Here is a 277,792-nt window from a genome sequence, read left to right as displayed (position 1 = left end):
TCACCATCCTCCCAGGGAATGATTCCTTCCTCACATCCCATCCATCCCTGCCCTCTGGCAGTGGGAACCATTCCCCCTTGTAGCAGGCTTCATGCAAACCCTCAGAGGGCACTGAGGCTTTCCCTGGTGCTCTCCAGGGCCCCTCGGGACATTGCCCAGGCTGTGCCCAGACCTGGAGGAGCCCCACACCGACATTCCTCAATTTTAGGCAGTTCTGGCCAGTAATTCCTTCCATCCTGAGCCCAAACTTCCCCTCCTAGGTTTTCCATCCGGCACCAGGGTTTGCAGGTAACTTCCACTGCGATGTGATGCTGAGCACAGTTTAGATTATAAAATATATCCGCGGGCTGTTTCCTTAATTGATTTCTTTTGTTTCATTCTATTCCTCGAAGATTTGTCAACATTAATTTTTATATGCTTAACACTTTGCAAATACTGGCCAACTTTTTAAAATTAATGCGTTGAGATGGAGATTGAATACCTTCCCTCCCCTGCACGTGCAGCGGGGAAGGAGGGATGAGAGGAAAACACGTTATCAGCATTTAACTGGGGAAATTTGGGTTATTGAAAAGGGAATCCGTCAGCACCCACTGGCAGCACCCACTGGCAACCGCCCATTCCCGCTGCTATTCCTTCATCCCGCAGGGCAAAAATCCCCACATTTCCCGCTGAAAATTCAAAAATGTGGGACAGAATCCCCACGTTTCAGCTGAAATAAGGAGATTTCAGCTGGAGTCGGGAAATCCGTGGGTTTTCCCAGGGTTCAAGTCAACAAATCAGCGAGGAATGGAGTTCAGGGCCAATTCCCGGGAAGAGGTCCCGGTGTAAACCCGGCGAGCTCCTGCGGGTGTGCCCCCTGAGGGCGCCGTGCCAGCCCCGGTGAAGCCCCGGCCACAAAAACCGATGCCAAACCTTGCCGGGAGCCGCTCCCGGGGGATCCCGCGGGGGGATGTGCGAGCCTCTCGCTCCGAAAATACATTTGGGAGATAGCTCCTATTAAAGCGCAATTACGGGTTAAGTAACGAACTGGCTGCGTGCCTAATCGAGAGAAACGCGCTGTGACAATCAGATAAGGGAACGAACAACACGGCAACAGCCACCGGGGACGGAAGGAGCGGCCGGGGAGGGAAAGAGCGGCCAGGAGCCACCGGGAACCACCGGGAGCCGCAGGGAGCCGCCGGGAGCCGCCGGGAGCCGCCGGGAGCCGGCGGTGGTCGCTCCCCGGGGCTCCGCTGTCCCGGCTCGGCCCCGGCAATGCAATGCGGACCTTGGAAAGCCGAGCCGAGCGCTGCGGGGCCAGCTCCATCTCGCAGCTGCTCCGCACGCAGCCGGGAGAGCGCGGCTGTCGCCAAGGAAACCGGAGATTGCCGCAGCGATTGCCAGCCCGGCTGCTGCCGCTCCTGCGGGGCCGGGGATGAGCGTGGAGTGCCTCTCCAGGCCTCTCCTTGAGTCGGGGACACCGCTCCAGCCGCGGAGGGACAGCGCTCCTCCGTCTCCTGCGGCCCCGGCACTCCACCCCGCGGCCCCGGGCTCTGGAGGAGCTCTCGGCGCTCAAGGAGCTCCAGGGGCCGCTGGGCAGGGCCCTGTGCCCGGGCACTGGCACCGGAGAGGGGCAGTGACACCGCTGTGAGTGCCGCGTCCCTGGGAACTGGGAGAGGTGCAGGGACAGGTGACAGTGGTGTGTGGACAGTGGCATGGGCTAGGAATGAATTCCCAGCCTGGAAAGGAGGTGAGAGGGTTGCGAAGGAGTCTCCAAAGCTCTGGATGCACAGAGGTGGCAGGGGAAGTCGGCAGGGACATCTCTCCACCTCTTGAAAGGTTTAACTGTGGTTCCTTGACCTGGAGGTGGCATCTCACAGCAGATCTGCAGCTCAGGCACTGCTCTCCTCCACAGGGCCTCGCCACAGAGCCATGGAAAGGCTTGGCTTGGAAGGGACCTTGGAGGTCATCCAGTGGCCTCATCCCCCTGGCATCTGCGGCAGCTCTACAGGTAGGGCTTCACCTGAGCGACCAGAGGGGACAATCCCCTCCTGGACGAAGCGCAGCCAGGACACCCAGCCTCAGCCTGGCTTCTTGCAGCTCCTGAGGCAGCTTTAGCATCCCCCAGCACCACCAGGGCCACCTGGGCCGGCTCCTGATCCTTTCCCCACGACCCACCCCGATGACAGGGAACACCTCCCGTTCCTCATCTGCCAGAGGGGCTGGAAAAGCTGCACAGGGAAAACTTGCAGAGCACCCACAGCCTCGGGGATCCCACAGGATCATGGAGGGTTTAGGTTGGAAAAGCCCTTGAGATCATGGAGCCCAACTGTTCTCCCAGCACTGCCACGGCCACCAGTGCCCTGTGTCCCCAAGTGCCACACCTGCACATTTTTCCATTTTTCCATCTCCATCCCAACCAAAGCCCCCGTGGAGCTGCTCCCAAGGGTAGCAGGGGCTGGCAGAGGAGCCCAGCCAGGCTCTGCCTGCTCCTCCCTCCACCCGACCCCACCCCAAATCTCCCTCGCTGTGTTTATTCCCGCCTCAGCTCCAGCGGGGGAGCGGCAGGAGCGGAATCCTCGAGCACAGCGAGTTCTCAGCGATATAATTCTCTTTAATCTTTTAAGCATTTGACAGTATTTGCTTGAAAGAAGAAGCAACAAGTACATAATTATTGCACTAATTAAGCTGCCAAAACACAAGCATGCTGCAAGAGCACCTTTGAAACAGTGAGCTCTCGATTCATTAGCATCTGCTGTAAGCTTATTAATCACCTAACAGGCAATTAGCAAGCTGTTACTGTTTGAGACTAGTATGTAAATAAATTCTTGGGTTAATTTCTTCCTCTGATAATAAAGAAAACATTATGAAAATTAGCTAAGCGACAATGTAAATGATCTTGACTGTTAATTATGTGCTGGTGTTACACGCGGCCGCCGCACGGCAGAGGGAGGATGCACCTCTCGTTTGGCGCAGTTTGAAAAATAAAATTGTTGACAGAGGGAGCGGGGAGGTTTTCCTGCAGTGCAGCCACAGCTGTCTGCCTGCAGCTCCCCAAATCCAGGGACTGGCACTGCAGGATCCCTGCTGGGGTTTGGGGCAGAGGGGGATGTGCCAGCCCAGGAGCTGTCCTGGGGCTGGAGCCCTGCCCCACCAGCATCCCTGAGCGTGGAATTCATAAAAATTAATGGGAAACCCACAGAGGTGCCTTGCCCTGTGGAAACCAGGAGCCAGGGGTGTGTTCAGCCTCTGTCCTTGCAGAAGGACCTTGTTTTATGGCCCAGATGAGAGGATTTGGCCACAAGGACATTGCTGATCTCCACAGACCCAGGCTGGTGGCATTGGCTCCGTATTTCTGTTTCCTCAGGGATAATCCCAAGGATTCCCTCTCCTTCTCCTGCTGAAGGAGCAGTGATCCTGTGGCCAAAAGGGCAGTTCCAGATGCGCTGGAGCTGCACCCAGCAGCCTCTCCAGAGGGTCTGCCCAGGGGACAGCAGGCAGTGACCCAGAGCTGTCCCCTCGCTGCTGTCACCACACCCAGCCCCAAAGGAAGGGCCTTTCCCTGCCTGTCGCCTTCCCTGGAGGAGCCCTGCCCTGCTCTGAGCTCCTCTCCAGCTCCTCTCCCCCAAATCCCTCCCAGCTCCTTCAAAGCTGCTCCAGCAGAGCAGAAAACTCATTATGGAGAGCTGCACAGAGCCTGCTCGAGTGAGGAATTACCAGCAGCAGAGGTTACCTCATAATCTCATTAATTTAAACTATTTTATCACCAGCTCCTGCCCCGTAATTACGCGTGCAAAACGCACACAGGCTATTTCATGGTGAAACAGAAGATTGAGGGCGAGGTGAGGCCTTTCCATGGGGCTGCAGGAGCTGTGGGCAGTGCCACGGCCCCTGTCCCAAGTCCTCCTCTTCATCTCTGAAGAGTTTTCCCAAAGGAAAACTTGTGGACTGCAAAAAAAGTCTATAATTTTAACTTCAGAAATATAAAATTTATCCAAAATGGCACCTTTTCAGGGTCCAGTTTCTGAGTTTTGCCATCGGTGACAGCGACTCTGGGCCGGTGTCAGTCAGAACACAAACTCAGCAGCCCTGGGTGGAAAAAGCAGTGCCAGGTTTAGCCCGTGGTTGAGTTCCCCTTCCCACATCCGAGTGCTCCAGCTGCCAGAGGTTGGTTCAGTTCCCCAGATGAAAAATTTACTTTTTAATGGGCCAGGCTGCGGCAGCGCCTGAGCCGGATCCAAAATAACCTCTTAGCACAGGGCTCCGAGGGGATCTCCAGCCATCCCCATCAACTGCCACACTGCTGGCACTAAAAAGCTCTTTACAGCCCTGCCCTCCTCGGCTTCTCGGGGCCCTGCAGTGGTTGGAAAGCTCCAGCACTTGCTCTAGGAAATGGAAAATGATATTTTGGAACCACACTGCCCGTGGCTTTTGTTTTCCAGTTAAAGCAAGCTTCACATCAATATATTTGGATTTTTTGTTTTTTACTCCTCCAGGGTGCAACAGCAGAAGGAACCTCAGCAGCCTGGCCAAGGGGAGCTCAGGGGGACGGGCAGCAGAAGGAGGGAAAAGATCTGAGATATATTGAGGGTGTGAAGAAAGGTGGCACAACAGGAATGGCCAGGGTGAGGTGGGACTCTGTCTGAGCAGGGGCAGAGCCCCACGTCCCCTCCATGCCAGAGGGACACGGGTCTGCTGCTGAGGGGATTTTGGGCAGAGCTGCAGCTCTGGTTTCGGCTCAAAGCTTCTCTTGTTCCACCAGACTGGGTTACTTTTCATTTTGGTCGTTTTGTCTTGGAAATCTCCTTTGAGAAAAATTGAATTTGTACAACCAATCTACCTCCTGTGAGCAGTGCAGAGGGCATCAGAACCACCCAGTTCATCCCAAACCCAACTGGGCTGTTAGCCCAGCCAGGCCCTGCATGGTTCTGTTAGCCCAACCAGGCCCAGCCAGGCCCTGTTAGCCCAGCCAGGCCCTACATGGTTCTGTTAGCCCAGCCAGGCCCAGCCAGGCCCTGTTAGCCCAGCCAGGCCCCGCATGGTTCTGTTAGCCCAACCAGGCCCAGCCAGGCCCTGTTAGCCCAGCCAGGCCCTGCATGGTTCTGTTAGCCCAGCCAGGCCCTACATGGTTCTGTTAGACCAGCCAGGCCCAGCCAGGCCTAGCCAGGGCCTGCATGGTTCTGTTAGCCCAGCCAGGCCCTGCATGGTTCTGTTAGCCCAACCAGGCCCAGCCAGGCCCTGTTAGCCCAGCCAGGCCCTGCATGGTTCTGTTAGCCCAGCCAGGCCCTGCATGGTTCTGTTAGACCAGCCAGGCCCAGCCAGGCCTAGCCAGGGCCTGCATGGTTCTGTTAGCCCAGCCAGGTCCTACATGGTTCTGTTAGCCCAGCCAGGCCCAGCCAGGCCCTATTAGCACAGCCAGGCCCTGGATGGTTCTGTTAGCCCAGCCAGGTCCTGTCAGCCCAGCCAGGCCCTGCATGGTTCTGTTAGCCCAGCCAGGTCCTGTTAGCCCAGCCAGGCCTAGCCAGGCCCCGTTAGCCCAGCCAGGCCCTGTTAGCCCAGCCAGGCCCTGTTAGCCCAGCCACTGGGATTTCAGGATATCGATCCCTGAAATATTTCCCTGGTGAGTCACGAGAGAGCAGCCAAGCCAGAGCTTTGCCCTGTTTGAGGGAAGGATTGCTTTGGAACAGAGCAAGAGGTGAAGAAAATTCCTGGGCTGGCAGCGGTGGCACTGCCACCCACTGCTGGAGCCGGGGTGTCACACGGCGGGGCCGTGGCAGAGGGAGCATGGCGTGCCAGGAGCGGGGCTGGGCCGTGCCCAGATCGATGGGCACGGCAGCGCTGCTGGAATTGGGGCTGACCTTGTCCCCAGGCTCTCCCACAGATCCAAAGGTCACCGCAAAGCAAACAGCTCCCGAAGGACTGAGATATCCCAGCACGGCCAGCACAGGATGCAAACATCCCCAGAGAGCAAATAAACACCTGGAGAGGCAGCAAATATTCCAGAGGGCAAATAAACCCCCGGAGAGGCAGATCCCTGGGCAGCAGGGAATCCTGGAATGCCCAGCAGCAGGCACGGAGGGGAATGGCCCCTTTGGCCCTGCCTGCAGAGCTGCTCCAGCTCCAGGTGTGGAGGGGATTGGCCCCTTTGGCCCCTTTGGCCCCTTTGGCCCCTTTGGCCCCTCTGGCCCAGCCTGCAGAGCTGCTCCAGCTCCAGGTGTGGAGGGGATTGGCCCCTTTGGCCCCTTTGGCCCCTTTGGCCCCTTTGGCCCCTCTGGCCCAGCCTGCAGAGCTGCTCCAGCTCCAGGGTGCAGCACCAGCACCACTGGAGCTGTTGGAGCCACAGAGGAGGCCATGGAGCTGCTCCTGCCCCTAGGTGCCACATTCACGTGGCTTTAAATCCCACCAGGAATGGGGATTCCCTCCCTTCCCACGAAGAAATTTCCCAGTGCCCAGCCAAAGTCTCCCTGGTGCATCTTGAGGCCGTTTCCTCTCACGCTGGCAGTGGATGGACGGGAGGCCTCGGCATTTTCCTCCCGGTCTCAGTCTCCACCAGGGACAGCCCAGAGTTTCCCAATTCCCCCAGAACTCCCCCAAACCCCTGGAATTGCTCTGCTCTGGCTGAGCAGAGCCCAGGACAGGGCTCAGGATGGGTTTCCCTGCAGGAGCGCCTGGCTCTCCCCTGGCTGTGGGTGAATTCCTGCAGGCCCAGCTCAGCTGGGTGTTCTGTGCTGTTCCTCACAGCCATCCCCCCTCCTCAGCAGCACAAACCCGCCAGGCCCAGCCAGATAACGAGGCCCAGGCTCTGCCATCTCTCCCAGACCTGCCGATATCCCAAGCCGCTCTGAGCTCCGGGCTGGATTTTTCAGGCAGGCAGCCGATGACTTCAAAGGCACCGGTGCTCATCTGATGGAAAATCTCCCTGCCTGGGAGCCTCTGCCTGCTGGGGGGAGCCCTGCCCAGTCCCATCAGAGCCTGCTGCCACTGGGCAGGGACACGGGAGAGAGCCGGAGTTCCCAAGGGGCTGCCTTTGGGATCAGAACACAAATCCAGGCTTTACCCACCTTCCCAGGGCTGTTCAACCTCCAGATTTAACAGGGGAGGAGGGTTTGCTTTGATTTCCACTTCCCTGTGGATCTGTGCACAGGAGACACACAGAGGATTTAGGGGTGAAAATCCCTCTGGCTGCTGCAGGAATAAACATTCTGCCCCAAAACAGAAGGAGGGCAGGGATGGATGGGATACTGGGCAGGAATTGTTATCTGGAAGGGTGGGCAGGCCCTGGCACAGGATGCCCAGAGCAGCTGTGGCTGCCCCTGGATCCCTGGCAGTGCCCAAGGCCAGGCTGGATGGGGCTGGGAGCAGCCTGGCACAGTGGGAGGTGTCCCTGCCATGGCAGGGGCGGCACTGGATGGTGGCACTAAGGTCCTTCCAACCCAAACCATTCTGGAATTCTGTGATCAACCAGAGCTATTCCAAAGCCTCCCTGGGGCTGGGAAGCCAAGCACAGATCCTGCATCTCTGGGAGCCGAGCACAGATCCTGCATCCCTGGGGCTCCCTGGGAGCTGAGCACAGGTCCTGCATCCCTGGAGCTCCCTGGGAGCAGAGAGCACAGATCCTGCATCCCTGGGGCTCCCTGGGAGCAGAGAGCACAGATCCTGCATCCCTGGGGCTCCCTGGGAGCAGAGAGCACAGATCCTGCATCTCTGGGAGCAGAGAGCACAGATCCTGCATCTCTGGGGCTCCCTGGGAGCTGAGCACAGGTCCTGCATCCCTGGAGCTCCCTGGGAGCAGAGAGCACAGATCCTGCATCTCTGGAGCTCCCTGGGAGCTGAGCACAGATCCTGCATCTCTGGGGCTCCCTGGGAGCTGAGCACAGATCCTGCATCTCTGGGGCTCCCTGGGAGCTGAGCACAGATCCTGCATCCCTGGGGCTCCCTGGGAGCTGAGCACAGATCCTGCATCCCTGGGAGCTCCCTGGGAGCAGAGAGCACAGATCCTGCATCTCTGGGAGCAGAGAGCACAGATCCTGCATCTCTGGGGCTCCCTGGGAGCTGAGAGCACAGATCCTGCATCTCTGGGAGCAGAGAGCACAGATCCTGCATCTCTGGGGCTCCCTGGGAGCTGAGCACAGATCCTGCATCTCTGGGGCTCCCTGGGAGCTGAGCACAGATCCTGCATCTCTGGGGCTCCCTGGGAGCTGAGCACAGATCCTGCATCCCTGGGGCTCCCTGGCACACCCAGAGCGGATCTCTCCCTGCCATTCCTGATCTCCCCAGCACCTCCCAGAGCAGGAAGATCCTCTGCCCCACAGCAATCCCTGGGCACTTCCCAAGCCACCCCAGAGCCCGGTTTGGGGGTGGAAGCCCAGCAGAGGATGGTTCAGAACCCAGAGGGATGGGAGCAAATCCCCTCTGCCTGAGCCCGGCCATAAAACCCCGGCAGGGAGGGGAGCTGCTCCCCCCGCCGTGCCCAATCAATTAGCGCTGAGTAATTGCAGCCCATTAGGGCCGTGCCGTGCCAGGGGAGCTGGAGGAAGGCTGGGTTAATGCTCCTGCCCACCGCACAGCCCCCAAAATCGATCGCGGCAGGAAATTGTTGCTAAGGCAGCTCCGGGTCAGCGCTCGGGATCTCAGACATCCACCGGGCTGTGGATAATCCAGAGGAACAACCACGGGGGCATTCCCAGCCAGGAAAAAGGATGGGAGAACCCTGTACGAGTGCCCCATGCCTGGGGCTGTCCAAGCATGGCCTGTGGAAGGTGTGCCTGGTGGAATGAGATGAGTTCTGAGGTCTCCTCCAGCCCACACCATCCCAGGATTCCATGGAATAGCACGGCCAAATGTGAACTCCAGCACCTTGGTGCTCTACAAGGAGCTCTAGCAAATCCCCCTCATCAGCTCCATCCCTTCCTCCCATTTCCAGGATGGATGGATGGATCTTCACCCTTGCCTTGGGTGCAGAAGATGCAGGAAGGCCCAGAGTGCAGGCTGGGAGCTGGGAGAGCTCAAATCCCACCCCTGAGCCCTCCATCCAGGGGCAAAGGGCAGCAGGAGATGCCCAGAGCACCACAGAAATCTTTCCCTGCATGGAGGAAAAAAAACCATCCAAAAGTAGGAGAGGAAAAACCCCCTCTGCCCTGCCCTGGGGCCGGGGCTCAGCGTTCCAAGCATTCCCAGTGCTGGGGCTGCCCAGGGATTTCAATGGGATTGGCCTGGGCTAACACACTGTGATCAAAGCTAATCTCTGATTAGCCACACTGAGGAGATTTAATTTAGTTTAAAGCCTTACCTGAAATGCAGAACTGGGTATTATTGCATATCTGAGCGGGGCTGCTGTTGTAAAGCTGCAGTATTTATAGGAGAATTAAACCCTCCCTGCGAGCACCGCCCGAGGAGGCAGCAGGGCTGAGCGTGGCAGCACAGCCGCTCCAAAATCACCCTCAGCCACCGAGATGGCACAAGGCTCTCAAATGCCATTTATTGCTCTTATTTCTGTTTTGTTCCAGAGCCGAGTTCTCGTTTTCAAGCCGGGGGTTGGACTCTGCCCCTCTCCTCAGGAAGGGGAGATTTTCACCCAGTGCAGGGACCCCTCCAGGGATGGGGACTCCAAAGCTCCCTGGGCAGTTCGGAGGCCCCTCCAACCCTTCCAGGCAGAAACTCCTCCTGATGCCCAACCTGAGCCTCCCCTGGTGCAGCTCAAGAGGATGTCCTCATCCTGCCCCTCTTCCAGCCAGACCTCCACCTGGCTGCTCCCTCCTGGCTGGATTCCTGCTCCCCGGGCTGGGAATTTCAGGCCCCGAGGGGTTTTCTGGGCCAGCCCATCCCGGCTGCCGGGAGGTCCAGGGTGCTGGGAAGCAGGGAGGGGTAAATGCAGCCCTCCCCAGGCCTCAATCCCTTGGGAAATCAGAGCGAGGGGGGGAAAAAATAACCGTAAGCGAGCTAATTCCTATTAGGAACGAGCTGCTCTCTCCCCTCATCTCCTGCTAGCGTTCTTGATTAGCTGATAAATGATTAATGGTGCCAAGAAAAGCCGGCTCCTTCATCTCCTGCTTTCATCCCCCAGCCGCCTCCGGGGGACTCCAAATGTCACGGGCAGATGAAAGGGGCCCCCCGAGAGCCCAGGGGTGCCGGTGTCCCGGGAGGAGAGGCCGGAGCCCTCCCTGCGAGCCCCCGTGCCCTGCCCCAGCTGGGAGCGCATCCTCCGAGCGCTCCCTGCTCTCCTCTTCCCCGGGAAGCAGCAGGCACGTCCCTGGAATCCATCGCTCCTGACAAGGGCTCTATTTTAATGCTCCTAACAGCAATTTTTATTCCAGCACTATGTGGAGGCACTTAGATTTCTGTGCAGTTTTTACTTTTTAATCTGCCATACTTCTTGCCGGTGTCAAAGTGTCACCAGTTAATAGTCTGACTGGAAAAAGGAGTGTTTCAGATCTTGTTCCCTCGTCCACACTGTGAATACATTAGAGAGGCACTGAATGATTTAAGAGGGATTTTTCTCCCCCTGAGCAGGCAGGGAAGGCAAACGCGGGAGTGCAGGAGGGGCCCAGCCTCGCTGCTCCCAGATAAAAAGATGGGCAGTGCTTGCTGCTCCGGGCTCCCCCGAGGCAGCGGCATTTCGGCATTTCGGGTGGGCAGGCCCCTCCTCATCCCTCCGGAATTCCCGGGGGTGCTGCCTCCCCTGGGACTCCAGCTCTGCTCCCCCAGGAGTGCGTCATTCCCAGGGCTCCGAGCACCGGGAGAACGCTCGGGCAGCGGGTGCCGGAGGTTGTGGAGCACGAGGAAAAGCCTGGGAAGCGAGGATCCCGCCGGAGCTACCCCAGGAGATGGGCAGAGCATCCCCTGTGGGTCCCGGGCAGCAGCGGCACTGAGTGCCCAGCCTCGCCCGGTCCTGCTGGAGCAGCTCCGAGGATGCTGCTCTGGGAACCCCAACATCCCAGCCCGCAGCTCCCTCCTCCCCTCCCGGCTCCCAGGGATGCTCCCGAGGCCCTGGGGAATGAGAACGGGAGATCAAAGATCCGCGGCCCTCAGCAGCAGCCCCTGGCAGCCCATCCCGAGCATTCCAGCTCCACCAATTCCAGCCAATTAGCAAATTCATCTGTCCCCACCCAAGCACCGCGCAGGGCTGGGGGAAACACAGAGCGGAGCTGGGACAGGGATGGGGCAGCAGGGAAGCCAGGCAAAGTCGTATTATTATTATTATTATCATAATCATCATCATCATAATCATCATCATTATTTCTTCTTCTTCTTCTTCATATTCTTCTTCTTCTTCTTCTTCTTCTTCTTCTTCTTCTTCTTCTTCTTCTTCTTCTCTTCTTCTTCTTCTTCTTCTTCTTCTTATTATTATTATTATTATTATTATTATTATTATTACTATTATTATTATTATTATTAATTTTATTGTTATTAATTGTTATTTTTTGTTATTATCTCCCGCAGCCCATCAATTCCCCCCAGGAATCAGGGTTCCACAGGAAACCTGCTGAGGCCTTGAATGTCCAGTGGGACTTGGGGAATTTTTGGGTTAAATCAGGCCCTACCCAGGGTCTGGCATCTTCTCTCTCCCAATATATCAATATCTGATGTCTGTCCCATTACAGATATCAATAGCTGATCTCTCCCAATACATTGATAAGGTTTGATGTGCCCACAGCAAGGGCTGGACCCAGGGAGCACCAACAGCTCTGACATCCACAATCAGTGGGAGGGAAAGGGGCACTGATTGTGGGAGGAGAAGAGGAAAACGTGGGATTTCCACAGCCCAGCCCTGGCTGCTGCGAGGCTCCAGCTCCCAGGATTGCCTGTCAGGCCTCTGTGAATGTTAGATAAAGGTAAAAGGGTTTAACAGGAACAGGACACCTCTGAGCACTGGGGAACAGCTCAGCTCTGGTTCCCAGGGATGCGCCAGAGCCGGATCCACCCCAGGCCAGGCTGCACTTTCAGGGCCAGACACATTCCCTGCTCTTCCCTTCCCTTCTCCTGCGGCCCAGGGGTTTGGAGCCGCTCCTGGGCTCTGCTTCCAGCTCACCCCAAACCCACCCCAGACGCAGATAACAGCTCTGCCCAGGGCTGCTGCCTGGGCTGGCTCTGGGAAGGGGCATCGCCCATTCCAGGGCTCCTTCCCGCTCCACTGGGACACAGGAGAGGGCTGGGTTTGGGTGGGAAGGCTCCTCAAACATCTCCCTGGGCAGGAGCAGGGTTTGTGGCCTGGCTCACACCTGCACGGCCCCGGGATCCCCCCGCTGGTTTCCCGTGGATATTTCTGGGTGCAGGGACGGACGGGGAGCGCTGCGCTCGGGGCGGCCCCGCCGCCAGGGCCGGGCATTAATTATTAACTCCGAGCAGGAGATTTGCCTCTCTCCCAGCACCAGACGCTGCAATAGCTCCCCACATAAAAGAGCATTAAGTGAAAGCCGGGATAAAGCCGATCGCCGGGCAAAGTGACGTCCCCGCTTTCAAGGCCTATTGCTCGGCAGGAAAATTTACAATCCTTTAATTCCATTTACAAGGCGGCAACACAAAAGGGAGCCGGAGATGGAGGAGGCTGGAAGCCGGGAGACTGAAGGGGAGGAATAAAATAAACAGGAGTCCAAGGGAGCAGGGATCAGGCCCCCCCTCCGAAATTCAGCCGCTCATTAAATTCCAGCCGGGATTAGAGGGGGAAGCGCCGGGCGGGGCTCTCGCTGCCCTTCAATGGGAGGTGTATTAAGTTATATAGGTTCCATCTTGTCCCTATTCACGCCAAGCCGGGTTGTCTATACCCGAGCAGCTCGGCGTAATTTGCTTATAAATAATTGACTTCTTGGCGATTAAAATCTCTGGAGGGGCTCCGGGTTTATTCACAACAAGCCTCCTCGGCCTGCCGTGCAAATTAGGCCTTTCAAACCTGTCTCATCTCCAACAGAAATGTTATGAAGAGTGATTTTTTTATCCCCTGTAATAACCTTCAACTAACCTTTAAACTGAAGTGAATAATTTAAATCTTATTTTCATATCAATGGGGGAGTCAAGCCAAGCAATTATCTTTTATCTGTATACTCTGTCGTCAGAGCGAGGCATAATAAAGTTTTCCCAAGTGGGCAGAGTGAGGCAGGAGAGGAGGAGAGAGCGGGAGCGCGCTGGGATCTGAAGCCATTAATGCGGCGATGAATTATTCAGTAATGAGGACAAGATCTGCCGGCGAGGATCCGCCAGCGCCCGCCCGGTGCTCGGCACAAATCGCCCGATATTCGGCACCACCGGAGCTGGCCCGGCTGGCTGGGTGGGCAGCTCCCTCTGCCCGGGGGGCTGCACCACCCTCCCCAGGGCGAGGGACCAAAAAAAGGGGGAAAGGAGGAAAAAATCCTCCCCCGAATCCCCCAAAGGCAAGGCGCTGAAATTCCCCCTCGTGCTCGTTAAGATTCTGCCGGGCTCGCTCCTCCCCCGTCCTGCTGGACACTCCGTGATCTCCTTTTTCATTAATTCAAAAAAGAGCGGCCCCAATCGAGGTGCTGATCGCAGCGGCAGAACGCCGAGCTGCTGGAACATCGCGCCTTCCTCGCCTGGCCCGGGGAAATCGGGGCCTGGCATCAAACATTCACCCCCGGCCCTGGCCTGAAGAAATCGGGGCCTGGCATCAAACATTCACCCCCGGCCCTGGCCTGAAGAAATCGGGGCCTGGCATCAAACATTCACCCCTTGGCCTGGCCCGGGGAAATCGGGGCCTGGCATCAAACATTCACCCCCAGCCCTGGCCCAGGGAAATCGGGGCCTGGCATCAAACATTCACCCCTTGGCCTGGCCTGGGGAAATCGGGGCCTGGCATCAAACATTCACCCCTTGGCCTGGCCTGGGGAAATCGGGGCCTGGCATCAAACATTCACCCCTTGGCCTGGCCTGGGGAAATCGGGGCCTGGCATCAAACATTCACCCCTTGCCCTGGCCCGTGGAACTCGGGGCCTGGCATCAAACATTCACCCCTTGGCCTGGCCCGGGGAAATCGGGGCCTGGCATCAAACATTCACCCCCGGCCCTGGCCCAGGGAAATCGGGGCCTGGCATCAAACATTCACCCCTTGGCCTGGCCCGGGGAAATCGGGGCCTGGCATCAAACATTCACCCCTTGGCCTGGCCTAGGGAAATCGGGGCCTGGCATCAAACATTCACCCCTTGCCCCTGGCCTGGGGAAATTGGGGCCTGGCATCAAACATTCACCCCTTGCCCTGACCCGGGCAGGCAGGAGCGGGATGGGGACCTGGCATGGCTGAGCCTGCCCGCCGGGAGAAGCCGGGAAAAGGAAAATAATGGTTAAAACGCTGCTCCCTGGAGTGCCACAGATCCTCTCCTCCAGGTGTGACCTGCAGCCACCCGAGGTTGAAATCTCCAAATCCCCCCGGCAGCACCCATAAAGAAGAGGCCAGCTCCTCACACCGCTGTGCTCCAGGGCATCCACTCGTGTCACCGAGGCCGGCGGGAGGCACAGGCACAGGGACAGCCCTGTCCCCCTGCTCCAGGCTGAGCACTCCAGACACAGGGACAGCCCTGTCCCCCTGCTCCAGGCTGAGCACTCCAGGCACAGGGACAGCCCTGTCCCCCTGCTCTGGGCTGAGCACTCCGGGCACAGGGACAGCCCTGTCCCCCTGCTCCAGGCTGAGCACTCCGGGCACAGGGACAGCCCTGTCCCCCTGCTCCAGGCTGAGCACTCCGGGCAGGGTTCCCAGCCCGGGGCTCCCTCTCTGGGATTTCTCACCCGGCCCGGGAGGAGATGGACAGGTCAGGAAAACCGCTTGGGTGCAGAGGAGCAGAGCCAGGGCAATCCCGGGAGGGAGCGGGGCTGGATTAGATGTCAGGGCAGCTCTGGCACCGAGCAGTAAATATCTTCATGTAATCTTTCCACTTAAACCAATGATTAAACAGATTTAGCAGATGATTAAACAAATAAAGATTAATGAAACAAGCAAAGCAATCAAATCTTTATGGGGGAATAAATGCGTGATCCAAAACAATATTAGGACAAATTGTCTAAAACTAATCGAGGCTGTGCTGCTTTTGTCTAAACAGTGTTTGTTATGTTCGCACTTGGGTGCAATCAAAATATTTGCTCAAACCGGGATGGAACTGAAAATCCCAAACACCATCGAGGACTAAAGGAAAAAACAAGGAATGTTTTGCAGGATTCCCTGAGCTCTGGGCCAGGCTGGGGGCCTGAAGGGTCCTGTGGGGGTTGGGTTGAGGATGGAGAGAATTGGGATGGCCCTGGGGATGGGAATGGGAAGGCATGGCACAGCTGGAGCACGGCCAGAGGGACCTGGAGAGGCTCCATCCCACAGCCAGCAGTGCTGGTCCCTCTTTAATTAATTTTACGGGATCTCCAAGGTCCCCCCAAGCCAGCCCATCCCATAATTCCACGGACTCAAGGCTTTGGTTGCTCCAGCAGCAGCAGCAGTGCCGGGGTTTAGAGCTGTAAGTCTTTTTCTTTCATCAATTTTGCATAGGGGAAGATCGTGTTTGCTCTAAATACTTTTGTTTTTAAAGCCTCCTAAATTTTTGAAATGAAAATAACAAGGGGGAGAAAAGAGAAAAGACTTTTCCAGACAAACTGTCAGGAGGCTGCAGCCGCCAGCAAACACAGACAGAGCTGTGCTCAATTAGGGGGGAAGGGAAGGAAGGAGGTGCCGAAGGCAGGGAGAGCTGAGCCTGTCCCTGGAGGGAGCAGGGATGGGCCAGGCTGCAGCACCTGATGGGAATGGGGTGTCCCAGCCTGGATTTGGTGTTTCCCTGGGCTTTGGGATGCTGCTCCTGGAGAAAACCCCCTGGGTGCTTTGACTGCTGCTCCCAAAGCTTTGCCGAGGAAATGGGGCGGCCACTTGTCACCAGGACACATCCCTGTTTCCAAAATCAGTGGGGTGGGCTGGGGTGGGCTGGGAGAATTCCTCATCTCCCAGGAAGAAATCGGGTTCCTCCATCTGGTCCAGAGCAGGAGCTCAGGGCAGGAACAGCCTCACCCGCCAGCCCTGAGGGGGAGCTGAGCATCCCAGCTGGGCCCAGGGAATCCTGGCAGCACAGCACGGGATTGCTCCTGCTGGAAAAGCCCTGGGAGACCACAGAGCCCAACCATTCCCGGGCCTCCCTGAGCTCCCAAAGTGCCCCATCCAAAGGGATGGATCCCGGGGGAAACGGGGCTCCAGCCCTGCCCTCCCTGTCCGGCTGGGGGTGAGGGCCTGGGCTGCAGGGGAGGAGGTGGGGACAGAGGGACACCTGTACTGTGCCACAGCCCTGCTGCCAGCCCCTGTCCCTCTGTCCCCCTGTCCCTGTGTCCCTCTGTGGCTGTGCCACAGCCCTGCTGCCAGCCCCTGTCCCTCTGTCCCTCTGTCCCTCTGTCCCTCTGTCCCCCCGTGGCTGTGCCACAGCCCTGCTGCCAGCCCTGTCCCTCTGTCCCCCCATCCAGACCAGCACAGCCACAATTCCAGTGGGATTCCTGCCCCATCCCTGCACAGGACAGGCACAGGAGCAGGTGGATGCCGTGGGCATGGGGCAATCTCCAGCAGCTCTGGCTCCTGTGCCCCCCCTGGCAGCCCCAGCCCTTGGCATGGTCCCTGGTGGTCCGGGGGTCCCCACAGCCCCTGGAGCTGCCATTCCCAGCAGGAATTCTGGAGCCTTCCCTGAGCTGCTGCCTGGCTCTGCTTGGGCACAGAGGGGAGGTTTGCATCCTGCAGCTGCAGCAGGAGAATCCAGCGAATCCATGACATGAATTCCAAGTCTCTCTCCCTCCAGGAAAGGCTGGAGCCAGCTCAGCATCCCTCCTCTCTCCCCCCCTTTCCTTCTTTTTTTTTTTTTTTTTTGGAGACTCATTACTATATTGTGGATATTCTCCACTAAAGGGCATCTCTTTGAATGCATTTGCTTTTTTATTAATGTGTGCTAAGACAAGTCAAGCCTGATTATCATGAAGACAATTGCTGAATTCCCTCCTGGAGAAATCTCATCTAGACTGTGTAGGCGTTTTAATTTCAGAGACCCATTAATTGGCACAATTGCTTAAGCAGCTGCTTTCCGTGTCATTTTAGGACCACTTTATGAAAAACAGAGCTTAAAAAAAAAAAAAAAAAAAGAAAAGAAGGAAAAAAAAATATATGACAGGCCAGAGCTTTCTACATGGCAACATAATTAATGCAAGGAGCTTCCTTGGAGCAGCAGAGCAACAAAAAGCCACCAAAATACGGCTGCCCTGTGCTGACTGTGTGCCGGGCCCCCTCCCCCTGGAAACCAGCCGGGAAAGCTGCTCAGCACCCCGTGCTGCCCAACCCCTCCTCTGGACCCCGGGCTGGGCACACAGCCCCCGGGGCAGAGGGGAGGGCAGAGCGCCCAGCAGGAGCCAGCCCAGCGCTCCAGGGTGGGCTCAGGCTGGCACTGAGGGGGCCCAGGGTCCCTCCCTGCTCTGGGGGTGCTGGGGAGGGGCTGGAGGAGGGCAAGGCCCTGGCAGGGATGTGGGAGGAGCAGCAGGAGCAGAGGGCCCAAAGGCCCCGAGCTGACCCCAGACATGGGTGCTGCCAGTGCTGCTGCTGTGCCGGTGCATCCCGGTGCATCCTGGCACATCCTGGTGCATCCTGGCACATCCTGGTGCATCCTGGCACATCGTGGTGCATCCTGGTGCATTCTGGTGCATCCCGGTGCATCCTGGCACATCCTGGTGCATCCTGGTGCATCCTGGTGCATCCTGGTACATCCTGGCACATCCTGGTGCATCCTGGCACATTCTGGCACATCCCAGCACATCCTGGTACATGCTGGCACATCCTGGCACATCCTGGTGCATCTCGGCACATCCTGGTGCATCCTGGCACATCCTGGTGCATCCTTGTACATCCCAGCACATCCTGGCACATCCTGGTGCATCCTGGCACATCCTGGCACATCCTGGTACATCCTGGTACATCCTGGTACATCCTGGCACATTCTGGCACATCCCGGCACATCCTGGTACATCCTGGTGCATCCTGGCACATCCTGGCACATCCCGGCACATCCTGGTGCATCCTGGCACATCCTGGCACATCCCGGCACATCCTGGTGCATCCTGGCACATCCTGGTGCATCCTGGCGCATCCTGGTGCACCCTGGTGCATCCTGGTACATGCTGACACATCCTGGCACATCCTGGCACATCCCGGTGCATCCTGGCACATCCTGGTACATGCTGGCACATCCTGGCACATCCTGGTGCATCTCGGCACATCCTGGTACGTCCTGGCACATCCTGGTACATGCTGGCACATCCTGGCACATCCTGGCACATCCTGGTACGTCCTGGCACATCCTGGTGCATTCCGGCACATCCCGGCACATCCTGGCACATCCTGGCATGTTCTGGTACATCCTGGTACATCCTAGTGCATCCTGGCATATCCTGGTATGTCCTGGTATGTCCTGGCACATCCTGGCACATCCTGGTACATCCTGGCACATCCTGGTGCATCCCAGCACATCCTGGTACTTCCTGGTGCATGCCAGCACATCCTGGTGCATCTGCCAGCCCCCATGGCACCTCGGGCTCCTGGAGGTCCTGGCTGGCCCCCTGGCACATGCAGGCTCCCACCTTTCCCACCTTTCCCCACTTTCCCACATCTCCCACCTTTCCTACCTTTCCCCATTTTCCCCACTCTCCCACCTCTCCCACCTCTCCCACCTTTCCCACTTCTCCCAGCTCTCCCAGCTCCGGGTTAATTCCGGCGTTGCCAGGAGCCGACCCTCGCTCTGGGGGCAGTGGCCAGCCCCGCTCAGGGCCGCTCCCTGCTACAGGCAATCCCCACATTCCCATTTATTAATGGCCAAGCCCCACCAATGCCCAAATTATCAGCGGAATATATTTGCCAGCCCAAAGCGGCGGTAGGAACAATTACTTATTAATAAAGCAATAGCTAAATCTAATTACATCCCCATCAGATCCTGCAAGTAATAAAACCACAGTTGCCTTCCAGAGCTGAGGGACCTGCTGACCTCAAATCAAAGTTTAAACCATCCATCAGCTCCCAATACATTCCCAGCACATCCAGCAATTACCGTGCCCTCCACCGGCTCCCCCGGCAGGGGCAGGGGTCACCCCATGTGCTGCATGGCTGGGAGCAGGAACAGAGCCTCAGAAATCTCATTATCCTGTTAACCATACATTTATCTGACAAGATAAAAGAGACTAGGTGACCAAGCTATCATTAAAGATTAATAGAAAGTATAAAAAATTCAGCTGCAACCAGCATTACTGTTTAGTGCCTGTGATAGGCCTGACAGGATTATTAATCAGGCGGCCGAAAAGATTTAGGGCTTTGCTCTGGGTTTTGGCGTTCGGAGCCCACGGTGCCGGCCCCGCTCGGCGGCGGGCGGAGCGCGGCTCGGGAGGCTCTGAAACCGGTCCTGGGGGCTCGGCAGGAGCAGCTCCAGAGCCAGGGCCCAGCCGGGGCCCGGCAGGGGCTGGGATGCTCCCAGAGGGCCGGGCTGTCGGTGGCAGCGGCTCCTCTGCCGTGCCAGGCTATTCATAAATCCTACAGATCAATGCCAGGGCTCATTTTCATCCAGGGCTACCAGGATCACGCGGCTCCCAGGGTGATTTTCCCCTCATTCTTCATTCCATTTAAGTTTAACATGAAAGATTCCCAGGTAGCACCTACACAGGAAGAAACGAGATTTCCCTGTTTTTAAGCCTTAAGTATTCTTTTTATTCTGCTTTGCTTTTTCCCTTTTGATCATGAATCAATGTCCGTCGCCGCTTTCCTGGGAAGCCGGGCTGCAAGCAGGGCTGCCCTGCATTTCACCACCTGCCACGGAGAAAAACCAATAAATTAGGGAAGGAGTTTTCCAAAAAACTCCGTGGAGGGGGAGCCGGGGGGATGGGGGTCCCCAGCAGCCCCCACTCCCCTCATCCCCCCCTCCCAGGGATCCCTGCCTGGATTTCCCTCCAAACACACATTTAAAGTAGGAAATTCCACTGAAAGCCTTTGTGGGTCCATCCCAGGGGCTTGGAACAGGATAATCCTCACAGTCCCTTCCAACCCAAACTTTTCTGGGATTCTGTGACTCCACAAAAACCAGCCTTTTATTTTCCCACATGAAAATATCCCAGTGGGAGCTCAGAGAGGCTCAGACCAGCACAGCCTTTCCCACAAAAATGGGACAAACCAGAGCAACACCTGTGAGCCTCCCAGGAGAATAGTTTACCTCAAAACAACCCCAAAAATACCTTTTCCCTGAAAAAAAGTGCAGCTCAACCAGTGGAAGCCCAGGAATTGATCCAAGCAAGAGGCAGATGGAGCAGGGGAACATGGAAGTGCTCAGAGCCTGGCTGGGAACACCATCTCCATAAGGACCTGGTTTCCATCCCAGTATCTCATGGAACCCCTCACAGGGAGGTCTGTGCTGAAAAATTCACATTCTAAAGCATTTCCCCTCTGAATTTCCACGTTTTTGATCAGTTCCCTCCGTTGTGTGGGATCCTGCCATTGGCAATTAATGACCCAACGTAACTGGAATTGTGCACGGAAGGAACTGGGCCTGGAGAGGTGCTCAGGGAGGTTGGGTGACACAGGATGGGGGTGACACGGACTGGGACACGCTGCAGGGATCAATGTGGGCCAGCTCCATCCCTGATCAAGGAGCAGCAGCACCAGAACAAGGTCCTGCTTTTCCAGCAATGCAGAAATCCTGCAAATCTCCACGGAATCATGGAGTGGCTGGGCTTGGAAAGGACCTTAAGGCCCATCTTGTTCCAGGTTTAAAAGTGTCAGATTCCAAGGGAATATAGAACAGACCCAAGTGCTTCTCCTGGTTCTGTGCCAAATCTGCACGTGCCCTTTGACTTTTCCCAGGGCATGCAGATGGCAGCAATGCAGGAATCCCAGGGCTTGGGAGCCCTGAGCAGAGAGGTGGGAGCAGTGCACTCCCAGCCAGCTCCTCCCTGCTGGAAATACAACACAGCCTGTCCTTTTCTTGAAAAGATTTCCCTGCAAAGACTTTTCTTGTAAAGACACCTTCCACTGTCCCAGGCTGATCCAAGCCTCGTCCAACCCGGCCCTGGGACATTCCAGGGATTCAGGGGCAGCCACAGCTGCTCTGGGCACCCTGTGCCAAGACCTCATCACCTTCCCAAAACAATTCCTTCCCAAATTCCTGCCAGGACCTCACCACTTCCCAGAAAACAATTCCTTCCCAAATTCCTGCCAGGACCTCACCACTTCCCAGAATCGAAGCCTGGGAGCCTCCTGGTTCTCCACCCGCACAGGAGCTGCCCAACCCCAAACAAAGCAGTTCCAGAGAATCCCTGGCAGGCCCAGAGCAGGGGCAGGATAATCCCCAGCTGCAGGAAGGTGGGACTGGGCTCCCTGGCCTCTTTGAAGCTCACAAGAGCGAGATAAAAGAGAAATGTTAAAGCTTCTCCAGAGCGAGCGGGAGGGGATCCGGCAGCGGCCGTGCTCGGCACAGCCCGGCTCCTTCTGGCTCTGACACAGCTGGGATGAAAGGGAAACCTCCAGCACATCCCCCGTGCTTCCGTGGGGAAACCCCACGAGCTCCTCCTGCCTCTGAGGCCTCCCGTCCATGCCGTGTTTGGGGCCAGAAGTGCTGTTTTCAGCCCTGTGACATCGCCTGCAGTGTCACTGCTGCAGGAGGAAAAGCAAACCCTCACGGATCCAGAGCTCCGTGCATCTCCCAGGGCTCCAGACCAGGAGGAAACTGCTGGAAATTCAAACCATTCCCGGTTTTTGTGGTGTCCCTGCCCCGAGGGCTGGGAGGACCCCTCAGGCCAATGAAAACCAGGTGCCAGGAGCTGCCCGAGGTGGGCTCAGGCTTTGGGTCTGGGACATCTCATTCCAAGGAAATCTGTGTGACTCTTGCTAAAAGTATTCCCCCACGTTTCTCCTGGCCTGGGGTGTTGTGGTTGCACAAACACATCCCTGCTCCCACGGGATGCTCCAGCCTCTCTGGGTGACCCAGGAATGCTGCTGCTCTCCTTTGAGGCTTCAGGCAGGAACTCCTGGGGACTGGAAACATCTGGGAGGAGAATCCACCCCTTTCCTGGGGAGGAGCTGTCCGAAGTCGATGGAAGATAAAGTCCAATTAATTATTTACTTCCATGAGCTCATGGAAATCTTCCCTGGAGGCTGCCAGGACCAGCGGGCTCCCAGCTTTTATCTGTTTACCAGGATGAGATGGGAGCAGGGGATGGGGCGGGGGGGAAGAGCTTAATGACGGTGTCTGTTGATCATCAACGCGAGAAAAATGAATTGCTTCCCTGAACCTGAGAAATATCAAACTGCATAAATAAATCCATTTCAATTATTAATAAAGGAATTTACATTCGGAGCCTGAGCATGAGAATTAATTTCATTTCTTATGCTAAAGTGGCCAGTACGGCTGAGGAGTCGAGAATTAAAAGATGCAGAAATGAGGGGGAAATGGAGGTAGGGTGGGTTTGGAGGGAAAAAGAGGCAACGTGGAAATTCCTGCTCCTAAACAAACCCATCTTCCAGCAGCTGTACAGGAAAGGAAATGGGAATAAAGGGGAGTTTGGGAGTGAAGGTGTTTTGGGAATGATGGTCCCGCTCCATCCTTGATGCTCTCCTGGCCAACATCTCCCATGGAAACAGCTCCAGGCAGGATGCTGAGCACAGGACCTTTGGGGACTGCCAATGCTGGCCCACAATTGATAAATACCAGATCTGAGCAAACCTGAGACTGAAATGCTTCCCAAAACCACTGCTGTGCCCTCCCTGCCTCTGCCCCGGGGCTGCTCCCTCGCTCCAAAGGGATCCCAATCAATCATTTGGGGTAGAGGCTGACCTGCACCATGGGCAGGGCAGAAATCCTGCCTGGCTTTTGGCCTCTGTGAGAAACGACCCCAAAAAGCAGCAGTGCCATGGTGGCTGACACAGCTGGGGCATTTGGGGCAGAAATGGGGCAGTTTGGGCACTTCCCAGCATCCCAGGGGCTGGAATGGGGCAGCTTCCCAGCGCCCAGGCTGGGGCCTGGCCACGGCAGCTCCGGGTCCCAGGGCACAGGAACCACATCAGCCCCTTCCCTGCTCCCCAGTCCCCCCTCTCCTGCTGTTTTTCCATTCCCAGCCCAAAAAGCCCCATTTCTTCCCACCTCTGGAGCAGCAGGAGCTGGGGGTGGTGTCCCCAGCCCAGCCCCTCTTCCAGACCCCATTCCTGTGTCCAGAGGGGACAGGGCCAGCGGGCCCTGCTCCCTTCAAACCCCAGAGATGTCCCCGAGCCGTTGGTGCTGCTCCTCCTGCAGCGCTGGGCTCCAACTGCTCCCCAGCCTCCCTTCCCCGGGCTGCCTCTCTCCTCCCGCCGGCTGCATTGTTCCTCGGCTCGGCGTGATGAGACATTCCAGGAAGCCCAGCTGAAATCCAAGCAGACATTTGGAGGGGCTTTTGTTTGGCTGCTCCCCAGCTGCCCCCGCCCTGACTCCTGTGAAGGCACTTGTCGAGTTGATTTGCTCGGAGCCCGGCCTCGCTCCGGAGCCGCTGCTCTTTTCAGGCGGCTCCTCGGAACGAGAGGGGAATCTTGGCAAAGCAACAATAGGGGGAAAAAAAAGAAAAAAAAAGAGAATAATCTCGGCACAGAAGTTGCATTGTGTGGTGTGGTTGCCATGTGGTTGGGGCTGGGAGAGGAGCAGGAGAGCACATTGTGAGAAGTGATAACGGGAGAGGAGATGCCCGGGGTTGGGATCCAAGGAAGGCAAACCCGGAGGTACCAACCCAGCCTGGTGCCCAGAGATCCAGGAGAGTCCATCAGACCTGCCTGGGGAGACATCTCATCCATCTGGATGGGGACAGAAGTGCTGCTGGGGGTTCCCTGGGCCGGGCACGCTCAGCCCGGGCACCTTTGGCCAGAAGGATTCCGGGCATGGGGATTTACTGGGGCAGGGAATTCCCATGGGTGCCATCCCAAACCTCACCAGGGGAGAGCCATCACACAAGGATGGGACCTGAAGTGCTGCAACCAGCACCAGCAGGATGTGGAGCTGCTGGAGAGAGTCCAGAGGGGCCATGGAGCTGCTCCAGGGCTGCAGCCAGGCTGGGAGAGCTGGGGGTGCTCACCTGGAGAAGGGAAGGATCCAGGGAATCCTCAGAGCCCCTTCCAGAGCCTAAGGGGCTCCAGGAGAGCTGGAGAGGGACTGAGGACAAGGCATGGAGAGACAGGACACAGGGAATGGCTTCCCACTGCCAGAGGGCAGGGATGGATGGGATACTGGGAAGGAATTCCTCCCTGGCAGGGTGGGCAGGCCCTGGCACAGGGTGCCCAGAGCAGCTGTGCCTGCCCCTGGATCCCTGGCAGTGCCCAAGGCCAGGCTGGACAGGGCTGGGAGCACCTGGGACAGTGGGAGGTGTCCCTGCCATGGCAGGGGTGGCACTGGGTGGGCTGTGAGGTCCCTTCCCATCCAAACCATTCTGGGATCTGCCTCCAGAGAGCCACAGGGTCCCAAGGCAGGGGACAGTGGTGGCCCCGTGCCCGCAGAGCCCCGGGCCAGCTCTGCTTCAGGAGTTCACACAATCAGCGCCTGGTGCGAGGCAGCGGGATCCAAAACCCTAATTTGGCCTGATTAAAGCTTAATGATTCCAGCTTAATGATGAAGGAGCTGCCCCAATTTCCTGGTGCCAGGCAGCCCAGCGTGCCAGGACTCAGGTGGATGGGCACGGCTGGGGCTGGCCCTGGGGACATGGGGACAAACCGGGCACTGCAGTGGGAGGAGGACCCCGGATTCCTGCCCACAGCTGAGCAGGGAGACATTAAAGTGCCTTATTGAGGATTTCAGCGTGAAAAACAGCCTGGCTGCCTCTCAAGCAGCAGAGAATCGCTGTGTGCAGCCATTGGGAGGGCCCAGAGCCCGGCTGGGACTGCAGCCCCCGCTGCCCAGGTCACCCCAGGGGTGGGGCAGGGGGACAGGGGCACACGGAGCAGGGAATGGCTCTGGCTCCTGCCAGCCCTGGAGGAGCTGCCCTGGCAGCAAACCCAGCTCCCCGTGTGCTCAGGAGCTCTGGACCCCTCAGAGGGGAGCAGGGGGCCGCAGTGCACACAAGGTGCTCTCCTCATGAAAGCATCTTTTGATTATGTTATTGCAGCTATCAAAATATTGCCGAGCTCAGAGCATTCCTCCGGGATCCCCGAGCTCTTCAAAGGCCGGAGCAGCACGGCTGGGGAGAAAGAAGCCTTTAATTATGTCGGCTTCCATGCTCGTTCTGCAGTGCTTTCCTCACGGAAAAAAAGGCCTTTAATGAGGACAAGCCCATATGGCTGCATTGTTCAGGCAGGGAAACAAAGCTGATTTTGGGGCTTTCTCCAACAGAGGTGAGAGTTCCATCCCAGCCCCACATTCCGAGGGGCTCTGGAGCACAGGGACAGCGCGGTGGAAATCCCAGCCTGGCTGCAGAGCTGCTCCCATCCCCGTCCCAATCCCAATCCCAGTCCCAATCCCAGTCCCTGCCATTCCCTACCGCTTCCACACCCTCCAGCAGCCTTTTCCTTCTTCCCAGCCCCATTAATCCCCATGCAGGGGAGGATGGAGAGATTGCAGGGGGTGCTCTCCACAAACCCCCTCATTTTGCTCGGGTTCCATTTGAATTGCAATGTAAATCCTCATTTTTACCCCCAAATGTAAACAGCAAAGCAGAGCCCTGTGTTACACACTTTGAAGAACTTACTGAGTATTTTCTGCTAATAAATTCTGCTGTCTGGGGGATGCAATTAAAGGCCAGCGTGAGCTGCAGGATCCCAGCGGCTCTGCAAAGCTTTTGGACGCTTGGAGTCCTAATAAAAGAGAGTTTTGTTCAAGAACTCACAGGGAACAACCACAATTAATTGCCAAGGAGGGCGTGTGCCTCACTGGAGTGACTAAACATGAAAAATGATGGAGCAGAGGTACAAAAAAGCAACAAACCCACGGGGTTTTTAAGAGAGCGAGGGCGAGCGGCTGTGACGCAGCAATTCCTGCCCTTCCCACATCCCACATCCCACCCTGCTCCCGGGCTGGCTTCTCCAGGGGGCTCTGAGCTCCGAGGAAGTTCCTGCAGACAGCAGGTCCCACATCCACGCAGCACCAGGGATCCTGGAATGGTTTGGGAGGGAAGGCGCCCCCAGCCCCTCTCACTCCAGGGCAGGGAACCTCCCGGCACTGCCCCAGGCTGTTCCCAGCCATTCACGGCGGGGGAAACAAACCCACAAACCCAAACCAGGCCAGGAAACCCAGGAAAAAAAGTCACTCAACGTCAGCAAAAGTTGTTTTTTTTTTTTTTCTGGGAATGCTTCCCCATCTTTCCTCCTCTGAAGCTGTGGAGTAGAGCAGAATTTGTTCCCCCTTTTCTTGAGGATCTGCGGGCAGAGTTTGAGTCTCGCGGGGGTCACGTTTACTTCCAAAACACAAATATTTACACTTCAGTAAAAGATTGGTTTCCCACAAGGGATTAAAATGCACCTGAAGCCCGAGGTTCAGACTTTCCCTATTCCACATCGCCAAAAATCCCCAACCCCCCATCCCCTGCTCCCCAGACGGAATTACAAAGAGCAACCTCTCCAGGGCTGTAGAGGCATTTTAGCGATTTTAGCTGCCAATTTCTTTGCTTTCCATGTTTTACATGACAATTGAGGGAAATCTTCCCCAGACAGCAATTCCCGTCCCGGTCAGCGGGACACCGGCACCACAATACACAAATTACAGCGCTGGCAGGAGGAGCGGCCAGAGCTGGAGACGCGACATTGATGCCAAAAAATTCCCATTCCAAAGCGCCACAAAGGCAGAATTTTGCTGTGTTTCCCATGCAAATAATCGGGCAGGAGAGCAGCGGCACCTCTGGCTCGGGGAGCAGAGCCAAGGGCAGGGCTGATGAACTTTAGGGAAAAGCTCGGACAGCTCGGTTGGCTGTTTGGGGTAATCCAGTGGATCCTCAAACTCCCACGGATCCGAGCCTCCCGTGGATCTGAGGCTCCCACGGACCCTCCCTCGCTGCCTGGGGGTGACCCCGGCTCCGCGCCCCCCTCCAGGGCAGGGAGCCCCTCAGCCCCTCTGTCTCTCCCTGCTCCCCCTGCATCCCAATCCCAGGGGGTGAGCAGGGATCTGTCCCACCCCCCAGGCCCCAACAGCCCCCAGAGCTGGGCACCTCCTGGTCAGGAGGGGATCCCAGTGGGATCCCAGCTCTGGAGCGTGTTTCCCGAGCACGTGCAGGGATTCGGGGGCTGGAGAATCCCAAATAAACGTCCAGTTTTATACAAAAAGAATAAAAATCCAGCCCAGGCCCCTGCCAAGGCCAAGGCAGGGCACAGAGGGATTCAATGCCCCAGTTCCTGGGGTCACAGCCCTCACAATTCCCAGCTGGGGCTGAAGAATTGGTGCTTCCATGGCAGCCTGTGGGGATGTGGGAGCAATCCACAGGGATGCAGGAACAGCCCCATGGATGCAGGAACAGCTCCCAGGGATGCAGGACCAGCCCCCACACGGATGCAGGAGCACCCCACACGTGGGGTTCACAGGCCCCTGTGCTTTGGAGCTCTTTCCAAGCTGCCCAAGCTCGGGGGTACATCCCACAGGATTCCTGCCAGCTCCCGCTCCCCACACAGCTCAGGGTGCTGGGGGTGGCACCCGCCTGGGCCGGGGCTGCCCAGGCTCTGCCCGCCCTGGAGGTGCTCCTGGCACACCCTGGAGCCACGCAGGAGAGCATTTCCATGAGTGTTCCCAAAAGCCCAGCCCAGCCAGAGGCCAGGCGCTGCCCCTGCCCCCCAGCCCTGCAGCTCCGTGCTGCAGCCACCAACATCCCGCTTGATTTCATCGGGCAGGAATGCTGCAAGCTTCCAGAACCATTTTCCCCCTGCAGTTCCTTCCCCGGGTAGGAGCAGCTGGGTTTTCCAAGAGTCACTTTTTTCCAGAGGAAAGCAGCAGTTTAACCATTGGAGCGAAGGCGTTCGGTTCCCCACCGGGGCCTTCCAGAACCGGGATTAAAAATGGAAAGGGGCACCTTTAAAACTTTAATACCATTTAAATGTTGCAGTCCCCCTCCTGCACCAGATCGTTCTGTAAAGCAGCTAATTAAAAAATGGCTGCTGTGATGACAGACTCGATTAATAGCTTTTGAAGAGCAGCCAGTGCACCAACTGCTCCTGGAGCCATGATGAAAGCTAATAATGTAGAAAATTCTGCCAATTCTTCTAATTCATGAATATTTAAGCCTGTGAAAAATCTGTCAGATTATAGCACTTCTCTGGTGATTTTCTGCTTAAGTACAGGGATGGGGCTGTGCCAGGGGCTCCCAAACTTCAGGGAAGTTTTATTGTCTGCAGCTCCAGAGCCCTGCGCCCTCCTCAGGCTCTTTAACCCCTGCCAGGGCACAGGAGCCAAGGGAAAGGCTGGGCTGGGCTCAGAGGGACACCCAGATGGACACAGGGACACCCAGATGGACACAGGGACACCCAGATGGACAAGGACAATACTCAAAAGGACACAGGGACACCCAGAAGGACACAGGGACACCCAGATGGGCACAGGGTACTCAGATGGACATGGGGACACCCAGATGGACATGGGGTCACCCAGATGGACACGGGGACACCAAGGCAGAACAGGAGACACTCAGATGGACACAGGGACATCCAAATGGATGGGGTGACCAATGGAGGCATTAATGCTGGCACAATGCAGGGGTCAGCACTGGCACAATGGTCAGAGCTGGCACAATGGTCAGAGCTGGCACAATGCAGGGGTCAGAGCTGGCACAATGGTCAGAGCTGGCACAATGGTCAGAGCTGGCACAATGCAGGGGTCAGAGCTGGCACAATGGTCAGAGCTGGCACAATGCAGGGGGTCAGCACTGGCACAATGGTCAGAGCTGGCACAATGGTCAGAGCTGGCACAATGCAGGGGTCAGAGCTGGCACAATGGTCAGAGCTGGCACAATGGTCAGAGCTGGCACAATGCAGGGGTCAGAGCTGGCACAATGCAGGGGTCAGAGCTGGCACAATGGTCAGAGCTGGCACAATGCAGGGGTCAGAGCTGGCACAATGGTCAGCACTGGCACAATGCAGGGGTCAGAGCTGGCACAATGGTCAGAGCTGGCACAATGCAGGGGTCAGAGCTGGCACAATGGTCAGAGCTGGCACAATGCAGGGGTCAGAGCTGGCACAATGGTCATTGCTGGCACAATGCAGGGGTCAGCCTGGCAGCAGCCTGGCTCCCCAGCTGGCTCTGCAGAGCCCAGCACAAGAGGCTGGCTGAGGCAGGACGCTCTGCTGGCAGCAGCTCCCTGGCAGCCTGGCTCTCCTCGCAGGGGGTGCTGCTGCTCTGCCAGGTGACTCATCTGACAGAGATTTCCAAAATCCAGATGGATGCAGCCGGGGAATGTCAGCGGCCCCTCTGCTCCACCGAGTGCTGGAGGGAGCCAGGGGTGATCCTCCAGGCTGCCACACAAGGGGGGATCTTCTCCCTCCTTCCCAGCGTTTCCCCCACCCAGCTGGCCTGGATCTCAGTGCTGGACCTTGCTCTGCTGGCTGGAGCTGGAGGAGGATAAGGGCAAGCAGCAGCAGCAATGGGTCCTGCTCCTCTTCTTTCCCATCCAGGAGGGGGACATGGCCAGGGCTTGGTCCTGCCCTTCCAGCTGGGACATCCCTGTGGGAAGGGTCTGGGGAGCAGGGCAGGACAGGGCAGGGCAGCTCTCCCTGACCACTTGGAGGGCAAGGTGGGGAGGGGGCAGCAAAAAAGGGCGAGGGAGAAATCCACGAGGGAATGCTCAGCTGTCCCTTGGTGCAGAGAGGCCTCGGTTCAGAACATCCAGGAAGTGAAGCACAGAGTGACTTTGAAACAAAAGTGAGGAAACAAAACCAAGCATTCCCCGCAGGTTACCTAGAGCTGAAAAGGCAGCTGGTCCCCAGCCTGGCTGGCCCAGGGAATGCTGCCATGGCACCAGAGCCCAGGAAGCTCCCCCTGCCCAGCCCTGCCTCCCCCTCCTGTGCTGCCAGGGTACCTGAGCCCTGCACAAGGTCCACAAACAGTGCTCTGTAATTAAGGGCTCACAGCATTTGCAGCTCTTGGTTTCCTGGTGGGAAGCAGCTCCATTAAAGCTCCCAAGGCTTAGTGGGTCAGCCTAACCCCGAGGAATTCTCACCTCCAGGAACACCTGGCCATTCTCCAGCTAACCTGGGCTGGCTTGGGCACCTCTTGTGAAGGTGAAGTCTCTGCTGGCTCCCTTCCTGCAGCACCCACAGGTTCTCTGTCCCACTGGGAATGAGCTCTGCAGGCTCAGGGGGGGGTTTTGACCTTCACTGGGGGCCAGGATTTCTGCCCAGCTGCCAGGGGATCCACCCATCCCATCCCCAGAGAAGCCAGAGCACAGGAACAGCCGAGCCCCCCTTCCCCTGCTCGTCACAGACCTTCAGCCACTTACAATGTCACTTCAGCTGAGTAATAAGCAATTATGATTTAATTACTCCAATGCTCTTCAGCGGAATTTTCTGAATAATAATAGTCACTTTTATGGCACCTCATTTATCCTTTCTGCTCCTCATCTGGGTTTATCCCACACTGATGCCAGCCTCGGCACTGCCAGAGCCACTGCAGCTGGTCACCTTGCCCAGGCTGCCACCAGCCCTGCCTTTGCTCTTCCCCCATCCCTGATCCCTGCCTTTCCTTCCCCCCATCCCTGCCTTTCCTTCCCCCCATCCCTGCCTTTCCTTCCAACCCATCCCTGCCTTTCCTTCCCCCGATCCCTGCCTTTCCTTCCAACCCATCCCTGCCTTTCCTTCCCCCCATCCCTGCCTTTCCTTTCCCCCATCCCTGTCTTTCCTTTCCCCCATCCCTGCCTTTCCTTCCCACCCATCCCTGCCTTTCCTTTCCCCCATCCCTGCCTTTGCTTTTCCCACCATCCACAGTTTGGCACGGCGGGATCGCAGCCACACTCACTCCCATCCTGGAAACTCTCAGCTCACAGAGAACCCGACAAGTGCCGCTAATTCATAAATATTTAACACCCAAATCTGCTGCCTCCTGATAGCTTTTTCCAGAGTTTCTATTCTAATCCATATTCCACCCTCTTCCCCTCCCCACCGGCCCTCCTCGGTTTTTTTCCCTTCCTCTTTGCCGGGCACCAATCCAAGTGCTGAGCTGACTGTTTCACTTCCCTGCTGTCATCAGTTGTTTTTATCTTATCTGGCCCGTGGATGCCAGTCAGCACCCGCTGCGGCCCCGCCAGCGCCGCCTGACCCCGCTCAGCCTGCGAGCCGCAGATACGGCACTCAGCGCGTCCGTCAGCACTTCTGGGGGGAGACACGGGGGGAAAGAGACAATCCCGGCAGCTGACAGCCCGGGGTGAGAGCTGCCGGCAGACCCGGCTCCTTCCCGGCCAGGCTGCGCCGGGAATTCCGCGCTGGGGCTGGCCCTCCTTGCCCAGAGTCCCTGTCCCGCTCTCCTGGAGCCCTTTGCCTCTTCAGGAGCTCCTAGGGCTCCCCAGAGCCTTCCCTTCCCAAATCTCCTCCCGTTCCCTGCACTCGTCCTTGCTCGTTCCTTGTCCCCGCTCCTCTGGCCCCTCTGGCAGCGCCGATTTGCACAGTTAATTTATCAGTTCAATAATGGCATCCCGGGGAAGGGCGAAGCGAGGCCAGCACTGAGCCAGCTCGACTTTATATACATCTCACCCAGAGTAAAAATGTCATGTAAGATTTACTCAACATGCATTTTATCAAAGTGCTCAAGCGCTGAAGTAAAAGGGCTTTTAGTTCCAGCAGATTGAAGGGGGTGGCATGTGGGGAAGGAGGAGAGAACGGATGGATTTGAGCTCTGCCAGAAGCTCTTGTTGCTTTTGCATCAACATCTTTATTTTCCGAGAGAGGATTTAAGACCTTGTTGTGTATAAACAAGCGAGACTGGAGGAACTTGAACGGTGAGGAACTGTAAAAGGTTATACTGAAAAATGCTCTTAGTCTGCATGAAATAAGATTCTTCCTGGAAACATGACACTGAACATTGAGGGGAGGGGGAGGAATAGCTGTAAAATGGCTAGAGAAAAGGGGTTACAAATTAAATATAATAAAAAGAATCCTTTTGAATGAGATCTTAATTTAACCTCAACATCATGACCGTATATTTCAGGAAATTAATCCCTTGGCCTCCAATAAATCCAAAGTATAACACAACCACTTACGGTTCAGCAATGAGCCATTAGTATGGGCTCCAGATCCTGCTAAACCACCAGAGCCATCATTTAGGAATGTGCTGAATTCCCCGCGGGTGGCCATCGGGGCTGGGAGTACCGGGGGGCTGCCGGGTTCCTCCCCACCCATCCCAACCCGCTCCTTGTCAGGGATCACCCGGAGCAGGATGCTCGGGATGCTCGGAGCACAAGGAGCGAGCACAGAAGTGCAGGAGAAACCTCCCTGCCAGCCTCTGGGAGCTGTGCTCGGCGCTGCCAGCTTGGCACCGGCCTCTCCTGCATATGCCCCGAGACGAGGGAAGGAGCTCCTAATGAGCCGGGGGTGTAACCTTGCTCTGAGAGGGAACATATGCCACCGCAGCTCCCTTGGCACCGGCTCCTGGAGCCGCCTGCTGCCAGGGAATGCTCTTCCCAGCCAGCCCGCAGCCACTCGGGGCTCTGGGCGGGAGCACACGGCCCAGGTGAGGAGCACTGGAGCTCTGCAGGGTTCCCAGAGCCTGCTGGAAGAGCTGCTTCGTGTCAGGGGGCTCCTCCTGGAGACACAGCCCTGCAAACCCACGGGGACACCGAGGGGCACGGGGGTCTGGGTGGTAAAAGGGATATCAAGGAGCAGGGGGGGTCTGGGTGGTAAAAGGGATATCAAGGAGCAGGTCTGGGTGGGAAAGGGGACATCGAGGTGTAGGGAGGGTGTGGGTGGTAAAAGGGCTCCTTACAAACAGCAGCCACCCCCTGTGACATCAGCCCTGGGGACAGGGACACCACGGCCCCAGCCAGGCTGGAATCAGAGCCAGCCCCCTCTCCCAGCTGTCCTTCCAGGCAGCAGGAAGGATCAGGAGTGGGAGTGTGTCTGTCCCAATGGACAGCCCTGCAGAGCTGGCTCAAGCTGGAGATGACATTCTGACAGGCAGAAGAAACCAGCTGCCCATCAGAAAGTGTTTTTGTCAACAGCACAAGCGCAGGGCAGAACCCGGCCCTGAGTCCCAGAGCGTCCCAGGAAGCAGCCCCAGGAAAAGAGGCAAAAGTGCAGCTTTTGGTGGGGAGTCAAATCAGATGGGCAGGAGGCAGGGAATGGCTGGAGCAGTGGTAGGGTGGATACTGGGAAGAGGTTCTCCACCCAGAGGGCGCTGGGCACTGCCCCGAGGCTGCCAGAGCTCCAGGAGGGTTTGGAGCACACTCCAGGGGTGCCCAGGGTGGGATTGCTGGGGGGTCTGGGCAGGGCCAGGGGCTGGGCTGGATGATCCCTGGGTGTCCCTCCCGGCTCGGGCTATTCCCTGACCCCTCAGGGCTGTCCCTGGTCACTCTCACACCACAGCACACCCGGGCACAGGGGGCACCCCCTCGGGGCTCTGCCCCGTGACACTGCCCAACCCTTCCCTTGCCAAGCCGAGGGCAGGACCTCCTCCCACGGCCACACAGGGCACCCATGTGCCCGGGGGAGGTGGGAAGCAGGGCAGCTCTGCTTTCCCAGCCAGCAGCAGCCAGGTTCCCCTCGGTGCCCGGCGTGGTTCCCATCCCCGGGCGGATGCTGCGGCTCGGGGCAGGGGAAGCAGCTCTGAGCTGCAGCTCCAGCAGAGCAGCTGGAACAGAGCTGGGCCCCTGGAGCCTCTCCATTGATGGGTTTACAAGAGATGAAATATTCAGGAGGATTAAGAATTTGGAGGAGGTGGAAATCAAAGTGAAAAAGAAAACAAGCAAAAACAGCTTAATCTGGCCTCGGAGCGCTAATTGTCACTAGGATTGGGGCTAAAACAAACACAGCACAACGAGCTGCCAATTTGAAAGGGGAAGGAAGAGGGTGAAGACGTTCCCATCGCATCGAAAGCAGCGTTTGTTTCGTCCCCGAAGCCACAGCCCTGTTCCCGTCCCCTGTCCCCTGTCCCTGTCTGTGACCTTCAGGGAACGAGTGCCCAGGTGGAGTCCCCACCCCTGGAGGTGTCCCAGAATGGCCTGGACACGGTGACAAGGTGGGCACAGCTTGGATTGGATGATCTCAGAGGGCTTTCCCAGCCTCAGTGCCTCCGTGATCCCCCTCCTGCCTGGGCAGGGCTGCTCAGCCGTGGTGCCCCCACAAACACCCCAAACCCCCCAGAGCAGCCCCCCGGGCCTGCAGCCCCCTCTGCTCCCTCTCCTGGCTCACAGAGCCCCGGGCTGAGGCTCGCAGGGAGATTCTCTCCAGGCCCAGCTCAGTTATCCAACACTGCAATTTAAGTTGACAATTACATGGTAACCGACTTGCACACAGAAAGAGGCTCTGGAAGTATTCCCAGAATACAGAAGTCTGACAGTATCCACCCAATTTGTTGCAACAACAAAGAATACTGGAATATGTCCTTTCATTTGGCAGAGGACTCTTTTATTTTTTAAGGCTAGGTGGGGAAATTTAGCCTGCTATTTAGGGAGCGTGTTGTGCCTTGAGAGTGACAAGCCAAGAGTTTCACTCGAAAGCCAAACTCCAACACAAATTGCAGCCTGCCACCCAAGGAAAGGAATCAGTGGGATGCATCTGTTGTGGGGGGCTGTGGCTCGGGAAGGTGGGGGCCCTGCAGAGCTCCCTCACGTGTCCTCCCTCTCTGCAGCAGCTCCAGGAAAGAGAGCACCCAGCTGTAAAAAAATCCCTTCTTCAGAATGTCTCTGTCCATGGCAAAGGTGGATCATGAGGGAGGGCAGGGCCTGGCACAGGTGCCCAGAGCAGCTCTGGCTGTCCCTGGATCCCTGGCAGTGCCCAAGGCCAGGTTGGACACTGGGGCTGGGAGCAGCCTGGGACAGTGGAAGTGTCCCTGCCACGGCAGGGGTGGGATGGGATGGGATTTAAATCCCTTCCAAGCCAAAGCACTCTGGGGCTCTGGGTTCCACGTGGGACCGTGTGCTCTGGAGCAGAGCCTGGCTGGGGATGCCCAGCTCCTGCCTCCAGTCCTGCTCCTGCCCTTTAATCACCCTCAGGCCGGGCTGCAGGAGGCTGGAAGGAAGGAAGTGGTTTGTGGAATGGTGGCAGCGCTGAGCCGGCTCAGAATGTGGCCGTGGCTTGAGGTTTGTGCCCTGGAACGCTGACTAATTTCCACCAGAAACAAGACCACAGGAATAAAAAACCATCCTGAGAAATGCTTGTGTCACCAGCCTCTGTCAGGAAACTGTAGAGGAGCCCTGGGGGCCTGGCGTGACCTGGGGGTGCCCAGGGCTGACTCCTGGGGCCAGTGACACCCTGCACAGCCAGCACCAGCTCTGGGACCCGTGCCAGGGCCTGCCCACCCTCACAGGGAGAAATTCCTACCAATATCCTATCCACCCCTGCCCTCTGGCAGTGGGAGCCATTCCCTGTGTCCTGTCCCTCCATCCCCTGCCCCCAGTCCCTCTCCTGGAGGCCCTCCAGACTCTGGAAGGGCTCTGAGCTCTCCCTGGAGCCTCCTCCTCTCCAGGTGAACATTCCCAGTGATTCTGGGCACTAGGGCCAGGCTGGGTTCAAGCCCTGGCACCAAAACCATCCCCAGTAACAGGCGGGGTTTGTGGGCAGGGCTCGGGGACCACACAGGCACCACAGGCCTCCTGCAGGCTGCTCACCACCCCCAGTGCTGCTCAGGGTCGGGAGCCAGGTGCCCCCGGAGCCCCGGGCACAGCCCTGCTATGGCACAGCTCCCCAGAACCAGCCCTGGGCACCGCAGCACCGCCTCCCCCGCGCCAGCGCTCTGCTGGCAGCACAATTAGCAGGAGAAAAGTAATTACGTGGTAGAAAAACATGAGAGGGAGAGAGCAGAGCGTGTTTTGGGGGAAGATGTTATCTGTGGAGCACAGCCGTGCTGCCGGGAGCCTTGGCAGGTTTGGAATGCTTCACTGGGGCACCGCAGCACCGGAATAAACCCTGGGCTGGCAGGGAGAGCCACGTCCCTGCCACCAGAGAGGCTGGCTCGGCTCCATTCCCAGCTGGACGCTCCCAGCCCTGACACAGACACTCACATGTGCCTTTTTCCACCCAAAGCCTCCCCCAGCAGCAGCAGGAGCAGTGAACTCCCTGTGTGCAGAGCCAGAGCCATCTCCAAGGGGCGGCCGGCGCTGCGGGGCAGGAATAGCGAGCACCCACCCGGAGCTGGGAGCTGCTCCGTGCCAGCAGCGCTGCTGGAGCTGCTGGAGCAGCCACGTGCAGCTCTCCCTGCCCAGGGTTTTGCTCCTGGCTCGGGTGATCCAACCTGTGCCCCGAGTTGGCTCAGCAGGAGCAGCACCCACTTCAAAACGCGGGCTGGGCTGGGCTGGCATTCGCCGCCAGCAGCGCTGCCCCGGGACCAGCACGGAGTCTCTCCCCTCCCTCCCGCCTGCCCTTCTCTTTCTTAACCTTTTTGGCTCCTTTATTAAAGCAACTGAACAGTTTAGAGGGGTTTTTTCCCTCCCCCCTCCTCCTGTGTGGCTCTGGGTGTAATCTGCCTTGAATATTTGATGTGGAATCTCTGGTGAGAGCGAGCAGGGTTTTTATGGGCGCTGGAGGAAAACTCTTGCAAGGCAGAAGTGGTAATGAGCACCCCTGAGTACCCTCTCGCTTTCACAACCGCCTGTCTTTAAAAATGAGCAGGAATTGGGCAAGTGGTTCTCATGTGGGAGCGGCGCTCCCAGCCCTGCTCTGCCTTCCAGGAGCTGCAGCAGCCCAGCAACACTTGTTTATTCCAATTGAAGCTGACACCAGCAGCAGGCCAGACCAACCAGACGAGCTCGTGTGTGTCCTGCTTTATTTCCAGCCCGGATTAACAGCATCTCTTTAATTCCTAATGGCCCGTTCTGGGACTGGCAGGCGCTGTTCAAACACCAGCCCGGGCTGTGGCACTTGTGTCCCCCCTCCCCTGTGTCCCCTCCGTGCCCAGCTCCGCGATTTCCCTCCCAGCCCAATTACACGGCATGAACTCCTGGGAAGCTTTTCATCACACCCACACGCTTTTTTTTTCCACATCCAGGTCTCTGAATTTAACACAGCAGACACGATTCCTCTCTTTTTCAAAGGCACAATATTCCCTTTCATTTCCAGCCCTCTGTACATCATAACCCTGAGCAAACTCGGCGGGAGCTGCTTGGCACTGCCGCGGCTCCGAGCCGGGATAAACAGCGGGGAGAGTCCTGGGGGGGTCCCTGCTCATCCCCAGAGTCTGCCCCCAAAGCACACACCTATGGGGCACCTGGCCAGGCTGGCAGGGCTGGGCTCATGGGGCAGAGGTTGGGGTGATGATCTGTGGGTGTCAGAGCTCCCTGTGCCTGCAGCAGCCCCCCTGCACCCCAACAGGACCACCTGGACCCTGACAGGACCACCTGCAGCCACACAGGGTCACCTGCATCCCAACAGGATCACCTACATCCCAGTAGGATCACCTGCACCTCAACAGGATCATCTACATCCCAACAGGATCACCTGACCCCCAAGAGGACCCCCTGCACCCCAGGAGGACCCCCTGCCCCCCAGGCTGGTGCCACCCAGGTCCCACAGGCATCAGGATCTGGGATCCCTCGGGAGCAGCCGGGTCCCACCCTGGCAGGAAGCCCGGGGACGGGGATGGGCAGCAGATGCTGCTCCAGGGCCGTGCCTCATTCACAGGGACAATGGCAGAGCAGCCACCAAGAGGGAGGAGAGGCCACTCCAAGCGGGACAAGCGGGGCATGGCTGGGATGTTGCCAGAGCCGGGTCCCTGCCCGTGCCAGCTGCAGGAGCTGCTGGAGCCGGGGCCGGTGCCCACAGGGATGCCAGGCTGGGCAGCCAAGCCCGGCCCCGAGCTCGGCAAGGGCCAGGGGTCCCTTTGGGCCCGGCAGGCTCCGATTGTCCTGGGGAGGATTAAGGAGCTGATTAGTGCAGCTCTGGCAGCCCCGGCGCCTCCTCCTTCCTGTGCCCTCAGCCAAGCGAGACCCCGGCCCGGCTTCCCGGCTGCTCCCGACAAAGCCGGGCTCAGCTGGGCCAGGGCTGGCTCCGGGAGCTCCAGGAAGCCCCCACAGAGCCCCGGGGTCACGCTCGGTGCCCGCAGCCCCTCGGGGACAAGGAAAGGGGCATTCACAGCCCCTGTGCCCACGGGGTTCAGCACCCCAATATCTGCTGGAGGCACAGGGGATCCAGGAGTTCCTGGGATGGGCTGAGGATCATTTCCTTCTCCAAGGGACAGGGCCAGGTTGGACAGGGCTTGGAGCCACCTGGGAGAGTGGGAGGTGTCCCTGACCAGGGCAGGGGGGGGAAACAGGGTGGGATTTAAGGTCCTTTCCCACCCAAACCCTGCCAGGATTTTCTGATTCCGTGTCCAGCACCCTCTGTGCCAGCTGCCCCCTGCTCGCTCCGTGACCCAGGCCAGGCTGGGCAGCTGAGGGGACACCAGGGCCCAGCCAGGCTCTCAGCTGATCCAGCACATTGCAGAAACGTGGGAAGGAGATTTGGTTCCCCCAGAGCTTCCTCCAGCCTCTCCCTGCTGAGCTGCAGCAGGATCAGAGAACATTATTAAAATAGTGTCATGTTACCTATCAATAATAAATGACCAGAATAAATTCAGCGCTCTCTGCCTAATAACCCTGCTGGATTTCCATACCAATATCTGCCCAGAAATGGGTGCTCCTTCCAGCAGCCCTCCCGGGCTGTGTCCGAGAAAAAATAATTCTCCCAGCTTTCGTGGGAGAATTATTTTTTTCCTGCTGCAGAGGGAGGAGAGGCTGGACCGTGCGGGGAGAGCCTGGGCCGTGCTGGGAGAGCCTGAGCCATGCCGGGAGAGCCTGGGCCATGCCGGGAGAGCCGCTGGGAGAGCCTGGCGTTCTGCAGAGCCTGGGCCGTGCTGGGAGAGCTGGGCCGTGCTGGGAGAGCGCTGGCCTGCTGGAGAGCCTGGGCCATGCTGGGAGAGCCTGGCCGGCTGGGAGCATGGCTGCTGGAGAGCCTGGGCCAGCGGGAGAGCCGGCCGTCTGGCAGAGCCTGGGCCGTGCTGGGAGAGCTGGGCCTGCTGGGAGAGGCGGGCCGTGCTGGGAGAGCCTGGCCTGCGGAGAGCTGGGCCGTGCTGGGAGAGCTGGCCGCTGGAGAGCCTGGGCCTGCTGGGAGAGCTGGCCTGCTGGGAGAGCTGGCCTGCCGGGAGAGCCTGGGCCGTGCTGGGAGAGCCGGGCCGTGCGGGAGGGAGGAGAGCCTGGCCGTGCTGGGAGAGCCTGGGCCGTGCTGGGAGAGCCTGGGCCGTGCTGGGAGAGCCTGGGCCGTGCTGGGAGAGCCTGGGCCTTGCTGGGAGAGCCTGGGCCGTGCTGGGAGAGCCTGGGCCTTGCTGGGAGAGCCTGGGCCGTGCTGGGAGAGCCTGGGCTGTGCTGGGAGAGCCTGGGCCATGCCGGGAGAGCCAGGGCTGTGCTGGGAGAGCCTGGGCCGTGCCGGGAGAGCCTGGGCCGTGCCGGGAGAGAGCCTGGGCCGTGCTGGGAGAGCCTGGGCCGTGCTGGGAGAGCCTGGGCCGTGCTGGGAGAGCCTGGGCCGTGCGGGAGAGCCTGGGCCGTGCTGGGAGAGAGCCTGGGCCGTGCCGGGAGAGCCTGGGCCGTGCCGGGAGAGCCTGGGCCGTGCCGGGAGAGCCTGGGCCGTGCTGGGAGAGCCTGGGCCGTGCCGGGAGAGCCTGGGCCGTGCCGGGAGAGAGCCTGGGCCGTGCTGGGAGAGCCTGGGCCGTGCTGGCAGAGCCTGGGCCGTGCTGGCAGAGCCTGGGCCGTGCTGCTGCTCCTCAGCCATGCTGACCCCAGACCCCTGCCCAGGGCTCTGCTCCTTCCCAGGCTGTCTGAGCTCAGCTGCCTCTGCTGGTGCCCCCAGCCCAGGGGCTGCAGCTGAAGCTCCTGCAGGGTGATGGAGCCATACTTGTTTGGGAGGGAGGTGCCCCACAGCCCAAGAAATCCCCTTCTGCACCACTGCCAAGTGGCACACAGAGAGGGGCCAGCACAAACAGCCCCCTGGCAAGGCCCAGCCACCCTCTGCCCTCCTCCCGTGGCACAGCCCGTGCCAGCCCCACTGTACCCTGCACAGGGGGACAAGGCAGGGCCAGCACCCCCCAATACCCACACTAGGATGTGACCCCCGTGGGGCACAGACAAACCCTGGCTCATCCTCCCCACCCAGGAGCACTGAAGGGCAATGCCACCCCTGGCTTGGGATGCCCAGCTCAGGACCTGTCCTGCCCCAAGAGCAGCAAACACAGGGCAGAGGGCTGGAGCTCCGGGGTGCCAGCAGCCCTGGCTCTGCCGTGCTGCCCAGCCTGCCAGGGGGCTCTGCATGCCTTTCATTTGGCTTTTTCAACATGTCAAAGCAGACTGCTTCCCTCCCAGCCTCTCAGATGTGGTCAGATTGTTTTCGCCAAAACTTCCCAAATACAAAGTTTCAACCTAAAGCAGACGCTGCCCACAGAAAGCTTTTCCCCCCGAGCTAACTGTAAAGTTATAAGCAAATAAAACTGGATTTAATAATGGGAAATATTCCTCATTCTTGTGCATACGCCTCTGAAGTCAAACCACCCTCGTCGAAGACGTCCCTCTCCAGCAAAGGGGGTCTGTGCTGGATGCTCGCTGCTCTTTGGACCAAAGCACATGGAAAACTGGGTTTGTTTCCCTTCATGTGGGCACAGCCTCCTGGCAGTATTTAAATCTCCTTCCCTCAGAGTCTCAGCATTACCGAGGAGCTGCTTTGTTGCAGCCTTTTTCCAAGAGCTCCCCGAGCCAGTTTCTCCCAGCAGCTTCCCAGCACAGCCCAGCCCTGGGGTCTGCCAATGTCCCCAGTTCCACGGGGCACCCCATGGGCACAGCAGGATCCTGGCCCAGTTTGCAGTCAAAAACCAGCACGGAGGGGGCTGGGGGCACCTGGCAGCTGCTGCAGGACGGGGTGGCAGGAGGGCACTGTGCAAATACCCAGCAGAGCAGGCAAGGAGCCCCCCTGGCACGTCCCACCCCACCCACCCACCACCCCTGCCACAGCCAGCATGGCTTGGGTCTGCCACGGCCCTCAGCACCCCAAGCTCTTTGTTCTTCTAATCTGTAACCTAATTAAACCCCACCGAGGCCGGGTTTCACATCCTGTGCCTCTTTCCACGCTGCAAATCATGAGAGAAGCAGCCCCAGTGCAGGAGCAGAGGCAGGGGCTCAGCAGCCAGCAAACATCCACGGGCAGCTTCTCACGCCACACCAGGCCCTTCCTGAGGGCTGCTCATGCAACTGCAGGCTGGGATGACACAGCCAGGTCCTGCCAGGCTCCCACAGGAGCGGGCAGGACCGGGCAGGAACAGGAACACGTGTTTGGAGGTGTTTGGAGCGGGAGGCCCCGGAGCTGCTGCCATTGGTGACGGGACCTTGCGCAAGCAGCGCCGCCGGGCGTGGTGGGGTTTGTCCCCAGGGCCACCCCACAGCCCTCACTGAGGGGCTGTGGGAAGGGCACCCCGAGGTGCCCCGGGCACCCACAGAGGGGCTGCCAGGCTGCTCGCAGCCCCAGGCATCCCCGTGCCCCTGCAGTGCCACCCAGGCACCGGGCGCGGCTCCGTCTGGGGTTTCACAGCTCGAGGTTTCCACCAGAGCCTGAGGTTTACCAAGGGGGTTGGAGACAGGAAAATAAGCAGGAAGATAAAAGTCCACTTCAATCAAGCGCAGTGTACAGACAAATCTCTCCCAGGATGTGAGGAGGGAGGAAAACCAACAGTGCTGCAGGCTGTTTTTCTCTCCCAGGATCCGGAGCAGTGGAGAGGACCACAGCCAGCCGGAGCAGCGCTGCACTCACCAGGTGCCCTGGAAGTCTGGGATGGGAACGGCACTTTGCCTCAGTCAATAGAGCCTCCAGCTCCTCACCCTGCAGCCCTGGGCTAGTGGGACCGAGCTGAGCCCGACCTGCTGGAGGTGGCACTGGTGCAGGCCCTCGTGCCCCCAGAGCCGGCGAGGGGACACGGCGAGGTCCAAGGCTCAGTGTGATGGCACATCCCTGCTGATGGTCCCAAAGAGAGCCCTCAGAGACAGCCAGGTCACACCCCCGGGCTCCTTTCAGCCCAAAACCAACACCAGAGGTGAGAAGGGCTCACCTGCCTTGGGGACAACCTCACACTTTGATCCAGGAGGCCAGGCGTGCCTGGAGCGTGTCCAGCAGGACACACCTCCCAGCTGTGGTGAGGAGGAGGAGGTGTGTGGCTGAGGAAGGACACAGAATGCTGCCAGTTCTGCCTCTCTGACACTCTTTGTCTCACTCCTTCCCGACCCCATCCAGCTCGTGCTCCTGCTCTGCCGGGAGCCTGGGGGAAGGTCGTGCTCCGTGACCCCGCATCAAGGCACCTCCCAAACCCCGGAGTTTCTTATTCTCCCTGATCAGCTGTGAGCCCTTAAAGATATTCCCTGTATCCTTCCATCTTACACAGCTCTTCCCTGCCAGCCTGGGAGGTGCTTTGAGCTGCTGCCTCTGGTTTAAATGGAGGATCAGAGGCGGGAGGGGAGGCAGGGTGGGCAAGTGACAAATCTCCCGTTTCCCCAGGAGCAAAGCACCAGCCTCCCAGCAAAGCTCCTCTCCCTGAAAGGGAAGAGAAGGAAAAGAGCAACGCTTCAGAAACCAGAGCCTCCTTTACAGGGATTTGAAAGGGAGAAGATGCAAAGCACGCTGTGAATTCCCCTCTTTGCAGGCAGGGCTGTGCAGGGAGAGCACAGTCGCCTGACAAAGCAGCCCAGCACAGTCCCCGCTCTGGAACACCCCCTGGAGCCTGCAGATCCATCCATTCCCACACTGCAGTCTTTGAGAGCCTTAGGAGGGACAACATCAGCCTCATCCCAAATTCCTGGATCCCTCTGGAGCTGCCGAGGGCACTCACCATGGCCCCCCAGCCCCAGCCCTGCCCGGGCACCGAGGGTGTGTGGAGCCCCTGGGGAAGAGGGGACCAGGCTGTGAGGAAGGGCTGGGGGGCTGCTGGCATGGCTGGAGCACATCCAGCCCTGAGCTGAGCTCTGGCCACTGTCACAGCTGAGGGGTGACACCCAAGGGCAGCCCCAGGGATGGGGGACATGGGGAAGTGTCACCTGGACACTGGTGCTGGGGCTCAGAGCCTCTCTGCCCCTCAGTGGTTTGGCATTCTGAGCCACCCACCGCTGCAAAACAAGCCCAAGCCACGGTCCCAGCTGGAGTGAGCTGCCCCATGTCCCAGCCACTGCTCTGCAGGGGAGGAAAGGATTTACAGAAATCAAGAATTCAAGCCCGGGAATAATGTATCAATCAACAACCTCTTCTTTTGGGCTCACCGAGTGCCATTCAAAGCACTCAGAAAAAAACAGTGATTCATCTGCGGTGTTATTGTTAAATCCACACCAAGGTGCTTCTGACAAATATCAAGTGCTCTGAGGAAGAGCATCAGGAATAAAGGCCTCAAAAAAAAATTAGTATTTCTTTCAAAGGAGAGCTGATTTCTTACATTTTAATCCTAACAATCCATAGTCAGAGAGTCCAGAGGAGGCCATGGGCAGGCACAGGAGCCCAGAGCAGCTGTGGCTGCCCCTGGATCCCTGGAACGCCCAAGGCCGGGCTGGACAGGACCTGGAGCAGCCAGGGACAGTGGGAGGTGTCCCTGCCATGGCAGGGGTGGCTCTGGAGGGGGTTTAAGGATCCCATCCCATCCCAGGATTGATTCCCAGCAGCGTGGGGGCTCCTGTGAGCGCTGCATGGCCGGCAGGGAGGGATGCAGGGGTTGTTCCTGCACCTCTGGAGGAACCACGTGCTGCTGAGCCCTTGGAACATCCAGGAACACCCAGGATCTGGGATCAGGCCCAGGAGCAAGCCCTCATCCCCCTGCCTGGGATCCTGGAGGCCTCTGACAGCAGCAGGCACAGGAGAGGAGCCGAGAATCCAGAGGGCTCCAGGATGCCTCCCCCATGCCCTCCCCAGCACGGGCAGCCCCAAATGCTAATGGAGATGCCAAACCCCTGTAAAATGCCTGCTGAATTCTGGGGAATTAGGAAATTTCCATTTCAATTCAAACACAAATTAAACTCCAAGTTGTCATCAAAGAAAAGAAGAAGATGAGGATCAAAGTGATGCAACATTCTGGGAAAGGAAAAGATTAAAGAAAGTAAATTGAACAAGATTTTAAAGAGATATTAAAAGGTGTTAATGCAAGCTAATGCGGCTAATGAAGAGAAAGGGAGGCTATTCAATTAACATTTGCAGCAAGGAGAGGAGAGCTTTCTACACCTCCGCTACAACATCAAAGCCTGGATGCTACCTCTTATTAAAAGGGAACATGGAATATTTAAAAGGCAGAATAGATTAAAATAGATTTCAGATAATTACGTCTACCTCCATAATGGCAACAGTTTATCATTATATTCCAAAAACAAATCTAATAATATGTGCCACATACTGTGGTTAGAAACACTCTTTGAAGTGCTCCAGAAAAGCAGCAATTAAACCCGAGCACAGACGGGTCTGTGGTTCCTCGGGGCAATGGGAGGCTCGGGATGTCCAGCTGGAGCTGGGAATGGTGCTGGATGCTCTGCAGGGAGCTGGGGAGTTTGGGTCTGTGGTTCCTCGGGGCAGTGGGAGGCTCGGGATGTCCAGCTGGAGCTGGGAATGATGCTGGATGCTCTGCAGGGAGCTGGGGTGCTCCAGGCTGGGATGCAGGAGCTCAGGAGCCGTGCTGGCACAGCCCAGCCTGGGCACTCCAGGCTGGAGTCAGGGGCTGCCTGCCACCCCAAAATCACCTCTGACCCCACATCTGCTGCCCTCCCGCTCCAGCAGTGTCTGGGAAGGGGGAAAACCTTGGAGAGCAGCCCCAGGCAACCTTGGAGAGCAGCCCCAGGCAGAGCTCAGCCTGGCTAGCCACAGGTGACAGCCAAAGCCTCCCTGTGATGTCCCCAGCAGGGCTCTGGAGCTGCTGCCAGCAGGGAGCTCCCCTGGCTCCCAGGGAACCCAGGAGCACGGCGCTGGTTAACCCGGGAGAGGCTGGCTGGGTGGTTGCCAGCAATAATTACAGATAATTTGGGTGTTTGCAGACACCTCCAAAGCAAACAGGGCGGCCCCAGCGCAGCCCTGTGGCCCCAGGTGCTCCTTGGGCTGGGATTCCACCTGCAGGGAGCTCCAGCAGAGTTCTGTGTTCCTGCAGGGATCTTTGTCACAGCACCAGGAAGGGACGTGGCAGACCCTAGTGCTGGGAAGGGCAGAGAGCCACAGGGCACTCGCTCAGGGGAGCAGCAGAGCCCCAAAGCCAGCTCAGGAGCAGCCAGGGCAAGGCTGGAGGGCACACGGGGGGTGTGGGGTCTGTGCTGGCATCAGCTCCAAACTGGAGCTCTTTGGGAGCCTGCAGGTGTGGCTTGTGCAAAAGACAGGCCCTGGAGCCATGCCTTGGCCCCCTGTCCCCGTGCCTCTCTGCTCCCCCTGCCAGACCCCCTTCCCCAGGAGCATTTCTGTCCTCTCCTCTCACTGACCTTGCCACGGAGAGGATTTACTGTGCCAAAATCTCTTTTAGCCCTCCAGGTAACACTGCTGCCCCTCCCTGCTTGGAGCTGCCTCCATCCAGCAGAGCGCATGGAGGGAGCTGGAAGGCTGGAGCTGTGCTCCAGACCCAGCAGGACCCCCCAGAGCAGGGACACCAAGGAGCAGGCACGGATCCCCGGGAAGCTCCTGCTCTGCTCTGCTGCACACAGAGGGAGCTGGCCAAGGCACGGAGCCCCCCCAGCGCTCCTGGCACCGCCGGGACCCCGAGAGGGGGAATGGGAGGTGTCAGCCCCATCTCATCCCGCTCCCTCGCCCTTCCAGGACCTGCTCCCGCCCGTCACAACCGCTCAGCCTCAGCCCTGGCCCTGGGGCAAACGGGGGGTGAGGGAACCTGGCACGGCAGGGAGAGAGAAACCCTCCTGCTGCTGCTCTCTGCCTGGAACGGCCACAGAGCCTGGCAGGAGGGACAGCCTGCACTGCACAGCTGCTCTGCCCTGCACAGCTGCACTGCACTGCACAGCTGCCCTGCACAGCTGCACTGCACTGCCCAGCTGCCCTGCACTCCCAGCTGCCCTGTCCCAAATCTCACCCTCTCTCCCCAGCACCCAGCGTTTCCCTGAGCTGCAGCAGTGATCCCCAAGCCCGGGGCAGGAGTGCTGGGCCTGCAGGAAAGGCAGGAGCTCCCCATCCCAGCCAGGGCGTGTGAAACACCCAGGATCAGCAGAGCTGTGGTTGCACATGCCAGAGGATCTGGAGATGCAGCATCAGTGGTTCAGCATCACCCTGGGACCGGCTCAGCTCCACCAGGGAGCCTCATCCCAGGGCAGCTGGAGCAGCTGGAGCGGGCCTGGCCACCAAGAGCCCCAGGGATGCCCCTCCATGCCCCACACCACCTGCAGAGCCTGTCCAGGCTCCACCCTGGGAACCCCTCTCACCCCTGCTTGGAGAAACTCCCCACTTTTGGGAATCTTTCACAGGCAAATGTCAGCTCTGCTGAAACATTTAAATTTTCCCATGGGAGACGTCTAAACAAAACATTAACATTTTGACTTAAAATGTCATTTCATTCTGGTTCTTCAATTAAAAACAAAATGACATTTCAAGTCAAAACGTTGATTTGAAACGGATTTTTTCTTGTTGTTTTACTTCAGAAACCAAAATCCTATTTCAAGTGAGAGAGACAAGAAAGGCTTGTTCAGAGCTGGTTCCTCCTAGGTTTGCTGAACAAATGCCCCAGGAAACCCAAATTCTGGGAACAACCTGTTTAAAGGGAATTTTTTCATTTAAAAAGATCTGACAGGAAGATGCTGGTTCCTGGGCAGATTCATCCCAGGAAGGAAAGCTCAGCCTCAGCGAGGGGGGCTGGCACTGTCCCCATGTCCCCAGGGCTCTGCAGGGATTGAGGCATCACCTGAGTCCTGCCTGGAGAGCCCTCCCCTCCCGCAGTCCCTGCTGGGCCACTTGTCACCCTGGTCACCCTGGGAGCACGGGCAGCCTTGGCTCATTTCCTTGGCATCAACATCCCCACCACAGCTGGATTTCCCTCTGGTAAAATCTGAGTCCAGCAAAAATTCCCTGAGCAATTGACTGGAGGAATTTAACATCCTTTCCCTGCCTGTTTTCCTCTCTCTGCACATGAAATATTCTTTTCTGCGCTACAAAAACACTTTGAAACCACTTTATCCTTAAGTGCTACGAGGCCTTTTCCTCCCAGCTGCACAAACATCAGCTTGGGCTGTCCCCCACGAGGCCGTGGCCTCGCTCTGTGCCACCTCCTGGCACATTTGGAAAGCCAAGGGAAGGTTGTGGAGCCCCTGACAGCGTCCCAGGGTGTACCCAGCGCTGTAATTTAAACTGCAGTGAGCAGTGTCCATGAGAGCAGCTCTGTGATTGAACCTGGGGAAATGTTCACAGCAGCTTCAAACCCTCCCAAAGCCCCCTGGTTGGTTCTGGGTGCAGATCCCAGCTCAGCCAGGGGTTCTACTGCAGGGCAGGATGGAGGAATTCCCCTGTGCAGAGTTTTCACCTGGAATTCAGCCCCACTGCAGCCCCCTTTGGGTTTTCACCTGGAATTCAGCCCCACTGCAGCCCCCTTTGGGTTTTCACCTGGAATTCAGCCCCACTGCAGCCCCCTTTGGGTTTTCACCTGGAATTCAGCCCCACTGCAGCCCCCTTTGGGTTTTCACCTGGAATTCAGCCCCACTGCAGCCCCCTTTGGAGAGGCTTTGGGCATGTGGGGCAGAGCCAGAGCTGTGACCCCCGTGCCACCTGTCCCTGGCTCAGGGAGCCCTGGCACAGAGCTGGGGGTGGCTGTGGGAAGGGAGAGGGGTGCAGGATGGGCTTTGGGGACACCTCTGGCTCCTGCTGGGCCAGGTTTTGGTTTGTGTAGAGCTCCATGGCTGTACCCCACAGTGTGACCGTCCCGTGTGGGGCCACTGCAAAGGGAAACTGAGGCACCCCCAGCTGCACCAATGACCCCCGGGGATCCATCCCAGCTCAGGATGGCACACCCAGGCTCCAGCTGCTCCAGGGCCACGTTCCAACCTCTGTTTGGTGAGAAGGGACCTTCATCTCTCCTGGCAGCTGCTCCAGAGGCTGCTCCAGCCCCTGGATCTGGAGCTGGCAGCTGAGGGCACCCAGCCCTGCACCCCGACGTGAGGCAGAGTCCTCCTGCTGCACACGTGGAGGGTGAGCTCCCACGTGGGGGAGGGCTTGCATTTCCCATCTGGGGGCCCCAGGAATAGCAGGGCTGGATTTAGATGCCCAAGCTGTTTTGGGATGGAGCCTACGTGGCTCCCAGCAGGATCCAGGCCTGTCACGGATACACAGACGTGGTTTTGCTCCAAGGAGGTCACTTATAAGGCAAGGCTGGCAGAGAGGAGCAAAGGCAGCCCAGGGCTGAGGAGAAATTTGCTCGAGGCCACCCCAAAGCAGTGCCAGATCCAGGGCTGAGCTCCCAGCCCAGGCCCTTGACACACAAACCACATCCAAGGCTCCCGGAGAGCAGCCAAACCCAACCACAGACCCGGGCAGTGCTCTCAGCTCCCTTTGTCTGCAGCACACAAAGAGATGGGGAAAGGAACAGCCATCCTTTCCCTCTGATCCCGCCCAAACCTTCCTCCCAACAAGACACTCCGGCAGAGCCAAGCCCAGAGGAAAGGGAGGATGAGGTTTTGTGGATTCACCACCCCTGGAATGTCCAAGGCCAGGTTGGATGGGGCTTGGAGCAGCCTGGGACAGTGGGAGGTGTCCCTGCTCGTGGCAGGGGTGGCACTGGATGGGCTTTAAGGTCCCTTCCCACCTGAACCACTCCACAACTCCCCGGGCTGCAGCCCCAGCCCTGTGCCATGCTGCAGGCGCTGCCCCAGAAGCCTCTGGAGGTTGTTGGCACCCATCTCCTGCTTCCCACGAGCTTTCCAGCAGGGATCCAACACCCACAGCCCGTTCCCACCTCGCCTGCGCTGGCAGCCCCTGCAGCCCAGTGCCTGCAGAGGCTGAGGGAGGGCAGAGCTGGCCCTGTCACCCCCTGTCCCCTGCACTGCATCGCTGGCAGCCAGAGCTCTGCAGTCACACCGTGTTCCTTCTCCGAGCAGGGGAGAAACTGTCACTTCGCTCTAATTAGCCAATTAGGTCCCTAATTAGCTGATGTAATTACTCCGAGGAAGTGATTTCATTTAAGAAAAACCTTATTCCCGAAAGCAGACGGAGCCAGCCCGGCACCAACAGGAACGGCCGGTGGGGGCTGTCACCGGGGTGGGGACAGGACAGGGATGGGGACAGGATGGGCATGGGGACAGGGTGGTGTGGGGATGGTGGTCAGAGAGACAGGACAGGGATGGGGACAGGATGGGCATGGGGATGGGGACAGGGTGGTGTGGGGATGGTGGTCAGGGGGACAGGACAGGGATGGGGACAGGATGGGCATGGGGATGGGGACAGGGTGGTGTGGGGATGGTGGTCAGGAGGACAGGACCAGGATGGGATGATGGACAAAGGGACAGGACAGTGGGACAGGGGATGGGCGGCCCCTGCTGCCCGCGGGGCCGGAGGAAGCGGCTCAGCGTGCGGGAACAACCCGGGGAACAAACCCGGCGTCATCGCCGCCACCCCCCAGCCCGAGCCGAGTCAGAACCCACAAAGCGCTTCCCACCAACAATTTGTTCTCTCACAAGAGATCAGATAAGCTAATCAGCGCGGCTCCATCTGTCGAAAGGATGGGGGTGGGGGGGAAATAATACTGCTTATTTACATTTTTTCCCTTTTCTTGATGTAACTTCTAGATCTAATCAGCACCAAGCTGTGCTTTAATTGGAATTATGGAGCAGACGTGCATTTCTCTACAGCTCGTTTGTCTCCTCAGCACAAAAAATCCTCAGTCCGGTGCCCAAGGTGGCTCTCGGCATCCTCCTGCCCGGCCTGGACAGGTGCGATGGGAGCTGGGGACAGGCCAGGCCCCGCCCAGGCGGGCACGGATGGAGATGCTGGAGGGGACTCGGTGGGCTGCACAAGCCCTCCCCGAACTAGGGAAGAGCTCTTTCGGCGTGACGCCGCCAACAGCTCGGCTCTGCTCTTCCCGATGAGACCCGACAAGCACAAGATCTCCCCCGGCCCTGCAGCAGCCCGAGCTGCAGAAGTCGCTGCGGATATGGTGACCTTTGCAGAAGGAGGGATCGCGGCGCTCCCGGGCACCGCGGCTGCTCCACCGCCAGCCTTTCCAGGTCAGCAGAGCCCGGGCGGCTCCGGGACCCCCCCGGCTCACCCCGTGCTGCAGGAGCCGCCCCCGGAGCAGCCCCGCTCCAGGCTGGCGCTGTCACACGGGTTCGGCACCGCCCGCTTCGCCGCCGACGGTTTCGAGCTGCAAATTAGCAGTGAAAAAGTGTTAAGTGCTTCAGTTGAAGCAGGTTAATCAGAAAAGGACGGGGACGAGACACCCCGTCTGCTCCCCGAAGCGCCCCATTAAGGCCGAATGCGTGCCTGTGTGCCAGGCGGGTCAGCAGAGGACAGGGATGTTTGCGCTCCTCCTTTCCCACAGCCCGGCTGGTGGCTAAGCTGGAAAAATCCCCGAGATGGGCAAATGCCAACACACTAAACTGCGGTTTATGTCACCTAGAGCATTCTGCAAAGTCTCAGTGATCTGCAAATAATTAAAGGAGAAAGCAATCAATCTTGTTGTTCAAAACAGCGATTAGCCCGGGAGAAGCCGGCATTGTAATTCCATCGGCACCCAGGGGGGAAGATGCCGCATGCATAATGAGAGCTGCGAGTCCTCACAAGTTCAAGGACCACGGGGTGTTCTCCGCTCCCGGTGGGAATTTCCTGAGCGTCTCCGCGGCTGTGTCACGCCGTGTTTCACAAGCCCTGGGCCGCAGGAGCAGCGGAGCAGCTCTGCGGCTGCCCGGGGCACGGAGCGCTCCGCCCTGGCTGCTCCCAGGACACCATCCAGGTGGGATGCAAGGGACCCTCCCAGCCCCCAGCCAGCCCACCCTGAGCTGCTCCCAGGACACCATCCAGGTGGGATGCAGGAGACCCTCCCAGCCCCCAGCCAGCCCACACTGAGGTGTCCCCTGTAGGGGACAGAGCTCTGGGGAGAGGCCGGGAGGCTTCACCCGGCCAGCCCTGCCCCTTTTTGGAATCATTTAGCTCGGAAACCTTGCTAAGGTCAAGTCCAGCCGTTCCCCCAGCACTGCCAAGGCCAGCACTCCTCCACGTCCCCAAGTGTCACATCCACAGGGCTGCTAAGTCCCCACAGGGATGGGGACTCCAGCAGCCTGGGCAGCCGGTTCCAATGTTCCCCTTCCTTTCAGTGAGGGAGTTTTCCCCAAACTTGCCCTGGCACGGCTGGCAGGCCAAGCTCCCTCAGGGCTCACACAGCCACTGATGCCGTGTCCTGCTGGTCCCCGCGTGTGACCCGAGCAGAGCCGGGGCAGAGCCCAATAGCACCGAGCCCATCCCTGCTCCAGCAGGGCCAGGGCCCGGCAGATCCGGGCAGGAGCAGCCCTCTGATTACTCCTGGAGCAGCAGGGACAGAAGAGCCGCCCCGAGCAGCCCAGGCACGGCTGTGCAGCACCTCCCACTTCCCTTCTGGCGGGGTTTGGGGTCAGACTCCGGCACCCGGGGATCGCCCCGAGCTCGCTCCGCCTGCCCCGGGGCTGGGCTCAGCCGCTCCGGCGGTTTCGCAGCTCCGAGCCCGCCCCACCACAAGGCCGAGAGGAAATTGCAATTATTTGTTGATGGTTTTTCAGAGCCCATCACCTCCCAGAGGCTGCCACAGGAGCTCCTTGTTTGTGCTTCCCCACCGACCTGCCTCTCCCAGCGAGGGGAAGCTCCTCTGCCAAGCCAATTCCCAGGGTGGCTGTGGGAAGCCCTGGCTTGGAAAAAAGTAATATTTCACAACCTAAAAGAGAGAAAGGCAGAAAACTTTTCCCTCAGCCCCCCTCCCATTCCAGAGCTGCTATGGCCACGAGGAGACCCCAGCCCAGAGCCAGGAGGCTTTGCCTGCAGGGATGAACCCCTGTGTGCCCAGCACCAGCCTCTGTGGAGGCAGAAAGAATTTCCACCAGCTTTTCCACCCAGAGCCCCGAGTTCCTGTGTGCTCCCCAGGAGCAGGGCATTGGGTGGGACACGTGGAATTGCTGCGAGCTTGGATCAGGCCTGGGGTTCCAGGTCCCTGAGGGGACTTTCCTCAGGGAGCTGCAGCGTTTGGGCTGTCCCTGGCGGGGCAGGAAACACAGTCACAGAGTGGTTAGGCTGGGAAAATACCTCTCAGATCAGCCAGTCCAGCCATGAACACAGAGCCAGCACAGGCAGGGCTGTCTTTAGCACCAGGGTCTCCCCACAAAGGGTTCCTTCCTTCTGCTGCACGAGGAACACAAAGCCGTGAGAGATCCAGACCCAGGACAGATTTTACCTGCTGAACGTCAAGACCAGTTCAAATAAAGGTTTGGGTGGGCTGATGCTCAACTCCACCTGGCCTCTGGAAGCACCTGCAGGTTGTTTCCAGCCAGCCCTGGAGGTGACATGACCAGGAGATGGAGAAAGCTCCCCGTGCAGCAAAGCCAGAGCACGAATTTGGGCTGAGGGCCCTGAGCCCATCACGTGCCCAGGGCTGCTCACACAGAGCCAGGGCCAGCACCCAGCACAGGCCCCGAGGCAGCAGAGCTCCCACCCAGGGCAAACCTGGGCTCCCACCCGGGGCAGCCCTGAGCTCCCACCCGGGGCAAACCTGGGCTCCCACCCGGGGCAAACCTGGGCTCCCACCCGGGGCAAACCTGGGCTCCCACCCGGGGCAAACCTGGGCTCCCACCCGGGGCAAACCTGGGCTCCCACCCGGGGCAAACCTGGGCTCCAGCCCTGAGCCAGCTCCAGCCCCACCACCAGCTGAGCGCAACCTCAGAGCTGCTCAGCACCCCCAGAGTACTCACACGTTCACCCCACAGACCCTCTCACTTCAGGCTGGGCACCAGGAGGAATTTGCCTGTGGAAAGGGTGGCCAGGCCTTGGCAGGGGCTGCCCAGGGAGGTTTGGAGTGCCCATCCCTGCAGGTGTCCAGGGCAGGGCTGGGCACAAGGTGGGCATGGGCACAGCTTGGTAGGGCTTTTCCAGCCTGGAGACCCTGGGAGCCTGTAAGAGCCCCGAGGTCGGGCTGCAGGGGGGTGCAGCACTGCTGGCTCTGGGGAGCATCCCTCAGCTCCCCCAGACCCCGCTCCGGGCAGGGCGGGCCCGGCCCCCGGGAGAACCGGGAGGGATTTGCGGGAGAACCGGGGGAGATTTGCAGGAAAACCAGGAGGGATTTGCATCTGCGGCTGAGAGCTGTGGGAGCGGCGCTGGAATTTCGCGGGAGGCGATGAGAGGGGCCGTCCCAGCGAGGGAGGCTCGGCTGCAATTAGGAAGCCAATTTGGGTAATGTTTGGGTTGGGAGGGGTTTACATGCCGGTGGTCTCCGGGGGCAGAACTCCTGCCTGGGAGGGTTTGCCTCTCAGCCCATCCCTTTGTGCGATACTCAGCCTGAGCTGCATCTGAAAGAATCAGCCTCACTTATTATCAAAGCCGCAAACCATCTGGTTCCACTTTGCCGGGGAAAGGCAATGAGTGCAAATCTGGTTTCACTTGGGTTTTCCTTCCCTGGGTTATGGTTTGCTCCGTGTTTAATGTTGTTACTGCAATTCGATAGTTGGGCAGTGGGTGGCCCGGTTCCCCCATTTGAAACTAATTTACAGCTTTGTCTGGCAAAATTGTTGCTTCCAATCAATTAGCACTGACACCGAAATTAAACCATCTTGGGGTCTCGGCGCATGAGGAAGCAGGTCCTCAGTTTTTTTGGAAGAAATTTGCTCTCCAGAGGGAAATCTGGTGGCTCACCCTTCCCCCGTGCCAAGGTGGATTTTTTATTTTTAAAGATCCAGCCCGTGTTTCTTTTCAGGAGGTTTAATAGGGAAGACTGAGATCCCTGGTGGATGCTATTTTTGTTTTACAGCCGTGACCTTGTTAAGGAGATGGACAAACAAGCCAGAAATGGAACATTAATAAATAAAGCCTGACTCCATCAGACCATCCAGGCCGCCTCCATCAGCCTTTCAGAGGCACTCGGTGCTCCCCAGCCCCTTCCCCTGTCCCAGCCCACACAGCCCCGGCTCTCTGCAGCTCCACGGGAGCTCCCCCAGAGCCCCCCGGGTCTATTGTCCCCACCTTGTTCTGAGAGCCCCCCGAGGGTGGGGACAGAGCCAAAGCTTGGCCTAAGCCCACCCAGGCAAGGCTTAGCTCGCTGCACATCAGCACTGCCAGCTGGGGAGGTCTGGCTGCGATTTCAGAGTCCCTGGAGGACAAACAATGCCCTGAGACAGGCAGGGCTCTGCAGGGAGCCTGGGAGTGCAGGGCTGGGCTGGGAGCTGGGAAGGAAAGGACTCACTCAGGGTGGAGATGCCACCCCCAGCCCTCCCCTCCCTGTCCCCAGAAATCCGGAGTTCCCTTCGGATGGGCCCAAAGGGGGATGCAGAGGGAGAGCCAGAGCAGGACCCCAGACCTCCCCATGGGGCTCAGTGCTGGGCCCAAACAGGGATCCACACTGGGGAGAGCCAGAGCAGGACCCCAGACCTGCAGATGGGGCTCAGTGCTGGGCCCAAACAGGGATCCACACTGGGGAGAGCCAGAGCAGGACCCCAGACCTGCAGATGGGGCTCAGTGCTGGCTCCAGGAGCCAAACAAGAGCAGGCAGCCCCTGCAGACCAGGGAGGTTCCTTGCTGTGCCCTTGGCTCCCGGGTGACACGTGTGGCAGGGACAGGTGAGCCTGGGCAGAGCCCCTCTCTCGTCACTGCTGCCAGGGCTGTGAGCTCCCAGCTGTGCCTCCCTCCTGCCCGAGGGCTCCTGGGCAGTCTGAAGGCAGGGACAAGGACAGCAGGCTGGGAATGTAGCTCAGGGAAAGCAGCAGCACCATGGAACCACGGAATGGGCACAGCCTGGCAGAGGCACCAGGCCCCCTTTGCTGCAGCCCTGGCAGGGCAGAGCTCAGCCCCAGGTGCCTTGCTGAGCCCCAGCCTTGCCCTGAGCCCTTTGCTGCCCATCCCTCATGGCACGGGAGCCCTGCTGCTCTGGCATGTGGCACAGCCCTCTCCTGCCAGAGCTCAGGCCAAACCTGCCCCCTCCAAACCTTCCCCTGTGGATGGACCCTCAGCAGAGCTGGGCTGCTCAGAACGAGCAAACACGACAGAAAAAATGGAACCTCTCTCCCAACAGGAAGAAAAATATTTTTGAAAGCCTTGAAGTTTTTACAGCTGGTGAGAGGCAGCACCGGGAGGGCTGGAGGGCAGCCCTGGCCAGCGAATTCCAGCCAAAGCAGGAGCATGGGAGAATACCAAAGCAGACAGGAAGAAAGAGATGAAGAAGAAGAAAGGAGATGAAGCAGCTGAGATAAAAACGAGATCACTCAGGCTGGTGCCCACGGAGCAGGGCACCAGAGCCTCGTGTCTGCAGATGCACCAGCTAGAGCTGGGAAAATTCCCTGGCTTTGAAGACCAGGTCTTCCTGGAGACAAACAGCTCTAATCCACACTCCTGAGTAATTCTCTCTTTGGCAGCACATCATACCAGCATCGATTTAAACCTCAGGGCAGCTGCACTGGCTTTAATCTGGGTTTTATTTTTGTAAACTCCAGTTTCAAGGAGCTGCTCACAGAGCAGAGCGGGGCTGGGTGGCAGGAGCAGAGCCAGAATCACTCAGGGCTGCAGTGGAAACACTTGAGCTTCTTCAAGAACAGCCACCAAATGTGAAAAGCTTTGATCCTAAAAGGTAACAGCCCTGTCAGGGGGAAAAGGGGTCAAGCTGCTGCACTTCTGCTGGGGCAGCTCCCTCTGCTGCCTTTGCTCCCCAGCTGCTCCCGAGGAGCAGGGCAGGCCCAGATGGGCTCCCAGCAGTGGCTGGGCCACATGTGCTCATTACTCTCCTCTGTAAAGTTCTCACCTCCCAGGAAACAGAACGTGGAGAGGGGAATGCCATCCCCACGAGCTGCCCCGTCTGGGGGCCAGCTGGGTGAGCTGGGGGGTTAAATCCCATCCCCAGCTGCTGCAGGGCACAGCCAGCCCTGCCTCCAGCCCCCCACATGTGCCAGCACCACGGCCCAGGGCTCGGGGGTCCCCGGGGGTCCCACCTGGGACCGGTTCCCCCAGTGCCAAACCAGGAGCTGCTCCTGGAGATCCCCGGGGAGAGGTGCTGCTCCCGTGGGACAAAGAGAAGGTACAGAAGAGCAAGGTTCAGCCCAGCAATCCCAATTAAAAATGCCGATTAACACCTCCCAGAGGCTGGGCCCGAGCTGGCACCAGAGCCCGGCTCAGCTGGGCACAGCCCTCGCACCAGGTTCGGGCTGGAGGCAGCAGAGGGAGCAGGAGCTGCCCCCAGCTGTGAGCAGCCCCAAGTGCGATACCAGGAGCACAGACAGACAGACAGACGGTGTGACACCTCTGGGGAGGGATGGGGGGAGCAGCAGCCCAGCGGAGAGCCTGCTGCTCCGGGGAAGGACAGTGCCACTGCCTGCTGCTCCGGGGAAGGACACTGCCACCGCCTGCCCCGCTGCCCTTGGGGAGCACTGAGAGATGATGGAAGTGTCTGTAAGGGTATTCCCAGCCAGGGGAGACGCTCACGGAACAGCCAGAGCACAGAACCAGGTGGGAAGGGGCGGCCCGTGTGGTCCAACCGACAGAGACAGGACGGAACAGGATCTGGGATGAGCCCCCTGGACACCCTCGGGACAGATTTCCTCCCTATTTCTCGGCTTTCCCCCGGAGCAGCAGCTCTGCCCAACTTTGTCCCGTCTCTGGCACCATCTGCAGGCGGCAGCGCGGCTCCTCCCGGAGCAGGGCAGGGAGCAGAGGATGCTCCAACCTGGGGTTCCAGCTCAGAATTCCCGCTGGGCTGAGCCCTCCCAGCCCAGCCTTCCCCGGGAATGGCCCCTGCAATCCGTGAGGGCCCCCAGGGCTCCTCCAGGGAAAAACGAACCCAAGCCATGTCCCTGGAAGGGGCACTGGGTGCTCGGGGGTGGCTGCACAGGGCTCTCCCTCAGCCTGAGCCAGCCCAAATCCCCAGCCCAGCCCAGGTTCCACAATTCCCCCTGTTTATCCTCCTGCAGAGCCCCAGCTGGGCTCACAGGCAGAGACCCCGAGCCCAGAGAGCCCCTGGGGACAAACCCAGACCTTGACTTTGGGGCCCAGGCCAGGCCCCCCCTGTAGCCCGGCAGAAACCTCCCTCACAGATTCCCGAAGAGAACCAAGAGAGCCCCTCAGCTCTGCCAGCAGGGAGTGAACAAAGGCTTTGAAAGCTCCCCAGGGAGTGAAGGGGAGGTGCAGGAGCGACCCAGGGGGGATCTGAGCCCACAGAGCTCCCAGCAGGAATGGTCACAGCACCTGCCCAGGACACTGCCCAGGGCAGGGCTGGGGGATCTGTGCCAGCCTCAGTCCAGGAGGGAAGGGAGGGAGGGAGGAAGGAAGGGTGCACCAACTGACAGAGCCTCAGCTCCAAATCCAGCCTGGTGGGGTTCTCAAACTGCAGGGGATGGATGGATGGATGGATGGATGGATGGATGGATGGATGGATGGATGGATGGATGGATGGATGGATGGATGGATGGATGGATTTCAGGGAGAACGTGCCCACTCTGAGCCTCCAGCTGCACATCCTGGGCTCAGGGCAGAACCTGTCCCTGAGCACATCCCACACTCCAGGTGTGTCCCCAGCCCCACAGCCTCACCTGCAGGTGCAAGTGAAGGCTCAGGCTCTCCCAGGAGCAAGGGATGAGTTCCCAGGGCTGGCTGAAGCAGGTGGGAAGCACCTTCCCCTCACTGCCCCCCTCGCCTGTGGCAGCCCCTGCTGACAGCACTGCCAGCAGTGCTCAGGTCCTGGCCAGAGCTCAGGGAGTTTATTTCTCTTTCTTTGGAGGAGGAAACAGCTGGGAGAGCTCTGGAGAAGGAATTGTGGTGAAAAGGAGCTGCCAGCACGGGGCTGAAGGGTTTGGGAGGTCAGGAGTGCTGCAGGGCTGGGATTTCAGGAGGAGGTGCTGGGCTGGCCAGGGCACACAGCTCCCAGCCCACCTTGCACGAGCAGCAGCAGCCCAAGGACTCCCAGCTGCAGGCACTGATCCAAGCCCTCTGTGGAGCTGTTCCCAGCCAGCAGAACCAGGCCCAGCTCCCATTCCACACTCCGGGTGGGAGCGGGGAATTCTTGCCCTGGCTCCCTGGCACCGGAGCTGGCCGCTCTCCCAGCCCCTGTCAGCCAGCCAGCACCTCCTGTGGGCAAAAACAAACAAGCAGGGAGGCTGCTGAGGAGCTTTTGGCTCGGGATTTATCACAGAATGTGCTGGGGATTGGATGTTCCTCGTTCTGCTGCTCTGAACACCTGGAAGTGGCTCCTCAGGTATCCACTCAGCAGAGCTCGGCTCTGAGGAGATCCTGCAGCTGGGACTCACCCTGAGCCACCCCTCTCACCCAGAGTGAGCCCTGGGTGACAGTAATTGTCACACAGCACACAGCCCTGGGTGCAGTAATTGTCTTTAGCAGCACTGGTGCTGGGTACCTCGGACAGAACAGACAGAGCCCAAGCAAGGAAATGGAAAAATCCTTCATTCCACAGCCTTTATCACCGAGGAGATCCCAAACACAGCATTCCCAGCACCATGAGAGATGCCGCAGCATTGGCATGGTTCCTTCCTGAAGAATTTGCAAAATATCCTTTTTCTTTTTTTTTTTTTTTTCTGCAGCAAAATCAAAGCCAGGCTCAGGCTCAAATGATTAAAGGTTAACTAAGACTTCAAACAATCTCACGCAATGGGTCCCTCTCCCAGGAATGACGGGACATAAACTGGGCTTGGCTTTAATATCTGCCTTTAATTAGGGCCGTGTCAGAGGGCCACGAGCAGGAAAAGAGCCTCTGGCACAGATGGGAGATGTGTTCTGGAAATTCTTCCAAAAGAAAAATATTGCTGCACCTGTTCGGGGCAAAATCCTGCCCCGGGGAAAGCATCCCGAGTTCGGGGTGAAGGGGAATTGGAGCTGCTTTAAACCAAGGTTCCCTGAAATGCACCGCGGTTCTGTTCTCTGGAAAACAAGGTGAGCTGGCCCGGGATGTGAGGAGGCAAACACGGCCCAGGCTGGAGCCAGCTCTGGGAATCTGTCACGTTCCTGAGGCTGCCAGAGCTCCAGGAGCGCCTGGACACTGCTCTGGGGCCTGGGGTGGGACTGGGGGGTGTCTCTGCAGGGCCAGGGCCTGGATCAATGGTCCCTGTGGGGCCCTTCCAGCTCAGGGTGTTCCAGGGGCCCTGAGGTCGGATTCTGCTGGAGGAATTGGCCTCTGGAAACCAAGAGCAGCCACGGGAGGAACACAAACCCCGCACTGGGAACCAGCAGCTGCTCCAGGCACCACCTCCTCTCACCGCTCCTCTCCCTCGCTGCAGCCCAGTCCCAGCAGCATTTTAATTAAAAGAGGTGGCTCCGTGCACCTTTTTCCTATTGATCTGCAGTCAACAAGAGCCCATAAACCAAGAAATTAAAGCCATAATTTACAGCCCTTGGCCGGGCCGCCTGCGAGCTCTGGTTGCCACATTGCACACGACGGTTTCCTGCCTCTGCCAGGACATAAACTCGATACAACAGCTCCAAAAAGGAAAAAAAAAAAACCACCCCTAACCCCCCCAGCCTTCCAAGGCTTCCTGCAGGAGCCAGCTCCGAGGATGGTTTTCAGCTCCCTGTGTCTGATGTGCGGCCAAGCCATGGTTCCAATCAGAGCAGAGCTGGAGATGAAAGGGCAGCCCTGGTTCTCCTGGCCCGAGCCAGGTGTGCAGCTGGCACCCCGAGCCTCCCGGGGCACTGCTCCAGTGCAGACATGTTAAAGCAATAAAAGCAAAATGAGGAACATGTGGCTAAAAACAGCGGCTCATTTCACTGGTTTCTATAAATGAGTTTTCCCAGGGCAGGGTTTGGGGTTTCTTTAACACGAGCGTGACAGGGATTCCAGCACTTCCATCCCTGGGAGAGGCTGGGAAAAAAGTGGAGCAGCTCTCTTCCAAACAGCCTCTTATTTACAGTTGTGAGGGCTCAAAGAGCTGACTTAAACCTTCAAATGGCAACAATTCCTCCGAGGCGAGATGCCAGAGTTGAGCAAACAATTTGTAGGGAATGTTAAGTGCAGGGGAAGCCGCGGAGCTTGTAATGAAGCCGTGGTGGTGTTTCCAATCAGGGCTGAACCCGGCACGGCAGAGCTGCCGAGGGATCCGACAAACCACGGCCGGGGGGAGGCAGGGCTGGGGTAAAGGATCCTTTTCTGTGGCTTGTTGAACAGCCTGACGTGGCTGCTGCCTGGCAGAGAGCACAGAACCAGCTGCTGCTCCCGCATTCCGGGGCAGATTCCAGCGCCCAGGTGTTCTGGGGACCACGGAAAGGCTTTTAAATGAAATAATTTTCATGTCCTTTATGCCACTTTGAGGCATTACACGTGCACGAGGTGCAGGACGAGGGGATGGCCTCGAGCTGGAGGAGAGGAGGTTTAGATTGGACAGCAGGAAGACACAGAGAGATGAGAAATCCACTTCCAGGGATCCAGGGGCAGCCACAGCTGCTCTGGGCTCCCAGGGCCTGCCCAGCCTCTCATGGAACAATTCCTTCCCCCTATCCCATCCAGCCCTGCCCTCTGGCAGTGTCCTGGCACTCGGTGCTCCACACTTTGCCCCCGGAGGCATCCAGCTGACACAGGTAAGGTGACACCTTCCTGTAGCCCAAGGAAAATCCCTGAGCGGGTTTGTAACCTCTCCTGGGCATCTCGATTTCATCAGGAACACGAGGCTCCTGCCCGAGCTGGGAACACGGCAGATAAGCACATTCCTGGGGAGTGCTTTGGGGGCAGAGCCAGAGCCAGGGTGAGCTCTGGCACTGGGGAAGGCAGCTGGGAGAGCTGGAGCCACAGGGCAGAACCTGCAGGCAGGAGCTGGGGAGTACATGGCAATTAAAAGCCTCTGAAACCACTCTGGGAACGTGCAGCTTCCAGAGGCAGCTCTGCCAGGAGCTGGGATGAGCCAGATCTTCCTCCTCCTCCCCACACAGCCCAGCAGGCACTGCTGGAAGTGTAGCTTTGCTAGGCCAGGTCTAGCCCCCTCTAGTTTTGAACTTTCCTAGAAGACCACAGAGCCCTCCTGCCCCCTGGCCCCTCCTGGTCCCAAAAAGGATCTGGAGACAATGGACACCTGAATATCCCAATCTTGCACAGAAACTGCTCTCAGCCCTCTGAGGTGAGCAGAGACGAAACCAGTTTGTGACACAAGAGCCAGAGGGGGATGAGCCTGGAGCCCCCATTTCGGTGTTTCATCACCTTCCTGCCGTGAGGTGTCTGATCCAGGATGGAAGTGCTGATCAGCCAAACTCCCTGAGCCAGGTCAAACACATTCCCAAGGGCTGGCACATCAACTTTGCCCTGGCAGGCCCCGTGCCAGGGCAGTGACCTCTGCCCTCAGCCAAGCAGGGACCTGCTCTGCCCCCACGGGCACTGCCCCTTCCAGCTGCTCCCAGAGTGGCACCAACAGGACCCCGCTGGAGGCAGAGGGGTTTGAACCCAGGTGATCCCATGGCACAGGGGAATGGTGTCAGTGATCCCAAACCAGGGCCAGAAATACCTGGAACACGGCCCCAAAGGCAGCAGGAACGAGGAGGATTTGGAATGCCCCCAGGGACTGAGCACAGACTGTCCCAAGCAGACCCCAGTGCTGGGTGGGGTTGGTTCAACTGACCTTAAGAAAAGGCAACAACTGGATTAGAATAAATAAAAATATCTATAAACCCCCCAGCAGTCAGTGAGGGCTGCGCTTTTCAAAGGCACAGGAGCTCTTCAGGAACAGATTGGTTTATTTGTTCTGTGTAATTTACCTCCAAATGTGGCCCTGGAGTCCCCATCCATTGCACTGGAGATGCTGCAAAGGTGACTGGGGAAGGTTTTGTTCCTTCCCACCGTCCCATCTAACCCTGCCCTCTGGCAGGGGGACCCCAGCTGTGTCCTTGCCCCACACTGGCTGTGGGTTCCCCTGGGGATATGGATTTTTTTCCCTGTGGATGCACCCCCAGGGAATCTCCAGAACCCTCTCCCTGCATCCTCTTCCTCACCTCTGTTTACATCCTCACTCAGGAGAGGAAAAAGAGCAGACTGCCAGAATTCTTCAAAGCTGCCCAAATGATTGCATTTTTGTAGCCTGCCCTCTCCAGGTGAAGCTGAAGCCCCAGGAGAATCCTGCCAGCCTCTCCTCAGGCCCTGCTCTGCCTCCCCACACCCTCCTGCAAGGCTCTGCTGCCTGCCAGGGAGCTCCCTCTCAACCCAGCGAGTCCCTGCTCCAGAGCCCACTCATTTCTCTCCTTTTCCACCTTCTAGCAGGAGTGGGATGTGAGAGACATCACAGCCTGGGGCTGCAGGAGACACAGGAGCAGGGGATTGCCGTGATTCCTTGTCAGGACCACAGCCTGGGAACAGCAAGGGTCCCAGTGCACCCTCCCACTCGGTGGCAGCGTGCAGGATCCAGCACAGCACCTCCAAACCCTCCAGCAGCTCGAGGGTGTCAGCCTGACGAGCTGAGATCCACGCACAGAGCCGCCTTTATCCGGATTTTTGGGATTTGACAGCTCCCTGGAGCTGCAGCTCAGGAGAGGAGAGAGAGTCATTCCCCTCCAGGCAAGGAAAACACAGGTGTCACCCCTGGGAATTCCACAGTCCATGCTGGAGCTCCTGGCTCCTGTGAAATCAGCTGTTGAAGGCCCCACAGGACCTGCTCACTTTAACTCTGCAGCCAAACCCTTCCCTGCAATCCCCCACTGCTCCCCCCAGCACCCAGAGGCGCTGCCTGGGCTGGGCTGCAGCTCTTCCCCACACCAGCAGGAGAAATCACTCCTGAATGCCCAACGTCGTTCCCTCCTCCCAGCAGGACCTGAGATCCTGCAGCACTTCCCACTTGCTCGTCCACCGGGACAGAAGTCAAAACCTTCCAAACCTCAAACTCCAGCAATTGTACAGTGAGACCAGGGCAACCAGAAGTGTCTCTGAACTCACACTAATTCTTATCCCATCTCCCTCTGAAATTCCTCATTACATTATAGAACTGTAACCTGATGCCCTGCTGAGAATTTTTAAATCTTCTCCACTGTGTTCTTAAAGTATATAAGCAAAACCCCCATCACTTAATGAAGTGTAAAACTAATTATTATGAAATAAAACTAGCTGTTCACCAAGTGGAAAACCAGCCCATTTTCATGTCCTATTTTCCTGTGCAATGTATTCCCTCCCCTGCTCTGCAAATGTAAAAATAAATATCCCTCCCAGCGTCGTGCTGCCTCGGAGGCTGCAGCCCACCAATGAAAACCTGCACAATTTAATGGCCCTTAAATGCTCAACATCTTTTTCTCTTCCTATAAAATCCATCTGACCTAATGGCTGTGACAATTACGTGTATGGCCTCCCTATTAAAAGGCAATTTTCTGAGTTGGCAGAGCAACACAGGCACGAGATGACAAAAGCAGTAAACTCCAACCTCCCAGCATTCCCAGCCATTCCCAAGGCAGCTCCTCAGACAAAAGGCAAATTTCCCTTTCCAGAGGGCTGTTACACAACAGAACCTCGTGCCAGCCCCAGCTCCAGGCTCCATTACCTCGTTAATGGGGCACTGCTGCTCCAGGGGACCCTGGGGCCTCTCTGGTGGCATCTGACATGCTGGTGACCTCCTATTTCCTCCTGGCCACGGATGTGGAACCTTCCCCAGGGAGGGGACAGCGTCGTGGCCGGACTGGTTCATTCCATGAGCCTGCAGACACCCCCATTTTCCCAGGATTTACACAATGCACGCCTATTAAAGCTCAAAACTCCTCTGATATTTCTGTGCCCTAAAAAGAATTGACCACTACGATACAAAAAAAAAAAAGAAGAAACCATTTTATTGATGTTGTAATACGGGAGAAATTTTGAAAAACATACCTAGAAGTCCCTGGATAAGGAAACACAGTATCAAAATAGGCCAGTTAGTACAACAAAACAAATCCTCTCCAATAAGTTTCAAGTAATGCAATCATAAAAGAATTTGGCTAAAAAGTAACTCTTTACTCTGAGATGTTTTCTGTAATAGTCCTCTAAGAAACTAAAGGAAAGCAGCAGCAGATCTGTTTTACTACAGACACGTATTCAGTAAATATATTAAGGGTATTTCTATATAAAAACTGCCCTGCACATCCATCACTGTCTGGAGCCTCCACGTGGCCTCTTCAATCCTACAAGACTCTGCCCAAAAAGGGAGAAAATTAAAGGAGATAAACACAACTCCAAGGCCTGGAGGGGCAGCTGGGGGAGCCCAAACAACACAAAGCAGGGAACTCTGACTTCAGCCCTCATTTTTCAGGAACATGGAGAGGAAGTTTGGCTTTTCTGCATCAGGATGCCACATTCCCCCTTGGTGGTTATCAGCAAAGGCTTTTAAAAAGCAAACTGAGGTCAGCACTCACTGGTGCTCAATTTAAACAGCCCTGTTCCTTAACAGGCTCATTTTTCAAAGACTTCCCTTGAACAGTAACAAATTTCATGTGTTTTTTTTTTTTTTTTAATAAAGCTTCCTTATGGAAACCATCCTTCAGTTAAAAATGAAGCCTTGTTTCATGGGGAGATTCCAGCAATTAAAAATTCTCCTTCCATTAATCCTCACTACTGACATCTTCCCCCATAAACAAGATTGAATCACATCATTTACAGCTCAGACTTCCATCAGCTGGTGTTTGAAAATGCAGTACCTGAGCTGCCCCACTGAGCTGCTCAGTGCCACCCTGATGAGGAATGAAACTGTGCAGCAGCAGCAGCAGGACCACGGCACTGCTGCTCCCCAAACCAGGCCACTCCAGCCTGCAGGAGTCAGGATTGAAGCATTCAGGGACACTCTGGGGGCAGGGAGGGCAGGGAGTGTTAGTGTTTGGATGGAAAACCTGATTTTTTTAAGTCTTGTAGAAGCAAAGGCACTAAATCTTAAGCTTATATATTAAATAACTGCTGTAACTTGGCCAGCCAAGTTACAAGAGACAGCAAAACACCTTCCTGTGTGTGTCACAGCACATCCTGCTCAGCCAGTGTGACAAATGAGCCACTTTCTCTTAATCATTAAGGGACATCCACAGCTACAACACTCAGCCACACTGCTCTGCACAGTTTATTTTTAACCATCCCATGAGGGTTCAAGTTCAAGGATCAGCTGGAGCTTCTGGGTATAGGTCCTGCTTTAACAAGTGGTCAATCAGACATTAAAATAATTTAACCTCTATGTCATCATTTTGACAGTTTTAAAAGATGTGCTATACCTTTTATCCATCTCATGGAAAAAGCACCAGGCCTGAAACGCCACAGCCCTGGTTTAGTGTTTGATGAGGAGAAAATGCTTCAGCTTTGAGAGTTGTTAGGTGTTGGGAGGCTGTAGGTGCAGCTTTACCAGCATCACTGATTCAATACCAGCAGGAAGGCCCCGCAGGGCTCAGTGCCCCAGGCTCAGCAGCACTCAGCACACCAGGCCCTGCCTCATGCGGATGATCTGCAGCAGGGCAGCCTGCACATCTTCATCCATGTGACCCTGGAGGAGCAAACACTCGTCACAACCACTGAGATCCCTCTGAGCATCACCCACCCACCCCTGGGATCCTGCAGCCTCACCTGGACAGCGCTGAGCAGGTGTGTCCTGTACACTGCCACCACCTCCTGGTGCTGCCGTGTGGCGTCCTACGAGAGACAGCAGGGACACCAGGTGAGCTCTCACACCTCCAGCCTCTGCCCCTTCCACCCCTGTGCCCCAGGGCCTGGGCACTGCCACACCAACCACAGCTGAATTGCCAGGTTTAAGCTTTATCCCCTCCACTAGAGGAAAAAAGTGACTGCTGATCTGCTGGGAGGCTGCCAGAGCCAGGCAGGAGCTGAGATCACAGAGTCACAGACTGTCCTGAGCTGGAAAGAACCATCAGAGCCCAGCTCCTGGCTCCTGTGGTGGTGGTTGAGTCTGGTCAGAAAGACAGTCAGATGAACTTTCCCAGACATTCCTCTGGGAAGTTTTGAGAAAACTCAGAAAAAGAATTAAAACAATCCCACAACTAGGATTTTGAACTTGTAAGATGTTTGCAAGAAAAGTGTCGTTCCTAATTAACCAACAGTGTAAGGAGTATTAGTGGAAGACCAATCAAGTCCACCCTTCTCAGATCTATCTATAAAAAGAATGTGAGTCTAACAAACTCAGCTTCTACCTTCTAAAAACATCAGAGTCATGTCACTTCATTCACCTGTCCTCAACAAAACAGCAACAGCCCTGCACACTGCCTGCATCACCAGCATCAGCTATTTGGTTAAAACCACCCTTTTTAGAACACTTTCCCTCGTAAGAATCAACCCTGCAAATAGTCTGATAGATCTATCTGTGAATCTGAGCAGGAGCAGAACTCACTTTGCTCAGACACACCTTTAACAATGAGCTTTGCTGAGGCCACAGAGGTGTGCACAAAATCCCAGCACTCAGGACGTGTCCCCTGCTCTGTCAGTGCTTCATGACAAACAACACACCCAGGGCTTGCAGGCAGAGGAACACAACTCAAAGCCATTAAGAAATTACCACCTCAGCCTTCCAAGGTGAGAAAAAAATATATGGTTGTAAGAAATGAGTAAAGCTGAGCCTGCATTCAGAAATGGTCTTGGCAGGATTATAGCAGAGTATCACACAAGCACAAAATTCTCCCACTTTGCTTATATCCTTTTTATCTGGAGAAGCTGTCAAGTGTTGCAACTCAAACTGAAGAGGAAAGCAGAAAAAAATTTACAGAGAAGCAGAACTCAGGGGCAAAAGCCCAAGCAAACAATGGATAGTGTACTTGTGAAGTGTGAGGCTGCAGTCCCACCCCCTGCTCCAGCGGGCACATCCACATTTCCCTGTTTACACAGGGAATTAAGCAATGCTACTGCACGTCAGACAACACCTTGTGTGAGCACTTACAGCCAGCTGCTGCTGGAGTGTTTTCACTTGGCTCTGGAGCAGTTCCACCTGCTGGTTGTGCCTCTTGGAGGGGATCCCAGTGGTGTATGTCAGCTGGGACAAGCCATTGAGAGCCTGCTTTAACCGCTCCACGTCGTTCAGCAGCTCTGTTATCTTCAAAAAAACCCAAAAAACACAGAAAACACCATTTAAGGATGCCTCACTGCAAACTGCTCTTTAACATTCTTTCCAGTCTGATGAAGCCCAGCAAGCACTGAAGGGTCTTTGTCCCAGCTTGCAGAGAGAGGACTTTGCTTTGCTGACATGTTGGTTCCCATTGTGCCCCCTGGCACTGGGGTGTGGCAGGTACACACCCTGCAGTGACAGAAGGGACTGAAAAAAGGGAGGATCTAGGGACATTCCAGGTCTAACTTCTAGGAAGAATAGTGAACCTTTAGAAGGCAAGCCAGAGATGCCCAACAAACCCAGCTCCAGAGGAAGCAGGAGCTGATAGACCCTTTGTGGGGGGATAGGAAGGATATCAGGGATATCCTTCCTTCAGAGGAAGGAGGAATCTGAAGCTTTAACAGAATTTAAACACTACACAATGTCCAGAACATATATAAGGGACTGGAAAAACTTTGCATGATCAGGACTTGGTAAAACTCTGTAAAATCAGGACTTCAGCAGCTTTGGGCCAGCCCTGGGTTCCTAATGCTCAGCACAAAATGGTGCTGGAGCATTTCAGGAGCTGCAGCCCAGTCCCTGAATGCTGAGCTGAGAGCATCTGAAGCCCAGATCTCACCTTGTTGTCTTTGGCTTCCACCTGCTTTGCAGACTCCTGGATCCTCTTCTGCAGGTCAATAATGGTTGTCAGTGATTTGTCACACCTCTCCTTCTGGTCCTTGATCTCCTGCTCGATGCTGCAGCTCCTCAGCTGGAGCAGCTCCTTCTCGTCCTTGAGGGACAGCTCGCTCCTCCTGGCCTGCAGGGCCTCCTCACAGGCCTGCTCGTACTTGTGGCTCATGCTGGCCAGCTGGCCGGCCATGCTGCTCACCTGGGCCTCCAGGGCACCCTTCATGGAGCTGTACTCGGCCACGGCCACCACCTCCTGGCTCTGCAGCTCTGCCAAGGCCCGCTGGCTCTGCCGCAGCTCCTCCTGCAGCCTCAGCACCTCCTCGCTCTTCGCCTGCCTCTCCGCCTCCTTCTCCTCCAGGCTGCGCTTGACGGCCGCCATTTCTCCCTCCAGCCCTTCCTTCAGCTGGGTGTACTCCAGCAGAGGCACGGAGGACTCCTTCAGCTGGGCCAGCTCCCGCCGCAGCTCCCCGACCCGCAGCGTTTCCCTGTGGTACCGCTCCTCCTTGCTGCTCAGGGCCTGGTGCAGCTCCTCCACAGCGCGGCCCAGGGCCTCCCTCAGCGCCGGCAGCGGCTCCGCCGGCAGCGGCCGAGCCTCGGCCCCGTCCTGCTGCCCCTCCTGCCCCGTGTGCTTCCTCAGCAGGGCCCTCAGCTGCTGCCTCAGCTCCTCCATGCTGCTGGCACACAGCCTCTCCAGCTGGCGGGATTTCTCTGCCAGGACGTAGTTCTGCTGCAGGTCCTGCTGGATGGACAGGAGCCCGCTCCGGAGCTGCTCGCTCTCCTCTCTGCTCCTCTGCAGCTCCTCCTCGCTGCCTCGGCACCTCTGCTGCTGCTCCTGCAGCTGCGCCCTCAGCTCCTTCACCGTGCCTTCCAGGCTCTGCTCTCTGTCCTCCAAGGAGGCCACCGGGGCGTATTTCGACTTGATGCACTCTTGGATTGTGTCCAGTTCCTTCTTCTGGGCTTCAATTTCTGCGTGCAACTGTGAGATTTCGTCTTGCCCCCTCTGGTGCTCAGCCCGAACGGCAGCGTTGCTCTCCTGCAGCTCTTGCACGCTTTTATTTAACGTATTTACCGTGGCTTCGTGATCCTCTAAACTGATGTACTCCGTTTTTAATTGGTTCTCCAAGAGTTTCACCTTGTTTTTCAAAGCTCCATTTTCTTCGTTTACCCTCAGGAACTCTTGCTTTATCTCCCCAATTTTGCCCTTCAGGTCTGACAGCTCCCCGTTGGTCTTTTCCAGGGTGCTGTTGAGGACAGTTTTAACCTCCTCGTGCGTGCTGGCCAGCACGTACTGATCCCTCAGGCTCTCCCTCAAGCCCGTGTTCTCAGCCACCAGTTTGCCCACCTTTGCTTGCTCCTCATCGTATTTCTTCTGAAGCTCAGCAAGCTGCTTCTCAAGCTCAATCCCATTAGATTTTAAAGCTTCCAGCTCTTTCTTGTGCTGCTCTGGAGACAGGTACACAGCTTGCAAGCGGCTGATATTCTCATTTAAGTTGTTCTTCTCTGCCAGCAACTTTTCAGCATCTGCTTTGCTTTCATTGTACTTCTTTGTTATTTCAAAAAGCTTTTTTGTCAGGTCACCCACAGCCAGATCGTTTGCTTTCTTCAACTCCTCATGAATTTTTAAAGGCACATTCTGGCTTTTAATTTCAGTTTTTAGCATTTGGACTTGCTGCTTCAGCACCTTGTTATCAGCCTGCAATCTTTCAAGTTCCTTCTGCAGAGTCTCATTCTTCTGTGATAGCTCAGAAATTGCCTTCCCCAGCTCCTCTTCCCTCTGCTCAAACCCACTCCTCATCAGCTCGTGCTCCTCTGCCTTCACATGCTGTGCCAGCTGAGCTCTCTGACTCTCAGACTCCCTCTGTAACAGCACCAGCTCTGCCCGCAGCTTCTCCCACTCCCCCTCCACCTCTGCCAACCTCCTTGCCTTCTCATTCAGCTCGTTTGACAGCACACCCTTCATGTTCTCAAACTGCTCTGCGCTCACAGACTGGGCCAGTTTGGCCGCCGTCTCTCTGAGCTGCCCTTCCAACTCCGTGACGTTCCTGCCCCTTTTGTCTCGCTCCATCTCCAACTTCCCAAGCTCCTTCTGCAACTTCTTGTTTTCCTCCACCAGCCTGCCCTCGTCCCTCCGGAACTCTGCCACCAGCAATTCGTTCTGCTTGATCTGGTTCCTCAGTTTCCCCACCTCGGCAGAGGCTCCCTCGTACTTGGCCTTCATCTCCCGGAGCTGCTCCTTCAGCTCCTCCGTCACCTTGCTGCTCCCCGAGGCCACCTCGCTGGCCAGGTGCTCCTTGAGAGCGAGGAAGTGGCTCTGCATCTGCTTCACCTTGCCCTCAGAGTCGAACATCCTCTTCTGCACGTCCTTCAGGGCATCCTCCAGCTGCCTGACCTGGCTGTCAGACTCTGCCTTGCTCCTCTCGCACTCCAAGGCCAGGGCTCTGCACTCCGAGGCCTTCAGGGCCAGCTCCCTCTGCAGCTTGCTGATCTCCTCCTTGGCTGCACCAAAGCAGCTCCTCAGGCTCTCCAGCTCCTTCTTCAAAGCCTCCTTCTCGGAGCTGGGGGACTGGCTAGGCAGGGACAGCTCCAGGGGCCTCAGCATAGACCTGGACTGAAGGGAAATGGGCACAAAAAATGAGAGCTCACAACTCTGACAGGTCATGTACTTGTGTTTATTGCTTATTATTTAATATGGGAACTGCCATTATTTAATGTGGAAACTGCCTAAAATCCAGTTGATCTAAGCGTCACTAGTACAAGAGATTTTTTTTTTTTTCCCACAGTGTGTGTTATTCTTGCCCCTATTAGAGAACAGATATTTCAGATTTAACAGCAAAAATCTCAAATATAGCTCTGCATTACTGCTTCTCAATCATGGAATGGTTTGAGTTGGAAGGGACCTTAAATCCCATCCAGTGCCACCCCTGCCACAGCAGGGACACCTTCCACCATCCCAGACTGCTCCAAGAATTCCATACCAGCCCCTCCCCACCCTGCCAGGGAACAATCCCTTCCCACTATCCCATCTAAACCTAGAGGGGCAGATATAATGCATTCATTCCACTTCCCTTGTCCTGCATTCATATTTAATCACTCATCTGCTAGAACAAATTTAATTTATTAAGATATTGCTCCCATCCCTCAAGTGTGTGAAAATAATTTTATAAGGAATCAGAGCAGAGGATGCCATGGCTAACAGACCCTTCTTGCTGAGCAGACTGAGGAATGCAGTCACTTAGAATTCCAGAAGGGTTTGGGTTGGAAGGGACCTTAAAGCCCATCTCATTCCACCCCCAAAGGTCTGCTGGACCTTGTTTATACCCAAATTGTTGCTTTAAAAGATTGACAGCTGTCAAACAGAATTGTCAGGGAATTATTATATAGCAGGCAGGAAAATTAAATCATCAGTATATTATTTTATTATAATTATAATAAAATATATTATTAAATTAGAAAATCATGATGGAGATGAGCCCCCAGTTTACAGAGTGTCTGTGTAAAAGACGTTTAGGAGAACTCAGGACAGACCCAGCAGCTCCCAGCACTTCCAGCCCTGTCACAGACAGGACTCTAGAGGGCACCCGCAGTAAAAAATAAACACAGAAAAGCAAGAATTCCCCAAAACCGTGTGCTCAGAAGCAAAGCTCAATAAACACACTTTTATAAGCACGTTTAGCTTTCCCAGCATGACTATCTCAGAGTTCCTTCCAGTGGTAAAATATTTATTACCTGGGATTCCACTGCAAATGCTTGGCCTTGTTTAAGTAATAAATCTTCTTTTCCTGGATTTTCAAAGCAAACAGTGTTTAGCTCTGGTTAAAAACAGGAACACAATCACAAGAACACTGATTTTCCTGCCCAGCTTTATTCTGGTCACCGGGGTCACACCAGGCTGAAGGCTGGTGTTTAAGTACTTGTTATTAAAACAACTTCTACTTAATTAATCCCCACAGGAAGCCTGGCCAAAGCCCTCCAAAGGAGGAGGACAGAAGTGGTTTGCCAGGCTGGGTTCTGTCCTGCAGAAGGGTCAGGGCTGGCAGCTTGCCCAGCTCATGTCAGCACGTGACCTCGGCAGGGAAAGCATCCCCTGCACTCCCCATCCAGGACTCCTCCTGCCAGGCAGCCAAGCACTCAAAACCCCATTTAATCTGTCAAGAGCCCTTGTGTTACACAAGGGCAAGGCAGGTCTGCAGTTCCTGGGAAAGGGTTGATTCCTCACACAAGTGGGAGCCCAGGTGCTGTGCTGAAGTCAGTGCTGCTCCACTCCAGCTCTGACACTGACACACTGCTGCTCCCCAGCCAGGCAGGAGGAATGGACAGGGCAGCTCCACTGGGAGCAGGGATCCTGCTCAGCTGGCTGCTCAGGTGAGCAGAGGGCACAGCAGGGTCCCCAGGCACATGTCCCAAGGCCAGGCACTCCTGGGAGATGGAGCAGTGCTGCCCTGGCAGCTCCTACAAACACAGCTCTGCTGGCAGGACTCGGGGCTGGGCACGAGGCCTGCCTGCATTTCAGACCAGCAGCAGCAAGAGATGACCAAAACCCCCTTTTATCCCTGCATTCCAACACCCCATCATGCACAGCAGGCTTTAACAAGTACTCACTGTTTCCAAAGTTACCTCCAGACCCCGCAGAGTCGCCCTAAAATCAAAGGGCAAGAAACAAAAGTAAGGCTGAAAATTCATTCCACGTTTCTGCTCTCTGTCAAACTAGGGGTGAAGGGGCAGGGAGAGCTTGTGCAGTGAGATAACCATCCAACATTTTCAGCAATTTAACATGCTGAAGTACTTCCTACTGTAAATATCAATTGCTATATCCCATTTCAAATCACTCAACATACTTCATAATACTTGAGTTTAGCTTTGAGAGCTTCAATAGTCCTTAAACTTTCTTCCTGCTGCTTTTCCTTGGTAGTCAGGATTTTCTTCAACTCATCTTTCTGAAAGAGAAGGAGTGCCACATAGCCAAAGCCACAAGAATGGACAGGGTTGTAAGACCTCAAGGAACTTTTGGAAGAGCTCAGACAGAACTTCAACCAAGATCAGCACCGAAAGAATCCCTAATTTTTCCTTCTGGAGTTCTTCTTCAAGACTGCTCCTCTACAGGAGGAGTCCTGAAGGATGAGTCAAGAATATGCACCAACATAACCTGCTACTGTTTAATAACTCATATTTGTTAGTCTCGCATTACTGAGAGTCACTACAGAGATGTTTAATATTATCAGTGTGCTCAATATCCAAAGTGTGCTTTAAGGAGCCGTGGGAAGGATAATTATTTGTAGTTACAGCAATGCTGTGGAGCTGCATGAACTGATCCAGAGCAGTAGATGCTTCATTTGGCATTTTTAGGTAGCTTTTAAGAAGAATATTTAGAACTGCAGAGGAAATAAAAGAGAGAGCTGCTTCCCCTACTCCCCAGTGCTGCTGCACCTGCAGGTGACACATCCTACCTCATTCTCAAGATCATCTGCAAACATTTGCTCCTGCAAAAATGACAAAAAAATCCCCCCCAAATAATTTTCTCAATGGTGTTTAAGGGACTCACACACAGTTCATCAGCTGACAAATCCACCCCAGCTTCTAATGCTCCCCTTCCAGTTCCCATCCAGCTTCACTGCTCTGTTCCCCATTTCTCTAGCCAGGAATTAAGGGTGTCTGACAGAGCAATGTCTCTGGGAACTGGAACATCTCCTGTTTTCCAGCTCAGACACTACTGAGGCAGCCAAGTACAGCTTTTCAGAAGAGGTTTGCTGATTTGGGGAAGTGGCTATTAAGAAGTTTCTTTTATAAAGGCAATGCTTAACACAGGAGTTCAGACAAGCCACTGACTGCACTAAGAAATATTCTTTCAATCCATGGGGAGGAGCTGCATAAATGTACCTCTACAAAAATACAGCAAAGAAACAGCCTCCACAAAGCAAAAAAACAACAGAAAATACTCTTTATATTTTTTTGCTACAGGTCACACTTAGACCTCCAAAAAGAGGGAAATTTAAAAAAAATCAATATTTCAAATTTGGCTGAGAAATTTCTGTTGAAAACCTTTGGCTTTGTTCTCTTGCCAGCTGAGCATTTTTTTCTTTTCTCTGTGCCTCCACTTGCAGTAACAGCTGGAAAGCCAGCTGATGACAAAGCCCTGCCACACACCACCTAGATTTAATGGAGAGATGAAGTTCAGTCTCCAGACTGGTTTACCTCAGTGAGCTGCAGCTGTAGCCCACTGATTCTGTCCAGCAGCATCCTCTGCTCCTCCTGCACTTCCCTCATTCGATCTTTCAAATCTTGGTTTTCCAGCTCCAAGTCCTTAAAGGTAAAATACAGCATTTAAAAAACAGAAATGAACACCTCCCCACACTACACACACACTGGGAAAGGTAAAGACTCTGAGCCAACAGATTTAACAGCTACTGAGCACTCCAGGCCCTGCCTAGCCTTTTGAAAACTGCAGTGACATGGGAATGAGATGGAAAAATTAATGCTGGTTAGTAGAACAATAATGACACAGATTAGTTTTAGTGTAACACAAACCTACATCTCTTGAGAATGTTAAAAAAATAAATCTTCCTCATTTGTGACTGATTTTACTGCAGAGGCAGAAGGTTAAGAGGTAGGAAAGGTTAAGACAGGGACACTTTATTGCCCAAAAAACATGCAGTTTTTTTCCTGAAAAAAGTTTACAGCTCATCTGCATAACAGCCACTCTGCACATCATGCAATTAGGTTTTAAGCAAACAGCAGTACATGACCTTTGCTGATGGGATCATTAGTGCTCACTTCAGCAGCCCAGCTTGCCTTTTAGTGCCTCATTATTCCTGTGGGAACCCAGAGGATGCTCCCTGCCCACCCACCTGGGTGCTGGGCTCCTTCTGGAACAGCTTGAGCTCCTCCTGTGCTCCACAGCCCCGGCCCCACTGCTGGGACACGCTGCTGGCCTGTCGGTGCAGCAGGAGAACATTCCTTTAGATCCCTGTGCCACCCCAGCTCCCCCTGGGACAGGGCTCACCCCTGGCCTCAGCCCCCACAAATGATCCCCTCTCAACACCTCAGGGACAGGGGGCTGCACCAAGTACCTTTTGCTCAGCCTGCCCTCTCCTGATGCTGTCTCTTCCTAAAAAGGCACCACAAAAACAGGGAGTCACAAAAGGCATTTTGTTCAGATTCACGCAACAACGTGACACATTCAGCTCATTCCACCCCCTTTCCACCCTGGGAGGGCATCTCAAAAAATAGCTCACCACTCCCCCAGCTAATCAAACATGGAAACAACCACAAGGTTTTCTAAAAAATAAAGGTATTTATGTCTATAAATAAGGGTAAATAACTCCCACCATCAATACTGTTAAGCCCTCCAGGCATCAGAGCCTGCAACCCTCTTAAAAGCTTTGCTGAAAGCACACAACGCCAAGAACTGTCCTTCTCCTCCCAAACAGGCAGGTCATGACCTTTGTGGTCAAAGGACCACAGCTGCCCTCCCAAACACCCCTTGGGCCACAATTCCACCCCAAGGAAGGAGCAGGGACACAATTCCACCCCAAGGAAGGAGCAGGGACACAATTCCACCCCAAGGAAGGAGCTGTGGGTTCCTCCTACCTCTGCTGGAGTCCTCAACGGCAGCTTTTATTAAAGCCAAAATGTCAATATTGTCCCCAATCCTGGCATAGTAAGCACAGTCATGGCCAAGGCCATCAGTCAAACCAACATCAGCACCATTCCTGAGCAACACCTCCACGGCATCCTTGCAGCCATATTCACAGCCTAACATGAGGGCAGTCCTGGCATGGGGAGAGAGAGGGGGTTGAGAGACCCAGGGATCCCACAGAGCACCGCTCACAGAGCCAACCCTGGCACAAACATGTCTGACCACAGAAACCTCAGCCAGGCCACCTTCCCTCTGCCCACAGAGGAAACAGCTTTCCAAAGTCACTGGCAGCGTTTAAATAGTTGTGCAAAGGCAAACAAACCCACCATAATAACAGCACTTCTGCAAAACCAGCACAGACTTGCTGCCTTTGAAAGCCACCCAGTGTTTGGAGAACTCCCATGACTTTGGTTTCCTCTAGCAGATACAAATCTCAACAGACACAACAAACACCAGGCAAGGAGTTTGGACAAGGTTTGGAGAGGAGGGTGCCTGGGAGCCCTGGCAGTGCAGCCCTGGCAGAGCTTCCCCAAACACTCCTGCAGTGTGAGTAGCCAGGCTTTGTCCCACAGCAGCCTCATGTCATGGAGGAATTCTCCAAGAAATCACTGGCAAAAGCAGCAGCTACAAACAGAACCCCAGGAATAAACAGCTCAAGTTGGGAGCTCCAGTGGACTCAGGACTTCTTGCCAGAGCACCACTTCTGCCATGGCCCATTGTGCACATTATCCCAAAGGCTGCTTGGGACAGAAATACCCTTTAAAAAAACCAAGTGCAAGCTCCCTGCTGGCAAGAACAAGCCTGGGAATATTTTGGATGCCAGCAGGAGCAGGAAAAAAGACCAGGTGTTGAATTGGCAGATCCACTTCTGAAGTGACTCCCGGGTTCTCCTCCCCCAGAAGGAGCACATCCATTCTGCCAAGGGGCAGCCTTCCCCCAGGTGCCAGCAGGAGCCCAGCAGTGCCCTGCAGGCCCGACCTACCTGCTCTGCTTGTCCCTGGCATTGACATCAGCCCCCCTGTCTATCAGCAGCTGGCACACCGCGGGGCGACACATCTGGGTGGCCAGCACCAGCGGGGTCCTCCCGTCCTGGGGGACACAGGGCACAGCGTGAGGGCAGGCAGGAGGCAGAGGGGGCCAGCAGCTCCCTGGGTGCAGAGGGAGGTGCAGGAGGAGGGGGGCAGCCCCTTACCCCATCCTTGGAGTTGACGGCGGCGCCGTGGTCGCAGAGCAGCTGGATGCTGGCGGAGCAGTCGGACATGGCTGGGGACAGAGCAGGACAGAGGGAGGTGACACAGGGCAGGGAGGGGACCTCGTGCTGTGACAGCAGCCTGGGGAGGGCCCAGGCACAGCCCTGGGGGTGTGTGTTTCACCAAACCCCCACAGCTGAGCTGAAGGCAGAGCAGGCTGCCAGGATCAGCTCTCTCACAGCAACCAGACACTGCTGTGCCAGACACTGCAGCACAGGGAGGCTGCAGGAAAACACCCACAGCAATCACACACTGCTCAGGAAACCCAGAGCAAAGGGTCCTCACCCACTGCCAGCACTGCCCTAAAACTCTGCTCGTGATACTCGAACATCTTACTCAGCTTCATCTCAGACCTTCAAGCTCTGTTACACCGTTCAGTTCATTGATGACATCCATAAATGTCAGGACAATACAAAATACTCCCTCCTACTACAGCCACCAAAATTAAAAGAGAAGAATTCAGCCCATCTGGAAGAAAATCCATGAATTAAATCTTCATTTCCATAGAGTGACCAGCAAAGCAAAGCCCTTCACCTGCATCATGAAGAGCAGTTCTTCCCTGGAGATCCACATTCTCTGTCGGACAGTTGTACTGTTAAAATAAATAATCCCAGTTATCAATCAGAATCCAGACTGCATTTACAACATCAGGTGTTTGAGCTTTAAATAAAGCAATAGAATGTGACTTAAGTAAAAAATATGTACAAGAATTGCACAATTCGTTAGACTTCTCATAGATACTGAGCCTTAATATCTGCATGGAGACTTGCATCAATTAAAAGTTTAAAAGAACCCATTCAAAATAACAAAAAAAAAGAAAAATCAAATGAGCACACACTGACCAGGAATAAATGAAGAAAATATAAAGATCACACAAACCTAAGACAACCCTCCAGCACTGTTTCTTTAATGAAAGTTTGTGGCTATAAATGCCACAATGCACAATGCTTGAAGCAAACACTGCTCTGGAGCAGCCAGTGTTGCTGTTTCTAAACAGACAGGGAACAGAAGTCTTTTAAAGACACTCAGCCCCATTTCCTTCAAGAACCACAAACAACAACTTGATTTGATAGTCTGTGAAAAGATTAAAAAAACCCCAAACTTTATTTTCTTTATTTTAGCCCTCTTTCAGTCCCAACCTGGTATTTAACACGAAAAAGTATTTTCCCCATGACTCTTAAAAATTAATCTGATAGGTTGAGAAAGAAATCACATATCCCAGTTTTGAAGCAGTGTATTTAAAGCCACCTTTTCCCCCCCAGTGTAAAGCTGTAAGAGACAAGCTGTATTTCCAGTACCTGCAAGAGCTTCTGCAAGCACAAAGCATGGCCATACTTTGCAGCCAAGTGCAGGGCGTTTCTGCCTAGAAACAGAGAACAGCAGCTCAGGTTTGGGCCAGTGAACTCCTGAGGAGTATTCCCAGCACTTCAGACCCAACAGTTCCTGTGTGCCAACCCCTGCAGATGTGTGCTGAGACACCTCCTCTCTACACCTCCCTTTGTTACAGCTCATTTGTGAAATTAATCCCAAAGTACTGCATCTGACTCCACACGAGGATGTAAAAAATCAACTCCCCCATAAGGGAAGGCCAAGCTATCTCTGTAAATTTTCTTATTAAACCTTTTAAATTCTGAGCTAACAACCTGAAAATTAGACCTGTTTTTAACTGTCTCTTCCATAGTACCTTCCACAAACTCTGCTACCACACAAGGAAATCTGGAAGGTTCTGAGCTCCTGAGGCTCGGCTGGGCACACAAACACCTCCCACAACATTCCACAGGATCCTCACCTCGAGCTCATTTAAAACTGCTCTTATCCTGTTGTTCTCACCCAGAAATGCTGATCTCACCAGTGAGTCTGGAGCACATTATAAACACAATTACAGCAGCACAAACCCACGTTCCTTAGGTTCTGCTGCATCCATCAATTCCATAACAGGCCAGTTTCCTCAAGACCAGCAACAAGCCCCACAAATAATTCATTTTTTGCCAGCTACAGAAAGAAGGAAGAGCTATCCTGTGGTCCAGCTTAACTTTATTTCAGGATGAAACCCAGCTGGGAGCATTTCCAGGCTGCCCTTTCAGGGCCTGTGAGGAAACCCACCTGCAGCATCAGTGGCTGTGATATCAACTCCGTGCACCAGGATGGTGTTCAAGCAATCCAGGTTTCCCTTTGATGCTACAACATGGAATCTAAAAAAAAAAAAAAAAAAAGAAAAAAGAAGAAAAGATCTTGCTCAGGCACAGCTGGTTTGTACACAAAAATGGCAATATTGGCCAGGAAAGCCAAAGCCAGCAGGGAAGTGCTAGAGGGGCAGCTCTGGACAGCATCCAGAGTTAAGGGTTCTGCAAATATTACTTCAAGGAACAAGGTAAATTTCCTGAGAAACAATCATTATTTACCTGGATCAGTGAACCAGGTGAAATCCCAGTGGGGTTTCAGTTTCTCTCTAACACTCAAACCTGGCAAGAGCAGGTCTTTAAACACTCATCTCCACTCGAAGTGAAGATTGTTTGGGAGCTTCCCTTCCCAGCCAGCTGGGCTCCAGCTCAGTGGAGCTAGATTTAGATGAGGTATTACAGAGATTTCTGCAGCCAAGAGGGTTTCTAGAGCAGCAGGAGTATGGTGTTCAGCAGCCCCCCAGCAGCACTCCCCAGCTCGGGAAGTCACTCACGCGGATCTCCCCTCCACGTCCAGCTTGGTGGGACTGACCCCCTTCTTGGCCAGGATGGATGAAACCTTCTCCACATCGCCCCTTTCAGCTGCCTTCATTAACCTGTCATCATACTTGCTCCAGTCTGGGTTCAGCTGGGGGACAGAAGCACAGATGTGAGTTTATGGAGCACCAGGATCCACCGGGGCCGAGCCACAACAAATCCAAAACTGGTTTACAAACAGTGCTGCACCCACCAGGATGTTTGGAGCTATTTGTGCAACACCCCCGTCACTGCTGTTGGCACTGAACAATGTGCAGAGCTCTGGGACAGCCTGGCTAAGCCACTTTGGTCCTAAAGGAGACCTTTAGGATCAAATTTCTTTGGTTTTCCTCATTCTGTTTCAGTTTGTCTTTGCTCAGTTTTCATATTATGACAACAAATGGAGGCACTAAAAATACACTCCAGGACATGGCTTTTCCTGGCTGTGCCAGACTGTTCAGTGGGTCATAAATTAGCTAAGTGTGATGTTCAGGGGAAGAACAGCTACTGAGCTGCAGCAGGAAGAAAGTCAAAGTTGATAGTTGGGAATTGCCTGCTGTTCCCAAAGCACTGTGGAGGGCAGAGGAAGCCCAAGCCAGTTATAAATAGACCACCACCATCCAGCCCCAGACAGCCCTCACCCCCCACTCCTCTCTTGTTTACTTCAAACTTAGAATTTCAGGCTCCAGGCCAAGCCTCCCCTCCCAAAATGCAGAGCTTGTTCTCTTCCCTGCCAAACCATCCCTCTGAATGGCTCAGGGCTTTTCAGGAAACTGCTCTGGGACAGAAACCTCACAGCCACGCTGGACACTGATGACTGCATATCCAAGGGGCTTTTAAGGGAAGAACGAGGCTTCCAGAGGAGCCTTTTACTCAAAATAGGAGTATAACATTCAAATCTAACTCTGCACAGCAAAAGAATTTGCTGCCAAGGGTGAGACACAAGCAGCCTGTGGGTGCCTGAAGTTACTTTTCACTGTGGGTCAGAAATTCCTCACAACATGAACATTAAACCAGGTAACCCCAGCCCAGGGTTTGTTTGAGTAAAAGAAGGCATACAAAAGAGAACAACCCCAAAAATCCACTGCCAGCACCTGCATCTGCAGTGATTTGTAAAAGGGAGCTGCACTCATGATCAGAGGAGACAGAGGGGATCCCACCAATCCACACAAATCTCTCCAAGGGGTGTCAGAGGACGATGCCACACTGTACAGTGGTACCCAGGACAAGAAGCAATGGCCAGAAACTAAAACACAAGAATTTCGACCTCAACATGAGGAAGAACTTCTTTCCACAGAGGGGGCAGAGCCCTGGAGCAGCTGCCCAGGGAGGGCTGGATTCCCTCTCTGGAGACATCCCCACCCCACCTGGCCACGTTCTGTGTCACCTGCTCCAGGTGAGCCTGCCTGTGCAGGGGGCTGGCCTGCAGGATCTCCAGAGGGCCCTTCCAGCCCTGGGTGATAATCTTTACTCTGCTTTCCCACAATAAACAAGATTACAGTAATCATGAAGGCTTAGCAGCAGCTAACCCAGCCCAGCCTTGCTAGAAGTGACAGGAGTAATAAAAATAGAGCACTAATGAAATTAGCACCAGTGCTGCGGGCTGAGGTGCAGCACTGACTCATCAATCAATTAACACATCCATTAGCCTGAAAGCCAAGGCAGCCTGGCCTGAGACCTCACTGCACTGGTGACACAACCAGTGCCATGTCCCTCCCCAGCCTGGACAGGCTGCCCTGCAGAGCCACCTCCTCATGCAAGGCTCAGCTTTTCATGTCAAATACCTCAGAGACTGCACACACAGCACTACACCGTGTGCTCCTGAAATTCTCCTGGTGCCCTCCCATCCCCACAGCACAGAGATCTCACCCTGGGTGCTCACACTAGGGGGGGATTGCTGGGTTGTGCCTCTGCAGCTGATACCTGCCAGCACAACCCAAACGGACAGAAAATCCTCCCAAATCCTCCCCAGCCAGTCCCTGCTCCCATTTCATAAAAGTTCTGATTAACAGAAGCATTACTTTAAAAAAAACAACATTTCAGTCATTTGTACCCATAGTCTATGGTGTACTAAGCTTAAAAGGGGATGGAGGGACAGGACACAGGAAATGATTCCCACTGCCAGAGGGCAGGGATGGATGGGATCTTGGAAGGAATTCCTCCCTGTGAGGGTGGGCAGGCCCTGGTACAGGTGCCCAGAGCAGCTGTGGCTGCCCCTGGATCCCTGGAATGTCCAAGGCCAGGCTGGACACTGGGGCTGGAGCAGCCTGGGATGGTGGAAGGTGTCCCTGCCATGGCAGGGGTGGAATGGGATGAGCTTTAGGATCCCTTCCAACCCAAACCATTCCACAATTAAATCATTATATATTTAACACACACATTTCACATTTAGGGAAGATTGCTCGCAGGAGGAGTTGCTAAGGAGATACAACACTCACCAATTAAACAGAGCTACTACACCCCATTTGCACAACCCAAGCCTTCCCATTTTTGCAGCTGTAAATCCCTGCCAGGATACGAAACTCCAGCTAGAGCTCCAAGATACCTACTGTGTCCTTGGCTGCACAAGAGAACCAACAAATCATGCTGAACTCGAGCTGCCAGGAGCCACCAGCCCCGTCACATCCGCGCCCAGCTCACGGCGAGGAACCGCTGCCCTGCACCGCCTGCGGCTCCTCCTGCTCCATCTTCACTTAGCTCGGCTCCCCGAGGGTGCTGTCCCCATCCTCAGCATCATCCTCAGCCTTCATAACTCTGGGCACGCCGCCGGCCGGAGGAGCGTGCGGCCAGAGCCGCGCTAGGTGCCGGACAGACGGACGGAAGGACGGGTGCTCAGGGAAATACTGCCTGGACCCCAGGCGCTGTAAACAACCCGCAGGCAGCCTCACCAGCCCGATCTATTTTCTGATAAGGCACTACTTGATAGGCAGGCGATAGAAAGCAATAGCTATTAATACATTCCCGGCGTGCCCGCGCCCTGAGTCACGGTGCTGGGAGTGAGCTCAGGGGCCGGGCACGTCCCTGTCCCCAGCCCCGCAGACAGGCCAAGGCTCTTTTGAAATGACAAACACGCTCCTCCTCGCTGTCACCGTGCACCCACGCGGAGGAAGGTCGCGCTCAGCACCGCTAATAACAGGGCAGGACTGAAATACTCCCTGCAGTAATTCTTTCCCCGCTCCGCCGCGCCACAAAGCCGTAACCAGACTCGCGCTCAGACTTCAGACGGTTACAACCGCCGAGCAGATGGAATGCCTGATCCTATTTTGACAGAAATGTAACCCATTTTAAATTAGAAAACACACATGCCTCTGCTTTAAAAAAATTCTCCTTTCACAGCACTGAAACCCTTTCTGAATAAAACCTGGTTTCAGCTTACTGCTGCTGCCAGTCTGTCTCCCAACATGTGAAACGAGAGGAGTCACAGAGGCTGCAAAAACATTAAACAGACAGCACAATGATTAACAGGAGGGAGATGGAGAATCCCCTTTCACAAGTTTTAAATTTAAATGGAGATCTCCCAAGTGCCATATTTAGAGGAGTAGGTCAACAAGACAAGCAATGCACTGTTTTGTCTGCAGGAGAGAAACCTGGTCCAGGGCCAGGAAAACCACTTACAACACTCGCCCTGGAGGACACAATCCAGAGGCTGCAAATAACCTAACAAATGGATCCTCTCAGCAGAGAATTTTAAAATCAATCACTCAGATTTGGGCAAATTCTCTCTTTTCCAGTAAGTTGTGAACTACCCCCTCGTTTCCTGTGTGAGCACCAGCCTTTGCCCCACAGCACCAACATTCCCCAGAGAATGTTCCAAGACCTCTCTGCAATTAGCATCCATGTGACAAAGCCACTCCAAAACAGTGCAGTGACTGTGTTGTCTTCTGACCACAACCAAGTCTGTCTCCTCAAGCTAAAAATGGATACTTTTTTTGGGGGGGGGGGGGAATAAATACACCTCCCAATTGGCAGTGACAGAAAAGCCCCACTTTTGCAGGTAAGGTAAATGCAGGTGAGGTAAGAGGAAGAGAGGAGCTTTAGGTGCGTTTGGAGGAAATTCCTCCCTGGCAGGGTGGGCAGGCCCTGGCACAGGTGCCCAGAGCAGCTGTGGCTGCCCCTGGATCCCTGGCAGTGTCCCAATCCAGACTGGACAGGGCTTGGAGCAGCCTGGGATGGTGGAAGGTGTCCCTGCCATGGCAGGGGTGGCACTGGATGAGCTCCAGGATCACCTAACCCAGCTCAGAAATACCAGCTGTAACCCAAAGCAGCTCCTAAGCCCTTCACAGTGAGCTGGGATAAAGCTGTGAAAGTGAGCCCAGCTCCTGCCACCACAGGGCCAGGCTGATCCTGTCCCCAGCACAGCCCAGCAGGGACACAGCCCCCATAATGCCATTAGCGGGTGACATAAGCACACAGGAGAGCAGAGAGCTCTGGGGACACTGCCAGCACCAACACAGCACAGCTCACACGCTCTCAGTGGCCCTTCATAGAACCCCAGGAGCAGCTGGAAGGGATTTAAATCCCACCCAGTGCCACCCCTGCCATGGCAAGGACACCTCCCACTGCCCCAGGTGCTCCCAGCCCCAATGTCCAGCCTGGCCTTGGCACTGCCAGGGATGCAGGGGCAGCCCCAGCTGCTCTGGGCACCTGTGCCAGGGCCTGCCCACCCTGCCAGGGAGGTATTTCCTCCGAGAATCCAATCCAAACCACCCCTTTCAGAGCCAGGGCAGGCTCACACGTCCGCCAGACCCCACACCTGGAGTCCCTGCTCTTTCTCCAGAGGGCAGAGTTCATTTGTCATCAAACCCAACGTGAGGACAGACACACCCTGCCCTTTCAATGGCACAAAGTGACAAACGCTTTTGAAGTGCTTTGATTTGTTTTAAGACTGCACAGACAGAATGAAAAGGTAAGTTAGGTTAGAAAACTGGTTTTTAAAAATGTTCCCCAGGTGCAGCTTCCCCTGCAGTGCAAGGGCACTTCACTAAACCCATCTCTCCTGAAGAATTTGGCTTACCTGTCTGAAAAAATACTGCACATACTGGGCTAAACCCCACTGGGGCGAGCAGAAATGGCATTTTGTGTTTTACAAGCATATCTTACTTCCCAGGACAAGTCTGTCTCCAGGTGTAAAGGCTTTGGAGTGCCAGACTGAAGGAGTGAGAAGTGGGCTTTAGTCTGTGCAAGGGAAAACCAGACACAGCCTGAACACAGGGCTCTTGTTTCACCCTGCACCTTCCCACAGGCAGCACTTTGTGCTACCACCTCAGCCACCAAAAATCCCCCAGAATAAAAAAAGCCATTGAATGCCACAAAGTGGGCAAGGCTTAGCTCAAAATGGGATAAAAACCAGCAGTTCCCTTAGGCCTGCTCTGCATTGGTATGGTGCTAAACACACTCCTGTCAAAGACTCACCTGAACAGCTGTGCCTGGTGTGTTTAATGTTACTGCAGCCTGTCATTCATGCAGGTAACAGTGTCCTAACAAACAGCTTACAGCAGGCAACTACATCTCATAAACACCCCTGATTTTACCCTGTTCTGAAGGTAACTTCCTCCCAAGTCAGCATATCCCGTCAAGATCAATTAATTAAGAATCAAGAAAATTCAAATTGACTTCTGTTACGTGTCAAAAAATTCTCTCAAAATGAACATTTCCTGCTGCAAGGAGTGAGAGGTCCCTCACAGCAGTGCCAGTTTCTCCCTTCCAGGCTGTGCCAGGGGAAAATCCACCAGCTGCAAGAGCTCAGAGGCTGCACTGGAAGTGCCAAAGGATCCTGCCTACAACCCCTGCAGGAGGCAAAGCCAGCTCAAAGAATTAAAAACAGTCCCAGTTTTGTTCCGAAACAACTTTCTCATATCTCATGGCCAACACACAACTCCAGGGCGCTTTACTGATAAAACAGCCTGAGAGTGCCAGCCTTGAGGCACAGCCTGCCCTGGACACCAAGAGAAGAGATCAGAGCTGCTGGAGCTCTGCATTTCCCAGCTCTGCTGAGGACATCCCGGGGCCAGACTCACACACACCAGGAACATCACAGCTCCCTGGAGCCCCTGGATAAAGGGGAGCCCTGCTCCTGCTGCAGCCCGCCTTCACCCCCCAGGTGCCCAGGAGAAATATTTCTCCTTTAAACAGGAGCAGGGTCAGAGTCCAGCTGCCAGTGGGAGCAGCACAGCTCCTGCCCGCCCAGGACTCCAGGCACAGCATTAGCTGGAATTTCTGAGCTCTCAGGCCAGGCCCCATTGATCTGTGTGCTGCCATCCACTAAAGCATCAGGAGGTGTCAGGGGTGATGAAACCTGACGTGAGTGTTGCATCCAGCAGGCAGGGACCAGCCCCGAGCACAGGGGGAAGGGAGCACCACAGCCCAGCCGTGGTCAGCCAGCAGCGAGTGGGGCATACAGAACCAGCCCCAGATGTCCCAGCATGTGCTTGCTAGCATTAATATTTAAATACTGACAAAGTACTCCATAAGTTGCTTCTACACAAAGGGTCATATGCACTCTAAACAGATAAGCATAGAGCTTATCTGTGTAATTAGGTCTGCACATCAGCTCAGGATAGTGAACTCCCAGGCCTGCACTGAACCTCCACTCTTTTAAATATTTTTAATTGCTACATTCCAAAGTGATAAAGCATTAACTCTCCCTTCTACGGAGCCTGAAAATTACAATGCACCTGTAAACAGGCTGCACCACAAAGCTTCTGCTGGGCCACAAATTACCCGTTGTGTTTCTTCAGCTTCACCCCACAAACAAGCTCTAATTCCAGTTAACTAAATGCAAATGAATCACAAAGAGTTTTTTTCCAAGAACAAACACATTAGCACGAGCCTGAATAAAGCTTCCTGGAACCAAACTTGCTCCAAGGAACAACCCCAGCCAGGCCAGGAATGACATTGGAGTATTACAGTGCTGTGGGTGCTTGAGGATGCCATGGCAAAGTCACCTCAGGCTGCCCCAGGGAGGGGGGACAGGACAGAACTGCTCCAGCCAGAGCAGCAGCACTGGAAAAATTCTGCTGATGGGTCAGGGCACTGGGATCAGCCTGGCTGACAAACTGGTCTGTGTCCTTGCACAGGGCAGAGTCAGGACACGGTGCCTTGTTCGTGTACAAACTCTCATGTGCCCCCCGCAGCACCAGGCTCTTTTTCTGTAAATGATCTTGAACCTTTAAAGGGTTAAAATTATGTTACCAAACACCTGTTTTTCACTTCGCCCCTTTGGTTACTAATGTGTATTTGACAGCACACTGGGGCTACAAATCACTGCTAACATTTATGCTGCTGCACATCCAACAAGAGGTGCTGCTGAGGAATTAGCAAATCCAAGCAGCATCCTTCATTCCCACGACAAAAGGGGTCAGCCCAGAGCAGGAGGTGGTACCTGCTCTCTCTGCTGCTGACAGGGCAGGAGCAGATGTTTAATGTGCATTGGGTCACCCCACAAAGCTCCCCTCCTTCTTTCCCAGAGGAAAACTCATCCACTTAACAGAGCTGGGCAGCATCCACAGGGAAAGAAGTGTTGACACAACCTTGAACAAGCTCAGCTGTCACTAACTCCAGAGCTTGTTCAGATATTCATTTAATAATCACAGCTCATTATAGCAGGGCAAGTGCTCAGGTGTCCCTTTGTTCCTTGCACAATGGTTTCCGCTAATTATATGGCAGGCTTGGTTTCTCTTAATTAAACAAAACCCAGCACCACTTTTCCCAGAGGAGAAAGGATTGGTAGGAGTTTCCACATGGCTTTGTATCTGCCCAGCACCATCACCCCCCCTCCAGGTGAGGCCCCTGAACTGTGGGGACCCCACTCCTCGGGCTGCAGCTCCAGCTCTGCTCCCAGCACCACCAGGCACCCCACTGGTGGTTTCCCAGTAGCTCCAGGTGCCCCTTCCCTGCATTCCAGGCTCAGCTGAGGGGATAACACACCTGAGGCTGAGCAGAGCCCTCCCCTGCTGCTCGCCCAGAGTTACAGCAATGAGCAGGTGCCTTTTCCCCTGCAGAGGCCACAGTCAGGACTCAGCTCTGACGGTCCATGGTCTGACCAGAGAGAAGAGGTTTGTGTTTTGCAGAACAGCAAACCAGCCCTTCCCCAATCGGCTCCTCAAGAGAGACCAAGCAGTCAGTATCTCACGGGTACAGACACAATCCCCAGCTCTGCTGGACAACACATTTCCTTATTCCAGTCCGGGTCCCAAACACACATTTATGGTGTCAGGATGTACTCTGGGATCTCAGAGGCACGGGCAGTGGGAGCTGCTGCAGTCCCAGTGGGATTGAGTACATTAATTAGGATCTTTCCTGTAAATGCTGGTGGATGAGGCACCTCCTCTGACCTTCAGGCCCCAGGGATGCCCACATCCAACTTTCCAGCCTGCCCTCCTGCTAATGACAGGCATTTGTCTCACTATGCAGAGCACTGAACAGGCTGCTCAGATGATTTTCCAAGCACCATCAGCCAGCTGGAGCTGACAAACCCAGGTAATTCCACTTTCAGGTTCTGGATAACCGTGGAATTGGTAATAACTAACATGGTTTGGACTTCCTGCTGCTTTTTGTGGCATCCCTCCATCACAAACCAGTAACAAAGCCATTCCCATCAGAAGGCACGTAACTACCAACTTCACCGGGAGGAAAACTTCCAAAAGCAGGCTGGATTAGGTTTCTCTCCACCCCCAGGAAACAGCACTGGGTGGGGAGAGGAGAGAGGGATGAGGTTTCTCAAACAGGCAGCTCTTGTGCGCTCCTTTCACGCAGGATCTCTGAAGCTGCCGCGGGGAGGGATCGCACCCACTTCCCCTCCCTCCCGGCAGAACAGAGACCAGCTTCACCCCACCAGCTCCCCTGCGAACACCCACCCACCGGGAGGGCTCTGTCCCCCACAGAGGAGGTTAAAAGTTGCTATTTGGTGACATGGTGGAGTCATCACACAGCCAAACTATGTAATAAACAGGGGAAGTAAGTTTACTATGGAGAAAAATCCCTGTTTTTACAGGATCTTGCTGAAAGGAATTTCCCTTCACGCATTTTAGAGTAACCTCAGCTCTCAAAGGTATTAAGACTGCTGAAACCTCCTCTGAAGAGAAGGTTTATTGGAAGTGAAAAATCTCCACGTCTATTCAAAACCAAACACAGGTGCTGCCAGTCTTTGTTTGAATGTAATTACTGGGCTAATTTGAGAATAACAAACAGCTCTGCAGTACAGGACAGCTAATGAACGCAGAGCAGTGCCAGCCCACGCATGACAAATCCTCATAACAGGCTCATGAATCACTGCTGAGCCCCGTGGATCCTGGGGCACGGCGATGGGAGCTGTCATCTGCCAGGGGAGCACCTCTGAGCAGCTCCAGCTCCTCCCCAGGGGCTGCGACTGTCAGGGAACATCCTCAGAGCAGCATTTCAGAGATAGCCGGTATCTCAAAGGACGGCTGATAAAACCCAGCGCCTCGCATTCCCCTCCCTGTCCCGCTATTCCTCGCAGCCAGCGGCGAGCTCAGCAGAGGAGCACAGCGATAGCTCAGGATGGGTTCCCGGGGAAGCATTTACCGAGCAGGCACAATTAAAGATGATTTTCCGCGCCAACAGTTTCCAAACACGGCTTTCTCCGGTCACAAAGACCTCCTCCCTCAACAAAAGTCATCCGCGGGGATGAATGAAGTGAAAATAAAGAAAGCCAGTCAAAGCCAGCTAAAACCAGCCTAAATTTTGGAAGCCGGACAAGAAGGCACAGAGAACTGCCCCATGACAAAGGTGCGCTTCCAGAGGTTCTGCCTGCCCCAGCTCGGCATTCCAGGCTGGATGACCGGCAACCACAGCCGCGTGCTCACCAGCTTCCTGCCCACTTTCTGAGCAAACCCTGCATCAGAAGCGCTCCGATTTCACACCAATTCCTAGCGCAGGACCCGCTCCTGCCCGTGCGCTGCACACGGGCTGAGCGAGCCTCGGGGCGGCTCCGCGCCGGCTCCCCGAGTTTTTGGGGAAAAAAAGGCGTTAATTTGTGCTGGAGCCAGGAAGCAGCGGAGGGGCACAGGGAACCTGTAGGGTCAGCCGGAGCGAGAGGCAGGGGGCGGCTCATCAGCCCCGCTCCTCCAGCCCAGCGCAGCGCCCCGAGCTCGGATCCTTCCCACGGGCTCTCCTTGCCCCACGTTACCGCGGCTCCCCGAGCTCCCCGCTCCCCGCGAAGACCCCGTTCCCCGGGGAGCCGGAATCCTCCGTGCTCTGCGCCCCAAGAGCCGGACCCTCCGTTCTCCGCCCGTCCAAACGCCGGGACCTCCCCGTGCTCTGCCCCGCCAGCAGCCGGGATCTCCGCGCCCTGCCGCACCCCGGGACCCCGCAGCCAGGCGGGGGCCGTGCCCCGGCACCCACCGCGCTGCCCCCGATGACCGCTTCGTGCTTCTTCAGCCGGGACTTGAGGCTCTTCATGGCGCGGCCGCGGGCGGGGGGCGCGCACCGCACCGGCCCCGTCGCGCTCCCGCCGCCGCCACGGCCGGGACGGGACGGGACGCGCCGGCCCCGCACCGCCCACCCGCCCCGCAACCAATGGCCGCCCGCCCTCGCGGGCGCTGCGGCCAATCAGCGAGCGGGACGGAGGGGAGGGACTTCCTCGTGTTGGAGGGGCGCTGGGCGGCGCGGAGCCGCCCGGCCGGCAGGGGGCGCGCTGCGGCGGGGCAGGCGCGCGGCGGGCGGGGCGGCGCTCTGTCCCGGGGCGGCCCCTCAGGGCACCACAGAGAGGGCGCGGTGGCTGCTCCGGGGGCACCGGGATAACCACCAGGATAACCGCCGGGAAAAGCACCGGGATAACCACCAGGATAACCGCCGGGAAAAGCACCGGGAGAAGCACCGGGACAGGTGTACCTGGTGCCGGGGGAGCCCGCCTCCGTCCCTCCAAGTACAGAGCTCCCGGCGGCTGAGAAGGCAGCTGAGAGCCCTGCCGCTCACCTGCAGCGGGCGATCCGAACCAGTGGCCGCCGTGCCAACAGTGGCTGTAATAAACACGACATGTGCGCACAAAGGAATGAAGGGGTCACGGAGCAGAGGCCCGAGCTGGGCATAGGCAGCGGTTTAAACAACACAATGAACTCCAGCCTCGGCGTGAGCATGTCCGAGGTTGAGTTCAGTTCTGCTTGTCCCAACTCTTATTTATTGTCCCCTTCTCACCCTGTTTTCCCCACAGCCCCATCACACTGCACTGTTGACAGAAGGTTTTAAAGCTTACTTGAGATTTATTTAATTACAGCCCATGGGTTGGGTTTAAGACCTTGCTTATTAGAGCTGGAACGGGGCTGTTTGATCAATGGATCTCTAATATAAGCAAGGCTGGAGGTAAATGTCAGTGCCTTTTAATCAATCTGGCCAAACCCTGTTCAAACACTTGGGTTACTCCATAGGTGGCCTGTTCAGAAGGAAAGAAAATTGTGCTGTTAGATACGAGCTCATTTTGTGCACAGCGGGGTGGCTGGGGAGTCCAGTGAGCTCCGGAATGGAAACCTTCCCCTGATCACTCCGACCCCTCGTCCCACATGGATTAATCCCAGATTTGGGCTCTCTGGAGACACGCTGTGTATGCCCCAAACACCATTTAAAGTTTGTGGTGTTTTTCTCCCTGAAGAGCCATGTTTCAGGCAGCATCTGTCACCACCAGAACTCCAGCACGTCCTGGAGCAGAAGCCGCAGCTCTGGATCCCTCTCACCAAAAGTTTACCAAAAGTTTCGGCTTTACAAAAATGTTGTCACATTCACAGGACCAAGCTAACACCAGTAGCTTTCCCTTTTCCCACCAAATCTGTGCTGTTTAAAGGAAGCTCCTTCTGAGTCATTCCAGTACGAGGGAAAGCAGAATCTTAAAAATAGCTCCTTGCTCTCGAGTCAGTGCCGAGAAGCTGCACGGAACAGTCCCAAGTGCTCGGCCAATCCCGGTGCCGTTCCCTGTCCCCTGATAATCACACACATCCACACGTTTGCCCCAGCCAGCTGAGCCATGGCTCTGCTGAGGGCTCACACTGATAGGATGGCACTGAGAGGATGGCATCCAGCCTTGGGCTCAGCCAGTGCTGCTCTGAGAGGATGGCACTGAGAAGATGGCACTGAGAGGATGGCATCCAGCCTTGGGCTCAGCCAGTGCTGCTCTGAGAGGATGGCACTGAGAAGATGGCACTGAGAGGGTGGCATCCAGCCTTGGGCTCAGCCAGTGCTGCTCTGAGAGGATGGCACTGAGAAGATGGCACTGAGAGGGTGGCATCCAGCCTTGGGCTCAGCCAGTGCTGCTCTGAGAGGATGGCACTGAGAGGATGGCATCCAGCCTTGGGATCCAGCTGTGTCCTGCTGGAGCCCATCCCAGGGAAGCGTGTCCCGGGCACACCACGGTGCTTGCTGGCCCTCTCTGTGCAGGGTAGAGCCTTCAGCCAGAGCAGCTGGAGCAGAACCTTCCCATTTTATCCCTGCTGTCAAAGCAGGAAGTTCCCTATCTGAACACCATCTCCCAGCCCTATGTGTCAGCACCAGAACAAGAAGTTTCACGTTGAATTTCTGGAGCCTGAGTTGTCGGTGTGAGTGGCAGCCCCAGGAGCCCAGCTAACCAACCTCACCTCACAGTTGCCAGGCCAGGCTGGGCTGTTCCAGTGCAGTCCGGGCAGATTCCACGTCTGGCCCTTCCCTGACCACACTGCCAGGACTATTCCCTCATTCTGGACACTTCTGCAGGCTTTTTCTCCAGACTTCTCATTTTGCTCTTCAAATTAATTCAGGCTGCTGCTGTTAAGATTCTTGGCGTGTAGTTCCCACTACATCACCCCTCTGCACGCCCCATCCCCTCTAGATGATTAGCTAGCTGATTTATCATGGAATCATAAAATTCTGGAGTGCTCTGGGTTGTAAGGCCATCCAGTTCCAGCCCCTGCCATGGGCAGGGACAGCTTCCACAGGTTGCTCCAAGCCCCTTTTTTGTTTCTGCTCCCTGATTTTGTCTTGCTCTTGCCATCACGCCATTCCTGGTTCTTGGCTCCTGTCCCTCATTGTCTGGCCAGACATTCTCCCAGCTCTCTTGGAAGTGAGACGAGCTGGGACAAGCCAGCCCGCTGTGGTTTGTGTTCCCAGTGCGTGGGCACCAAGAGCAGAGCACAACCTGAGGCTGGTGAGATAAGGTCACTTCATGCTTTCCAAACAGAAATCTGGAGCTCCTGCTGGAGATCTGCTCCCCGCTCTCCCCAGCTCCATGCCTTCTCTGTCTGTGATTTTACCCTTCAGAGCACAGGTTTCCTTGGAGCATGGCTGACACTGCACATCTCTGTGCACTGACTCAGGGCCTGGTGGATGCTGTGCCTCAGCAGTTCCGTGAGCAGACCGGGGCTGGCGTCTGAGCTCGGTGAGCAGCTTATGCAGCTCCCAAACCATCACCCTGTGTCTGCTCAAAGCTCATCTTTGTGACAACCTTCGCTTACAGCAGCACAACAAAGGGGAGATTTATCCCGACAATGTTCGCCTGATAAGTGCCGAGTTAATGGCACACGAAATGTGCTGGCTGGTCCTCTGCAGGCCTGGGATCTAATTAATCTCTGGCAAGTCCCCCTGAAATAGAAGCGGTGCTGGCCTGCACATGTAGCAGTCGAGACCAACTAATTGGAGCCAAACTGTACAGCAAGGCAGGAGGAAGGAATTGCTGCAGCACGCTGGGATTTCCAGAGTTACAGTGCCAGAGCCTGTGTTTCTGCTCCAGTGGAAGAGCATTTGTGCCATTCTCTTACCCCAGTCAGAACTCAGAGAGCTTTTGAATCAGTCACAAAATCATAGAGCCAGGTGGTCACACACTCCACAAAATGAGGTGGTACTGACTGAGTGGGTGAGGCCCATATCCATAGGGATGTGACTCCAGGACTCCAGCTGTGCTCAGTGACACCGTCCTGCAGGCACACAGGAGCTGGGGAGCCCCCTCTGCACAGGCCATGGCCACATCTGTCCCCAAAAAGAGGCTCAGCGAGCTCTGGCTCTCAGCAGTCTCGTATGACAGAGAAGCAGATCAGTGTGAATATATTCCACTTCTCCAGGGGGTTCATTTATCAATCCATTTGTAACAGGACATAAAAATCAAACCCCAGCACGACTGAAAGGGAAACACGCTCCTGGCTTTCTATTTCCACCTGGGTCATTAAATTACCCAGCCACCTCCTGCATCACTTGCTGCCTTAATCATGCGGATAAATTAATCCCCATGCCAGGCACACACAGAGAGGAGAATATAATTTTATCTCCCTTTGCTCTTAAGCCCAGGAAGAGTCCCAGTCTCCACTGCAAGGACAGAGTGGCCTTGTTGCTGTGGGGTGTCTAATTTGCGAGGCTCGGGGAGCTGTGTGGGGTTTCTCTGGCTTCAGGAGACGCTGCGTGCAGTGTCCCCAGCAGGACACACATGTCTGTTCAGTGTCCCTCAGACCCAGGTCCCAGGGACACACCAGGCACATCCCAGCAGCAGCAGTGACCACATGGGCAGGAGCACACACACAGTCACTGCTAGGCCATGGAGCCTGGCTGACTCCCACCTTCCCCAGGGCATCTCCTGCCCATCCCCAGGTGTGCCAGCCAGGTGTGCACAAACCTGCACTGATGATTGAGGAGGGGACATGGCCCCAGGGATATACAGACAAGCAGTGGGAAGGTTTAATGGCACATGGCCAAAGCAAACCAGTGTCCAAACTCTAGAGAATCGTGGAATTACAAAATTGTTAAGGCTGGAAAAGACCTCTAGGTTCATTAAGTCTGGTTGTCAACCATGCAGCACCACCGTATTCAGCACTGAACCTCTTCCTTGAAAGTCATATCCAAGTGGTTTTTTGAACACTTCCAGGGATGATGACTTCACCACTTTCCTGGGCAGCCTCTTCCAAAGCTTGATAACCCTTTCAGTGAAGAAATTTTTCTCAATATCCAACCTAAACCTCCGGTGGCACAACCTGAGGCTGTTTGCTCTTATCCAGTGGGTTGTTCCCTGGGAGAAGAGCCTGATGCCACATCACTACCACCTCCTTTCTTCTTACTCCTTTCACCCCATCTCATCCTGGGTTCCCAGAAAGGGAGGAGGAAGGGAACGTGTTTAGACGGCAACGTGCGCTCAGCAGTGTTTGCACACTGAGCTCTGAGCCCGCCTGGCCTGAGGCCGAGCTCGGGAAAAACAAAGCGTGTGCCAACCTCTCGGGAGCCGAGCTCGAGGAGCGAGTGCCCGGTGCCAACTTGGCTGTTCTCCCTCGCTGCTCGCGGCTGCTGCAGAGCAGTGCCCGACAGGCACAGGGAGCGCTCGCCCAGCGCACGGAGCCGTGCCCAGAGCCAGCGTGTGCACAAACCGTGCCTGGCAGGAGCTCCTGGGGAGCTGCGGTGTGCGGCCAGCAGGGCAGCGCTGGGAGCGGGACAGGTGGGGAATGGCTCTCCAAGGCTGTACGTCAGGTCAGAAGTGGGTGTAGAAACCAGGGCTGCTGCCTGCTGCCGAGAGAGCCAACAGAACAGACTGTCCTGCGGATTCATTGCGGATTAAAACACAGCCCAAAAGAAGAAAACGCCCCAAAGGAAGGGAATCTGTTTTGGCAGCAGAAGAGGGTAAAGTTCAGGTTGTGAATGAAGACTGAAAACAGCTCCTCAGTTTTTCCCCACTCACACGTGCTTTCAGGGGAGTGGTGAATTTGATTTTCTGAACTGCAGTAAACTCTTGTTCCAGATGCCAGGAGAAAGTTTTGGAATGTCACTGGGGAAGGTGTACAGTGAAGGCATTTTTTCTTGGGGCTCCAAGCCTTGCTGAGCATCTACCTCAGCTGCTGAGAGAAAGCAAATTCACTCTCAAGGGCCAGCCAGCAAGCCGGTGTTCACTGTGGTGGCAGTATCTGTGTGGTAAATGGTGCTAATTAAGCAGCACATTCCAGCAAGTGCAAGGGAGCTGAGTTCCCAAGTGAACCAAAGGCAGCATGTCCCACACGGACTGAACTGTGTCACTGTGCTCTGGTCACACCCGAGGGTGGGAAGAAGAATTAGAAACAGAAGTGGGTGCAAGGGACATAGCAAAAGCTTCTCACGTTCCCATCAGGACATTGTTGCCAATAGGTTCTGGTTCCCCTCACCTCAAACAGAAGTGGAGTTTGCTGCTGTCTTGGTTTATCAGCATGAGCAGGCAGGCTTTCCATGAGCTTATGCAACTCCTGAACAGGGAGGCAAAAGGGACCTCGGACCAGGGCTCCTCTGGGGCTGCACCAGGGGACAGAGCAATGTCAGGAGAAACTCTGATCTCCCCTGGACTGGTTTGATCCTGGAGATAAAGCCTTACCATGGACTATGGTAAATGGGAGGACAAACAGCAGGGATAAGGAGAAGTGATAAGGAGCCAAAGGAATGTAAAGATCAAAAGGAACTTAACCAGAGCTGGATGCCTTCCTGCACGGAGCAGTCTGGCCAGGGAGTGACCATGCTGCAGTTTAACTGTTTCATTTGCAGCAAAAGAGAGAGAAAAACGGGACTCTGTGGCAACAGAGTGTGCAAATCCATCACAGCCCTGGCAGAGCTGCAGACAGGTCTTCAGGGAGACAATGCTCTATCTGTGGGGAGCCAGCCCAGCTCAAGGAAAAACATTTCAAATAGCTGCTGTCATCAGCATATCTCCCTCCATCCTCACGGTTGGGCTGGCCGGCTGCGCTGGAAACCAGAGCTCCCAGGCAACCACGGCGCACTTTCCAAAGCTTTAGAGTCAGTAGCAAAGGCAAAGCTCTTCCTCAGCTTCTTATCCTTGTGTGTGTGATGTCTGGGGTTGGACCATCAGCAGCTCGGAGCCTTGTTTAAGCTCGAATGGATGAACAGTGAAACTGGAGCCTTGTGACCTTCAGTAGCTCTCTCACCCTCTGTCTCTTCTTGGGAACTCCTGTCAGCACCGGAGAGATCCTGGATTCATTTTTAGGATGACGAGGAGCAAAGCAAGCAGGGTCCCAGGTTAGCAACCATCCAGGCATGCAGGATTTGCAGTGTAATAATAGCAACCCCAGCATCTCCCACAGTAATCCCAACCAGCAGCGTCTCCTGAAGCCAGAGAAACCCCACACAGCTCCCCGAGCCTCGCAAATTAGCTCCATTATCTTGGCCGGGCCTTCCCTGCTCTCCATCTGCTCTGAGCAGTGGGGTTTGAACTCCTGCCTGCTCAGAGGGAGCAGCTGAACCTGCAACAGCCAAACCAGCCTGGGCTCACAGAAGAGAGAGAGAGACTGGGGCATGAACAGCCCCTGGGGTGGCACAGCAGAGCAGGGTGACCCGAGGCTGGCACACGGCTGTCACTCACACCAGTTACTGCACCCCTGAGTTCATGGTACTCAAAATAAATCCTGTGTCTGCTGGTACTGCTGTCTCTTGGATGCTGGCCGATGGCAAACGGGCTGAATTTCCTGTGAATAGGATTCGTTCTGGAAAGGAGCTCCGGCTCCTGCTAGGCAACAATCTGTGTGCAAATCCGGGAGCTGATCTCGCTGTGGAGCAGAGGCCTCAGCCCCCGGAGCAGTCCTGGGAGAAGGGGCCGGCACACTGTGTCCTAATTCCACCAGCACCCCAGAGCTTGCTGGACAAAGCTGCGAGGCTGCCCGAAATACCTGCTGGATGGGTTCGGCAGCTGGGAAACCTGAGCCGGCTCCCTGCCGATCTGCGCTGCCTGAGCTATTCAAGGAGGGCTTTGCTCAAAGTCTTGCCATTTCAAGAGAGGGCAAAAAATACCCGTGGGCAGAGCACCCAAACAGCCTGGGAACCTGTCTGGGAGTGCTGTGCCGTGCCCTTTTGGTGTGGTGAGTGCCCGGAGCAGGCACCAGACACTGTCCCCACATCAGCCTCTCCAGTGCGCCAGGATGGCGCCCACCTGGGAATGCTTCCCGGGCTGCGGGGGCAGCTCCTGCTCCTCAGTTCAGGGCTTCTTTTAGCAGGCTGAGACTCAGCCAGTGTCAGTGCCCATTGCTCTTGGATTCTGTTCTTTGAACACAGTTGCCTGCTCAGTCTCTGAAGTGCAATGAGCAATCTGCAAACTCCATGGAGAAAATAACTTCTGTCCTGCTACAGGGCAGCTTCCACACTCAAATTCCACCTCACATCCAGCCTGGGATGCATTCCAGAGTGGCCTCTGCCACAAGAGCCTCTCAAACAATCAGCTGTATGCAGAGATCACAGCGTGTGTGACTGCACATCTTTGCTCCCTCTCCATCCCCTGCAGGGCCCGGCAGCCCTCCAGGAGAGTGCAAGTGGGGGAAGAGGCACAGCTGAACCCAAACCCTTTCCAGTTCTGCTGGACTGGGATGAACTCTGCCCTAGGGGTTTCCCCTGTGTCAGACTCCACAGCTCCACCTCCTCCTGCATTTCCAGCTCGAATCAGAACACAAGATCACAGAATTCCGGACTGGTTTGGGTTGGAAAGGACCTTAAAGCTGTGTGAAGTCACTCCCCCTTGTCCTGTACCTCCAGGCCCTCATTCAAAGTCCCTCTCCAGGTCTCTTGGAGACCCTTTAGGCGCTGGAAGGGGCTCTAAAATCTTCCTGGAGCCTTCGCTTCTCTGGACTGAATCCCCCAGCCCTCCCAGCCTGGCTCCTTAGGGAAAGAACAGGAGGAACCTGAGTTACTTCAGAAATATTAACTCTGAAAACTTGTAAAAAAGGGCCAGGACAAAGCAAGCAGGGAAAAGTACTGAAACCAGGGAGTGAATATTTGAACACAAGGTAACATTCAGTGTTAAAACCCCAAAAGCTCAGGAGATCATGTTCAGGCATGAGACATCAAAACCCCAAGAAATGTCCTTTCAGAGTCCCCTCAGCTGGCCAGCCTGGCTGTGTCCTCTGCAGTCCCCTCGGTCACTGCCTCTCTATCACCCTGGTCCCTGGCAGTGCAGTGCCTGCAGCAGCCTGGCCAGGGATGTTTGTGCTCACACTCAGGAGCTGCTGCTGTGCTGTGTCCTCAGAGGAGCGTTCCAGGCTGCTGCACACTGTGTGCCAGTTCCAGCTGCTCTGCACCTGGACATACTGGTGTTTGCACTGAGGAGGGAAAGAAAATGACTTGTAGTTTAAATAACAGCTTAAATCCTGGAGCAAAAGACCCAAACTTTGGGGAGGACAGCCTGTTGCCAAGCCACCCTAATCCCAGCCTTTTCCTTCCCTTTGTTTAGCATTCCTCTAATGGAATTTGGGCTACAGCTAATGCTGATTAACATTTCCACGTTAGTTATTTCCCATAATCTCTTCTCCAGCTGCGGCAGTGCCTAGAAATGCATCATTTATCCTTGTTCAGTCTCTGCTTCCCAGCCTCTTCCTGGCCAAACCACTGGGACTGCAAGGCTACTCTGTTTAGCTGCCCCTAACATGGATCAATTCCTAAATGCAGGAATGGTGTCCTTCCCCTCAAAACCTCCACGTGGATAACAAGATTGTGATTGCAGGCTGATCCCAAGGTGGGAGCAGGGCTGCCTGGGAGGCAGCAGCACACACACGGCTGTGCTGGACGTTTCCTGGTGGGGCACTGGTAACTGCCAGCCCAGAATAATCAGCTAATTTTACACCTGCACTCATTCTTCCCTGCAGGATTCAGCGCCAGAGACCAATGCCTAAAATTAGGGCAGGTTACAGACACAGTCCCTAACATGTTAAAAGTAGAAACATGCCAATGGATGCAGGGCTCTCTTCCCACTGCTCCCCACTCAGGCCACAGGGACATACCAGACACCACTGGGGGCACCTCCCAGCTTTGGTTACAGCTCTGCTGGGGACAGCTCCTGGCTGCCACACGCGAGGGCAGGAGGTGCTGGGGTGGCACACAAGGTGCCCACACTCTGCAGGTCACCCACCAAAACTTCAGTCACTGGTGTCACAGCTGGGCAGACCTGCCGTGCTCCCAGCGCCAGCTGGCCCAGCACTCCTGCAGCCTCCGGCACTGCCCCGGGCTCAGGGATGCAGGAGCTGGGCATGGAGCAGAGGTGACAGGTGACAAGCCAACCACTGAAGCTCTCCGTCCTGCTGCACCTTCTCCTTCCAGCACCAACCCTCACCTCTGCTCCTAGAGTACTGATCCCATCTCCTCAGAGGACTGGCTGAGGCACCAGTTTGGGATTACTCTGGCATAACTGTTTTTCCCCTCATAAAAAAAATAAAATCCCTTTTGGTGACACAACAGTTGTTAATAAAAATTAATTTTCCTCTATCATTAATTCTCCATGGGTGAAAAAAAAAATCATGGATGTGTGTGACTGCATCTGTTTGCAAGATATAATCAGAGCCTGCTGGGATGTTGACTTTATGGAGGGACCAGTGTTTTCTTTGCCCAGACCTGCGGGCAGGTGAGGCAGCAGCTGCCGCACAGGTTCAGCTGGGGCAGCGACACTCCAGAGCAAATCACGGGGAACAGTTTCTGCTGGGAAACTCCGAGAGACAAAGGATCACGAGGAGCTCCTCCCCGCCGCTCCCAAGCGCTAATTGCTGAGCCGCTGGACCACGCAAGGATGGCCCGGGCCAGTAATTATCCCTCCTCGTCGGAGCATCACCTCCACCTGAGGCCGGGTTCAAGCGCAGGCTTGGGGGTGTCGGGGTCAGGGCTCTCCGCACAGGTCTGGGTGTGGTGGCGATACCTGCCTTGGGCTGGGCTGGCAGCAGCAGGAGGAGCTTGGCCAGCCCTGCATTCCTCGCTCCCGGCATCAGCCACGGAGCAACCCAGGGAGGAACAGGGAAAATCGGCACAGCCCAGTGGCTGCCGTGCAGCTCTCCTGTTCTGTACCGCTGTCCCTCGGATGTCAGCGGGCACTGGAACTCTGCTGCTGTATGGAACCGCAGGTCCTGGGAAGGGAAGAGCCAACCGGTCCCTCAAGCACGGAGTGTCCTCTCAATGCGGGGAGGGCACAGGGACCGGGGCATCCTCTTGGGCCGGGGAGGGCACAACTGTTCTGGTGTCAGCTCGGAGCCCCAGCCCTGATAACCCAGCATGGCTTGGGACTCGCAGGGTTGATGCTGATCCCGTTTCCATGGAGAGCTCCACAGAGAGCAGAAGGGATGGAGAGGGGTGGGAGCTCCATCAGTTCCATTGCAAGCACTGGGGCCCTGCATGACGAGCCCCTGTTGTTTTATACGGGAAGGGACGCCGAGTTTCCACTCCCCACCCAGTTCAGAAACAAAAGCAGCGATTGTGGCAGTGGGAGCGTCTGGCTGATAGCGGGCCTGCAGCTCCACAGGGAGGCTGTCCCCAGCCAGCTCACACCCGCACGGCCTCTGGAAAAGCCACTTCCCTCGGTCAGCGGGCTGTCGTGGGGCCGGGAGCCAGGGCAGCTGCCCGGCGCTGTCCCCCGGGAAGGTTTCCCAGGTTCAGGGGTGCCCGTACCACACCAGGGACTCACGGACCCACGGCTGCTGTGTCACAGCGGAGCGTGCACTGGTTTGTGTTTCCCAGCTCCATTAGCTGGCCTAATGAGGTAATGACACCCCTGTCCAGCCCTGGCCTTTCCCAGATCACTGAGCTGCTACTGAAAGAGAATAAACTAATTAGCCAGCAGCCTTCACTGCTACATTTAGCAACCCCTCAGTGCCAATTACAGGTGAGAGCCGCGGCTGAGCCAGAGCTGCTCCGTGGCCCTGCTGTCCTGGCTGCTCCTGCCAAGGACAGGGACTGGATCCCATCGGACTCCCACCCTCCACCCATTCATGTGGCCAGTGGGTGCTGCCTGGCCAAGGCCTTTCAGACCCTCCAGCAGCTGGTGAAGCCATGGGAATGGAAACCAAATAGTGCCACCCAGCAGCAGGGTCCTCAAGGGGACGCATGGCTCCTGGCAGCCCCTGGCACCCCCTGCTCACGGCCCAGGGCAGCTGCAGAAAGCTGCTTTACTCCAGAGAAGATGATTACAGCTCCCTGACACCCAGGAAGGCCACACAGGCAGCAGAACCCACGCTGGGGCTGGAGGCTTTGGTGCTGCCTTTACTCCAGGGGCACCAGCAGGTCCTTGGGGTGATGGGCCAGGGGAGCATCCTCTGCAGCGCTCCCTGCATCTCTCCACCCTTCATCTCATTAATTCCAGTTAATTATTAACAGGAGGGAGTAGGGCAAAGCTTTGGCATAATCCTGGTGTGGCATTAGAGCACGGAAAGCCCGGTGAGCACATGCCTATTGCAGGTAACAGGGAGCCCCATGGAGCCTTAATGGGCTTTGGGACCCATTAGCTCCTTATCCCCTGCAATAAGCTCCTTGTCCCGTGCAGAGAGCTCCAGAAGCCCCAGCAGCTCTGACAGCCCTGGCTCCTTCTCTTGGCCATGTCATGGCTGAGCCCCCAAGCCCCCCCAGCACAGCCCCTGGGCAGGGCACAGCTCCCAGCACACCCTGAGGCACATGGACATGGCACATGCCAGGAGGACACTGGGATATGGTTATGGGGCACTCACCTGTGCAGACGCCATGGCTGAGCTGGGGCAGTGCCGCAGGGATTGCTCTGCTCCCTCCTTTCCTCTCCTGGCTGTCCCGAGGCAGCAGGGCAGGGAGCAGCCCTGGTTGGAGCAGTGTTGGGATTGCATCTGGCACAGGCACTGCTGCGCCGGCCAGGCTCGAAAGGGCAGCAGGAAAACAGGGCGAGGAGGGACCCAGCCCCGCGCACCCGCGGACAGGAAACCACCCTCACATCGGAGCAAAGGAAGGAAGAAGGGACACAGCGTGGGGCAGCACACACAGCCCAAACACTGGGAACAGCACAGCTGGAACAGCTGTGCTGGCACTGCACAGCCCCACCCTCTCACCAGGGTCACCCCGACAGGGACAGCTCCTCACTGCTCCCCACCACTCCTCAAACAATCACTTCCCATGTGTAAAAGCACCTTTTCCAGCAGGGAGCTCAGCCAGCTCAGCTCCCCCAGGCTCTGTCACATTGTGCTGTGCCAGGGACTCCACTTCCAATGGCTTCTCTTCCTGGGCATGGGGCTTGGCCTCCAGAAGTCCATCCTTGCAAAGATTTTGTTTCCTGCTCTACAAACTCCTCAGCTTTTTCAGGGGGTACAGCCCTGTCTGAGGAACCACAACCATGAGCACATCCAGCCTCATGGGGGCCAAGGGCACCAAGGAAGCCAGCAAGGGAAGACAGCAACTCCTGTCTCAGGACAGCCCAGAAGAGCTCACCCTTTCCAGGAAGAGCTGGAAGGAGCAGAGGCTCCCAGCTCAGAGGGGCAACACAGCACCAGGTGAACTCTCTCTGGGAACCTTGGTTTGCCAGCAGGAGCCCAGGGACCTTCCCACATAAAACAGAATGACCAAAAGATCCCAGCAGGCTTCGGTACAAACCCTATTCTGTGAGCACAAGCACTGACAGCAAAAGGCCATTTTCACTCTTGGGGTGGTTGGCAAAGGATAAATCCATTGTTCAGATTGGAACATGATCCTGGCTCCGGGTAGTGGCCAGGATAAATAATGAGAAGTGGCTAATTAACAACGCTGAGGCGAGCAGGCAGTGATTGCAACAGCACCAGGAGCCAGAGGAGAACCCACCTTCGCCCACGGCTCCAGCCCAGCCTGGTGCTGGGCAGGGAACCCACAGTGCCCCTTTCCCTACTCCCTGCCTGCCCTGAACAGAATTCCGAGTAGGAACTCGCCTTGGAAGTGCCACAGCTGCTCCCAGCCCTGCCTCAGTTTCCATGGCAACTTCCCCTCACCCCATTGCTCAATATCGTTCTTTTTCCATGGAACAGTAGATCCTGCTGCTTTTTCAAACAGCTCCTTATCCAACCGGACCATCCCAGCCCCAGCACCACTGGGGGCTGTGCTCAGCACAGGAGGGCACCAGGGCAGGGTGGGACATGACCCTGCCAGGCTCCTGTCCAGGGAATGTGCTCACACCTTCCCTCAGCCCCGGGCAGCCCAGCCCAGCCCATCCTCACCCCCAGCAGGGGCTGGGAGGGCACACCCATGCTGAGGACACGTGTGGGACCCTCCTGCCCCTCAGCCCCTGCAGGAAAGGCTCAGTCCCACCCCAGAGCAGCCCTGGGAGAGGATGGGTCCCAGATCCCAGGCCACTGTGGCTTCCGGCAGTAACATCTGTGATTAAAACCTGGTATTGTGCCTGCAAAGAGCAGCTACTCAGAGCCAAGTCATGCAATGCCTTTAAGAGATCCAAACCTCTCATTCTCTTGCTCAGCCTGGCCAGGACACTCACACGGCAGCGACCGATGCAAACACAAACATCAGAAACCACATTTGAAATTAAAAAAGTTTATTTGCAGATCTGTAAAACAGCTCTGCCAAAGACCAACATTTCCAAACACTATGAGATGAGAATGCATTTTCCTATCATTAGAATATAAAAAAAAGTCACAGTCCTTCAACTACCCCATGAAAAGCAGACATTTATGAACCAAACATTGAACTTTCAACACCAAAAAGTCACTGGGGTGAGTGAGACAGTCAATAGCACCGAGACAGGTGACACAGCCCTCGTGGTCTGTCATTACTATGGAATAAAGCGGGTTAGTGAGGCCGAGCCTCCAGGGAGAGCAGCCCTATGAGCACTGAGTCCAGACAATGACACACCAGAACACATTCCTTTACATCCCAGCGATGCACACACCAAGCCAGAAACACCACGGAGCTCCCGGAGCTCCGAGCTTCCACTTTGGGACAAGAAATTCCACTGCAGAGCAAGGAATCTTCCGGACTTACGTGGCAGTTGCACTTCACACACACAACTTTAATCACTCTATGTTTACAGGAGCTGTGCAGGAGCTGTGTGATGGGGAGGTGAAGGACAGGATGCAGAAGTGGACAGTGGTGCAGGATCCAAGCCTTGCTCCGTGGGATTACACCGCTTTCCGGTGGTATTCGGGAGGGGCCACCTCATAGTCACTGGCACTGAACAACGCAGAGGAATTCTTTGCTAAATATCTGCAAAAACAACAAAAACATTACATTGCTTCTTGCCCGAATCCTCCATTGTTCAGTGACTGCCCAGACACACAACAGGGGTTGAGAAGCACCAGTCAGTCCCACAGTAGCTGCCCCCCTCAGCTCTGCCAAGCACTTACAGATCTGACAGCTCAGCCAAAAAATCCATTCCAAACGAGCTGCCAAGCACCTCTGGCTCCAGGTGAGCTCTAGATTAACAGGATGAAGCTGTTGGTATTTGAGGTTTAGGCAGCTGCTGTACCAAGCATCGATTTGGTACTGCTCTACTCAAAGGAGCAGAGACAGATCACGACACCAGGAAGCTCCTTCTGCACAAACAGGGACCCTCAAGGGCTGAGTGAAGGATGGCAAAACAAGAAATGGCCAAAGGTAAAGGTTGTGTGCCATTCATTCTTGTGGAATGGGTTCAGGATTTCTGCTCACTGGGTTCACATTTCTACCTCACAGCCAGAGCTCTTCAGCACCTGCATTTACCTCAGACTGCCCCAAAGGAGCAGGGCTATCCCAGGGCAGGTTTTCCCTGGCTACCAGGCTGACTCCTCACAAGCCCTGTTGCAGAGCTGTCCTGGATTTACTGAGGGTTTTCTTTCAGCTTCCAATAGCTCCTAATCATAGAATCACGGAATGATTTGGGTTGGAAGGGACCTTAAAGCCCACCTCATTTCACATTGAAGTGTTTTATTATTATCAGGATGTTTTCCTCCTGAACATCCCACGGCTACAGCGTACCATAGCACACTAAAGCCCCGGTGACAGTCTGTCCCAGAAATAACATTCCTAAAGTTCATCACTTTTTAAACATTTGCTCAATTGTTGTTGAGTAACTGTTGTGTAATTTAATAGCTCGCTGGAATTATCATCTGCTTTTTTTAGCAGCTATAAATAAATGTTGAAGCATTCATTTTGCAACAAGGAGCAGATGGGACAGGGTAGGAGTGCAGATTAACAGAACCAGAGAAGTGGAGTCTGAGAGGCCTCACTGCAGCCGTGGGGGAGATCCCACACACAGGCCCCAGTTACACAACAATTCACTGAAAAGGGGCAGCCTCACAGCAGCCTGAGCTCCCTGACCTCTCTCTTTCTTGCTGGAAGACCTCACAAGTACTCACTTTAAGAAGTCATGCAAGTAGTTCAAGAGCAAAGCCAGACTCTTCTCATCCAGGGGCGTGTAGGCCAGCATGGCTCCGATCCGCACTGCCCAAAGCAAGGACACTTGTCACAAACACTGCTTCAAGTCACTGTGTAAGTCCACAACCTTACAGCAGCACAGGAAAGCAGCCCAGGAATCCATTCTAATATACACAATTTCACCCAAACCAACCAGACTTTAAAAATTCATTTCCATCCCAAACCCCGCAATGGCTCTGAGCCTTCTGGGTACATGGATAGGGAATGAAACCCCCTTCAGAGCTGCCTGTCACAGGCTCAAGAGGGGGAAACAAGCACTTGACTCCTTCCCAGTGCTGTTCACTCCCCCTGCCCAGGTGGCACTCACCAAAGAGCCTCAGGAGGTGAGGAGCCCCGTAGACCTGGGACATGGGGGCGTCGGGGTGATCCGCCAGGATCTCGGCGTACTGGGGCCTCTCGAACTTGTACAGCAGCTGGGTGCCCAGCATGACATTGAAATACTCCTTGATCCCAGCCACCACCTCGTTGACAGCGTATTCCCTGGGGACAGAAAGCTCTGCAAGGCCTGCTCCAAGGAACAAGGACTGCTCCAGGGCGAGGCTTGGCTCGGGGAGATCACCAAAATCAGGAGGGTCCTTCACAGGCATTCACATCTTGCAAGGAAATTTGTCTGGAGACCTTAACATCTACAGCCACAGGAGGGATGCAATTCCAGACCTCCCTGGAAAATGGGCTGTTCTGAACAGGGCCAGGATGTAGGCAAACCAAGAACAGCAGAGATGGACTTGGAGCAGCCCGTCTGAAGGCACAGGCAGCACTGGGGACATTCAGCAGCTTTCTGCTGTCACCCAAAGCTCATCCCATGTTCAAAGGACAGTACTGAATTAATTGCACTGAACAGGGGGACAATCCCCTAAGTATTTCAGACACCTGCCCCCTTCCTCTCAAGCTTCTCCTGCCAGATTCCTGCAGGCCTCCAACCTCACCCTGCTTGTACAGGACCTGGCAGTGACAGAGGAGCACAACCCTCACCCCGCCCTGCCAACAAATTTAGAACAGGCATCAGGACAATTACATCAGAGCAGCTTAAAACACCCTGACAAGTCAATAATCTGCTTCCTCTTGAATGGAAGAAAATTACTTCCCTTTCTGTTCTCCCTTTCAAACAGGAAAGTCTCCTGCAGAGTAAACACACCTTGTTTTGCTCAGGGCTGATTGCTGGGGTAATTACAAACAATAATTGGCTTTGCCCATCTGAGTATTTACAAGTTCTCGTGCACCTCCCTGGCCCCTGGCTCTGTGAGGGAGCCCAGGGGCACTGAGCTCACCCCACATGGCTTCTCTGGGAAGCTTCTATCAGCTTCCTTCAGGAAAAGGCTTAGGGCAAGTGGGGAAGCAGAAATCATATCCAGAAAGCAGACGTGCAGTTTGGAATTACTCTCTCAGGATTTCTGAACACCCCTATCACCTTGGGCTTGGAACGGGGCATTGGACATGGGGCTGGGTCAGGTTTCACAACCTTATTCCATGTTCCATGGAATCCAAGTCCAAGAACAGGAGCCAAGGAGGTGTTTAGGGCTGGCAGTGAGCACTACTCACTTGTTATCAGTATTTCCTCGGGATTTTTTGTAGTTTGCATAATCCTCTAAAATGGAGTCCACGTTCTTCTTGGCAGGGAGGTAGAAGAGCTACAAATGCAAAACAGAATACAAGTTTGTCTCATTCCTGCAGACATTTGTACCTGGAAGCTGAACTGAATCCATTTCTCACCAGGACATGTCTAGGGTGAAATTAGCAGGTTAAGATGATACAGGTTAGGAAAGGACTACTCCAAGAGTTTAGTTGGGCATTAAAAAAACCCAACCAAGCTGGGCAGCCTGGGATAGTGGAAGGTGTCCCCCAGAGCTGGGCAGGCTTTTCACAGGTACCTGTTTCTGCCTGGTGATCAAGTCCCAGTCATCCACCAGCCATGGCTTCAGCTCTTCGGGGATCTTCACCTTCACTTCAACTCTGTTCATAAACGTCTCCTCCTGAGAACAGCCAAGCCGGACTAATTACTCTCAGGTACTAATTGGGAGCACAGCACCCTTTTGTTTTCCACCCAGAATCCCTGGGAAAGAATGGAAAATACTCACACTTTCAACAGTTGGATCCACCCGAGCCCTCTTCTTCCTGGGAGGCTGGGGAGTCTCGCTGGTGCTGCTCCCCTCCCCAATGCCTGGAGCTGTGCACAGCACACACAGCAGCAGGAAAAAACAGCAGGCAACATTTAGGGCAAGGATTTCAGAGTAAGGCTCAGATTTTTCTCAGGTCACCTTTGCACCTCTTGGGGTTTTTTTGTTGTTGTTTTAAATATTACTTCTGTTCTGGGAGTCCCCCCGTTTGTGCCAGTTTAAACTGCTGCACTGGCACTTATCTGAGGGAGGTTTCTGCACTAGAAGCACACCAGTCTGTCATATTTTTGGGGAAGAATTTTTGGACCCAGCAGCTCAGCTTTGCAGCTGTGTCACATCTGCCTTTCAGTAAGAAAACCTAAATTTGAGTTAGGAAATTATTTCAGCAGATCAGCTTCGCTTTGCAATTGCAATAGCTCAAACTCCTGACAGACTGAAACAAGTACATTTTGTACCAAGCACAAAAGTGTGAACCTTCCCCTTCCTGAGCAGGGAGAGCCCCAGGAGCCCAGGAGGGACAGCAGAAGGTGTCAGTGAATTATTGGGGCAGGTTGAAGGTCTTATTTCAGCTATGAATCCTTCACTAGAGAGACCCATTCAGATGCAAAATAAAACACACTTACTTTTCTGCTTGTTCTTTTTTGTTTTCCTGCAAGAAGAACACAAATTAGTGCACATGTCAAGAGAGTGGTACTTAAGGAAGCCACAGCAGAAAGCCAGAAAGCGTTTCAAGCAGCAGGAGCAATCCCCAGGGGCCTGGGCAGTGTTTAGCTAAGGACACACAGAGGAAACACAAGCTACAACTTGGCTTCAGAGCTTGGTACCACGAGATTCTTCATGGAACAGGCTAAAATTCACCATTTTTTGGGAAGTTTTGTCCTTCCCAAATGCACTTGGAGAACTACATGAGGTTTGTGGCTGTTTTATTTCAGACAGAATATGGCACAAGGAAACAGAAGCTCTGGGAATTCCCAGGAAAATCTCACTCAACTGAATTAACTTCCAGTAAAAGATACTCCAGCTTTGCCAGTGCAGCAGCAGAGGGAAGAAGCAGGAGCACTTTGTCTATGTACTACCCATTTTCAGCAAGTTTTAGCTGGAGTACCATGACTCATTCTCAGTTTGCTCCCTGCCAACAGCAGCCTGGATCCACTGCTCAAAAACTGGGCACTGGGTGGGTAAAACTCTACCAATCCAACACTGATCCCTTGGAAATTCAGCACTCCCTCAATGACTCTTGTTTTCAGGCTCTGGACTGGGTTTATCAGGGCCAGGAAACAGGCAGAGCTCTGAGGAAGGGCTGGAGATAGGGAGAGTAAAGGGCTTGTTTAAAGGCACAGCAGCTGAAATGGGGCTGAAACTGTGGGCAGGATAAAGCTCATCCCTCAGAGGGAGCAATTCCCAGGGTAAGTCACCAACAGTGGGCTGCTGCATTGAAGAGAAAGGCTTTTCTTCCAAACCCAAAGCCAACAGGGAGGAACAGGGAGCCCTTCCCAGGATTAATTCACAACATAAAAATCTGGTTAACCATTGAACAGAAGCAGTTTTTTAAAACTCCATTTAGGTAATTTAAAACCAGATGCTATTCCCTAATTTGTTACTCGCTGCCATATCTTCCCTCCAGAACATTTGGTTACCCTTCCTATTTTTCAAGCACCCATTAACTCTGACTGATTTTTAGGCCCATGTAGAATAAATTCTTGGAAGCTGGAATTCAGCCCATTTAACAGAGTCAGAAGGTGTTGCATAGGCAGCCATAAAGCCTGCTTTAACTACACATTTTTTCTGCTACAACTTCCAGTTATCAGAAGATGAGCAATTATTTTAAACCCAAACCTGTATTTCATACCTATTTCTATTTGATCACAGATTGCTTCACAGCTTTTGGAACCAGTTGCTGCAGTTTGCAGAACAGTTACCCTGAACGGACTCAAACAAAAGCACAGCACAAGGAGCAGCTTCTGAGCTCTCCCTTTCAACACCAGCACTGCTCCCCAGGCCCTTGAAAACTCCTCAGAGCTGCTTTCCAGGAGCTCCAGGCTGCAGGAAGCAGCCTCTAGAAGGATCCAGGGCTGAAAGCCTGGAGTCAGCTGGACACAGGGATTCTCCTCCCACTGCACCCAGCCCAACCACAAAGGTGCAGGGCAGAGGAGCTGCAGAGGGGCTTTCAACAGCCCCAAACAGGGCTCTGCTGCCAAAGCACCCCAGGACAGCCACGGGCCCCCAGGGCCTGCCCAGAACCCAAGGGAGAACCCAGGGCCTGCTCAGAACCCAGGGCCTGCCCAGAACCCCCAGGGGAGAACCCAGGGCCTGCCCAGAACCCCCAGGGGAGAACCCAGGTCCTGCCCAGAACCCCCAGGGGAGAACCCAGGGCCTGCCCAGCACCCAGGGGAGAGCCCAGGGCCTGCCCAGAACCCCCAGGGGAGAACCCAGGGCCTGCCCAGAACCCCCAGGGGAGAACCCAGGGCCTGCCCAGAACCCCCAGGGGAGAACCCAGGGCCTGCCCAGAACCCCCAGGGGAGAACCCAGGTCCTGCCCAGAACCCCCAGGGGAGAACCCAGGTCCTGCCCAGAACCCCCAGGGGAGAACCCAGGTCCTGCCCAGCACCCAGGGGAGAACCCAGGGCCTGCCCAGAACCCCCAGGGGAGAACCCAGGGCCTGCTCAGAACCCACGGGAGAACCCAGGTCCTGCCCAGCACCCAAGGGGAGAACCCAGGGCCTGTCTAGAACCCAAGGGAGAACCCAGGGGAGCTGAGGCCTCCCAGGGCCTGCCCAGAATCCAGGAGAGAACCCAGGGGAGAGGAAAGGTGAGCCCCAGGGGAGCTGAGGGCCCCCAGGGCCTGCCCAGAACCCAGGAGAGAGGAAATGTGGCCCCCAGGACAGCTGAGGGCTCCCGGGGCCTGTCTATAACCCAGGACGGCTCCCAGGGCCTACCCAGAACCCAACAAAGAAGCCAGGAAAGAAGCCAAGAGCGAGGAAAGGTGGGCCCCAGGAGAGCTGAGGGCCCCCAGGGCCTGCCCCGAAGCCAGGGGAGAAGGAGGTGGCCCCGGGGTGGCAGCCCTGCGTGGCACTGCCCCGGGCCTCACTCACCGTGTGGAGATGGCCGGGGTCTCCAGGCAGCACACGGTGTGGGCTCCATCCCGCCGGAAAAACCTGGGGACAGGGCACACACAGCTCGTGGGCAGCCTCACACAGCCCAGCTCCTGCCTTCCTGCAGCTCAGCACCACTCAGCACTCCCGGGGGACACGCCGTGCTTACACTAGTGCCACCACTGCTTGGTTAGCAGGAGAATACATCTCAGAATACAAAGCACCTTTCCCTCAGATCCTCCAGGAGTGCCACAAAAGGTCCATTCTGAGCCCACAGAGGTGGAGAGTGTCACCTTTTCAGCACAGTTGTGTGAACAGTTTCTCCTCTCCCCAGCACCAGCACTGGTGTGTCTGCAAAGAGCTCTGATGGACAAGGGAACGACCCCGAGATTGGATTTTGGAAGTATATTTTGGGAAGCATTACTCTGTAGTGCAATCAACACACACTCACAGCTGAGTCAAACTCACAGCCACCATCAGCTCCCTCCCACCACTCACACGGGAGACACTCAGCTGGAACAGCCCCTTAAGCAGCCAGATCAGTGCTGGTCATCATTCAGACCTGTTTCAGTTAGGTTTTAATGACACTCGTTATCAGCTGCCTACGTGGCTGGGCTGGGTTTTGTCTGACCCCACATGAGGACAGCTCCCTGTGGAGGCTGCTCCTGAGCTGGCAGGACTCAGCTGGAGCTCTGCCTGCAGCACCTGAGCACAGGGGAGCACCCAGCCAGGAGATCCAGGGGAGACCCAGCAGATCCACTGGCTCCCCTTCCCCAGACCAGGAGCCAGCTACAGCCCTGCCAGGCTTTGGCCAGTCCCAAAGTGAGACTGCCCCAGGATGCAGAGCAAAGCCCAGTTCCCTGTCCCCACCTGTGCTGCACTCCTCACAGCCATGACTCACATTCCACACCAAACCCACCCCTGAGTGAGCCCTGAGGCTGCTGCCAAATCCACTTCTGAAGAACTGGTGGCATTTCAGCAGCTTCCTTATGACAGCCAGAATCACAAATGAAGTCAGGGATTCAAAACAGCCCATTAGCAAGGGCCACCTTCATCATTAAGTGAAACCCTGCCCAAACAGAAGATGACAAATGAGCAGAGCTGGACTGATTGTCTGAAAATCTACCATAAAATCTCTCCTGAAACACCAAAAGGATGGATTGAAGGAAATCTGACAGTCACAACTCAAATCAAGTTTTTCTAGTAGATGCTTGAGCTTGCTTCTGGTCTCTTAGGATGCAGACCCATTTAAAATTGTGTATTTATTGGTTTAGCTTTATCAAAACCAGCCAAAGAAAGGCTCTTTAAATGCAGTTTTGACAACTGCACCAAGGCACAAGGCACGGCATTGTGAGGATTTTATTCCAAAGTGCTTGGGAGAGCTGGGAAATTCTATAGAGAAACTGATTTTACTGAGATACACAAGACTTATGAGGAACCACCCCTTTCTGAGTGTCAGGCCACCAACAACAGACTGCAAAAAATGCAGAGTGTGTCTGCTCAACACCTCAATTCAACATTAACTGAGCACCATCTAAAAGGCATTTTAAGAGAAACACTTTAACAAAGGCCTTTTTGGTGCCATTAAACTGCTTCTGCAGAGGCTGTGCCACAAGAGATGGAGTTGAGCTGCAGAGCCATTTAAAGTAAAACCCATGAGCCAAAGTCTGGGAGGTGTTTTGGGCAGGGTTGGGGGGGGGGGGGGGAGGGTTTTTTATTTTTAAATAAAAAGAATCTTACACTTCAACATTCTTCTGCTGCAGACCAGAAGTCTTCTTGCCTGGAGCAGCTCCTCTCATCTTCCCCTCTGCATATTGTTCCCTTTAAACAGAGCATATTCAGAAATAAGATTTTGGTGGGAAAAGAAGCTTCTCTGGTTTTGGTTTGAAACTCAGTAGCTTCCCCTGATAACTGTGGATGGAAGCTCTGTTGAACAAACATTCCCTGACAATCCCTCCTTCCCCACTACTCACTGGTTGGCCTTCTGGAGTTCTTTTTGTTTCTGCAGGTTGGTATCCACGTATTTGAGCACTCTGCTTTCTGGAACCCATTCATCCCAGCTGGAAAAAACCCAGAGAGAAATAAATCATCACTCAAAGCCCTCCCATGATTGCCTTCTACACACAACAGTCCATTAAAAGCTTCACAGAATTTGGGACTAAACTCTGCTTTGTGTCAAGTCATGGACTGGCACAGCTCAAGGCCAAAGTTACCAAATGTTCCCCATGGACAGAGCTGGAATGATCTATCCAGGGAACTGTGACCCTCTGGCATTTCCAGCTTCCCAAACTTGAGGGATGGGCAATTTAGGAGGGAGAAAACAGCCTTTAATTCAAAAGAAGCATCACAGGAAAAAAAAAAAATTACTCTATGCTTACAAAATAATGGGATATCTGTAGCCATAGTATATTACTGAGAAAGTTTCCTTTATCTAGTCCAACATTTTATAGGTTAACAAATTCAGCAATAGGATCTTACTGTAAGGAGAAGAGCTCTGATTTCTGTCTGTGAAGGGAACCAAGATGGCATGAATATTTGCAGAATCTGAAGTGAACGATTTAAGAGAACAGGTGTTGGGGAAATTGCCATTGCAGCAGGAATTCCACTTCAACACAGAGTGCCTCAGCCGAGCAGTCTGACAACTTGTCTCAAATAAAACACATTAAAAGTGGCCGAGGCATTCCAAAGTACATCAGTTAAAGCTCTTTATGAAGAGTTCTGTGCCAGTTTTCAGCAGCTGCCACTCTTGGAGCAGCACGTGGCCAAACCAACATTGCTGCAGGAGCACTTCAGAGGGTGGAGAGAAGGCAAGGGCAGCACCTGCAGACTGCAGAGAGACACCTCCAGCTGTGCCCAAAGCCTCTGGGTTTGGGCAGTGCTCTGCTCAGCTGTCCAAGCACTTATCCCACTCCTGCCTGCCCAGCTGCAAGAGCCCTGCCAGTGCTGTGTGCCCAGGTGGCACCTCTGTGCCCCACAGTGACAGAGCTTTCTGCTATCCTGACTGCTGATACTGGCAGAGTAATTCCCAGCCAGGCCCTGACAGCTGCAGATGGAGGCTCTGCTGCCCTGGCTCTCGCAGCAACGCCACTTTTAATGTCCTTAATTGGAGCTTGAAGGCAAAAATGGAAACTCAAACAGCACAAGCAAGAAAAGCGGGATCAGGACAGCACCTCTGCCCCTCCATGGCACAAACAAGGGAAGGAAGGGCCACACTGGGGCTGCCTCATTAAGAGGAGCCAGCACACAGAGTGACTGTGCCCCTCTAAGTGTTGTGTTTACACTGAGCCATCCCCTGGCCCTCTGGCAGCAGGGAGAGCGGATGCAATTAAAAGTCACATCTAAAACATGAGGTTTGGCTTTTAGTCACATCACAGAGATCAAGACTGCTGTGACTAAGAGTCCTCAGCACTGAAATGAAACCAAACCAAACAGGAAACTGCCCTCTGAGACTTCTGGGTCTGAAGAGATGAGGTTTTTAATCATCTAGAAAAAAACCCTCAATTTCCTAAATTAAAACTGAGGGGTAGAAAACAACTCAAAAGAAGGGAGAAAAGTACATCAATATAACAACCTCATGTAAGCTTCCACCTCTAATGGGCTCAACATTTATCCTACAGAGGTGTCTGTAACTCTCAGCCATCTCCCACATGGAACCCTGCCAGTTTTGCAGGAGGAAAAAGCATCTGTATGTTTACTTTAATCTGAGAGGCTGGAGCTGAAACACAGGCTGCACCTGCTGCTAACCCAGCCCTCAGCAAGCTGTGCTCCAAAATCCCCTGAACACCTGGGGTTAGAGGCAAGGGCAGGGGATCTGAGAGGCTTTGCCCCACCTCAGAAGGAGCTGCTCTTCCTCCCAAGGCATAACAAGGAAGTTTTCATAGCAGAGGTTTCTGCCAGGGAGGAACTCCAGTGTTTCCCACCCTGAACAACCAGAATGTCCCAGAGCATTCCCAGCAGCCTCCTGCCAGCTCTGCAGGAAATGGCCAGTTTGGCAATGTTCTCTGTGTCAATAAATCAGCAGCTCAGGTATTAAATCACTCTGGTCAGTCCCAGAGGGTCTGCCACCAGCAAAGACATGGCAGGGCTGCTGCACCCAGCCCACACTCAGACAAAGCATCTCCCTGGAAAGGAAAGACAAATCCTACTTTTATTCCATGCACTACTTACTTTTTATTCCAACCACTGTAGTGGATAAAGTATTTCACTTGCTTGTCCTTTATGGCAACCTTTACACACTGGAACAGAGAAGAAAGGTCAGTCAGTCCCAGGGAAAACAAGGAGATCTCAGGGAATTTTGCTGCTTTAGCTTGCAGAGTTTTCCCTGCCCCTGAACTTCTTGGCTGTACAAATCAAATCCACCAACTCAACACTTCCTCCAGGAAGTTCAAGTCTTGTTCTGGAGGTGCTGAGATTCAGCTGCCACTGCCCCCCTGAGCAGTGACAGAATGAGGCTGCTGTAAAACCTGCAGGGCTCCAGACTTGAGTCTCTGTAAATGAGTTTTTCTTCCACTGAAGTAAAAACTACTCCCCAAATTATAATTGGTATTTTCCTGGCAAGCAGAGCCACCTCCAGGTGTTTGAGAGGGCAGAACCTTTGGCTATACAACATTTTCTCAAGACCACACTGTGCTGTACCCACTTCAGCTACAAAATATTGCCAGAGAGGAACCTCCTGTTTCAGGAAACAGCTGCAAAATGCCACAGATGGAACTTGAACCCAGGCAGGACTAAGGTTCTCCTGCTCCTGCTGCAGCAGTGCTTGCTCTGACAGCCTGGAGCTAACCCCAGACACACACAGCCTGTGCCTGCCTCTGCTTGTTTTGGAGAATAAAGGGGCTGAGCACCAAGCAAAAGATGACTCAAACACAATTCTGCAGCAAAATATTTTCCCTGCTGGGGGTTAGAAGGGTCTGAAGTGAATCTCCTTTAACTCTGCATGGCAGAGATTCACAAACTCCTGCTTGCCACAAGCTCTCACAAAGAGCTGCCCTGACCACCTTGCTGTGGGACACCAAGCATGTGGTCAGGAACAAAACAACTGCTGGGCTGAGAACCACGGGAGAAAAACAGATCAAAGGAGCAGGAAGAAAGCCAAGGTTGTTATTCATTAATACTGACAAAGCAGCTTTGAAAATTAAACCCTTAAAATAAACAAATCAAACCTTTTTAAAATGAAACTTCAAGTTCATTCTGCCAGTGCAGGAACTCAGAAGGATGAAGGATGCACTCAGTACAAACAGCCAAAACCCAGCTGTGAGCTGGGAGATCCCTGCAGCACCCAGCTGGCACAGCCTGCCCTGCAGCACCCGTTCCACTCTGGAAAAAGGAGGGCAAGCACAGCTGCTGTCCAGCTCAGCCTGCCTGAGTGCCACACAGTTATTTCCTCAAAGCTTCCATCACCCTCCTCTCTGCAGCACTGGCACAACAGCCCTGAGCACACCCTCCCAACAAAAGGTGGGAATTGTCCCACACTCCCCAAGCCTCATCCTCCTGTTCCAGAGGCAGGAAGGAGCAAAGTAGGAGCACTAAGAGGGGAATGGTTTGGAGCAGCCCAAACCCTCTCAGTGCCCTGGGTGAGATTTTAGCATTACAACTCTCTCCTGAAGAGAGAAACTGAGTGTTTCTCCTGCCTCCCTGTGTTAACACTCACCGACACCACATACTGAAGGATTTAAATCCCTGTCTCAGGCACCCCAGGGATTTCTGCACACCTTCCAACCCATACAGCTCCAAGAGCCCTTTCCTTCCCTTCCAGAGGGAGTGGAAGCACTCAAACACTGAGGCAGCAGGGGCACAAATCTGCAGTGCAGGCTCCTGTGGTTAAAGAGCCAGAACTGGAAGCAGAACTGGGATTGCCACTTCCTTTGTCACTGCAGTGCAGCTCCTCCTGGGCACTGTGGAAGACCACAGGCTGTACTCAGCCCCCTCCCCCTGAGGAGCTCAGGCACCAAATCCTGCAGGCACAAAGTGTTCTAGGATATTTCCAGTGTTCTGGGATGTTCTAACAGCCTCTGGGAGCTTCCCAGAATAGCTGCACAGTGCCACTGGGCTTCCTGAAATTGTTCTGGAATAGAGCCCCAGGGTTTGACATTGATTCCAGACAGGTTTTTGTTAATTTTAGTTCCAGTCCTTGGTCCCATCTAGAGGCACAGCAGACAGAAACACATCCTTGTTTCCCTGGGCAGCAGCAGGAGCCACCTGCAGCCACACCCACCCACCTTGGCTTCATAAAGGAGAGGTCCATGGAAACAAAGCACTCGCTCACCTGCAAGGGAAGCACAGAGAGACAGCTCACAGCCCTGTCACCAGAAACAGCACAGAGCAGCCCAGGGAGAGCTCTGAGGCAGGAACTGACTGCAGAAGCAAATTCCCTCTCCCTCCAAAGGGATCAGAGCTGTGACTGTTTGGAGCCCAGAGCAGAGACCCCTGAGGATCCCAGGAGCAGCTGCACACTGGCACAGTCACAGTGCTGGTGACTCTGGCAGCAAGCCCCACACCCTGCCCTTCCCTGGCATGCCCAGATCTCCTCCCCAGGCTCAGGTCAGGCTGCAGCCCCCACAGTAGGCTGGGCTCAGCCACAGGCAGGCAAAGCTGCCCCTCTGAGGGGTTGCTGATCCAGGGCACTCCCCTAAGATCCCACCTCTGCACCTGAAGCTCCTGACACCTGAGAGCCACTGTCACCCATGTCCCTATCTTGCAGGAAGGGCAGCACGTGGCATTCCCAGCTCAGAGAGTCAGGAAGAGAGATCCCCACGCTGCTTTCCCAGCCAGCCTGTGGAACAGGGCAGGGCAGCTGCAGAACCCCCTCACTCTGGGGTTTGGAACAGGATGAGATTGTCCTTCAGCCTGGTTTTATCTCCTCCCGGCCAAGTCTCATTGTGTGGTTCCACTGTGGGAATTGCAGGGTACTTAACACAGGATATCTGAGGGCACACATCTCCTGGGAGCTGCAGTGCCCCCGGGTTTGGGAAGGTGCGCTGCAGAACTGTGAAATGCTTTTGTGTCTCAACAAAGAGAAAGGCTCAGAAGGGCTCTCCCGGAAGTGCCCTCATGGATCCATCACACAGACAGTACTTTTATTTCTTTAAAAATGCCCCTGCAGACAGGGCTGACAATCAGAGGTGACATTACCGCCCTCATTGTCACAGTGCTGGTGGCAGACGCACCCTGCCTCAGGGCTGTGCAGTGTTTTCCAGGAGAGATGACCACGGTTACTGAGGAACACTCATTTTTAAAAAACACACGGATGGTTTGCAGAAAGGGCTCTTTGTCTCCATGATAAGCCGGCAGGCTCCTGCTCCCTCACACAAGGGCTGTTCTCTGGATGCACACAATGCTCCTTACACCCATCCCATCCCACCCCTGCAGGGCAGAGACACCTTCCACTATCCCAGGCTGCTCCCAGCCCTGTCCAACCTGGCCCGGGGCATTCCGGGGATGGGGCATCCATCTTACACTGCACTGCTATTTTTATTTATTTCACTTGTATTACTCTTAACCGCAACAATTACCTAAAAATCAAAATATACTCAGAAAAAGCCTCCTTAAAAGGGCGATTCATCCTCATCCACCCAAACCCCGGTGCTCTGCGGCAGATGTGGATTCCAGCTGTGCTAGAATCCAACGCTGCCTCCATGAATCCTTCTGCACTGGGCTCCCTTCCGGGGGACAATAAATAATCATTTTTCAAACGCATTAAAACAAAACCCCCGACAAACCAGCGGGATTTCAGCAGTTTTAATGCCGAGGAACATCCGCGCAGGAAAACGAAGGATATTTGGAAGAGCGGGGTGGGAAGGGCCCGCGTGTTACCGGGAGGAAAGAGGAGGGCCGGGAGGAGACAAAGCCTGCGGGAATCCAGCTTTCCCACCTATTCGCACCTGCTCGGGGCTGAGCCGGGAGCGCTGCCAGCGGATCCCGAGCCCCGGGGCCGGAGCCGAGCCCCCCGCGCCGGGCGCGGCCCGCGGCCCCCGGAACCCCCGGCCCGCCCTCGCCGCAGCCCCGAGCCCTGCCCGCACTCACCCTCCTGGAACTTGGGCTTGGGGTCCTGCTTGGGCGCCATTTATAAGGGCCGGTCCCTCCTCCGGCCGCTCCCCGCGGGGCCCCGGCGCTGCCCGGCCCGGCCCCGCCGCTGCCCGGCCCGGCCCCGCCGCGCAGCCGCGGCTCGGGCATGCCGGGACATGGAGTCCTCGGGCTCCGCGCCCGCTCCGCCCCGCTCGGCGTGCGGGGGCGGCTTGGCCGCCGACTGCCGGCTGTCCGAGCCGGGAGGAGCTAGACTGGGCGGAAAAAAAAAATAAAAATCTAGAAAAACGGGGGTAAAAAACTACTCGCCCAACGTGGGGCTCGAACCCACGACCCTGGGATTAAGAGTCCCATGCTCTACCGACTGAGCTAGCCGGGCGCCTGGAGCGTCTTGTGGCCGCCACGGGCCTCGGCAGCGGCTCCGCCGGCCGCGGGTGTTCCCTCCTCCGACCGCCAGAGGGCGCGTGCCCCGGCTGTTTGCATATTTAACATTATCGCCTAATTAAACATTATCCCAAAAGTTGTCCCATCATTCCGGCACGTGCGGAGCGACCGGAGGCGCGGCCGTCCCGGGAAAGCTGTGGGCTGCCGGAGCTGCGAGCAGCCCCGGAGAGGGTAAGTAACAGAGCCCAGTAATCCCGGGTGTCGGCTCCCGGTGCGCTTCAACCTGAGAGAAAACAAAAGGAGCAGTCCCGGCTAAAGAGAGGAGGAACGTGGCGGCATCAGCCAAGCACCATTTTTCATTTTTGACCGAAAATTCGCTGAATTTTTGTGGTTTTTTTTTTTTTTTTAAATCGCGGGGCCGACGAAGCAAATCAGCAAGGGAGCGCCAGGGGGCGCCATGGGCCACGCCGGCAAGGCGTGATAAAGCCCCGCCTCTTAATGTGCATAACCCCGCCCCTAATGTACATAATCCGGTTTAATATGCATAACCCCGCCCATCTGATATGCATGGATGCCTTGAGAGGCTCCCTGGAACAGAGCTGGTCAGAGTTAAAGGAATAAAGTAGGGATTTATTAAAAGGCCTTCACAGGACACACCTTGGGCAGTACAGGAGCCTGGCCATGGCTACACCCAAATTGGACTCCAGGTCATGAGTTTTCACACTTTTATAAGTTTTGGTTTATTTCCATGTTGGGGTTAATTGTCCAGTGGCAGCTCCAGGTGATGCAGTCGCATCCTCCCAGATTGCTCTCCTCAATTCGCTGTTATTTGCACTTTTCCGGCCTGAAGCTGCAGCGGTGTCCTTGGTTCTGGGGCTGGGAAAGGATTGTTTTACCTGACTGAGCTGTGAGAACTGCTAACACTCTATATGAAGCTGAGAGTTATAAACTAATGCAGTACAGAATCTGGAAAATGCAAAAGCTCAAACTGAAGACATCAGTATAACCCCGCCCCTGATGTACATAACCCCGCCCTAATACGCATAACCCCGCCCTTCTACTGTGCATAACCCCTCCCCCGACACGCACATCCCCGCCCCCTGTTGTGTGTAGCCCCGCCCCCGGCTGTGCCCGGCCCCGCCCCGGCGGAGCCCCCAGCCCGCCGCAGCCATGGCGGCCCCGGCCGCGCTGCGCCCGCTCCTGCCCCTCGTCCCCGTCGCCGCCGCGCTGGCGCTGGCCGCGGGCGGGGGCACCGCGGGGACAGGTCCGGGGGGACAGCGCTGCGGGGACCGCGGGAGGGCCGCGCGGGTGGTCCGCGGGCATGGGGGCGGGATGTCCGTGGAACGCGGGGCTCCCGCGGGATGACCGGGAATGAGGGCTGGGTGTCCGCGGGATTGTCCGCGGGATTGTCCGCGGGATGAGCGGGAATGAGCGCTGGGTGTCCGCGGAATGAGCGCCGGGTTTCCGCGGGATTGTCTGCGGGATGAGCGCCTGGTGTCCGCGGGATTGTCCGCGGGATTGTTCGCGGGATGCTTGCGAGCCGGGCCGCCCGGTGCCCCCGCCGCTGCCGCGCTCCGTGCCCGCCGGTTGGGCACGCTCGGAGCCGGCAGCCCCGGTCCCCTCCCGGCTCCCCGCGGCCGCAGCGCTGAGCCCCGCCTGGGGAGGCTCCGGGGCGCTCCGTGCCCGCGGGTGCTTTGCCCCCTGAGACGGCGTGTCCCAACACCGCCTCAAAGCGGGGATTCCATTTTTTGGGAGTTTTTTCCTTGTTTATTCGGTGGTTATTTTACTGGCAGCCGCAGTTCACCAGCGGGAGTTAAGCGGGGCCAGCCGGGGCAGGGCAGGGCAGAGCTCCGGAGCTGCCTGGCTCCCCCTGGCCCCGCCGGCCCCTAACCCTGAGCTTAACGCTGTCCCCGGCGAAGCCCAGCGCTGGCCCCGAGGGCAGCAGGCGCAGTCCCTGCTGTCCCTGCTCCGTGCCGTCCCAGCGGGCACATCCAGCTGCTGTCCGGGTCCCCTGCCGCCGCAGGGGGAGTCCAGCGGGGGGAAGGGGTGTGAGAGGAAAGGTGAAGAGCCCTGCAGGTAAGCACTGCACCCCCTCTCCCCAGAGCCGCGCTCCGGCAGCGACATCGTCCATCCCATCAAGGTCGACGAGAGCGGAGCCTTCCTGTCCTACGACTTGTCCCACCGGGCCCTTCACCGGAGGTCTCCTGCCTCCAGGAGCAAGCTCCCCGCCTTCTACGAGCTGCAGTACCGAGGGCAACCCCTGAAATTCAACCTGAGCCTCAACAGGCACCTCCTGGCCCCGGGCTTTGTCAGCGAGAGGCGTTTCGGGGGCATCGCCGGCGCCAAGATCCAGCCCCGCTCCTACAACCCGTGCCATATGATCGGGGAGGTGCGGGGCCGGGCGCGGCAGGCGGGGCTGGCTGCCCTCAGCACCTGCGATGGCCTGGTGAGTACAGCCCCGCTCCACACCGAGCCCTGATCCACAAGGGAATGGCAGGAGCTGGGTGGAACCCTTTTTTCTGCCAAAAGTGACACCAAAATTCCCAGCAGCAGCAGAGTCAGCATCTCCTCATGCAGGTCTGGTGCAGCCATGGATGAGTTGACTGTAAATTTCCCATGGACTGCAGTGGTTTGGGACCTCTCTGGGGCTGGGTTTACTTGTTTGTGTCCAAATTCCCAAAAAGAGCAATTCTCTGCCTTGTGCTGCAGTGAGATTGTGAGGAGCACACCTGGAACGGGGGGCTGGCAGCTGCAGGAGTGATAGCACAGCTCCTGGGCAGTGAAGCTGCTTGCTGTTTCCTCAGCTCCACTGTTGGTATTTCCTGAGGCAGCAGTGACCTGGAGGAGTTTGGGGAAAGGGCTTAGAACCTGCTGTGGGTTTGCAGAAATGTCCCGTGTACCTGGTGGGGCAGTGCTCATGCTCGTGTCCCTCACTTTGGAGGGAGCACAGCTCCATCGGATCCTCCACAGCTCCCCAGTGCCAGAGGGCAGCAGTAAATGGGACACTGGGGAGAATCCTTCCCTGGGAGGGTGGGCAGGGGCTGGGCTGGAATTCCCAGAGCAGCTGGGGCTGCCCCTGGATCCCTGGCAGCGCCCAAGGCCAGGCTGGACAGGGCTGGGAGCAGCCTGGCACAGTGGGAGGTGTCCCTGCCATGGCAGGGGTGGGCTTTGAGGTCCCTTCCCACCTCACCCGTTCCGTGATCACTGCCAGTGCCAGGTTCCACCCGGGCTGCAGGTGGCCTCACGGTGGCACTTTGTGTCTCCCTGGCAGAAAGGTGTGTTTCAGCTGATGAACGAGGACTATTTCATCGAGCCCGTGTCCAGCAGCCCCCGGGAGGAGGGAGCAGCACAGCCCCACAGGATCTACAAGCGCCAGGTGCCCAAGGGCAGGGCTGAGCAGGGCAGGAGCCCCCCGGCCCCGCGGGAGCCCTGCGGCGTGCCAGGTACTGTCCCTCCCCCCGTGTCACCAGGGCCTCAGTGGGTGCTGGACCTCAGGCCTCTGGGCTCATCTCAGCTCCCAGCCCTGCTGCAGGCCGGGGGTGATGTGGAGACACAGCTTTTGCTTTCATTTCCACCAAAACTTTGGTTTTGACCTGCCAGGGCGTTGGACTTGGGGAGTGGAACTCAGAGGCTGTCCCGGGAGTTCCCACTGTGGGCAGAGGGCATGTGTGTCCTTCCCTGTGTGCAGCAGATGGGTTGGATCAACTCCCAAATCCAGTGTTCCAAGTGCTGAGGAATTCAGTGCATTCCCAGGAGCTCATGGGCACTTTGCTCCCTGAGGAAGCTGCAGTGCATTACGTGCTGCACATTTGCTGGAGCTCTCTGCTTCCACAAACTGGGGTTTGCTTCTGTAACAGGGTTATCTTCAGGCATTCTTCTGATAATCTAAATTAATTACCTAATCTGTGCTAATGATCTTAATGGCTTCTTCTAGGCTTTGAAGTCTGTTCTTGACTCAATTCCATTCTGGACTTTGAAGTGTATTCTCGATCATTAATTTCTCTGGGTGTACCATGGCCTGTGTGTAACTCATCCACTCATGTGGATCTCCTCTGTAATCAGGACCTGTGGGGTGGACGTGCTGTGCATGCCCTGGAGGAGAATCCCAAAGGAGTCCCAAAGTCTGTAGGATTTTAGTGACTGCCATCCTCTTGCTAAGCTCTGCCGTGTTGCTCTTTGCTTTGCCCACAACAGGCAGGTACTGCTGGTGTTAACTCCTGTCAGTGCTGGGTGGTGTTGGACAGGGATCACCCCGAGGGGAAATGCCCAGGGATGGATGTCAGTGCCCAGGGCTGCCCATGTGCTCACTGGGTGGTGTTGGACAGGATATCCCAAGGGGAAATGCCCAGGGATGGATGTCAGGGCTGCCTGTGTGCTTACTGGGTGGTGTTGGACAGGATCATCCCGGGGAAATGCCCAGGGATGTCAGTGCCAGGGCTGCCGTGTGCTCACTGGGTGGTGTTGGACAGGATCACCCCAAGGGGAAATGCCCAGGGATGGATGTCAGGGCTGCCCGTGTGCTCACTGGGTGGTGTTGGACAGGATCATCCCAAGGGGAAATGCCCAGGGATGGATGTCAGTGCCCAGGGCTGCCCGTGTGCTCACTGGGTGGTGTTGGACAGGATCATCCCAAGGGGAAATGCCCAGGGATGGATGTCAGGGCTGCCCATGTGCTCACTGGGTGGTGTTGGACAGGGATCATCCCGAGGGGAAATGCCCAGGGATGGATGTCAGTGCCCAGGGCTGCTCGTGTGCTCACTGGGTGGTGTTGGACAGGATCATCCCAAGGGGAAATGCCCAGGGATGGATGTCAGTGCCCAGGGCTGCCCGTGTGCTCACTGGGTGGTGTTGGACAGGATTATCCCAAGGGGAAATGCCCAGGGATGGATGTCAGGGCTGCCTGTGTGCTTACTGGGTGGTGTTGGACAGGATCATCCCGAGGGGAAATGCCCAGGGATGTCAGTGCCCAGGGCTGCCCGTGTGCTCACTGGGTGGTGTTGGACAGGATCATCCCGAGGGGAAATGCCCAGGGATGGATGTCAGGGCTGCCCGTGTGCTCACTGGGTGGTGTTGGACAGGATCATCCCAAGGGGAAATGCCCAGGGATGGATGTCAGTGCCTAGGGCTGCCCGTGTGCTCACTGGGTGGTGTTGGACAGGATCATCCCGAGGGGAAATGCCCAGGGATGGATGTCAGGGCTGCCCGTGTGCTCACTGGGTGGTGTTGGACAGGATCATCCCGAGGGGAAATGCCCAGGGATGGATGTCAGGGCTGCCCGTGTGCTCACTGGGTGGTGTTGGACAGGATCATCCCGAGGGGAAATGCCCCCCTGGGCACCCCCAGCCCTGCAGCAGCCTCAGTCCTGGCTGGGAGCTCAGCACTAAGGACACAGTGGGAGCCAGCTCCAAGGAAGCTGCTGCGATTAAACTGTCACAGTGGTGTTAGCAATTCACCAGGAGGTGCAGATAGCTGGGATTGCTCAGGCTGGGGATGAAACGCCCTTTCACAGCACACTGCTGCTCAGTGCAGCCCAGGAAGTGTAGGAGTCCATTGTTAGGAGAGCCATGGAAGCGATTCCCACTGTGTGGGATGAGGTTTGTAAAGCCTTCGCCCAGCCCGGGCTGACCCTGACCTTGCTCTTGGAGCCGTGTCACAGGAAAAGTCCCCTCTGCAGAATTCCCAGTGGCTGGTGTGCGTGAGGAGCTGAGCTCTCCCAGCCTCCAGACTCCCAGCCAACATTCCCTTGGGAAGGAGCAGAGCAGCTCTCCTCTCTCTGTGCCTGGGGCAATCTCTGCTGGCCTGCAGCTTCCAGCCTGCCCAGGGCTCTGCTGCTGCTCCAGTCACCAGTGCTGCTTTGGGGGCACAGAGTGCATGGTGATGGGAACTGTCCCTTCCTGAAAAACTGAGATTTGGGATCACCCCAAATGTGGAGCCATCAGGGTTTTTTCTCATGTTCTTTCTCAAGCATCTCTGCAGTGTTGTCTACAAATTCCTGTGTCAGTACAAATGCTAAGACTCTGCTTTGGGAGGCTCCCTGCTCCTTGTGGAATATTGCAGACCTTGTTCTGGTCAAAGAAATTCCTTCAAATGCTCTGGCTTTGTTGTTTTGTTTTGTTTTGTTTTCTTTTTGTTTTTGATTGTTTGGTTGGTTGGTTTTGGTTATTTGCTTTTTTGGATTCTTTTGGTCCTGCTTATGTGCAGCAGGCTGATCTCAGAGTCCTTTGGGACAGGGCACAGCAAAATGCACATGAGTTATTGAGTTATGGCTCTAAGTGCAGAGCCTTCTCCACATCAAAGGTGATTCCTTTGAATTAAAAAAGAAGATATTAAAGTTGCAGGCACTTGATCAAGGAAAAAACTATTTTTTCCCTTAAATCCGTCAGAGTCTCAGGAAAGCCTGGAGTGGTCTGAGAGGCGCAGGGAGAGGTGGGAGCAGAAGCAGCACAGGAGGAGAAGGATCAAGCAGCGCTCCATCAGCAGGGAGAAGTGGGTGGAGACGCTGGTGGTGGCAGACACCAAGATGGTGGAGTTCCACGGCAGTGCCAACATCGAGAAGTACGTGCTGACCGTCATGAACATGGTGAGTGCTGGCCCTGCAGGGCTGGGCCACGGCAGCACGGAGCCCTGGAGGCACCCAGAGCCCATCCAGGTCCCCCCTGACACGGGCAGGGGGCCATGGGACCGTGGGCACGGGGGACGTGGCCTCCAAGGGAGGTGCTGGGCAGGACAGCCAGGCTGTGGTGGTCTCTGCTGGCAGTCTGGGGGGCTGTGCTGGGGCCTTGACACAAGCAGGGAAGGAGGTGGCTCAGTCTGTCCCTCTGCTGCTGCCAGGGTGGCACCTCTTGGTGCTCCAGAGAAAAGCTTTGGTTGATGCCAGGAAAGGGTGGGATGGGGCAGAGGAACTCAGGTAACATCCCTGGATTTCTGGGGGTGCTGGAGGCACGCAGAGAGCACCAAACTCCTTTGGGATGTTAAACACATCCAAGAGGAGTGAGAGCAGAGGGGTCCCCGGGCGTTTCTGGCTGAGTTCCAGCGTCTGCACAGATCCCAAGGAGTGTAAATGGATTTCATGGCAGGCCTCACTCCAGCCCCGTGTCTGCTCTTGCCTCCCATGTGGGGAATTCCTGAGATGTTGTCAACAGCCTGCAGCAGCTTCCCCTGCAGGAGCTGCCGCAGCTGGAGGTGGCAGGGGCAGTGTGCTGGCTGCTCTGTGTCCCCAGCCATGTGCCCGTGGTGTCCCACTGCAGGTGGCAGGGCTGTTCCACCACGCCAGCATCGGGAACCCCATCAACATCGCCATAGTGCGGCTGATCCTGCTGGAGCACGAGGAGGTGAGGCCCAGACTGGGGCTGGGATGGGCTGGGCTGGAGACCCGGCTCCCTCCTGGGCTGGGCTGGGCTGGGCTGGGATGGAGACCAGGCTCCCTCCTGGGCTGGGCTGGGCTGGGCTGGGATGGAGACCAGGCTCCCTCCTGGGCTGGGCTGGGCTGGGCTGGGATGGAGACCAGGCTCCCTCCTGGGCTGGGCTGGGCTGGGATGGAGACCAGGCTCCCTCCTGGGCTGGCCCCCTGGCCTGGCCCAGAGTGTGGGAGAGATCCAGGTGCCCACCTTTGCCTGCTCCTCCTGGCCGGTGGAGCCAGGGATGGTGTGGGAGGAGCTGCAGAGCCTGGTTTTGGGGTGGTTTGTGGTAACTCGGTGTCACTGTGCTGGCAGAGGGCTCTGGGTCACTGGTGGTTGTGTCCAAGTGGCCGTGGTGGCTCTGGGGGGCCTGAGGCCACTCAGGGTCTCCACAGCCAGCACACGGGGTTTTCATGGAGGGGTTCTTAACCCCTGTTACTGGATGATTTAATGTTTGGGTTGAATCACAGATGAAAGGAAAGCAGGAAAAAGGCCGTTTTCCCACCCAGCCTACAAGCTATAAACATGGAGCAATTCCATCTGGTTGGCAGTCATTCCCAGCCCACTCTGATGTGCCTGGGCTCAGACCTCTCCCCTCCCCATCCCAAAATCCAAACAGCTCCAGCAGATCTCCCTTTATGTTGGCAGGAGGACCTGAAGATCTCCCACCACGCAGACAACACCTTGAAAAGCTTCTGCAAGTGGCAGAAGAGCATCAACGTGAAGGGAGACTCCCACCCCCTGCACCACGACGTCGCTGTGCTGCTCACCAGGTGTGGAGCCCACACAGGGCTGGGGCTGGGGCTGGGGCAGCCAAAAACTCACCTGGCTGCAGGTGGGACAGCCAGGGGAGCATCTCCTGGCAGCTCTTGAAATCTCACTCTCCCTGCCTGGGCACCTGCACGTAAGAAGTGTGATGTGAAATCTGGGGACATTTCCTGCTGGCTGGAGCTGCTGTGGAAGGTGGCCCTGACCATGGCGGGGGGTTGGATTTAGATGATCTTTAGGATCCCTTCTAACCCAAAGCATTCCATGAGTGTGTGATTCCATGGACTGGTCTCAGATCTCAGGTTTAAACCTGGATGCTGCTCCCAGCTGAGGTTCCCAAGCCAGGTTTTCACCGTGGCCCTGTTGCCAAGCCCCAGAAGGGCTGGATCCAGGAGCTGTACACAGAATTAACTCTCCTTTTTCCCTCAGAGGCTGGGCTTGGCAGAGGAGCCTCTGGGAAGCCCCTGACCTCCCACGGAGCTGGCAGGAATTCCTGCCTCTGGCCAAGTTTGTGTACCTTGCAGTCAAAGCCTGGTTTGAGGCTTTCAGGCTGCCGTGAGCTGGCTGTTGTGGTGGTTTGGGTGATGATTCACAGCCCACAGCAGCTTTATCTTCCCTGGGAGGTTGCTTTGTAGCAGAAATGAGGCACTTCAGGCCTTGTACTTCAGTGGAGCTTCTTCCTGGGTGGCTGGAGCTGCCCTGGAAAACCACAGCACCTCTGGGATGTGCTTCCCCAAAACATTGTTTGATTATCCCCAGCATCAGCTTTATTTATACAAGGGAATAAATGCAGCCAGGCTGGCCAGCAGCTCCCATTAATCAGGCTTAATGGTGAGCTGGGGATACTGGGAGAGGAAAGGGGAAAGGAAAGGTCACAAATGTTTCCCCTGTGGAAGGATGTTGGATGTCCTGCTCTCACTCCTGTTTGGCCGCTGTCCGTGTGCCGGGTCCTGCCGCCTTCCAACGCCCTCTCTGCTCTGTGTCTGTCTGTCTGTCTGTCCGTGTGTCCTCGTCCCCTCGGCCAAGGAAGGACATCTGTGCTGCCATGAACAGGCCCTGTGAGACCTTGGGGCTGTCCCACGTGGCCGGGATGTGCCAGCCCCACCGGAGCTGCAACATCAACGAGGACACGGGGCTGCCGCTCGCCTTCACCGTGGCCCACGAGCTGGGACACAGGTACCACCCTCCTCCTCCTCCCCCTCCTGTCCTCTGGGTGCACCCTGGGGCTGGAGAAGGCACGGGGGGAAGTCGGGAGATGGTTCCCAGGTGGTTCCTCACGGGTGCAAACACTCCCTTGCTCCCTGAGGGTTTCATTCCAGACTTAAGTTTTGGGTTGTCCCAGGTTTAATGAGAGCCACACAATCCAAAGCAGCCTGGAGAAATTGCACCTGTGTATTGTCCTGGGGCGGTGTGGGAATGTTTTGGAGCAGGGCTTACCCACTGAGAGGTTTTAAAGTAGGATCTGTCTGTAACATCAGCGACAGGCTTTTGCTTGCCCCAGTTTCAGTTAAACTTTGACAAGATCACTCGAACACTGCAGTTCCCAATAGACATCTCCAAGTGGGAAAACACCCACCAGCGAGATCTTATTGAATATTGCTGAGTTTTCAGTGGGGAAGCTGCAGTGAGAGCAGGGGACAAAGCTCAGGGCTGTCAGTAGCACATCCCCAGGGCAGACCCTGCCCATGGAGCGGGGCCGGGAGCGGTGGCGGGGGTGGCTGTGGTGCTCGTGGCTCACCTCCCCTCCGTGGGCTGTGTCTTACACAGTTTTGGGATTCAGCATGATGGAAGCAGCAATGACTGTGAGCCAGTTGGGAAAAGACCTTTCATCATGTCTCCACAGCTCCTGTATGACACGTCCCCACTCACCTGGTCCCGCTGCAGCCGCGAGTACATCACACGCTTCCTCGAGTGAGTGCTTCCTCCTCTTCCTCCTCACTGATGGGGCTGGGGGGTCAGGGCCCAGGCATGGGGGGTGCTCTTATCTCTGAGATATCTCTCTAAGAGAGTTGGGGGGTCTTTGCCCAGAGCAGCTCTGACTGCCCCATCCCTGGGAGTGTCCAAGGCCCGGGGCTTGGAGCAGCCTGGGGTAGTGGGAGGTGTCCCTGCCCGTGGCAGGGGTGGGATGAGATGGGCTTTGAGGTCCCATCCCACAATTCCATGGATTCTCCCAGGATTGCCTCACTCTGTGCTGTAAAGGGGGGGCAGGAGCTTTTGGGGACACACAGGGGCTGTGGTTGCACAGCTAAAACCAGAGTGTTTTCCCTCAGTGCTCCCTGCAGGTTCTGCAGAATCTCTCTGATTCTCTCTGCCTGTCATGGGCAAACCAGATCCAGCCAAATTCTTCCCTGCCTCTGTTTATTTTTAGCGCCTGTGGCTGATTTTTCAGCCTGTTGTTAGGAAGTTCCAAGGAACCCAGCCCAGAGTTTGGTTTGTCAGCCAGTGGCTTGCACTGGAGGGACATTTTCCCCCTTGCTGCAGGAAGGTTTGAAAGCAGCGAGGGGAGAGTTGGGCCAGGGGAGGCTGCTGGGGCCAGGCTCCGTTCCCAAATCCCAGCCTGGGCCATGTGGATTGGCCCCGTGCAGGGGAATTGCTGCTGATTTATGGCTTTCTGAGGAATGGAGCTCTCCCGCATCCGCAGCGCCCTTGGCCCTCTGCTTTTAACCTTCACTTGGGCAGGAAGAATTTCCTGCCTGTGCTGACCCCGGGCTGCTGCGAGCTGCGATGGGGAGACAGAGCAGCTGGAAGCTCCTCTGCTGGGGCTTGGGTCTCTCTGCTCCCCCAGAAGGAGCAGCTCTTCCTCGGGAGCTGCCTGTCACCGGCTGTGACACCCTGGGCACAGACAAGAGTGTTGTAACGGGATGCTGGCAGGAGAACAGGAGGGAGGGAGGGAGCCAGGAAACCCGACCCTGCTGACCTGGGGTTGCTGGGTGTGCTTGGAACAGACCTCATGTTCGGGAAAGCCACACTCTTGCATGCTGATTATTATTATTTTACACAAGACCATTGTTATTTCACAAGCACTGCTGAATGTGGGAGCATCTGAAAGTGATTCCTGGCAGCAGCAGGGCCCCAGCACTGCAGTCAGTGCTGCTGCTGCTGGGGCTTCACTCAGGGTCTGCCTGGACATGGGGGGGCACTGGGAGAGGTCCTGTCCCTGCCGTGGCAGCCTGTCCCCAAGGAAGGTGTCCCCTCGCTCAGGCCAGTGTAGGGTGCTGGCACAGGGTGGCTGCTGATGCTCCGGTGCTGGAGGGACCCTTCAGTCTTTGCTCTACATCAGACAACCAGATTTTCAGCCTCTTTCCACAGTGCTGGAGCTCTTCTTCCATCATCCTCCTCTTGCCAGGGCCTGGGGCCTGCTGTCCTTGCCCTGCCCGTGCCACCCTCTGCCAGCCCCACCAGCCCCATGGCTCTGCAGCTGATTCTTCCCAAGCTCCAAGCTTTGCCTTTGTTTTTGTTGAATTCTGTCCTGGCTTCTTTGGACCCTTCCTCCAGTTCTCTGGGAGCTTTTGGAATTTTAATCCTGCTCTCAAACGTATCTGCAGATCCTCTCAGGCTGCTCACAGATGGGGATTTAATCATTGTTCCATCCATTCCTTCCTCCAGCTCGTTAAGGAACAGGCTGGAGCAGGCAGAGCAGTGCAGGCCCCTGCATCTTTCCCTGTGGACTGGGATTTACTGCAGATCCCTGGAAGCCAGAGGGAAACTCAGGCCAATTTTTCCCTGCTTGGAGATGTGTTTTGGCCAACTGAACAGAGCAGGAGAATGATTGTAAAATATTTAACAAAGCAATAGATTCTGGAAAAGCTGGAAAGCTGAGGCAGATCCCAGTCACCCCCAGACTGGACAGAGACCCCCCCTGTGAGCTGGGGCAGGGCAGGGAGTGCCCCAAGCTGCTCAGAGGAACAGGAGGCTGGGGACAGTGCAGGGGGAACCTGTGGGGCCCAAACAGGCAGAGGGTGAAGAGTCCAGAGCAGCACAAGTGTCACACCTGGGGCTCCTCCAGGATGAAGTGCTTCAGCCTGGACTTTTTCCAGTAAGGACACCTTCTGTTTCTAGAGAAAACACTCCAAGTGTACAGAATGGGATGAGCTTTAAGGCTTTTTCCAACCGAACCATTCCAGGGTTCTGGGATTCTGTGGAAATACATGGGGAGGTGCCCTGCAGCGTGTGCCTGACACAGGCTGCAGCAGGACCCTGTGTCCAGCTGCCCAATCCATGCCCCATCCATCCCAGCTCAGCCCCACATCACCCACAGGGATGGGATCCTGCCCTTCCCCCTGGGCTGAGAGCAGCAGGATGCTCCTGCTGTTGGGAGTTTGGAAATGGAGGTTTCTGAGCCCCTGGGCTGCTGACAACCCCTTTCCTGGTTCTTCCCACTCTGAAATATAAGTGTATTTAAGTGAGGACATGCATGGGAGTTTAAGGGGCTGTCTCCAGCCAAGGGAGCTGTTTGCAGGTGTCCAGTGTGGAACTCAGTGGGTGGGATGGAAGGGGAGGAGGGGGTGCTGGTTCTGCTGGGCATCACCCCGTGGCACTGCCGGCACCCCAAAGCAGCAGCTCTCCTGCTTCCAGCCCTGTTTCCCTGCTGCTGCTTTGGCTTGAAAAGGAATCTCACTGCACGTGAATTCCCAGCCGTTCCCCATCCCAACAAACCCGAGTAATCCGATCCGCCGCAGCCTTGCCAGAGGCTCGGCCTTGCTGGAAGCGAGTTTGTTGAAATAACACCGCGGGCTGAGCCGGGGACAATCCCGGGTGTGTTCGGGAAGCGTCAGCAGCAGCGGGAGCAGGGCAGGCACCACCCGGCCCCGCTGGCACCTCTGCCGCCAGGCTGCCCTGTCTGAGCAGGGGCACGGCTGGTGCTGAGCATCTCCTCCATTGCTGTCAGCAGCGTCTGCAGGGACACTGCTGGCTGTTGACATAAATGGCACTGGGACATTTATGGCTCTTGCCCCTTCTGTCTTTGTCCCATCACCTTCCCCATGTCCTGGCACCCCGGGGGACATGGGGGGATCGCTCTGGGGGGCTCCCACCCCAGTGAGGTGCCCGGAGGTGCCCATCCACACTGGAGCAGCCCCAGGGACTGCAGAGCTGGGGCTGTGTCACTGGGAAATGCTGGTTGCTCGTCCCGGGACATTGACCAGCGGCTGTTCCTGTCACCTGCCGGAGGTGCGGGACACTGGGTGACACTGCTGTGACCTCTCTTGCAGCCGGGGCTGGGGGCTGTGCCTGGATGACCCCCCAGCCCGGGAGCTGCTGGACTTTCCCCTGGTGCCCCCGGGTGTCCTGTACGACGTGAGCCACCAGTGCCGGCTGCAGTACGGCCCCTACTCCACCTTCTGCGACGACATGGACGTAAGGGGCACTGGTGGGGGCTCTGGGGGGGCTTGGCTGGGGCTGTGCCCACCCTGCCCGAGGCAGGGATCTGATCTGTGCCCGAGGGAGGGATCTGTGCCCAAGATGGGGGGATGGATGTGATCTGTGCCCGAGGGATGGATCTGGTCTGTGCCTGAGGGATGGATCTGTGCCCATGGGAGGGCTCTGTGCCAGGCAGGAACCTGTCCCTCTCTCCCCACAGAGTGTCTGCAGCACGCTGTGGTGCACGGTGGGGAACACGTGTCACTCCAAGCTGGATGCAGCTGTGGATGGCACAGCCTGCGGGGAGAGCAAGGTAACGGAGGGGGGACACCCCTCCATGGCCTCGGGGAGCCCTGCTCCTGCACACACAGGGGCTCTGCAGGGTCAGTGCAGGGCTGGCCTCATCCCACTGCCCCTGCTCTGCCCAAACACCCCCTGCCCCCAGCAGGGACTGCCTTCAGGGAAGGTGACTCACTTGGGGTCACTTGAATCACCTGGGAAGGTGAAACCCACCGTTCATGACCATGGCAGGAGAGCACAAGGCTCATTCTGCTGCCATGGTGGATGCTGCTCCCTGGGGTCTTTCCCACTGCTGGGGAGCCCCTCTGGGCTGACACTGGGCTGTGAATCCCCTTGCTGAGGGATCTCCATGGAGCCTTGGGTTTGTTGCCTCCCTCAAATCCTCAAACAGCCCAACACCTCTGGGTTTCCCATGGCTTGAGGAGCTCGAGGCTCTGGCAGAGCCCAGCTGACCCCAGGCAGCCCCACGCAAGCAAAGCAGGGATTTCCACGGGCCAGTCTGTGTGCTGGGCCTCAGTGCTGCCCACCCTTAACCCCTCGTTCCCCTCCTGTCCTGCAGTGGTGCTTCAACGGCGAGTGTGTTCCCGTGGGCTTCCGGCCCGAGCCCATCGACGGCGGCTGGAGCTCCTGGAGTGCCTGGGCCTCCTGCTCCCGCAGCTGTGGGGCTGGAGTGCAGAGTGCTGAGAGGCACTGCAGCCACCCCACGTAAGCCAGCCCTGGCCTGGCCTGCCCAGACCCCAGGACACCAGTCAGGAGTCCCAGAATGCTGGGGTGGTTTGGGCTGGGAGGGACTGCTTCCATCCCCTGCCCTGGAGTGCTGCAGGGTGGCTCAAACAAAGGGCAGAGGCTCCACGCTCAGAGATGTAAAACATATCCAGTGTCCTTTGGTGACAGAACAGCAAACCAGGCATTCTTGGAGCCTGATTCAGAGTTGTTTTGAAAAATCCTGCTGCAGTTTATCACCCTGCTGCATTCCATCAGCCAGTGCTGGCTGGAAGTGTCCGGGCACTGCTGGAGGAGCTGCCATCTCCATCCTGGGATTTCTGCTGACCCATCTGCTCCCCAGATGTCCCCTTGGTCACTGTTGCACTGGATTTAGCCAAAACCCCTGACTTGCCCTGGTGTCAGAGCAGCCTGGGATGGGGAGGAAAAGGGCTCTGTAGTGATGTTCCGGGGCAGTTGCTTTTCCATGGCATGGGGAGCTCTGACAGCCCCAGGAGTGAGTTCCTGACCCTTCCAGATGTTTTCTGCCCATCCTCTTCCTCAGGTGAGTTTGGTACATGCTGCTGGGCTCTTGAGGGAAGTGCTCTGTCGTCTCGGTCCTGCATCAGGACCTGGATTTGTGTTTGACATAAACGCTGTGGCAGAGGTGCTGTGGTGGCTTGTGGAGTGTTCCAAACACAGCTGTGGACAGGCAGGAGAGCAAACACTGGGAATTTCCCGGGCAGTTGTTTGCTTTGGCCACTGGAGGTAAATCTTCAGCTTTGCCCTTGGGATAAAGTGAGAAAATGTGTGCTGGGCAACCCCCCCCCCAAGCCATTCCTCAGGGCAGAGCGTGTAAACACAGCCCTAAAATAATCATTAGCTTCATTCTCTTCAGCAGAGTGCGCCCAGGAGGAGGAATTCTCATGAGGTCACTGGGACATGGGCCATGGGCAGTGGTGTGACCGAAGGACAAGGCGGCGTGGCAGGAGATGGTGGCCGTGTTGTGAGGGTCTGCTGGCATCTGAGAAAAGCACTGCTGTGCTTCTCGAGTCTCTCTTGCTTTAAAAAGCCCACTGTCAGCTTTGCCATTCCCTGGGGCAGTAGAGGAGCAGAGTCAGGAGGACTCCCTGGGTGGGATGGAGAGCAGCTCCTCCAGGGCAGCTGCAGGAAGGGCACCAGGCTGGACAGGGCTTGGAGCCGCCTGCTCTGTGGAAGGTGTCCCTGCCCATGGCAGGGGGTGGAACAGGGATGGACTTTGAGGTCCCTTCTGACCCAAACCATTCCACGGCTCTGTGACTCTGAGGCCTGTGCCCTCCCAGCCCTTGTGACTGGTGTTTGCCTCCCCCAGGCCCAAGTACGGGGGCCGGTATTGCCTGGGCGAGCGCAAGCGGTTCCGGATCTGCAACGTGCGGCGCTGCCCCCCGGACAAGCCCTCCTTCCGCCAGGTCCAGTGCAGCCAGTTCAACCCCATGCTCTACAAAGGGAAGCTCTACAAGTGGACACCAGTGCCCAACAACAGTGAGTGGAGAGCGGAGACCTCAAACCTGGAGTGGCTCGGGCGCGGCCCCGGAGCAGCCAGAGCTGGCTGTTTGTGTCCCTGCCTTGCCTTGCAGCCCGTGCTGTATTTTGTATTTTACACTGCCCTGGGCTTGCAGGGTTGATTTGTGCTTTCGGAGACCAGTGCTGGGGCTGAGTGTGTGCCTGTTCCCCAGTGAACCCCTGCGAGCTGCACTGCCGGCCCGAGCACGAGTACTTTGCGGAGAAGCTGCGGGACGCGGTGGTGGACGGCACGCCCTGCTACGACAGCGACGCCAGCCGCGACGTCTGCATCAACGGCATCTGCAAGGTGGGTTGGCCACCCGGGGACACCCCGCCCCTGGAAAGCACCCACGGGGCAGCACCCGCCCTTGGGCACTCAGCATCCTCTCCCTCTCGTGCTGAGCTGGCTCCTTTTGCCGTTCCCCACTTGGAGAGCGTTCCTGGTTCCCGTGGGGTGAGTGGTATGGGCTGTGTCAGCCTCTGTGCTGGCCTCAAGGAGCCAGAACACCACCCAGGCCAGGATGGACGCAGCCTGGAGCAACCTTGGAGCACCCTGGTTTCAGAGAAGGTGTCCCTGCCCATGGCAAGGGGGCTGGAACTGCATTGTCTTTAAGGTCCCTTGCACCCCAAGCCATCCCAGGATGCTGTGAATCCCTTGGGGACGATGCAGTCGGTGCTGGGAGGGACTGGGAGGTGCTGGTGCTGGCTGACAGGGCTCCCTTGCAGAACGTGGGCTGTGACTACGAGATCGACTCGCACGCCGTGGAGGATCACTGCGGGGTGTGCCACGGGGACGGCTCCACCTGCCACACCGTCCACAAGACCTTCGAGGACAGCGAGGGGCTGGGTAAGGGCACCTCCTGCTGTCCCCAGAGCACCCCCGTGTCTGGTCCAGCGCAGCTGGGCTGCTGCTGCTCCTTTGGAAGGGGAGTTTAATTCCAACTTGTTGATTTTTTGGGAGTAAGACAGCAGGGAACTCAGGTGGGCTCAGGGTAGGGCTTGGTGCCCACTGGTGCCTTAGAGAGGTGCAAGGATTGGCACAGTGCTGGCACCCAGGGGACACAGCACCCACCCAAGGACAAAAATCATCTCATACACCTCTGACTCCCCAAAGACCAACGCTTGGTTCCATTCCCAGGTTACGTGGACATTGGGATTATCCCCGTGGGAGCCCGGGAGATCCGGATTGAAGAGGTGGCAGAAGCTGGGAATTTCCTGGCGCTGCGGAGCGAGGACCCCGAGAAGTATTTCCTGAATGGAGGCTGGACCATCCAGTGGAACGGGGACTACAGGGTGGCAGGGACCACCTTCACCTACAAGAGGACGGGCAACTGGGAGAACCTCACCTCTCCGGGGCCCACCGTGGAGCCCGTGTGGATCCAGGTAGGATGGATCCTGCCCTCCTCGTGGGGCTGAGCTGCCGTGGCCCCTCACAGCCCTCCCTGCATCCAGGGGATGGGCTCTGCCCTCCTCGGGGTGTGTTTCTCTGGGAGCCAATGCTGGGGCAGCCAAGCACACGCTGCCAGCTTGGGGATGTTTCTAGCCCACACTACTTGCAGCTGAGCCTCATCCCCTTTGCAGCATTCCACAGAATATTTGCACAGGAGCAGGAGTGTGAGGAGAAAGAGTAATTTCCTGAGGCCTTTCCTGTATCTTATCACCAGCAGGGAAAGAGCCCCTGGTGCTTCTGGCTGGGCTGACAGTCAGGAGTGAGGGAGCTGCCAGCTTATGCAGAGTTGTGGGAGTCACTATCCTTGTGACTGTGAGGCCATGCCTTCCTCTGAAGAAACCAGAGGGAATCATCCCAAATGTGATGGCACAGCTGGCACCAGGCTGACATCCCTCATGGTGCCAGGTGTGGTGCAGAGGTGGTGCATCCACAGAGCTGCATCCCATGGACCCCCAGGTTCCCCCTGCTCTGGAAGTCATGGCACAGCCCCATGCACTCTCCAGAGCATCCCTGCCTTTGCACAGGCTCTCCCAGGGCTCAGCCACCCCGAGCAGCCACAATCTCCTCCTGCCTTTCCTTCAGCAGCACTCGGGGTGGGATGTGAGCAGGATCCTGGGCCTGCTGCTGCCAAGGGCTGCTGTTAAAGGAATGCTGGCATGCTCAGCACCCACAAATCACTTTCTGGGATTCATAAGCTAATTAAAACCCGTGGACAACAACATTTCGATATTCATGGAGAGGTTTTGGAAAGACGCCCTGGCTCCCGCCAAAGCTCCAAGAACAACAAAGCTTTGGCAATAATGGGAGTGCTTAGGCTAAGAAAAACAGGGATGAACTCCCGGCCCTCGCCGGTGCGGGTGCATCCAGCAGGGCTTGTGTCAACCACAGGAGCAGCAGGAGCCCCTCTGCAGTGGGAGGCAGCTTAGCAAATTCCACCCTTGGGCAGGGATGCCTTCCACAAACTGGATTGCTCCAAATCCCATCCAGCTCTGCTGGGGTGCTGGGCACAGGGTCACGTCCTTCTGGCCCTTCTGGGCAGCTCCTTCACCCTGGGAAGCCCCTGGGGCAAATGCCACCCCCCACTGCCCTGCCTGACCACCCTGTGCCTGTCCCCTGTGTCCCCCAGCTGCTGTTCACCCCGTGCCTGTCCCCTGTGTCCCCCAGCTGCTGTTCACCCCGTGCCTGTCCCCTGTGTCCCCCAGCTGCTGTTCACCCCGTGCCTGTCCCCTGTGTCCCCCAGCTGCTGTTCACCCTGTGCCTGTCCCCTGTGTCCCCCAGCTGCTGTTCACCCCGTGCCTGTCCCCTGTGTCCCCCAGCTGCTGTTCACCCTGTGCCTGTCCCCTGTGTCCCCCAGCTGCTGTTCCAGGAGACCAACCCCGGGGTGAGGTACCAGTACACGATCCAGCGCCCGGCTGACAGTGAGAACGAGGTCGAGCAGCCCGAGTTCCTGTGGCGCTTTGGCTCCTGGACCACCTGCACGGCCACCTGTGGGACAGGTGAGCACAGCCCTTGGGACACCGCTCTGAGCAGTGGAGGGTCCCTGGGGAGCCTTTGGAATTCCTGGGTCTTGGGTTTCAGGAGGTCCTAGGGGAAGAAGAAAGGCACATCTGCTGAGGTCACGGCCTGTGGTGCTCAGCAGGAACCCCAGGGCTTTATCAGCACTGTGCTCCCGGCTGGTGTCCTGTTACCCAGCACAGCATGCAGACAAAAGAGCTTTAGAGAAATCAGGGAGTGTGGAAGGGCCGGTCTCCTGCCTGGCTGGGCCCCTCCAGGGGGGAGGACATCCAGGGTTTTACAGAGAACCCTGAGGTCCCACAGTGTCCTGTGTGGACATTTGCTTCCCCCCTCCTGCCCCACTGGCTGGGTATCCCAGGGCGCCCAGGGCAGCTTTTGGGGCAGCTGGTGCAGAGGGGCATTTCTGGAGCTCTGCCGGGGGAGGCTGGGAGCAGCAAGCACTTCCTCGAGAGCAGCTGGCACTGGAAAAAAGGGGAATTCAAGGACACTTGTGCTTTCTAGGTAGCACGGAGTGCCAGGGCATGGGCTTTGTTTAAAACCAGCTTTTCTTTGTATGATTCGAGTGCTTGGCTTCCAGAACAGAAGGGAAATAGAGGAGTGAATCAGGCAGGAGTCGGGTGAGGGTGAGCAGCTGGAGGAGGGCTGAGCCCCTCTTCCCTCACTGAGTGATGATGTGAGACGAGATGTGGGTTTGGGAGAGCTCACAGTCAGCCTCTGGTGAGTCCCAAGGCCCTGTAAGCTCCCAAGTGTGTGAGCCAGAGCCCAGCTCAGCAGCTTCAGCAGGGTTCTGTCAGCCTCAGCTGAGCCCGTGGTGACAGCTCTCCATGTCACAGGTCAAGTACGTGTTACAGAAACGGGGACAGAAGCCTGAGTGAGGCAGTGTGCTGAGGTCACCATGAAAGCCCCTGTGAGCAGACTGGGGACACGAGGCTTTGGGCAGCGTTTGTCCCTGAGTTAGGCTGGGGCAGGGCTGCCAAAAGAGCCGAGTGCTGCCCCTTGTCAGCCCCCAGAGCTCGCAGTGCCCACGGTGGCTGGGTGTGCTCCTGGCAGTGGTGCCAGGCTGGTGCAGCTCCATGGCTGCACGGCTCCAGCTGCCATCCTGCCCCAGCTGCCCCGGTGCCAGGGGCTCTGCAAGGGCACCTCAGCCTCAGCACCAATGAACTTGCAGCTTCAAGTGCTGCTTTCATTTCCTTCCCACTGTCCTGGCTCACCGAGCCCTCCTGTGCCCTGCGGGGTGGTCGGGTTTGGTTTCCAAAGCCGTGCTGGTGCCTGCGTGGTGCCAGTGCCCCCAGGGTGGCAGTCGGTGCCCTGGGGGTGCCCTCAGTGCCTGTCCTCCCCCAGGGGTGCAGCGGCAGGTGGTGCACTGCGTGGAGAGGCTGGCGGGCCTGGTGGAGGAGCGGTTCTGCGACGCGCTGACGCGCCCCGACGACCAGCAGCGCACCTGCAGCGAGGAGCCCTGCCCGGCCAGGTGCCATCCCCCCCCTCACCCTGGGCATTGCCTGCCCACAGCCTGAGCCTCACAGATGGTGCCATCCTGGCAGGATGCTCCTCTCTGCCTCTGTGCACATAACCCCGGCACAGCTCGGGGACTGTCCCATCCCTGACCCTCTGTCCGAGCTCCCAGACCTTGGGCTAACACATTTGGGATCCTCCTTTCCCCATGGCCTCATGTGATGGGCAATGGGATGGATCCTGGGGCATGGTTGCTTGCTCTGGCTGAGATCTTTCCCTCTCCCCTTTCCCTCTCCCCTTTCCCTTCTCCCGCAGGTGGTGGGTGGGTGAGTGGCAGCAGTGCTCAGCCACGTGTGGCCGGGCAGGGCTGATGAAGAGGACGGTGCTGTGCATCCAGAGCGTGGGGCTGGATGAGCAGAGGGCCCTGCAGCCAGCAGACTGCCAGCACCTCACCAAGCCAGATGCCACCATGCCCTGCCACCCAGAGGTCCCCTGTCCCTCCCCGTGGGCTGTGGGCAACTGGTCTGAGGTGAGAGGGGACATTGGGGATGTCCCAGTGTCTTGCAAAGGGGTGGGAGCTGGGGACAGGGGTCCCCAGACACTTCAGCCTGCCCCAGGGTGGTGGGTGTGCTCCTGCTCACAGAAATCCATGGCTGTGTCCCGTGGGCTCCATGGATGGGAGCTCCATTGCTTGGAGAGGTCTCAGGGTGGGGAAGGGGCATTGGGCAGTTTATCTCTGCCCCAGCCCTGGGCTTTGCAGCTCCCTCACACACACAGGGTGAGGGCCACGCTCTGTGCTTGGCACAAGGAGGGCAGAAATGAGGTTTTCAGCTGGACATGGCTTGGAACAGCCTGGTGTAGTGGAAGGTGTCCTTGCCCAGGGCAGGGGGTGGAACTGGATGATCTTCAAGGTCCCTTCCAAGCTGAAAGATTCCATGGGGTGATTAATGGTGACACTGTGTAGCCTTGATTTGTTTTTGTGTTTTTGTGAATCAGCTTAGCCACAGGCTGAGGGTTTCAACCAGAAAATGATAACTCCTAATTTAAACAGCCGTTCCAAAAGTGTTCAGAGTGAAGACAAATATCAGGAGAGAAAGGGGAGAGCCTGGGAACAGAGCTTGTTGCTAAGGAACAAGTGGAATCAAATGTGAACTGAGGATTTGAAGGCTAGATGAGAGCGAGTTGGAAATATTTTCCTAGGGGCCCACAAAAGCCACAATTAAGGGCTGAGAAAGATGGATGCAATGATTTAAAGGGAAAATTATGGCTTTTAGGTGGGTCAGAGCTGGGCAGTGCAGCCCCAGCCCTCACAGCTGCCCTCTGTGGTGTTGGCGCCAGTGGATTGGTGAGCCCTGGAGAAAATGTGCTTGGGATTTTGAGGTTCTGTAATTTTTCTGTCTTTTAATTTAAAGGGAGAGCCCTCTTTCTTTTCCACCACCACCATAATTAGGGGGATTGGAGGGGCTGGGAGGCTTCCCAGAGCCGTGGTCCTTCTGTCAGCAGTACCAGCAGGGTGGGGCAGCGTTGTGAGCAGAGCCCAGGCAGGAGCAGCGTGCCCATCTGGCACTGGGGCACCTGGCCCTGCCAGAGGGGCTCTCTGGGGTCTGGGTGGCCCACAGCTGCTGCACCCTGGGACTCAGTGCCTCAGGAGGACCCCGAAGCTCTGCACATGCAGCTTTGTGGAGTTTCCAATGTGGTCAGAAGGCTGGTTTGTTGTTCTTGAGGGGAGCAGCTCCTTGCAGCCCTCTCAGTGTTGCTGTGTGGTGATGGTTGATTCCAGCTCTGGAAATGCCTGGTGGTGGCCACGTGGTGTTACCAGAGAATCCTGGAATGCTCTGGGGTGGAAGGGACCTTAAAGCTCATCTGGTTCCACCCCCCTGCCATGGGCAGGGACACCTTTCACAAGCCTGGGTTGCTCCAAGCACCAGATGCAGCAGAAAATGCTGCTGTTCTCCTTCCCAGCTTCTCAGTTTCTTTTGTGCTGGCCATCTCAAAGAGCCCATTATGGGGGGATGGTGTGTCCCCAGCAAAGCTCCTTCCTGACCTTTGCTTTTTTCTTACTCGGACAACACCCATGTTGTTATTCCCTGCTTCAAAGAACGCTCTTCTAGAAGAAGAGATGCAATTCATGGCAATAGGTCACAGGAAAGGCCTGTTAGCTCATCTCACCCCTGCCCTTCCCAGCCTCCATCTCCCGGGAAAACCCTTTCTGGCAGGGAAGCAGGTCAAGGATCACCCTGAGCAAAGTGCCCACAGCTCCAGCCCTGCTCTGGCACGGTCTCCAACGGGGATTTGGGCAGTAATGCCCTGCTTGCCAGGGCGAGCGGTACCCCATGGTGGGGCTGGCACAGGAGCTGTCCAGGGCCCAGGTGGGTGGTGGGACCTGGCAGAGGGATGTGGAGCCCTCACAGAGGGAGCACTGGCACCACTCCTGGCCTTGCCCCACAGACCTGTCCCTCTCTCTTCCCTTCCCAGTGCTCGGTGACCTGTGGGAACGGGACCCAGAGGCGCCCGGTGCACTGCAGCAACAGCACTGGGACCCCGTGTGACCCTGCCCAGAGACCCAGCCCCGAGAGGGTTTGCTCCTTGCCACAGTGCCACCAGAAATGGGACAGCACAGACTGGTCTGGCAGCGGCTCCTCCAGCAGGGAGGTGTTTAATGAAATCCATTACATCCCCAGCAGCCACGTTCCTAAATTTAACCCCTTAATCCCAAACGTCCCGGAGTCCAACGATGTCAACGTCATCACGGAGGAGGACTTCTCAGCCAGGAAAGGAAATGTCTTTGTTGATGATTTTTACTATGACTATAACTTTATCAACTTCCACGAGGATCTGTCCTACTATCCCTTCACGGAGAAGGAGAGCAAAGGCGAGGAGCCAAAGGCAGAGCTGAGCACTGATGGCACGGAGGGGCCCTGGGAGCTGCCCACCGAGGCCCCGCTCACCCCCAGGCTGGGAGGAGAGAGCCAGGAGCAGCCAGGCCCTGAGGAGGAGCACACTTCTGCCCCTGTGCACAGGAGAGACACAGAGCCCGGGGATTTAGCCACGAATGACCTCCTGAGCGTGGTCCCCGAGGATGTGGGATCAGCCACTCCCCGATACACCACCCCTGGCTTTTTGGGTGAGGAGGAGGAGGATATGGTGCCTGTGCCTCACTCTGAGCACCACCCGCCCACCCAGAGCTCCATGAGCCATGACTCTGCCAACCACGGCCACCCAGGGCCCTGGGATGAGCCCCACAGAGCTGTGCCCAGCAGGAGCAGCCTTGGGCAGGATGTCCCCGCTCCCTGGGGTCCCCACCCAGCTGATGTGGGCTGGGGCAGTGCCCGGGTGGATGTGTCCCTTGGGCCAGCAGCACGGGGCAGCAGCAGCGAGGGCCGTGTGAGCACACAGGGACATGGCACAGCTGGGTCTGCAGGGAGAGGCCACGGGGACTCCAGGGAAATGGCTCTGGCCACCAGCAGTGACGTTCATGGTGCAGCCCCGCAGCCCACCGAGCAGCACGGGTGGGCAGGGATGCCAGAGGGCACGCTGGACACGTGGGCAGGAGGGCAATCCCATGGCATGGAGAGGGCAGATCTTGCCTTGCCCACCCTGCAGGCCTCAGGCTGGGAGGTGGCAGGGAGTGCTGGCAGCACCCCCCCTGCCGTGAGTCCCCCTCCTGTGGGTGCTGATGGGGCCCCCGTGGGACAGGGAGGGCACCAGCCAGCGCTCCCCAGTCCCACAGCCCCCACCTCAACCCCCTCGGTGGCCACAACAGCCCCTCCAGTGTCCTTGTCCCCTGCCATGCCCAGGCCAGCCACCCAGCTCACCTCCAGTGGCCTTACCCAGCAGGATGTCCTGGGCCCAGCCATGGCCACAGCCCCAGCTCATAGCCCACCTGCCCACACTGCAGGGCCCCCCCTGGCATGGGGGACAGAGGGGGTGTCCCAGCCCCCGGATCTGGCATCGCCCCGCACCATGACCTCCCATGGCACCCCGCTCAGCATCCCTGCTCTGAGGGACCCCTCACCATGGGCACCCCCAGGGACATCAGCGAGGGACCCCTCACTGTGGGCACCCCCAGGGACATCAACGAGGGACCCCTCACCGTGGGCACCCCCAGGGACACCAACGAGGGACCCCTCACCGTGGGCACCCCCAGGGACACTTGCCTCCAGTGACAGAGGGCAGGAGTTGTCCCAGCCCAGCCCTTTGCCCCCCTTGCTCTGGGAGAAGAGGCTGGAGGAGGAGGAGGAGGAGGAGGCTCTGCTCCCACCATCACCCCCCACAGCAGCCACTGCCAAGCCCAGCTGGGAGGTCGGGAACTGGAGTGAGGTACGTGGTGAGTCCCATTGAAAGTGTGACAGGGCCAGTGTGGATGTGAGACCTCTCCCTGTCCTGGCTGGCTCTGGGACTTTGCTCTTGGCAGCATGGGGTCATTAGTGCTAATTAGGAAACAACTGATAAGTAAATGGCAAAGGCACCCCCAGCCCCAGGTGCTGCCCCTTGCTGTGGGCAGCCGTGGCCGTGAGAATCTGCCAGGGAGCAAACCCTGAGCAGGGAGAGGAAGGGTTAGTCCCACCCAGAGCAGAAACAGCTGGAATGGGCTATGGAGGAGCGTGTTCCTCCCCTTCCCTCCCTGAGCACTGCCTGATGTGGCATTGCTGAGAGGGGAAAGGTCCTATCCCCATGTCATCCCACAGCCCCAGTTCACCAGCACCCTCCTTGGGCAGATGCACAGCTGGGATCAGGGTGTGGGCATGGACAGCAGCATTCCCTGGGTTACACAGCTGGGGTCAGGGTGTGGGCATGGAGAGCAGCATTCCCTGGGTTACACAGCTGGGGTCAGGGTGTGGGCATGGACAACAGCATTCCCTGGGTTACACAGCTGGGATCCGGGTGTGGGCATGGACAACAGCATTCCCTGGGTTACACAGCTGGGATCCGGGTGTGGGCATGGACAGCAGCATTCCCTGGGTTACACAGCTGGGGTCAGGGTGTGGGCATGGACAGCAGCTCTGTGTGTTGCAGAGCAGGTGTCAGTCAGTTTTGGGGAGCACAGCAGCATTCCCTGTGTTGAGGTGTCAGTGTTTTGGGGTGCACAGCAGTGTTCCTGTGTTGCAGAGTGGGTGTCAGTGTTTTGGGGTGCACAGCAGTGTTCCTGTGTTGAGGTGTCAGTGTTTTGGGGTGCACAGCAGTGTTCCTGTGTTGAGGTGTCAGTGTTTTTGGGGTGCACAGCAGCGTTCCTGTGTTGAGGTGTCAGTGTTTTTGGGGTGCACAGCAGTGTTCCTGTGTTGAGGTGTCAGTGTTTTGGGGTGCACAGCAGTGTTCCTGTGTTGCAGTGCTCGGCCACCTGCGGCCTGGGCGCGGTGTGGCGGCCGGTGCGCTGCAGCAGTGGCACTGACAGTGGCTGTCCCGCGGCCGACAGGCCCGTCCCCGCCCGGAGGTGCTCCCTGAGACCCTGCTCGGCCTGGCGTGTTGGCACCTGGAGCAAGGTACGGGCCCTGCGGGGAGGGAGGGCCCCCAAACCCACAGGACACGGCGTGGGGTCACCCCTGCTCTTGGGGAGGGCTCTTGTGGCTCACACGGGTAAAGGTTTGCGCTTGCCACGGGGTTCAAACTATTCACCCCACAGTATTTCCATTTTTGCTGGTCCTGGGCTGGTAAAAAAGTCAGGAATTTGTAAAAGCTAAACAAAGTGATTTGATGAAAAGCCAGGTTGGGTGGGGCTGGACAGTCTGGTCTAGCGGGTGTCATCCCATGGCAGGGGCTGGGAACAAGGGGGTCTTGAAGGTCCATTGCAAGGCATTCTGTGGTTCTACGGTTTGTCTGGACAATGTTCTGGCCACTCTGCCCTGCCAGGGGCTGTTTGCAGTTGGGTTGGGTGAATTGGGTAGGGTTGGTGGTGGGGAGCAGCCCTCCTTGCTCTGGGTGGTTGCTCTTCCTTGGGATCATCGGTTCTTTAGGGCTTAAAGCTCTTGTTCCAGCTGGAAACCAGCTGGTTTCAGAGGGGTGCTAGTGACAGAAGAGCTGCACAGACTGTGCTCTGGCTTGGCCTAGAGCGAGAGGGGAAAGCAGGTGGGGTGTCAGCTGAGCCCAGCCCAGGGCAGAGCGTGTCCCTGGGGTCACCTCGCATCCCCACAGGGATCGGCCCTGCCCGGCCCTGCTGTCCCTCCCCACGGTGGCTCTGTGTCCCTCCCCACGGTGCCTCTGTGTCCCTCCCCACGGTGGCTCTGTGTCCCTCCCCGCGGTGCCTCTGTGTCCCTCCCCGCGGTGCCTCTGTGTCCCTCCCCGCGGTGCCTCTGTGTCCTCCCCACGGTGCCTCTGTGTCCCTCCCCACGGTGCCTCTGTGTCCCTCCCCGCGGTGCCTCTGTGTCCCTCCCCACGGTGCCTCTGTGTCCTCCCCACGGTGGCTCTGTGTCCCTCCCCGCGGTGGCTCTGTGTCCCTCCCCGCGGTGGCTCTGTGTCCCTCCCCACGGTGCCTCTGTGTCCTTCCCCACGGTGCCTCTGTGTCCTTCCCCACGGTGCCTCTGTGTCCCTCCCCGCGGTGGCTCTGTGTCCCTCCCCACGGTGGCTCTGTGTCGCTCCCCACAGTGCCTCTGTGTCCCTCCCCACGGTGCCTCTGTGTCCCTCCCCGCGGTGCCTCTGTGTCCCTCCCCGCGGTGCCTCTGTGTCCCTCCCCACGGTGCCTCTGTGTCCCTCCCCACGGTGCCTCTGTGTCCTCCCCAGTGCTCCAGGAGCTGCGGTGGTGGCACCAAGGTGCGGGACGTTCACTGCGTTGACACCCGGGACCAGCGGCTGCTGCGGCCCTTCCACTGCCAGGCGGGGCTGGCACAGCCCCCGGCACAGCTGCCCTGCCACAGTGCCCCGTGCCTGGACTGGTACACGTCCTCCTGGAGAGAGGTACGGGCCGCCCTGGGCTCTGCTCGTTCCACCCTGCCAGGCCAGGGACACCTGTGCTGTCCCAGGTGGCTCCAAGCACCAATGTCTGGCCTGGCCTGGGCACCGCTCGGCCCACCCTGCCATGGCAATGACACCTGTGCTATCCCAGGTGGCTCCGAGCTCTGGGATAGCCTGAGGGATGGGACACTGGGCAGGGATTCAGGGGTGGCCACAGCTGTGCTGGGAACTCCATCCCAGCTCCTCGCCACCCTCACAATCCCTGCCCAATCTCCCATCCCTCCCTGCCCTCTGGCAGTGGGAGCCATTCCTGTCCCTGTGTCCTGTCCCTCCATCCCTTGTCCCCAGCCCCTCTCCAGCTCTCCTGGAGCCCCTTGAGGCCCAGCTGTGTGCAGGGCAGAGGCTCAGCCCCGCCGTGCCGGGTTTGTCCCGCAGTGCTCGGAGCCCTGTGGCGGTGGGGAGCAGGCCCGGCTGGTGACGTGCCCGGAGCCAGGCCGCTGCGAGGAGAGCCTGAGGCCCAACAGCACCCGGCCCTGCAACAGCCAGCCCTGCACCACCTGGGTGGTGGGCTCCTGGGGACAGGTGAGCGGGGCTGAGCCCCCCACGGGCACCTGCAGGGAATGGGGAGTGTGGGATGGCTCTGGGGCTGTCCCAGGCTGAGCCCCAGGGACCTGCAGGGAATGGGGAGCCTGGGGTGGCTCTGGGGCTGTCCCAGGCTGAGCCCCGGGGACCTGCAGGGAATGGGGAGCCCGGGCTGGCTCTGGGGCTGTCCCAGGCTGATCCCCGGGGACCTGCAGGGAATGGGGAGTGTGGGATGGCTCTGGGGCTGTCCCAGGCTGAGCCCCGGGGACCTGCAGGGAATGGGGAGCCCGGGGTGGCTCTGGGGCTGTCCCAGGCTGAGCCCCTGGGACCTGCAGGGAATGGGGAGTGTGGGATGGCTCTGGGGCTGTCCCAGGCTGAGCCCCAGGGACCTGCAGGGAATGGGGAGTGTGGGATGGCTCTGGGGCTGTCCCAGGCTGAGCCCCGGGGACCTGCAGGGAATGGGGAGCCCGGGCTGGCTCTGGGGCTGTCCCAGGCTGAGCCCCAGGTCCCCGCAGTGCTCGGCTCCCTGCGGAGGGGGCATCCAGCGGCGCCAGGTGAAGTGCATCGACACCAGGACCGGGGTGGCCGAGGAGGACAGCAGCCTGTGTGACCACGAGCCATGGCCAGAGAGCACCCAGAAGTGCAACCCCCAGGAGTGTGATAGCTCCGAGCCAGGTAAGCAGCTGGCAGAACCAGGCTGGGGAATGGTGTGGGAGGTCTGGGAGATGGAGGGAGCAGTTCTTGCATGGGTTGTGTAAGGCTGACTTGATGATTCAGTGGGAATGCTGTAACTGTCTGTAAACGTCCAGAGCATGTGTCCCTCAAGGGGCCAAGCAGGGTTTTGCTGGCACGGATGTAAGCTGGGATGTGCTTGTTGGGGTCAGCAGTGTCACCCAGCACAGGGACACCCCAGGGACCCGTGGGGTGAAGGAACACATCCAGAGGCAACCGGGCATTCAGGAAAAGGAAGGCACAGGGGAATAGCCAGTGATGGAGCTTTCAGGAAGCTGTTCAATGGTAAAGTCCCAGAGCACAAGACTTGTGCAACAGGCTAGGCCCATCATGAGAAAATGGAATAAAGGAGCAGTTCTCCAGCATCTTCAGGTGTGTCCGAGCAGGTGCTTCAGGGAGCCAGCCCCATTTCAACCTGTTTGTCATTTACCTGCCCCAGCTGCAGCCGCAGTGCTTGGCCACACCACAGGCACCAGCTTGGCCTCTTCTCCCTCTTCCACTCACAGAGATCCATCCCAAGCACCAGGCAGTTCCCTGGGAGACAGAAATCTGGGCACTGCAAGGGTTAACAGCACTTACAGAAAAGCAGTATAATGAGGGATTAGATGTCACTGATATCAGCATGTCAGTCACTTACCAGCCTTATCTCTTTAATGTGTCTGTGCAAAAGAAAAGCTCTTTGGCTGCCCAGAAGGTATTGTTGGACCTCCAGGGGGTTTGCTGGCCAAAGGGAGGGCTGACAGGTAGGGCAGCAGTAGCTGGTGCCTGGGGTGGAGGAGCTGGATCCGTGGCTGCTCCACACATCCCTGAGGCCCCCTCTGCAGCCTGGACACCCATTCCAGCCCTCCAGCTCTTTTTGTTTATCCCATGCCCAATGGGATGTGTTCCTCCCAACACCAGTTCCAGAGCAGGCAGGAGCGCTGGCTTTGGTGAACTGGGATTTGGGCACTGGCCCTGTTGGCCATCAGGATGTTTTTAGCCACGAGTCTGCTCCTTTTCAGCATTTGCAGGGCCATGGGTCACTCCAGCATTTAGGAAATGATGAGTCAGCCCTGCTCAAGACACGATGTGCGGTTCCGGCTGTTTTGGTCAGGGGAAAATTTCCGTGCCAGGCTTGGTGATGAGAGCTGTGGAGCCAAGGCTGGGCCAGAATAACCACTGAGATGTGTAGGAAGCACACAAATAAATGGTAAAATCCTGGATCAAAAATGACATAAATGCTCTGGCTGCAGCCCAGGGCAGGAAACGCCTCTTGGAAATACAAACGTTTCCAGCCAAAGCATGAAGGGGAACAAAACTTTCACATGGCAGGAAATCCCAGATGTGTAAATGCACAGGCAAAGGCTCCCAGAAAGACATAAATGTAACTCCAGCCCTTTCCTGTGCTTTAGGGGATCTTTACTGCACAGGATGGCTCAGGCTGGAGCAATCTGTGTTTTTGTGAGGAGCACAAGGAGCCTCTCCCTCCTCTGGCATGAGGTGCTCCAGCACCAGCAGAACCAGGGCTGGCTCTGTGACTGGTCATGTCCTCACTGGACACAAAAGTGCCAATAACCCCAGTAGGGTTTAGATGTTCAAACCATTATCAGATGGATTTGGAGCAGAGATGGAACAGATGAAGCACAAACAAACATCTCACAGCAGTCGGCTGCTCAATTAAAGGAGGTCGGGATTAATTAGAACCAGAGTCCTGAGCTGTTGCCAGGTTATAAATTAATTGAAGATTCCACCAAGGTTATTTTTGAATGTGGCTGTTGCCTTACAGCTGCAGCCAGCTGTGAGGGTGTCCTTAGATGGCTCCTGGGAGCTCCAGAGCCGTGGGCACCCCAGTGCCTCCGTGTGATGCTCAGAGGCTGGGGACATTTGTCTGGGAATTGTTTATGGTGTCGTGGAAAGGAGCTGAGCCCCAGGTCAGCATGGGGGCCTGGAGAAGCCTGCAGCAGTTTATCCAGCAGCTCAGAGAGATTTAAACCAGAAAAGAGGGAATTGCTGTGTACAGGAGGAGGAATCAGGGTGAATGGAGCTGGTCACTCAGCTGGTCACTGCAGGGTGGTGGCTGTGCTGGGCACAGCAGATGCTGGTGGTGGTGACACATCCCTGCCCAGGCCAGAGCAGGGCAGCCCTGGGTGCTCATTGTGGTCGTGCCATGGAATGAACCAGTTTTCTCCTGCCCATTTCCCCAGATCTGATACCAGGGAGGTCTCTGAGCTCCCCAAATCTGCCCCAGGCAGGTGCCAGGCAGGTGATGGGGCCAGTTCTTGGCTCCAGCAGCAAACACAGCTGTTCCACTGGTGTCTCAGCTTGGAATTCCAAAGGGATGATGTGCAGGCTCCATGGCTGAAGGACAAGTGTGTATCCAACTCCTCTGGAAGTGAGGTGGAGCCCAGCCCGTGTCCTGGGAGCAGCAGTGCCTGGGGGCCAAGGAGTGCAGGCTCTGCTCACATGGGTCAGTCCCTGACACCATCTCTGTCCCACTGCTCCTGTTTGCCAGCTCCTTATCCAGGGCTGGCTGTATTTCAATTAATTGGCAATTAAACGTGGTGCTCCTGCTTGCTCTGAGCAAGGAAATGAAATTGTCCATGGTTCTGCAAGTCACAGAGTTCATCCACAAGGGATTCATGTGGGAAATAATTGCAGCAAATCCCAATTTTCTCTGTCATTTGAGCGTGTAAGTCCCTATCCAAATGGTGAGGCCAGGAGGTGCTGCTGAGTGAGGCATGGAGAGCAATTAATTAACTGCTAATTAACAGCGGAAGCCAGTGGGAAAGGGATGCTGCAGAAAGGCCTCCCTGTTTTGATAAAATGTAGGAGAAAGCTGTTGCCTGCAGCACGGCTGACACCTGAAAACGGTGGGGTTTTTGGTTTCTCCCAGTTTTCCCAGCTGTGGCCGTGTCAGTGGGGATGCACCCCGTGTACCCTATGGATCCCCTCCAAGCCCTCCATCCCATCATGCTGGCCAGACACCACAGGGAGGCACCTCAGCCCCAGAGCAGGACCCTGGGATAATTTACGTGTTAAATTCTGCCCTGGCTCCCAGAGCATCCCGAGGGCCAGAGGTCAGCAGCCTAATTCCCTGGATTTGCTAGCTCAGCTCCAAGCTCAACCTTTCCTTGTTTTTACAAAACGTGTTCCAGGAAGTTTGTTTTTCCCAGGAATAAAAGTAAAAGCTTAGGCCTGGCTGGCAGAAGCTTAAATGAAATTTAAAGCGACTTCCACACCGACCTAAAATAACAGCCCCCAAAAAAGTGGGGGTTTTCAGTCTCTAATGTGCTGACTTAGCCTGGATTTTTAAAGCCCTGCTTTAAGCTATTTCTTTTGCCTAAAATTTGGCACGGACTTATGGAACGTGTTTCCAAATGAAGTGAGAGCATTATAAAAAAATTGTTAATAGAAAGAAATAGCGGTAAAAGGATTCAATGAAAATTGGGTGGGTTCTGTAGGTCCCTCTCTGAAGAGCTGACAAATTAAGTGCTTATTACAACTTCCCTTGCCCAAGACCAAATTCCAGAGAGGAATCACAAGCTCAGCCAAGATTTTCAGACCTGAAGCTGACCCTGCATGCATCCACCCTGAGACTGCAGCAGGATCTGGGAAAGTGATGGGAACTCAACCCCTCTACGACTCCCACTGGCTGCACGGAGTTCAGGGAGCGTTGGGAACACTCCCAGGCCTGGGGTGGGATTGTGGGGGCGTCCTGTGCAGGGCCAGGACTCAGGCTGGATGGTCCCTGTGGGTCCCTTCCAAGTTGGATATTTTATCATCCATGAGGTCATTTGGCTTTGGACCCCGGGGTGCTGCTGGGGTCTCTGTAAGGTCAGCAGAGCCTGCAGCCCAGGGTGGTGGCTCTTCCCCCCCATCCCCAAGCCCATCCCTGCTGTTTTGCACAGTGAGCCCACCCTGGGTGGCTGAGGAGGTGTTCAGAGAGCAGTGACCCCTGGCAGGGTGGTGCTGCCTGGGCATGGTGCAGGGACAGGAATTTCCTGATGGGCCCAGGGTGCTGACCTGCTGGAGAGGGAGCAGGAAAGAGCTGAACCATCACTCCAAGCCTGGAAAGCAGAATGAGCCTTCCCAGCTCTTTCCAAGGAAGGCAGGAGGCAGCTTGGTTGTGATCCATAAATAACTTTCTAGGAAGCTGCAAGTGCTGGATGTCCTGAGGGGCTGGGCAGGCTCTACCTGGGCAGAGCACCCCCCAGCAGTGCCCAGGACATTCCCACCCTCCGTGGGCACCCAGGCTGATTGTCACTGTCATGGGACAGCCCTGAGGTGTTTTAGGAGCCCTGCTGAGCCATCCCTGTCCTGCAGCAAATGGCAGTACCTGTGTTCCTGTGCTCCAGTGTCCCAGTGCAGCAGGGCTGGGGGCTCAGGGGCTGCCTTGTGGAGCCCCAGGGATGCTCCCAGGGAATCCTTACCTGACAGCCCCGTGGAGCACAGCACCAACCAGCACTTCCCTTTTTCCAGTGGCTCCGGTGCTCCCACAGCAGGTCTGGGATGTGCTGCACTCCTGGCCTGGGCTGGGCAGAGATTTCTCATCTGCTCTGCTCACCCAGCAGGGAAAACCCACTGTGCTGTCCCAGCAGGCAGGGCTGGAGTGAGCCCTCCGGGTAAGGTGTGGTGTGAAGCTGGGATCCCTCCACCCCGCTCTCTCAGCACTGTTGGTCCAGCAGTGCAGTGATAAATTGCTTTTTGGGGGCACAGGGACACTCTGGCCGGGCACAAAGAGCTGCAGCTCGGGAGGCAGGGAGGAAATACCTCAGCTGAAACAGAAAGTAAGTTTTAGAGCAGTGTAGTGACCTCCTCTCTGCTGGGCTGGGGGAGGGGGTTGTGACTGAAATCCCAAACTGGGGGAAAAGTCTCTGCTCTGCATCTGCCAGGCTCAGCTCCTCCTGTGGGAATGGGGGCAGCAGCCCTTCCCTCAGCACAGCCTTTGTTCCCAGAGGGGACAGGGCAAGGACCAGTGGTCAGCCAGAGCTCCCCTGGCTCGGTCACAGCCTTGTCCCTGCAGAGAAGTGTCCTGAGAAAGAGAAAATCCCATTGCCCTGCCCCATTTCTGTCCCTGCCCTGCATGGTCCCTGTGGAGGGTGCCCAGGGAGAAGCAATGGGGGTTGGCCCCAGAGTGCATCAGCTCTACCCTTTTCCAGAGAAAAGCTGTCATCTATTTTAGTTCCTTATCCAGGAGGTAAAATTGGATTCACAGAATCTTAGATTTTAAGCTTAGGCTCGGTTTTGAGTTGATGTAATTTCAGTGAGTCTGACACCACTGGGTGAGAAGCTGCAGGCTCAGAGAGTTGTGTCTTGCTCTGGGATAAAGAAGGAGGGAATCAAAAATTCAAACAAAGCAGCTCTGTATTCATATAATCCATGTGGATTTGGGGATGGGTCTGTGCTGCTGGACTGAGCCCAGGGGGGGCCTGGGCTGCCACTGGAGCAGCTGTTCCCAAAACAAAGCCCATCCTCAGAGCAGCACCAGAGTTGTTTTGAGGGCTGCAGGACACCTGCAGGAAGTGAACCAGATGATGCAGGTTCTCAAAATAACCAAAACAATTCAAAGAAAAAGGAATTCTGGCCTTTCTGCTGCTCCGCTGGCACTGGGGGGGCTGGCAGGAGGTGACACTACAGCAGGGTTTGTCCCCTGCACCTCTGTGCCCTGGGCAGGTGCTTGGGAGCTGCTGGCAGCAGCACAGGTGTGCTTCCTGCTGGGGATGGGCAGTGCCCCAGGTGCCCCAGGTGCAGGAGGCTCTGCCCTGTCCGTGTCTCCCCAGCCTCTGCCAGCTTCCACAGAACCCCGCATCAGTTTGGGCTGGAAGGGACTTTAACCAAAGTCTCATTTTCACCTGGTGACCGTGGTGACAGCGGCACTGACACCCTCCCGTGCTCCTGCCTCCCCTCCAGGTGTCCCCTGCGAGCGCGACCGCCTGAGCTTCGCCTTCTGCCAGACGCTGCGGCTGCTGGGCCGGTGCCCCCTGCCCACCGTGCGTGCCCAGTGCTGCCGGAGCTGCCAGCTCGGGCTGCCAGCGCCCGGCCACCAGCGCGGCCACCAGCGCCTGTCCCGCAGGTGACAGCACCGTGCCCAGGCTGCCGGGCCCGCCGCGCTCCGTGTGCCCGGGGCTGCCCGGCTCTGTAACTCGTGCTACTCTAACGGTGCTCAAACCATGCCTGGGGCTGGGGCTGGGCTGCTGCCCACCCACAGTCCAGGGCATCCTGCCGGGGGCACCCTGCCCCGCAGCAGAGGGAAAGGGGAACTGAAAGCAGCAATAATTTGGGGAAGACCTCTCAGAAATGCTTATGGTGCTATCATTTGACGTTTGCAGCCTCTCGAAGGTGTTGGCTGGCCAGCACAAACCTTGATTTTTATTATTATTTTTGTATCTCTGAGGTGAGCATCCAGCATTCCACCGGCTCTGCTGACCCTTTGGGGTAGGGATTTTTTTTTTTCCTTTAAGGGACTTGAAGCTGGCAACCCACTCCTGTAATTTTCATTAAAATGTTTACGCACTGAAGCTAAATAGATTTAATTTAAGAAGTGGAGGCAGGGCAGAGGAATAAAGCTTCAGCTTCAATTGGGGCTGTGCAGGGCTCTGTCTCCCCATTGCTGGCTTCCTCTGCAAAGCCATTGCTGTGTCCCTCTGGAGCAGAGGGCACCACCAGGGACACCGAGGTTTGGAGTCCACCAGGGCATTCCCTTGCATGCATTTGGGCAGGAGAGGGAAGCTGCCCTGGCAGTGAGTGGCACATCCCCTCCCTCGTGGGCAGCCGAGTGCTCAGTCCCTAGATTTCTGTACGTGTAGCAGTGTAATGCTTGGTTAAGGTGTTTTTCTGTGGCCTTACGGGCTGAACCCTTTTTTCCCTGCTTATCTAGATTCTCCTCTGTTAAGGTTAGATGATTTTTAACTAGAATATCCAATTTACTCTGAGGCACAGCCCCTACTGCCTGATCCCAGAGCGGTGTGGGAACAAATCGCTCCCTGTCTCGGGGAGGGATTCCTGCCAGGTTGGTCTCTGGAGGAGGGCAGGAGCGTTTAGGTAGGAATTCCTTTCCCTATTACTCTTCAGGCTGTGGAGGTGCCCAAAAACTGGGGGACGCTGAAGGGCAATCCTCCCTGCATGGGCAGAGTCAGGCTGGAGCCCATCCCGGGCTGCAGAGTTCCAGGTGCAGCTCCCTGGGCTGGCGGGGGCAGCAGCACTCAGCCCGAATTCCTGTGTGTGATTTGTATGTAAAACACAAGCCATGACCTCGCCGTTTGTGCTTTATTCCGTTCCAAGGTGGTATAAAGTTTTTATGGTCCAAGAACCTGTGTCCAGTCCTGGTTTCCCTGTCCCCAGCACCATCTGTCCCTGTCACCCTCGCCGGATTGCAAAGGGACGACCCGCGTGTTGGGGTCTCATGGCCACAGCTCACAAAGTGTGTGAAATTAAACACTTACTGAAGGAAGCAGGTGCGTTTCACATTTTCTCTTCCCCTGGGGAATTCTGAAGGTTTTCAGCTAATTGGAGATGGTTCAGGCCCTGGCAGCAGGAAGGAAAGATCAGTTTGCATCTGAAAATCATTCGCAGCTGCCCTTTGCAACTGGGATTTGTTGATTAAAACATGAGCCGGGTTGATGGGGTAAATCAGTTCTGCAAATCAATTTATTTGTACTCAGGACCTGGTGAGCCCCTCCTGCAGTGCCTCTCCACGTGCAGGGTCCCAGCTGTGGCTGAGGGCACGGGATAATCCTTCCTGGGGGACACCAGGACATTTTTAGCCACATAACAAGCATGGAAACTGTATTATCAGTGACAATAAAACACATCTGGCTTAAATATCTGCAATATTTTCTTTCAGTGAGACACCTCCAGTGAGTGTCTCTGCAAGGAGACTCTTCACAAGGGCCTGGCGTGACAGAAGGTGGAACGGCTTCCCTCTGACAGAGGGCAGGCTCGGATGGGATGTAGAAATGCCTTTTTTCTTCTTCTAAAGACGCTTTTATTGTCTCAACACAAGCAGGATGTTATTCAGACAGAGCTGCTGCTGGGGCGAAAGGAGGAAAGGGCTCGTGGATCAAAAGATGTTTGAAATAGGATTGTGGAATGGTTTGGGTGAGAGCGGACCATCCAGTTCCTCCCCCTGCCACAGGGTGGGACTGGATGGGCTTTAGGGTCCCTTCCCACCCAAAGCACTCTGTGATTCCATGATCTCCTGGAAGACTCTCTGAGAGAGCCTTTTGGCTTCAGATCACAAGTCAGACCTTTGTGCCTGCCCTGGTCACCTCCAGACATTTCCATGCTGGGGACAGGAAGGAAGAGGAGCTCGTTGGTTGGGAAGCAGCAGCAGCAGCTGCTGGAGGAGCTTGTTTGTGTCTCAGGCCCTCGGGAACGCTCCGAGCGCTTCCGCAGCGTCGGGAGCTGCCGGCTCTCCCGGCAGAGCACCTGTGGTCACAGCTCTCAGACCTCACCAAGCGCCTCTGTCCAGCCCAGGTGACCTCAGCTGGAGGGTTTTACTTCCCAAGGAGCCAGAGGGGTCACTGGTCCTTCACCATGGCCTGGGAGGGGCACAGTCCCAGCCTGGGTAGGCGAGGAGGCGGCGAAGCCAGAGGGACCAGGAGCAGCTCAGCTCCCGCCTGTCCTTTCCAGATAATAATAAGAAATGGGTTTATTTCCTCTTGTTCCTAAAACCTCCTTGTGCTGCACAGAAAGGCTTCACAGGCACAGCACAGAGGGGCAGCAAAGCCAGGACAGCAAGGGAAGGATTTGAAAAATGTCACTGGTTTATCTTTTTGTTTGGATTTTAATTGGCAGGTGATCCCTGCCAGCTGCTCCGGGAGGGAATGGCCCTCACCCACCCACCCAGGCGCCCACCTCGGGGTGCTGCACCCCGGCCACTGCTCCAGCAGCTCATCCTGGGACTGCCCCTTGCACAGGGACATTCCCTGTGGGAAGTAAAGTACAGAAAAGGAGAGGAAGGGAGGGAAAGGAGCTGCCCCCTCCCCAGCTGGCACCAGGGCACGGTGTGTTTGCTCACCCGGAGCAAACATTTGGTTGGGAAATTCAGTAAAGCTGTTCCACGTGTGCTGTGGGAGGGCAGGGCTGCCAGCAACCCACAGCCCCCGGCCCCTGCCCCGCTCCGAGGGAAGGCTCAGCCGGGTGTAAACATTTAGAAATACCCGTGCGATAAAAATAGCTCTGTCTGTACGCGCGACTGCTCCGCTGCCACCTGCGGTGAGTAAGTTACACCCCGAGTAAAGTGTGCGCAAACCCGAGCGCTCTGCCCTGGGCAGGGGAGCAGCCCCCGGCCCTCTCCCTCCTCCAGCTGGGAGCTCCGGGATGGAAACGGGACTTCAGCTCTGGAAAGGCAGCTGGAATCCAGAGGCTGCTGGAGGTCGCTCGGCGTGTCGGGGCGCTGGCAAAGGGGCAGCAGGATGGCGCTGGTTCTGCCTGGGGCAGCGGAGTGGGGAATGTCCCTGCTGGGCTGGGGCTTGAGCCGAGGCAGGAGCTCAGCCGGGGCTCGGGGCGCTCCCTCCTGCCCGGAGGGCGATCCGCTGGGAGGGAAGGTGCCCGCCAGGAGCTGCCCTGGCTGAGCTCCCCCAGCCCCGAGTCTTGGGGGTTTGCTGAGCTCTCCGCTCCTCCCCGTCCCTCCCGGGCTGCTCTGAGCCCCTGCAAGGGGTGACCGCGGGGGCGCAGCCTCCTGCCGGGGTACCTGCTCGGAGCCCGGCCCTTCAGCTCCGAGATTGTCCCCAGCTCAGTGATCCACCCCGGGAAACAGCGCCGAGAGGGCAGAGCCTGCTCAGCTCAGCTCCGCTTCCAGCGGGTCCGCGGCTCCTCCAGCCAACCCGCGGGGGCTCTGCAGCCGCAGGGGCGCTGCTGGTGACGGGCATGGGGCAGCCAGGGGTCCCCGGGCTGGCCCCGGAGCCGGGCGGGTCCCGGGCGGGGTCCCCGGGCTGGCCCCGGAGCCGGGCGGGTCCCGGGCAGGCTCCTCCCGGCACAGCGGTGCCGTGGGTCTCTGGTGCCCTCTGCAGTTGTTCCTCCCCGCTGTAAATGCAAAGGATTCATAGTCCGAAGGAACAATTTTAGGACTTTTTGCTTCAGGTGAGTGCGGTGGCCCCTGTGTGTCCTCCCGGGTTTGGAGGAACATCCCGAGTTCCTCCAGCGCCCCAAATCCTGCCCGATGGGATCCCCCTGGAGCTGTCCCGTCCCCTCCTCGGTGTCTCCTGCTCCCTGGCTGTTCCTCTGTCACCTCAGTGTCCCCAGAGGCCGATGGCAGCAAAGCCTCTGCCCAGCCCGGTCCGTGGGGCAGCAGCGGCGGGGATGGACAAGGATCCCGAGCCCAGTTAAACTGGGAACGCTGGGAAGTGCAGCAGCTCCTGGGAGTCACCCCCAGTGCCCCAGGAATGCTCCACTGCCCGAGGAGCTGGGAACATTCCTGCTTCCAGAGGCCTGGGTTTGGGATCTGGCCCATTTTCCCAAACTGTTGCTCTGGAGAAGAACTTTTAACTTTTTGTGGCCAGCACAAAGCCCTCCGGGCACTGCAGGAACCAGGAGAGTCACCTTATTGTCACCAGAGCATCCCATTCCCTGTGCTCTGAGCTTTTGTCAGAGCTGGCAGTGCAGTTTGGGTGGTGGCACCGAGCTGTGCAGGGGCACGCAGAGCCCCCAGGAGCCCACCCAGGAGAGGAGCTGCTATCTCCTGGCCCCAGGATCCACAGAACCTCCGTGCTGGCAGAGATATCTGCATTCTGAAAGGAAATATCAACCCCCCTGCTGGAGGGCAAAATAAAAAAGAGCAAATTCCAGGAAAGAGGCCAGCAGATAATGGCAGCTCAGGCTCCTGGAGCATTTGGTCCATTCCTGCAGGATGACCTGCCTGGGCCCCTTCCCAGCCATGGGGTGGGACACAGGATGTGTCCCCTGTGCTGGCACGTGAGGCACATCTGTCCATGGGGCTACAAAGGAGTTTGAAATTTAACTGAAATTTAATTGAAGTTAAGTAACCGGAGTTTAGAAGTGTTTTATCACACCTGCATGAACCTATGGGAAAAAGGAGATTGTTCTCCTCCCCCTTTAATTAATTTTTTCAGCTGATTGGGCACTTGAGGGGAGGGGCCTTGCAGTGCCATGGAGCAGTTCACTGGTTTGCCAAGGGGAACATTCCCTGTTGATAATGCTGAGCCCACTCCATGCTTCCATGCCCTCAGGGAAGCTTGATGGGGTTCATTAAAACTGCCACAAATCCCTGAAATCCCCACAGATGTTTGCTCTGTGCCCCAAGGATCTCTCACCATGGAACAGCCACAAACCAGGGAGCACTCCAGGGAGGAGCAGCTCCCCAAAACCCTCGGGGGCCAAGGCAGCAGATCCTGGACACCTGCCGGGGAGGAGGAGCAGGAGGGAACTGCCTGATCCCCAGGGAAAGGTAAATCCATGCTCAGATCCAGAGCTGCTGGAAGGAGCCCTGGGGAATGGCCCCAGTGGGAAATGTCATGGGTGCTCCAGGTGAGGGTAGTGAGGGAGCAGTGACAGGAGCAGGACAGTGGCAGCCAGCAGAAGGAGGGGCTGGGGGATGCTGTCACCTCCCACACTGCAGGGAAGTCAGAAAAAGCAGGATTAAGTTCTCATCCATAGGGAAACTTCACCCTCAGGGTGGTTATGAAGCAAAGCTTCCAGAATCAGAAATGTGTGACATTAACAGGGAAAAGAGCACGTGGATTTGGCAGGAATTGTGTCCCAGTAAAAATCTCCTTGTTCTAGTCCAGTCCCTCAGCTCCAAATTCTTCTTCTGAATTAATTTCAGCTTTAATGTTTATCAACACCGAAGAAGCTGGATGAAATTAATTTCTGTAATAGAAATCTAAGCTTGATCCTTAAGAAAAAACCAGAACAAATTCAGGACCCAGAAAGCAACATTTCAGTACAAGAATCTGTTTTATTTTTACAGTGCAGTGATTGAAACAATGTAGAAATTCAACTTGCAAAACTGAATTTGTATCACAACGTCTCTCAGAAGGCAATGCAGATGTGTTGCTTTGAATCACAAAATATTCCTCTGGACACCAAAAATTACAAACTTCCAGCACTATACACGGGGCTTTCTTTAGAGATTGATTCCTCATAATTTAAATCTATCTTATAAACAATTTCTCTTAAAAAAAAAACCACATGGAAGATAAAAACAACTCAAGTATAAACCCCAAGGCCTTGATTATTACGGTTTGCTCAGCTGCAGCAGGGCTGTGCCCCAGGCTGGCTCCTAGTCGGGCTCAGTGACGCACTGCTCCACGATCTCGCGCAGGTTCGGGTTCTCCATGGCTGCTGCCACCCTCTCCTTGTCGTTGATCTGCTTGTTGACTGCAAAACACCCAGCACAGGCTCAGGGGGCTCAGCAGGAAGGGCATTTCGAGGGGCAGGGCTGGGAAATGGGGAACGAGGCAGATGCAGGTGCAGTCAGCACAAAGCAACCATGGGAAATAATAACTCCTGTCACTTTCCCAGCTCAGGAAAAGGGTGTGAGGTGTTCCAGTGGCTTGTCCCAAAACCAAGAGTGAAATTCAGGGTAAATGAGTGGCCCAGGTTCAGTTTGCAGCCCTTTAACCACAATATCCCATTTCTGGCAGGCACTGAACGCTCTGGGCACTGCTGGGACAGGGCCTGGCTCTGGCTGGGCAGAACACCCAGGTCATGCCAGCCTTCCTGCAAAACCTGCCTGAGAAACATCCAGATTTGGTGTGGGGACTTCAGGACAGTGGGGCCAACAGCTGAGGCAGCTCCTCATGTTGATTACTCAATTTTTGTTACAAACACCTGCCAGAACTGGGGGGTTTTGTTACAAAACCAAACCAGCAGCAGGCAGGTGGTCACAGAGCCACCACAGCCTGGGAACACCCTGATGCCACTGGGTTTGCAGGATCTAAAGGGGATTTGTTTCTGGGGGGGCAGAGGACAGAGCACAAGAGGCTGAAGCAGCAGCATGCACAGGCTCTACTCACTGTCCTCCTCCGTGGAATGTGTGCCCTCAGAAATGTAGATTTCCAGCTGGAGGAGAGATCAGCAGTGTTAGGGGCACCACAGCAGTGGAACACTTTCCTCCTGGCAGGAAAACCCCATCCCCACTCCCACAGGGCTGTCACCCCTGCTGCCCCAGAGGGAACTGCTGCCAGCAGCTCCCTTTGCAGTGCTCAGCTGGGAGGTGGAGCAGCTACAGAACGAGAACCACCACCCAAAAACCAACTGCAGCGATCCTCAGGTAACTGATGTGTTCTTTACAATGGGGTCAAGTCTCTAAAGGTCTGTGTTTAATTTAGGGAGGCTGCCATTCATTCATGGAATTTAACACAGGCTTCAAACCAGGCACTTTACCTTGTGTCTAAAAGGCAAACATCTCTGAAGTTTTATTCTTAAGCAAAGGCCTGTTAAAAGAGAACACAAAAGAGATTTTCCTGTAAATTGGAAGGTCTGAGGTGCATTTTCAGAGAATCCATGTTGAACAACCAGTGCAACTGACAGTGTCCTTTTGTACTCTGAGCAGCACAAGCCACAGAGGGAAAGGGGACAAGCAGAAAGTTGTGTTTTTGGTTTTTGTAAAATTTAAGAGCTGACAAGCTCAATTAATAACTTTACTGAAGTAACTTGGAGAATACAAAGCAGGAATTCTGTACCACTTCCCAGCAAAGTTTTGAGAGGTTTTCTTTGAAGAGATTCCCTAACACAACACAAACAGATGGGAATCCCCATTTCTCTGGATTTGGGATTTTTTTTTTTTTTTTGCTTGGTTTGGTTTGGTTTTTGTTTTGCTTGCACTGGTGGCTGGGTTCTCAAGCTGCAATTCCTGATCAAACCAACACAGCCAGGCAAGAGTAAATCTGCACTGGGACTGATGGCATCCAGACAGCCTGGAAGGGCCCCGAGCTCTTTGTGTGTGATCTCAGTGAAGGGATCTCACCGATGAGAGTGGCCAAGGAGCAATGAGGTACTGTTGGTGTAAACCTGATGATGACCAGATATTCATCCTCCCCTATCTCCTGCACTTCCACGCAGTTTTCCGTCACCACTTCCAGTTCTTCCAAAGTGTTTGGCTTCTCCGGGTCCCGGATAGTCCGGATTATATCTGAGACAAGCGGCACAATAAGGAATCTTCCCTGGGTTTCACAAGAGGGATTTTCACGAGCACCCCTTCCAGCACTGCTGATGTTGCACTCTTTGGAAGCCACAAGCGATCCCAACGAGCCAAGCGGGCCCTTTCTCCCTGCCCCAGCCCCTCGGGGCCCCCTCGGCGCTCCGAGCCCCTCAGGACCCCGCGCGTTCCCCCTCAGCCCCCAAGGGCAAACCGGCTCCGCGCCCGGGGCTCCCCCCACGGCCCCCGCGCCCCCCGGCAGTCACCGTAGACCTCGATGGCCCTGTCGTGCTCCATGGCGCGGCTCGGGGGCGCATGGCGGGCGCTACTGGCGGGGCTCCGCCACACCCGGGCCAGCGCCTGCCACAGCAGCGCCAGCGCCAGCGCCATGGCCGCGCTCCGCCATCGGCCCGCGGGCCGCGGCACTTCCGCCTGGGCGGGGCGACCACCGGCCAATGGCAGCCGGGGAGGGGCCGGGGAGGACCAATGGGCGGGGAGGTACCGGGATCAACGCCCATGTGGGAGCGTGGCCTCGCGCCCCGGGTGGGGACACGGAGAGACCCCGGGACAGAGAGAGGGGACACAGAGAGACCCCCGGGACAGAGAGAGGGGATACAGAGAGACCCCCGGGACAGAGAGAGGGGATACAGAGAGACCCCGGGACAGAGAGAGGGGATACAGAGAGACCCCGGGACAGAGAGAGGGGACACAGAGAGACCCCCGGGACAGAGAGAGGGGATACAGAGAGACCCCGGGACAGAGAGAGGGGACACAGAGAGACCCCCGGGATAGAGAGAGGGGACACAGAGAGACCCCGGGACAGAGAGAGGGGACACAGAGAGGGGACACAAAGGAACCCTCCCGGGACACAGAGAGACCGCGGGACAGCTCCGGGACATAGAGGGATCCCCGGGACAGCCGCTGCCCCAGAGTGGGGACACAGAAGTGCCATGGGGGTCCATCTACAACAGAGATCAGAGAAAATATACGGAGAATTCCTCCTAAAGAAGAAAATTCTGCTTAAGCGGCGGGCCGGGAGGAACTACAGCTCCCAGCGCGCATTGCTGCGCCGCGGTGCGTGCTGGGGGCTGTAGTCGCGGCCCGGGGGTGCCCAGCTGACCGGAACGAGGGGTGGCCCCGCGGGCATGGCGGCGGCTTGGGCCGGGCGCGTAGGGCGGCGCTGAGGCCGGGCCGGAGGATGGCGGCGGCCGGGGCCCGGGCAGAGCTGCGTGTGCTGCTGGTGCCCCACTCGGGGCAGCCGCGGGGCGCGGCGCGGGTGCGGCTGAGCAGAGCTCGGCACGCCCTGGGTACCGTGCTGCTGGCCGGCGGCATCCGCCTGGAATCGCTGGGGCCGGGCGGGCCCGGGCGGGCTCGGGGCAGCGTCCTGCCGGGAGCCTGGGCTGAGTGAGTGCGGGCCGGGCCGGGCCGGGCCGGGCCGGGGGGGCTGCGGCCCCGGGATGGGAGCGCTCCCGGAGCCGCGGCGGAGCCGGGTGGTGTCTGTCCGTCCGGCCGGGTGTGCGCACGGCAGCTGATCCCAGAACAAACAAGAAGGGTTTGTCCGTCTGTCTGTCTGTCTGTCGGGCTGTTGGCTCCACGCCCTAGTGCCCTGAGTGCTGCGCCTCCCCCTCAGCCCGGGGCCAGCCCGGGTGACTCTCGGCGGTCACATGGTGGCTTTAACGCGTGGTGGCTCCAGCATCTGCTTTGGCAGCTTCCGCGCCGAGCCAAAAGCAGTCTTGGTTCTGAGCATCCGCAGTGTCCGGCAGCAGCAGCCGGACATGCTGTGTCACACAGAATCCCCAGCTGCTTCGGAGGGACATTAAATCCCACCCAGTGCCACCCCGGCCATGGCAGGGACGCGGCCGCTGTCCCGGGCTGCTCCCAGCCCCAGTGTCCAGCCTGGCCTGGGACATCCCGGGGCTGGGCAGTGTTTTGGTGCTGTGCCAGGGCTCTGCTCTCTGGTTTGCCCTGCCCATTGCTGAGCCGGTCACTCTCTGCCCCTCCCCATCACCACGGAGCAGGTGTGACACACCTGGAGAGGTTCTCGGCCCAAAAAACAGGGAGAAATCTGGAAATGGACAGTGTGTTCTGCTCTCCCTAGCAGCAGCAGCAGCTGGGCTTCCTCGGGCTCTGTCCTGCCAGGGGTGAAGCAGTTCAGTGCTGGGAGGGCCAGGGTGGCAGCAGGGGTTAAGTGAAGGTGTTGTCCCCAGTCAGTGCATGTCCAGAATGGTCAGCATGTGAAATGGGGAGAGGGAATAAAGCCATAACCTCCCTGAATGTTTCACCTTCAGCTTCCTGTGGGACAGCTCAGAAGATGATGGCTCACAGTCCAACAAGACCAAGCTCCTGGCTCTTGCTCAAAGCCATGACCTGTTTGTCTATGAGTTCAGTGTAGAAGATGGAAAACACAACCCAAATCCCCTGCACAGTTGTGAGGCAGAGACGCTGAAAAAGCTCCTTGAAGCTAAAAACATTAGTGAGTAAATTACAAAGTGTGGCATGTGTGAAATACTGCAGCTCTGGTTCTGCTGCTCCTGGTGGGATGGGTCAGGCAGTGGGATTGAGCACTGGGGAATTTCAGGTACCTCCACACTGATCCATGGGCTTGAAAAATCATGGGGACATTTCTGTGTTCAAAGGTGACATTGTCAGAAAGAATTAAACTCTTGGAGGGTCATGTTTGATACAAAGTTAAAAATTAATTTTAATGAGATATATGCAACCCTTTTCTCTCAAATTTTAACTTTAATGTTGGGACTGGTGGGAGGAAAAGGGAGACAAGGCTCATCAATAACCCTACAAAGACTAATTAAACATTTAACCTTGTATTTTGTGATTAGCAAACATAGTGTGCAGTTACAATGAGCCTTTGGTGTTTTACATGTTCTTAAACAGTCTCCCTTCCTAAAATATTTTGTTTCGAAAGTTTGTAGCTTTTTTTCTCAGTGCTGACTGAAATCTTATTTTCTGATGATTTTTTATGTTCTTCGTGGTATTGTCCACTGAAAAAGCCACATAAAAATTTTGGGAAATGGTTCTAGAAGGAATGTCTCTGGCACAGAAAGTGAGATTTAAAACCAACCATCCCAACTTCTGTTGGGATGGGAACTGGGGCAATGAACTTGAGCTGTCATTTTCTTGGAATTCCTTTACACATCAAAAGTCTAGCTGGCTGTAATCTGAAATTTAAATACGTTTAAATTTACAGGTCTGCCTTCAATTTCCTCCGTGAAGATTCTGTCTTTTGGAAACAACAAGTGCAAACTTCTGCTCAACCAGTTTCTCCTTGTGCACCTGACCTTTCCTGGGGAAGGCTCACCCCCAGAGACCTGTGGCTGCTTCCCCCTGGCCCTGCCTCCAGGAGCTGTGGGGAGAATCGCAGACTCCCAGTTCTGCAGGGGGATCCTGTTCCTGTTGGACAGTGCTGGCTGGATTTGTATCCTTTGCAGGAGAGATCAGGGAAAATCATCTGGAAGAGCAAAGTTGCTTTTCTCTGCTGTCAGGGCTGAGCAGAAATTTCTTTACAGACACTTAAGTGGTGCCTGCAGAGAAGGTTGTGCAGCCAAATCCTGGTTATGGTAGAGGAGTGCCACAGTTGTGTGTGCAGGGTTTCCCACTGCAGACCTGGATTTATGGGTTTCATTAAGGATTTGATTCATGGGTCTGTGTGTAACAGGCTGATTTGTGCTGTCACCTCACGGCTAAATTAAAACAGAAATGATCTGCAGGCTCGCAGGGAGCCTGGGAGGCAGGTTTGTGTTGGGATGAGCAGGGGCTCAGGCCTGCCAGCTCCACCAGCTGCTGCCTTTAACCTGTCCCTGCTCATCTCCTCTGGCACCTTAGAGCACAGTGAAGTCAGCTTGCCTTCCCCTCCTCCTGGAGCCAAAATTCAGTACCTTCCCCTGCTGTGTAGCTGCTCTGTTGTCCCTCCAGCCCTGGGCTTTTCCTTGATGCTGTTTGCAGACATATGTGACTGCTCTGATGGTGCCACCCTGGGGAAGGTGGGGGTAGCCCTGGCAGCTGGGCAGGGCCCAGCCCCTGTGTCCCCCCTGGCTGCCCTGGCAGTGTCCCCTGACCTCAGCACAGCTGTGGTGACCAACAGCTGCCACTGGGCCCTGGCTGTGCAGCTCAACACCTACTTCAGGTACAGCTCCCAGGGGAGGGCTTTGGGCTCCCTGAGCCTCACAGCTCCTGGGTTTTGGGCCTGTCCTCACCAGTGCTGGCAGCCTTTCACTCTGACTTCTGTGCTGGAGCAGAAATCCCCTCTTTGTTTGAAGATTGCCCTTGCATTGCTTGCTCTAATTTATTTTCTGTCACAAAGGAAGCTGTGTCTATAACATCTCTTTATTTTAATCTGTCTGTTAACAAGCAGATTAACTTTGTCTCGCCCTTCATATTTTTTCCAGGAAGATGAGGTGCTCTCAGTGCCAGGGGTGGGTGGTAGAACCTTTTAGAAGTACTGTGGGGTATGAAAATATCAAACTGTGCCGGTACAGCTGTTTCAGCTGTGCTGATTTAGCATGATAAATTAGGGCCAGCTGGTAATTAAGAGGTGGTATCCACCTCAGGATAGAGCATCAGGTTTTGATGGCTCACCTGAGAGAAAACTGAGAGAGTTTTCTCAGCCTGAGAGAAAACTGCACCCAGAGCTCCTGGAGGAGTTAAACATGAAAAAAGCATCTTAAATCATCTGAGCAAGGTGAAATTTCATATTTATTTCTTTACAGACAGTTCCCTGAACATTTGTTCTGTAAGAGAGATCCTGAAAATCTCCCAGTGAAGCCTGCAGAGGGACTGGAGGAGGATGAGCTGGCCAGTTCTGAGCACAGCATGGAGCTCCTGCCCCTGCCCTTCCGCACAGACAGGTACGGGGGAAGAACTCCTGACCCAGGCTGGCCTTTGCCTCCTTGGCAGCACTGACAATAAACTGCTGATCTGGTTTTTCAGGTGTAGTTGGGACAGGTAAAATCAGCCATTGTGCTGTCAATGTTTTGAACTTGAGGTAGACCAAGACAGCTTTAGGTGTGGCATTGGACAGCTTCCAACCAGGAATTGCTGCTTTGGGGTTACCTGTGGGTCTTAGAGCATTGATACCAATAAAGCATGTCAGTTGTAACTTGGTGTATGGATGAGAAAGGTTCAGTTTTGGATTTAATTCTATTAGATGGTTGTTTACTTAATAACTATTTGTTATCAATTAAAAAATAGTAGAACGTTTACATATAACTATCTATAACAATAATTTATATATAACTGTTTATAACTGTCTGTTCTACTGTCTTTTAATTGGCACTTTCCATGAGGAAAAGAAAGCTTTTCAGTAAAAATGTTGAACATGGATGTTGCCAGCTGATCCAGCTGTGGTCACTCAGCTTGGCTGCAGGGAGTATTTAAATGCAAAGAAAGGTGCCATGGTAAGGTTAAAATGCAGGATGCTGGGTGGATTTTATGAGCTCTGAGTGCATTTTATCTAACTGAGAAAGCTTTACCTGCCTTGTTCCTGGGGTAGTACCTGGTGCTACAGGTGACTCTGTCCCCTGGCAGGTCCTGGAAGGCACACCTATCCTCACTGTGGGACAGAGTCAGGAGAAGAAGAACAGCAGGCTCTCCAGACTTGGTGAACCACTTGAATTTGCCTTGGTATCAGTTTTTTACCCATCTGGAAGACCACGATCCTGAAGTTTGTGAGGATCCAGAGAGGATGGTGGCCTTTGTCCCCCGGGCTGTCACGTGGGCAGCTTCCCCAGCACTCCAGGGCCAGCCTGGGGGTGCAGGACAGCAGTGGGCACAAATCCCCGTGGGAGCAGCCCAGGAAATGGTGAAACTGGAGTGCAAACTGGTGACTGGAGCTAAGGCTGTGTTTGTGGTGCAGGCACAGGACACGGGGCTGTCTCTGGCCCTCTGGGATTTTGAGTCCCAGGACGTGACGTGTTCCCTCTTTGGCAGAAGCAGTGCCTACGTGGAGTGCAGTGCAGAGCTGCCACTGTGTCTGCTGCTGACAGGTGAGGGCTCACAAACTCCCCTGAGACAGCTGCTTTGGGGGATTTTAGTGTGTTACCTGGCTGCTGGTGGGTCACTCCCATCGTGCTCCTGCTCGGGGGAAATCCAAACAGGGCCACTGCAGCCTTGCCTCTCTCTTCTGGAAGCAGCAGTGGGTAGAAGTGCTGCTGCCCAAAAAGGGGCTGCTCTGTCTTTAGTAATGGCTTGGTTGTGTCGTTCAGAGCGTGGTCTGTCCCTGGTCCTGTTTGGGGTCACTCAGGAGGAGTTCCTGACCAGGCTGATGATGTTTGGCAGCGCCGGGGTCGTGGATTCCCTGTGCCACCTCAATGGCTGGGAGAGGTGCTCCATTCCCATCCATGCCCTCGAGGTGAGGACAGCTGCCTCAGGTCTTGCAAACAAACTCTGTATTCCAAGCATTAAACGCAGTTTAGCAATGCCAGTGTGGGTTTAGACACAATTAAAAGTGTGCCTCAAACCTAGGGGCAAAAGGAAGTGGTTTAGTTACTGAATAAACAGCAAAACCCCATGCAGATGAGTAACCCAAAGGTAGAAGTACAGCAGCATAGTGAATGCACATTAACAAAATAAAAGAGAACAAAGCAGTGCTCAAAATTCCCTCTTAATTGGACCCAAAAGCAATTTTACCAGTTTCTGCAGCAGTTTTTGTCCCCTTGCAAAATGTTAAATATGAAAAGAAATCCTTGGAACTAGATTTCTGTATTTATTGTGCTGATCTAACAAAATTGCTGTAAGCTTTTTCAGAGTCCTGATTCTCATAGTATTTACTTCATATTGCTGCAGTAACATTTTGTGTGTGGAGATCAGGGCAGGGCTGGAGCAGAGCCTGGCAGAGGGGCCTGGCAGGCACTGTGCAGGTCACCTTGTTACTCCAGGCTGCAGGTGCTGCACACAGAGTTTAAACTCCCTCTGGTTTTCTGTGTGTGTCACTGAGGATGGAGTAAGAGCCCCAGCAGTAAGTGCATGGTGTGTGGGTGTAAATCCATGCTGGATTGTTCTGTTTCTGTTTGTCCAGGCAGGTTTGGAGAATCGCCAGCTGGACACGGTGGACTTGTTTTTAAAAAGCAAAGAAAGTGTTTTCAGTCTGTCTGCAGCCAGCCCTGGGCCTGGGCACCCTGGGGGTGCTGCCTCCCAGTCCTACCTGAGCAGTAAGTGCAGAACCTCAGGTTTATTTCCTCCCTCTCTGGCCCTGGCTCAGTGCAGGATGCAGATGTGTGAGCTGTTTCTGGAACCATTGCAGATTTGGAGGAGCTCAGGCCAGCTCTAAACTTGCTCTGCTCTGCAATCCAAGACAATGATATGGAGCCTCACAGCAAACCCTTCTCTGAGCAGCTCCTGAACCTCACCCTGACTTTCCTCACCAAGCAGCTGGAGGAAATCTTTGTGCACACAGAGGGTAAGATCACTCCTTCTGGGTCATAGCTACTAATGTGTCATCATTTAAGTAAGTAAGAACTGCTAATTCTTTTAATTAAAAGCATAAATTTGCCTGGAATTCACATAAAAATACTAGAATTAAGTGAGTGAATGCTGTTCATCCCTGTGTTTAGATTGGATTTACCTGACTAATTGTCAGGATTAATACAGAATTTCAGTTCTCCTTTACTGGTCCCTGGGCAGGAAAACCCCTCAGTGAGGGCAGGGAGCTCTGTGGGGCTGTGTCCTGTGTCCTGACAGGGTGCTGGGCTGTCCCTGCCTGCACAGGGGACAGAGCTGATGTGCTCTTCCCTCTGAGCTAATAAACAGTCCTGCTGATTGCTTATTAATCAGCACATTTATTAATTCAGCGTTGCTAAACATTAAAATCCTGCCTGTTCATTCTCATTTAAGTGATCTCTTGGATGCTTTTGGCAGAGCCTGATGAGTTCCTGCAGAAGGCTGCAGACATTTTAACTGACTACATCATTAGGCTGAGGAAGTTCCTGAGGAGATACCCTCACCCAGCAGTGACCCCAGGGCAGGGAGCTGAGCTGGATGAGGACCTGCCTGAGATAGAAGAGAGCCAAGAATGGGAAAAACTGACACCAGAGGTGAAAACCTGCATCCCAGTTTTTGCTACTGTGATGAAGTTTATATAAGGAGATCATGGAAATGTCTTAAAGTACTGGGGGGGAAAATCAGCATAGGGAGGGTCTAGTTAGTTCCATGTTTTTCCCTTTAGGAAGTCATTGCTGAGGCCATCCTAAGCAACAAAATACCAGAGGCCCAGATCTTCTTCAGAAGGCAGCAGCATCCTGCTGAGAGTCTGCAGGAGTTGATGCAGACAGGTTTGAGCCTGGCCTATGACTGCCTGCTGAAGGGCAGCACCAGGGAGGCCTCAGAGCTGCTCAGGAACATGGTGAGAGGGGTTGGGCTGCTCACTCTGCTTTGGGACTGCAGGGCACGGGGAGCTTCAGATCCTGGGGTGGATTGACTCCCAGGAACAGGGGGATTGCAGGGGAATGGGCTGTTTGAGGAGCTGCTGAGGGAGCCTGCCTGGGGCTGTGTGCTGGCTCAGCAGCACGGGGAGGGTGGCTCTGGGTGAGGGGCCACAGGGTTGGGGACATCAGGGACATCTCTGCAGGGCTGGTGCAGGGGCTGGCCCACGCCTGTTTGTCAGGGCTGTGTGCTTTGGGAGGAGAGCAGCTGTGTTCACTCTGGGTGGGATCTGTTCAGTGCATTCTGTGGGCACCTCTAACAGCCAGTGTCCTTGTGGCAGGGCTTGGACGTGAGGCAGGAGCTGCACAAGATCTGCTTGCACACACAGGACAGGCACGTCAGGGAGCTCCTGGTGAGTGCTCCAAAGGCTGCCTGGCTCCAGCCCTGCAGCCTTGGCTGGCTTTGTGCTGAGGGGAGCTCTGGGAGATGGATTTATAGAGAACTTTCAAAGTTTGACAGAAGGCTCACATAGTGTGTATTTGTATGTGAACTCTGGGATAAGAAATGCTGACTTGGAGATGTTATGGAATAGGAGCAGACATTGTTGAGAGAGAAATGGAACTGGAAACAAGTTTCAAAGGTTGGCTTTACAAGTAAAACTAGATATTTTAGAGAAATAGAACTATGAAAGATGCACTGTGGTAGGACCCACGAGGGGTAATTTTACATGACTGGCTTTGAGGCATTTACAGCATGGTGTGGCTAAAGCTGATAGACCAAGAAACACTTATGGTGTAATTAGGGAATAGCTGGCTTCTGATTGTGATGCTGTGAATTATAACATCTGTATTGTCTCACCCTTCTCATGAGACTGAAAATGGAATAAAAGTTATTTAACACCTCTCAGTTGCCTCACCTCTGGGTCAGAAAAAGGCTTAGGCTGACAAGAAACCCCTAATGCACTGACCTTCAGAGCAGAGACAGCCAGGGCTTGTACCTGCACCCTGCCAGGGCAGTTCCTGGAGCATCCCTGTCCCTTTGCAGCTGCTTGCAGCTGCAGAGCTGCTGCAGTGTCAGTAACATTCATTGCTCTGATCTGGTTCTCTCACACAGTCTGGAGCCCTCTTGTCATTCGAGTGCATTGCCCTCTGCTTCCAGAATTGTTTCCCTACAGTTGGTTAATTGTTTGCACTTGCAGGATCATTTACAACTTGAATAGATTAAAGATAGATAAAAACTGGGGGCAGTTGGAGGTAGTATTTTAACAGGTGGAGGTAACACTTTAATTTCAATTAAAGGTGAAAGTCTTACAAGAAGAAAATTATTTTTCTGAAAAAGAGAAGAAAATTATTGACTTTGTGCATCAGGTTGAAAGCTTCTATTCAGAATCCTTCCAGGAAAAAGAAGAGACTCAGTCTCTTTCCAGGTAATGTGGGTTATTAATTTTAATTATTAATTAATAGCATTAATGGGATTTAAAATGTGCTATATTCTACATTCTGTGAGATTTACTGCACTAACAAATAGTCTTTAATTTCATTAATTTCACACTGGTGTTTCTTTGCAGAAATCAGAGTCAGTGAGGGGACTGAGTCATTTTCTCATTACTGTGGCAGTTGCTGTCATCTTCTCTCATGACAAACTGCTGTGTGAGTCATGACAAACTATTGTGAGGGTGACAGAGCTCTTCTGCTTCAAATGAGGCATTTTTAATAATAATATTAGAATCCCCACTCAATTATTCGTGTTCAGATGTTTGCTGTGGTTTTGATCTATGATGTCTTTAATACAGCAAACCAAATAACCTAGAAAATAATTTTACAGTTAAATAATGGTAGAACTGTTCCCATACTGATAGTTTGTTGGAGAAACAGGCAGTTCTTTGCTTCTGAACCCTTGAGCTGAGCTCGGTCCCTGTGGCAGGCGGGGCTGGGGGCTTTGCTGAGCCTTCCCCAGGTGCTGTTGGCTGTGCTGAGCCCAGCCTGCTGTTGCAGGTGCAGCAGCTGGAGGAGGCAGCAGGAGCTCTCTGGGCCCCGGGCAGTGCTGGGCTCCCAGCTGGGCTGGGGCAGCCCCCGAGCCCCCCGGCTCACCCTCACCCTCAGCTGGGCCCTCTGCTGGGAGCAGCTGCTGCAGGAGATGGTGCTGCTGCCCTGGAAACCACAGCAAGGCAAGTGCTCTGCCTCTGGGGCTGCGCTGGGAGCTGGCATCCCCCTGGCACGGCTGGGCACAGCCACAGAGGGCACTGTGTGTCACTCACAGTGGGTGACAGTGGGGCTCATCCTGTTCCATCCTGGGTCTGGGCTCCTGCTGTGGAGAGGGGTTTGGAATTAGCTGGAAGGGACTTGCCTCCTGTGAATGCCACCCTCTGCCACGTCCTGTCCCACCCCCTGCCCTGGGGAACTGCTCCCAGCTCTGCCAACCTGAGGCCCCAAAAGCTGGAACAATACCCTTGACCTCATGGCAACTGTTCATTAAATTTAGGTACCTGGAGGGGCAGGACCCAGGGAATGGCTCCCACTGCCACAGGGCAGGGGTGGATGGGATATTGGGAATTAGGAATTGTTCCCTGGCAGGGTGGGCAGGCCCTGGCACAGGGTGCCCAGAGCAGCTGGGGCTGCCCCTGGATCCCTGGCAGTGCCCAAGGCCAGGCTGGGCAAGGACAGGGCTGGGAGCCACCTGGGACAGTGGGAGGTGTCCCTGCCCTTTAAGAGCACCCCTGGGTGCTCTCTAAGGTCCCAGCCCAAACCATTGCACAATTCTGTGCAATTCAGTATTTCCCTCAGGAGTGTTTGTGTGAGCTGGTTTCATCCATTTACCTTTTTAAACACAGAACTCAAGACCTGCAGTCCTGAGGTGCTCTGGATGCACCTGACAGCCCAGCATGACTGGATGAGTATTTGTTCCTGGATTGAGGAGTCAGAGCCCAGCCAGGCTCCGTGTGGCAGAGCTGTCTGGCCCCCCCTGAGCCCTGACATCGTGGACAGGAGCACTCTGTGCAGCCCCTACATGAGACAGGACATCCTCAACAAGCTGGCCAGGTGGGGCCCCCAAGGCTTCCCACTCTCTCTCCTTCCTGTGTGAAGCCAAAATCAGACATGAAATCCTTGATCCATATTAGGTTTTATACTGCTCTTTTTGGAAACAGCACAAATCCATTGATAAATGTGATTTTAGTCTCCTCTTTTCAGCTGTCTGGCAGCAGTAGGAGCCATGAGAGCAGGAGCACTCCTCCCTCAGCCCCTGCATGGTTCAGGGGTTATATTCCTCATGCCCACTTTAATGCAAGGGAGGAAATCCTGAGCATTTCCCTGCTCACACCTCGCTCTGGGCAGTGCCCTGCAGTAACCATGGTGTGGTTGGGGCACAGGCAGATGGATTCTGGCACTCTGTGTTTGCCTCAGCAGGGAATTAATCCCTGGGAGGGAAGGCTCTGCTCTAATGGTGAGCTGGAAACACCCATCAGAACCTGTCCAAGAGAGCTGTGTGGTCAGTGTCTGTGCTTTCTTCTGACAGAAAGGGAATTTTTGTCCCTTCTGAGCTGGAAGATTTTGAGCTGCTGCTCCAGAGGTTGTCGTGCCTGGGGGGAGTCCTGCAGAATCCTCACCCTGTTCCAAAATGCAGCTCTGCCAGTGGCCTGGACTTCCATGCTCAGTTTGTCCTGCACTGCCTGGAGCACAGTCTGCAGTACCTGCTCTACACTTACCTGGACTATTACAGGTAGGAATGCTTCCCATCCCTCAAATCCCACAAGGGAGCCCAGATTTAAAGAAGGAAACACAATTTGAACAGTTGGTGGGGGGAGTTTTCCTCAGCCCTGGCAGTGTCATGTACCAGAAACTCTGGGGCAGTGTGTGAGATTTTAAGCTGTATTTTGAAGCTTTATTCAGGCTGCCTTAATATTAATTTGTGTGTCAGTCATGAAAGGAAACCATCACAGCTGTAATTGGTATAATGCTCTAAGCAATGCAATCCTAAATGAGCCAAGACAAGGTGCTCTTCAGAATCTGAGAATTTACAGAATTCAGAAACTCTCTTGAGCACAAGTGTGAGTTGACTCCTGATATGTTCACAGATAAGGAAGTTGCTGGTTCCACCTAATCTAGGGTTAGTTGGGGTTTGAGGCTGGTACCAGTAGTAGCTATTGGAGCTATATGAATGCTTCCCACTTAATGGATATTTGGCAATTAAAATTTCTGAGTTTTAACTCCAGTCTAACACTGGTATTACCAGAGTTGTAGAAGCAGACCAGAAGAAAAGCCAGTACATCATTTTCTGGTTGTTTGTCTAACCACTTGTGTTTGGCATTAACACCCATGAGATGCCCCACTCTTCAATGCTGTGTTACAGCAGTGGTTACCAGTGCTGTATTTTCACTCTGCTGCTCATTTTTTTTGCAGTTTAACCCCTTCAAACTGCCCTGTCCTGGGTAACAAGGAGCTGCAGGAAGCACATCCCTGGTTTGAGTTCCTGGTGCAGTGCAGAGGGGTTGCCAGCAGTCCCCGAGGTAGGAATTGCTCCAGAGTGGGCTGTTGTTCCTGCCCTAGCCCAGGGCTTGGCACAGCTTGGCTTTGCTGCTCTGCTGCAAAGCCCCTGTCCATCACCTCCTCATCTCTGAGATCTGGACTGTAGTTCCTGCTGGAACTGTGCTTAAAGCCCTGGGACTGCACAGGAGTGAGAATCACTCTGTGTGTAATCACCCTTGCCCCCAGTTCAGTTACATTCCCAACAGGCAGAGCAGAAGGAGAGTTTGTGCCCCTAACTCATGGCACTTTAAAAACATTTCATCTTCTGCAGAGTCACACATCAACAAAAGGCAAAACTAATCCCAAGTGCAGCTTTTTTAGAAAGCATGGCCAGTGTAGGATAAAGAATTGAACCACTCCAGTGCTAAACTGTGGGGCTCAAGCCCAGCCTATCTGTGTGGGCAAAGCTTGGTAAATCTTAGCTCATCTTCTCTGTGTTTGTAGGCAAAGTGAGGGAAACCAGTATGGACAGCAAAGAGTAGAAAATTCAGCATTTTTCCCAGTCAGAGGACAGCTGTAATGTGTGATTGTGTGATTGTAATGTGTGATGGTTTAATACTGGTTTTACATGGAGTTAAATGTCACCTTTTTTCCTTTCAAGATCCCAAGATGATTTTCCAGGCCAGTCTGGCCAACGCTCAGATGCTGATCCCCAGCAGCCAGGGGGGTGTGAGCAGCATCCTGCTGGAGGGCAGGACCCTGCTGGCCCTGGCCACCACAGTCTATGGGCCTGGGGGCATTGACCAGGTACTGCCTGACCCCCTGTCCTGCTGCTCCTGCCATGGCTGGGATAGAAAAGTGCCCCCTTGGATAGAAAAGTGCTGGAGCAGAGGGGGTGACCAGAGTGTCCTGATCCACAGCACAGTCACCTGCAGCATCAGGTGCTGGGGAATGTGGGTCTGATGCATTTTACAGGAAAGAAGATGGTACTTTCTGTGTTGTCAAATTCCTGTGGGCTAGACTGGGACACCCCAAAATTGCTTTGTTGCTGTTGAATGCAGTTTCCTCCTAATTAATTTTGCTTGCTTGCAATGTAGGTCCTTCAGAACGAAGATACTGAAAAACCTCTAAAGAAAGTTGATCCACAGCTCTTGAAGATGGCCTTGACCCCTTACCCCAAGCTCAAGGCTGCTCTCTTCCCCTCCTGCACTGCTCATGGAATTTTGCCTCCTGACATCTCTCTCTACCACCTTCTGCAGGTACACAGAGTGCTTTTGGCAGGGCACGAGGACAGAGAGGTTTGTTTGCAGCTGAAGCTGGGTGTGGGGGCCAGGGGTTGTTTCTTTGGGATCCTTGATGTGGAGCTGAAGTTCACAGCTTCATCCTGAGCTGCTTTTCCAAGTGGTCCCTACACTCTGTGTAGGGTTTGCAGTGCTGGAATGTCAGAGGGATGTTCTCGCAGTGTTCTGTAGGCAAGGTGGTTAATAGTGCAGAAATTGCAATACTTAAATTTTATAATGTTTGTAATGGTGTGAGAATTAGAAATCAAGAGTTACAGGACAGTGCTGTGAAATTTTTAAGCTGCCTCAATTTATTTTGTTTCTGATCTTTCAGTCATTAATGCCCTTTGATCCCACAAAATTGTTTGGCTGGCAGTCAACAAACACTCTTGCTGTGTCAGGTATGTCCCTTGCCAAGGTTTACATGCTTTCCTAGCCTGAGCACCTAAGATAAATTACTTTCCAGGGGAATTATTTGGCAGATAAATTTACTCAAAGAGCAGTTTCTTTCACAAGAAAAGTAATGTAATTTACTGAAATTCTGTTTTGAACTAGAATTCTAGATTTTCGCGTTAAGCTCTTCTAATTTTCTAAATATAGAAAATTATCTAAATATAAGATAGAAAACGAATGTTTTCTTCTCCAAGAAAGCTGAGGTGGTGCAGAGCTCTGCTTTTCCAGTGAGGAGTGGGATTTCAGGGTGGTTTTGGGTGTGACTCGGAGCCCGAGGAGCCGTTTGGCTCTCCCCTGAGGTTCTGCAGCTGAGCCCCGCTGCTGCTGTGCACTCAGTGTCCCTGACAGTGCTGCTGTGTTGTTCCCAGATGCCTGGAGCCAGCTGCCCCACTTCTCCAGCCCCGAGCTGGTGAGCAGGCACGCCGTGCTGGAGAGGCTGGATTTCCTGTTCTACCTGCTGCACGGCCGGCCCGCCTTCGCCTTCGGCACCTTCCTGGGCCAGCAGCTGGCCAGGAGCAAAACCCCCAGGCAGCTGTGAGTGTCCTCCCCAGCAGCACTGAGTGCCCAGCAGGGCAACTGGGGTGTCCCAAAGGTTAGAAATCAGATATGGCTGAAAGGAGGTGAGCCTTGTTGGAGTTACCTCAATAAATCTGCACAGGGGAAGTGAGGAAAAGATCCCCAGTCAGATCAAACATGGCTGGGCTCTTCTTTTAGGAACTTGACTTGGTAGGAGCATGATGCCCCTTTTTCTGTGATATTTCCTTGTGGTGATACTTCTTTAGCTTAGCTAGAATGGCAGAAAATGCCCTGGAGGTTGGTGGAATTAAATGTCCTGGCTGAAGCTTCAAAATCAGGTGTTCAGGAGGGTACAGTCGAGTGACACATCTTACTTGAATACATGAAATTTTAGTGTGGGAATTAGAACAAATCACTTTGTTTCTGTCTATTAGTCACTGCTTGTTTCTCTCCATCATTTCCACACAGATCTTGTGGAAATGATGGAGAGAAACATCATGTTTCTCTCGTGTAAACAGGTAAAACTGGGGCAGAAAGGGAAACATGCATTAAAGTGGAGTGTAGTCATGGTTTGACAGCCAGCAGGGATGCAGGGATATTTCAGTGACTGCTGTGGAAAAACCCTTTGGGTACATTTTTCTCTTAGCACCATCTGCAGGTCAGACTCAGGTTCCTGGTGCTGCAGTGGACTGCAAACTCTGCAAAGGCTCTTTGTGCCTTTCTCAGCTGCTGAGGGGGTGTTTTGTTAATTATAACACCCATTCCACTACCTTTTGTTTTTGATAAACATATCAAATTGCAAACTCTGCTTATCACGTGTGAGCCTTCATTCTCATCCCCCATTTTTTACCAATATCAAACTTCTGGCTCACAGTTACCCTTGATGCTGAAGGCTCAGAGTTCAGCAAACCCCACAGGTGCTTGTTTGCCTGGGGAGGGAGTTTGGGGCTTGTCTGGGCAAGGGAGGCTGAGCTGCACTGGTGCAGGGGGTGCAGTGGGTGGCAGCTGTGTGTGTTCCCTGCAGGATCCAGCAGGCAGCTCGGGAGGCCCAGCTGCTGGCCCTGAGCTCCTTCGGTGTCCCCTCGGTGGCTGCAGCCTGCGTGTGCTTCCTGGAGCTGCTGGGGCAGGACAGCCTGGGCCTGAGGGTGGCCCTCAGGGCTGCCAGCCTCATCTCCAGCCACAGCCCCAGCAGGGACTCCCTGGGTAAGGCTCTCCTTTCTGCCTTGGATAGCTGCTGTGGGCTTCTTGGGAAGGGAGGGAGGGGAGCAGGCACTGCCTGGGGGCTCAGCAGTGCCCTAAAAGCATGGAAGAACTTTCTTGTTCTTTTGTTCCTGTTTCTTTACTCATTTTGAAAGGTGCATTTTGATGCTGTAGTGTCAAATGAGGCAGGAGGACTGATAGAGCCTGTATCAGGATCTAACAGGCCCTGTCCAGCAGCTGCCTGACCCTGATACTAGAGAGGTTCAGCTGTAATAACATGACAGGGAGTTTAACAAAGTCCATTGCCAAATCTCCTCTCTCCTTCCTATCATACACCTGCAGGGAGATCGGGTGTTCAAAGCTGTAGGGAAATTAGGTTTATCCTAGAAATAACTCCAGAAAGTTGAATTTCTAACTCCAGGGCCACAGGTGTCTGCTTTCCCAGCTGGGAGCTACTCCTGAAAATGCTGCCCTGGCTCTGATGCCAGCAGCACCTCAGGAATGTGTTCTTTTCACCAGTTGAGAAGTTAACAAAGCTGGCTGATGGTGAGAAGGCAGCAGCAGCAGCAGTTCTCTCCTCCTTGGAAGAGGCCTTCTGGGATGCCATTGAGCAGCAAGGCATAAAGAGGTGAGAGCAGCCTGCTTTGAGGGCTTCCCTGGGAAAGGGAGGCTGGGCACTGCCTTGTGTGTCAGATAATGGCAGAGGGCAGCCCAGGACAGTGACCTGGCTGCAGGGACCCCTGGCTGTTTGCAGGCACTGCCAGGGTCAGACCTGAGCATCTGCTGCAAACGTTGCAGCTCTTTGCACCTGCAGCTCTCTGCCTTCTGTGCAGGACATCCAGTGACTGCAGAAGGCAGTGGTCCTTGGTGATGCAGTTCTGCAAGCTCCATAAGCTGGAGCTGAGCACGTCCTTCCTGAGGGAATGTGCCAAATCCAACGAGTGGCTGCAGTTCCTGATCCAGAGCCAGCTCCACGGCCACCAGCCAGCCCAGGTGAGCTGCCTGTGCTCTGCACTGAGCCTTGGAGCAAGGGAATGTCCAGTGTGCAGGCAGCAGCAGCCTCACCAGTCCCTGGGTTTTGGTTCTCTGGGATGTCCATACTCTGGGACTGTGGTACCCCTTCCCTTGCAGCCACACTTGTAAATTCAATTTAAACTCAAGTAGTTACTGTTTTTTTTTGATTGGAGAGTTGCCAGATGTTCACTGCAAGTTATTGTAAAGCCACTCATCTTTCCTTTTAAAACTCAAATGGATTTTTGGTAAAGATACTTAAACTTTTGAGAATCCAAATTTTCCAAGTTTAATTTTGAATGGGATTTAAAAATGAATAAAACACTCCAATAAAAGCAATTGGGAAAAGTCATGTGAGGAAGCTAAGTGGGAAATTCCAGGTAAGGTGGTGCTTGGCAGACCTAGGATTTTAACTTGGATCTGCTTGTGCTTTTGAAGAATCTGTAGCTCCACAAAAGCACCTGAGCAGACCCTTTTCATGCTGTGTGCCCTGCAAGAGAGAACAGAACTGAGGCTCCCTAGGAGACATGTGAGCTTTGTGGAAAAGGATGAGCTTTCATTAGAATAATTCACACCTACAGTGCTCTTTTCCCTCTCTGGGTCTCCAGAGCTGTTCTATAACTGAATTTGGAGAGTGTTTTGTCTTTGTGTGTTCAGTGCTTCCATCCTGCCCTCTCCTGCCTGGCCTCACAAGGTTCTGGTGCTGTTTTCCCCACAGGTCATTCCCCTGCTGCAGGATTTCCCTGCTGTGGTCCAGGATCACCTGCTGCTGGCCCTGGGGAGGCTGCTGGGTGCAGAGGCAGGTGCTGCTGGCAGGGCCCGTGCAGGGAGCCTGTTCCAGACCCTGCTGCAGTGCCAGGAGCAGCCCAGCCCCTGCAGGTTCCTGCTGGCTGAAGGGCTCCGGGCACAGGCCCCCATCCTCAGCGTGCTGGCAGCCTGCTGCCCTGTGAGTCTGCACCCCTGGGCCTGGGGGGTGGGAGGGGGCACTGCTGGCTGTGCCAGGCTGTGCCAGGCTGTGCCAGGCTCTGCTGCCCTGTGAGTCTGCACCCCTGGGCCTGGGGGGTGGGAGGGGGCACTGCTGGCTGTGCCAGGCTGTGCCAGGCTCTGCTGCCCTGTGAGTCTGCACCCCTGGGCCTGGGGGGTGGGAGGGGGCACTGCTGGCTGTGCCAGGCTGTGCCAGGCTCTGCTGCCCTGTGAGTCTGCACCCCTGGGCCTGGGGGTGGGAGGGGGCACTGCTGGCTGTGCCAGGCTCTGCTGCCCTGTGAGTCTGCACCCCTGGGCCTGGGGGGGTGGGAGGGGGCACTGCTGGCTGTGCCAGGCTGTGCCAGGCTCTGCTGCCCTGTGAGTCTGCACCCCTGGGCCTGGGGGGTGGGAGGGGGCACTGCTGGCTGTGCCAGGCTGTGCCAGGCTCTGCTGCCCTGTGAGTCTGCACCCCTGGGCCTGGGGGTGGGAGGGGGCACTGCTGGCTGTGCCAGGCTGTGCCAGGCTGTGCCAGGCTCTGCTGCCCTGTGAGTCTGCACCCCTGGGCCTGGGGGTGGGAGGGGGCACTGCTGGCTGTGCCAGGCTGTGCCACAGGGCTGTCTGCAGTGCCATCACAGCTGCTCCTGTGTTTCTGGGGTGGCTGTGCCCCCTTCCACCAGGAGGGGAGGTGTAAACTCTTCCTTTTGGCATTTCCAGGGTGCCAACCTCATCTCCTGCCTCTGTGTGTGGATTGTCACTTCTGTGGATGATGCCACCAGGGCTGAGGCCACCGCCCACACCCAGGGCTGGGCAGAAGGTCCCCAGTGGGACTTGCAGGACCTTGCTGCCATCTGGAAAGTCTTGTTGAGGAAGCAGAAGAGTAAAACACTTCTGAATGGCTTCCAGCTCTTTTTACAGGTGAGGGGATGTGCTTTCAGGGGTGTTTGATGTGTCTCACCCTTCTGGGCCTGTAAATCCCCCTCTGTCTTGCTTTATGCCAAGGATAACCCGGCTATCCACTGAAATTCCCAGTCAAAGTGGAAGTTCTTCCAATTATCACAGATTTTTAGATCCTACATCAACCTTGCATGCAACTTTAATAAATTAAAAGTTCGTTGTTCTGCTGGTGAGGGAGACAAATTCTGCATTTATTGAATGCAATAATAGATGATTTTTTAAAGTAGAATTTATTTATTGAGGTACTTTGGGAATTTATTATCATCTGGTTTTGTGTCTTAAAGGATTCCCCTTTGCTGCACATCCTGGAGATGTATGAGCTCTGCATGAACTGTAAAAAGTACAAGGAAGCTAAAACCAAACTGGACAAATTTCAGGAAAGCCTGACAAATGTAAGGAAATCAGTTTTCTCTGGTGGATGTCCTTGCTGGATTGGGCAGCTGGGCCAAGAGGAGCAGTGTGTGAAAACACTCTCCCAATGCAGATGCTTTAACAATTCTTTCCTTTCCCTCCCAGTTTCTGGTTCCCAGCTAACTGACATTCATGGTTTTCCTTCCTGGGCGCTGGGCTCAGGCAGCTCAGTTCCCTTCCCCAGCGGTGCCAGGGCTGTTTTGTAACAATTAATTCTGTGTAATTAATTCTGCCTGGCCTTGCTGGCCCTGCCCAGCTCTCCCACTGCCCCTGCTCTCAGCAGTGCCTGCTGTGCGTGTCCAGCTCAGCACAGCCCGGGGCTGGCAGCTCCCCGTTCCCCGAGGAGGGGCACAGCTGCTGCACCCTCCACTCCCTCCCCGAGGCTCGGGAAGGGCCCCCTGAGCCTGCTGCCCCCCTGAGCCTGCTGCCCCCCTTGTTTCCCCAGCTGGGGGCTGCAGGGGGAGCGGCCCCCGCCGTGCCGCCGCCGTGGCTGCGCTCGCAGGCGCTGTTCCTCCTGGAGCTGATGCTGCAGCAGTGCCGCACTGACTACGAGCTGGGCAAGCTCCTGCAGCTCCTGGCTGCAGCAGACACCCTCCTGCTGGATGGTGAGGGCACCACGAACCCCAGCCCTCCTGCGGGAGCCTCAGCCTCCCCTGGGCTGCGGCCCCAGCTTTGCTCAGCTCTTGGTTCTCTTTTGCCAGGCCCCCACCTGAAGAGGCTCTGTGCCCTCAGTGAGGCCCTGAGGGACTCCTCCATCTCCATCAGCCGCTCCATCCTGACCTCCTGCAGCCTGGAGGCCTTCCAGGGGGAGTGCAGCTCCATTCTGGAGCAGCTGCAGGAGAAGGGAATGTTCAGCCTGGCTCGGGAGGTGGCGGCCCTGGCTGAGCTGCCCGTGGACAGCGTGGTCACACACGAGGTACAGTGCACTTGGTGACACTCACCCCTTCCTGCTGCTGCCAGGACTGAGGATGCAACTTCTCAGCCTTCCTGAAACATTAATTTTTTGTTGAGTAATTTTTGGTTTTAAATGCAAGTGCACCCAACACGCAGGCTGTAAGTGCTGAGCTGCAGGGTACAGGACAGCTGTCCTTATTTTCTTCCTGTTTTTATATGTATGCAATCAGTTTTATCTGGGGAGAAAAAACAGATGGATTTGTCCATCAGGGGGTGTAAGGAGATGGTGTTTAAGGTCCCTTCCAAGCCAAACCAGTTCTGTGACTTGTTGCACGTTGGGGCACTTCCCTAAATCCAATGTTTCAGTGCTGCCCATCCTGTGTGAGCTGGAGTTTTCTTTCTTGGAAAGACAACTGTGATAAACCTCTGTGGGTTTTACAGGTTCTGAGGGATCTGCATCATTTAAGAGACTCTGGCCAGTGGCATCAGAGCCAGACACGGGCTGAGTTCTGGGAGAAGTGCAACGACACCTTCAGCAGGCATTCCATCTGCAGCCGAGCCGCAGCGGGGTTCTTCCTGCACCAGGCCGACAGCGTGTGGGACTCCTCAGGGCAGGAGAAGGCAACCAGCATGGTGGAGAGGCAGCTGCTGCTCACGCTGGCCGGGCACTGGCTGGCCAAGGAGCCCGGGCTGGCCGTGCAGGAGCTGCAGGAGGTGGAGAGGCAGATCTGGCAGTGCCGCCTGGCGGAGCGGGCGCTGCTGCCCGAGGGCTCGGAGCCGTGCCCCGGGGCCCTGCGCTTGGGCCGGCTGGCTCAGCGGTTCTCCTTGGCCAGGCTGGCGGCCCTGGAGGCTGCGGAGCCCTGCGGGCTGCGGGCACTGCCAGCCCGGGAGCCGCGGGCAGCGCTGGGGGCCGCGGAGCGGGCGGCGCTGGGGGCCCTGCTGGGCGCCCTGCTGGACCAGGGCAGCGTGCAGGAGGCCGCCCGCGTGTGCCACTACTTCCAGCTGTGGCACAGGGACGTGGCCCTGGTGCTGCACTGCAGGGCCCTGGCCCTGGGCGAGGCCGAGCTGGAGCAGCTGCAGCCCGAGGTGCGAGCTCTGCTGAGGGCTGAGACCAGCACAGACACCGATGGTGAGTGACTCCTGAGCCCTGCTCTGCTCTGCTCTCCCCAAAGCTCTGCAGGAACTCAGCTCCTCCTGCCTCCTCTCCCTGCTGCATGAGTGCTCTCCTGAAAGCCTTGCCATGCTCGTGTCCCTGTGTGCTCCTGGTGTTCTGTGTGCAATGTCCATCCTCCTGAACCCTTCATTTGTTAGAGCTCTCAGTTCTGGCCCAGTGAAGCAGCCCTGGGCTTTATCCCTCTTCCTGCTTTTAGAAAAAACAACTACTAATTTTTTTTTCTGTAGCTGAAGCTAGGAAATTCCTTAATTAATATGTTTTTCTGACTCCTTTGTGCATTATGAAGGGTTTGGTGTTTCTTGTTTAATAGCAAGGCTAAGGCTGAGAATGTTTATCTGTGAAGTTCTCTGCATGTCTGTGAAGTCTGAGTGGGCAAGTTTCAGCTGGACCATCCCTTTCTAATACTGATGTGTAAAGCTGAATATACACAGAACAGCATAAATGAATCCTAACCCATCAGGAAGGCTGCAGAACCCTTACTTAATCTTAGAAATTTTATATCTGAGAAATTATTGAGGATATTTGTGTTCTGTTACATTGTTTGTACCCTGAAACAAATGTAAGATTTAAAAAAATCACAGGTGCCAAGAGCTCAGTTTTTAAAGTCTGAGGAAGGGTTCTGGAATTGCTGCAGGTTTTGGGAGCCTTGCCCAGGTGTAAGGGAGTTGTCTGCCTTTGTGAGATGGGAATTGATGTTTTTTTTTTGTTCCCAGCATCCAGCCCGGAGGACTGGACCCCTCTGGGGTGTGGGGATGATGCCGTGGTGGCAGCACTGAAGGCCCTGGCAGAGGAATGTGTCCATGGCAGGAGCTACTGCAGGCAGGTCCTGTGCCTCTACGAGCTCTCCAAGGTAAGGCCAGGGCCTTGGGCCAGCCCTGCTGCAGCTGGGGAGGGCAGGGTGAGGGGGGGAAGGTCCTGGCAGGTGCCCTCAAGGAGCTGCAGAGGGTGGAATTCCAGCCCTTTGTGTGGGAAAAGGCCAGAGGCTTCCTGGGCATGTGGTGCTGAGATGAGCCTGAGCACAGCTGTCCAATTCCAGCTCCAGGTGATGCAGTCCCATCCTCCCAGACCGCTCTCCTCAGTTCCCTGTTGTTTGCACTTTCTGGGCCTGAAGCAATGCTGTCCTTGGTTCTGGGGCTGGAAAAGGGTTGTTTTATCTGACTGAGCTGAGAGGAGAACTGCTGACACTTTATGTGAAGTTCAGAGTTATAAACCAGTGCAGTACAGAATCTGGAAAATGCAAAAGCTCAGACTTAAGGCATCAGCTGGGGTTAAGGGGAGGTGCTGTGGGTGGGGATGCCCTGATGGGTTTGGTGCCCCCAGGAACTGAGCTGCTCCTTCGGGGAGGTGCCATTGGTCAGGGATGCCCTGATGGGTTTGGTGCCCCCAGGAACTGAGCTGTTCCTTTGGGGAGGTGCCTTGGGTCAGGGATGCCCTGATGGCTTTGGTGCTGTTCCTTTGGGGAGGTGCCTTGGGTCAGGGATGCCCTGATGGCTTTGGTGCTGTTCCTTTGGGGAGGTGCCATGGGTCAGGGATGCCCTGATGGGTGTGGTGCTGTTCCTTTGGGGAGGTGCCATGGGTCAGGGATGCCCTGATGGGTTTGGTGCTGTTCCTTTGGGGAGGTGCCATGGGTCAGGGATGCCCTGATGGCTTTGGTGCTGTTCCTTTGGGGAGGTGCCATGGGTCAGGGATGCCCTGATGGTTTTGGTGCCCCCAGGAACTGAGCTGCTCCTTCGGGGAGGTGTCGGCGCGGGAGCCGCGGGAGGTGCTCGGGGCCATCCTGGCGCGGCGGGGGCCGGAGCGGGGCCGCAGAGCCCAGGCCTTCATCACCTGCCAGGGGCTGCCCCCTGCCACCGTGGCACCTCTGCTGGCACAGCAGATCACCCAGGAGCTGCTGGCCTCGGCCCAGGGAAAAGGTGGGCACAGGCTGCGTTTGTGCTGGGGTTTGGTGTGGGCACGGGGAGCAGGTGGGGACATACCTGGGCTGTGCTGGGGACACAGGGAACACACCTGGGCTGTGCTGGGGACACAGGGAACACACCTGGGCTGTGCTGGGGGCACAGGGCCCTGGGAACACACCTGGGCTGTGCTGGGGGCACAGGGAACACACCTGGGCTGTGCTGGGGTTTGGGCTGTGCACAGGGAACAGGGGACAGGCAGGTTTGGTCTCTGGGGCGATTGGTGTGTCCCAAAGCAGCCCCTGCACTCTGTTCTGAGGGCTCAGCCTTGCTCTGTGAGCATTGTCTGCCTTGTGTAAAGTTCTGTACAAATGTTCATTTGTAATTACTCCTGTGTCCAGTGTGGTGTTGCAGTAGTTAAGGTTGCATTTTTATGGACATAAACTTACTATTTTTTTAAAAAAAGGATTTTTGACCTTGGTCTTTGCTGCCCCACATCATCTGACTTGGGAATATCATGTGCATTTCCCTGTGTAAAGCATGACAAAAGGTTTTCCCCTTTCTTTTTTTTTCTTTGGGAAATGAGGGGCAGCTGTATGGTTGACCACTAGGATTTTGTTGGGTTGAACTAGTAAAAAAATATTTTCTGATTGTTAAATTTAACAGTAACACCCAAAGCGTCTTCAGGATTGTAGTCCCAAATCCTCAGTCAGTCTGGATGATACCAGATTGGTTTGTTTGGGGTTTGTTAATTAATGATAAAGAATAATAGAAGTTCTCTCCTGGACAATCATCAGTGGTGACAGAATTCTCTCTCTGGCCACAGGGCAGAAGCAGGCTTGGAACCCTGCAGTGGAGAGCCAGGAGCTCCTGCAGCTTGCCAAGCTGTGCCAGGATCACACCTTGGTTGGGATGAAGTTGCTGGATAAAATCTCCTCTGTGCCCCGTGGGGAGCTGTCGTGCAGTGAGTAAATGGCAAATCCTGCCTGGTGTAACCTGTGTGTAACTACCGTGGCATCGTTGGCTTAAACTCACAGCTCAAAGGGGAGGCTCTGCTGCTGATCTCAAATTTGATACTCAGTTAGTAGAGCTGAGGATGTGCACTGTAGATAGGGGTGTTGCTTAAGGGTTTATTTTCCAAACAAAATTCAGATTTTTGTGCTAAGCAAGAGGTGGGGAATGCAGCCAGGGAGTGACCTGAGCTGTCGTGGTGGTTTGTACAGAAGGGACATTGTGACTTTGTTCATGTTTATCACAGTTAGGAACTGAATGTTTCAAACCCAAATGCAAAACTCGTGCCCTTCCTTTTCCCAGTGCAGTGATGATGTGTTACACATTTGTCAGCCTTGGCTGGGGGAGGCTGGAGCTTCTGTGCTTGTGTGTGTTTTGTGTTTTCTGGAGAGAGGCAATAATTCATTTCCTCAGCCCCAGAATTCTTCTGCTCCTCAGTTACAGAGCTGCTGATCCTGGCCCACAGCCTCTTCAGCCTGACCTGTCACATGGAGGGGATCACGCGAGTGCTGCAGGCGGCTCGGCTGCTCACCGAGGAGCACCTGGCTCCCAGGGAGGAGTACGGGCTGGTGGTGAGTGTCCTGGGCTGGCTGTGCCTATCCTGGCTGTGCCTGCCCAGTGGTGATTCAGCTGCTGAGGAAATGTGCTGCTCTGTGGCACTGGGCATCTTTAATTGCTGCCTTGAGGGATCTCCTGGAGCCTGGGACGTGCCTAGTGGAATGGTGTCAGTGATGAAAGCTTCACAGCCTATTTTTATGAGATAAACCAATGCTCTCTGAGCTCATTGTGGGACAGCTGCAGTTTGGGTTGGTTTAGGAGTATCCCCATGGCTCCAGGGGCACACGTGCAGCCAGGGCTGCCCTGGGAGGGGATTGTTGCACTTCCCTGGAGCTGCTGAGGTGCCCTGGTGTCCCCAGGTGCGCCTGCTGACGGGCATTGGCAGGTACAATGAGATGACCTACATCTTCGAGCTGCTGCACCAGAAACACTACTTCGAGGTGCTCATGAGGAAGAAGCTGGACCCGGTACGTGAGGGGCAAACGTGCAGGGAATTTACACCCAGGTTACACAGGGTGAAAGTGTCTGGGCATTTTACTTCTTGAGTAAAATTTACTTCCTCAGTCGAGAGTCAGGTTTCATAGAAACAAATTAATGCTGGGGTTTATTCTTATTTTAGTTGAACCATTATTTCCTAATTAGTTCAGGGCTACAACAAGAGCAGCGTTGAAGCTCCAGCTTGGCATTCTCAGAGTTTTAACATCCTGCTTTGCTTTTATTTGCAGTTGAAGTTTCATGGGGGTTTTAAAAATCACAGATGCTCATAGCTTTAAGTAAGCCATAAAGAAATGTCACATGTTGACATTTGTACATAAAGAAGCGCACGGGTGCTGGGTTTTCATCCCCAGCTGAGCGTGGGTGTGGGGCTGCTGCTGGGTTTTGGGGTGCAGCGGTCCCTTTTGGGGACGGGGTGGGTGCAGGGTGGTGCTCAGGGTGCCCTCTGTGCCCAGAGCGGGACGCTGAAGGCGGCGCTGCTGGACTACACCAAGCGCTGCCGGCCCGGCGACAGCGAGAAGCACAACATGATCGCGCTGTGCTTCAGCATGTGCCGGGAGATCGGCCAGAACCACGAGGCTGCCGCCTGCACCCAGCTCAAACTCATCGAGTGCCGGCCCTGGGGTGAGCGGGGACGGGCGGGCAGGGAGGGCCCGGGCTCCTGAGCAGCCCCGGGGCTGCCGCTGCCGGCGGGAGGCTCCTGCCCTGAGCAGCTCCCGGATGTGAGCAGAGGGCTCTGACAACCAGGGTTCTTTCCGTGGAGCAGGTACAGCCACAGCCAGGTTTCCCTCAGCCCACAGGGTGTGACACAGTGGCCTTGCAGGGGCTCTGTGAAGTGCTGGGGTTTGTCTGTGAGTGTGGCACCCACGGGGTGAGCTCTGCAGTGTGGGCAGGCAGTGCTGTGAGAGCAGCGACACCAGGAGCTGTGCCAAGGGATTTCTGAGTGGCTCTGGCAGTGGTCAGTGCTGGGATCTGCCACAAATGTGTGGCTGGGGTTTCTTTCCAGGCTCCAACCACTCAAACAGGCTCCACCAAAGCTTTGGTCCATTAACTGAACAGGCAGTAAGCTCCTTCCTGCTTTTTTAATACATAAATTTTGATTTAGTTTGTTGGTGCTTTATAAGACAACACCAGGGACAGACTTGGCACTGGGAGGGAGTTTTGTAACTTAGTTTGTCACCTTTATAAATAATTGGGTATTCCTTCTTTTTTCCTGTTTCAGAGGAGTCTCTTCAGGATGTTCCAAATTTAAAGAAGCTGCTCCTGAAAGCTGTGACTCTCTTCATCGATGCAGCAGAAAGTTACTCCAAGGTAAAGTGAGGTGGAAGGGACAGCATTTGGAGCACATGAGGAGCGGGCTGGGCTGGGAGAACACAGCGAGCTGCCCTGGAGGGTGGGCAGGGCCCAGTGCAGAAGGGATCTCTGTCTCTGCTGCCCAGTGGCACCAGCAGCATGGCTGTTCTGAGTGTGCTGTGCTGGCCCCAGCTCAGGCTTTAACAAACCCTGGGTTATAGGTGGGTTACACTGTCAGGGCAGGGACCATGAGCTTAATGAGCAAGGACAGAACAATTACAGCATTTAAACCCAAGCGTAATTATGGTGGAAGTATTTGTGGGAATGAAGCTTTGTTCCATGCTAATGGAATGCAGTGAATGTGAAGCTGCAGTGCTGTGTCACTGCTCTCAGCACTGCAGGGCTCTGAGCTCTCTCAGGGATGCTCCCAGGCTCCCCTGGAAGCTCTCAGCTGCTCTGTTCCAGGACTCGTGTGTGCGGCAGGCGCTGCGCTGCCGCCGCCAGACGCGGCTCATCACGCTCCAGCTGCACTTCCTGGGCTCGGGGCAGAGCACCAGGATCATCAACCTGGGCAGGCAGGACCTGCCAGGAGCCATCCTGGCCTTGCCCAGGTTCTACCAGGTGAGCTGGGCTTCCTTGGGATCCTCCTGTCTGGAACAACTTGGGCACTGCAGTGCCCGAGTGCTCAGCTCCTTCTCCTGGCCTCAGAGCCTGTGGCTGTTACCCTGACCTTATATCCTGTGGGATGGAGGGACGGGACACAGGGAATGGCTTCCTGAGGGGATTGGATGGGACAATGGGAAGGAATTGTTCCTGGGAGGGTGGGCAGGCCTTGGCACAGGTGCCCAGAGCAGCTGTGGCTGCCCCGGATCCCTGGCAGTGCCCAAGGCCAGGCTGGATGGGGCTTGGGGCAGTCTGGGATGGTGGAAGGTGTCCCTGTTCAGGGGCACATAAAGGGTCACAGTGCTTTGTTACCCAGTATTTCTCTGCTGTATTTGTTACCCTGTATTGCACAGCTGCTCTCAAGAACAGCAGCAAGGGGTGGGTCAAACAGGAGCTCCCCAGTACCGAGTTCTCAGTATGGAACGTTCTGTGCAATGAGTTCTCTGTGTGGATGTTCTGTGCCATCCCCTCCCTGTTCCTGCTCTCCCTGCAGGCAGCCATCGTGGCCGAGGCCTACGAGTTCCTGCCGGACTGGGCTGAGGTTCTGTTCCAGCAGGTGATCACCAGGGGGGACTTTGTGTACCTGGAGGAGTTCCGGCAGCAGCGCCCGCTGCAGCCCGGCCTGTTCGAGGAGGTGGCCAAGAAGTGAGTCAGGCTCTGCAGCTCTACCTGCACAGGGCCCCTCAGAGGGGCAGCAGGAAAGGGTTAAACTGTCCAACCTGTTATGGGGACTTGAGATAGAATTCCAGAATGGTTTGGGATGGAAGGGACCTTCAAGCCCACCGCCACCCCTGCCATAGCAGGGACACCTCCCACCATCCCAGGCTGCTCCCAACCAGTGTCCAGCCTGGCCTTGGGCATTACAGGGATCCAGGGGCAGCCCCAGCTGCTCTGGGCACCTGTGCCAGGGCCTGCCCACCCTCCCACGGAAGGATTTGTTGGTAGGCTTGGTCCTTGGCACGGCATGGAAGTCACTCTGATCCAGCCTTGTCCTTGAGCTGGACAAGGAGGGCGCTCAGGGCTGGGCAGAGCAAATCCTTAAAATGAATCAGAGCAAATCAACAACCAGGAGATTCGAGTGTAGGTGTTCAGTAGGACCTCTTGTTGAAATGTCATTCTTGCACGCCCAGTCTCAGTTCCATGTGCAATTGTTGCAGAGTCAAACAGCAGCACGCCCCTGCTGATGCTGCCCTGAGGAACCTGAAGCGGTTCCTCACCCACTGCGAGGACATCTACACCTACTACAGGCTGGCCTACGACCACAAGTTCTATGACGTGGTGAACTCCCTGCTGAAGGACCCTCAGACTGCCTGCTGCCTCAACGACCTCTTATCCAACTGAATTCCAGCCCGGAGCACAGGCTCCAGGCTCACTGCTAATTTACACAGATTTTAGCAATGGCCTGCTCACAGGGCTCTGCTGCTCTGTAAAAATTACTCCAGAAAACTGCACAAGGTTGTAAGTAGTTAAATGCTGACTGTGTTAACCTAAAATTGTGTTTTGTATAATAAATCTTACTGTTTATAAATTACTTGAGTCACCAGCAAATACTGACTGGCCCAGGTGGGGGGAGAAGCAGAGATCCAGCAGCCCTTTAAATTAGGGGCATGGGGGAGGGAACAGCCCAGGAACTGTATCCAAAGAGGCTGAAACAAGTGTGCAGAATGTCCAGGCAAAGGGCGTGGAATAAGTAGAATCAGTGCAGGTTTCAGGTACCCAATAGAATAATGTCTTCTTTGAGTCCAGTCTGATTTCTAAAATCTGGTACAGCCTTAAACATTCCTAATTCTGCTGTCTTGGAGTAAAAGAAATAATCAAGTGCAAATGTATTTTTACAGTTATTAAATATAAATTCCTTTCCAGGCCAATGCCATAGCCAGACTCCTAGCACAGCTCAGCTTTGCAGCTCCTCCTCTTCACGTATTTTTCCTGTCAGGCCCCAAAAAGAACTCTGCTCCAAGGCCAGCCTGGTGAAGTCCTCAATAGTGATTTTTATTAAATTAGTTGCTTTATAAAACATTGCAGATGTTGTAATTGTTAACATAACAATTTGCCCAACTGTAGGAACTGCTGCAGTTTGCTAAGCAAGTTTGGTTTTTAATGAAAGAAAACGGCCAAGTTGTGAGAGACCCACCACAACCCAGGAGAGCCCCAAGGAAGTTGTGTGGCTTGGTTTTTTCTTTTACACTTAACCCCTTAATTAACTGTTAAAGAACACCCAACCCAGACAGCTGCATTAGTAGAAATTTAAACGAATGGAACTAAATAAACTTCATCCTTGAGACACAAGTGGGTTTCGCCTTGCTCTGCCCCACCAGGTGCTGTTCAGGTGTCAGGCTGTCCCAGGGGACAGGCTCCCAGGTGCAGTATTCCACACTGAAGTTAGCAGTTCCCTTCCCAAAATACTGAAATCCTCAAGCTCTAACTCAAGACAAAGCGACTGGAACTCTACGTGCACACCCTGCCCTTGCTGCAAACTGCTCTTGCTCAGCCCTGGCCCTGGAGCAGGGACAGTTAAGGCCATGTCATGGAGCTGTGCTGGTTATAATCCTTCACCTTGTTCCAATTCCTTCCCGGTTTAGTGGCTGTTGCTATGAATAGCAGCAGTGCCCATTTATCAGAATTTTGGGTTTTTAACTGCAATTTACCGACCTTTCCGTTCTACCCCCGCCCGGAGCTTCCGCCCAGACCCGGCACCTCCAGCCCCCAGCACACAGATACTGCAATTCTGATTGTAGCATTTGGCAGAATTTAGAGGAAGAAAGGTTGTGCTACATGTTTAAGGGATTATGGGCAACAGAAAAACAGAAGGGAGATAAATGTCACATGAAGTCTTCAAAGTCTTGTACGTACTCGCCGTCGTAGCCGCCGTAGTCGGCCAGGTCGTCTTTCATCGTCGCCTTCAGCCCCCCGCCAGGCACAACCCCTTTTTTCTTCTTTTTGGCTTTATTCTGTGCCAAGAGGACCAGAGTGGTTATTGGACAGGCTCAGCCCAGTGGCACTGAGCAGCCACAGCCCCTGCACTGAACGTGGCCCTGCCGATGGGTTGCACCCCACGTTTTCTCTTCCTAGGAAAGCTGTGACAGTCCCGGGTGTCCCCAGCTCCCCGCACCACAGCCCTGCCCCCCTTTGCCTTTCAATAAATGCAGGGGAGCCCCAAGCAGGGGCTGCGATCCCTGAGGAACAGCCCCAGCCTTACCTTCTCTTGTTTTTGTTTTTCACTGCATAATACTGTCAGAGTGTTTGTGATCTTTTTCAAATCATCCACCTCCACTGCATCAGGGAAGAAAAAGGAAAAAAAAAAAGATTCCTGATCAATGTTGTTCTTATAAGGCAGTTAAGTAACATCTACAGTCTCTAAAACTAGAAATAAGCATTAGTGTAACTATGGGCAATTACTTGATTTAAATCAGCAGAACACAGAGTGGGTGGTTCTGGTCCTTACAATCCCAACAAAGATTCCAGCTGGTTCCTTGGAAGCCTGAGCCTTGTAGAAGGTAAAACTTGCAAATAAAGTTACTGAACACAAGGGTCTTACAGAGACATTTGAACAGTAAAATATGGAGACAGTAAAACACAGTAAAATGTGTTAAAAGGAGCACTGGATTAACAGTAAATTCTGTTTATCAATAAATGGTGTGAGAGGCTGGCAGTCCCTCCAGTTAGGAGCTCTGGAATCCCTCTGATGGAAGCTGCCAGCTGGGATGATGGATGTACCCAGCTCCTCCTGGGATCGAGTTACCCCTCACTGAAGGACAACTGGGTACAGGACGGGGAACCATCCCAGACACTGCTCCAGCCACCAGGGCACTGGGAAAAGGAGTTTAAATTACTTCATCTCTGTATAGTTACATGCTGAATTCCAGAGCAGTTAATCTGCAGTTCCAGAATTACGTGAACTCAATTTTGTAATAGTTTCCCTCTAAATGAAGTACTCAAAATTATCTGCCTCAGAGAATTTACTCTTATTATAATTTTAGAAATTGCTTCAAGAAAAACACGCAGGGTTTAGATCAACATAAAAATTCACACTTTTTAGAGAACTGTCTCTAACCAATGTGCAGAAAGAGCACTCTTGCACGAGGAGAGGGTTATAGTGGAGTTTGTGGGAATGGAATCAGGTCAGTGCCTCATTTAGTACAAACTAACAGAGCAATCCCCTCTGAGCACTATCACAGCACGTTTTCCACTTCAGCTGCAGCCAGCTCTGGCAGCAGAGCTGGGGCTGTCTGCACTTACAGGAAATACAGACGTCCCGAAGCAACGCTTCCAAAAACCCGGCGTAATGTAAGGACTTCTCGTACTGTGTGATCTTCTCCTTGAGCAGCTTCCCAAATTCCGTGAAGTCATCTTTGGAAGAGGGGTTCATGGCATCTATTCCACAAGTGCTATTTACACCTGCAGGGACAGGCAGGGGAATTACAGAGCCCCAAAAGGGGGGCTGGCTCCCACCTCCCTGAGCTCTGCTCCCCCACAGCCAGGGCTCATCCCCGGCCTTACAGGAAGGAAGGAAGTTTGCTGCAAAACTCAGCAATTTCATAGAATCCCTGAATGGTCTGGGTTGGAAGGCTAAAGCCCATCCAGTGCCATCCTAGCAGGGCAGGGACACCTTCCACTAGCCCAGGTTGCTCCAAGTCCATCCAACCTGATCTTGGGCACTTCCAGGGATCCAGAGGCAGTCACAGCTTCTCTGGACACCCTGTGCCAGGGCCTCCCCACCCTCACAAGGAACAATTCCTGCCCAACATCCCACCTAACCCTGCCCTTTTTCAGTGGAAAGCCATTCCCCCTTGTCCTGTCACTCCATGCCCTTGTCCAAAGTCTCTGTCCAACAATTTTTGAAGCTGAGTCAAACTCAGTAATCTGACCCAGCTATTCCTGTTCTCTGGACAACCTGCACCAGGAAGCCCCTTTTCCCTCAAATAAACAATTCCTGCCTCAGCCTCCTGAGTGCAAAACTCAGCTGGTTCTTTGCAGCTGTGCACACTCCCCAAGCTCTGTGACATCCTCCCCTGGGCAATGAGCTGAATCATTCACCATAATTAGGGAAACTCTTCCAGTTTGAGGAATGCTGCTGTGCATCAGCATCTTTGCTACTTCCTTGTTCTCAGTGCCACAAGTCTGTGTGCTGAGAGCCAAACCCTGCCCATGCTTTGCAGGGTCCCAGGGGTTTATTTATTTCCTGCTGCTTTAACTCACCAAAGGTTTCCTTTGCCAACTCCAGGTCCGACTCCTCTTGTAACTTCTTTAGCCGTAGTTTGTCTGCCAACTGTTCTTCTGGTGTGAGCTCCTTCTGTTCCTCAGGTGCCTCTAACTGCAGGGAGAGCACACAGGGAGAAGGTGGCATATTAAAGACATGGTGCCTTCTCCAGAGCCTCTGCATCACCCACTGCTGCCTCGACTCAGGGCACATGGAAAACCTGGAACCCATTCCCTGCAGTCCCAATAAATTGTTCATTTCACAAGGAATGGGAAGAGACTCCCACTCCTGCCTGTTCCATCCCATGCTGCACACAAAGGAATACACTGGGATAACACTGATCCAATTGCTGGTTAAACTATACAGGAATTAAAGCTCCCAGCCCCAGAACGGGATCATGTACAAGACCTAAGTTTGGTTTATCAGATGAGTCAAGACCTTTTCAGATCTTGCTCAACCTCCAAAAAACCAAATCAAATCCACCCTCTGAATTTTACATGACCCAGAAGGAATTGAGACTTACCCTTTTTTTAAGCTCCTCTTGCTTTTTTTTCTGTAGCTTTTCTTTTTCTTTGATTTTTTCTGCTATTTTCTTTTTTTCTGAAACTTTCGGTTCTGTACAGGGTGGAAAAACAAACACAGCTCTCAGAAGTCTGATGATTTTTTTCCCCCACAACCACAGAAACACTGGAAGCCACTGAGCTCAGTTCCTGGGACTGAGCAGAGAGTTAAAGCCATTTCTGTTAAACCCAGCTCCAGCCCCACTCAGGTTTGATCCTCACACACCCCAGACACAACCAGTGTCTGTTCCCATGCTGATACAGAGCCAGGGATTATCTTTAAGTCTCACCTTGTTTTACCTCTGTCTCCTTCACCTCCTCCTCTTCCTCCTCATCATCCCAGTTATCCTGCAAAACAGTGAGGATCCTTTTACAGATACCTGTAACCTCTTCCAAAGCCCACAAACCCGCTGATCTGGTATCAGAGTGAGGGAGCCACAGGAGCTGTATCTCAGGGGTTTTTGGAGCTGTCCATGCTGGCTGGGGCCAGTTCTTACCATGAAAAAGGCAGGTTTTGGTCAAACAACCAGCTTGTGTCAGTAATTACAAAAGCCAGATCACAAACAGGCAAACACCAGTGACACAAACAGGACTTTATTCTCATTTCTGGTATTTTGAAACACTGAGCATCCCTGAGGGATGGGCACAGCACAGCCCCACTGGAAACCCCCAGCCCAGCTGAAACCATGTCAGACCAGCACAGGCTGTTCTGTCCCACCCAGGGCCCCTCTCCTGGGCTGGGAAAAGCTTCCCCCAGCTGCAGGGATTTCCTGGGAGGCCACAGCAGAGGCAGTGGAGCAGAGCCCCATGCTGCACGGGGATGTGCTGATCCAAGCAAGGAGACACCGAGTCCTTCCACAGCTCACCCTGGATAATTGGCACCTGCAGGGGACTCGGCTTCTCTTCCACATTCCACCCAGCTGACTTGAATTTGGAGCAGCATTATTTTAGCTCACATCTAATTAACTTTGCTACACCCACTGCTTAAATAGCTCCACTCAGCACTGAGGAGCTGCCTCAGCCCCAGCTTGGCCAGGCTGCCAGTCAGATGCAAACTGCAGAGGAAGGGCAGCCTGGCCGTGAGGGATTCATCCATGGCACTGGGATGTCTGGGACACTTCACAGAGGGCATGTGGGCAAGGACTCCACAACATGAGATGTGCCCAATCCCATCCTGCCAGCCTTGCCTGGCTCATAAACCCAGGGAATACCAAGTCCTGCCAGCCAGGCGTACTTTATAAACTCCAGGGAGCTCTCCTGGAAGAAGAGCCAACTGCCCCAGCGCTGTGTCCTTGCAGTGATACAGTAATTCCCAGAGAACACGTTCATTCCCCAGCATTTCAACACTGTTTCTGTGTCCTTCCCCTGCCCAGGGCCCCGGGAACATCCTCCCTGGGGCTGGGAGGTGGCAGGGACCGGGCACTGGCTCCCAGCTCCAGCCGAGCCCTGGGATGGAGCAGGCACTGCCCTGCTCTGACTGTGCCAGCCCTGAGTCAATAGATGAAAATTCCTGGCAGCAGGCCTGACTTCTGGGGAACATGTGCTGGGGAACACTGAGAGGAGTTTTGTTACCAAAGGTGCTAATTTTAAACCCGGGAAGTTGACGTTTCCCAAATTAACAGTTACTGCAAGTTCATTACCAAAAAACCTTCCAAAACACAGATCTGCAGATACAAAGCACATTCCACAATGTGAGATGCCTTGGGAAAGCCATGGCCAGAAAACACTTTGTGCTGCCACTTTAGACCACGCCATCTCCCTCACGTGGGGATTTTCCCATGTGGGCCCTCACACTGAGGGATCCAGAGCCTGAGCAGGGGCCTTTGGGAGTCTGGCAGCAAGAGCAAACCAAAGGAAAATAAACCAAAATAAAACACCTTTCTTTGCTGGATCCTCTCTAGATGCAGCTCTGGCACTGAACCCATAATCCCTTGGAAATAGTTAAGCAACTGCATCCTTACTACGTGTAAGATGTAAAATGTCTTCCCACTGCCAGAGGGCAGGGATGGATGAGATACTGGGAAGGGACTGTTCCCTAGGAGGGTGGGGAGGGGCTGGGATGAAACTCCCAGAGCAGCTCTGGCTGCCCCTGGATCCCTGGCAGTGCCCAAGGCCAGGCTGGACAGGGCTGGGAGCAGTGGGAGGTGTCCATGGATGGGATTTAAGGTCCCCTCCAACCCAAACCATTCTGGGATTCCATGTGGGGAATGTCTGTTCCTTTATTAAGCAGACTCCAGGAGAACCACTCCAGTCCAGTTCTCCTAGACACATCCTATCCAGCAGGAAAGCTTCTCACTTTCCAAGGAAGGAGGAAAAGTAAATGTCACAAACAGCCTGAGCTACAGGTGTCTGTACACACCTGTCAGTCACGGAGCTGTCAATCAGACACACCTGTGTCAATCACACACACCTGTCCATGTCCTGCTGCTCTAATGTGACACCTGGGACACTGGCTGGTGCTACTATTCCATTTAAGAAGAAAAGTTACACACAGAATCACAGAAATTTGCTAACTTCTGGGTTTTTAAAAGATGAACTACTTTTTCCGTACTGTTTACAGCAAGAACTCCACCTGAGCCCCAAGAAAAACTGCTGGTGCTTTTCAGAGATTCTGGTAACAGTGTTCTCAAAACCAACCCTGAGTCCTCGCTGTTACAGTGTCCCAGGGCTGGAGGAAACAAAAAGGTCTTTAGCAGTATTCCACTGACAGAATCCCGGGATGGTTTGGGTCCACAGGGACCTCAGAGACCACCCAGCTCCACCCTCTGCCGTGGGCAGGGACACCTTCCACTAGAGCAGGCTGCTCCAAACCCTGTCCAGCCTGGCCTTGAAACCCATCTGGCATGTTCCTCGGGCATTCCCTGGCACTCCTAAACACTATCCATATGAATATGGAGGGTTCTGTGGCACCACCAGCCTGCCAAGGGGAGCCGAGCAGAAGCAAACAGCCTTTGAGGGAGCTCTGCCTGCAGAAGCACCAGCAATGATCATCCACACGTTTTATCCCACTGCCGTGCAGACACCACGCTGAACCACACAAGATCCCGCCTCGTGTTGTGTGGAGAAGCAGGAAAATCGGGTGGAAAAGACGTGCTGGAAGAGCACAGAAGCTTCTGGTCAGCAGCAGAAGCACCAACACAGCACTGCCGTCATTAACCCCGTCCCGACGCCTCACCCAGCGCACCCCGCTCACAGCGCGGGGCCCGAAAGGCTGCGGACAGCGGGGGAAGCAGCTGGAGAGCAGCAGGTGGATCCCCCAGAGAGCGGGAGGTGCCGCTCCGGAGCGCCTGTCCGACCCCCCCTGCGCCGCAGGTGCCCGGGCAGCGACACCGGCTGCGGCCAGGGCGGCTCGGCCTGTCCTGGCATTCCCACTTGTCACCGTGACCGACCCCGGAGCCGCTGCCGCGCGGGCAGAGCCGCCGTGCCCGGGAGCTCCGGGGTGTCCGGCCCGGCCCCGCCGCCTGCCGAGGCCCGAACCCGGCCCGGAGCCGCGCAAACCCGCCCGGCCCGGCGGGGCCCCGAGCCCCCGCCCCGTCTGGGCCTGCGGCCCCGCACTTGGGCGCCATATGGCAGCGGCCCGCCCGCCCCCGCCGCCCCCACAGCGGGCCCCGCAGCCGCAGCGCCGCGGGGTCCCGGCGGGGCCCGCCCGGCCGCACCTTCACGTCGTCCTCCTCATCCTCGCCGGCCCAGCGGTCCCCGGCCACCCCCGGCACCAGCCGCTTCGCCACCGGCTCTACCACTTCGAAGCTGTCGGCGTCTGTGGGGAGAGGAGCGCGGGTGAGGGGCGGGGAGCGGCGCGGGGGGGCCCCCGCCGGCCCCGGGCCCCGCGGCCCCGCCGCACCCACCCCACGAGTCCGCCGCCTCCGCCGCCATCTTGCCCCGACCGCGGCCGCCGGGCAGCGCCGCGCGGGGCACGCCGGGACGGCGGCGGACTGACCCCGCCCCGCCCCCGGGCACGCCCCTAGAAGGCGGGGCCTGAGCCCCGCGCGGGAACGGGGCAGGAACGAGACCGGGACCGGATCGGGAACGGATCGGGAACGGGAACGGAGGGGAGAGGGGGCGGGAACGGGATCGGGAATGGGACCGGGAACGGGAACGGGATCCGGGCTCGGATCGGGATTGGCCCTCGGCCCATCGCGCTCCCCCGCCCGCAGTCCCGGGCCTGTCCCGGGGCAGCGCCCGCCCGGCGCTATCTCGGGCCGCAGCCGCGGGAGCCGCCCCGACCCCGCCGCACGCCCGGCCCGGAGCGGAGCGGAGCACCGGGAGCCGAGCCGAGCCGGGCCGGGCCCGGCCGCGCCCCGGGCAGCATCCCGGCAGGGCCGGGCACGCCACGCGCGGGTTTATCCACTCCGAGGCGCCAGGCTCTCCTTCCCCTCTGTCCTGTAAGGTGGAACAGAGAAACGCTGGAACTGTTCACCTCTTCACTGCCAGCTCCCAGCTTCTGTGACAGTCCCAGGGAGTGGAAAAGGAGGATAGATTTTTGTCTGGAAATATTAAATTTAAAACGTGTCCTCCATAAAGCAAATAAATGATCTCTGTATACACCTCTGCAAATCACACACACGTGCCTAGGAAAAACACAAAGGAAAAATAGACTTCCAAATTTATCATCCTTTTCCTGTTCTCCATTTTCCAGATAATATAAATAATAACAGATGGCTCAAACAATGTCATAAGTTATATCCTCACCAAGTCTACAGTTTCACAGCCTTAGGGTGCTGTGGAGATAATCACAAAATTGCCAGGAATTGTGCAGTAATTTGAAATACGTTAATACTGGAATATGTAATTTGGAATGCTAAGGATTTACACAGAACATTTAAATTTTTCCTTGACAGAAAAACACAGACAAGACTTCTTCCACTTCAAGGCTGAAAACTGACAGAAGCAATGTCTTGACTTACAGAAAAGTGAGGCTCAGTGAAGGATGATATCAGCTAAAAATCATAAAAACAGAATCCAGAGCATAAGTATTTAATTGAATCTTTGTGCTTCTGTAGACTAGAAATGATTGCAGAAGAAACAGAAATCCATAGCACAGGACTTCTCCTCCCATCAATATTTTACAAGATTGGGCCCCATCAGTACAATGGCATTTCTGCAAGTACCAAGAACAAAAACTCCTCCTCCTCCTCCTCCTCCTCCGCGGGTCCCTCCTGCCCCGGGGCTCGGTGATTTCCAGCGGCCCCGCTGCAGCCCGGGAGCTGCGCTGCCGGCAGGGCAGGGCCCTGCAGGGCAGGGGACGGTGCTGGCAGGGCCCTGCAGGGCAGGGGACGGTGCTGGCAGGGCTCTTGTCACCCCCGCCAGGCTCGGTTCCACATTTCAAGGCTCTTCCCGAACGTGCCTTCGACGCCTCCCGCTGGCAGCACGGTGGTTTGGGAGATTCCCAGTCAGTCCGGGCACACTCAGCTTTCTTGCCACATTCAAAAGCAGTGGAATTGTCAGGTGGGGTGAATCCGAGGTGGGGGAAGCAGGACCACCGAGGCGAGGCTGCTCCAGGGAAAGCAAAGGCCTGAACAGGTACTGCCACTGAAGGGCTGGGAGGTGTGACAGGGAAGAGAATCCACGGGGACACGGAAGACAGGCCACCACAACCCAGCAAGGACCACAAAGGAAATCACTCAGAACTTTGGGAATAGGATGTGGTGCTCTCCAAAAGGACAAGATCATATTCCATAAGGAATCAGTGATCCAGCTGCACGGTGCCCTGCTCGGGGGGCACAAGCCACACTCACACCTGGCTGAGCCCCCCCAGGCACAGGGGTGGTTTTGGGGACACAACCTGACCCAGAGCTCAGCATGGGAACGGGGAACTCCCCCTCCAGATGAACACAACAGAAATAAAACCTGTGGATGACAACTCTGCTTCACACCAGAAAGGTTTGCAGGAGGCAGAAGCACTCTGCAGAGTTCAGTGATAAACACCAGGCTGGCAGCAGAGGAAAATATGAATATTTAATATGTTTACCAAGAATCTCTGTCAGTCCCGTTGTGCAGAACTACATCCCCTCCTTCACATTCGGGTTTCCCTCGCGGATCTGATGGGCACAACACACACACAGCTGGAAAGTGCAACATGCCTTTGGTTTCCTCAGCTCTGGAAGCACTTCTGGGATGGCTGGAGCCACAGAGGACCTGGGGATGTTACTGGAACAGGTGAACATCCCATCACAGCTGGAAAAGGCCATGAGCTAAAGCTGGGCTCCTTCTGGCAGATCCGTGAGTTTTACAGTTCCGTGATGTGGAGACACTGGGAGGAATCCCCCGTTAGGCAAAGCTTCACCAGGGAACTGAAACCCCTCAGATTCAGATTTACATCGCAAGGAACAAGGGAGAAATGGCTGCAAACCGAGGGGCAGCTGCACACAAGCTGCCCCTCCCTTCCAGAGTCCATCCATCCATCTCTCCATCAGCTGCCCAGGGGACATGGCTGCACCAAGCAGATGTAAAGGTAATGTTCTGTACATTTTATTTCAATAAAGACATAAGACAAACAGCGTAAAGATGCCCAGATGCCCTAAAGATAAATACATTTAAAAGATTCTCATTAAAATGAATCTATAGTATTTCTTTCCTGCAAGCAAAATACCTTTCTTTAAATACAAAAAAAAAATCAGTATTCTGAATTGCAAATGTTTTCACTTTTTTTGCAGAAAATCTGCCATGATGATTTTGTTTTTAATGAATAAGGATTTTCCACAAAACAGGCTTGCTCTACATGCTAAGTTTTAACAGTTCAGTGACACCATGTGCTAGCTACATACACAACAGATAATATAGTAAGAAAACACTCAACCTGATGAAAAGTTAAAATCTTCATTAATACACTGGAAAAAGTTGACATAACTCATGCCTTTTAAAATCAAAAATACAAAAATTAAATGTTTTGCTAAAAAGATTTTCCTTATTTTAAGGACTCATTTGAAAATGAAGCTGCATGTAATTTGTACAATAAAATTGTACAAGTAAACAGGTAATATACATAAAAAATTAATTGACATACTTCTCAATTATCAGCTGTCCACCTTTAATTTCCAATACTGTACTTTCTTATCAAGCATACAAAATAGCAAACTTCTCTTTAGAAAAAGTGCCGTTCTGTGACATCTTTTACACAAAACCAGTCCGAGCCTGTGGCGTGGTAATGCAGTCGAGAGGCAAAGCTTCCTAACTCGTACAAATCCTACCTTCCGTAAAAAGCCTCCGGGAAAGGCGACTCCCACCGCTACAAAAATATCCCTCCGGGGCGCTGCATTAGAGCCAGGGCCGGGCTGTTCCCTCGGAAACCAGTGGGATGGCAGGGCAGCCCTGCCCCGGAGAGGCCGATTGGAACCAGGAGTGTCACAGGAGCCCTGCCCGGGGGCAGCCTGGCCGCACCTGCCAGGTGAGCACGGAGCACGCCCTCCCGCCCCGGGCCGGGCACAGCAGAGGGTGAGGTATTCCTTGTCCATCGTGGTGCCACTGCCAGGTGTGCTCTGTCCAGAGGACGTGCCATCGCAATGGTTTAGGATATTCCCGATATTAGTAATTCTTATCTTCGTCTTATCTAGCCAGTCTCTTGATTTTTGAAAAGGTTTCGACTACAGTAGAATATTACAGAAAGAAAATATAAATGCAGGGTTTCTTTTTTTTTTTCCTTCTAAATGAAACTTACGTGGGCTAAAAACTAGAGAATATTTTTAAACAAATATACAGGATGCAGGCAGACAAAGCAGGGAAACGGCCAGCCAACTGTTTAATAAAAAACTAACAAAATTTGGCTATTTCCAGAAAAACTATGAAGCGCCTCAACTAAAAGGAATGCATAATGAAATTCTAATCTAATACAGGTCAAAAATGTAAAAAGGTTATAAACCTTAACAGGAAAAATAAAACAACTTTTACTGGCCATTCCTGTTGAAATGAGAATCTTAAAAGTAACAGAAAAGTGGCTACAAACCCACTTAGAGCACCGAACAGAGAGAAAATCCGAGTCCGTTTTCAATCTCTGTTGTATCATAAAATCCTGTGTTTCTACAGGTCAAACTGCTGGTGGCAGAAACAGAATTTTCTTTATAAACTGCAGATGTCCTGTACATAAAAAATTTCCTTGGAGTTGCACTAGTTCTAAAGACTTTTCTGTTCTAGCCTCCCTACTGCGGGTACTGGATTGTACTGATGGCGGCAACCTCAGGTGTAGAAAGTCTCTTTCCGTAACCCTTGATCATTGTTGGGCACCAAAGATAAGAAAAGCAAGACGGGGTACAAAAATGCAAAATTTCAACAGTAATGGCAATGTTTTGTATTAGTCCAACAGGGTCCTGCATTTCCTCCCCTCGGCAGCGAGAGCAAAGGCTTTAATCGGGGGGTAGCAAATCATGCAAGCGAAATCTGTCTCTGATGTGAGGTCGGACGTCTTCGTTCTGTGGGGGAAAGGGCAGGTTTAGGAGAATGAGCACAGCCAGAACCCCACTGCAGCAGGGCTCCTCGCCTGACACCCCTCTCCGAACACACCGACAGAGACCAGGGATGATGCCATTCCAGAGACTTACAGAAACAACTCCATGGCACCCACAAGAGTTCAGGAGTGATTTATTGGCCTTTCAGGAGCAAAGACACACAGCACGGCCAGCAACAGGCACTACGGCATCAAAACGATCAGAGGTTCCCAGTTTCCTGACGACTGATGTCACAATCCCACAGCCCTGCCTTTTCAGCACAGTCAGCAGTGACAAGCCCCCTTCTGCTGTGTGACACATCCCTGCATCTTCACCAGCCTCAACCTCAGTGACTCAGAAACCCTTAACAATAGGTGAAAATATTAAAGGAACTCACTGGCGGTTCTGGGAGAAGCCAAGAAAGCAAACACTTACCAGCTCTACTAGTTTCTCCAGAAATGGAATCAACTTTAGGAGTTCATTATCATTTTTATCCATGAACCAGCTTTCTATAGGAATTCCATTGGAAAGCTGAAGTTAAAGCACAAAAAAAAATCACCAATGTTAAATTTATTATTAAAAATCATTATGTTTAATTTATCTACAAATAAGGCTTGTGAAATAGCATTTGAGGAAAAATGTTTCCAAGTAACAGATTCCCGAGTGTTTTTCCCACAGTTTGGTCTGCAGACTTGAATACCAGCCCCCAAAGTTACACTTCCCTGTCCCCCTCAGGAAGTCCTGCCCCCTGAGGTGTCCCCTGCCCCAGCCCCTCACCTGGTAAGCAAAGGCTTGCGGTGAATTGTCAATGATGATGGTTTTGGAGAGGTCTCTGCCCAGGATGTTCAAATCCTTGATGTAATTCCCTTGTACACACACACAATGCTCACGGAAGAGTCGATGCCTGTCGTTAAAGGGAAATACTCAGCAATGAGGCCAAGGACAACATCCACACTGCACCCACAACACACAGCTTTGACAGCATTATCCAGTTTTTTTCTCTTCCCATCTCCTGTTAGACAATTGCACCCCTTTTCTCTTCTCTTTAGAGCTTTTTATTGGTAAAATGCAGTTCAGGTGATTTTGCGCTAACCCAGTTCTGGTTAGTTCCATTTCCATTAGGGCCAAAACATCCCATCAACTCCTTCCCTTCCCTTTAGGGCCAAAACATCCCATCAACTCCTTCCCTTCCCATTAGGGCCAAAACATCCCATCAACTCCTTCCCTTCCCATTAGCCTGCTCCTGTGTAATCCACGACAGAAGGAATGGATGGATTGACTAAAAGGACTCAGAGTGAAAAGCCAGCAGGAATAAACCTCCCATTCCCTGGCATATGCACAGAACTATAAATTGTCAAGCCAGCAGATTTGGAGCTGCCCAGCCCCACTGCAGAGCAGCCCCTCCAGGCTGCCTGTGTGTTTAAATGAGTGCTCAGGAGCTGCACACAGTGTGCCTAATTCCATGCAGGAGCTGAGCTCCCCACGTTGCCATGGAGGGAAGCGAGCTGCTGTGTTTATATATAGCGTGTGAGTCACACGTGTGGGGCCTGGCAGGCACCTGGGGCTGGTGGCAGAGCTGGGCCCACTCAGCCCAGCCACAGCAGCCCCAGGCAGAGCCAGGCAGCACAGGAACACCTCTGCAGGCCCCCAGACCCTGCCTGCTGCTCGTGCCATTGGCAATGCCCTGTGCCAGGAGCACTCACGGCCCTGCACGCTGGATCAGGTGTCTGCAGGAAGGTGTGACACATGGACACAGCCCCACACCCTGCCCTGGAGTGCCAGTGTCCTCCTGGGCACCACCCTGGGGCTTCCACCCAGTGTCCAGGTCAGGGCTTCCCTGGCCTGGACACCCCACACAGGGAGAGCCCTGAGCAGAAATCAGGGCTGGGTCCAGCATTGCCAGGTACAGTCCCCCTGCCAGGTGAGAGTGACAGAATCTCACCCCTGGAATTTCCTTCTGCCCTAAGGAACTGGAAAAGCCAACACTTCCCAACAAAGCTCAGCACTGAGAAATGAAAAACCAAACCAGCTCCAATACAAAACCAACAGACAAATGATTTTGTGATTGAATGAGAATTAAAAGGATGCTGATTGTAAAAGCTATACAAGTCACAATTTATACTAAAGAACTCAACTTATTAAGTTAAGTTTAAAAGTAATCAGGCACTCTTTTAATTTCCTTTATTTGCACTGTGTATTCCAGAGCACATTTTTGATCCCCAAAGGACATTTCCCATGAGCCAGCCTAACAGAGACTGAAGAGGGACAGGCTTTGGCCTGGGGTTATTTCATCACAAGGCACCAATTCCATCACTTCAGTCCATTTTTCTCGCTCTCTTAGCCCAGGCAAACCCCCAAGGCATCAGTCAGGGAGACACTGCAGTAAGTGGGCAGGCACAGGACTCAGTTTGCTCACGACATTATTCTGCTTTTACCTGACCAGCTGCTTTTTGGGGTCCAGGATGTTCAACAACTTGTCTGCATACACCTTCTTAGAAGCAGTAAACAGAATAATCTGGGGATTGGAGGAGAAAGAAGTCACCACTGGAGGTACAAGGAAGGGGATACAATTTAAAACAAAATTTAAAGGTGGTTGTGGGAAATGAATTTGTAGAAAATTCTTAAAGCTTCATAGAAGGCTCACATAGTGTATGTTTGTATGTAAACTTTGAGATAAGAAACGTTGACTTAGAAATGTTATGGAATAGGATAGATATTGTTGAGAGAGAAGTGGAACTAGAAATAAGTTTTAAAAGGTGGGTTTGTAAATAAGATTAGATATTTTGGAGAAATAGAATTATGAAAGATGTAGTAAGATTTATGAAGGGTAATTTTAGATGATTGGTTCTAAGGTATTTATAGTACATATGGTTAAAGTTGATAGGTTAAGAAATGTTTAAAGTTAGTTTAATTAGGAAATAGTTTGTGATTGTAATGGTGATTTGTATTATTTTACTTTTTATATGAGATTGAGAATAGAATAAAAGTTTTTAAAATGCTTTTTGGTTGTTTTATTTTTGGGTTAGAGAAGGGTTTAATCTGCTAAATTGGTGTTTAGCATGAGGAAGAAAGCTCAGAGAGCTGGAAAGTGCCAAAGGGAGAGCTGGAGTGTGCCAGCCTTACCTCATAGATCTGAGACATGCGCTCCAGGAACTCTCGGAAGAACGGCCTTAGCCGGACATACACCTGCAAGAGAGGGGCTTCAGCCAAGGGGCAGCTCCAGCCTCCCCCCAGGGTCACCCAGAGAGGGGCTTCAGCCAAGGGGCAGCTCCAGCCTCCCCCCAGGGTCACCCAGAGAGGGGCTTCAGCCAAGGGGCAGCTCCAGCCTGCCCCCAGGGTCACCACAGAGAGGGGCTTCAGCAGCCTCCACCTCCCTCCAGGTCAGCACCACACCCAGAGGGGCTTCAGCAGCCTCCACCTCCCTCCCTGCCCACAGGGTCAGCACCACAACCAACCAAACAAACAGCAAGGATGATCAGGTTCCTGTGTAAGAGCAGCCCAGGGCCACCAATGCTCCAGCAGCTCCCAGCCTGAGCAGCTCAGAGGGAGCAGTAACACACTGACATCTGCCTAAACATTCTGATGGAAAATTGGATGGAATTAGGGGAAAAAAGAATAAAATACAGATGTTGGATGATCTCTATGCTATAAAAATGAAACTGGTTGCTTTGACCAAACACCCTGACTCGGCCCTCACCAGCAGGGCAGCACTACTCCAAGCCCTGGACACAAGAAATAAATCCACCAACAACTACCTGAGCCTGGGGATGTCAGAGTGAATTAAAAAAAGGCTTCAGCTGTTTCTATAATTCCATAAACTCAACCACCACCTGCACAGAACTGCACACACAGAGAAACCATTCCCTGTAAGGAACTGTGGAGTCACAAGAGGCCCAGCCAGGAGGGTTCTGCCTCCCTCTGACTCCAAGAGAGGAGTTGGGCTCACAGGGAGGAGCTGCAAAGGGGAACAGCTTCAGTGAATACAGAATTTCCTGCCAGACCTGACACCACAGCTTATCACCAGACGGGTGTAAAATGCCAGGCTGCTGCTTCTCCCTCTTCAAACAAACTGAGAACAACTGCACACAGCAAGGATTCCCACAAAACAAAATCAAGAAGTTTGTGTTTCTCTATTTACCTGGTAAATGACATCTTGAAAAAGAACTGGAAAAGTGAGTGCAGCATCTTCTAGTTCATTTAGACTACAGTGCACTAATGTTTCATCCTAGAGAAAAAGTTACATAAAAGAAAGAAAAGAGTGTGAAAAAACAATGTGGAAAATAGAAGTAGTCTGCATTTTATGTTCATTTTAAAGCAGGTTTACTTAGAATGGAAACTGTGCTTTTGTGCAAGTGCTGTCAAGACTGAAGAAAATTCTTAGGATGAATTAAACATGTAATTATTCTTGTAATTTCTTAAAATTTTCAGTAAAACTGTGTGCTGGGGGTGTAGTTATAAGGAGATATTTTATTTTGTAGGCTCTCCTCTCATTCAGTTCCAGCCTGTATCTTTCAGTGTGAATAATCCACCCATCCCTATGATCACAGGGATGGCCCAACTGGTGCTGCTCAGAAAACCACACCACCATTAACAGGGCCTGAAACAACTTTCAAAACAGAGGCACTGAAACAAATCATCATAAAGAAAAATATATCTAATAGAGTAGTTCAAAAAGTGGATGTGTGCCCTTTGAAAATATTGTAAAAAGTATAAGTTTAATTTTTCATCAGTCTTGATGAAAGACACCCACAACTGAATTTTCCTATTTATTCCACCCCATTTTTCCCATTCTGGATTTAGGGAAGCTTTATGGGGACAGATAAAAGTTTGAGAGGTTAAAACTGTAATGCTTTTCTTTTTTAAAAAAGCAGGATGCAAGTATTTGACAAACCCAGCTCACATTCTATTCCTACCACAATTAATTCTTTTTCAACTATTTTTAACTAAAATTATGCAACATTCAGCAGTCTTTGTTTAAAGCAAGCATAACTGATTTCCAGAATGAACAAAATAAAGGAAATGCTCCATTCCCCTGCTCTGGTTTTTGTTTATAAAGATATTTACCAAGTCTAGAACTAATGAGAACTCTGGTGTGCTTCTGGTTTTCAGTGGGAGAGCTGGCTTCCTGTTCAGCTGCTCTTCTGTTAGTGGGGGGACATGTTTGATGAAATAGTATCTGAAAAGAACACAGATTTTGCTGTAAAAATGTACACTATTGAACTGCAACGTTGTAGCCCAACTTAATATTTGAAATATTTAAGGCACCAGAAGTAAGTATTTTAAATTGAAATAAACCCCACATGAGCATACACTTTTTTTTTTTTTTAAGCTCAGAGCTTCTGGAGTTCATTTTCATGTTATGATAATTTAAATAGAAGTATCTTAATTCAATACCCCAAATGATTAATTTACTACTTCCAGCAGAAACACTGGCACTTACGGATCAAAGACTTCCCAGTCCTCTTCATAGGTGGCTTCTGCATGAGCTGATGAGTAGCCACTGTCTGGAGATACTGGTGCTGAAATTCAACGAAAATGACCAAAACAAAAAATAAAACAAAAAACCACAAGAGCTGGTCTTATTAGTGCAGTTCTTAAAGTGACAATTTGCACTTGAGACTCGAGGGAGGAAAACAGTGGCAGAGTCTCCCTCCAGCCCCAGCTCCCCTGCTCAGAGGTCACATTCACCCCTCTTGCAAAGCTGCTCATCCACCAGAGCCTGGAGGTCTGGGGAGGGTTTAGTTCAGGGTGTGATGCTGCCCATGCACACAGAAGGTAAGTTTTTGTCAAACAAAGATGTTGTCTTCTGAAGAGAATATGGAAAATGAATGGAGGATCTGTGGGCTTCTCATTTACCACGTGCTTCTAATACAAGACATCAAAATGTAGCAAACATCTTTGGAGACCAGCAAGTCTGCAAGTTCAGTGTTAACAGCAATTCCTTTCCTCTGGAATCTCTGCTTCCATGGGAGGAAGAGTTATGAGGCCACCAGAGTTACACCAGGTACAGGTAAGTCCTGCCAAAACTGTGTCTTTGGTGCCTAAACCAGACCTGCCTACCAACCACAAAAATCAGCATCAACACTGCACATCCCAAGGGAAGGTGGAATGAGAGTCCCTGCCAAGGTGCTGGATTCCCTGAGATCACTGTGTCCCCATGGCACAGTCCCTGTCCCTGTCCCTTATCCAAGGACAGGTGGGACAGGAGTTCCTGCTGAGGCATTGCCCCCCAGGATCACCCTGTCCATGTCCCTGTCCCTTACCCAAGGACAGGAGGGACAGGAGTCCCTGCTGAAGCACTGTCCTCCCGAGATGCCCCTGTCCCCCCAGGATGCTCCTCTCCCCCAGGATGCCCCTGTCCCCCCAGGATGCCCCTGTCCCCCCAGGATGCTCCTGTCCCCCAGGATGCCTCTGTCCCCCAGGATGCCCCTGTCCCCCAGGATGCCCCTGTCCCCCCGGGGTGCCCCTGTCCCCCCAGGATCACCCTGTACCCCCAGGATCACCCTCTCCCCCAGGATGCCCCTGTCCCCCCAGGATGCCCCTGTCCCCCCGGGGTGCCCCTGTCCCCCAGGATGCTCCTGTCCCCCAGGATGCCCCTGTCCCCCCAGGATGCCCCTGTCCCCCAGGATGCCCCTGTCCCCCAGGATGCCCCTGTCCCCCGGGATGCCCCTGTCCCCCGGGATGCCCCTGTCCCCCCGGGGTGCCCCAGTCCCCCCAGGATCCCCCCATTCCCCCGGGGTGCCCCTGTCCCCTCAGGGTGCCCCTGTCCCCCCAGGATGCTCCTGTCCCCCAGGATGCCCCTGTCCCCCCAGGATGCACGTCCCCCCGAGGATGCCCCTGTCCCCCTGGGATCCCCCCATTCCCCCGGGGTGCCCCTGTCCCCCCGGGATGCTCCTGTCCCCCAGGATGCCCCTGTCCCCCCGGGATCCCCCCATTCCCCCGGGGTGCCCCTGTCCCCATGCCTGCCCGTCCCTTACCGGTGAGCGGGGGCAGGTCGCGGTCCCCCGGCTCCTCGGGCTCGCCCAGGCCGTTGTTGAGGGCCCTGCCCTGGCCGGGCTGCGCGGGGAAGGCGGCGCCGTTGGTGGAGGTGGCCGTGCTCGTGGTGATCTCGTCCACCTGCTCCATGTCCAGCTGCTTCACGATCTCCTCAGCCTCCACAGCCTGGCCCGGCGAGTCGGAGCCCGACGTTCCTGGGGCACATTTCCAAACAGCCTTGCCCTCAGCCTGGGCTCCCAGCACAGTGCTCACACTCGTTACTGACCCCACACACACACCAAGTCTCAGAATAACTCCACATATCTGCACAGGTCCGTGCCACAAAACTAAAAACCCAGCTGAAGACCCTGACAATGACTTTACAACATGTCTGGGACAAGGAATGTCATCCTTTTGTTTTTCCTTCTCCTTATTTTCTTTTACTGAAAGGTGCACCACTAAATACACCTATGAAAGAAGTGGTCTAATGCTTGTGAGCTTCTTTCATTAACCATCAACCCATCCAAGAATGAAGGAGCCTTTTTGCCTGGCAGCAGTAACTCTTGGTTTTAAACTAGAATGAAAGGTTTACCATCCCTCAAAGCAGCTCTTTTATACAAAACTCTATCACTCTCAGCTTTAAGACTATCAGCTTTTTGAATAATACTCACCATTTTTATTTGCTGGTGAAAAAAAATTGAAAACAGGAGAAAATATGGTTCCCAGTAACGTTGTTCGTGGGGGACTGCCTGTGGTGGGGTTATCTTCCAATTTCCCATTTTGCTTTACGTGTTGGTTTGTCATCTCATAACTTCCAGCTTCTGGAAAAGAGAAAATATATGCCCATTCTCAATGCCCTCAGAAGCTTCTCTCCAGATGGGGCAGCAGCCCCTGCCCACACCAGCAGCAGAGGTGTAAATCCTGGCAGCGATCCGGTGCCAGGACTCCACTAGAGGGAGGCACGAGAAAGGGTCAGAACTCCCTGGCTGAGCCTCCAGCTGCTCCAGAGCCCGGAGTCTGCTCCTCTCCACACACACACAGAGGCACAGCCACAACTTGGAAGGAAAGGGATTGTCAATTGTTACCACAGATAACACAGGACAGAATTAAATGAACATCCACGTTCCAGATCTGACAGGTAACAAGGGTGATCTCTCATCCCACAACTCAAATCCCCATCTCACAACTCTGACAGAAACCTGCCTGTGTTTGACAAGTGATCTCAGCATCTAATGACACCTGCTTACTTCCACAGATGTCAGGAGCTGGGAGGTCATGTTTCCCTCTTATTTGTGAGAAAATGGGAGAAGAGCTAAATCAAATTATTATGGAGATAATAATTAAAACAAAAAAAAAGTTAAATTAATTCCAAAGCCGCTGCTGCTGATCCAAACTGTTCTCACAGAGACAGTGGAAGTGTCTGGGGGGGTGGAAGTGTTGCTCACCCCTGGAAGTCCTGTTTGTCTGTGATCAGCTCAGCCATGCTCTCCCTGCAGGCAGCCAGAGCTGCAGTACCCTCCCCAGCTGCAGTACTGGGTCAGTGCACAGCTGGAGGGGGCAGAGCTGCCCTGCCCTGCAGTGTCCAGTGTGCCCACGGCCCTGGGTCAGTGCACAGCTGGAGGGGGCAGAGCTGCCCTGCCCTGCAGTGCCCAGTGTGCCCACGGCCCTGGGTCAGTGCACAGCTGGAGGGGGCAGAGCTGCCCTGCCCTGCAGTGCCCAGTGTGCCCACGGCCATGGGTCAGTGCACAGCTGGAGGGGGCAGAACTGCCCTGCAGTGCCCAGTGTGCCCACGGCCCTGGGTCAGTGCACAGCTGGAGAGGGCAGAACTGCCCTGCCCTGCAGTGCCCAGTGTGCCCACGGCCCTGGGTCAGTGCACAGCTGGAGAGGGCAGAGCTGCCCTGCCCTGCAGTGCCCAGTGTGCCCACGGCCCTGGGTCAGTGCACAGCTGGAGAGGGCAGAACTGCCCTGCCCTGCAGTGCCCAGTGTGCCCACGGCCCTGGGTCAGTGCACAGCTGGAGGGGCAGAGCTGCCCTGCAGTGCCCAGTGTGCCCACGGCCCTGGGTCAGTGCACAGCTGGAGGGGGCAGAGCTGCCCTGCCCTGCAGTGCCCAGTGTGCCCACGGCCCTGGGTCAGTGCACAGCTGGAGGGGGCAGAGCTGCCCTGCCCCGCAGTGCCCTGCAGTGCCCTGTCCTGCCCCGCAGTGCCCTGTCCTGCCCTGCAGTGCCCTGTCCTGCCCCGCAGTGCCCTGCCCTGTCCTGCCCTGCAGTGCCCTGTCCTGCCCCGCAGTGCCCTGCCCTGCCCTGCAGGGTGCCATCCACCCACCTCCATTCAGCTGACTTTTCCGCCGCACACGCGAGAGCTGTTTGTTGGGCTTCTCTCCTGTCTGGGGCGTGGAGGTGATCAAGTTGTTATCGATATCCCGCTCGATCCGACTCCTCTTGGGGGGATTTTCTCTTTCTTCCTTAAAATACAAAAGAGGGAAAAAACAAACGTGCTGAGCAGTGTCTTTTTCCACGGAACAGACCAGAGAATGCCAACTCCTGAAGAGAGCTCACCAAAGATCCCTTTGCTGCTCCACTTCCAGGTGCAGAATGTGCAACAAGGGTCTGGCCAGCTGGGATCTTAGGTGAGTTTAAACTAAGTCAAAGTATGGGGAATGAAAACTGTACATTGGAGCTGCTGTAGTAGAAAAATTGTCTTTACAGCCAATCTAAATATTCCAGTGCTGCAGAGGCTGGGAAATGCAGAGACAAAGCAACTAAAATGACCTGAAACTTGATTTCTCTGCCTGCTAAACACACGGGAGGTGAACTGCCCAACAATAGCCAATGTGACAATCCGTATCAGTACAGGGCAAAACTGAGCTGTGAAAAATCCAAGGATTCTCCTTACCTGGGAATAAATGACTGCAGCACTCATGGGAATGAGACAGAACCAAACAGTTCTGCACATCTTCTGTGCATGGCTGTATGTGCAGGCACACGTTTATGGCAGGTTTCTTACCCTTTTCCCCCAAAACACCTACGACAAGTCGATAAAATGTTGAAATTTTATCAGATTTTTATTTATCACAGAGCTGATCTGGGATACATTGTAAATTAGTTCTGACTTCCTGGATACTCTTCTTTCGAATCTGCAGTTACATAATGGCAGTATCTGAACCGCTGGGATGGATGATGTGGGGTTTTTAACTGGCCTCCATCTAGAGAAAAAAAGCCAGTTTTTGAAGTAATTGCAAGGTTACATTCAGCCTATCAAAGTTTTTATATATATATTTATATATTATATAATATATATATGTATTTGTTTGTTTGTGTATCTATATTTTCCACCCTCAAATGTCCATGCAGCACACGCAACAGGTGCTCCCACGTGCAAATCAGTAAAGCTCAGCTTTCTAGCTGCACCAAGACATGAGATTTCGTGGTTCCCCCCAGCAAAACCTGGATGTGATGCTCCAAGCAGGGAAGTGCTCACTGCAGGAATCCCTGAGCAGCTGAATCAATTCCATGGCAGTTGGATTTGTGAGGTTTGACCTTCATTGATTAAATGACTCCTGAACAATTTTGAATAAAATTGCCAGAAATAGTCAAGAAATTAATGCTTACAGACTGGCTTTTCTAAGTTGCTAGTACTGGTAATTCCTTGAATCTGGATCCAAGGAATCCTTCAAATAGAAATGAAAAATGTACTGAGTTTATTTGACATTATCACAAAGAAACACCAGGCAATAAAGCCTGTGATTTACTGGACTGTTAAATACACCTACAATTGACTCCTGAAGGTTTCAAAGTCTGCTTTACCTGACACAACTCACAGGCACCTGTTGCCTTCCAACTCTACGTTTTGCTTCCACCACACAATTAATTCCTAACAGAACTGGTTTTCAATCAAACTTGAAGTCATTATGACCCACTTGAAAGCAAAGCAGGGGCCTGCAGGCGACATACCTTGGGTGTGCTTCCTTTAATGAACTTTTTGATCGAAGACAAGAGGCCTGTCTCATTTTTGGGTGGTTTTCCCCCGCCGCCAGCTAAGGGCTCCTCCACCTCCGAGTGTTTCCGCTTGGCCCGCAGCGCCCGCTGCGTGTGGAGCTGGTTGGACTGCTGGGAAGCTTTCCGTGTCCTCAGCCTCATCTTCATGGGTACCACATGGAAAGCTGCAGAGGGAAAAAGCAGCAATCCCTCACTGAGGAAACGTGTCAAAGCTGCAGCTCCTGAATCTCAAGAGTGACGTGAGGCTGGTGCTGTTCCCGGCGCGCTCCAGCACTGAGCTGTGTGCTCAGGGAGGGCACCACACTGCCAGGGGAGCAAACCATGGACTGCCACGGGTACAGCACCCAGCACAGCCATGGACACAGCACCCAGCACGTCACTGAGCCTGGCACAGCCATGGACACAGCACCCAGCACATCACTGAGCCTGGCACAGCCATGGACACAGCACCCAGCACATCACTGAGTCTGGCATAACCCTGGTACAGCACCCAGCACATCACCGAGTCTGGCATAACCCTGGCACAGCACCCAGCACATCACTGAGCCTGGTACAGCACCCAGCACGTCACCGAGCCTGGCACAGCCATGGATACAGCACCCAGCACATCACTGAGCCTGGCACAGCCCTGGTACAGCACCCAGCACATCACTGAGCCTGGCACAGCCCTGGTACAGAACCCAGCACATCACCGAGCCTGGCACAGCCCTCCAGCTGGGCAGGCAGGAAACCCTGACCTGCTCAGAATGACAGAGCTGTCTAGGGTGGAAAGCACCTCTCAGGTCCTGGAGTCCAACCTGAGAACAATGACACCTTGTCAAGCAGCAGGGTGTCACCTGCCCTGATGAAAGCATTGATTGCAGGGTGCCTGCTGTCTCCAGCCCCAAATGACTGGACTCTGTGACCCAGGAAGTTCTTTCCTCTCTCTGTTCCTCAAAACACTTCACTGCAAGTCTCCACATTAAACTTGAGATGAGGCATAAATGTAAATTCCTGTTGAGTGCTCACAGAAGGAATCATGAGCCTGTGCACTCAGAGTGGGTGAGGACAGGGGAGCTCTGCAAAGGAACCCAAACTGAGCTCCAGTACAGCAGAGTCTGGGAACCACACCAGACCTTGGGAACACTCATGAAAGGGCAGTATCTCTTAAAGCAGAGTAAAAGGCCATTCCAGGGAATGCATTTATCCCATTTATCTCCAGCCTCCAAGTGGGCTGCTGGGATTGTCACACTGAGTCTTAATGTCACTGCTCTCTGGGCTGGGGACGTGCCCTCTGCAGCTGCCTGGAGCTGGGCTGGTTTGAAGGGGACTCCTCCTGCTTAAAATCATGCTTATGATGGATCAGGAGCAGAAAAATGAAGTAGCAAGAAATCCATCTGAGGTGCAACTCACAGAAATACTGGAAATAAAGTAATTTGCCTTTCCTAGCTGAAATCATGACAAAACCCAATTTTTAAAAGAAAATTGTATGCTTATCACTACAGGAATCAGCGTCTGCCTTTCTGGAGTCCATTTAGTGTAGATCTGATTGCTGCAGAGACAGAATAAATATAGCATTTAACAAGTAAGTTGCCTTTCTGGAGTCCATTTAGTGTGGATCTGATTGCTGCAGAGACAGAATAAACAATCTGCAACATTTAACATATAGGTAATGTCACAACAGGCAAGTTGCTTAGGAAAAGACAATGGTGGCACTGGGATGAGTCACAGACAGGGAAACACTGATAATGTTTTTGAAAACCTGTTACACAGCTGTGTTTGTTCCCAGGTAAGTCTCAGTCTCACACAAAGGTGCTGCAGCTAACGAGGAATGACCCAAGTACTGACACTGCTGGCAGGCTTAGCAAGGAAAGTGTTCTGTGGGTATTGCCGAGGGTGAAACACGGTGTTACACAGAATTACTGACGGAATATTCACTGTAACTGCCAGCAAACACGGGGGTCATTTTCCACAGGTCCACGCTGAGCATTTCCATCAGTGGTCAGTCAGCTCAGTCCAACCGTCCCCAGCACTGCAAGGCCACCACTGCCCCATGGCCCCAGGGGCCACGTCCACAGGGCTGGTAAATCTCTCCAGCAACAGGGTCCCCAACACTGCCCTGGGCAGCTGTGCCATGGCTGGACAGCCTTTCCATGATGAAATTTTCCCCAATATCCACCCGGAGCTCCCCTGGCCCAGCCTGAGGCCATTGTCTCCCCCTCTGTCCCTGTTCCCAGCCCGATCCCCCCAGCTGTCCCCTCCTGTCAGGAGCTGTGCAGAGTCACAGGGTCTCCCCGAGCCTCCTTTGCTCCAGGCTGAGCCCTTTCCCAGCTCCCTCAGAAGCTCCTCACAGCATTTATGTTTTGGACCCTTCTCCAGCTCTGGTGCCCTTGTCTGGACACGCTCCAACACCTTGCTCCTGCTCCCTCCTCATTTCTTTCGCACACTTACTTCAGATCCTGTCTCCTCAGAGAGCTGAGCAGCTCACCGAGATAACAGGGGAAATTCCTTCATTTTTACGCCATCAAATCAGTCTTCAAGGGGAACCAGTGAGCATCTGAGCAACGCAACGGAGTGTCCGTGACACAGCTGGACATCCCACAGCCCGTGGGGAGGGTGGGTGCTGGACAGCTGGACAGGACAGAGTCCAAGGACAGCAGCAGGGCAGCAGGGAGTCCCGGGAGGCTCCGTGTCCAGAGCACTGACTGTGCTGCAGCCTGGAGCTCAGCAGAAGCCCCACACCCTGCAGCGAGGTGGGCAGTGTGTGTGGGGCCATGGCACACGGAACAGGCAGAGCCAGCTGGCCTCTGTGACCTGCCACTGATGTCATGGAACCACTGAGCTTGGACAAGACCACTGACAACACCGAGTCCAACGGCCCCCAGCACTGCCAGGCCACCACAGCCCATGTCCCCAGGCGCCACATCCACAGGGCTGTTAAACCCCTCCAGGGATGGGGACTCCACTCCTGCCTGGGCAGCTGTGCCAGGGCTGCAGAATTTCCAATGAAGAAATTTTCCTTAATATCCACCCTGGGCCTCCCCTGGCCCAGCCTGGGGCCGTTCCCTCTCCTCCTGTCCCTGGTCCCAGCCCGATCCCCCGGCTGTCCCCTCCTGGCAGGAGCTGTGCAGAGCCACAAGGTCCCCCTGAGCCTCCTTTGCTCCAGGCTGAGCCCCTTCCCAGCTCCCCCAGGGATTCTCCAGACCCTGCCCAGCTCCGTTCCCTTCCCTGCACACACTCTCTGTTTTTGGGAGGGGCCCAGAGCTGCCCCAAGCACTGGAGGTGCCCCAGCAGTGCCACCTCAGGGGATGGGCACTGCCCTGGGCCTGTGCCCAGGCTGCTGTACTGACCACACAAAACAAATGTGTGTGAAAGGAATTAAAACTGTAAAACATGGAAAGGAGACAGACACTAGTGAAATTCCAATGTGGGAATGAAAATATTACTTCAAATTTGCTACAGTATAAGTTGCCTGATTTTTCTAGACCTGAAACAAGTATCAGTGGGACAAAGGATGACTCAATTAAATACTTGTCAATGGTGAGTACACATTCATGCAGCAGGGAAACGCTCAGCTCCTCAGTGCAGCCCTGCCAGGGACTCCTTTGGCTCACTGCACATGCTGGGTATCAAGCCTGGGGTTATAAATATCTCTAATGGACTTAGCAACAGGTACCTACAATCCTCTCAGAGACAGGAGTTTGCTTTCCTAGCACTGGATACAGATGGGAGGAGAGTTTTTATTGAATTATAGCTGTGGTTCTTTCCTGAACCAGGCTACAAAACTTAACGCAGTCAAAATAATCAAGTCTAAACATGCAGGAGAATTTCCTTCCTCAGACCTGCAGGATTTGGATTTCCCCAGCACTGACGGGTGACCAAGGACCTGAGTCTGGGCTGGCACTGCCACCTCCACTGTATCAGGGAGTTTACTCAGAAAAATCAGCTCCCAAAACCCCTTCTCTCTTCAATGACTTCTACACTTACCATAAACCCAGAAAGAGTGGGGGGAAAAAAGGGGAAAAAGGGAAGAACTCACCCGTTCTTCAAGAGAGAATTATATGGCAAAGGACTAAAAGGAATATCCACTCAATAATTTGTGGGACAGGAAGATAAAATGTAGGAGCTCTTAAAAAGCAGCAGCTGAAGGAGCTATGGCTGCAATAAATTCCATTTTCCTGAGTCCACATACACCAAGTGTCAGGCTCCCTACCTTGAGAATACTGTTGTTATTCCATGGCCCAGGTACACTGTACTTACAGGAAAGAAATTCCTGTGCATGACTCATATTTCAAACTGAGAGCACACCTCCATGGAATCTGCACTTAGGGATGGTTTATTTCCCACCACGTATGACACTGCTGTTTTCTCTGCTTTCCCCAAACTATTAAAAGGATTAAAAGGATCTAATTACAGGGTTTAGGGCTTTCTGATACAGGAAAAGGTTGAAAATGGTAAAAGAACAATGGTGAAGAACAATAGGCAGAGATAAGTGACAAGAAAATTCAAAACTCTGGTGTTGAACAATTTCTCCATTCAGTTTGGCACTCAGGAATAACACTGAAGTGCCACCACAGAAATCAATCTATCCCAAGCCTCCACACCACAGCAGCTCCAGAGCATTCACACACCTTGAATGTGTCCAGAGTGTGACTTTGGTGACAGCAACTCAGGAGGTGAAAAACTTCTATTTATTTATCTGGGATTTTTCTTGAAACATTTTTTACGCAAAGCCAAGAAAGTAAGTTTTTAACAGTTTTAAAATTTTGAGCAAGAGCATCAATGCATGGTGTAAACAGAGATGGAGACGTGACCAACTGCACAAAGCTGTGACCTGTCCCCACATTTAACAGCTGTGACAACCGAGGGGTTTGAAATGGGGGAGTGGCAGGGTCGGTGTCCCTGTCCCCTGCCAGCCCAGCTGACACACAGCTCCTTGCTGAGATGTTGTGCTTCTTTCAGTCCCTGCAGGATCAGCAGGGAACCAGGAGCAGATATTTTGCTCGGTTTCCTTTCAGACAAGTCCTGGCAGAGGTGTTTTGTCAGCACGTTTCGTGGCTGCGATGTGACCCAGATTTCAGGGTGAGGAACAGCCCAAGGAGGAGATGTGCTCCTGGCTGGCTGGGATCCATCCCCACGGTGCTGGGGGTGCCTTCAGGAAAGCCAGAGCCCGAGCTGGGGACAGCCCTGAGCCACAGGGGAAGGAACATGCTGGCAGGGCTCTGGGGACACAGCAGTGGGGTCTGAACTGTGGGGTGCCCCCCAAAGCCAAGGGCAAGGAGGGGCAGCTAAACCTTCACCCAGACAGGCCCCAAAGCCCTTCACACACCTCAACACTCCTTGCTAGTTCAAGATGTTGAGACTCTTCCCCTTCAACAACTCTTGGCCTTTTTTAACCAACTTATTCTCCTTCCCTAGAAAATTATAGCCATTTCATGTCACTCCAGCAGATGTATTTCATGTTTTCCAATGTACTGCACTACTTGTCACTCTTCTCCAATCTTTAGGTGTGTTTTTCTGCCACTGCAGAACTGAGAGAGCAATAAACCAGGAAAGCCTGACTCAAAGCAGTCTGGAAGTGATGCTTGACTGGGGTAGGTGAAAGCAAAATAAAAAGGCACTGATTTATTAAAAGAGCAAATCACCCAATACGTACTATTCAGATGTTGGTGCTGGGTTATGAAATCTGGATAAATGTATAAAGCAACCACAAGTTCCATCAAAACAACAGTAAGGAATTACAGCTATCAAAGGCACCTCTAAATTCTCCCTGGTTTCTGCTCCTCCCCACCTCCCGGGGCACCAAATCACTTCCATCTGAAACAAAATCCCACTTGAAATTCTTGCACTTCAGTTGCCCTGTTCAAACCCTGATCCCTCAGGACATCTACCTTGTGCTCACTTCTACTCTCCCTAAGTTTGAGTATCTCCCCTAAAACAAGCCCATCCTTACAAGGATTTGCCAAAGAAGGATGGCAGCTTTTTACAACTGGCCTCAACAGAAAATAGATCTTCTGTTCCCTTCTTTTTCTGCTCTAGCCATCATATTTCTGTTTTGCCATTGCTTTGCTAGTGAGGCTTTGTTTTGATTATACCAAATGCATTTGGAACTGAAAGTTTATTCCCTCCCAGCCAAGATATTTTTCTCTTTGCACTGAGGGTACATGCTGGTAATTAATTCAGGCTTTCCAGTCTGTGTCACACTAAGCAAGGAGGAAACTTGGAGAGCTGGGGTAAGCACAGGACAGCAAACCTCAGAGCAAACCCCAAAACCTGCTGCACAAAGAAGGGCCTATTTCCAACCTCTGGTGCTGCCAAGGTGACAATTTCACATCAGTCACCTCCAGATCTGGTGGGGCTCCTGAGAGCTGAGAGGCTGGGAGAGGAAAGTTTGCAGTGCTGGAGTTGTAGACGAGCAGGAACAGATTCCACAGAACCAGCACTGCTCCTCTTGGGATTCTGGGAGGGACCAGCTGTCCTCAGGCTCTCTGGACATTTAATCCACACTGCCAGGCACACAGGGAGCCTATTTATGGAAGTCAAGTCCCTGTGTTAGAAGCTGGGGCATGGACAGGTTGCAAACACTTCCTGAGCAGACCTTCCGGGATGTGGTCTGAGCACAAAACAATCCCGAGGAGTTACTTGTGCTAATTGTTCAGCTCACCCATACCAGTTATCTTTTTCATTTAACAAAACCCAACAGAAACAGAGGATTAATAAGCCTGAGTAAATCTGGGTTGGACTGTGGAAGCCACAGAGTAGCTCCTGTGTTTGTGAGGAGAATGGAGGAATTTCTGCAGGGTCTGCACAGCAGCAGAGCTGCCTTTTGCTGAACTTCAGAAAACCTAATCCTGCTCCACTCCACCTGAATCCTCCCGGGGGATCACAGCCACAATCACTTATCCCACAGGACCTTGTCAGGCTGCTATCTTTTAGAGGGATAGATAAGGGTTCTGGCTGCTCCTTTGGCCTCAAAAATAGCAGACTATTTTTATTGCAGGATAAAGACTCTTTAAATGATAATATGATTCTCATTGCCCTGGCAAACACCTTCCTTGGTACACTGTATCCCTTCAGAACCTTGCACAAGAGGTTAAACTGCTCTCCCCCCTTTGCCTGGGGCTGCTTTCATGCTCTCCTCGCACCTGGCTTCCCTGATTTACAACAAAAAATCAACCAACTCTATTGTTAAAATGGGGAAAGTTCCAGCACAGTCAGGATTCATATTACTCAGTGTCCAGACAAAATTTAAACGAATCATTTTCCCTTATGAATACATGCTGAATTAATACTGACTCTTTCATAGCCCATCCTGGCTTCTTTCCTGCATGGAAAACTTCATTCTTACAAAATTGCAAATCTGAGATTAATTTGTGCCTGTACCTGAGTTAAAACTGACATGAAAATAAGTTCTAAAGGTTTAACAGCTGCACTCACTTGTGAGTGATACTATGTTTTTACCCTTAAAACATAATATTGAGACATGATGAACTTGAAACGTATCCAGTCTCAAAAACTTGCCTGAAATGAATTTCAGGGACCTGTCTAATTCCATCACAATGAAGCTTTTTGTACATTTTATTTCATTCTCTTTTTTTTACTCTCTGATTAATTTTGGGTGAAAAATCCACAAGAAAAAACAAAAAGAAAAAACAACAACAAGCCTTGTTGCCTACTCTATGGAAAGTTATAGGAAGTTTCTGCTCAATATTCCAATAATACAAAGTATAATAAGCACAAGCTACCAATGACAACAGAAATTCTATAGGGTAAAACTGCCCTGCATCCACACTGCAATGTTTCCAGCCGATTTCACCCTGAATTTCACTTATTTCTGTCACAAGACAATCACCTCCAGGTTGGTCTGATGTATCTCTGTCACTCTGAAATGCAGCACATGCCATGGCACAAGAACTTTCTGGCTGTGAAGTGGCAGATCTGGCTCTGCTGAGTGAGGAGCTGGAGTCTGCCTCGTGCCCTGCTTTGGGAAGTTCTGCCTGAGGGGCTTTGGAGCTGGGGAAAAGGGGGGTCCTGCTCCTGTACCACAGACTCGTGCTGGAAATCTGCCTGGGTGAGTGCCCTCATCTCCACACCCCAGCTAAAAATCTGTACTGAGGATCCTGAACCAGAGAAATCAGCAGGAATGACAAGTGCTGTACCACCTGGGAGCTTCCACGGCTGTTGGATTTGTTTCCAGCCATTCTCCAGTATCAGGAGTGAGCCTGGCTTCTGATCAGAAATCCCTAGGATGGAGAAAGCACCAAGCCAGTTCCAAAGCAGCACAAGTGGTTAATTTACCACATTGCAAAGCAGCTACATTTGACTCTGGCAAAATCTCCCAGACACTGAGGAGACCTGAGTTAACTTAAATAACAAATTTAATGCAAGTTACCTTAAATACCAAAGAATTACTTGAAAAAAGTTAGCTGCCACCTCTGTGCCATGAGGTACATGACAGAGCACACATCACTTCTCACCAGCAGTGCTGAAGAAACAACTCAGGAAAACTGTGGGAGAGTAGAAATGTCTTACTGGAGGTGAAAGGAATGCTTTCTAATTCCCATTCCTCTTTTCCCTACGTCCCTTCCTGCCCCTACAGCCCTGCAGCTCCTTTGTCCTGACCCTCCAGCAAGCCATGTCTTCAGGCTGGAGGGTTTCCACACAGGAATAAAACATGTAACTCCTGCCAGGGGAAAGGACAGTTACAGCATGGGTTTCTTTTGCTCACTGCACTCTTTGATGGGCTCTGTCCTTCAGCACAGAAACACTGATCAGCTCTTCCTAGAGAAAATGAGGCTTATCCAATTGCAAGTGTCTGTGTGTCTGTCAGTCCTCCCTGGGAAATGCAGAGCCCATGGACCAGCATCAACCCAATGTCACAGAGGAACAGAAATTTAAATACACTCATATAACTGTATACTATACAGTTCCTACAGGGTTCCTGAAAATTCAAACCTGTGTAGGTAGGACAGACCCTTCAAGCATCCCAAGTAAGCCAGTCCTTACACACAGGCACATTCCACCTTGCTTCCTTGCCTAGCCCACCTCTGGAACATTTAAAACCTGGCACACTGAAGCAGGAGAAAATTCCTTGCTTCATCCTTTTGGTATCACGTATGTTACAAACCAGAAATGAGTGCTGTTAATCCTCTCTGAGCACAGAGGGCAAGCAAAGCCCACCCACCTGAGTCTGAACAAGCATCTACTGCAGAGCTCAGAGCAGGAGCAGGGGAGGAGGGTCCTGCAGCCCCAGGGAGGGAGCGAGCTGAGCAACACCTCCAGCCCCATTCTGACACACAGAAAGCTGAAACATTCTCAGTGCTTTGCCTCCATCCTGGGGGTGCTCAATGGGGCTTTGAACCCTCTTTTCCAGCCTTTCCACCCCGGTCTGTCCCTTCCATGGCCACCACGGCTCCTTCCTGCTTTCCCCAGGGGTTTAACACACCTCACCAGCAGTGTGGCATCCTCTGCCTGCTCCTGTGGCCAGGGGCTGCCACAGACACCTGTCCCCTGTGAAAGCCCCTCTGTCCCCATGCCAGTGCTCTGCTGCAAGTGGGGCCCAGTGCAGGATGTGCCAGCCCAAGGTCAGACCCAGAACCACAGAGAACATCCCGGGGGTGGAACATCACCACCAGCCCTGTCCCCACATCTGGGTGTCACCACCAGCCCCATCCCCAGGTCCAGGTGTCACCACCAGCCCCGGTCCAAGTCTGGGTGTGTCACCACCAGCCGCATCCCCAGGTCCAGGTGTCACCACCAGCCCCGTTCCAAGGTCTGGGTGTCACCACCAGCCCCATCCCCAGGTCCAGGTGTCACCACCAGCCCCGTTCCCAGGTCCAGGTGTCACCACCAGCCCCATTACCAGGTCCGGGTGTCACCACCAGCCTCATCCCCAGGTCACCACAGACCCCACAATGCCGAGGGAGCCAGAGAGCAGCAGGGATTTATCAGCACAGTCACCTCAGGGCACAACCAAAACCAAACCACCAAAGGAACAAGCCTTGACCCTGTGATTCCCACAAACAGGAGCCATCTGCAGGCATGGAGCCTCTGGAATTCCCAGGAAATGGCACAGGAGCAGCTACACACTCTGCTCACACCTCAGCCCCAGCCAGCAGGGAACAGAAATCCTTTAAGTGACAAAGAGCAGAGAAGCCCTCTCAAAATGGCTTTTTCCTTTGGAAAGCACATACCACCAAAGACAAATGTTTATTTTCTAACCTTAAACTATTCTACGGTTTGGAACTCTATTATGTTAATTGACTCAGGATATTTCTATATTAACTATTAATCTTTGAGATGGAACATTATCAAACCTTTTCAGGTATATAATAAACCAATCTATTATCAAAAGAGAATTATCTTCAAATAAGTCCAACAGGGTAATTACACCTAACAATTAAGTCTGACACCTCTTCACCTGAACCTCTGCAGCCCATTTTTCCAACTGAGCTCCCAAAAACCTTTCTCTTAAAATACCAATGAGCCTCCTAGTCCTAAGCAACACAAAAGTAAAGGACTCTAAACCCAGTAATTACAGCTGTTTAGGAATATTATTTTAGCTATAATGAAGTCCTCAAAAGTTCCTTCCAAATCTTTAAGATCATAAAAGCATCAAGATTACACTAACTTTATTTTCTCCTGTAATCTGTATAATTTCTGGCCTGATAAGCAAAATAAACAAGCTTTTCCAATTGTATTTAGATTGAATTAACTACAGCTGCTTGGTCTTGACACAGCTCAAGGTGTCAGACCAACTGAGGTAGGTAAATCAATCAAATATACTGTAGTTAAATCCCACATTCACAATCCCTGCAAGTACCTTGAACATTCTTGTAAATATTCCTGCTATTTATTAAACACTTCCTTTACTTTTTGCATACTGCTTTCCCCCTCTGAAAACAAACCTTAAACCCTCAGTTCACACTGTGCCTTGCTTTGGCAAGCCCCAGCCCAGAACTGTTGCCCACAGAGCCCAGAAGGAGCTGTGTTTTCCTGTCTGATTTCCTCTCTGAGCTCCTGACCATTGCCCATGAGCTCCCAGCTGCTCCCACAGCTCGGGGCTGGGGCACAGCCCACACTGCCAGCACCAGGAGCTCAGCCCTCACCTGCAGGACTCCCCTCCCAGCTGATGGAGCTGGGTACCAGGCATCACCCAGCAGCCCAGAGCATTGCTCCATATAATGAGCAGCCTCCTGCCCCTAAATGAGCTCCCCTGGGATGGTAAAATGAGAGAAGCTTCCAGGATGGGGAGGAAGGAGGAGCAGCTCAGGTGCTGTTACATCCTCTGGAAGGGAACTGGTGGATGAAGCAAGGACACAGGACAGGTGCTAGCTGTCACCTGGAGCCAGGGGACCCCCTCCTCCCTGGAGCAGTGCACACTCCACACAAGCAGTGCCTGGATGTGAACCAGAGAAGGGCAAGCCTGCAGGGAGCTACAGCAGGCTGAGTGCAATCCAGCCAGGGTCAGAAACACACACAGACACACAGACACACAGACACACACTGTGTCAGGCTCTGCTGCAGCCCCTCGTGCTGAGCACAGAGCACCCCCGGAGCTCTGCCCAGGCTAAGGAAACCTGTGCTAGGCTGGGTCTAAGCAGCCCTCCCAGGCAGCAGCCTTCCCAGGCAGTCCCAGGTGTCAGAAGAGGGAAGGGAAGGGGAATGCTGCTTCTCCCCAGCCAGCCAGCCAGGCTGAGAGGCTCCCGGAGGGCACGGGCAGCCAAGGAACCCGTGTGGGGCTCCCCACCAACCAGGCTGCTGCTGTGGGGCCAGGGAAGCCCTTGTGGTACAGCCTCAGCCTTAGACTGAATCACCTCCCTTCCACTAATTAGCACCTCCTAAAGTACAGGGTGAATCAAAGCAGTCATGGGTTAGAATGGCCTAGGGTAAACTGAGTTATGCTTTAGACTGAATCGGTGCAGCACAGGCCAAACTGCTCAGAACAACCGCTCTGATTTGATCAGAGTTCCTGCTACTTTATTAACTGAAATTAGCTATTCCCAAACACAGCCTAAATAAGGACAGGATCCCTCCCTTCCCTGGGAGGCTTTGAGGATGCTAATGAGCCCTGCAGCATCAGCTGCCTGGCCCTACTCGGCTGCTAACAACACTCTTGTTTATACATATAAGGTAATTAATTTACAGGTAAGTTCTAATTTAAACGCTTTAGAGTCCTAGATTCTTTTCTCCTACTTACACCTGGAATAGTGCCAGTGACTAGCAGGATGTATTTTTTTGTAACTATGCTTCTTTAAGTAAGTATCCATAGCTTATTTTCCAGATGCTGTGGAGTTAACAGGTCCTTTTAGATAAACTTATTTCCATGACAGTATGATGCTCAAAATTATACTGCTACACTAAATACTATGGGCACAGAACTAGAGGTATTTCATGCATCCTAACTAGACTCCTCACCCACCAAAAATGAATTCTGAATTCAGACAGATTAGGACTGTTAGGGATAACTTCTATTTCCATCATCTCTTTTCTGTGTATCTCCAGCAGAAGCACCACTTGGTGGGCAGTGGATCCTTGCTGGATCTGATGCAGCACAGGCACTTCCTACATGTTGGCTTTAGGGTTACTTTTAGCAGGACACACAGAAATCTGACTGATGGGGCTGGACTCTGAAAACTTCCCCCGTGGGGAGCTGTACTTTGAATGTGCCAACAGAGCAGAGATCAATGTGCTGCTGAGTTAATCCTGTCCACCAGCAGCCGCTCAACTCCTTCCCCTGGGCTTGGCCACAGATCCCAGGATTACCAAAACACTGCCCCATCAGACAGGGAAACTGAGGCAGCAAAGGCTGTATCTCCTCAGATCCCTCATGCACCCACAGTGCTGGCAGAGGTGGAAGTGCACTGCAGCCTGTGTTCAACTCCCTGTTTTCTTACAGCAGATTGTCCTGACAAGGGTTTTCCTTGGATCACAGGATATGATGAGAGAACTTATCATTTAAGAAGTTAAGAGCACCTTAATCAAAGTAATTACTGAAACTGATCTGATTGGGAAGTAATTTATTTAGAAAAAGTTAGGACTGCCAACTGGGAAGCTCCGACCCAACCCCTGAGCTGATTGCTTTAGATGTGGATGACTTCCCACTTAATTTTTCAAGTGCTATTGAGAATGTCTTCATCTGTGAATGTCAAATATTTATTTTTCTAAAACACTAAATAATGGCCATCTAGGCATCTCAACATGTAAACAACATGTTAGATAGGCTTTCAAGCACCCGGCTGTATGTGAGTTTCTCTGAAGCAATCAGATCTGCACCTCACTGCAGCTCTGTGGCACTCCAGGGAATACCCCTGGGATGGAGCTCTCGTAGGGCTGGCACTGCCACATCCTGCCTGGGAGAGCTCCTCTTACACCAGCTGCTGAGAGCTTGTTCTTCCCTCCCAGGATCCCAGCAACGATTCCATTTGAACAGTCTGCCCCCTGAAAATCACAACCCTTCATGGATTTGATTAATCAACTCTGCACTTGTGGTGCGCATTTGCATTTTCTGAAGATTTGGTTGGGATGTACAAACATCAAATCACAGATCCATAGAATGGTGTGGGTTGGGAGGGACCTTAAAGCTGATTCTGTTCCACCCCTGCCATGGCAGGGACACCTTCCACTGTCCCAGGCTGCTCCCAGCCCCAGTGTCCAACCTGGCCTTGGGCACTGCCAGGGATCCAGGGGCAGCCACAGCTGCTCTGGGCACCTGTGCCAGGGCCTGCCCACCCTCACAGCCAGGAATTCCTTCCCAATATCCCATCCATCCCTGCCCTCTGGCAGTGGGAAGCCATTCCCTGTGTCCTGTCCCTCCAGACCCTTGTAAAGGGTCTCTCTCTATCTTTATTGCCAGCTCCTTCAGGTCCTGCAAGGCCACAATGAGATCACCCTGAAGGTTCTCTTCTCCAGGCTGCACAATCCCAATTCTGCCAGGCTTCCCTCACAGCAGAGCTGCTCCATCCCCCTGATCACCCTGGTGGTCTGTGCTGGGAGCCCCAGAGCTGGGAGCAGCACCCCAGGAACTTCTCATGCACAACAGAGAAAAACCAATCTCCTCTTTAAAATGTACAGGAGCTGGTGACAGCGATTCAGGAGCCAGCAAAAGAAGGGATTTCATTCAGACCTGGTCCTTTGCTTTCTGGGCTCCGAGAAGTAAGAATCACTACATCAGATCTACTGTGAGTGAAGAATGGGAAAGGCACTCGTGGAGAGGAACACTCCTGAGGAATTATGGAATAAGGATGCAGTCACAGAGGGAGCCTGTGCAAGGGGCAGCCTTTAAATCTGGGATAATCTCAGTGGTCCTGCACTGACATCACCAAAGTCCAAAACCCAGCACACATCAGAACTGGCTTCCCTGGGGAGACCAGGCTGAAAGCACACGGATTTCAGGGACACAACCTGGACAGGGCACAGCTGCACACCCATAACCTGGAGAAGGCACTTTTAGGGTTGTATGAGTCCTTATCCAGCTGTGATCATGAAATGATCATGATGATGCTCTGGAACCCCAAGGCACTGTCCCAAAAGGGCAAGAAGTCTCAAGCTCCTCTCAGAGCACACACATGACTAGAAATACACAGGAATTTTAAATTTATGTCAAATTCCAGTCCTACTTCACGCATCCTGCTTTTATAGACTCCCAGAATGGCTGAGGTAGGAAGGGAACTCTGGAGTTTCTCTTGTGTAATCCCCCTGCTCAAGCTTTTCCTGCAAGTTCTTGCTAAAATAGTTCAGCCTGACTTTCAGAATGGTTTTTACAAAAATGTGCAAGTGCCCCAAGTTGTTCTTCACCTCACACCTGTGGAAAAGCTTCTTCCACAGGAATGAAATACGTGCACAGAAATCTGTCAAAAGAGTATTCCCAAAGTCTCCTGCAAACACGATTTCTGTTGGTGTCAACCTCACGGCATTACAAGAGATCAAAGAAGAGCCAATGCAGTATGGAAAAACTTGGGAAGGTGAAGACTCAGTTTCCTTTTGAATTCTGACAACTTTTTCTGGTTTTTTAAGTGCTTAATGCTAGCGATCCTCTGACAGCGTCACATCCTTGTGCTGGGGAATCACCACCCAGGAAGGGGTGCAAGGCTGGGGATGGAAAGTCACCTTTCAATTATGAAATGCAGGCACGGCCCCAGCATACGTGGAATGTTTACATCCTTAGAAAAACGATCCAACTGTCCCATTCAATCTCCAGGGCAGACTGACAGGGGAATTTTTCTTTAATAAAGAACTTTGATGGAACAGGAATGTCAGCTTTGGTGCACACTGCACTGACTGGAACAGGATCAAAACTAAGTTCCACACGATGTTTTCAGGGGAAAAGAGGAGAATGTTTCATGGAATTTAAGTCGGGATTTGGCTTGCATCCTAGAACATATATCTTGTTATGAAAACTGCTGAAACACTTTTAAGTGGGCAAGCTGTAAGTGTCCTTGGAGCTATCCAGTCAACTGGAAGTCACACAGGCAGAACCTCCTAAAGTAGAAAAGCCTGAAATTGGGAGGGGGGCTGAGGGAGGGGCAAGTAATCTTGGAATCCTATCTGTTATCCAGAACGGCTCCCTTGTGCCTACAGCATGAAGTAGTTACAACTTGTTTTCTGCTATTGTCACAGATCCAGGACGTTACTCTGGCTAAATCATAATCTCTTCCTGCCTCAGTTCATCCATGTGCAAACCTGGCTCGCTAACTCTTACCTTAATGTGTCATGGGGCTTAATTAATAACACTTAGGTCTTTTAAGTCCTCTACAAACATTAACTACTTCTTGTAACAACTCTCCAAGGTATTATTATCCCCATTTTACTCATGGAGAAACGGCAAAAGAGGTTGTCACTTGCCCAAGGCAACAGAGTAATAGTTATACTTCGAGATCCTCTTCACGGGCTACTCTAACAGTGGAAACATATCAACAAAGGCAAAGACAATAACGACAAACTCGAAGTTACTTTTAAAAGTGCACCATAAGCATCTGGAAGACGATGGAAAATCCCTCCCAGAAACAATAGGCTTGGGACCAGAAAAAGCATCTCAACTGTCACCACAGAGAGCGAAGAGCCCTGGACAGACCCAGGCTTGAGCTCACCCAAACAGCCTCACACAAACAGCCAGACCTGTCCTCTCGAGCGCTCTTAAGTACCATAAAATTGAGCAACAGGCTCGTACAGTGCTCTCCAGTAACACCGAGCGAGCAGATAATCAATGTGGTATGCAGCATGCTAATTCCTTCCGCCGCGTTCCCAGCAGGGACCGGGAATGCCAATAACGGCCCTGGACGGCGGGGGTCCCGAACGGTGCCGGCGCGGCCGCCGCCCCCACCGGTGACGGCGACAAAGTTGGTGTCCCCCGCGCCCCGCCGCGCTGACATCCCCGGAGCCGCCGCCGGGAGCCCAGCCCGGGCAGCGCGGAGCCCGGCACCCGCCGGGGCGGCCGCCCCCGCCGAGCCCGTCCCGCTGCCCCCGGGGCCGCTGACAGGCGCGTCCGGCGCTGCCGCCCCGGTGGCGACAACACCGCCAGCAACAGGCGCGTCCTGCGCGGGACCCGCGCGGGCACGGCCCGCGATGCGCCCGCAGCGCTGCGGCTCCGGCCCGGCCCCGGGGCGCGGGACGGGCCGGGCGGGCGGGACCCGCCGCAGGCCTCGGCCTGGAGGGGCGGGCGGGGGGTGTCAGGCGGGGTGACACCGCTCCGCCGCTCCCCGCGGTAGGGCCGGCCCGCCAGGGCTGCGGCCGGGGCTCGCCCGGGGCTCCGCGGCGGCCGCGGGGGGCGAGCGGGGGGGACGCGGCGCGTCCGCGGGCAGCGGGCCCGCCGCGGGCAGGCCCCGAGGGGACATCCCGCCGGTCACTCGGAGCGGCCACCCCGCGCCCCCACCTGATCCCGGGCTGGGACCCGCGCGGGTCCGCCGCGTCACTCACCTGCGGGAGCGGGGGCCGGGGAGCGGCGCCGCGGGGCCGCGCTGCGGGCGGGCGGGCGGCCGGACGGGCGGAGGGGGCAGGCGGCGGCGGCGGGTCCGCGCTCCGGGCGCTCGGCGCTCAGCGCTCAGTCGCCATTTCCCGCCTACCGACCCGCTGCACCGCACCGAGGGACCCGGATGGCAGCGGGGCCGCCGCGCAGGCGCGCCCGGCCGGGGGAGGGGGCCGGGCCGGGGCAGGCCGGGAAGGAGGGAACGGGGCCTGGCGCGGCGGCGGCGCCGGAGCCGGCGGCAGCGGGACCGAGAGCAGCGCCCAGCGCTCGCGGTGCCTCGGCGGAGGAGGCGCGGCCGCTCCGGTGTCCTGGCGCCGGGCCGGGCCGGGCCGAGGAGCCGCGCCGGGAGGTGAGGGGAGAGGAGGAGATGGGGAGCTCTGAGGGGACCGCGGGGGCGCGAGCGAGAGCGCGTCCCGGCCCTGCCCGCGGCCCCCGGCCCTTCCGGGGCACCCCGGGAGTAGCGGCAGCGCCGGGCAGCACTCGCCGCGGACGGACGGACGGACGGACGGACGGACAAGCAGCGCAGCCCCGCGCCGGCCGCGGCTCCGGCCGCTCTCTCCCCGCGCTCCCCTGGGCACCGCCGGGCGCTCCCCGGCTCCCGGCCCGGCCCTGCTGGCTCGCCCTCCGTCCCATTCCCCAAGCGCTGGGCAGCGCTGGCTTGCGGTTTCGGTTGCTGTTTTAAGTCGCCTGTGGAGTGTGTTATGAAGTTTTATTTCCGCTTTCTCTTTTTTTTTCTAGGCAGCCTCTTTGTGTGGGAAATGCTGAGGATGCTGCGTGCTTTACTATTTAAACAGCTTAATGAAGCAGCTTGGCCATCTCTTGCAGTACAGCAGCATGTAGCGAGGTTACATTTCTCATCTCAATGCTACTGAACTTGGATATCTTAATTTTTTTCTTGATGATCACTTTTACTTACCAGTCTTTGTAACAGAAATCAGTTCTCAGGTTCCCCTGTGTTAAGACAGGATAACATCTCTAGGTACTGCCCAGAGTGGAAGGTTTTTACAGGAGTATCTGGCATCCTTTAATTTAGCAGTGAAGAAACTTACGCGGGTGTTGTGTTTCCTGGTACCTGTTGACTCCCTGCTTAGCTTTTGAACGTGGATCAGATTATAGAAGTCCCAGCTCTCTAGTCACCTAAAATATTCATTGGCTTGTTAAAGAGAAGTACATCTGCTGCTGTGAAGCCAAGATTTGTTTTAGAATTTTGTCACAGGACTCTACTAGTCTGTCTTTAACAGAAGACACTATAAAGCTACTTTTACCATAGAAAAGAGGTTGTAGGAAAGCAGTGGAAACTCATTCAGAACAGGGAACCATATTCCTTTAGAGCATTCAAGTATTTCTTGTGAATATTTTGTGAATGATCAGCTGTGAAAAAGGTTAGTTTGGGCATGTTAGCGCCTCGTTAAGATGGTTTGGCAGTCCCTGAGGAGGAACCTGTATGGCAGGATAACTGTGTGATGTCTCACACTGTTACCCCAAAAGGACAGTCACTGATGCTTAGAAAGTGGGAGTTTTGGGAAATGGTGGGTGGAAATACTCTCTCAAGCCATGTAATTAAAATGAAACGAGCGGCCAGAGGAGCTGATCCAGCAGGATTCAAAGCAAGCAGGTATTTGTGTGAGCATCAGCATGCCAAAAACACAACGACAAGAGATTAAACGTGTGACTCAAACGTGTGACACTGGACACGTTTGCTTCACGTCACAGAGACACTGAAGGGGAAATGTGCACTTGTCAGACCACTGCCCATTCCTGCACTGGGATCTTGACTGCTCCTGGAAGTCCATTCCTCAGGGCTTAGGATTTCCCCCCAGCTCTGTCCCCTGAGCCTCGCAGAGCCCTTAGCTCTGTGTTTATACACCATATAAATTGATGTGCTCCAGAGTGAGGTCCCTGATGGTGCAGAGCTCATGTGGAGCAAGTTTTTGCAGCATCTGCAGCTCAGGGCTGTGTGGGGTTTATTCCAGTTCCACTTTCAATTTAACTTCAGCATCTGGCACTTCTCAGCAAATTCAGGAGTCTTCTTTGGGTTTATATGTTACAGTTGCCCATTTCCAGTATTTGCTGTCTCTGTTGCCTTTCTGAAGGGGATCAATTCCATTGGATAGCTAACCAGAGTTGAGAGCAGCAGCTCCCAGGCTGTGCTGCTGCTCCATCCCTGGCGTCTGGGAGCCAATCTGGCTGGCCAGGAGCAGCTCCAGACTCGCTGTTCTCACTGCAGACACTCCAGCTGACAGCACCAGGGATTCATCTGTTCCCAAAGCCTGCAGAAACACACGGGAATGAGCCTTGTGTTTGATGTGGCTCAGTGTAGCACTGGAGAGTGGCATGAGACATTCCTCCAGGGGATGGAAATGCCCTGCCACCAGTAGTCAAACCCGGCTTTGGGAAGTTGAACTGTAGATTATCCATCCCAGTAATCCTAGTGTGGCTACACAGGGTTTCATATAGGTTGAGGAATTGGAGTATTATGGTTTCTGTATTGGCATAAAAATGCTTAGGCATAAATATCATTACTCTGTTTCTGGCTGGCTTGAAAATTCCACTGCACTCTCATAAATAGGGAGAGATGGCCCCGGTTGGTTTTGTGGGTTTGTTTTCCTGTTTTATTTAAATTACAGAAATCTGGTCTCAGTGCTGGAGCCAGCTGGAACAGCAGGACACTGCTTCTCCTTATAAAGTGCCTAATGTCACATTTTCTAGTTGATTGCAGCAAGATTCGATCCTATCAAGTATTTTGGTCAGTGTCCTCAAGGAAGGGTCCCAGGTTACTTCAGCTGGAAGTGCCCTACTTGGGTGCCAGGTTACTGAAAGCTCCAGGTATCTCCTGGAGCAAGGATTGCAGCTGACATTTATGGCATGTGGAAATTCTCCTTAATAGGGACAAAGGAGAAAGTTTTCAGATGGAGAATTTCTTCAGGGATGTGTGTGTACAGGGAAATGGTCCTGCTGAGAGCTCAGGATCTCCAAACCACCTTGTGAATGAGCATCATTCAGTCCAGTGTGCAAACTGTAAACAGGGGCAGTAAATGTTTATAGAGAAGAAAACCTTTTGTACTTTCTGCATGTGCTACTGCAGAACACTGACTCACCAGCTCCTCTGTCCTGCAGGCTTTGGATTTTCCACTGTTGCTGGCTTGGATATATGAAAATGTAAAATGATAGCATTTAATAAAATCCACAAACCATTATCTCATGTCTGTTTGTTTCTTGTCACTTCAAAGTATCTTCAGCTCTTCATGGCTATTAAAATGCTGAAGAATATGAGGGTTTGTTTCATCCAGAACTGGGTTTGACCTTTTGGCAACATCCTGCCCATCAATTTGGTTTTCCCCATTTTGAAATTAAAATGGGTTCACCAGTGATTCGTTGTTTTTGTGGGATCCATGTGACTTGGCAGAGTCTATTTGCTGAAAACCTCCAAAACTGGGCAGCTAGGACTGGCTGGAGTAACTGGAGTTGTTTCTCTGGGCTGTAGGGTGGAGGTGACTGCATTTCTGACACTGCCTGAACTCATCCCTCAGCCTTGGCTGTCAAATCTCAGCTCCCTACTCCTTGTCTGAAATGCATTGCCACATGGATCCAAGGGATTTAGAACTGCAGCCTCAGACCCAGGACTGGGTGTGCTGGTTAAAATGGGGGCTGGCCGTGGTGGGAAGAGGCTTTGTTGGGTTTCTGCTGTGGGCCTGGAATGTGAGAGCCAGTTTGATTCCCAGTCTCGCTGGGTGCTGAGGGAAGCAGCTGCTCGAGATCTGTCAGCGTTGTCTGTGCTGCCATTGCCATGGCAACGGGAGCCGGCTGCACACAAACGGCACAGGGATGTCGGAACAGCGTTTCAAAACAAACCGAGCTGGTTTGTCACTGAGCCCGGGGGGCGCCGCACAGCCCGGCCGCAGGGGCAGCTGCGAGCCCACGACTCTGCATCTCCTGCTTGGAGCGGTGCTCCAGACCCCTCATCATCTTGGTGGCCTCCTGGACCCTCACAAGTAGCCCCTTGTCTTTCCTGAGCTGTGGAGCCCAGGATTGAACACAATACTCCAGGTGTAGCTGCACAAGGGCAAAGCAGAGTAATCAGACAGAAAGAAGAAAAAAAGAGAAAACATGGAATGCATAAAAAGAAAAGACAGAGGAGGAGGAACATGGAGCAACCCACCTTCAGCACAGGAGCCCAAGAGGGATGGTCCTGTTGATGGGCAGGGAAGGGAAAAGCAGCTGAAGCTGTGCGTACAGAATGGTGTCATGTCAACATTTCAGAAGTAGCTCTCTATGTAGAGGTCTTCCCTTGCTGTGCCATGTGATGCTGCACTACTTTGGAGAATGTGGGGTTCAGCTGGAACCGGGACACGGCGCTGAGATGGAGTTCTAATTTTTAAATGCAGAAACTGGGGGGAATTTTTTTTGCCATTGACACTTGAAGTAACAATAAACTGTCTTAAAAACAATAACATAATTGTACGAGCATTGAACTTTATTTAAGGGGTTCACTGAGCTGGCAAGGAGCAAACCTGACCCATTACTTCAGCCCAGCACCAGAGCACAGGGATGAGTTCAATCACCCTCACCAGGGCCACCAACCTGTGTCCACAGGAACCCTTGGGGGAGCAGGGGGGACAATCCCCTTCATTCCCACCACTGCAGAGCAATGGAATCATCCCCATCAATTCTGAAAGGGAATACAGAATACAGAAAAGGGTCTGACTGACAGATCTGATGGAGAAAACCAAACCATGGGATGTGCTGGGTGCTCAGGATCAGGGCATGGAACTGGAAATGAACTAGAGTGGCTGGAGCTGGGATGAACACTCTGGGACAGCACACCAGCACCCACAGCATGTTTACCTGGGCTAAGGCTGGTCCTTCCATCGAGGGGCTGACATAGCTGCTGGAGATGTGTCTCACTGACACACTTACCCTCTTTAACACAAAGATTTCCTACAAGCTGCAAATTATTTCTATCACCTTTTAAATTGAGCTATTAGTTGCACAGCTTTTTTGGGATGTATTGAATTATTCAAGTCCTGCTACAGATTTGCAGCTCTGGCTATGAGATGTGGTCTCTGTACAGGAGTTCAGTGGGATGTGATGCTGGGTTGCACTGAGGAAGGAGCAGTTATTGAACCATTCAGTTCCCAGTCCCTCTGACATTCCATTCTCACTGCTGTACAAACCCCAGCACTCAGGAGCAGCAGTTCTGCCACACAGGTTGGACTGTAGAAAAGGAGTTCTTGGCTGTACATGGCTTCCACAGTGGCTTTGTTACTTCAGGTACAAACTGTACAAGTTCTCTGGGTTACAAGTGTTCTAAGTGGCAGAAACAGTTCAGCCTGTGTTTGTAGACTGGGTTTAAGTGTAGAGATTATTACAGGTAAGGACCAGGCTGAGTAACCAGCTCCATGTGAGAGCAAAGATGTGGGTTTAATACAACCTTCAACAGTACAAATATGTACATATGTACAGAGGGGGTCCTCTCCTCCTGCTGCTGAGCACTCTCGGCACTTGGTCCTCAGCTTCCCTGGAAGCAGGAAACACTGGAGTAAAACAGGTCCAGTTTTGCAGCACCTCAGGTTCCTGGGTTGAGCTCTCTGTGACCAGGGCCTACAGGACCCCCTCGCTGAGGCGGGACTTGCTGTAGTCCCCCAGGTCGTTCTGCAGGTCTCGCTCCTCATCATCTGCAATTACAGATTGCAATTAGATCACAATTAAAATACTCGAATCAGATCTGATGTGGTATCACTGAAAAAATACTGAAGTACAGTTCCCAGGACATGCTGCTAAGGTCACAGCCCTGAGCTGGCCAGGGCTGTGACAGGATGTGTCCAGCCCAGCTGTGAGTGCTCCAGGAGGATCTCTGGCTGCAGGGCAGCCCCACCTCACAGACTGCCTGACTGCAGACACTGCAGCACTGTCACACCAGCTGCTGGATTTGAGATTGCCTATCAAGCTTTCAAACCCCCCCACTAAAATCCAGCTCCTGCTCAAAGTCCCATGCCCAGAGATGACACCATTCACAGAGGGTGGGAACCTCAGGGACTAGCACAGGGAAGTTACTGGGACCCCTTCCTTAACAAGGGCCTCCTTCCCTCAAAAAGTGAAACACCCAACAACTTCCATTTGCTCCAACTAATAATCTTTTCCTACACCTCAGAGCTATTCCTTTCTATCAGGAAAGACTCTTGTTCACAGCAAAGGAAATCCAAGTTGAGCTCCCCCAGCACCCCAGGAGCCAGGCAGGGGCCTGAGAGGCTGGCTGGAGTTCCCCTGCATGACACAGGTTTGCTCTGTAAGAAAGTGCCACCACAGCACCTGGAAGTCCTGGAGTTACCCCCCCTCCACCATCCAGCCATGACAAACAGACATTTTAGAAGCTGCCACCTTCAAACATCCCCTTGCCCTTCCACAGGTGCCTGAGGGGAGGAACCATGCTGGGCGCTGTCCTGCCCCAAGGTACATCCCCCAAACTGGCTACTTCCCCTGGATAATTTCAATCTAAGCCTGCACATTCCTAGAGGCAAGAGAAGCCATGTGGAATCCAGTGGCTTTGTAGCACATGCCACAGGCTTTGTTCAGCCTGATGCAGACCTGGATGATGTTTACCTGACAGTTTTTAGACAGAAATCCTCGTTCCTTTTTAACCCTCCCTAAACAATTATAACCACCCTCCCTTCAACCCCCGCCATTCTGCCCTCTCCTGCCCTGCAGACATGTCAGTATAAAGCCTGAAGCAGCCACTTTTTCAGGAATATTGCTCCTGGAAGCTCTACCAGCCACACTCAAATCACAGCTCAAGCCATCACAACAAGTTATTAAGAAACAACAGAACAAAGCCTGGGAAATGTGGTTGGAGGTAGTAACACTTCTGCTCAGACCATCCCTTGGGAAGAAGCTTCCAGAAGTCACCCTTTAACCCTACAAGCTCTTAATCCAGTGGGTCTATACAGAGACAAAAAGGGGTTCATCTTCAGAAGGACCTTCCCCAAGTTCAAATTCCAAGCCACCAGAGCAGGGACCTTGCAGGGACCCCACCTGGAACGGAAACAATTTGATGGGGTCACTGTCAGTCAGAGCTCCGTTTTTCCAAAGACCACTCACACTGCAAGGTACACAAGCCCAGTCTCTGGGGTTGAACATTTTCCCACCACTTAGAACTGTATCACGGCCACCCTTTCCCAAGTGGCACTGGGGAATGCTGCCCTTGTCACTGCAGCTGTTCATGGCACCCCTGCTGCTGAGCCACCAGCTCCCTCATGAAGACCCCACAGCCAGGTACTCACACTGAGGCAGCAGCACTGAGGGGCAAGGAGAGCTCTGTGGGATAGGGACAGGGTGCTGCATCCCTGCACTGTGTGGCAGCCACCTATGGTCTGGCTCTGGTCCCAGGGAACAAGGGACAGGACAAGAGGAAATGGCCTCAGGCTGGGCCAGGGGAGGGTCAGGTTGGATATTGGGAACATTTCTTCACAGCAAGGCTGTCCAGAGCACCTACACTGAGCGAGGCAGAGGGCACCAGCCAGCACACACTCAGCTGCAGTTACGACCTCCACAGTTGCATCCTGAAGCCCAGGCAAGGAACTACTGCAGTGAGGAGCTGGGCAGGACCCACTGAGGGCTCAGGGACACAAAGGAGACCCTGCACTCCCTGCCCACAGCAGCCCAGCACCATCAGGGGCATGGCACCCTTGGCCCCAGCACGGACAGGAAAGTGCCACAGGAAGGGACACCTGCTACTGGACCAGGCTGCTGTGCATGCCCCTGTGCCTTTGTGCAGCTGCCAGCCCAGGGACCACCCACCAGAGGGGCAGGTGTGCCACACAAACCTGCTGTGAGTCCTGAGCACGAGGGGCACACAACAGCCTGCAGCTGGAGCAGCAGGCACTGCAGTCCATTAATAAGTTAATCAATTGCCACAGGTTCTGGTCCATCCTATTCCTTCACTTGTGCACGAGTTTCAAACTGCCAGCCCAGCCCAGCCTGCTGACACTGCACTTAGCTGCATGCTCAGTCAGCTGCTTTCTACTGGCTTTGCCCATTCATTTTGCTTAGATGCCAGTTAAATACAGTGCCTGAAAAACCTCCAGCTAAAAACTTATTAACTTATATAACTTATATTATGAGGGACAAAATCAGGGGGGCTGTACGATTTTTGTCCCATTTCCTATTCCCACACCCCCCTCTTTACTTTACACTTCCATTTAACTGGAAATACTCTCTATGTTTACCCAAGATTCTCGCCCTACAGACAGGCAGGCCTGTCCCAAATATCCCCCAACGGCTGGATGGAGAAGGCAGACAAGGCAGAGGCAAGCGAGGGAGGCGATGCAGGAGCTGCATGCAGGACAGGGAATGGCCATGCACACACAGGTGTTAGGCAGCACTGGATCAGGAGCTCTGAGGTGGGTTAGCAGAACACCACAAGTCTGTTGAATCTGTGTATAATGCACAAAAGTGACACCTGGAATCACCACCTGAGGCCTCACTGCCCACCAGCTCCAGGCAGGTGTGACAAGAGCAGGAGTTGAACCACTTCATTCCTCTACTTGACAATTTAGGAATGTGAAGGCTCAAAGCCCTCCCAGCCAGGGGCCAGAGTTGGGGGTTTGGGCAAAACCATGTCTGGAATTTAGAGTCTTGCTCTTCCTAGCAGGAGCTATAGACAACTGCAGTAAGGTGCCAAAACCCTCTCTCTCAAGACTTGCATTGTTGCTGTCCCACAGAGAGTGAGACCAAATTTCAAGCTTGTTTGTTCTGTCTGAGCAATTTGTGATCAGCTAAACCAGAGAGGCTTTACACAAATTCAACAAGTAACTCAGCATGGATTTATCACAATGGGATGGAGGTAAGGCCCAAGCTCACCTTGGACGTCTTCTTCTCCACCATCACCATCCTCTTCCTCATTGTAAGCCAGCTCGGCCTGTTTGTCTGCCTCATACTCACCCACGTTCCCATCATCCCCATTATAATCTGCCAGTTTAGAACCCTGCTGTGGGTCCACAGGGGATTCATTCTCATCAAAGAACCGGCCTGTGGAGTAGGAAAGGAGTGAGTCAGCAGCAGAGAGGAAAGAAACAGGGAGATCCTACACGAGAGCAGATCGCAGGTGGAGGCAGTCAGGGTCTGTGGGAGATCCAGCTGGAGAGAAAGGGGAGAGAAGGGAGAGGGCTGGGACAGGGGTTGAACAAGGCTCGTGGAGCACCTCAGTGCAGGTGACACCTCCGTGTCACCCTCGTGACACCTGACTGTCCCACACTCCTCCCTCCACAGCAAGGGCTGAGTTGAGCACCCAAACAGCTCCACCTTGGACTGCCCACAGGCACCAACACAAGACTCCTCAAAAAGCACAAGAGCACTCACTCTTGGAAGGGTCAGTAGCCACTTTTGCTGAGGCCTGGTATTTTGCACACCCTAGAGCCAGCCAACGCTGCCCTGGTGCCCGGCAGTGCCTGCAGAGGGTGCCCTGCTGGCACGGGAGGGAGCCCAGCACAGGCCTGTCCTCGCTGCTCGGCTTGGAAACTCTAGCTGGCTTTACACTCTGCTTCCCTAGCAAGCATTAACCGTTTCCAAAATGTCCCAAATCCAGTATTTTCATCTCCCAACAAAAAATGAAGAGAGGTTTCAGATCGTGAAACAATGCACGAGAAAAACGGGAATCAGCTGGAAATACGGAATGAGCAGGCAACCACCCAGGCACACAGGGAGAGATTACTGGTGTGATGTCAGCTCAGAGCTGGTGTTTAATGGGATACAGGGAGATCTCCTCCAGCCCACTGCTGGAGGGAAGCAGCTCTGAGGCTGCAGAGGTCACTGGCCTGGAAGGCTGTGTATAAATGGGAAAAATGGGATTAAAGTGTGATACAATTCTTACACACTGGGCACCAAGGCTGCCAGGGCAGGTGATGATTCCCAGTGCAAGCAACTAATGGAGAAGTAAAACTGGAGAATGATTTCAACATCGGGATTAAAAATGGACAGATGTAGAAGTAAAGTTATTCCCTAAAACAATGTGTCTGTAAAAACCAGGACAGAAGCAGTATCATCCTGCTTCTCTGTATGGAGGGAAAGAAGCATAATCACATCTAGCACAGCTCAAACATACAGGAACACCAGTTTCAGGCATTTTCATAAAACAAGCAAGAGAAACACCCACAATCTGTTTAGAAATCCAAAGTTCCATACATTATTCATTGCCTGTTCATGTCTAATGGAGCGATCCTGTTGGTATTTTTGACACTGCATTATATACAAAACCCAGGTAGGACAGCGGGATTTGCACATGTAAAACCCAAACTGAGCCATGAAGACAAGGGCATGTACCAAACTTCCAGCAAAACCAGCCCGTGGGTAGCCAGAGACACTGTGACAAACAAGCACTGAATGATTGAAGTTGACAGAAGGAAAGGCTGAAGTTGATGAAGAGATCCCAGGAAATGCAGCAGGCCCACAAAGGCTACAGACTGAGCTCAGGGAGCACAGTCAGTCTGGTGAGCCCATCCAGTGCCACACCTGCCACGGGCAGGGGCACCTCCCACTGTCCCAGGCTGCTCCAAGCCCCGTCCAACCTGGCTTTGGATACCTCCAGAGATCCAGGGGCAGCCACAGCTGCTGTGGGAATTCTATCCCAGCCCCTGTCACCCTCAGAGAGAACAATTCCTAATTCCCAACATCCTATCCATCCCTACCCTCTGGCAGTGGGAAGCCATTCCCTGTGTCCTGTCCCTCCATCCCTGGTCCCAGTCCCTCTCCAGCTCTCCTGGAGCCCCTTCAGGCACTCTAAGGTCTCTCCAGGCTCTTCTCTCCTCCAGGCTGAACAGTCCCACTCTGCACCCTCTACTCCATAGCCCTCAGTCACCAACACCAGCCAGGCACCTGCCCACGGTGGGAGCTGCAGAGCTGTGCCACAGCTGGGCTCCTCCTTACCAGGGGTGAGTTTGTCACCAATGGACCTCTCTGAACAGCCACTGACCTCAGGACAGACCCTTACACAAACCTGGATTAGCTATTTCCTTCCATGATAAACTCTCTCCCTCACTGCCCCGTTAAAACCTACAACAGGAGTTATCCCAAATATGAAGGAGCAAAGAGAAGAGACTAAGTGGGGACAATTCCTGACTCTCAAGTACCTCCTCACAGCCTACAATGGAGACATTTCCTTCCCAGCTCCATCTACCCTCCATCATATAATCCATGACCAGGGAAGAGAGACAATGCATTAAAAAACCCAACCACTGAAATGAGAAGCTCTCACTCCAGAAGCTTCTTCCAGAAGCTGCTTTGATAATATAACGAGCCTTGCACACCTCAGGATACACAGAGTGGAAGCCAGGCCTGCCCAAATTCTGTGATAATTTGTAATATACTTGTCCCTGCTCCATCACAAAGTTCTGTAAGTGATATTAAAACAACCAAAGTTTTCTCAGTTTTGACTGAATTCCTACAACATTGTCCAAAAGGTGTACTGAAGTCAAGTAATAAAGTGAGTAACTCAGCATCCTGCATATATCAAAGTTCTGAGTTAACCAATTTGTAAACCTTGCAGTAATTTCCAAAAACATCCTTAATTAGGATAAGGAAATAATTTTTAAAAATAACTGAATGTACATGTGAAAAATAACCCATTAAAGCCTATCTTTTACCCATGAACACATTATATTCCTTCTCAGGCTCCCTCTCCAAAGCCACCCTCTGCAATGGTCCCCATTTTCCAGACAGGTACTTACACAGATAAAAAATGAAGAGATTTTTTAAATATATTGAAGTGTGTGATATTGGCCAACTTACTTTGCTTAATCTTCTGCAAGTCACTAACTCGGCTCTTTGGGATTTTTATCTGGTCTGGCTCAACCTTGTGCTCTTTCTGGGTTTCCACATTTTCTTCAAAATTCAAGTGCTGGAGAGCATTTGGAGGGATCTGCTTGGCGATGTCAGCATTTCCATCACTGTCACTGGGCAAACCTACAACGTTGAAAGGAAGTTACACTCAGAATGTTAGCAGGACAGGATTGGAACAAGCCACCTGCAGGGCAGGCATCACCTGATATTCTCTAACCTTACAGTGACTTGATCAAACACAGTTAATTTTCTTTGGGTTTGTCTCTCTTCTAACTGCAATTCCTCCAAACCCTTTCACTGCAGGACTTTAAGTTCTCACATCCTAAACCTTCCCCATGTCACCCTCAAGTGAGCTGTTCCCAAGGACAGGAGAACACTGAGCAAGTGACAGGAACATCTGATTGTGGCTACCAAGAGATCAAAAACCAATCCCTGAGGGAGTGGTGCAGCCCTAATTTGTACCCTAAGGAGGAACACACATTTAAATTACTCTGTCCACTTGAAGCACTTATCTTTCAAATTTCTAACTCTAATTTAGCTGTGATTGGTCAAAAGGCTCAGAAATTATTGGTTTGGAGGTTACAAGAAGAGATAATACAATGGCAGCCCAAGTGCCTCAGCCAGGTACAAAACACAGCCTTGGATCCTGCAGAAATTTATCCTTAGTTTTCTTCCTGTAACCAAAACATTGTCCCATCACCTGCTAACAGGAATTTTACCTGGTGCCAGGTTTGGAGCATGGGGCTGTTCAGTTGGAAGATTGATAACAGGCTGATGACCTTCACTTTTAGGAGCTGAAATAAGTGGCCTCTTTAAAGCTAAAAGAGAACACAGGGACAAAAGCATTAACGTGAAACAAACACACTATTTACCTGGTCTTGCTCCAACAATTCCGTAAACTTCTATTTTTTTTATAATCTCCTTAATGAAAATACAAAAGGTAAGATTTCAGGAGGGGCATTATCCAAAACATTCCATTTTGAGATTTCAAACCTCTAAGGCACAGTAGAAATGATCTGATTTTACACCCCACTTGAATTTTATTACCACAGAGAGATTTTAAGTCTGCACTCACTGCGTACCACATGGTGTTCACACATAACATCTACATCACCAAGACCCAAATGTGAAAGAATGAAGAGTATTTCTCCTAACCAGTGGGAGTATCTTCAGCTTTAGCAGGGTCATTATCTTCTATTTCAGGCATGCCTGCATCTCCTCCTGGTTTGATTTTCTCTGCAAGACAAGAAAAGGAGATTCTGCCTCACTAACCCTTCAGTGTGAACTGTGAATTTCCCTCTTGTGGAAGGCTCTAATTTAGAACAATCACTGCAGCTAATCAAGGTACCTGATCCAAACAATTCCTTTTTCTGCTGCAGAGAAATGTGCAGTCTGGAGGCTGGCAAAGGCTTGCAACCCAACTGGCCCATTCTCTATCACAAATGCCCAAAAAAGAAAATACCTTTGCCATTTGCACCATGTTCTGAAGGCTCCTCATTCTTCACTATGTCTTTATCTTCCATCTCTGCAACGGCCCCAGGTATTGCCTGGTCACCATTGCTGGGGCTGACTGCAGTGTCTTTACTAGACTGAACTTTTTGTGTGGCCTGTTAGAAAAAATAAGGAGACAACATTAAACATTTCCCTGGAAATTACAAATTAAACATCCTCGAATTCAAGATTACTTTGGGTCAGCAAAACTGCATTTATGAATTCAGTGATCACCAAAGCAAAGAACAGAGCACTCTATGCACAAAGCTGGAGCCTGGAAACACAACTGTACAGAAAATGTTCAGCACAGCTGCAGGACATTTCTAGTGCCATACAGAGGTGTTAAGCACAACAAAAACAGGTCAAGGTAAGCCTTAAGCCTCAGGTCAAAGCCTTGAAACAATTCCAGACTGTAAGAGAAGATGTGACAAACTTGCTCTCAGTCTGCCCTATTATTTGAGATGTTTATAAATGAAGTAAGGAAACAAAATTTTAAGCATCTGTTTGCAGGAAAGAGGCCCAAATTCTGCTGGCAGCCTGCTTGATGTAATCACACCCTTGACACCATTCCAGTACCATCACAATTTGCATCACATTAGCACCTCAGGCCTCATCAGAGCTCAGGCTCCCTCTGCAGCAACCTGGCTAAGGCTGTGAGAACACAGATCCCACCCTGGAGAGCTGAACAGAGATATCCATGTTACAGGCAACAACTGAAATCCTCAGCAATGACATCATGGAGCAAGGCTGGAGCACAGCAGAGAATTTGGCCTCAGCTTTGAGCTCAGTCCACTGGGTGTGACAGTAGGCAGATTTCTTACACTAACACCCACTTAGGGCTGCTCAAGGGGGATCCTGAACAAAGTTAGGGAAGAAATGTCCCAGGCCTCCACATCTCTGAGGCAAACAGCAGGCTTTGGGCTCTTCTCATTCAACACAAACTTTTTTGGCATACCTTTTGTTCCCGAGCAATTTGGTCCATTAATTTCTTGATGTTCTCTTCGTGCTGCAGTCTCATTTCCTTGATCTGCTGCCCACACTGCAGGCTTGAGGAGAAACACACCATTAGTTACACTTCATTTGTTGGATCTGCTCTCCCACAAATAAAATAAGAGGAAAAATATCAAGTGGCACAAAAAGCCAAACCTGAGCTATAACTAGAATAGTCTGTCCAAGAAGCCTGGTCCTGGCATGTATATGGAGTGGGAATGGACTGAATACAGTAAGAAAGCAGAGCTGGAAAAAAATAGGCACAGAGCCGAGAAAACAGTAAAATAAAGAGAATGGCCTTGAATATACTTCCTCCAGAAGCTGGAATGCAACCAAAAGGTCAAGCTGCACAGTTAATCTGTCCACAAATATTAATTCCGCTGGGAAAGCAACATGGCTCTCCTGGCTGTCAACAGAGAAGGTGCATGAGTGCCCCTATCAGTTACTGCTCCCAACTCAAATAACACCATCTGAATACACATCCAGCTGCCTCAACTGCCCCAGCTAGCCACAACATCAGCCCAATCACCAAAACTCCCACGTCCCACAAACTCTCAGCATACCACAGAACTCTATGTATGTAAAAGTTTCAAACACTTTCTCAAGAGTTAAGTCTTCCTCACTCTTCAAAGCAGGAGTATTTGTTCTCCCCGTTCCTCTATCATCAACTGAAAGGGTTGAAGTCAATTTAAAATTTCAATCTACACAAGGTGTTTTCAGCTGAAACAAATGAAACTACACTGCTAAAAAAGGCAGCAATTAACAACGCTGGTGACACAGGACTTGTCCTTTAGACTCCTTCATGAACTAAATCTCCATGTTATAAAAAATACATTGACTTCAAAATGCAGAATGATTCCACTAAGTCAAGATTCTCCTTAGCTCCTGTCTCACGTTGGGGGAAGGACAACAACATCACCAAGAACTTGAAAGTCAAACAGTCAGCTCAGGTGCATCACCAAGTGAGCACACTCCTGTTTGATGATTAGCAGACACGAGATTAATTAGCACTTTTTAGTAAATACAGGTCCCCCTCACACACACACACCAGCCTGCATCTACCAACACTCCTGAGGACATACCTGTCATACTCCAGCCTCCTTGTCAGGTACGTGTTGTTCTTCTTGTACTCGTGCAGCTGATCTTCCTGGCGGATGAACTCCTGCCGTAACTCTGCCAGTTGCTCTGGGCCAAAAGAGCAAAACCAACATGAATACAGAAAGACAAGAAAAAATGCCCTGTGGCAGATACAATTTCCAATATTGCTAAGTAAGAAATTGCTCAAGTTTCATGTCTAGACATACTTTAAAGATTCTTAAACCAATCTGAAGAAGATGCCACTTTACTCATGTATGCCAGATGGCAGCATGAATTCAGAGACAATTCTTCTGATATTATGCCAATCTCCCAAACTGTTTCTGCACCTCTGCATTCAGAAACCTTGCACAGCGCTATTTCACTTATCTGCTGGAAATGTCCATAATTTCCTGAATGGCTCTATCACTCTGAGTAACACGGAAGTGCTGCCAGGTTGCTCCAGCCAGGATGCTCAAACACTGTTTGTGGCAGTGAGTGTACAAAAGGAGGCACCTTTCTGCTACCCGTAAAGCCATCACAGATTTCCTGTCTTCACAACTGCTCTAGAAGCCCTCCCTGCTCCTCAGGCTAGGAATAATGAAGCTCCCTACTATTTTAAGCTGCAGCTACACGGATACAGGCAGAGCCCATGTGTGTTGTGTGCAGGCATGTTCAGATCTGATCACGTTCTGGCTCACTGTGAAGTGCTCTGAATACAGCAACACCCCAGGCATTATAATCATGTCTGTACAGAACTACAGAGATGTGTCCTGGACCTTTTTCTAATCCAGCTTAACCATCACAATGTTTCTGATCAAACTCTACTAAACTGCGTGTCTGGCCATGGAAATGATTCTACTGTCTTGTAACTCAGCAGTGCCAGAACACACATCCTTACTGCAGCAAAGAGAGAGCCAGCTCTGCACTTACCCACACCAGGTAACAAACACAATGAGATTTTGCATTACAAGAAATGTGAAATTATGAGCTCCAGCATCACTAGATCCTTCATTTATACTGCATTCAGCAGCACCTGGGCAGTTAAAATGCACAGCTTCAGCCTGCCAAATGAGTTTGGCCATGAATCCCTCACCCTTTAGCCGATGTATGTCTGCCATCTGATACGAGATGTTGTTCTGCAGCTTCATCTGGAAGGAAGAAAAGGTTGGATAAATACAGGTGACCAGCAGGCTGGGGAGGGTTTGGGCTGTGAAGATTCAGGTGTGAATGTTTGCTTGGTGAAGCAACGTACGGACAGGATTATCAGAGTGACATGCACAAAGTTCCTGTAAATCTAAGAAATGTGTATTTAGGGAGTGTAAGTGACATCACCAAACTAAACACTGTGTTCAGGCTTTGCTAACAAAGGCTTAACTTTTAATTCCAGAACATATTTATATAAAAAAAACTAGATTGCCTCAACTTAAATAAACATGCTGCATCCTGATATTGCAAGAGGGACAGTAAACAGCCAATGTCAAAGCACAGGTGGATAAAAATAAATACAGCATCAACAGCAAAACCAATTGCTACCTAAGACAGATGATCTAATAGAATTGTTGTATTTAAATAGATCTTTTATGTGTTGCTATCTAACACCCTAACACACATTTTATTTTGAGAGAGAATCTCACACCAGTAAACAACAACAGCTTTTAATTTGGCATTTTTAGTAAGGAAAAAAATAGTTACAATAAGTAAGAAATGCAAGTACACAAAGCCCTGAAGTAAAGATGCTTTGTTTGTCATTACATAAAGACAAAAACCAGCAGGAACAAAGAAAAAGATTAATGTGTGGAATATTCTGAGAAAGCAGGTAAAAATCCCTGCCTGCCCTCAGGCACTTCAGGTGCTGTGGTGTTTTTGTTGTAATTCCACAGTGACACAAAGGGTAACGGCAGGAAGGTGCTGAGCAGGGCTGTCAGGCGAGGGTGACAAGGTCAGCATCACCTCTGCGAACAGCACACTGCAGTGCCAGCCCAGCCACTTGGCCAGGACATGGTGGGACATCCATGGGGACACACCTGGACACAGGGCCTGTTTCAGTTCCCCCCACAGTCCCTGAGGTGTCTGTGTCAGTCACCTCCGTTTCCTGTCAAAAAACCCCAAAACACACTTGCCCTGTCTTTAGGACTTCCCTGCACCTGAGCCTTCCCTTTTATTAAATTCTTCATTATTTAAATGTATTTCCCATTGTGGTTTTGTTGTTACAAAAGCACTCTGAGGCTGATGCCTTTGTCCAGTGTGGGTATGATCAGGCATTCCTGCCTTGGCCCCTCCAGCCATGCAGGAACTGCAGAGATGGTGCTTTCCTGCGGCACAGTGCACATGAACATCCCACAGCTCTGGACACACATCAGAAGCTCCTTGAGCTTTTGTGCCAGCCTGCAGGATCCTGGCTGTCCCTGCCAACAGGGCACTGCAGGACCCTGCCTCGCCCCTGGTGCATAGACAAATCCTGACCCATGTCCAAAACAAAAGTCAAGAGGGTTCTAGGGCCTAGAGAGTCACCACCACAGCTCCCACAAATGACAGGACACAGCACTGCTTCACAAGGCTTTTCCCAAAAAATGAAAGCAAGTAGAACTGTGAAATTTTAGGGATACAGCAGAAAAAATGGTAAAATAAGCAAAATGGCCTGGAACATATTTCCTCCAAACCCTGGAATATAACAGAAAAGTCCAGCTCCACAGTTAATCTGTCAGCATTTATTAACTCCACCAGGAATGTGATCTTTAGGTAACCTGAGCCCTCTGACCACAGTGCTCTGAAAGAGGGACAAAATTACTCCCCAAAGGAACACTCAAGGAGCCTCCTGGCACGTCAGAGCCACGTTTGTCTCATGCTCTGCCCACTGAGGCTTTCAAGGCCCCCTCACAGGATGCACAAAGCAACATCTCATCAGGGCCAGCCTGGGTAGGACTTGTAGAGCTTCACTTCAAATGCACAACTGGCCCTGCAGTGGGGACACACAGGGAAGCACAAGACACAAGTCACCACCAAGCCTCTCCATGCACTGGGCACCCATCGTGTCAGCTCCCCCTCCAACAGGGGATGGGGAGCAGGTACACCCAGTGATCTGTTGTGTGAATGAACAAGTATCTCCCCCTCTTCAAAACTACAGGCAAAAATCATATTTTCCTGTATTCCACTCTAATGCAGTTGTTTCCCAGAACCCAATAAATCTGTGAACAAAGGAGATCCTGGGAAGTAGCGGGGTCTGTTTTCAGGCCCTCATCTATGAGAATTCCTCACACACAACCCCTTCCCACTGGCTCTTGCTGATCCCACAACCATGTGCCTGGCTGGGGGAGGGCTGCTGTCTGTGAGCAGGAGCTGCATGGGAATGTGCAGCACTTTAATCACACAATCTTCCCTTTTGGTGATTTTGAGTTTCAGAGAGAAGTGACAGAATTTATATCCAAACCAGCTCAGCTGACAGCAAATGTCCCTCATCTGAAGGACAGAAAAGGAGAAAGCTTTTTTATGATTCATGGGATCTGTTCCACCTACACATGCAAAACCCACAATCCATGAGCCATGGTGCAGGTCCAGCTCTTCCTGGGCCCCATCCTCCTTTGGTCTAGACCTATTTGTATTGCTGAGCTCTCAGGGGCTCCTCAGGGCCTTTCCAAGTACTTGGGACGGAGAAAATAAGCCCTCTGCAGCCCAATGAGCCCTTCACAGGAAAAAACCCACCAGAAATCCTATGCATGGTCATGTGGCAACCCTCCAGTGAATCCTGAGTTGTGAATCTTGCCATGTAACAACTCCACATTGCTGCTGTCAAGCTACAGCTTTGCAAACTGGGGAGTTACCAAGTTTTGGCAACAAAGAACACACCCAGCTGCTGCTGGGGATGTTTGACCAAACAGTTCACCCCAAACACTTCTGGGCAGCAGGTAAGGGCAGGGCAGTGCTGCACACCTGGCACGGCCAGCAGCAGGTAGGGAAGGAGAGGTGCTCCGTGCAGGCTGGGCGCCTGCCACCTGGAAGCTCTCCACCAGGGACTGCTGCCAGTCCCACGTGTCACTGTCACTGCGCTCACGGCTAACGGATGCACTAAGCTATGGAAAAACCCCAAACCCACCGGCATGCTGCCAAAAACCCATGGAATACCCAGGCAGCTGGGGCTACCTGTGCATGCAGCACCTGCCCAAAGTCCACAGTAGGCATTACCCCTGCCTGCCCCTCACAGGGCGCTTCAAAAGAGACCTCCTTGCTTGTTCCAGCTCCAACAGACCCTCAAGAGCCCACCAGGAGGGGAGAATTCCCAAGAATTCATGTTTTACTGCTTCTTTTTAAACACAAGACACTGGGTCACACTCCCATATTTGCTCCCAAAAGCAAACATCACCCTGGTGCAGTGATAGGCTCGTTCACAAGCAGGAGACAGAGGGAGAGCCAAGGGTTTGGCCTTGACTCCAGAAATCCCTGAGCCAAGAGCAGGCTGCTGCAGAAACTGGGGTTGCCTCAGCACTGGGAAAGGCACTTGATTTATGTGACCACAAGGCAAAGAACCTCAGCTAAGGACAAAGCAGCACAAAGCACAACTGACACCAAGACTCTTCAAATGAGTTTTCCTTAAAATGAGCCTGAATTTGTAGTGATCACTTGATACCAATGCTGAGGTTTTATTTCAGCTCCTGCATTTCACAAACGGACTAAGATCACAGGTAATGAGCAGTTTGGTCAGACAGACTTGCCAGATTCTATTTTGAGAGGAAAAAAATTATTATTCAAGCCTTTTTTGGTCAGACACTTCATATCTACTACTGTTTTGTTGTGACAGACTTTCGTTCTCTAAAACAAAGCTTTACTCACTGCTCTCCAGAAGCAGCAGTCCTTAAAAAAAGTAATTTAAAGGGCTTTAGGAAAAAAAATAAACATTGTTGCCACTGAGAAAAGACATGGGAGGAAAAAAGGCCAGCAACTGGTTTTTGATAAAATCTTGCTCTTCTGGCCTCTTAGGGCACTCTGAGCATTTTGAACACAAGAGAAAGGATGTTCAAAAGCTACGAGTTCACACGGCCTTAACTGGCAGCCTCTGGAACAAAGGTGGAAGACTCACAGCACACACTGCAGGCAATTAACACTAAATTTAATTTGGCAGGTTTACTGGGCAGGTTTCTCTTGGTGCCCTCTGGCTCTGCCCTGTGCAGGGTCACACTCAGAGAGTCCAAAGCCCAGGCAGATCCCAGGGAACAGCAGAGGGGTGGGCAGGCAGGGGCAGCCAGCAGCAGCTGATCGTGCCTCGTGGCTCCAGTAACCAGGGCTGCACCGCCCAGCTCAGACCTACATCTCCTCTCCTGGTGTCCTACGGGAACACACCACAGATTTCCAAAATACCAGTGCCTTGCCTTCAAAGCACCCCTTGTCATGCAGCCCAGTAACTGATCCCAGAATCCCTGAGGCTGGAAAAGCCCTCCCAGACCATCCAGCCCAACTTGCTCCCAATCCCCACCTTGTCACCACCCAGAGCCACATCCAGGAATTCCCTGGACACCTCCAGGGATGGGGACTCCAAACCTCCCTGGGCAGTTCCAGTGCCTGACCACCCCTTCCAGGAAGAAATCCTTCCTGAACTGTGCCTGACAGCTACCTGAATCCTGCCAGGGGAGTTTTACACCCACAGGCAGTGACACTAACACACCAAACAAGCTGGCTGCCCTTTTGCAGACAGAAGGGGAAGTATCTTGGCTAAACCCCAACTGCTTTAGAATCACTGAATCACTGAGGCTGGAAAACACCTTTAAGATCATGGAGTCCATGTCATATCCAACTGGAATTTTCACTGCAATCTAAGGAAAAATAAAATTTAAAATTATGTTTGCTGAACAGCCAAAGGGCTTAGTTTTAATGGCTCAGTAGGAAACATTAATACAAACTTAATCAGTTTAAGGGAGTCTAACTCTGGAATGTGAAGTGTTCATATTCAGCTTTTCCTGTGTCAACTCAATGCATTTTCTGAGGCTGCACATCCCTTGTGCAATAAGAAAGGGCCAGAAAAACAAACCTAGCCAGCAATAACCCTGGAGAGTGTGGCATTTCCATAAATCCCACTGTGAGAACAGTGTTCAATGAGCAGAGAGATGACCTGCATGCAAATACACCCCACACGGCCCCTGAGCAGGACTTCTGTGTTGAGCCCCGTGAACTTCCCAGTTCAGGACAGTTATGAAAGCACAACAGTGAAAGTTGAACCATTCACTCATCTTCCACAACAAAAGAAATCCCAAGCCACCCCCACTGAAAGGGCCAGCTGAATTTTAAATGAGGTTGGCTTCTCCAAGCCAAGGAAAATGACACGTTAGTCAGCAGCAGGGTTGTTTGGTTTTTTTTTTCCCCTCAAGTACACGCTGGCAGCATAAAAATCAGAGTGTGCTGTACCAGGCATTCCAAGAGGCAAGCTCAGGGTGCTACTGAACACCACACTGGTTTCATTTCCCTTGAAACTGCAGTTTTTGCGTCTGGTTTCTTGAATTATCACAAAGGATCAAATATTCTCGGCAGAGACAGAAAGCTAAAAAACAGTAAGTAAATTTGAAACAGCCGTCTGGAAATGAGCGCTCATGGGATTTTCATTGTTCACAGGACATCTCCAGCTCTTTTTGGGGACGTTTTCAGAAAACAGAGAGCGCTGCAGCTGTCCCAGCAGCACCAACCCTGAGCCTCGGGGCCTCGGTTCACTCCCGAGCTGCAGAGGCTGCGGGGACACCTTGGGCAGGCGAGGACTGACAGTGCTCCGGGCTGAGCCGCCCCGGGGGGCACCGGGACCCTCCGCCGTCCCCTGCCCTTACCTTGCCGTCCTCGCACCTCTTCACCTGGCCGTCCCTGGCCTGCAGCTGGCTGCTCAGGTGGCTATAGTCCGCCTCCTTCTGCTCCAGCTGCTTCCTGTGCGAGTCCACCTTGCCCAGCAGGTCCGAGTTGCGCCGCTCCAGGCGGCCCCGCGCCACCTCGGTGCGCTGGGCCTGGCTCTGCAGCTCGGCCAGCTCCTCCCGCAGCAGGGCCTGCCGCGACGCCGCGTTCCAGCAGTGGAAGGCGAGCACGGCGATCACGGCCAGCAGAGCCACGAGCACCAGCGAGGGCAGGCGGCCGCCCCGGCGGTTCGCCCCGAACCCCACCATGGGGCAGGCCGCGGGCGGGGGCTTCAGGCGAAGCGGGGAAGGCGCTCAGGGGGCCCTGAGCGTGCGGGGGGATGTGAGGGGAAGGGGGTATCCTGAACAGGGGAAGAGGGAATGATCAGGGGGGAAGTGCGGGGTCCAGGGGAAGGGGGGTGAGGTGGGGGGGCTGAAGAAGGGAAGAGGCCCTGAGGGCAGCGGGCTAGGGGAGCTGGGAGAGAACGGCGAGAGGGAAGAGCCCGAGGGGAGCGGGCGGTGGCCGGCAGGGCTGTGCCGGTGCCGGTCCCAGCCGAGCCGCCGCCGGGCCGTACGGGACCCACCGGCCGAGCCGCCACCGCGGCGCCCCGCCCGGCGCCCGCCCCCTGCGGCTCTCGCGAGAGGAGCCCGCGGAGCGCTCGCGAGAGCCGGGCCCCGCCTGCCCTGAGGCGGTGTGTGCCGCGCGGCGTGGCTGGGCTGCGTGCGCGGCGGGGTCACGCTAAAGGACAGTAAAAACCTGCCGGTGTCACACCGTGCCGTGCGTAGGGAAACGCTTCACAGTCACAGCCCCAATGTCCAACCTGGCCTTGGGCACTGCCAGCGATCCAGAGACAGCCACAGCTGTTGTGGGCACCCTCTGCCAGGGCCTCCCCACCCTCCCCGGAACAATCCCTGCCCAACATCGCATCCATCCCCGCCCTCCTTAAGCGGGAAGGCTTTCTGTTTTGTCCTGTCCCTCCATCCCCTGTCCCCAGCCCCTCTCCTGCTCTCCCGGAGCCCCTTTAGGCCCTGGAAGGGCCTCTGAGGTCTCCGGACCCTTCTGCAGATGACCGCCCCGGCTGTCCCAGCCTGGCTCCACGGCAGGGCACGCTGCGGCAGGAACCTCACGGACTTCTCGGCCCCACAGGAGAGGTGTTTGCTGAGGGAGCAAAGCCTGTCCTCGGGCTGAAGTGAGGGGTGGATCATTCGTTTTATAAGAAACACTCGGATAACACATGTACTCCTGAGCAGATTCCTTCACACCCCGTTAATGTCACGGTGCCGCTGATTCTCACAGGGGAAAACGGGATACAGAGCTGGGCTGGAATATGGAGCGAGCTCTGGCCGTGGCTGCAGCCGCTCCCTCGGTGTGAGGGGAGAGAGATCCCAGCAAAGTCAGGGCTCCATGTGTAGGGAGAGAGATCCCAGCAAAGTCAGGGCTCCATGTGTGGGAGAGAGATCCCAGCAAAGTCAGGGCTCCATGTGTGGGGAGAGAGATCCCAGCAAAGTCAGGCTCCATGTGTGGGGAGAGAGATCCCAGCAAAGTCAGGGTCCGTGTGTGGGAGAGGATCCCAGCAAAGTCAGGCTCCATGTGTGGGAGAGAGATCCCAGCAAAGTCAGGGCTCCATGTGTGGGGAGAGAGATCCCAGCAAAGTCAGGGCTCGGTATGAGGGAGAGAGATCCCAGCAAAGTCAGGGCTCCATGTGCAGGGAGAGAGATCCCAGCAAAGTCAGGGCTCCATGTGTAGGGAGAGAGATCCCAGCAAAGTCAGGGCTCGGTATGAGGGGAGAGAGATCTCAGCAAAGTCAGGGCTCGGTATGAGGGGAGAGAGATCCCAGCAAAGTCAGGGCTCCGTGTGTGGGGAAAGAGATCCCAGCAAAGTCAGGGCTCCATGTATAGGGAGAGAGATCCCAACAATCAGGTGCGCAGGTGCTCACCCCCGCACAGACTTTGGGCTCGGCTTTGCTCCCTGTGATGGGATTTAGTAACAGTTCTGCACTGCTCTGGCCAAGCACCTTGGGTGACAGAGGGTCACAGTGAGCTTCTGGGCACAATCCCAGTACCTCCAGCTGCAGATGGTGTGGGGAGCATGTGGGAGAAACAGGAGGGCATCAGCTTTTCTCCTAAAGGGAGCAAAGAGAACAATATTTAAGAAATAAAGTATAAAATACCTTCCTGAGACACAGCATACATTGTGCAGAATGTCAGCTGTGACAATGGTGTCACAGCTTTCTCCTTCCCACCTGATTCCATACTTTACATACCAATATTTTTGCACTTTGGCAATTTAATTGCTGCTACGCTGATGGCCCATTAATTTGCCAGCCTACTCTCTGCAGATGGCAGTGCAGATTCACATTCCAAATCCAGCGTTGCAGATTTTTTCCCCCTTGTGAAGCTGAAGGGTTCCAGGGTTTAAGTCTGCCCTGTTCAGCTTGTTCCTTCTGGCTGCACTTACTCTGTGCCAGCCTGACCACTGTGAGCCAGGAAATTTTTGTCTAAATAATGGAAATACAATATAAATGTGACAGAGTTGAGCTCTGAACTATACCTGGGTTTATTTTGTTTAATCTAGACCTGGGTTTCACGCACTGGTTTTGTACTAACCTGTAAGACTCGGCTCAAAAATCTCTCCACGTAGTGCTCAGTGGTGGTGGCCCATCTCCTGTTTCAGCTCTTCCTGTTGGAATTTGTTTGATTTCCCAGCTCCTCAGAGTTCGTGGTCAGAACTTGCCCCTGCACAATTTTTTGTGGCTTCCTTTGCATATCTGGGAACTGAGGCAATACCACAGAGTTTTCTTTTTCCAATTAATTTGCCATTTAATTTCATCTGTGTTCCACACCCTGTGATCCTGTCCTAGTGTGTTCTTTTCCTGGCAGGAAAGGTGTTCCTGCTGCCTCTCCCTGGCTGTAATCTTACACTGTGTGTTGGAATGATGTATCCCACGGCATGTTGAGCTCAGCCTCTGACAAGATCTTGGCTGATCCTTGGCTGCTCTGCCCACGACCTGCTGTGATGGGGAGATCACTCCCCAGGGCACTGGAGGTGTTCCATCCTGAAACAGGGCAAGCACAAGAACTAAGCCTTAATCCCTGTACTTATCATGGAGAAAGTGAAGGATCCAAAGAAGACAATTTATTTGGTGCTGTATCAAAACCTTCCAGATCTTTCCATGTGTCTTTTCCATTTGTCTGCCACTAACCAGATTAATGTACACAAAGCTTATTTAACAAAATAGTAATAAACCAGCAAACTCTTATATCCACTAATGTAATCAAGAAGAAGAAACCCAGCCAGGATTTATGGACTTTTTTCCTACATCACAGAGAAGAAAAACTGATGTAATTGAATTACTTTTCTGTTAGCATTACCAGGGTGTCATAAAAATGTGCAGAAGTTTGATAATATAAAATTACAGTGGTTCTGGAAGGTGTTAACTTTTTCCAAGGAAGAATGCTCAGGACTGGTGGTGTTGCAGAGGTGTGTAAGCAGCAGCATGAGAGCCCTTATCAGCAGAGAAAACACACAAAAGAGCCTCAAAAACTGCTGCTTCAACCCTTGTACTGTTACTGCCTAGGACAAGGCATCCTCCTGGCTTGGTTTCGCTGATGAAATCCATCACATACATTTGATTTTCTTCTTCCCTTCAGACATTACACTTTGCAAAGGAATTGCTGATTATTTGCTTTTTTTTTTTTTTTTTTTTCTTTTTTCCTGCTGTGAGGTTGGAAAGTTTAGGAGCTCCACATGTGGTATTTTTAGAATCAGTGCTGTATTGTTACTGCCATGGCACTTTTATCAGTTAAAGCAATAAAAAACCTGAGGTCAGCCAAGTATTTTGATTTCTTCAGAATCCAGAGCAGGTTTTTAAATGAAAGCTAAGTTTAGCCATATTTATTTTTTTGTGCATAATTTAACTCAAAGATAAGAAGACAGTCTGATTTAATAATCTATTCAGCAGTACAGAAAATTGGTGATTTTAAAAGCCTCTGATTAAAGTTTCTAGGATTCCATTTCCTTCCACAGTAGCAGAATAAACCTTTTTTAAAATCCATTACAAGTTTATGTTTTTTTACAAACATTCTGAACACAGAACTCAAATTATCCCAGACTTTTAGCATATCCTTAAAAACTGATTAACATACTCCATCTGTTGGTATGCCAAGCAACTGTCCAAATGAGCAGCATTTCCATGGAGATTTGTAAAACTCCAGTTAAAGTAGGAAAACAGCTCTAGCAGGGGGACGGCATTGGAGGGGTTTTATTGGGATCTGGTTGTTGCACTGCTGGGTGAGGCTGATGCTCAAAGTGCTGTTGTTCTGCAAGGTGTCCAGGACCTCCCCACCCCAGAGCTGTGTCTGTGAACACTTTGGGTGCTCACTTGCAGAAAGAAAGGTGAAAATGATTCCTTTCCATTTCAGCACAATGAGCACCCACAAGTGGCCCTCAGTGCTCTGAATGCATCTCTCTCCCATCTCTGATAAAGTGTAACTGGGGCTCAGAAGCCAGGTAAGGCCTGTTGACTTCTCAGGGAAGTGTTTGCTGTATCTCTGAAATGTTTGCCATCTCTGAAGATGGCACTTGAGCAGCTGGAGAAGGACTTGAATGGAATCAGAACTGGGGTTTGGAGCTGAAATGGGGTTGTGTTTATTTACAGGCACCTGAGGTTTGGAAATCTTTGTGAGAATAAGTGCTTTGGAGTGAGGTATCAGAATCAATCTCCTGGAACACGTTGCTTTATGAAAACAAACCCAGGAACATCTGGGATTGGCTCATCAAATGGCAGCCCAAAGAGCAGACCTGTATCCAGGGAATTGTGATTGGCTTGAAGCTGCATCCCAGGCCGGGAGCAGGGAGCACATCTGTTCCTAGGAGGCAGCTGGGGAGGCTCAGTGCAGTCTGGCATTTTGGAAAAAGGTGCTTTCTCTCAATAGTATTCCACAGAAGGAGGTTTGTTTTCATTTTTAGTAGCAGCTCCGAGGGGCTGGTGGAATTCCTGTAACAGCAAATGACATTTCCAGCAAGGATAAAGCCACAGCTGCTGGCAGGAGCTCCCATAGGTTATTGTGGATAATCACTGAAAAGGCAAAGCATTGATTTTGGAGTGATTCTTGCAGGGAAGCATCTGAGAGGGAATGAAGAGTGAATGGTGTTCTGGGAATGGTTTTGTCTGAGATTCAGAGAGGAGCTGACAGCTCAGGGCTCACGGGGCTCCTGGGGATGCAAACCAGGCTGGGAATGCCCAGAGTGGGTGTGGGGGGATCAAAATTCCCCTGTTCCCTCCAGCAGGAGTGGCTGCAGGAAGGGGAAGGCATTGCTGTGGATTTCCCTGGGAAGGGATGAGCTGCAGAGGAGCAGAACTGCAGCCAGGTCCTCACAGCAGCTGCTGAAGAAGCTGGGGAGCAAGAAGTGGGGCAAAAAGAAGAATACCCCTGGAGATGAGGTAGTCGTGGCCCCAGAGAGGGGCAGGAAGCTTGTGGTGATTCCTTGCTCCTAGAAGGAAAGGCTATGTGTGCTGGGAAGGAGCTCAGCCAGAGTGCAGACAAGTGTTTTAACACAGGGAGTTGAGGTTCTGTTGTCTCATGTTGTGGTTTCACAAAACATCCACCTCAATTACTGTTGCTTTGTTGCTGGGGAGCACAAGCAGAGGAGGAAAATAATAATTTAAATTTAACTCTGCTAAATATACATGAGATTTCCTGGGACAAAGAAAAGACTTCTGTAGCTTGAGGGGGTGTTGCTGTGCCAGATTTCAGAGGCTCTACTACAGCCAATAACATTCTTGGAACAGCTTAGTTGGAAGCATTTTTATAACATTTTTTTGAGGCAACACAAATACAGCCATTGCCTCCAGGAGTGTATGGGATTGCTCTGGAAGTCACACCAAGTGTATCTGTGTGGTGCTGATTGTTACTGGATTTATTTGGGGGAATTAGAGAGAGTCCAGGATAGTACAATTTGTGGATCGTGCCCTTGAAATGTAAAGAAAATGTTTAAAAATATGTGTCTGGCCTCACTTTCCTCGGATGTTTATGGCTACAGTATGGACATTCAGATACTCCAAGGGCAGGGGCTCTGTGTTTTCACTCTCCCCAGGACAATGAAGCCCTTCCTCAACCCTTGTTGCTGAAACTGCCTTGTAATAAAGACTCCAGCTGCCACATGGTGCCAGTTACAGTAGATCTAAGTTAACTACATTTCATGGGTCAAACAGGTAGTAGACAATTCTCCAATAAACATGCCTTATTAAAAAAATTTGTCTGGTGCATGGTATTCTTCTGAAGCACTTTCTGATAAATGGGAATTGGTTGCACAAAACGTCTTTTTAAAAACCTTAATTTGATAATGTGAGTGCTGTTAAAATAATTTATTTCAGAACTGGTAGGGATGGTGGCAGTTTTATGTTGCTGCCTATTCTAAATTTGATAACAGCTTGAGGCCAAGATTTTAAGGCATTTAAGCATCCCCAGCTCCATCAGGGAATTTTCTGCTCCATCCACTGAAAACCCCAACAGTTTTGCCATAATGTGTGAGGGTTCATGTGCAGTGTCACGGGACAAAATCTCACCTTGTCCTGATTGTGCTCTGGATTCACAACTGGGAACTGATGTTTTTGTTTTAATAATTGAATATCCCTGAACTCACATTAAAGTAACAAAGCTCATCATGCTGAGGGACTCTGCTCCTTGGGGGTGAAATGTTTCCACAAGGAGGGGGTGGATATTTGGGGGGTCAGAGCTCAGGCCAGTGTGACTGGCTGGGAAATGCACTTCACCCAGTCAGCCTTTCCTCCTGGGAGAGGTGCTCCATTGTTGAGTCCTTGGGAAGCCTGCAGGAGACAAGAATATTCTGAATTGTACAGCCTAAACCTCTTGTCAAGCTGGAGTGAGGTTTGCCTGGCCCCTTCCCCACATTCCTGTCCCCAGGGGCCCCGTGCTGCACCCAGGGCAGTTTGACCAGGAGCTGGGAGAGGATTTTTCACTCTGGCTGCTGAGCACTGCTCTGACCCACACCGGCTGCTTCCTGCAGAGATGATTTGGGGTTGGATCTGGGGATCCTTGGGGTCCCTTCCATGTCAGGATATCCTGTGATTCCATGATCCAAGGCCAGGGCGCCCGTGCCGTGCCCCAGCTGGGCATCCCAGCACTAGATGGTGCCAGGCACCCTTGTGCCATGGTGAGGAATGGCAGATCCAATTGCACGGGCACTGGAGCGAGGCACAGCCATAAAACTCTGCTGCAAACAATGTTCATCAATTATGGCATAAGTACTGGGCTACGATAAAATCAGCAATTAAGGCCAAATGCTTATTAAGGATTGAGAGATTCAATGAGAGCTCACTGGGCCGTGAGCAGTGGTGCTGGAGCCCAGCTGATTCTTCTGCTTTTCCCAGCTTACACACAAATGGCTGCTGCTGTTTACTGCTTGCTCCGGGAGACAATTGGGAATGGCAATTCCGCAGGAAGAGCTCTAAAAGGCCGAGTAATTTGTTGCAAGCAGGTGATGATGATTTCTGTACGTGAGTGCAGGAATCCGCTCTCTCAATAGCCCAATTCCTTGTGCTGTTTGTCCCTGCTGGTTAGGTCACAGTTGTGATTCCTGGCCTTTTGTATTTTATCTTGTAGACTAAGAAAGCCACAAATTGAGCATCAGAGATAGCTGGTGTGCGTGTCAAACCCTGACATGAGTTTGGAGCATGCTTTTTTATTCCCAAGTATATTTTAAGAAGAAAAAAAGGAAAACAAATTATTATTGCAACACCTGGATCGAGAATCACTTTTTATCATACTTGGGAATCTCCTGTAGGTTTTTCTGCCTTTAGAGTAGAACCCCAGGATTTGATTAGTAAACTCTTGGTCCCAATTTGGGCAGATTTCCTTTTTTACTCTAGAGGAATTGGCATTTACATGTAGGAAAAGTAGCAGATTGAGCTGAGAACTAGGAGTGCTCTCTGTGTGTATTGTGCATTAGCATAGTTTCAATTATATATAAAGTGTGCATTTCTAATTCAATTTAGGTGTCAGTGAAACAGCAGCCGTTGAACAGTGGATATTTATGGGCTCTCCAGCACAGAGCTGAGCCCAACCCCACTCCCATTATGCTCGTCACATCAACAGGAATCATCTTCCCTGGGACTTCTCTGGGAATCTTCCAGAGAGTGCTGAGAGCTCAGACAGCCTGTGCAGGGCCCAGGAGGGATGAAAGGAGACATCCTGGGCGGTGTCCCAGTCCAGAGCTGGGTGTGCATCAGGGACATGGCTTACAGGAGCCAGAACACCTGGGTGTGCTGGGTCCTTCCTCATCAGGACAGTGTACTAGCTGCGTACTTTAGTCTGGGCTGGGTGTATTCCCAAGTCCATTCCAGGTCCGTTAGCCACGAATCACTGCAGTGAAATCCTGGGCTCCAGCCTTAAAGGAAAATGAATCAGGCGTTGTGTAGGTGTTCCCGCAAAGGCAAAAGGAATATCGAGCCATCTTAAGGAAAAGCTGACATAGGGCAGAAATGGGATACGTTTTCAAGAGCAAATGGTTCCATTAAGTCCAGAGAAGAGCTTGTGTCCTTGGAAGTCAGAGCTGGCCTGAAGTACTGTGTCCATCCAGAGCACTCAAAAACTGAACAGGCCTTGCTGTGCTAAATTAGGTTACAAATCATTTAAACAATGCTTCCAGAGAAAATTTGTATTTGCTTGTCCCCCTGACTGTGGTTCTTCCCTTTCTTGCCTTTGCTCCTTGTCCTCTGCTGCACACCCACTACAGAATTTTTGTTGTTCTCTAAGTGCCAAATTGCTTCTGTCCCGTCACTCAATTTTTTCTAATGTTCAGTGCAATTAAGGCCTCGGAGCCAAGACGTGCAGAACAAGGGGCTCAATTGTGCTCCCACTTCCATGGTGCAAGCCCAGAGTGGCTCTGTGGAATGCTGCAGTAAATTTCCATGAGCCTGGGCAGAGCTGCTCCGCCGGGCAGCTCAGGGGGAGCTGACTCAAACCTCCAGAGTGTCAGGAGGGCACCAAAGACAATCCATTACCACGGGGAGCTGCTATACTGCATGGGAATGAGAAAGGAGATAGCTGGGAGGCAGCCAGGCTGCCTCATCCCGGGGTGTCCTTGGGAGTTCTGCTGTCCTGTGGGGCTCTGGGAGAGGGAGAGCAGGCTGGGTGGACATAGGGAACATCCTTGGTGGCCATGGCTGCGTCTCCTCTTGGGACATCACAATGTCACAGAGTCCCAGGATCACTGAGTTGGAATAGACCTCCAAGACCACTGAGTCCACCCCGTGACCAACCCCAACCTTGTCAACCAGACCACAGTGATGGAGCTTTTCACAGCAGTTGGTTTCCTTTCCTGCCTTCTAGGTGCTTTTTCCACAGGATAGTGGTTGGCATCAAGAGCACTCCTGTGGGAGCAGAGAGACCAGGAAGGGGAGTGATTGTCAGGGCTGCTTCAGAGATGGGCCTAATTTAATGGGATGGCTGCGACCCAGGCTGGAGGTTGAGCAGGGAAGTGATGCAAGTCGGAGAAGAGAGGTCACGAAATAACATCATGCAGTGTGTTTGCTGTGAGCAAGCAGAATGTGAGTCGGGCAGAAATCTGTCTCTGTCAGGGACTCCTGCCGATCCATTTCTCCATGGATCAGCTGCACGTAAACTTAATCTGCTTATGCAGCAGCTGAGAGACTGAGATGCCCTCAATGCCCTCATCTCATCCCTGCATCCACAGAGTGTCCAAATCCCAGGGGAGCAAAAATTCCATCTGCATTTGGCATGACCACCCCTCATGCCTCTCCTTTTTTCTCCCCCTCTGCAAGGCATTGGGTGGGACAGGATTGAGCAGGAGTGAAGTCACCTCTGAGGACACATCTCATGGAAGGTGTTCCTGTCCATGGCAGGGGGTGGAATGAGATGAGGTTTAAGGTCCCTTCCTGCCCAAACCATTCCATGATTCCATGATTCTGTGGGCTGGGATGGAAGCTTGTGGGCTTAGAGCCTCAGTGCCACTTCAGATTGTCCATATCTCTGTCATGGGTGTTCAGGGGAATCACACGTGTGTGTGTCCTCCAAAACCTTGGGCTGGCCTCAATCAGTGGCTCCTTGTCCTCACCAGCAGTGTCAGCCAGGCTGCTCCAGGCAATCTGGTCTGCCCAGTGTTGTTGTGCAGCCACAGGAGCTCAAATGCCACAAAAAGGAAAAGAAGAAAATCTTTATTTCATCCTATTTTAAACTCAGCCAAAGTGTGTAGGTTGGAATATTCAGTTCATGTTTGTAAACATTAGTGGCAAATGTGTAACTTTTTTTTCATCCTATTTTATTTATTTCATTTACAGTATCATTCATAATACCTCATCCCATATAACATTTATAGTCACATTGCAAGGGCCAACCAGAATTAATCCATGATGCTTCCCTCTGATTAATTTCTAGGTAGAAACCCTGAAAGATAATTTATATTCAATACAGGTGTTCTTTACTTTGGACCTGTGTTCCTCATCACTTGCCTGGTGGGTGAGCACAGTCCCTTCCCTTTTGCATGTAGTGCTGCCTCCAGGCCTGCCTGCTCCACGATCCAAGGGCTGGTGGATTCCAGAGCACTCATCCATGTCTGCACTGCTGTGATTTCCTGTAACAAGCAGTGCAAGGTCGTTGCTGTGGGGATGGCTCACTCCCGATGCTGCTCCCTGCTCCTGCAGAGCTCTGCAGCACCGAGCTGCACGTTGGGCACGTTCCAGTTCCAGTGTGGAGCACCTGTGTGGGCAGCACAGCCCATGGGCAGGACACTCCTTCTGTGCTGCAGCACTGCAAAGCAGGGAAACCACTGAGGGAACGCTGTACTTCCATGGGGAAGAGTTTGGGATGGGGAAGGGCTGGGCCTGCCTGAACACAGCAGTGTGCATCCTTGGCTTCCCTGGTTTAGCTGGATTTCTGAGGACCCAGTCACATGCACCCCTTTATTTAGCTTTACTTAGCTTTGTTCTCTGGAGGAGACCACAGCCAGTGCACTCTGAAAGTGCTTCTTCCTGATTGCTTTCCCTTTGCAGATGCATTTTAGCAGGACAGCAGGTCAGCCAGCAGGACCTCTGCACTTTGAACTGTGTCCTAAGAGCATCATTTTTCCAAGCCCCCTCACCCTCACTGAGATTTCTCTCCCTGCTTAGCACCATGCACAGCAACAATCCCATTCTCATCACCTGAGCGCCTTCAACAGATTCTCAGTCTCAACAAGTTAATTAGATTAAAGTGTTTAAAAAAATCACTTTCACAGTGAGACATGAGCAGAAAGCAAGATGCTTCTTCTCATCTAAGAGAGCAAGAGCCATGTATTATATCAGTTAATTGGTTCAGCTAAAACTTGGATAATTCAGTTACTCCAGAGTGAGCGATTTCATAACAAACCCTTCAGTTCACAGCAGCCCAGTAGTCAGGGTGTGTGAGGATGTGCAGCAGGGCTGTGTGCAGGCAGAGCTGTGCAGAGCCCTGTGAGGAGCTCCAGGTGTCTTCAGTCAACACAGCCACCAAGGGCATGAACCTGCCTGGATAAAGGGAGGAGCAAGCAGCAGGTGCCCAGAGAGGAGTAATTATTCCTGGGGACCTCTTGACAAAGGTCATCCTCAGATGGTTTTAGTACAGCCTCTTAATCCTGCACCTCAAGACTGTCTCTGTTACAGTGATCTACATTTTTAGCCCAGTTTTCCCCAGGATGAAGCGTTGCACTCACACCATCTGGCTGCCTGCACACTTCCCTCCCAGAGCCTTTGTCATGTGCTTTGACACGTACTATTAGGTAGGTTTTACCAAATTGCATTTTGCTATATTGTAGTGTTTTTCAAAAATTAACACTACTAAAGTTTGCTTTTAAAAATATTTAGCCCAAACACAGTGGGGGAAAGGCTCCCAAGTGGTATTGAACATATGAGATTATGCAGGAAAATGTGTTTCTCAATGGGGAATTTTACATCCACTTAGTTGCAGTCATGATACAGTTGTGTTCATCCCACAAGTGAGTCCTCCTCACCTTCAGTACCTCCCCACAGGACAGCTAAAGCTTAATAATTGCTGCAAACATTAGTGAGGGTTGAAATAAGATGATCTTTAAGGTCCCTTCTGACCCAAACCATTCCAGGTTCATTCTGCACCTGAGCATGACCCCAGGGGTCAATGGAATTGGGGTTTTTTGACTTCTTGGCTGTTCTGTCCTGGTTCAGAGTAAGGTGCATGGACAGAGTCCTCCTCCTTGGGGAGGACTCTGTCCATGCACCCCATTGCCCCTGGAGAGGGTCAGAGTGCAGAGGAGCTGAACATCTCCCTTGGCTGGGCTGGGCTGGGCTGGGCTGTGTGCCTGCACTGCCGGGCAGCAGAACATCAGCACTGAGCCATGGCTCTGAGCCACGGCCCTGTTCCCTTCCAGCTCTATTGAAGTGCTTCCCTCTGTCTAGACTATTTCGTGTCCTTCTCTGTGCCTTTTTTATGCCCAGAGCTTTATGGCAGCAGCCTGGGAGCATAATTCCCTTGCCCTGGAGAAGCAGCCGTCAAGGCAAGAGCAGTGTTGGGGCTGTTTGTGCTCTCCTGCAGCGTTGTGCCCACACAGAGCAACTCCTGCCTTTCTCATGGCATCTGCTCTCAGGCACAGTGGATGTAAATATCCTCAAAGCCATTTTATGTCCAGCTGCTGGTGAATCTACTGGAAGTACATCCACACATTTTCGACCTACTGCTCATGGAACATGGAGTCAGAAGTGTTAAGTTCTTTGTTTGGTAGAGGACATGCTGAAACTGCTGCTTCAAAAAGATTAGGCACAGTAATTAAAGCATAATTGCTATTAATAGTTGTCTTCCTAATCAGACTTATCTCTCTATTGCTCCTTACCTCAGAGGATTTTTTTCCTTCTTTGTGTTTTTCTGGAAATGTGTTTGTTATGCAGGAAACAAAGGGAACCACGGCCATAAAGCTGTGGGTAAATGTGTGTAACTCAGTGAGCCCAGCACACACTGGTGGAGTGGATCCATCCCTGGATGGGAGTGGGCCTGTTTTCCTCACCTGCATTCAGGCAGCAGCTGCTGGCACTCTGTGATTGCCTCCAGCCCCGTTTTGAGCAGTGCAGTGGGTGGGTGCCCCTCAGCCCGGGCTGTGTGCTGTCCCTGCGTGCTGGCAGGAGCTGCTGCTCTGGCCAGAGCCACAGCAAGGGCTGCTCCTGCCCGATGGCACTCATTTCTACCACAGGCTGGGTGCTGGGGAGCACAGCTGGGGATCTGCACGTTCCAGCCCTTGGCACAGCCTCTGTGGAGACTTCAGAGTCCAGCCCAGCCCAGTGTGGTGCCAGCTGCGTTCCTCTGAAGGCCTGTGCTGGCACAGGGGCAGGGCACGGAGTGCTCCATCAGTCCTTTCTCTGCTTCTCTTCGTGTAAAGACAACACATTTTCCTCCTGTCTTGGTTTTATCTTTCCTGCACTGTCTCTATCCCGCTCCTCTGTGCTTCCTCGTTTCTGCCATTCCCATTTTCTACTTGCTCCTTCCTTTCCCTTTTTTCTTTCCCAGTATTCATATTGCCCCTGAGTGCAGCCATGCAGCTACAGGAGAAATCCCCAAACAATCTGCCAGCCCTTTGAAGAAGGGTTGTGTTCTTCTGTGTCAGCTTAATTACTGTGTCCCACTGAGGATGCCAAGGCCTTCGGGGAGGGGAGAGCAGAGGCAGCTCTGAGCACTGGATTCAGGCTGGGACTGTGCCCGGGGCACTGCGGGCTCCCGTGGGACACTGCCTGTCACTGCCCTCTTGTCACCCTGTCTGTGCCTCCAGCAGATTGTGCTGGATTTATTACGGCTTGGTTCTTACAGACCTGTCCCTCAAGTGCTGAGCTCCTCACCTGTGATCTGGGAAAGTGCTGAGCAGAGTGCTTAGAAATAAGCACTTTATTTAGTCACTGAGCGGGGTCAGAGCTGGCCGTGCCAGGTGGGAGCAGGCCTGCACTGCACCACACAGAGGGTAAATCAAATTGCAGAGTGCCTGGGGACAAACCCTGCTGACTGCCCTCCCTGCTGGCTTCTCTCCCTCAACCTGTAGAGTCTGCTTTTCCCACACCCCAGGTCCTGCCTCTGCCTCTCTTACCTGGTCGCCGCCAGTATCGACAAACTGAACTGCCCAGAGCATGAGCTTTGTGAGAAAATCCATATTTTTCATGGCTCAACACCTTTCCTGTCCAAAGACTGTGATTTCCTGGAAACAGCATCAAGCTGTTGCTAATGGGCCTGATCCCATAAGCTCACTTCATTCCCACTACTTCCTTGGCAAGTGAATATATTCATTTACATTCATATAAAATATAGTAAATATAAAATAGCATACAAAATTTATTATACAAAATTAACATATCCATTTATATTGTTTATTATATAAATATCCATATATTCATTTGACTTTTGCAGTCTGCTGGCACGTGTCTGCCCTTCTGATGAGGACTTGCTTTAGCAGTGGAGGGAGTCAATGGAAGAGATATACAGGATTTGGGCCAGGCTTATCTTCTTCCCCATTGCAATCAGGCTAAGCCAGAGCATCACCTCTGGAACCAGAGCCCTTCTGGAGCCTCACGAGGGACCCTGCAGCTCTGCTGACACTGAGCTGCAACCCCAGTTGTTTTTAAGGAGGGTGTTTTGGGGTGGCCTGTGGATGCTGTGTGCATCAGCCCAGCGTGTTTCTGGAGCAGACAGGGTCACATCAGCGCCGTGCTTTTTACAGAAATAGCTCCCAGATGTAACCATTGTGTCACAGCACATTTATGAAATTTGGCAGAATTGCAGGATGTGTGGGGTTTGTGTGCGTGAGGGTAAATCTGTGCTCCAGCCTCCTCTCTGACCTGCAGAGGAGGTTTGTCCCAGCCTCTCGGACTGCGTGTCCTTGCCTAGTTTGGGACCACAATAAACAGCCTTGGATGGTGATAAGACAATGACAGGGCTTGAACTTCAGGCTGGAGTTTTTCTCTGCTGGTGGAGATGGACATGAAAACAGAGTCAAGGCATTTCCAGCCTCCAGTGGAAAATGAAAACAGAATTACTTCCCTTCTTGCATCTATTTGACAACTTTTCAGCTTTTTAATGCTCTTAAATGGTGTGAGAAAAATCCAAGTATGAGTGAAAGCAAAACTGGTAAATGCTTTCTTTCCTTCAGCTGATGGGCACCAAACATCTCCCATTGCCTGTTTCTGTTATACTGTAATTAATGGTTTGATGCATCGGTGAAAGTGGGGAAAAATAATCTGACCCTGTGCAAGGAGCTTTCTTTGCAAAGCAAAAGGCCACACAAGAAAGAGGGCATCTCAGGTTTGCTCCTGGTCATGCGTGTTTCCAGCCATCGAGGCATATGGAGAGTGATGAGCAGTGACAGAGTTCAGCTCCATCCCGTGTCAGAGGAGGCAGCCTTGCAGGGGGCTTACTCACAAAACTGAAATAAAGAAGGTTTTTCTCCTTGTGGGAGTCAATAAAGCATCGGGCAGAGGCTCGGGAAGCATTTTCAGTGGGAGTCCCTGGAACCCTCTCTTGGGGCTCCCACCTCACCAGCTCTCACCCCAGCATGCACGGGACAGACAAGGGCCAGAGCAGGTGGGGACAATGTGCTGGGGGCTGTGCCACCAGCCAGGTGACCGAGCAGGGCACGGCCAGAGCAGGTGGGGACAATGTGCGGCGGGCTGTGCCACCAGCCAGGTGACCAGGCATGGCACAGCCAGAGCAGGATGGCTCCCGTGGCTCCAGGGCTCTGGCTGCTGGCATTGTGCCCCATAGGTTGTGTTGGACAGCGAGGCGAGGCTGTGCCACTCCAAACCCAGGAGATGCTGGTCCCCACACGTCTCGCCTGGCTTTGGGAGGAACAGATGTAACCTATTTGCTGGATGTCTGAAGGGCATTAGGAAAAGGTCACTGGCTAGAATACGGATGACGTGTTTCAGAAGTGCATTAAAATAGCACAGTTCATGAAACTCTGAGGAGCAGAATGTTCACAGTTAAGGGGGGAATTGCCTTTATATCCCCTTTGTGGCCGGTTTTGTGTGGAGGAATTTAAAATAGTTTCATATAGTTTGGCATAGGGTTTTTTTGGCCTTATTATGAAATATTCATACTGCAGTTCAGAGAACTGAATCAGGACTTGCAGTCTGCTCCTGTAACTGACATGTATCCCCATGCCCTGCCTGTATTCCTGTTTTTCCCAATACACACTCAACGGTGGAGCAAACCCTGCCAGTGACAAGCATGTTCCCTGTCATTGGGAAGCCATCCTTGGTAAGAACAGATTGCCTTCAACAATTTGTCTTCAACAGATTGTCCTCAGCCTCCTGAAGGAGGAGTGGATCTGCTTCTCCAACTCCAGATTGGAAACTCTGCCCCTGAGCCATGAAAGCAACGGCAGAAAACAGCTCCCTGTGTTCTTCTGAAAATAGAAGAGGGTTACAGACAAAGCCAATCAAACAAACGAGGCAGTGGTTTAATGACAGTGGTCCAGGAAAGCAGCCCAGGGGCTGTGCCTCAGGAATGCTGTTTGCTGGGCACCCATCCCCTGTTGCCAGAGTGGGCAGGAGCCCCTCTCAGAGGGTGTGGGCACCCACAGGATGAAGACAAAAGAACTCATCCAGTCTCCTCCAGCACCATCAACATGGCCAGCGAATCCATGGCCAGGCATTTCCTTTGGCCACGCTGGAGCTCTGGTGCTTTGGGCACCCGCCTGCCCCGAAGGAGCCCTGAGCAGCCCCACGGCAGGCACTGCAGGAGGTTTCATCCTCCTGCCCCTGGAACACTCAGGAGTGCGATGGAAACTCCCTCACCCGGCAGTGTCTGGATGCCAGCACTGTCCCCAGTTCTCCCTGGAGGCTGCCGCGAATTGCTTTGCTGTGGGAGGGGCTGGCCAGGGTCACGGTGAGGGGTCGGAGGCTGCTGGTGCCTCTGCTGTACCAGTGGGTGATTCTGGAGCCTCTGGCTGAGTGAACATCCCCCCAAAACTGACAGGGCAGCTCTGGAGCTCCTTGCTCTGAGTTCCATCGGAGCGCCACCAGCAACGGCCTTGAAGCGGGCATGAGGGGCTTTACCCTCGCTCTTCATTCTACTGCCCCCCCCGAAATACTGCAGAATTCCTGCTCTGCTCGCTCCCTTCCTCAGGGCCAGCCAGGTCAGCTCTCGGTGGCCCGGAGTGCGCGGAGCTGCGGTATGAGTCAGTGTCTCGCAGGGAGGGAAGCTGCCTCTCCTGACTCACCGTGCACATCACCAGCGCTGCGGAGATCCACGAGCGGCTCCTGCGGGAGCTGCGGCCCCGCTGCTGTCCCCATGCTGTCCTGCTGCTGTCCCGCTGCTGTCCCGCTGCTGTCCCGCTGCTGTCCCGCTGCTGTCCCGGTGCTGCCCCGCTGCTGTCCCCGCTGCTGTCCCGCTGCTGTCCCGGTGCTCTCGGGGTCCGGCTCTGTCTGTGAGCCCGCGGAGCCCCCCGAATCAGCGGGCCGTGCTCTGCCTGGGCCACACGAGAGGCAGAGGATGCTCCCTGCCTTTTTTAGGCGATGCCTTTTTAGGCGCAGCTGTGCACGGCGTGGACAAAGCCGCGGGTGCCGTGCAGCAGCCCGAGCCAGGCCGGGCGATGGAGCGCGCAGCTCCGCCGCAGCCGGGCTCGGGAGCGCTCAGGTGTCCACACGGCCCCGCTGTGAGCACAGGCTCACCTGGGGAACAGCAGCATTCCCAGATGCACCGCACAGGCCGCTGAGCCTTCTCCTCTCCCCAGTGGATGAGTAATTTGCCTCCGCAGCGTCTCCCCGGCAGCTGGGCATCCGCCCAGCCTGCGCCCGGAGCCCACCAGGAGCAGGGTGAGGCTGGAGGGCCCTACTCTCACCTGGATACTGTTGCTTGGGAAACCACTCCCTCCTCTTCTGCTTCTTCCGTGGAGTGGTTCTGCCTTCCAGAAGGCAGTGTCGTGATGGAGCAGCCCCAGGGACAGCACAGGTACAAGAGAAAGCACAGGAAGGGGTGGAAATATTCTTGAATGTTTTGTGAGAACAAGTGCCTAAAAATATTTGTGTTTTCACCTGTGACATCCAGGGAAACAGACTTGGAATGGTGTGGGGGTGTGCTCCAGGCTGCAGTCTGCTCCAGGCCGGAGTCTGCTGGGCTCTGAAGACAAAATTCTGACCCCACAGCTCTCAGGGTCCGAGCTTTAACTGTGCTGTGAGTACTCAAGGAAAAAATTGGACATTTTGGTCTAATTTTCTTTGCCTTTTCCTGGGAGATCCCCCTCTGGTGACCAGGGCATTAGTGTGTTTTTCTCCAGGATTCAGATTTTCAGGTGGGGTGAGTGGTAGTTTATCATGGGAGCCTTTGGATCCTGCAGGTCACTCTTCCAGCTGGCAGCACGACCTTCCCTTTGGATTGCTCCCTGATCACAAGAACTGGCACTTTTTGATATTCCTAAACGATGACATTAATCATTTGCTATTTCTGTTCACTCTGTCAGAAACATTTGGTAAAACCTTTTTGTTTCTCTTCCCCTCCCAGGCTGCTTTCCAGGCACTCACAGCCCCCTCCCCTGGACCAGGATTCTCCTCTCTGCCCTCCCAGGCTCTGTGCTGTGGGATGGAGGGAGTGAGCAGAGTGAACAACCAACATCTTCACAAGCTTCTCTTCTTCATTCTGCCAAAAAACCCCAGGTTTTAAAAGGCAAGGCTGTGCCACAGAGAAGAGCTGGGATGGCAGCACCCCTGCCAGGCTGTCAGGGACCGGCTGCATCTGGGGCAGAGCTGGGGAGATGGGTGCCCAACGCCAGCCTCCCCATCCACTGCTAACGTCACTTCGATCTGACAGAGAGAGAAACATCTCTCTGAGCTAAGGCTCTTCCACCCCACTCTCCAGGACACTTAATTACCATGCAGCCAGTACATTTCGTGGTGCCATTACAAATAATTTAGCTACAACGATATGGCAGTTTAATTTGCCTTATTTATCTCAATCATTTTGCATGAGGGAGACAAATGCCTCAGCAGGAGTTCACGTGGACGCTCCGTCTCCTTTAATGTGGTTTCAGGTAAAGGTTGCACGACACATCCCTGCACAAAAATTAATCTTGCAGGCAATTGGCCTGAACTGAAACACCCAGAGCAGACAGACAGAACTTTGCCTCGTGGCTCTGAGCCGAGCCAGGGCTCTGCCGTGAGCTGGCTTAGAGGTATCTTACCTTGGAGCCCAGGAGAGGGGAAAGGCAACACAGATCCCCCTCAGCCATGTCCACGGCATCCTGCTGAGCACGTAGTTTGCTGCTTCTTTCCTTTTTTAGTTTGGAAATGTCAGCACTTTCCGTTCCCATGGGAACGCTGCCTTTTCCCTTGGCACGTTGCTGCACTGGGAGCTGCTGGGCTGGCAGGGCTGTGGTGCTGCTGGAAGTGTGTGCCAGCTGTCCCTGGCCCCTGGCCAGCACAGGGGGACGGTCCCCAGCCCTTCCCCGGGGGTCCTGCCCCTCCAGACCCCGAGTGAGGCCGAGCCCAGCAGCTCTGGGCTTCCAGGAACGGCCTCAGCCATGGCATAACTGCCACAAAGGGTCAGAGGCTGGTGCTAAAAACTCTTATGAATGTAACCTCTTAGTACAATTATTCTAATTATTCTAATTCTCTATAGCCATGTGGGGTCAGGCTCTGGTCCCAGGGAACAAGGCACAACAGGCAATGTCCTCAGGCTGGGCCAGAGGAGGCTCAGGTTGGACATCAGCAGGAATTTCCCCATGGGAAGGGGGATCAGGCGTTGGCAGGGGCTGCCCAGGGAGGGTTGCAGTGCCCATCCCTGCAGGTGTCCAAGGAAGTCCTGGAGGTGGCACTCAGAGCTCAGGGCTGGGGACAAGGTGGGCATCGGGCACAGCTGGGACTCGATGGTCTGGGAGGGATTTTCCAACCTCAGTGAATCTGGGATTCTGTGTTTTATGAAGCACCCAGTGAGCTCCTGGGTGAGCAGGGGATGTCTCCAGTGTGGAGGGAGCCTGGCAGGTACACAAGCACTGTACTGATGGTGAAACTCACATTCTTGGTGTAAAAAACTGATTTTGCCACTGTTGCAAACCTCCAGGTTAGAGGGGACCCATTTGCTTCTGAAATCATTTGTGATGTGATAAAGCAGCAGCAGCAGGTGTGCTGGGGTGGTCAGCACTCCTGAGGGGACACTCTGGAATATATTGAGTTAATCCAGTTCCCAAACACGCCGAGTTTACTGGGGTTAGGGGTGCCACAGCCATTACCTTCATTGCTCAGTTTTCAAGTGCTGCTGCTCAAAAAAGCTCCTTTCAGAGCAGTGGGACGTGTGAAACAATGCCGAGCTGCTGACAGGTACCATGGCAATGGCTGTGCCAGGAGCTGCTCTGCTATCGCCTGAGTTAATTTCCACTCCACATTTATGAGTATTCCCACTCCTGAAGGATGCTGGCAGCTCTTCCCTGGATTGCTGCTGTCTCGGGCTGGGGGCTGTGCCCTGTTTGTGCTGGGCAGGGGAAATGTGGCCACAGCTCTGTCCGTGCCCGGGAGCTGAGCAGTGACCCTGAGGTCAGGGTCCCACCTGGGGTGTTCTGGGGCTGCACTCCCACCCTGCTGTTCCCAGGTGTCCAAGCCAGACCTGAGCCATGTCCCCCAGCCCCATCCCAGCAGGGCTGTGCCATCCCTGGTGCCATCTCTGGTGTCCCCCAGCCCCATGCCATCAGGGCTGTACTGTCCCTTGTGCCATTCCTGGTGTCTCTCCAGCCCAGCCCACCCACAGCAGGGGCTGCTCCCCTCCTAGTGCAATGTTCCAAGCTCTGGAAGCCAGGATTTCAGAGCAGGAAGGTTAATTGCTATTTGCTTTCCAAGCCTTTATCTCGTTTTTAACTCCTCTCGCTTTCATCTTCCCTCTCTGCTTTTTGAAGAACCACTTTCAGAGATCTGTTTCCAGGCTCCAAACCAGCTGCAGGTTCAGGGCCAGGGAGAATTAGCAGAGGAGGCTCATCTGTAAGCTGTGGTGGTCCGTGGGCAGGATCCTGTGCTGCTGAGAGTCACGTTTTGTAGGAACAGGATTTAGGGGTGTGGGGAGTCACCAATCCCAAGGGTGGCCTGGCCTGTGAGCCCCGAGTCTCAGCTTCTCTGCTGGCACCATCTCTGCCTTTCTGTGGGAAACAAAAGCACCATCAGGTGCTTTCCTTACCATAAAGATATTTACACTCTTCAATAAAGGCAGCTCTCAGCATTCCATGAAGTTAAGCAGATGGAGCTCGTGGGGTGTTTTTGCAGCCTCTCAGGGATTTTACTCATTCTCTCTGCACTTGCTGCACATCTCTGTTAAGCACTCAAACACCAAACCTGAATGCAGATCTCCAGGGTAAGTCTAAACACTGGGTAATTGAATTTTCCATGGGCAAATTCACTGCCCTGCTCTTCTGGCTGCCGGCTTTGTTTGCCAGGGCACACCCTGGATGCTCCTGGTGCGTTGTTTCTTCCCCCATGTTCTCCCAGGAGCAACCTCCAGCACCCTCAGCATGGCCCAGCGCCTGGGCACGGCCAGGGTCTTGCACTCCCATCTCCAGTTTGATTCCAGCTTCATTAAAGCCTCTCTGCTTGGATGAGTGGAGTGTTTGGGAGCACTGTGTGCCTCAGCTGCTCTTCCTTGTTAGTGACTCTCCTGCCAGGCTCTTAATCACCCATATGTTTTATCAGCAGTGATCTTGCATTTGCTAACAATCTGCAGATTAGAAAAAAATTATCCCCAGTCCCTGGCGAGCCCCTGCACAGGCCGGGTGTGCTGATGGTGCTGTGCCACAGGCATGGCACAGCCCTGCCAGCTGCCAGTGCCACCCCACCTCAGCCTGGGGCTGGTCTCGTCCTGCCAACCCCATGCTGGGGCACATCTGCACCACAAACTGCCTGGGGGCAGGGTGAGATGGGATGTTGGGATCAGATTCCTCCCTGGCAGGGTGGGCAGGCCCTGGCACGGGTGCCCAGAGCAGTTGTGGCTGCCCCTGGATCCCTGGCAGTGCCCAAGGCCAAGTTGGACATTGGGGCTGGGACCACCCTGGGACGGTGGAGGTGTCCCTGCCATGGCAGGAGTGGATCTGGATGGGCTTTAAATCCCTTCCAGCCCAAACTATTCTGGGTTTCCTGGATTCTATGAATTTCACTGACCTGTGATCTTATCAAGCAGTGGAAGCACATTTATTTGACAGAATCTACTGTCTATAAAACTGTATTAGCAACAGCTGTATTTTTGTCCCTTAGCTCTGTCTCAGTTTTTCCATGACTTTTCCTGTCTGGAAATCTGCCAGTCTGCTTGATTTTCACTAGAGCATCAGCACTTTCTTTCTGATTTCCCCCTGCATTCAAAGGTGTATTCAAAATCAACAGCACTGGGTCAGCTCCCTCTTTTTAGATTCTGCTGTTCCTGATTGTGGCTATTTCACATCAATGGCTTTTTCCATCAGTTTTCCTCTCTCTCTGTTTTCTCCCCAGTCTCTCTGTTCCTAATTCAGCTCATTAGAAACAAGAAGTGTGTAAAAACCTGATCTCTGTTAACCAACCTGCCCAGTGAATACCTGTGCTTGCTGGTGGGTTTAAAGGGGCTGCTTTCCTTCCAGCTCATACTGATGCCAGTTGCTTTCCTAAATGTGCTTCCACCAGGGTGCTTTCAGCTACAGGAGCTCTCGCAGTTCTTCTGCACATCCCTACTTTTTAATTTCTTGTCTGCAGCTCGGCAGAGGCTCCAGCTCCCAGACAGCTCTCAGGAATCCATGGGGATGAGAGGATTTCATATTGCCTCTAAATAAAGGGTAGTGTTGCACACAGGAAAAAACATATCCAAACAAAGCAGAAGCCCAACTCCCAGGGATCCTGCGAGGAAGGGAAGGTTTCATTTGTTCCCCCATGCCTGAGGTCAGCCCTGCTGCAGCACCACGGCTTTCATTCCAGCTCCTCTCCCACCAGGAGAACCCTTTGGAATGCATCTCTTTCCTCACAATTCCTTATCCTGTACAAAGCATCTGTTTGCAGCAGAAAAGGCCATTTCCTGGGTGACAAGTGGCCATCACCTCTGGGCTGGCTGTCCAGGGACTCATCCATGGAAAGAGGTGACAGGGGCAGACTGGGAGCCGTGGCAGTACCTGGATGGCCTCGCTGGGCCCAGAGGAAGGGGGCTCCATGGTCCATGTGCTCCCAAAAGAGCAGAGGGATGAGGAGCATTGGGAGACACCCAAGGTGAGTGTCCCAGCGCACCCCTGCCCAGCCAGGGGTCCCTGCCCAGCCCCCCCACACCCTCACCCCCTCCACCGAAATGTGCAGCGAATGCTCATCCCTCTGAAATGCCAGGGATTATCCACTCCCTGCTGGCAGCCTCATGACGTGTCTGCAGATGCCCAAATTATTGTTTTTGCTGTTCTCTCGTGGCTACGATTGCCTAAAAGTCTGGATACAGAATGAAGATAATAGAGCAGTAAATATCCAGCTCAGGCTCTGGAAGTTGTAGCTGTGGCAGCATCCCGGGAGTCTATTGCTCAGACAACAGGGTTCTGTGAGAAATATTTGAAGAAAGTAATTTTAAACATATTTAAGAGAAAAATAAAAGCAAGTTAAGGAAAGCAATGCCCGTTGGCTGGAACATCTCCAGGCAAATGCATTTCCTGTGGAGCCTGAGCACTGGGTTTGGGATGCTGAGGGTGGTGGGCCTCCCCCATCAAACACTGTTTGGACATCCCTCAGATCTCAGCAACGAGGCTTCCCTGTGCCAAAATGGGTGCCCTGTGCTCTGGCAGGTCGGTGGGGCAGCGCTGTCCCCAGTCCTGCCCCACCCTGCCCGGGGCAGCTCCGTGTGCCAGGGAGCCAGGGCTGCTCACCCCCAGCCCCTCCAACCATGGCAGGCTTTGGGCAGAGGCCAAAGCCAAAATGCCAGGAGTGGTTTAGATTAAATCCAAATTAAATCCAAATTAAATCCAAGGATTGTCACTTGTGGCCACCTTCCCCTGCAGTG

The 277,792-nt window shown here is 54.0% G+C and overlaps 8 protein-coding genes, 1 long non-coding RNA gene and 1 other non-coding gene across 19 annotated transcripts; 3 read left to right on the top strand and 7 right to left on the bottom strand.

Moving 5' to 3' along the window:
* Nucleotides 1-63,933: 63,933 nt before the first annotated feature.
* UACA (uveal autoantigen with coiled-coil domains and ankyrin repeats) lies at nt 63,934-89,904 on the bottom strand. Its single transcript, XM_030228415.2, has 19 exons — nt 89,799-89,904; nt 79,415-79,548; nt 78,844-78,932; nt 78,039-78,103; nt 77,275-77,332; nt 76,683-76,753; nt 76,473-76,579; nt 75,442-75,623; nt 74,922-74,959; nt 74,700-74,783; nt 74,047-74,154; nt 73,302-73,334; nt 72,693-72,791; nt 72,457-72,493; nt 71,584-71,636; nt 67,805-70,465; nt 67,021-67,173; nt 65,700-65,765; nt 63,934-65,619 (listed from the first exon to the last, which is right to left on the bottom strand). Exons 1-19 carry the CDS (start codon nt 89,853-89,855, stop codon nt 65,548-65,550), a joined length of 4,167 nt encoding a protein of 1,388 aa, XP_030084275.2. The 5' UTR covers nt 89,856-89,904; the 3' UTR covers nt 63,934-65,547.
* A 13,717-nt stretch (nt 89,905-103,621) lies between these two features.
* MORF4L1 (mortality factor 4 like 1) lies at nt 103,622-118,877 on the bottom strand. Of its 2 annotated transcripts, XM_030228245.2 has the most exons (13): nt 118,742-118,877; nt 116,938-116,984; nt 114,887-114,954; nt 112,693-112,779; nt 112,460-112,540; nt 110,720-110,782; nt 108,253-108,278; nt 107,591-107,679; nt 107,384-107,485; nt 107,055-107,143; nt 105,823-105,995; nt 105,437-105,521; nt 103,622-104,306 (listed from the first exon to the last, which is right to left on the bottom strand). In XM_030228245.2, the coding sequence occupies exons 1-13, from the start codon at nt 118,779-118,781 to the stop codon at nt 104,222-104,224; spliced, it is 1,035 nt and encodes a 344-aa protein (XP_030084105.1). In that variant the 5' UTR covers nt 118,782-118,877; the 3' UTR covers nt 103,622-104,221. The 2 variants fall into 2 exon arrangements, with proteins under 2 accessions (XP_030084105.1, XP_050834261.1); XM_050978304.1 differs by lacking the exon at nt 116,938-116,984 and having other exon boundaries at nt 118,742-118,856.
* Nucleotides 118,878-119,047: 170 nt separating this feature from the next.
* Nucleotides 119,048-119,120, bottom strand: TRNAK-CUU (transfer RNA lysine (anticodon CUU)). Its single transcript has one exon. It is a non-coding gene; the product is annotated as a tRNA-Lys (tRNA).
* A 1,175-nt stretch (nt 119,121-120,295) lies between these two features.
* Nucleotides 120,296-155,608, top strand: ADAMTS7 (ADAM metallopeptidase with thrombospondin type 1 motif 7). The gene is made up of 24 exons (XM_050978543.1): nt 120,296-120,389; nt 121,228-121,571; nt 122,397-122,568; nt 125,509-125,705; nt 126,373-126,456; nt 127,171-127,295; nt 128,317-128,466; nt 129,058-129,201; nt 132,501-132,645; nt 132,869-132,961; nt 133,508-133,653; nt 135,002-135,171; nt 135,366-135,499; nt 135,919-136,039; nt 136,331-136,575; nt 137,997-138,138; nt 139,499-139,625; nt 139,925-140,138; nt 142,085-143,929; nt 144,937-145,089; nt 146,324-146,497; nt 146,930-147,076; nt 147,592-147,751; nt 153,698-155,608. Exons 1-24 carry the CDS (start codon nt 120,296-120,298, stop codon nt 153,862-153,864), a joined length of 5,493 nt encoding a protein of 1,830 aa, XP_050834500.1. The 3' UTR covers nt 153,865-155,608.
* Nucleotides 155,609-156,845: 1,237 nt separating this feature from the next.
* Nucleotides 156,846-159,885, top strand: LOC115484173 (uncharacterized). The gene is made up of 3 exons (XR_003944904.2): nt 156,846-157,003; nt 159,030-159,194; nt 159,717-159,885. It is a non-coding gene; the product is annotated as an uncharacterized LOC115484173 (long non-coding RNA).
* On the bottom strand, nt 159,685-162,325 carry CIAO2A (cytosolic iron-sulfur assembly component 2A). The gene is made up of 5 exons (XM_030228657.2): nt 162,155-162,325; nt 161,718-161,882; nt 161,135-161,184; nt 160,765-160,810; nt 159,685-160,126 (listed from the first exon to the last, which is right to left on the bottom strand). Exons 1-5 carry the CDS (start codon nt 162,276-162,278, stop codon nt 160,029-160,031), a joined length of 483 nt encoding a protein of 160 aa, XP_030084517.1. The 5' UTR covers nt 162,279-162,325; the 3' UTR covers nt 159,685-160,028.
* Nucleotides 162,326-163,006: 681 nt separating this feature from the next.
* SPG11 (SPG11 vesicle trafficking associated, spatacsin) lies at nt 163,007-193,361 on the top strand. 8 transcript variants are annotated; one of them, XM_050978279.1, is made up of 41 exons: nt 163,015-163,292; nt 164,177-164,361; nt 165,094-165,321; nt 165,849-166,029; nt 166,613-166,750; nt 167,430-167,887; nt 168,107-168,252; nt 168,919-169,051; nt 169,144-169,299; nt 169,758-169,933; nt 170,065-170,241; nt 170,602-170,673; nt 171,560-171,687; nt 172,256-172,428; nt 173,092-173,299; nt 173,775-173,978; nt 174,659-174,765; nt 175,386-175,531; nt 175,822-175,983; nt 176,339-176,405; nt 176,826-176,991; nt 177,998-178,176; nt 178,693-178,801; nt 179,007-179,166; nt 179,903-180,130; nt 180,862-181,062; nt 181,386-181,493; nt 181,958-182,117; nt 182,214-182,428; nt 182,848-183,535; nt 184,294-184,430; nt 185,295-185,493; nt 186,302-186,439; nt 186,925-187,058; nt 187,404-187,511; nt 187,995-188,163; nt 188,762-188,850; nt 189,298-189,453; nt 189,989-190,140; nt 190,653-190,844; nt 193,352-193,361. In XM_050978279.1, the coding sequence occupies exons 1-40, from the start codon at nt 163,087-163,089 to the stop codon at nt 190,834-190,836; spliced, it is 7,131 nt and encodes a 2,376-aa protein (XP_050834236.1). In that variant the 5' UTR covers nt 163,015-163,086; the 3' UTR covers nt 190,837-190,844; nt 193,352-193,361. The 8 variants fall into 8 exon arrangements, 7 of the variants coding, with proteins under 7 accessions (XP_050834239.1, XP_050834241.1, XP_050834240.1 ...); XM_050978280.1 differs by lacking the exon at nt 193,352-193,361 and having other exon boundaries at nt 163,012-163,292; nt 189,989-190,051; nt 190,653-190,810; XM_050978278.1 differs by lacking the exon at nt 193,352-193,361 and having other exon boundaries at nt 190,653-191,026.
* On the bottom strand, nt 191,467-199,226 carry EIF3J (eukaryotic translation initiation factor 3 subunit J). Its single transcript, XM_030228287.2, has 8 exons — nt 199,101-199,226; nt 198,912-199,012; nt 195,546-195,603; nt 195,219-195,310; nt 194,695-194,809; nt 193,735-193,893; nt 192,695-192,768; nt 191,467-192,446 (listed from the first exon to the last, which is right to left on the bottom strand). Exons 1-8 carry the CDS (start codon nt 199,126-199,128, stop codon nt 192,318-192,320), a joined length of 756 nt encoding a protein of 251 aa, XP_030084147.2. The 5' UTR covers nt 199,129-199,226; the 3' UTR covers nt 191,467-192,317.
* A 2,475-nt stretch (nt 199,227-201,701) lies between these two features.
* Nucleotides 201,702-231,676, bottom strand: CTDSPL2 (CTD small phosphatase like 2). The gene is made up of 13 exons (XM_030228510.2): nt 231,536-231,676; nt 214,598-214,806; nt 212,970-213,108; nt 211,319-211,468; nt 210,650-210,862; nt 209,113-209,191; nt 208,737-208,848; nt 207,811-207,897; nt 206,796-206,858; nt 206,108-206,187; nt 204,450-204,576; nt 204,108-204,203; nt 201,702-203,657 (listed from the first exon to the last, which is right to left on the bottom strand). Exons 2-13 carry the CDS (start codon nt 214,787-214,789, stop codon nt 203,592-203,594), a joined length of 1,404 nt encoding a protein of 467 aa, XP_030084370.1. The 5' UTR covers nt 214,790-214,806; nt 231,536-231,676; the 3' UTR covers nt 201,702-203,591.
* Nucleotides 231,677-236,037: 4,361 nt separating this feature from the next.
* Nucleotides 236,038-254,433, bottom strand: GOLM2 (golgi membrane protein 2). Of its 2 annotated transcripts, XM_030228338.2 has the most exons (10): nt 253,772-254,432; nt 248,065-248,119; nt 246,977-247,079; nt 245,860-245,950; nt 244,876-245,020; nt 244,569-244,649; nt 244,133-244,231; nt 243,363-243,536; nt 240,441-240,608; nt 236,038-237,259 (listed from the first exon to the last, which is right to left on the bottom strand). In XM_030228338.2, exons 1-10 carry the CDS (start codon nt 254,096-254,098, stop codon nt 237,186-237,188), a joined length of 1,317 nt encoding a protein of 438 aa, XP_030084198.1. In that variant the 5' UTR covers nt 254,099-254,432; the 3' UTR covers nt 236,038-237,185. The 2 variants fall into 2 exon arrangements, with proteins under 2 accessions (XP_030084198.1, XP_030084199.1); XM_030228339.2 differs by lacking the exon at nt 240,441-240,608 and having other exon boundaries at nt 253,772-254,433.
* Nucleotides 254,434-277,792: the final 23,359 nt, after the last annotated feature.

This window comes from Serinus canaria, chromosome 10 (assembly GCF_022539315.1).
Source record: "Serinus canaria isolate serCan28SL12 chromosome 10, serCan2020, whole genome shotgun sequence".
Classification (NCBI taxonomy): domain Eukaryota; kingdom Metazoa; phylum Chordata; class Aves; order Passeriformes; family Fringillidae; genus Serinus; species Serinus canaria.
The sequence above is the reverse complement of the archived record's forward strand: the minus strand, read 5'-3'. Positions and strand labels throughout refer to the sequence as shown.

Bases quoted from the DNA above. Each gene is read 5' to 3' on its own strand.
- CIAO2A (XM_030228657.2), bottom strand. From the start codon at position 162,278: ATGGCGCTGGCGCTGGCGCTGCTGTGGCAGGCGCTGGCCCGGGTGTGG. The intron at 161,185-161,717 runs GTGAGATCCCTT...CTCTTTTAACAG, and splicing joins CTCCTTGGCCACTCTCATCG to GCCTTTGCTTAAGAATAAAA. The intron at 160,811-161,134 runs GTAAAGTGCCTG...TCTCTCCTCCAG, and splicing joins GTTTGCCTTTTAGACACAAG to CTGGAAATCTACATTTCTGA.
- SPG11 (XM_050978279.1), top strand. From the start codon at position 163,087: ATGGCGGCGGCCGGGGCCCGGGCAGAGCTGCGTGTGCTGCTGGTGCCC. The intron at 170,674-171,559 runs GTGAGTGCTCCA...TTTCAATTAAAG, and splicing joins GGCACGTCAGGGAGCTCCTG to GTGAAAGTCTTACAAGAAGA. The intron at 172,429-173,091 runs GCAAGTGCTCTG...TTTTAAACACAG, and splicing joins GCCCTGGAAACCACAGCAAG to AACTCAAGACCTGCAGTCCT.
- UACA (XM_030228415.2), bottom strand. From the start codon at position 89,855: ATGAAGAGCCTCAAGTCCCGGCTGAAGAAGCACGAAGCGGTCATCGGG. The intron at 76,580-76,682 runs GTAAGGGGCTGC...TGTGTCCCCCAG, and splicing joins CCGTCAACTCCAAGGATGGG to GACGGGAGGACCCCGCTGGT. The intron at 65,766-67,020 runs GTAAGTGCTCAC...TGTCTCTCGTAG, and splicing joins CACTCCAGCAGCAGCTGGCT to GACGCCACACGGCAGCACCA.
- MORF4L1 (XM_030228245.2), bottom strand. From the start codon at position 118,781: ATGGCGCCCAAGCAGGACCCCAAGCCCAAGTTCCAGGAGG. The intron at 114,955-116,937 runs GTGGGTGGGTGT...TCTCTGTTCCAG, and splicing joins CTCTCCTTTATGAAGCCAAG to TGTGTAAAGGTTGCCATAAA. The intron at 105,996-107,054 runs GTGAGTAGTGCT...TTCTGTCCCCAG, and splicing joins CGAGGAAATACTGATAACAA to GGAATACGCTGTCAACGAGG.
- ADAMTS7 (XM_050978543.1), top strand. From the start codon at position 120,296: ATGGCGGCCCCGGCCGCGCTGCGCCCGCTCCTGCCCCTCGTCCCCGTC. The intron at 121,572-122,396 runs GTGAGTACAGCC...TCTCCCTGGCAG, and splicing joins TCAGCACCTGCGATGGCCTG to AAAGGTGTGTTTCAGCTGAT. The intron at 132,962-133,507 runs GTAACGGAGGGG...CCTGTCCTGCAG, and splicing joins CAGCCTGCGGGGAGAGCAAG to TGGTGCTTCAACGGCGAGTG.
- EIF3J (XM_030228287.2), bottom strand. From the start codon at position 199,128: ATGGCGGCGGAGGCGGCGGACTCGTGGG. The intron at 195,604-198,911 runs GTGCGGCCGGGC...ACTGTTTTGCAG, and splicing joins ATGAGGAGGACGACGTGAAG to GATAACTGGGATGATGAGGA. The intron at 194,810-195,218 runs GTAAGTCTCAAT...CTCTCCCTGCAG, and splicing joins AAGAGGAGCTTAAAAAAAGG to TTAGAGGCACCTGAGGAACA.
- CTDSPL2 (XM_030228510.2), bottom strand. From the start codon at position 214,789: ATGAAGATGAGGCTGAGGACACGGAAAGCTTCCCAGCAGTCCAACCAG. The intron at 211,469-212,969 runs GTGGGTGGATGG...TCTCTTTTCCAG, and splicing joins GAAAAGTCAGCTGAATGGAG to AAGCTGGAAGTTATGAGATG. The intron at 208,849-209,112 runs GTAAGTGCCAGT...TGTTCTTTTCAG, and splicing joins GACTGGGAAGTCTTTGATCC to ATACTATTTCATCAAACATG.
- GOLM2 (XM_030228338.2), bottom strand. From the start codon at position 254,098: ATGGTGGGGTTCGGGGCGAACCGCCGGGGCGGCCGCCTGCCCTCGCTG. The intron at 244,650-244,875 runs GTATTTTCTTTT...CTTGTCTTGCAG, and splicing joins ACATGGTGCAAATGGCAAAG to AGAAAATCAAACCAGGAGGA. The intron at 240,609-243,362 runs GTAAGTTGGCCA...CCTACTCCACAG, and splicing joins CTTGCAGAAGATTAAGCAAA to GCCGGTTCTTTGATGAGAAT.